The sequence below is a fragment of the Canis aureus genome, chromosome 31 (genome assembly GCF_053574225.1).
Source record: "Canis aureus isolate CA01 chromosome 31, VMU_Caureus_v.1.0, whole genome shotgun sequence".
Classification (NCBI taxonomy): Eukaryota; Metazoa; Chordata; class Mammalia; order Carnivora; family Canidae; genus Canis; species Canis aureus.
The window spans coordinates 40578413-40858696 of NC_135641.1; the positions used below are offsets into that span (position 1 = coordinate 40578413).

General features: G+C 42.3%; 2 protein-coding genes across 9 annotated transcripts; one reads left to right on the top strand and one right to left on the bottom strand.

Annotated features, from left to right (window-relative positions):
* Positions 1 to 10958: 10958 nt before the first annotated feature.
* Positions 10959 to 215530, bottom strand: PLD1 (phospholipase D1). 8 transcript variants are annotated; one of them, XM_077880343.1, is made up of 27 exons: positions 215459 to 215530; positions 139189 to 139379; positions 138806 to 138933; positions 134152 to 134297; positions 133838 to 133943; positions 132353 to 132418; positions 124940 to 124998; positions 123609 to 123701; positions 113395 to 113547; positions 112175 to 112324; positions 111144 to 111227; positions 95400 to 95481; positions 87936 to 88046; positions 83729 to 83932; positions 82529 to 82742; positions 81846 to 81959; positions 76022 to 76150; positions 75165 to 75283; positions 73500 to 73613; positions 62556 to 62666; positions 60136 to 60224; positions 47278 to 47391; positions 45111 to 45160; positions 32331 to 32465; positions 25466 to 25619; positions 17709 to 17826; positions 10959 to 16082 (listed from the first exon to the last, which is right to left on the bottom strand). In XM_077880343.1, exons 2-27 carry the CDS (start codon positions 139346 to 139348, stop codon positions 15858 to 15860), a joined length of 3228 nt encoding a protein of 1075 aa, XP_077736469.1. In that variant the 5' UTR covers positions 139349 to 139379; positions 215459 to 215530; the 3' UTR covers positions 10959 to 15857. The 8 variants fall into 8 exon arrangements, with proteins under 8 accessions (XP_077736469.1, XP_077736472.1, XP_077736471.1 ...); XM_077880346.1 differs by lacking the exon at positions 215459 to 215530 and adding an exon at positions 204911 to 204957; XM_077880345.1 differs by lacking the exon at positions 215459 to 215530 and adding an exon at positions 200694 to 200934.
* Positions 215531 to 244401: 28871 nt separating this feature from the next.
* TMEM212 (transmembrane protein 212) lies at positions 244402 to 277020 on the top strand. Its single transcript, XM_077879563.1, has 6 exons — positions 244402 to 244567; positions 253403 to 253462; positions 254400 to 254723; positions 273083 to 273224; positions 276148 to 276383; positions 276877 to 277020. Exons 1-6 carry the CDS (start codon positions 244409 to 244411, stop codon positions 277018 to 277020), a joined length of 1065 nt encoding a protein of 354 aa, XP_077735689.1. The 5' UTR covers positions 244402 to 244408.
* The last annotated feature ends 3264 nt before the right edge of the window (positions 277021 to 280284 follow it).

A 280284-nucleotide genomic window follows, 5' to 3' on the forward strand; every position in this document is an offset into this window, starting at 1 on the left:
CAAAAGAATACTTTTCCCTTAAGCTTTTCATATAGTATCATTTCAGAGCTGTTATAATGACCATTTTGTTCATTAAAAAAAAAAAAACCATTGCTTTCAAAAACCACTGCATTTGTGGTAGCTTTCTCTCAGCAATAAAGCTGTCAAAGAGGAATGCTTCTCTCTTCTATACCTCTCTTAACTTCTAAAAAGGCAAGGTGTCTTACTAACATGTTATGTGCAAGTACATTTTAAAAATGAAATCAGGTTGGGATGCTTGAATGGCTCAGCGGTTGAGCATCTGCCTTCGGCTCAGGGCGTGATCCTGGAGTCCCAGGATCAAGTCCCACATTGGGCTGCCTGCATAGAGCTTGCTTCTCCCTCTCCCTGTGCCTATATCTCTGCCTCTGTGTGTGTGTGTGTGTGTGTGTCTTTCATGAATAAATAAATAAAATCTTAAAAAAAAAAAAAAAGAAATAGAGATGCCTGGGTGGCTCAGTGGTTGAGCACCTGCCTTTGGCTCAGGCTGTGATTCCAGGGACCTGGGATTGAGGCCCACATTGGGCTTCCTGCATGGATCCTGTTCTCCCTCTGCCTTTGTCTCTGCCTCTCTGTGTCTTTCATGAATAAATAAATAAAATCTTTAAAAGTAAAAATATAAAAATATAAAAATATAAAAAATGAAATCAGGTGAAACAGATCCCACTCCTTACAATAGAAAAATGAGTTGAGGTTGGCTTATGTGAACAAGAAATACCATGGCTTAATTGGAATTCAGGTTCTTGAATACAATGGAGTTCTTCTCCAAGTGCTGGAAATCTATCATGAAAGAAATCTATCACAGCATTTGACAACCACTGAACAATTCTTACAACAGAACTCAATGTGAATATGAAGACCAAAGGCTTCAGAATTTTTACAAGCACAGGAGGGTGCTTGACATCTTCCGGGATGCAGTTATCTCCAGACAATCCACTCATGAAAAGAATAGAGCAATAATCACGGGCACCTGGGTGGCTCAGTCCATTACGCATCCTACTCTTGGTTTCAGCTCCAATTGCAATCTCATGGGTTGTGGGATTGAGCCCCACGTTGATCATCACCCCCCACCCCCAGCTGGGCTCTGTGATCAGTGGGGAGTCGGCTTGAAAGATTCTCTTTCTTTGCCCCTCCTCCCACTCACTCATGTGTCCTCTCTCTCTCAAATTAATAAATATATCTTAAAGTAAAAAGAAGAGAGCAATTACCTAGTATCTACTAGGAAAACAAGAAATCTGGAGAAAAAAAAGGAGTATTATGGCCAATGTGTGTGGTAGCTAGCTGCCGAGATAACTCTAGTAATCTCTGCCTCCTGGTATTCATGTGTGAATACTCTTCCCTCACACCGAATAGGACTGACTGGTGTAATCGATACAATATCATTGTATGATGTTTATGATTTCCAAGGCTGGGTCATAAGAGACATGTGGCACTTTGCTCTCCCTTGGGCTATTCCCTTTGGGGGAAGCCAGGGCCATGCTGTTGTGAGGTCACACAAGCAGTGCTCTAGTATGAGGACTTTCATGGCAGCATGTGTGTGGTGATGGAGAGCTGGAGAGAACCTGAGTGCCAATCTTTGGAAAAGTAACAGGCGAAGTGTGGTGATTACGTAACATCAGACACCATGATTACCCTCAAGAGATGAAACCTAGATACATCAACATAGCTCGATATTAAAAATAGTGCTTTGTCAGAAATATCGCCCACGCTGATAAAAAATCCTCAAACAACAATACACATTTTGCAAGAAAACATTCAAATAGAAAAGATATACAAAAATAGCTGAAAATGCTGACGTATGGCAGGGAGGGGAAAATGAATAGGGCATGGAGATAAAAACAATCAAATTAATTAAATGAGAGAAAAATCTTAAATTCTAGTTAGTTAGCATACAGCATAATATTAGTTTCCAGTGTTCAACTCAGTGATTCAGCCCTTCCACACAACACCTGGTGCTCATCACAAGTGTGCTCCTTAATCCCTATCACCTGTTTTACCCATCACCCCATTCCCTCCTCCTCTGATAACTGTCCGTCTGTTCTCTATAGTTAAGTTTCTTGGTTTGTCTCTGTCTCTCTTTTTCCCCTCAATGATCTTTTGTTTCTTAAATTCCACATATGAGTGACGTCATGATATTCATCTTTCTCCGGCTGACTTCTTTCACTCAGCATCACACTCTCTAGTTCCACCCACATTGTTGCAAATGTAAGAGTTTGTTCTTTTCTATGGATGAGTGATATTCCATTGGATATATACACCACTTCTTTATCCATTCATTAGTTGACAGACATTTGGCTCTTTCTGTAATTTGGCTATTGTTGATAAGGCTGCTATAAACGTTGGGGTGCCTGTATCCTTTCGAATGAGGATTTTTGTATTCTTAGGGTAAATAGCTAGTAGTGCAATTGCTGGATGGTAGGGCAGTTCTCTTTTTAACTTTTTGAGGAACCTCCAAACTATTTTCCAGAGTGGCTGCACCAGTTTGCATTCTCACCAACAATCTAAGAGGATTCCCCTTTCCTCGCCAACACCTGTTGTTCCTTGTGTTGTTAATTTTAGCCATTCCGACAAGTATGAGGTGATATTTCCTTGCAATTTTGATTTATATTTCCCCTGAAGATGAGTGGTGATGAGCATCTTTTCATGTGTCTATTTTTTTAAGATTTTATTTATTTATTCATGAGACACACACACACAGATGAGACAGAGGCAGAGACACAAGCAGAGGGAGAAACAGGCTCAGGGAGGGAGCCTGATGTGGGATTTGATCCAGGGTCTCCAGGATCATGCCCTGGGCCAAAGGCAGGTGCTTAACTGCTGAGCCACCCAGGGATTCCCTCATGTGTCTGTTTAAATTCTCATTTTATGATGTTGAGGTATGATCCCTCTCCCTACTCTGTTGAGGGTTTTTATCATAAATGGATGTTTTAATTTGTCAAATGCTTTTCTCGACATCTATGGAGAGGATCGTATGGTTCTCATCCTTTCTCTTACTAATGTGGTGCATCATGGTGATTGATTTATGAATATTGGACCACACTTAGAGCCCAGAAGTAAATTCCACTTGATCATGGTGAATGATTATTTTAATGTACTTTGTATTTGGTTTGTTAGTATTTTATTGAGAATTTTTGCATCTATGTTCATCTGGGATGTTGGCCTGTAGTTCTCTTTTTTAGTGGAGTCTGTCTGGTTGTGGTATCAGCATAATGTTGGCTTCGTACAATGAGTTTGGAGGTTTTCCTTCCATCTCTATATTTTGGAACAGTTTGAGAAGAATATTTATTAATTCTTTAAATGTTTGGTAGAATTCACCTGTGAAGCCATTTGGCCCTGGACTCTTGTTTTTTGGGAGATTTTTGATTACTGATTTTATTTCTTTGCTGGTTATCAGTCTGTTCACATTTTCTATGTTTCTAGGAGTTTATCCATTTCTTCCAGATTGTCCAATTTGTGGCATATAGTTTTACATAATAGTCTCTTAGTTGTATCTCTGTGGTGTAGCTATTTCTCCTCTCTCATTTGTGATTCTATTTATTTGGGTCCTCTTTCCTTTCTGATAAGTCTGACTAGGGGTTCATCAATTTTATTAATTTTTTTCAAAGGACCAGCTCCTGGTTACATTGATCTGTTCTATTGTTTTCTTAGCTTCTATATCATTCATTTCTGCTCTAATTTTTATTATTTCTTCCCTTCTGCTGGCTTTAGGCTTTGTTTGTTCTTTTTCTAGCTCTTTTAGATATAAGGTTAGGCTGTTTATTTGAGTTTTTCTTACTTCTTGAGGTAGGCATGTATTGCTATAACCTTCCTGTTGGAACAAATTTTGCTGCATCCCAAAGGTTTCAGCATGTTATCATGTTTTCATTTTCATTTGTTTCCCTGTATTTTTAAATTTCTTCTTTGATTTTTCTGGTTGACCCATTCATTGTTTAGTAGTATGTTGTTTAACCTCCATATATTTGTGGTCTTTCCAGATTTTTTCTTGTGGTCGACTTCAAATGTCATAGCACTGTAGGCAGAAAACATGCATGGTATGATCTCAATCATTTTGTACTGGTTGAGGTCTGGTTTGTGACCTAACATGTGATCTATTCTGGAGAATGTCCCATGTGCACTTGAAAAGAATATGTATTCTGCTGCTTTAGGATGGAATGTTCTGAATTTATCCATAAAGTCCATCTGGCCCAGTGTGTCATTCAAAGCCACTGTTTCCTTGTTGATTATCTGCTCAGATGGTCCATTGATGTAAGTGAGGTGTTAAAGTCCCCAACTATCATTGTGTTATTATCAATATCTTTTATGTTTGGCATTAATTGTTTATATATTTGGGTGTTATGTTGGGTGCATAAATATTTACAATTGTTAGATCTCCTTGTTGGATTTTCCCCTTTATGATGATATACTGTCCTTCTTCATCTCTTCTTATAGTCTTTGGTTTAAAGTCTAGTTTACTTGACATAATTATTGCTACTTCAGCTTTCTTTTTTAAGATTTTATTTATTTATTTGAGAGAGAGAGTGAGCAAGAGATAGAACACAAGCAAGGAGGGGCAGATGAAGAGGGAGAAGCAGAATCCTTGCTAAGCCAGGAGCCTGTCATGGGGCTTGATCTTGGGACTCCCCTCATTTTTTTATTATTATTATTTTTTCCTTGCATTTAATTCTTTTGTTTACTTTTTATGTTTTTTTAAATATATTTTTTAAAATTAGAGTTCAATTTGCCAACATATAGTATAACACCCAGTGCTCATCCCGTCAAATGCCCCCCTCAGTGCCCATCACCCAGTCACCCCAACTCCCCTTCCACCTCCCCATCCACCACCCCTTGTTCATTTTCCAGAGTTAGGAGTGCCTCATTGTTTGTCACCCTCACTGATATTTACCATTCATTTTCTCTCCTTTCCCCTTTATTCCCTTTCACTATTTTTTATATTCCCCAAATGAATGAGACCATATAATGTTTGTCCTTCTCCGATGGACTTATTTCACTCAGCATAATACCCTCCAGTTCCATCCACGTCCAAGCAAATGGTGGGTATTTGTCGTTTCTAATGGCTGAGGAATATTCCATTGTATACATAGACCACAGCTTCTTTATCCATCATCTTTCGATGAACACCAAGGCTCCTTCCACAGTTGGGAGGTACCCTCTGGTTCTATATACTGTAAATTCCTCGACTCTCCCTGGAGCTTCCCAGTGCTGCTTGGTTGCTCCTCCCCTGTCCTTCCAGCTGGTCTCTGGGGGCAGGGCTGCTGTGCTGACTCTCAGGTGTGTGCACCTGCAGGGGATTCCCCGCCCTCACCGGGTGTGCGGCTCAGGTGAGCTGTTGAACCCGTGAGGCCCCTGTTTCCCTGGGGGCCCCGCCCCTCCCAAGGACAGGGTGACACCAGGAGGGACAACAGCACTGGCGGTGGCCAGGTCTCCAGCCCTGGAGTCAGCTCCCCCAGTAACCACCTGTAGCTCCCAGTCCACACTGGCCTAGGTGCTCCAGGGGTGCAGGGTGCTGACCTGCACAGCTTGGGGGTGCCCACGGGGGAGTGTCCTCGCTGTCCTGTGCCCTCCCCTGCCCCCGCTCAGAGGACCCCCCTCCCTGAGCCCCTCCTTTTCTGGTGACCCCGGGAATGGAGGGGTCCCTGTCCCTCCTGTGGCCCTGCCTGACTTCCCTGCTGAGCACTTTTCCATCAGGGAAGAGTCCCGTGGATTTTTTTCTGCTTCTCCAGGGCAGAGCTTCCCTGTCCCGAGGCTCCCCACCCACCTTGGCCCGGCTCCTGGGGGTGCCTCCCCCACTTGGTTCTTTTTTATTTTATTTTTTCCCCCGCCTTCCTACCTTGTTAGAAGCGCAAACCCTCTCTGTAGCGTTGGGCTGTCCTCTCTTGAAGTCTCAGGTAGAAGGTGTAGGGGTTGAGGATGGTTTGACAGGTATCCAGGTGAGCTGGGGGGCCAGGTGGGCGAGGCCCCGCCCCTCCCCTCACTGACTATGCAGGTGTCTTTAGGCCTAAAATCAGTCTCTTGCAGGCAGCATACAGGCTGCTCTTGTTTTTTTTTTTTTTTTTTTAAGATTTTATTTATTTATTCATGATAGTCACACAGAGAGAGACAGAGAGGCAGAGACACAGGCAGAGGGAGAAGCAGGCTCCATGCACCGGGAGCTCGACGTGGGATTGGATCCCTGGTCTCCGGGATCGCACCCCGGGCCAAAGGCAGGCGCCAAACCGCTGCACCACCCAGGGATCCCTGCTCTTGTTTTTTAATCCATTCTGATACCCTTGTTTTTTTCACTGGAGTATTTAGTCCATTTATCCTCAGAGTAATTATTGATAAATATGTACTTAGTCCTGTTTTCTTACTTGCTTTGTCATTGTTTCTGGAGATTTTCTCTGTTCCTTTCTCGTCCTTGTTACTTTTGGTTTTCCCTTTCCACTCAAAGAATCCCCTTTAATATTTCTTGCAGGGTTTGTTTTATGGTCACAAAGTCCTTTAGTTTCTGTTTGGGAAACTCTTTATCTCCCCTCCTAGTCTGAAAGATAACCTTGCTGGATGGAGTATTCTTGGCCACAGATTTTTGAGTACATCATGCCGCTCTTTTCTGGCTTGTCAAGTTCCTGAGGAGAGATCTGCAGCTGGCCGGATGGGTCCTCCCCTGTAAGTTAGGGACTTCTTTTGTTTTACTGCTTTTAAGGATTCTTTTATCACTATATTTTGCAAGTTTAATTACATTATGTCTCGGTGTTGGTCTGCTTTTATTGATTCTGATGGGAGTTCTCTGTGCCTCCTGGATCGGGATGTCTGTTTCCCTCCCCAGATTAGGGAACTCTTCAGTTATTACTCCTCAAATAGATTTTTGTTTTTCTTCTTCTAGACTTGTGTTCATTGCATTTTTTTAAATTCATTGCATTAAGCTTGTTTCCAATCTCAGTTATTGTATTTTGCATTTCTGATCCTTTTATCTCTGCAGTAAGGGTCTCTCTGAAGTCTTCCATTTTTTTCTCAAGCCTACTGAGTATCCTTATGATCATTGTTTTTAAATTTTCCGTCAGGCATATTACTTATATCTATTTTGCTTAGATCTCTAGCCATGGCCTTATCTTGTTTCATTTGGGATGAATTCCTCTTCTTGGCATTTCATCTAAGTCGCTTTTTCTCTGTGTTAGAAAAGGCTGTTATGTTTCCTCCCCCTGAGAGTAATGGCCTTATGAAGATGAGGTTATGTAGTGTCGAGGGCCTGGCGCTTGAGGAAGTGTCTCCAGTGTGTGCTGCATGCACTTTGCTGCTGTGTTTTGGGTGCTCTATCCTCCAGGCCATTCACCTCCAGAGGCCCCCCTGGCCTGCAGTGGGGATTGGTGGTTCTTGGCCAGAGTGTGGCCGGCTTGAGCTAGGTGCGCTCTGGTCGGCTTGTTACATGAGACTTGTTACTACTTCCGCTAGAAATGAAGCCTTGCAGAACTCTCTGATCTGATCAGGAGACATGGTGTGGCCAGGGCTTTGGGGAAGGGGTGATCACACTGAGCTGAGCCAAGCTTGACCGAGAAGGGCATTTGTACCAGAGTGCAAGGGTGTGGGACTTGGAGCAAGTCGGTTAGGAAGCCAGTATTGGGCTGGGCTGCCCTCAGCAGGTGGCTCTGCACGGATGCTGAGGGGTGGGAGAGGGAAAGGGTGCCAGCCAGCTCCTTAGTCCCTATACAGGCGCCTCTGTGAATGCTACCTCTCAGCGATGCCCTCCAATAGTTATCTGGGTGCTAACTATGGGCTGAGAGGAGCCTAGGGCTTTCCTGCTTTGCCGTCATCTCAGCTCCTTTCTCCAAAGGCCCAGACTTTAAAAAGAGAGGGCACATGGGAGAGTGAGAAAGAAGAGTTGCATCCAGTGACCCCTCAGACCAGTTTTCAAAACGAAGGGGGGGAATCAGTGATAGAGCTGGGTTGTTCTAGATGGAAAAGCGGGTAATTAAGCAGGTGAGGGGAAGGTGACGTAGACTGCCAGTCAAGAACTTCCAGATTTTCGCTTCACTTTGGAGTCCCTGTGTCTTTATCTAGGAAAGGCATTGTAATGTAAGTTCCTTAAACAGGAACAAGGGTCACGAGAAAAGGCTCCGGAAATTGGTCTTTATTTTAAAAGGCATTTAAAAAGTGCTCCTTCTGTTGTTTTTCCCAAATCACCAAGTGCTTGCCTGCTGAGTTATGTGGGGCAATGCTGACCTAAGTCCTTGGGGCTACTATCCAGCAAGCGAATAGTAGTCAAATATCCTGGGGAAAACTTTTGAATTTTAATTTTTCATGATCTTTCCAATGAGGTTTTGTTCTGATGTTTAAAAATGCCATTATGACTGATTTAACTCATAGTTTCCATTTATGAAAAGTGATTGAGACTTAAATACTGAAGAAAACTTTGGAAATCCAAATTGGATTTGGATACCGCCTACCTCTGAGCTCACTGGCAGCAGCAGTTGAGGTTCCCCACGTTGCAGCTTTGCCTCATGGGCTTCTTGCTGCTTCTCCACCGGCTCTCTCTGACCCACAGCAGTTTGCTGAGCCCATCTGCAGGAAAGTTCCAGAAATGCCTGGGATTTGACATGGCAGGGGGCAATCTTCAACCAATGAGAAATGGGAGCTGGTGGGTAAGGATAGCAGCCTCCCCAGCTTTCAGGGGTCTAAGAACCATCAGGCCCTGCTGCCTTCAATGGGAACCTCCTCTTTCATCTACTCGTGATTGTCTTTGCCCGTCGTGGGCTTGCTTTATCCCTTCCTCCGATGGGCTTCCTGAGAGAGTGAGGACTAAGTAACCAGGCTGCAGGTGGGCACACAGCTGGCAGGGAAGCCCCCCACCCTGGGGGGGGATCACCTGAGAAGACGCGGGAGCTTGAGCCAGAGTGTGGGGACATGAAATGTGGAAAGGGGAGCCGCGGTGATTTTAAAGAGTGACCAGTTGCCTGGAAACCAAGGAGAGCTTCAGCCAGGCCTAGGGAGTTAAACACCGAATGTGTCCACGTTGAAAAAGCCAGTGAGGTACAAAACTAGGCAAAAAGAATCTATGTTTCAAGAAGTCAGGGACTTGGTAGTGACTGGAAGGGGTGGGGACAGAAATTGGGGTGCTGCTGAGCTGTGTACCTTAAACATCAAGCTGCCTGTTTGTCATATATGCACTTTCTGTGGGTATGGTATATATTAGTAAAAAGTGTAAAGGAACCAGCAGTAGGTCAGTTCAGGTGGGGCGGCTGGAAACCAGATAGCAGTAGGTCATATTGCCGCTAGAATGTGAAAAATGAAAAATGGAATACCCTGAAGAAGCTTGACTCTATCAGCTGTCCATTGCTGTGTCACAGACCATCCCAAAACGTAGGGGCTTGTGACACTGACTGTTTCATTTGCTTATAATTCTGTGTGTCAGCCACTTGGGCTGGGCTCAGCTGGGTGGTCCTTCTGTACTTTCTCAGGCATCGGCCTGGGTCGGGGTGATCTAGCATAGCCTCACACCCATGTCAGGCAGTTGGTGCTGGCTGTCATCTGGACCTCTCTCTTGGCTTGGTCTCTCATCCTCACTGGGTGCCAGCATTTTAGGAGGATAAGAGTGGAAGTTGCAGTCTTCCTGGGGTGTGGGTTTGAAAGTTGTACAGTATCATTGCAGCTACGTTCTTCTATTGGTCAAAGCAAGTCATAAGCCCCCTCCCACCCCCACCCCCCGGTTTCCTAGTAGGGAACGGTGGAGACCTAGACGGAGCAGGACTCACCTTCAGGGGCCAGCTGTTCGGCTCCAACAGGGATTGATGCTCCGTGTCCCATTGCTCCTAGACATTCTGATTTTGCATAAAAGTCAGAAACCTAAAATGTCATGTGAAATCTCTCAATTTTTATATTTAGCAACTAATTCATGATGTTAAACATTACATGGTCCAAATAAGTATGCCTCTGAACTTGATGTAGCCTGTGAGCCTTGAAACTCTGCCTCAGATTAGAGCAAGAGTTAGAATAATAGAGACCATCATTCTCCAATAGAAGTGGAAACGAATTTAAGAAATCCATACTCTCTCTTTGGCCTGTGGGCCATCAGGCCATGACTTTTGGTTTATTTCTGAGTACAGGAAACCAACAGTGTAAAATTTGGAGAAAATCACCTTTTACTCCTTACCCTTAGACACCTCCCTATGCCCTCTCTCCAGCTGAGAACCTCCACTTGGAAACTACTATTTTTATTTTAGTAATTCTATTTTTTAATTGAAATATAGTTGATATACAAAATCCTATTACTTTTAAATATACATCATAGGGATTCAGCATTTTTACACATTATAAAACGATCCCTAAGATCATTTTAGTTAGTCTAGTTATTCTCTAGAAATCACAATCATTTTATTGCCTTCTGGAAGTACGAAAGAAGTCCAGACCATGGGTGTGGGCATGGGGTGTATTGTCCTCTCTATTCAAGATGGCCTGTCTCACTTTCAGAGAGGGGATGAAAGACATGTGCTAAAGAAGATGAACATTTATTCTCTTTCATTCCAGTCTTTGCTATTTTCTTCAGCTTGGTAGTTCCCATACTTGCACCCAAATGCCTCTTATTTCAGGCACTTTCTTATTTTGAGAATGGAAGTAACTTTGCACTCTCAATTCACTAGAACATGGGCACCATGAAGGGCCACCTGGTGTGACTTGTTCACTGATGCACCCCCACCACCGCCCACTGGCCTTGCTCAATATGTGCTTACTGGAAGCTGTCTCAGTCTTTTAATAGAAATCCGCCACCTCACTCTATCATCGCACCTCAGAGGCCTGAGAGTAGCAGAGGATGCTGAGACTCTGAGGTTGACCTTCGCAAGGACCCACGACTGGGCTGCGGGGCAGGGTTCCGCAGACACACGGTTCTGTTTCAAGCTCAGACATGCAGCAGTCTGGCTCTCAAAACCCCAGTGCGGAACGAGGAGTCTGGTTTTGAAATAAAGGGACACTGCTGATTTCACACTTTTTAATTATTTAATTAATGAATATTTACATTTTAAAAAAAAGCATTTAAGGAACCCGGCACAGAGAGCATTGATTGTGAGGCAGAGAATGGATACATGCATCATTTCCAATGTTTCACAAAGGGAAAGTTCATGGGAAACTGAGTCTCCTGGGTTCACAGTTCTGAATACAAACCCTTCAGCCTATCCATCCTCATTTTAACACCTTAGTTACAAACATCAGTCAACCATGTATGCTTATGAATGCCCAGCTGGGAGAAGCCTGCTTTAGCTGACAACATCTCTTTCCAGAACCAAAAATCACATGATTTTATTCCTGAAAGGACTTGACCTTATTAGAATAAATCCACTGTAGAATGTTGGGCTCTGGGATAGGGACACTTGGAAACCTTGTTAAGGAAGAGATCAGGCTTCATCTAAATCTGTTTGGTTGAGGTCCTCTGGACATTCTCTGCTCTCACTAGAGGAAGGATCGGTAGGCTTTTCTTAAAGATGGTGAATATTTTAGGATTTGCAGATCATTTGGTCATGAATGCATGTAAATGAATGGATGTGGCTGTGTTCAAATCAAACTTTATTTACAAAAACAGGAGACCCGGCCTTGGTGTGCCATGTGCTGCAGTAGAGGTGAGGCTAGGAGCCTGAGTTCTGTCCAGAATATCAATATATTCTGAATGGATGCTCATTGCCAATTCTTTGTGGGGGTTTTTTTGTGTGTGTCAGTGGTATGTACTCCAGCGGCAATACTTTGAAGTTTTAGAATGGTTTAGGAGAATATCAGTACCTTTGGCCCAGATTATTTTGTGGGAAGAAATCCAAGTAGATATACATTAGGAGGACATGATGTTCTGTTTCCTGGAGTCAAGCAGATTTAGGGTGACATTCACTTACATGCATTTATTAAGAGTAAAGTAAAGGACTATAGCTGCTTAGGGGTAGGAAAGAGTAAGTGAGCCTGAATTTTGGTTGGATTGCCATCCTAGTCTCTGACTTTGCAACTTCCAAATATCGGCATGACCAATTTTCATGTATCTTACGTTTGATTACTGTTTTAAAGTTAAAAATAGTAGAAAGGAGAAAGAAAATGGCCTACAAGAACATAAGTCATAAAACATCTGGTTCCTTTAATGAATGCTTCCAATCTTAAGTCAGTCAGGACTGTCTGACATATTAATTAAATGCCAGTGAGAATCATTATCATTTTATGGTACCTGTCCACTCCCCTAAAAATACTGTGAATTCACTGACTTTTCATCTGCAACTTTCTGAGAGATGCTGATGAATTCCTTTTCTCATGAATTTCTAGATTCAAGAATTTCTCAAGGTCCATCCATTTTAAACCTCCAAAGTGCCAGTAGTAATTGGCCTCAGAGGATCTTCCAGGGAAATAAAAATGTATTCATAAGCACACTTAAAGTCCTTTAGCATTTGCTCATTTTATCCAAGAGAGAGATGAGAAGACGTGAAGGATCCTCTTTGCCCCCTGCTACATAGGGTGACAGACATCAGAAAATGCTCAAGCGCCATATCAGATCAGGGATGTTAAAAAGACGATTACCTCTGTCAAAAAATAATCATATTTTGTCAGTCGCTTAGAAGAGTAAGGTAAACTGAAAATTTGTTGTAGGGGCCTAATTTTTTCAGAAACTCTTTTCTTGTCCTCTAAAATGGATTACATAATCAGGAGGTGCTCTGCTTGGGGACAGAGGCCAAGGGAATAAGGAGTGAGGAGATACAGGAGGAAGTGCAGGTTCCTCCGATGGGTAGGCAGGTCTGGTCTGGCTGTGGCCTGACATCTGCAGAAAGGCTGCTTTGCCTGCTGCTCTCAGCTGGGAGACTGTTCATTCATGAGCTATTACAATTTCCCAAGTTAGTACATAAGAGATGAACGGCTCATGGTTTTGACTACCTACAGATGAGATTTCCTTCCAAGGGTGCTGTTAACACAAAACCAGTAACCTCTCCAAGCCTCTGCGTGATGCATTAGAGTTGAGAGTTAAGAACATCCCAAAGAAGGGCGCGTCCCCACGTGGACACTTGATACGGAGCAAATGCCTGCTCCTGACCGGCGATGTTGAGTATCCTCTAACAACAAAGCTTGGACAATCTGAGTAGTTTGAACAGCTATTCTACTTTCTACCATTCATTTTGTACAATCACAGAATTTTTCTTTCTTGAAAACAAAAATTGTTCCAGAGATTACCAGAATATTGGGTACAGCATTGAGGGGCATTTCAGGAGATTACAATCGATTAAAAATGTCGACCAGATTCCTAATAGCTTTTCAAGGCTTTGAATCATTTGCATTTTAAAGTTGATATCAGATATTGCAACATTAAAGATAAATTATTCTAACTTCTATTATCAGATGGTAGTGGGGTTAAAATGATGAGTAATCAGGCCACGCAGTATGCCTCGTGTCCATACCCCATGTGACTTTTGCAGAACGCTGCCCTGTGTAAGCTGCTATTGCAAATAGGTAACTATTGCACAGAATCTTCCATAGAATCCACCCAGGTAAAGCTGGCAGCCTCTCATCTTTGCAGAAGAACATCTTGCCTTTGAAAAAAATGCAGCAGAAAGGAAACTTGCCACAGAAACCACAGGAAGATTTCTTGCCTGAGACTCTGAAAGTTTGTCATTCCGTTAGCTCTCCCCTCCACCTCATTTATTCACCCACCAGTTACTGAGTACCTCCAATGTGCCAGGTACTGTTCCAGGCTCTGAAAATACACTGTGAACAAGACATAGCAAAGTCCCTGCCCCATGGAGCTTACATTCAAGCAGGGGGGACACAGATGAGCACTCAAATCCATGATATCACAGTGTTCAAAAGAGCCTAGAGATATCCTGCCTGAGATCTGTTTCCTGCCTCTCCTCACTCATGGACAATGACAAAGTCAAGGGAGAGGCCACTAATGGGCCACAGCAATTTCACTAGTCCTACCTCCACCGTCTCTCAGTTGGATGAACTCAAGTGAGACCTTCAACCAATCTGGGCCTCGGTTTCCTCATCTATAAAATGGGGAGAGGTTATATTAAGTGATTTGTTTTTTCTTCTAAAGGGAAGGGGACCTTTTGGGCTTTTATTTTTCATGGTATTAGGAGAGCATTTTGAACAAAATCAAAAGCCAGTGTGTTGACTGTTTTAGTTTTAAAAATATTTAAAAGTAAACTATAAGAAATCCTTAGGTTTTCCACATCCACTCAACACTTTAAATGCCAATTTAAACTTCATCAGTAGCAAATGTCTTATTTACAGCTGCCATACAATGAAGTCTTTTCACCATCTTCAGCTGAAAAAGTATTTATTCATAAAGCACAGTCCTACCTCATTTGTGAAAGGTTCTCTCGCTGCAAAGTCCTCTCCTGAGTGTGACACTCTCTCCTACTCACCCAGATTATTGACTTTGTGCTCCTGTTTAATGTTTCCCAAGCTCTATGAAAACAAGGATTGGGTCCTTGCTTTTTTGAGGAATGACCCCAATGAGATTCATACCCGGTAATACACACATGTGTCATCAGTGCACCTACATCATGTTTCATGGGCACGGGCCTTCTGGGAACCCACCTCAGCTCTTCAGGCTGTCAGAATAGTTCTGCTCAGTAAAATTAGAGCTATGGTGTACCAAAGGGTACACTACTATTCAAAAAGGAAAAAAAAATGGGTTTCCAGAACAATTCATAGACTAGGACGATGTGAATTAATGAAGATCCTAACTTCTTTGGAAGCCTGGTGGAATGTTAATGCATATTTAATAATGCCAGTTAAGTAGCACATACTTTGCAATCAATTAATTTTTCTTAAAGAAGGTAACATAGCTGGAGAGCTGAATGTCAAAGTTAGGTTCCTACTTATTAAGTTGGTAGGAGTTATGAAGCCTCCGGTTCTCTTGAAAGACAACTTGCATTCAGTGGCTTGATTTTCCAATGTTGAAATTCAAATTTCAATCAATCCAGAAGCTAAGGATGATAGGAAATTTTATACAACTACAAGGAATCTTCTTTTGTCTGGGTCAGATCTCCATGGCTGCCTTGGAGGCTTCTGAAGCCTGTATGCTCTGTCTCTGAGTTTTAGCAGTTGGCGTGAAATGAAATATCCAACACGTGTTTTCAAATTTGATCGGGTGGGCCTTATCAAAAGAACATAGTTTGTCATTGCCTTTGGAGGCAACGTGAAATCTCTGCCTCAATAACCAAATTTAATTCCTTCCTGTTGCTCTGTGGTGTGAAGATCTATAGTGTCGATGTTATCAGACGCGCCTGTCATGGGCTGCTGTGTACAGAATGTCTGCCCCCATCCTTTCGGTCCCTGCAAAGGGAACATCCTTGGTTGGGTGAACACTACTACTTCAGGACCAGATGGGCAGGGGCATCCCATGTCACCTGGAAGAACCCGGAAGCAGCATCACGACGCCTTCTAGTAATACACAGCGTCTCAAACAGTGTCTGCATGTACTATGAAGTGAGGGCAGGTCCAGCAGTCATCGGCTGCATAAATGAGGGTCAGAGAAGAATAAGGAGGTTTTGACAATTTTTGGCAACCTAGATCACAGGTACAGATAAATTCTTGTTAGCAAAGGAAAGGCACTTCGGTGTCCATCGTGGAATCTGAGCATGTGTTTAAGTTGTTGAGCGTGTGCTACCAATCAGGATACGGTCCCTTTTTCACAAGGATAAACAGGAGGAATTATAAAGCCCACCTGATGTTCAGTGTCCTTATCTCAGTAGGACTGCAGCCCTGCCCGGCCAACCCAAAGGGTCCACAGGGTGGAAACAAGCGTGCCTCAGGCAGGGCTGGCTGTGGCTGTGAGGATCTCCATAAAGTCACTGTGTGCAGTGTACTTTTCAAGGAGGAAGTCCTTGAGCTGCAAACGAATACAACCCTTAGGTCCAAACCTCTGTGGGCACCATGGCTTCTTTGGTCCCAACGGAAGGCAGTAGGCTTTCTTCAGACAAGAAGTAAAAGGGGAATTGCACTAAGAAGCCACGAATCTTTTTCAGTTCTTCCTCAGCTCTAATGGGATCTTCCCTTGCTAATATGGGCTTGGTTATAAAGTCTCTCAATTGAATTAAATTGTGTACTTCATCATTGGGAAGGCACCGGAACACCTGATTAAGACACAAATAGGAAGAAACTAGGTCATAAGTTTAAAAGAAAAGATAGCCCCTTTATGGAAAATATTCATTCCAACTGATGAAATCTTTGCTTTATGAAACACGTAGTAGTTGTATGCTACAGCACACACCTGACTGAAGAGTTGCTTCTCTTATTTGCTACAAAGAGACTACTAGATTTGCTTTCATCCAAAAAAAAAAAAAAATCATAGGTCGATCCCTCTATCTGATTTACACAAGTCATCGATGTCGTGATAAAGTCAAGCTAGTGGTACAGGAATTCCACTGATGTTACTTCACATTAAGGTTAAGTTTTTTGATAATAATTCTCCAAATTTCACTGGAGGTTCTGGTCTAAGAGGAAAACTGCATATTATGTTTTTTATTTTCAAAAATGTCCATATCTGTACCTTAAAGTTATCAATTGTACACTTAATTTGCCAATTGCAAATGAGCTTCACATACCAGAATACTTCCCTCCTAGAAATTTCAGCACGTATTGAGAATAAGGATGTGCCTATACAACCCCAATATTATTCTCACACCTCAGAAAACCAATTCCAAGTCATTTAAGATATGGTCCATATTCAGATTTATCCTATTAATCCCAAAATGTTTTTTTTTTTATAGCTGCTATCCTCTCCTCCCATGAGGATCCAAACAAGGGCTGTGCACTGCATTTTTAAAATTACATTTTAAAGGACTCCATGCACATGACCTATTTGATCATGGCCTTGAGTCCTCAGCATGAAGTAAAGCTATGGAGACTGTCATGTTTCATTAGGAATGATGAATTCTCTGTGCTGGAAGGGACGTTGGCAGTCATGAAGAAGAACAACACACTCTTATCTAGTTTCTGATAGATGGTCAGCAGATCTCAGCTTGAATAGTTTCTATGAGAGAAAGCTGACTACTTCATGAAGTAACTCATTCCACTGTTGGACAACTCTTAACTCTTCTACATTCTTTGTCATAAGCCATGGAGAGAACTTAGCAAAAGATACATTTAGCCTCCCTAACATATGGAGCTTGTTTTAAAACACCCTTCCAAAAGTAGAGCTGCCCAACAAAGGAAGTGTTTCATTATTAATAAATTCCATCACAGGAATGGATACCATTTATTATGCACTATGTGCTAAATACATTTAAAAAACTATTCTTTATTTTCATAACCACCCTCATGAATATCTTGCCCACTTTATAGGATAAGAAAGGAAGGCTCAGAAAGTCAAATCACTACACACAAATTTGTATCACCAGCAGCTGGGTGAGCTGGGTTGAACCCAGGTCTGACTCATTTTGGGATTCCATCTGCCTTTTTTCTCTTTGTCACTAGACATGTCCAAAGGCTGGGTAACCACCTTCTAAGGATGCTCATGATGGGATCCCACAGTCAGATGAGAGATCAGAATGCCACTAATGGCTCTTCTACACCATAATCCATGATACTTTTTGACTCTGTTTTTTAATATCTACAAAGCGGTATTTTATTACAACTTGGAAATGTACTGGATTTTTACACCCATTAACATTACTCTGCACCAATAATATACAGTAATAATGACGTGTTTTTGTGGTGTGATTCAATGAAAAAGGTAGGGAGAGAGATGAAAACCTCACCTTATCATATATTGTAGCATTTCGAGCTGCCGTTGCAACCCACACCTCCTTGAAGAATTTGTCACTCACTGGATCCTGAATGTTTTCACTTGGGTCAGAAAGATAGCCAAGGACAACCCTGCAATACAAGTACCTTCCAAAATGAGTAACTGAGATAAATAAATTTGCTGCAAGCATTGTTTCTAATGGTAATGTAATTCAGGCACTCAACCATAGCAGTCCTTTTTCTTTTTTTTTTTTTCTAAGGAAAATCCAAGGAAACCATTAAAACTGTGTGTGCGTGCGTGTATAAAATCTTGATTGCATAACCAAACCAAACCAAACTAAGAAAACCCAAGCTGTTCTGATGCTTGAAAGTTTTAACTATTGGATAGATAGATCTGAATTTAGTTCTAAGAGACTCCTTGGAATTTGGCCTAAGGGAGTGAGAAGTTTGAAGATAGGGTTAGCATTCAAACCATAGGCCAAGGGGTGCCTGGGTGGCTCAGCTGGTTGGGAATCTGATTTTTTATTTTGGTTCATGTTTTTTAAAGATTTTATTTATTTATTCATCACACACACACACACACACACACACAGACACACACAGGCAGAGGGGAGAAGTAGGCTCCATGCAGGGAGCCCGACGTGGGACTTGATCCCAGGATTCCCAAGATCACGCCCTGGGCCAAAGGCAGGTGCTAAACTGCTGAGCCACCCAGGGATTCCACCCCCCCACACTTTTTTTTTAACAGGCCTCTGATGCACATCCAGCAGGTTAATCCTTTAAGAGAACATGACCTGGCTACTCTCATATCCCCAGAGTGCCTGGCAAAAAAAGCCACATACTAGATGTTGTCTGACTTGATCATATATAGATAGTGGACTAGAAACAATACGAAATTCTCAAGCAAAGCAAGATAAGTTTTAGAGGTCATATTTGAAAATGATGAAGACCCTTGTACTTAGAGAATGCCTTGAAGTAAAAAAACAAAACAAACAAAAAAACCAAAATCAACCATTTTCACGTCACTCCCGTGAGGTACAGAGTACATGATTCCCATTTTGCAGACGGGAAGCTAAAATCTGGAGACACACTATTGGCAAAGCTAGATTTCAAATGGAGTCTAAAGCCCTGTCTCACATGCCTGATAGGTTCAAAGAAGATCAAAGAGGCTTGTGTTATACTGAAGACAGAAGTGAGGAAATAGGTCTTAGAAGGACTTTGGCTTTTATACTGAGTGAAACCGGGACATATCGCAGACACTGGAGCAGAGGAGTGACGGGATCTGACTTGCGTATGAAAATACGGCTTCTGTATTCAGAAGGGCAAGGGCTGCGGCAGGGAGACCACGTAGGAGCTCCTGCAGTAATCGGAGTGAAGGGTGAGGATTCCTTGGGCAGTGAGGAGGCTGTAGGGCCAGCAGGCTGTACTGACGGAGCAGGTATGCAATATGAGAAAAAGCGTGGCATCAAGGATGATGGGTGTTGGCGTGAGCATCTAGAAAAATGTAGTTGCCATTGGCGGACATGGGGAGTTCTGTTGGTAGAGCCAGTTTGTGGGAGAAGACCAGGAAATCAGTTCTGAACCTGTTGAGACTTCCATGAAACATTCCCGGGGTTATCAACGCAAAGTAGGCAGCTGGAGCAATGAATCCGGAGCTGGGGGGAGAGGGCCTGGGTGGAGATACGCATTTGGGAGTTGTTCTTATATATATTCATAAAGCCATGGCACTTTAGCTGGGTTCCCCCAAGGGGTGAGTGTAGACAGAGAAGAGGACCTGCTGTGCCTCAGTGGTAGGGAGCAGGAGGAGCAGCCAGCGAGCCCGCAGAAAAGCGAGGGTGTGATATCCTGGAACCACACAAAGTTCTCCAAGGAGAACTGGGTCAAATTCAGATGAGAACTGACCATTGGATTCCGCGGTAGAGGTCATTCTAGTGTTACTCTCTATATATTTAAATAAATGTGGATTCACGTCATCATTTTTTAATGGTCGCAGAATTTCCCATCATGGAAAATTTTTTGAACCAATGATTTTGTTATGACCTTTTGGGGGGGTTTCCAGGTTTTCATTATAATGAACAATTTCCCAATGAACATAAGTTGTTCATCGTGTATAATACTTTGTGAATTTATGAATTTTTTCACCAGGAAAAGTTTTAGAATTAAACTTGGCTTCAAGAAAGGCTGTTCCCACACATATACTGTCACCGTGCAGGCTCTCCCCAGTCATCTCCAACATTATTAATTCCTGAAAAAGCACAGCCAGTCTTACAGGGATAAAAGGACATCTCATTTTAGTTTTAGTCTGCACTTTTCCCACTCTATAAAATAAATTCTTTAAAATAAATGGATTTGGCACCATGGGCTCCCTAGGATTTTTAGAGTTTTATACTCTAAAAATTTTATTTCCACTTCAAATACTGTCTCCTTCAGACTCTATAGGAATAACTTTTAAAACAGATTTAAGGGATGATGTTTGCACACAGATGCTGGCTATTCAATAAGATTCAAAGCAAACTCGGAATGCACCAAATCTGAAGTTATGACAATACATCAATTATAATAATACTTTTGATGGGGATCAGGTCTAACCAGCCAAAAACTGAGCAGAAAGAACGTTTCTGGGACTCTGCTTTTAAATCAAAACAATAGGTAACACCACGTGTCCCCCAAGGTATCAGTTCAGAACTTGATTGCAGAGTAAGTATTTAAAGAAGCCTATAACAGATCATTTTTAATAATAAATGATTTTCCCTGTCTGTTTTCTCATGTTAAAATGCACGGTAAAAATAATATGAAGTACTCTGGATATTCTTTTGAGGACTAAGGTTTGACAGAAAACTAGTCAGATTCAATGTTGGTGTGTATGACGGGAATTATTTAATGTTTAATTGTTTATGCATCAGTGGGACAGGAGGAAAACTGCAGAAGATAGTTTCTGTTCTTTCCATTCCTCATGTCTGTCACTTTACATGATTCTGAGCTCTACTTGGGTGGATAATGGTTTCTGTTGAGTGATGGTTACATCTGTACAGTTGGATAATTTTCTGGGACTTAATGAATTGTTCGGCACATAGTTGCAACATTCAATGCAGTACTCTGATGTTTGACTCTATTTAGAATTGATTTCACATTGAAATGTGTCTATTTCTATTCAAAAATAACCCAGATGGAAAATGGATTGAAGCTGCGTTTATTTTATTTTATTTTTCTAGTGAGAAAATGGCTGTATTCTAGGACCCAATATTATATTGAGAACATTTCCTAATAAAATCAACACAAGGTTTTTGGTATGGTGCTTTTTAACATATTATCTGTGTTGGCCACTGGGGCAAAGTGAAAATGTTTGTTCAAAAACAAGTGCCCCTTTTAAACAATTTGAAAATTGTCAATAAAATAAAAGCACCTAAGAATATGCTTAGCATGAAATGTTTAAGAGCAGCATAAAATAGCAGGTTAAAATAAAACCCTAACGATTACTGAAGAGCAATGCCCCTCCCAGGAATGCAAACCCTAGAGTTTCATTAGAGAAAAATTCAAAAAGAATTTAAATAAATTGAAGCTTATACTTTGTTCCTCCAGAGGATGATTCAACATTATAAATATGTTAATTCTTTTTATATAAATCTATACGTCTACTGTAATCTCAACAACAACAAAAAAAAATGAAGAGAACATGAATAAAGAATTCCAAAGTTCACATGGAAGAGTGAATGTTTAAGAGTAGCCAAGATTTTTCTGTCAATGAATATTGATTTGGGAAGTGGGGTGGCAAGAAGCAGTATTAAAGCACAGGCTACAAGGATTAAAGCGGTGTCACACCCGGATGCAAATAAGACAACTATGATAGCACCAGAAGGAGAGACTAGAGATGCGTGAGGATATATAGCAATGTGGAGGCCCTGCATGTTGGAGAGGCAGAGAGTACCGCACATCATTCAGATCTGGACCAACTGGTAGGTTTGGGGTGGAGGGAGGGAGTTGGAGTCCCTACCTCACTTCTTACATTAAAATAAATTACAGATGTTAAATGTAAAAGCAGTATCAAATAAGCACTAGAAGAAAATGCAGTATTTGATCTTGGGTTGGGGAAACTCTACTAAGAGTGTAAGAAAAGGAAGAAAATAATCTGGATAGATTTGATTAGATTTTTGAGTTTCCCCCAAATACTTTTTTTTTTAAGATTTTATTTTATTTTTATTTATTTATTTTTCATGTGTGATCTTTTTGTATCTGGCATCTTTTTTTAAAAATATTTATTTATTTATTTATTTATTCATTCATTCATTCATTCATTCATTCATTCATGAGAGACACACAGGAGAAAGAGGCAAAGACACAGGCAGAGGGAGAAGCAGGCTCCATGCAGGGAGCCCGACGTGGGACTTGATCCCGGGTTCCCAGGATCAGTCCCTGGGCTTAAGGCGGCGCTAACCACTGAGCCACTCATGAAAGACACAGAGAGAGAGAGAGAGAGAGAGGCAGAGACATAGGCAGAGGGAGAAGTAGGCTCACTGCAGGGAGCCTGATGTGGGACTCGATCCCAGGACCCCGGGTTCATGACCTGAGACAAACGCAGGTGCTCAACCCCTTAGCCACCCAGGTGCCCCTCCCCCAAATACTTTAAAGATGATGCAAAGTCAATTGACAAATCAGATTTGCAACCAGTATGACAAAAGAATTAGCCTTGCATATACTTAAGTTACTCATAAATCACTCAAAGAAAGGGAAACATTCCAACAAAAATGGACAAAGGACATGAATAGGCTAGGTAATTTCTAAAAGAATAATTACCAGAACAAGATGGCTAATGAACACATTTGTTTAAGACCTCAAAAAATGCAAATTAAAGTAATGAAATTCCATCTGAAATCCAACAAATTGGCAAAGATTAAATAAAATAATAGAATGCAGTGTTGGTAAAGACAGGAGGAATAAGCCCTCTAAAGCGTTAGTAGCAAGATAGTAAGACATTAGAGAGTAAAAGCAGCAGCATACTTCCTTTGATTAGAAATTCCATATTCAGGATCTAGCTAAGGAAACAATTAAGAAGGTAAAGAAGATGCTACCTATAAATATATCCGCTTATTTGTTTATTTATTGTAAAGATTTTATTTTTAGGTAATCTCTATAGCCGACATGAGGCTCGAACTCACAGCCCTGAGACCAAGAGTCACATGTTCCCTGGACTGAGCCGGCCAGGCCTCCTTATATCCACTTTTTTAGACCACTGAAAAACCTGCCTGTCAATGAGGTAATAGTTAAAGGAGTCACAGCATACCCACATGATGTAATACAATGCAGTCGTTAAATGTTATAGAAGAATACTTAATGACACAGAAGCATGTAACACTATTTAAATAATACAGAACTTCCTAGGACTGCAAGAACCTAATTATGTTTTTAAAAAGAAATACAGGATAGTAATACATACGTACAGAACAAAGTGGAATGGTATAGAGCAAATGTTAAAGCTGCTAGCTCTGGGCAGTGTGATCACAGATGAATTTAATTTTCTTATTGCTTAACTGTATTTGCCAAATTTTCTGCCACAAAAATATGTTGTAATCAGAACCACCTACACCTTTATAATTATTATACATTTAGAACGTTATAAAGAAGCTCACGCCCCCCCTTTTTTTTTTAGTGCAAAAGGGTGGTTTTATTCAAGCACAACACAGGACAGGACCCATGGACAGAAAGAGCTGCCCTGGGGATGTGAGGAGCAATTGAGTCTATACTCTGGAGTTGGGGGAGAGAAGGAAAAAGGGAGGTGCTTAAATGGACTTGCATATGCTAAAGACAACCCTCTTTAGCATTTTATTATTTTTTTTAAAGATTTTATTTATTTATTCACGGGAGACACAGAGAGACACACAGAGGCAGAGATACAGGCAGAGGGAGAAGCAGGCTCCATGCAGGGAGCCCGATGCGGGACTCGATCCCAGGACTGTGGCATCACACCCTGAGCCGAAGGCAGATGCTCAACCACTGAGCCTCCCAGGTGCCCCAACCCTCCCTTTAAAGAGAAAAATTCTCACAAAACTGACAAGACAAGTATTTCTAGTTTACATCATGAAATATTTGCTTCCTCATCTAGGCTGCAGCAGGCCATCCATCAGTGGGCTGGTGGACAGGGTACTCATTTTAATCTCTTCCCTGCTAAACAAAACAAATTCACATGAGAAGCTAATTGAAATACTAATGGTCTGAAAAACCTCTTACTGGCAAAACAATTAGTAACCAGGGCAATAAATGTAGCCATAAAAACTGTGAGGAAGTATTGACAGATTTTTGAGGGATAGATTTGCTGAGCTCCTGGGCCTGAGGGAACAGAGGACCCCTCTCTGGAACTGAAGGAATGGAAGCTTATCTTGCTTCTCAGAGGCCGGAGCCTGGACCTGCTAGATACAAGGGCAATGGGAGCAATGGAACCAATGGAACCAATGGGGGCAACGAGGGCAATGGGGACAACGGGGGGCAACAGGGCCAATGGGGCCATTGAGGCCAATGGGGCCAACGGGGCCAACGGGGGCAATGAGGCCAACAGGGCCAACGGCTGCCAGCACTTGCAGGGAGCAAGCCCTCCTTACACTCCTACCTCAAGCCAGCCCGTTTCCAAGCTCCACCATTCATGCCCCAGGGTTAAGACAACAGTGCTGCGAAGCATCTGTTCCAGGCCTTTCTCCCAACACCTTAATGCTTACTCAGGCCACCGCTGCATCTCAGCACGGAGGCCACAGCCAAAAGCCATCGCTGGCAGGTACAGCTCTAGCATCATGGACTGAGGGCCCTAGGTGTAGGGAAGGGTGTGCTCTGGGTGTTCCCCGAGTGAAGTGACAGGTCGGGGCTAGGTTCTAGAAGGACCACTCTGACCACCGAGACTCCATTATAGGGGCTGGCGTGGGGCCGGTTAGAGCCCAGCGAAGACTCACTGAGGGTCCCATGGGCCTTGCCGCCCACCCAGTGTTCTCTCGGCACCGATCAGGACCAGACTCCCATCCTCTTGGAGAAGATCAGGAATCTGTCATGTCTGGGGCTGAGGTTTCTAAACGTCACTCTCAGCATCACGGGCACCCTCCTTCAATAATTTCTAGTACGTGCCTGCATTACTGGGACTATTACAATTTTTAAAAACAGACTTGCTTTCAAAAACTCACATAGGGGCGCCTGGGTGGATCAGCTGATTCAGTGCCCACCCCCTGGTTCCAGCTCAGGTTGTGATCTGGGGGTTGTGGGAGCCAGGCCCCCCAGGGGGGCTCCACACTCCACGGGGAGGGTCTGCTTGAGATCCTCTCTCTCCCTCTGCTTCTCCCCCCATTCACTCGCTCTCCCTAAAATCAATAAAATCTTAACAAACAAACAAACAAACAAACAAAACCCAACCAGCCACTAGATGGGTAGAGCTGGCCTGGTCGTAAATCCATGAATCAACTTAAAATGCTGTTTTTCTCAATTAGCCATAAAAATAATCCAAAGGATTAAAATCGAAAACGTCAGGGATCCCTGGGTGGCTCAGGGGTTGAGCATCTGCCTTTGGCCCAGGGTGTGATCCTGGAGTCCCAGGATCGAGTCCCACATCGGGCTCCCTGCATGGAGCCTGCTTGTCCCTTGGCCTCTCTCTGTGTCTCTCATGAATAAATAAATAACATCTTTTTTTAAAAAAAATAATCAAAAATGCCCGTGGCCGGCGTAGGCCGTCGGGCACACTCCTGGGGCTCGCTCGCAGCCCGGGAGACACTGCTGCGCCCGGAGAGCGGCGGCGCGGGCGCACCTGAAGCACTGCAGCCGGAGGCCTCGGGCGAAGCGGCCAGCGGGGTACGCCTGTCCGTCCATGACCGAAGGGACCGTCTCCGTGTCCTGCACAAGCACAGCCATTTCGCTGTCGCGCCTTCCCAGCATGCTGCGGTCGTTGATGTTGGCAGAGCCTGGAACGGGAGACAGTGACCTGGAGCAACCTCTCGGCAGAGCAGGTGCATCGCCCCCCACCCCCGGCCCGGTCGGTCTCTGCTAAGAAAACCTGGCTTGTGTTCAGGTTGCCGAGAGATGCTGGGGAAGGGGGGGTCCCCCGACCCGGGCAGGAGGCCTGATCGGCCTAAGCCAGTGCCGGGAACCCCGTGATTTTTCCCCGTGACCGACTGGCTTGGGACGGGCACTTGACCTCATCGTAGCCAGGGTGACACGAGGGAAGGCCTCGGGGCTTCCTTATGAACACACCGGGACGCTGGCTCTTCCAGCCTTTTGCTATTTCGGTCCCAGTGTGGGACGAGGCCACGGTTCCAGAAGCTGCGGGGACAAGCAGGCAGGCCAAGGGGGCCGAGCACTGGGAAGACAGACTCGGGTCTTCGAGTCCCTGAGTCAGGCAACCTCCTGACCCGCCGGTGTGTGAAATGATACCTTTGCTCATCGTTTCACCCACCTGGGGCTGAATTTCCCATCGGGTGGCTCAAAGGAGTCCAACTGATAAATCCTTAAGCTCACAAAGGAAAAAGACTCAGCAGTTCAGTCCGGTCCCGTCAGCTTTTAGACTTGGTCTGCAGAGCCGTAGGACTTGACTCACGGCCATATAATTAGGAGTGTCAAGACCCCAGCGTCGCCTCACACCCAAGAATCCACGCTCAAATACGGGTTGGCCTTAGCCTTTTTACGTCCGCCTGCCTCCCTCGCGTGGCACCCCAACAGCTTCCGTGTCAACCTCCTTCCATCCCATTTTTAAATCCAAAGGAGCTGAGAATGTGGACTTTCACACGTGAAGGGCAAGTGTCTTTAATATTAGTGCAACCTGTGCTTTTCCCACTCCTCTGCTCTGTGCTCAGAGCCCCCAGCGCGTGTTTTTCTGCATTCGTCACTATGGAGTCATGCTTTTGCATCCCTGAGGTGTCCTACAAACCACAGAAGGAACCAAACTCTTTTTTTTCTTTCTCTTCCCCTCGTCACACAACCCATGGCTTCTGTAGACATGGATCCGAAGGGTTGGGCAGAACAGGAGCAAGAGGCTACCCTCGGCGACGGGGACAGGCAGGGAGTAAGGTGATGGAAGAGGCCTGCCCTGAGCCCAAATGGCAGCATGTCGTACACGAGCAAAAGCTGGCCCTCCCTAAGGAGATTTACTGCCAGTTGCCACAATAGTGTCATGTACTAAATACACAGATCTATGATAACGATGCATGTGGCCGATGCCCCACAGTGACCTGGGGTGACAGGGAGAGGATGGAGCCCCTCACAGAAAGCTGGGAGCCCTGCTGGGGCTCTGTAACGTGGGGACAATCGACGCACGTTGTTTTGTCAGCAACAGATCATCTTTTGTGCATGCGCTGGCGTTTTGATTATGCTATAAAATTTGCAGCCCTATTTTTGGGCTTCACAGTTGGCCCAGCATCAATGTGGACAAAGTCCCTTCATCCCTCTCACCTTTAATTTGGTCTCTCACAAACTGAGATCATAATACAGATCTTGTAGGGTTCTTGTGAGAAGTCAGTAAGACCATGGGAAAGAACTCACTAATTCACAAACTGCTCCACAGTGTTAAATATTATTGGTATAATTATCAGATACTTCGTCAAGGCTACCATATGTAGAGGAGAAGAATGAGGGAACTTTAGATGAACTTGATAAAGGAGATCCTGAAAATGAGATATTGGTGTAATGTCACCTCCATTCTTAGTGTTAAACAGTCCCATATTCTGAAAATCAAATTCAGAACAGCAGATATATTGTTATCCCATTTCTAAATAACATAGGAGGTAAAGGAGAAAGGGATCTAGAAAGATTCACACTGAACTGTTGAGAGTGGTGGACTCCTTGTAGCGAAGAGGGATTTTTGACCTTTTATTCAGTATGTGTCCTTAGAGTTTGAATTGTTTACAACGATCATGCCTTGTATTCCACGGGTAACTCTTTATGGTAACTGCGATCCTTTGCTTTTATTAGCACATTGCCCTGATAATTTAAAACCACTTAATTTTTAGAGAATGACCTTTTCTAAGTCTGCTTATAGGAAACACTCTAAACACTGTGAACTACCGCAAAATACAAAAGAATATATGAAAACATATATGTACCACTCAGGCAATAATAAAAATAAGCATCACTGAACTTATTCACCCAAGCTGAAAAACAGAACATTACCCATCCCTGAAGCCCTCAGATGTCTTCCCATGTAGACCTTTCCCCATCATGAGAGATTTTATATAGAATTTTGTGTTCATCACGCTCTGCATGCTTTCCTAATCAAAGAAATAGTTTACTTTTGACCCATATCATAATCTTTTGAGATTTGCTTCTTTTATTCAGTATGATGTCTTCAGGATTTATCTGTGTCTGACCGTAGTGCATTATTTTCCTCAAATGAGCACAGCAGGCCTTATTCATTCTAAACCCGTTGATGGATGTTTGGGTTGTTTCTAATGTTTTTCTATGATACTCACTTAGGCTCTCCTGACTGATGTGTTTCCTGGCAGGTACATGTGGGAGTCTGCTCGGGCTCTGTGCATAGGACTGGAGGAGGCCCTGGTGCCCCACGGCTTTGTCAGTACCTGGATTGTCCAACTTTTACATTTTTGCCAATTGGTATTTTTAAAAACTCTTGTCTCGTTAGATTAATGAGGATGAACATCTTTCAAATGTTTATGGGCCTCAGGTACATCCTCTTTGGTAATGTTCCTATACAATTCCTTTGCCCATTTTCCTTTGGATGTTGTCTTTGTTTCTTGATTTATAGTAGTTTTTTTAAAACAGGTTTTGAATATTAACTGTGTTGCAAATATCCTGTTTTCAGTTTATGGTTTATCTTTTTATCCCCTTTACAGTGCTGTTTAATAAATATGTTGTAAATTTTAATGCAGCTGGATTTGTCTGCCTTTTCCTTTGTGGTTTGTTTTTAAAAAATGTTTATTTCAGAAATTGTGAATCTTTCTATGGTAGGCAGAATAATGGCCTGCAGAGATGAACACGTTCTAACCCCCAAAGCCTGTGAATATGTTGTGTTACACGGCAAAGGGGGAATGAAGGTTGCTAATCAGCAGGCCTTAACACAGGGTTGACTAGCCTGGATGATCCAGGTGGGCCCAGTATAATCACAAGAGTCTTTAAATGTGAAGGGGATTGAGAGAGATGTGATTACAGAAGTACGGGTTGAGACTTTTGGGGACCTTCATAGAGATGTCACATGTCAAAGATGGAGGAAGGGGGCATGAGCCAAGGAATGCCGACAGACTTCAGCATTGGAAAAGGCAAGGAATTAGATTCTAGATTTTCCCGTTGGAGCCTCCAGGAAGGAATGCAGACCTGCCGACCTGGATTTTAGCCCAACGTTGGAGTTGCAACCCACACAACTGTTGGATTATTTATGTGTGCTGTTTGAAGCTACTAAGTTTGTGGTCATTTGTTATAGCAGTCACAGACAACTAATACATCAAATCTACCCTAACTCTACCCTATTTTAGCTTATTTATTTGAAAGGAAAACGGATTCTTCTATTGGGCCCAAATGGGCTAGTTGGTACTTTCTACCCACTTGTGTTCCCTGGACCTCCAGTTCAGAAGTTCTCAGCTCTGACTTCATGTGAGCAGCACTTAGGAGGCTTTTTAAAAATATCAGTGCCAAAAACAAAAATAAAAATACCTTGATGTCTGGGTCCCAAACTGGACCATAATTAGAATTTCCAGAAGTAGGAACCACGCATTAGGTATTTTCCCCCAGTACCACTCCATGCCTTTATCTATGAATGCATCTTTCTGGGGGGGGGGGAGGAGGAGGATCTGTTTTTTTTTAAGCTTTATTTTATTTGAGAGAGAGGGAGAGAAAGAGAGAGCAGGCAATGTGAGCAGAGGGGGAGGGAAGGGGCAGAGGGAGAGGGAGAGAATCTCAAGCAGACTCCCTGCTGAGCGGGGATCTCGACTTGGGGCTGGATCCCAGGACCCTGAGATCATGACCTGGGTCAAAGTCAAGAGTCAGACACTTAACCAACTGAACTACTCAGGCACCCTTTGGGGGATCTATTTTAAAGTAAATTGCAGACTTGAAGAAATGTCCCCCTAAATGATACGTATCCTTAAAGCTCCCCAGGCACCTCTAATGCAGCCAGGGTTGAGATCCATGGGATTAGATCAAGGGTAAACCCTCTTTCCTGGGTCAGCCCTTCAACAGACTTTCATCAGCCACTTTTAAGCCTGTTTTTTAAGCACTGATACTCATTTCCCCCCTTAGTTTCCCACCTACCAATCTCATTGATTGCCTCTGGACCTGCTTACTCCTGCTCAGCAATACCCACCCCAATGTTCTGGTGTTAAGAGGAAAGAATTCCTGCCTCCCCTCTAACCCTTGAGTTTTGTAGGCAGTGGCACTGTTTGATTCAAGTTTTGTATCTCCCCCCACCCCCGCCCCATTGTGCTTTGTAGTGGATTAGTAAATACTGAAAAAAACTGTTTCACTTCATCAATAGGATAGCCTTATTTTGTTGAGGAAAGCAAGCAAAATGTTAAGTTTGGTTAAGCACCAATATTAAGATGGATTAGAAAAGTGGACTTGGTCACAGATCTCATGACCAGCAGGGGTACTCAGGGCAAGAGATAATTAAAGCTGCACACAAAAGAAATCTTTAGTGCAAGAAAGCAAGCATTTCCTTGTAAGGAAAAAGGGAGAATAAATAGTTGGTTTTCTTTTAAGTATTCAATAATTCTGGCAGACATTTACCATATTAGAAAATTTAACCACAGGTTACTTTAACCTCTTGTAAGCTTTTAAACACTTAACACCTGTAAAATATTTTCAACCTAACTTCTCAAACACCTCTCTCAGAATTTGAAATATTGTTCTCTGGGTTATGAATTTAAGCAGGGCTGATGTGTGAGAGCAGCAACAAACCTGCTTCTCTTTGAGTTTCCCCTGACGCAGAAAAAAACTAAAGTATATTTGGATTTTTCCATGGGGAAATCTGTTTTGCCCATGGGGAAGGAGAAAAAGAAGTCTAGCCCCTAAAGACTAGTAAGTAAAGCCTCTTCATACTCCCAAGGCCACTTCTTTGGTTTTAAGAAAATGTTTAAGAATTATGTGCAAGATTGATTGATTATTGCTAGCTAAATAAACCGTAGCCTTTGAGAGTTCAGAGAACTTTCTGGAAAAGCAGTCAATTAAAAAACATAACAAACCTATTTAATCGCTAGCTCTGTTACTGCAAACTACTTTGCATTTATACAAAGTAAAGCACACTGAAAGCCAGAATGACCTTTTAAAAGAAAATATTTACATCTGTCAATTTTTACTTCAAGAGTTCTGAAATCCTGCTGAAGAAATCAGCCGATTTTTATTTGGCTTTGTTTGTTTTTCCATTTCAGCAAACATCAATACGTCTCTTTTCCTATTGTCACTGCCAAATTTAATATGAAAATATTCTAAGAATTGGCTTCTGAAGAGCAAGGCCAGAGTAGCTTGGGGGAAACAATAGAAACTTTGTTTATTGGGGGAATAGGAGAGTAAATAAATGCCTATAGAATTTGGATCCCTATACAGCAAGAGATCAAAGGCACAGATATTTTTCTAAATGCCCTGTATAACTATTAAAAGAATAGGTGTGTGTGTGTGTGTGTGTGTGCATATACATGTATTACCACACTGTAGGGTGTATACATTTTCTGGCTTCAGAATTACTTTTACTTTCTTTTCAAATCATGTTCCAGATAAAACAATTTCATTACTCCTAGATGAGATTTTTTTTTCTTTTCTCAGTGAAGGATAGAGATGGAAATGGCATATTTACTGTCAAAAATTTCAAAACACTACCACATTTAGTTTCTCAAAGAATAGGGAAGATAGAGAAGTAGCTCATTATAGTTAAGAAATTATACTTTATTTTTTCTGGGAATTTATTTTTTAAGTTTCTATTTAAAATCCAGTGAGTTAACATTGTCTAATGTTAATTTCAGGTGGACAATACAGTGATTCAACCCTTACATACAGCATCCAGTGCTCATCACAATAATGCCCTCCTTAATCCCCATCACTTGCTTCACCTACCCCCAACCCACGTCCCCTCTAGTAACCATTTTGTTCTCTATAGTTAGTCTGTTTCTTGGTTTGTCTCTCTTCCCCCCACCCTTTGTTCCTTTGTTTTGTTTCTTAAATTCCACATATGAGTGAAATCATACGGTACTTGTCTTTCTCTTACTTCACTTAGCATCATACCCATGTTATTGCAAATGGTTAGCCTTCATTTTATGGCTGAGTAATATTTCATTGTATATATACCACATCTTCTTTATCCATTCATCAGTCAATAGACACTTGGGCTGCTCATTTTCCCTCCCCTTGTCTCCCCCTTCTGACCCTAAAATCTAGGTACTTGGATTCAAAATAAAAATAAGGGAGTAATAAAGAATTAATGAGAACAGGCTGATTGCTGCTCTGCTGGGTTAAACCACTGCTCTGGCTGCTGTAATATACACAATGGCCATTTAATGGTCCTGTGCTTCTGTTTCTTCACAGATAAAAACAGGGATTAGAAAGGACATAAGTGAACAAGAATGCTTCAGATGTCATGTTATGGTCCCTCTCAACTGTGAAGGAATCTTGGGAGGAAGAGAAAGGAGGATTATTGCATGAAGTCAACTAGCAAGCAACACAATAATAGGCCATGTACTTACCGATAATAACAGTGTTGTCATCCGCAATTAGCAACTTGCTGTGGACATAGATGAGCTCAGTGACTAGGTTTCCTTCAAGCTCTGCATGTGTTCTAAGGCCACAGAATGATATGTAATTTATCCACTGATTGCCAACTATAAAGTAAAAAAGAGAGTACTAAAATTAATATGACCAAGTTCAATGGAGGCTCATTAAATTTTACTGTTTTTCAAAAGAAATCTACTACTTAAACAGATGGTTAAAAATGGACTGTATAGCATGTGTCTATATGTAATTTCAGAACTCACCCAGGTTCTGTTTTTGCTATCAGAAGAGTTTTTTACTATTAATATGGATGGATATATATTTTTAAAAACCATACCAGAGTGCTTTGTAAGAATTATCTTTTCCCGAGGCAATCCAATAATATATACAATATGATGAAAAATTTATTTTAATGATTTGGCAAGTAACTACTGGAGTGATAATTAAAGCAGAGCCAGACTAGATAACTCAAGACTTCAGTGTGACATTTGCATCTATCTCGGTTGACACCTGCTGCAGTTTAAATTAGATCCAAAAATAATGCCCAAACTACTCGATGTACACATAGTGTAGCATATTGAACGCAGAGCAGCAGTTAAATTTTATAAACTTTGGGTAAACAAAAATGCTGGCGATTAAATAATCCTCCTTCTAAATCATTAAAATTAGGAAATGAAAGAATCCTAACTATATTTGACTTTGGAGAATCTTTTTCAGAGCAAGCCATACCAGGTTTGTACTTTAAAATGCCACCCTGAAAAAAAAAATAAAATAAAATGCCACCCTGTCATCACATGAGGGCCATTCATGTGATAAGAAGAAATGCATTCCATACCAAGCCAACCCATAACCATTATCCCGGAGTGAATGCTAGTCACAGAATTTTATGGTCCCTCTCCCACATAGCAGTTGTCCTGGATAAGGAAAGTCTTATACTAAGAATAAATCGAGTGGAACCAAACCATCACGAGTTCTAATAGAAACAGAATATAATTTTTTTTCTTTAAGAGACTCTGAAGCATACTAATAAAAACAATAGCAGTTCATGTTCTGTTTACTGAAGTTTCCATGTATTACTGATGCTTTCTATTATTCTGTTAATGTTACTCAGGGTTTCTATTAAATTCGGATATCTTGGAAAGAAATTCATTCATAGGTTATATATAGAGATTCCTCCATTTACAGGTAACCTTTCTCTTATAGATGTAAATAATATTATAGCTGTTTGTCAAGAGTTGATGTGTTGGTGTCTAGCACATCGTGTGTAAGAGATGCATTTCTAAAAAGTTTCATGTTAACAAGATTTTTATAAATCAATTTCTTCCCCATTTATTAATGTTATATTGGAAAGATGCCTCATCTAAAGCATCAACTCCTCTTTAAATCTCCTCTGATCCAGGAGAAAGAGGCATTTCTTCTTTTAAGCCCATCATACACATAAAATTCCCAGAAAATATTTCTAATATAACACCTAGCATATTATTTTACAAATATTAATTTAATCCTCCTTTTCTCCTACCATTATGGAGGTCTTATACATTTTTGTATCTCCAAAAGAAAGGTAAATAAATGAGTGAATTCATGAATGGATAGTCAGCTGACAACTATTATTTTAGCTTTTGGTTTTTTTGTATTATCTATTTTCCTGCAGCTGGCTCATGAACTAAAGTTTTGAGATACAAAGCAGACTTTTAAAGGAATCATAGAGCAAATTCTTTGCTAAAGTAAATAATTTTTTGCAGTGACTTCCCATAAAAAGTCCACATTGAACAACATGGTAGGCCAATGGTTCTCAGTGTGCATAAGGACCTGTTAGAAGTAAAATCTGGAAACCCTCCCAGAGGTTCTGATTCAGGAGAAATCTGTAATTCAATAAATGCCTTAGAGGAGACCATTCTTTGAATGATACTATTATAGAGCTTTGGTATTTATAGTCTTAAGATTAGTGGCACACTTTCAGAAAATCATACATCATGATAAAGTGAGATGCATTCCAGTGGTGTAAATCTGCTCAATATGACAACATCCATTAATATAAAACATGATAATGATAGTCGAGGAAGAAAAATCCTATGATTATAACAGATGCTTTTGAAAAGCTTTTGGTACAATTCAGCACCAATTCTGGATAAAAACAATGAAGAAAGAAGAAAATTATGAATACTTTCTTAATATGCTTAAAAACATATAATATATATATTATACATATACAGTATATGTAGAGTATCTTCAACGCTATTAACATTGCCTTGGACATATCAGCCAATACATTTAGACAAGAAAAATCACATAAGGAAAACCAGCTCCATTTCTACATAATATGATAGTATGCTTGGGGAATCAATGATAAAACTATCTCAAATGATAAAAGAATTAAATGTGATAACAGGATATAAATTAACATAGAAATCAATAGGCTTCATACACACAAACAATAACCATTTAGAAGATAAAATCAGACAATACACTGCTTACAATGGCAGTAAAAAGATAAAACACACAGATAAACGATAAACTATCAATAGACTGCGAAATCTTTATGAAGAAAACGTTAAAATGCTATCAAAAGACACAACAATAGACTTGAACAAATGAAAAGACTTGCCTTGTTCTGGGATAGAATAATTCAACATCAAGAGGATGCTAACTCTCTCCATGTTAATTTATAAATTTAATATAATCTCAGTAGAAATACCAACATGTTTTTATGGAGTCAGAAAACTTGACATATGGTAAAATAAACATCCATGAATGACTATGAAAAAAACTGGAAAAGAAAAGCACTGAGGAGGGCATTAACCCTGTCTGATATTAACACATACCAAGGCTGTATAATTAGAACAGTGTTGCTCCAGTACATAAACAGACAACTAAACCACTGAATGGAATAGAAAGTCAAGAAAGAAGCTCAAGCACATATAAAAATTTTGCATATGATAAAAATGGCATCTCATATGACAAGGACTTTTGCATAAAGGCCTAGGGCTTTTAAATAAAAGGTACTAGTATCATTGAATAGCTATTTGAAAAAGAAAAATTACATACATACCTTATACCAATCACAAGAGTAAACTCCAAATGGACAGAGATAGAAGTGCAAGCATATGAAAAGACACAAGTGTTAGAAGAAAACAGTGAATTCTTATATAACCCGAGTGTGAGGAAGGCTTGTAACTATCTACAGGCAATACAAGAAAAATATCAGTAACTTTGCCTAGATTTTTTAAAAAAAGAAAACACAGGACGGGGCACCTGGGTAGCTTAGGTCATGACTCCGGGGTCCTGGGATCAAGTCCCACATCAGGCTCCCCACAGGAGGCCTGCTTCTCCCTCTGCCTGTGTCCCTGCTTCTCTCTGTGTCTCATGAGAGCAAAATGTGGGACTCGATCCTGGATCCAGGGATCACACCCTGAGCCGAAGGCAGATGCTCAACCACTGAGCCACCCAGGCATCCCAGCCACTCAGGCATCCCTAAATAAAATCTTAGAACACACACACACACACACACACACACACACACACACACACACACACGATAGAAAACACCACAAGCAAAAAAAAAAAAAAAAAAGATAAACAACAAAATGGGAGAAAGTATTCACAGCATGTATCATAAACAGCTAAAAATCCAAATCTATAGAGAAGTCTTAATAACTAAAGGGAGAAAAATATCAAAATCTTGATGGAACAAAATGAGCAAAAGACATAAATGGACAATTCACACAAATGAAAAGATATTCTTCCTCACTCATAACAGAAATGCAAAACTACACCGAGAAACCACTTCTTACCTATGATATTGACAAAAACGAACACATTCTGTTAGTGAGGCTGTGTTGAAGCAGGCTCTCTCATGCATTGGTGGTGAGAAACCAAATTGGTACACATTTTTTGGGGGGGGGAAGTTTGGCAATATCTAACAAAAAGGATATTTTAAAAATTATTTCATTTATGTTTTCATCATGATAAAGTAGCTCCTTAATCTCCATCACCCATTTCCCCCAGTCCCGCCCCCACTCACCTCCCCTCTGGTAACCATCAGCTTGTTCTCTATTGTTATGTCTGTGTCTTGGTTTGTGTCTCTTTCTTTTTCCCTTTGCTCCTTTGTTTTGTGTCTTAAATTCTACATATGAGTGAAATCATATATTTGTGTTTCTCTGACTTATTTTATTCAGCGTTAGCAACCCCATCCTAGACATTTACCCTAAATATTCACTTCCAAACAATATATGCACAAGGTTATTCACTGCATAACTGTCATTGGAAAATACTGAAAATAATCTAAATGCCCACACAGAGGGGAATGACTGTACTGACTATGGCAAATCTATACATGGACGACTATGCAGACATAAAAAGGAACGAAGAGCTCTATGAACTGATATGGGAGGAATAAGAACATATACATATATCTGCTCCTTTGTACAAAAAGAAACACTGTAAGAATAATCTAGAAACTGACAAAATTGGCTACCGATAGTGGATGTGAGGGAATAGGATAGAATAGATGGGTGGGGAGGAAATGGACAGAAGGTATAGGGAAGGGACACTTACCCACGGATGCCATTTTTATGGTTCTGACTATTGGAAGTATATCGTATGCACACACACAAAAAGAAATCAAGAAAGAGATAGAAAAAAAAACCCCAACCCCCCCCCCAAAAAAAACCCCAAAAATTAAAAAAAATAAAAGAAAAGAAAAGAAAAGAAAAGAAAAGAAAAAGAAAAAGAAAAAAAAACCCTCCAAAATGGAATACAAACTGAAGGAAATGAATCTAACTATATTTCAAAATAATAACATAACCCAAATAAATTTTGAACACTGACTTTTAAGCATATATACCCTTTGGCTAAAGACAAAAAGAAATGCAAACAAATATTGAATTCGAGTGAGTAGGTTTATTTTTCATAGTGGTATGGGCTAGCAATTCTAAAACTATTTTCTGTATATTCTAGGATTGAGGAAATAAATCCATGTATTGTAGATACCAGGAGCTAGGTTTATCACTGTAAGAGAAATGAGTTATAAAAATAGAAAGAGAGATGGCTGGAAGAATTCTGTAGTGTGGGATTGGAATTAGGAGCATTAGTACAAAGACAGATGGATAAATTGATATATTGACGGGTGATAGATGGTAATCTGTGTAAGATGGGTCTTAAAGCAATGATATCCCAGTAGCGATGACCCTATTTATACCCAGATTTCAGTTCCTAACTGTCATTTTCCACTAGAAGAATCCAGGTTTCTTGGAGAAATGATTGATTGATTCTAGGGCTAGTTCTGGGACTATGCAGGATGAGTATGGAATTCTCATGCCATCAAGAAAAACAGGCTGATGGGAACATATCAAAAGCACATAGGAGCCAACCCCTAAAGGGGCTCACTGGCCAAACCTGTGCAAGCGAGACATTAAAATCATGCTCAATGAATAAAATAAGAATCCATAAATCCGTACCAATACAAATACATCAAATACATAAATCCACAAATGAGGAAGAAAAGGGGAAACTCTCTTTACCATAGAATTCCAAGTGAGAAATTGAGAAGACAGTAATGAACATAGAAGAAATGATCAGCATTTGGCAACTATCACAGTAGTAATAATTGAATCATAGTAGTAATCATTGATTCAGGTAAGAATCATGAATGTATGTAAAAGCCAGTGGGTGAATGTTTGATGAAAAGCAGGATATTTATATAGACTCAAAGGGTTTTCCCCACAAAATATTTATTACTACAAAGGAAAAATACTAATTTATAGGCGGGAAACCTGGCAGATACCACCTTCACTAAATGATCAAAATTACAATCAGTAATGGGGCAAATCAGTATCCTGTTCCTTCTATTATGGCACATGAAGAAGAATCTATCACTTCTGTGCTATTCCTGCTCAAAGTCCCTGATTCTAATCATGGGGAAACAACAGACAAAACCAAACTGAAGGCTATTTTACAAAATAACTACTCTGTATTCTTCAGATATATCAAGATTATGGAAGTACCTTCACCCTCCAAAAAAAAAAAAAAAAAGATTGAGGCATTATTATTAAAGGAAAAGAAAGACACATGATTGCAACACACGACTGATGAACGTCTCCTGGACTGATGAGACAGCAACATTTTCCCCCCTTTTGCGATAAGGGACACTAGGAAGACAATTGGCAAAAGTTCAGTAAGGTTTACCAACAGGATAATAGTATCAATGCTAATTCCATTCATTTTGTTTATTGAATTATTGCCGCTTTTGAAAATATCCTGCTTTTTCCCAGAAACACACACTCAGGTATTTACAGGTCCATGGGCATTAGGTCTGTGACTTACTCCTAAATGATTCATTGGGGAAGACCCCACCTATCTCTCTAGGTATCTACCTATTATGAAAGAATAAAAGCAAAGAAGGAAAACAGGGAAATCAGGATGAAGAGTGTATGAAAGTTCTAAAATTCCTTCTATAAGTCTGAAATCATTATTATTATTTTTAAAGATCATTTATTTATTAATTATTCTCTCTCAGGAAGAGAGAGAGAGAGAGCGTGCACAAGTGGAGGGGTGGAGGGGCAGAGGAAGAGAATCTTAAGTAGACTCCTTTCTGAGCACAGAGCCCAACTTGGGGGGGGGGCTCGAACCCACAACCCTGAGATCACGACCTGAGCCAAGAGCCAGATGCTATAACTATGCGTCTGAGTCACCCAGCTGCCTAAGTCTGAAATCATCTTGAAATAATTTTTTAAAAAGACCAGTGAGGCTGACTAGCCTTGCCGCCTGACATGTAATAATACGTCATTTTCTAAGGCACAGATTTGTGCCACTCCAAGCAAGGATGGAGGATATCGGCAACAGACCAAAGGGCTGGACAGCCTCGCAGCCCACCGTCCACACCTGCTTCCCATCCGTCCTCACCGATAAAATAGCTCCTATGAAGGGATAAACTCTTTGTTTCTTTGTGAGAAATGCCCCTCACAGAAGAAGGCTGAAGGTTAGTACCGACAACAGAACCCAGAAGGCAAGATCAGGGTCCTGGGCAGAAGGTGGGCACTTCGGATGAAAGCACAGCCTGTCACACGCAGTGGGGACACGCACCTACGAGGTGAATGAGTCCACCAGACAAGAAGAAGAAGCAAACGGAGAAGCTATTTTGGCCAGTACTGTATTCCTTGAAGAAACCTGGCTCAACGGGTCATGGATGCAAAGCTGGCGATGTTAGCGTGAGGCTGAGGCTAAACTGAGGAAGCAGGTGCCCTCTGGACCAAGAATGGGGATGCCAGGAGCATGGAGAAGCAGTGACATAGAGCCATTCCTGGAAAAGTATCAGGAGGTTTTCAAATCACATGTCATGGGGGTATCCGAGAACCTGGGGGTGTATATAGGCCCCGAGGCCCCGAGGCCAGGTCTGTTGGGAACACCGGCACACACACACCTCAAAAGATGGGAACTCAATACAACAGACTCTTGATGTTTACAGGGAAGTTTCCTGAACAGACTTCAAGAGCTTGCTGTTCTAGACTTCTGTTACTTCAAAAGTTGTAGCACTCCGTATACGTACGTTTCTACCTCCTGACTGAAAAACCTCTCGACCCTTTGTTAAATTATATTCAATTGCTGCTGAAAAGCCGTAATTCACAAAATTATAAAAAACGAGAAGGAAATGCTTTAAATTAAACCCTGGATCCCCAAAGATTGGTGCGTATGATAATTACAGTCCACTAATAGCAGCTGGCTTTCTTTTGAGGAATTTTAACATATTCATTGCAGAAGTTTGGTTATTTCTAAAGAACTGAAACAGTAGAGAACTACAGTTCTCTATCCAATTAGAGATTAGCTAGTTCATGTATTTACAACCCACAACACATTTACAAAAACAAAACCAACAATGCGACATTGTACCTCAGAAAGGGGCATTATGTGATTAATCTGCTCTTTATGTTGGGAGTATGAACATTTTTCCCTACTGAGATGCCTGATTTTGACTTGTTCCCAGGGTGCTTGGAACTCTTTTCATAAGAGGGCTTAACATTGAAATTACTTCTTGTGTTAAAATCCAATTTTTCCCCTGAATGGACAAAGACAGGAAAAGGGTCCAGAGCCAAAGGAATGCTTTATAATAAGCACAGGCATTTTTATGGTTGAGAAACTAAATTATAGGCTTGTTCTGACTTTTTATTCTCCTAGAACCTCACCCTTCACATTTTTGCTAGTCACTGTCACCACTGAGTGGCTTTTCCGATTCTGTTTTTGTCAATACTTCTTTTAGGGACTTATTCATTCATTATTATCTTCACTTTAAGCCATCAGAAACAGAGACGGGGTAATGCTCTGGTAAATCTCCTCTGTCTTAGATGCAATTACATATAACTTTGGAAAGTATTATGGGTAATGTACATATTTCTTTTGTGTCTAAAGTTGTTTTTAGAGTTGACTGAGCAACTCATTAGCAAAAAAAATCATTAAGCATCCAATACACATACACAGAGTATATATTTTAACTTATCATGTACTAAAAATAAAAGCTTAATTATTTTGAAAGCTTCCAAATTATTCATAAATCCATAGACACTATATAATTCTTCCCTTTAAAATGTACAATTCAGTGTTTTTTTTAGTACATTCACAAAGCCGTGCGATCATCACCACTAATTTTAAGACATTTTTATTACAACAAAGAGAAATGTCATACCAATTAGAAGTCACTCCCGATTCCACTCTATAGACCCTAGCTATGACTAATTTTCTGTCCTGACTCTACAGATTTACCTATTAAAAACATTTAATAAAAAATGGAATTATAGAATATGTGACCTTTTGTGTTTGGCTTTTTACCTACCATGACATTTGCAAAGTTCATCCATGTTGTAGCATATATCAGTACATTCCTTTTTACATATAAATAATTTTCCACGGTATAGAAATAAACACTTTGTTTCTACACTGATCAGCTAATGGATATTTAGGTTGTTTTGAGTTTTTCGCTATTATGAATAATGCTGTTATAAACATTTACTTACAAGTGTCTGTGTGGACTTGTGTTTTCATAGGACTATGTTTCTCTTCAGTATATACTATGGAGCAGAACTGCTGGGCTATATGATAACTCCATGTTTAATTTATAGGGAAATACCAATTTGCTTTCCAAAGAGCCTATATCACTTTGTAAAAGTTTTTATTGAAATTCTAGTTAATGTTCAGTGTCATACTAGTTTCAGGTATACAAATATAGTGCTTTGACACCTCCATACAACACCCTATACTTATTACAAGTGCGCTCCTTAATCCTCATCACCTACTTAACCCTCCCCTACCTACCTCCCCTCTGACAACCACCAGTTAGTTCTCTGTAGTTAAGAGTCAGCTTCTTGGTTTGACTCTTTTGCTCTCTTTTTTCCTTTTGCTCATTTGTTTTGTTTCTTAAATTCCACATGAGTGAAATCATATGGTATTTGTCTTCCTCTGAGCTATTTCATGTAGCATTATACTCTCTAGGTCCATCTATTTCATTACAAATGGCAAGATTTTATTATTTATATGGCTAAGTAATATTTCAGTGTGTGTGTGTGTGTGTGTGCGTGTACCCATTCATCAGTTGATGGACAGTTGAGCTGTTTCCATAAATTGGCTATTGTAGATAATGCTGCTATAAACATCAGGGTGCATGTATCCCTTTGAATTAGTAGTATTCTTGTATTGTTTGGGTAAATACCTAGTAGTGCAATCACTGGATCACAGGGTAGTTCTATTTTTAATTTTCTGAAGAACCGTCATACTCCTTTCTAGACTGGCTGCACCAGTTTGCATTCCCAAACTGTGCGAGGGGGCTCCCCTTTCTCCACATCTTTGCCAACATCTGTTGTTTCTCGTGTTGCTGGTTTTAGCCATTGCAACAAGTGTGACGTGATATCTCGTTGTAGTTTTGACTTGTATTTATATTATTAGAGTCAGCTTAGTAATATTGCAGTGAGCTATTCTCGGTCTATATTCACAAGAGATATTGGCCTGTAGCTTTCTTATAATGACTTTGGTTTTGACATCAAGGTAATATTAGTCTCATTGAATGGGCTAGGAGTATTCCCTTCTTCCATATTTTTTTGGCAGGGGGCGGGGCGGGAAAGGTTTGTGAAGAATTGGTGTTCTTTTGTAGATGGGAGAATTCACCAAAAAGCCATCTGAGCTTGGGCTTTTCTTAATAGGAAGTCTCTCAATTACTTAGTTTCTTTGCTTATTATAAATCTATTCAGGGCAGCCTGGGTGGCTCAGCAGTTTAGAGCCACCTTCAGCCCAGGGCGTGATCCTGGAGACCCCGGATCGAGTCCCACATCGGGCTCCCTGCATGGAGCCTACTTCTTCTCTGCCTGGCTCTGCCTCTCTCTGTCTCTCATGAATAAATAAATGAATGAATGAATGAATTAAATAAATAAATAAATCTATGCAGTTTCAATTTCTTCTTCATTCAGTTTTGGTAGTTTATGTATCTCTAGGAATTTGTCCATCTTATCTAGGTTAACTAATTTGTTGACATACAACTATTTGTAATGTTCTTTTATACTCCTTTTTTTGTAATGTGGGTTTTCTCTATTTTTGTTTTTCTTTTACTTAGATCTAGCTAAAGGTTTGTCAATTTTGTCATTCTTTCCCCAAAAAAATCCACCAACGTTTGGTTTCATAATTCTATTGTTTTTCCATTCTCTCATTTATTTCCCCTCTGATCTACATTATTTACATCGTTCTGCCATCTTTGAGTTTAATTTGTCCTTTTTCCAGTTAGGGTTTGGTTATTGATTTGATATCTTTCTTCTTTTTTAATATAGGTATGTTAATAGCTATAAATTTCTAAGCATTGCTTTAGATGCGTCTCCCAAGTTTTGATATGTTTCCATTTACATTCATCTCAAAGTATTTTCTAATATTCCTGTTTATTGTTTGATTCTTTGGTTATTCCATCTCTTTGTGAACTTCTAAATTTTCCTTTTGTTATGAATGTATAATTTCATTCCACTGTGTCCAGAGAACACACTTTGTATGATTTCAATCCTTTTAAATCTATTGTGACTTGTTTTATGGCCTGCTATTTTGTCTATCCCGGTGAATGTTTCATGTGTACGTGAGAATGTGTACTCTGTTGTTATTAACTGGAGTCTTCTATAGATATCTGCTAGGTCTAGTTGATTTATAGTCTTAAGTCTTCGGTTTCAGTGCTCTTTGTCCAACTGTTCTATACAATATTGAACATGAGGTACTGAAGACACCAGCTATGATTTCTAAACTGTCTATTTATCACTTCAATTCTGTCAGTTTTTGCTTTATGTACTTTTGGGCTCTGTTGTTAGTTACCTACATGTTTATAATTCTGATATTTTCTTAATGGATTGACCTTTTTATGATCACATAGCATCCTCTCATAAAAGTTTTTGTCTTAAGATCAATTTCGTCTGATATTACTATAGACACTCTAGCTATTTTTTTCTTTGGTTATTGTTTGCATAGAACATATTTTACCATCCTTCTACCTCCAACCTATTTGTATCTTGATTCTAGAGTCTCTAGTAGATAGCATATAGCTGGGTCAAGAAAACATTCCCGGGGTGTCTGGGTGGCTCAGTCAGTTAAGCATCTGACTCTTGACTTCAGTTCAAGTCTTGATCTACACACCCAGTGTGGACCCTACTTAAAAAGAAACAAACAAACAAAAAATTTCATTCTGTTAATCTCTATACTTAGAGAACTTAATCCATTTTATATCTGGAAGGAGTTATTACTGCCATTTTGCTATTTGTTTTCCACATGTAGCATATCTATTTTGTTCCTCAGTTACTCCATATCTGCCATCTTTTATGGCACATAGATATTTTTTCATGTAACATTTTAATTTCTTTGTTGTTTCTTTTACTAGACTTTAAAGGAATTTCCTTAGTGGTTTTCCTGGGTATTACAATCAATCTGGTTTGGATTAATACCAATTTAATCTCAATAATATACTAAAACTTTTGTCTTACATAGCTCCATTCCCTTCCTCTTCTCTTATGCTGTTATTATCATACAAATTAAATCTTTAAAAATTATATACCCATTAGCTCAGATTTATAATTATTGCTTTTGGGCAGCTGTCTTTTACTTTTGATTAAATAAAATCTTCAAAAAAAAAAAAGAAAATATCTGAAAAAGTGCCTTTGAAAATGTGAAGAACTGCAGAAGTAAAAGGTATTACTGTGGCCTTTTTTCTGATATATTTATCTCTAAGTATAATACCTTCCAAGGTTTAGTCAAAAAGAAATGAAATAAATCAATAAAATCAGTTTTCTTCCCTAAATATAAGACAGTATTGTGACAACCTTGGGACTTCTGCATACTAGAAGGCTGTATGAATACCTGTTGACCTTGAAGCATTTGTTGTGCTCTCAGCTTTAAAGCAGAAATGACACCTAAGCTGTTTACTTCCCAGAACCCTGATAAAGGACCACAGGAGAAGACACATGAAGGGTCCTTGTGAAGCTCCTTACAAATCTTACTTATTAACAAAATAATTAGTATAGATAAATAAAAATAATAAAAACTCTTATTGTTTATTACCTACACACCTGAAGTTGTACCATCTTCATTTGAACTTTGCTTGGGGAAGTACAATGAGAATAAGTAATTTATCTCAGTTAAACCTTCTGTGGGCTACCTTTTGTGAACAGAGTGTCACAATCACACTGTGAAAACATTAATGGTTACGGACATGTCACCAAAAACAACCTTGGAGGGGGAAAAAAGTTGTTACTTACGCTTGGCTTTCAACTGTCCAAGGATGGAATTTTCTCCTCTACACATGGTCCTGGACACATGTAAAGGAAAGAAATAATTATGGAGGTTTCAAAGGAACCAATCCCAACTGCAATATCTGTTAAGTATAGTCCTAACCTGATTGAAAACAGAATAAGAGCTTTTATGAGAAGATGCTACACGGACTTTCAAAAAGCTAAAAAAAAAAAAAAAAAAACCACCTGAATATCACTTTTATAACATTACTGACGAGACAAGATAGCTGTTTTGAGGTAGGTAAATGGAAAAGTCATGAAATTGATGTTAGATTTCAGTAAGAGGTGCTATTTTAAAAGGATGGGCTATGAATGAACTTTCTCTCTTAGAAAATTTGGTGACAGCAAAGATAAATTTAGAATACCTCAATAGATGAGAACACTTACAGACTCACGCTACTTTCAGAGGTGTTGAAAAGGGCAAACACTTAGCAGAATAATTTCAGAATTAAACTATATACTGAGGCTGTCTCTGTAAAGTCGGCAAATGCCTTGAAAGTGAAAAACAGTCTCAAATAACTGACTCTGCTAATGATTTTGTTTCTCACAACTCCGATAACAGTCAATGAATTATAAAGACTGACAAAACCCAAAAAATTCTATGCTCCATCTGCTTGCTCTGTGAAAGTAATTAAAAATACAGTTACGCCTGGGAAATACTGATATTCTTAAAGATGATGCCAGCAAATAGAGATGTTTTTGCATAATAAAAGGTTAGAGTTTTAGTTGAACAAAAGCCAAGGATGTTATTTCATTCAGCTGGTTCAAACCCAAGGAAATAGTCATCGAAAATAATTACAATTGACAATATTCCAAAAATAATATTAGAATGGCAAACGAAGTGGATGAAATCCAATTAAACATTATGTCAGCGCCTTAAATACACGAAAAGCTTTGTTTGTCGTGTTATAAATCAGATAATATTAGAAATGGGCAAATCTTCAATCAAAGCATATAGACCAAAACATAAAGTTTTCTCATACTGTAACCAGGCAAAATTACCCTGAAGAAACTAAAAAAAAAAAGTCTTTACTTGAGATTTTGGCAGATGGGTATACCCCAAAAAGTCAGTAAGAAATGAGGGGATTAAAAAAAAAAGGACACCCCCACACAATGGTGCCTACAAATTGTTCCCACTAGACCCTCGCATCCTCCAAGGGGTACTCGTGGGGCGAGAGGCAGGAGGGCATCTACGCCCCTACTCACAATTTGACCAAGGGCCTGAAGCCTTATCTGCTTTACACATTGGAGGTTCTGTGTAAGCTCTCACTGGTCTCCCCCCACAAAAGAGTTTGATTAGAAAGGTGGGAAGCTACAGGTGGTTCTAAAAGACTAGGGCTATTAAAAGAAAATATCAAGGTTCTAGTCTTTTCTTGGGCTTAAAACAAGTATGACCCTGAGCAGGGCTCTTTCGTATCTCAGGTCACAGATCTTGTTCTTGGGAGCTGGGGTTCCTACCCAGACCTGTCCACTTACCTCTTCACTGCCATTCTCTTTCCCAGAGAGAACGATAAGGGTACCTTTCCATCATTTTCTACGCCACCTCTCTGTCTGCTTATGAGACATACCTCCCAACCCCCTTCATAATGCCCTGCTGGCCAAGTCTGAAGCTTCATGGGTCTTTCTGAGTAAATATGGCCATTCTCCTTTTAGAATATTGAGAATAGGATTTAATACTTTCCTTAAAATTTTAGCAAAGATATGGCAGAGAAAGCAGAATTAAAATTCCAGGAGATGGGAAAGGACGTTCATACTTCATTTACTGGCAAAGGCCATCATTACCAACCTTGTTGAAAACCTTGCCACCTAAAGAATCATAACCAAACACATAGAAATCATACTACTTTAAGCATTTAAATTTTTTCTTCAAAGAATATGGAAAGCTCATAACTACATGGTAGCTTAAAGATAGTTTTTACATCAATATTACATATAAGTATACATATATACTATATATATGTATATATATTTGAATTTTATCAACTAGTAAATAGGCCAAGATTCAAAAGTAAAATAAAGTGTTCATCTGTTCAACCTTCCTGAATAGATGTGGAGAAACATTTCCATTCCTTTCACCAGCTTACGTGCGTGACTGATAAAAAGCTGAAAAGAGACAACTTTAAAACGTTGGCACCTGTAGTTGAAGTGCATTATTGCCTGCAGAGCATTTCCTCCACCGGTTGAAATGTCTCCTTCAAATCCTGGCAGCAGTGGTATCACAACATACACCCGGTATCTCTGGCCTTCCCTACAAAAGTCAGATGCAGAGCCATTCACCAAAAAATGATAGCTAAGCCGTTCACGTGGTTTTAGAGATTGAGCTAATGGCTTTCTACAATACGTCCTATCCCACTTCAGGGCTTGGAAGGTGCTGTTGGATTGGAGACCGGAAGCTGTTATCCAGGCAACAGTTCACAATAACCTAAAAAATAAGCTGAACTTGGCAGCAGAGTGGGAACTCTACTCACTATCTCTCTACAGCATGATGTTTCCTAGGACGAAATCCACGGTAAGAACCCATGCATGGATCTCAGGGAGGTGGGGGAGGGGGCTGTAACAAAATTTTGAAAAAGATGTCATCATGAGAATTTAACGAATAACAAGTTATATCCATTAGTATCTTGCTCAGAGCCCAGCAAACAGCAGGCATTCAGTTAATGATGGTTGAGGCGATGAGTCCCCACAGCCTCGATCTCAGGGGCAGAAGACACACTGGTCCCAGCATACTTTCCAATGCAGAAATGATCACTGCTTAGAAAACTGGTTCTGCTACAAAATGTTATCCTGGGCCCTTCAAGAAATTTGAGTGACACATGATTGTTTAATTCCTCTGCATATACAACTCAACCTTTCTTGGCCTACCGTTCCAACTGACTGAGGACAACCTTTGAAAGAAAAGCCTTCGAGGAGCCTTTGCTGCTCAATGATGTAACAAATGAAAGAAGGCGGTGGGGCTACTTACTTGGATCTTCATTCAGAAAGTAAAAAATTTGTGGAGAACTGTGTTCAGATAGGTGTCACTAGTTGCAGGCAAAGCTGTTAAAGTCCTTGCTTGTCTCATGTATAGGAAACACGGGAAGAAGTGAAGGCTGGAAATGCCTGTGCTACCCATGGGGTCCATGTATCTGGGAGATCCATAGTCACACAAAGATGCTGCTACTTAAACTTTTCTTAATACTTAATTTCTAAGGATCATTTTTCTTCCAAGCAACTACATTTTTCTTTCATGGGACTATTACTCCCCTCCGAGGGGTCAGATTGCACGACAACGTGTCAGGACGCCAAGGTCGTTCGTATCAAGGCAGAAGTGATGGCCAGCACGACAGAGTCTGGAGCCCGTGAGCCTAACTGCGGTGCTGAGGAACAAGGAAGGCATCGGAATTCGGTCATTGCAATGGCATGGATTAATCACTAGATGGCAAACATAGTTTGAGTTGGAAAACCGAATTTTGAAAAAATGTAAACTCTTCAAGTTCTCCGCCTGATAGGGGTAAGAGGCTCACATCCTTAAATGGTAAACAAGATAGTGGGAAAGAAGAACAGAGAGAATGGCTAAGCTCTCCCCCCATCGCCAGTATTTAAAAGTCCAAGTGAGTTAAACCAGACACTTAAAAATGGACACCACCTGGCCTCAACTACCTTTCTAGAATTGCCTTCCCATAGGATCTTCCCACACCCACAGCCCAGTGCCAGACAACTGCCCTGCTAAGGAAGGTTGGCTCATCTGCCCTCTGGGTCTGGAATACCCCTTTCTGCTCGCAGAATCCTACTTCTCCTTCCAGGGCAGCTAAGAGGCACCTGCCTTGGTCAAGCCATGCTGACTCTTCTAGTCAAAGCTGGTTTGGTCCTGCCTCTGCATGCTAGTGGCATGGGGCAGGGATGCAAAGCTGGTTTGCTCCTGCCTCTGCATGCTGGTGGCAAGAAACATTCTTTCTGCCTTACACGATAGTGACACACTGATCTGCTCCCTAGGCTACATGATAAGCTCTTTTGAAACACAGGACGTATGTCCACATATCTTTCTATTTTGGGGTCAGTGCCCAACAGAGAATCTTTGCACACAGTCTGCATGCTGTACTATCTGCTTAGGGAGAAGGGGGTCAGGTGGGAAGAATGCTTGTTTCTGAGAAGCTTCTGGTAGAGAAGAGAGTAAGCTGCAAAATGAGTTTTAGTTTAAATTACATTTTAGTTGAATTTTTATTGTGGTAAAGTATATATAACACAAAATTTGCCATTTTCACCATTTTTAAGAGTACTTGTTTGGTGGTATTAATTCACGTGTTGTAAACCATCATGGTATCTAGCTCTAAAATATTTTTAGGACCCTCAACAGAAACTCTGTGATAGTTAAGCAGTAACTCCTGCATTGCCTCTCCCCTGCAACCCCTAGCAAGCTCTCATCTACTTTGTGTCTCTCTGAATTTGCCATTCTGGAAATTTCACCTAAGTGTAATCATACAGTATTTGTCCTTTCATGTATGACTTATTCCAACTAGCTCACCATCCTCAAGATTCATCCATGTATCAGAAATTCCCCCCTTCTTGTAGCTGAATAATACTGCATTGTAGGTGTAGGGCACATTTTGTTTATCCAAATCATCTGTTGATGGGCACCTGGGCTGTTTCCACCTCTTGGCAATTGTGAATCACCTTGCCGTGGATACTGGCCATAAAGAACCTCCATCCCTGTTTTCAGTTTTCCTGGGAATTGATCCAGGGATGGCACTGCTGGGTCATATATTTATTTTATATTCAGTCTTTTGAGGACTCACCAATTAACTTATATTTTCTAATGGGTAATATATTGCTCATAGGACAAAATTCAAGAGTTAGAGGATTATATGATGACAATAAAATTCTCTTTCTCTCCTTTGTCCTCAGGCACTGTTTTCCCTCCCTGAGGGCAACTCCTATGACCTTCCATGTTCTTCCAGAAATAGACTATCAATTTCTAAGCCATTTCTTCTATGCAAATGTTGGAATACTATAAACACATTTATGAATGTTATGTTTATTTATATGCCTGTACATTGTCCATTTTTTAACAAGTGGATATAGTATTCCACATACAGCCTTACCATAATATTTAAAGTGTTTCTCTATTGATGGGTGTTTAAATTGCTTCTAATTTTTTACTCTTTCAAAATACCTATTTTATTATGCATGCTGACCCACGTAAATCATTTTTTCACAATTGTGAAACGTGAAGGCCACTTAGGAGTGGTACCACTCCTTAAACCTAAACATCAAGTATTTGTGATTCTGTTTGGAAAAGGTGGTTCCCTTTTATTGTTGTGTTCTAGGAGAGCAGAAATGACCTCAAAAGAGACCTCATATGTAAGATACTGGGAAATGGCCCATAAAGATCTTATGTCCACAGATAAAATATTCTTGCAAATTTACTTTGTAAGAATCAGAATGTTCAGTTTTCTTGTTCTTGGGACTCTTTGCTTCATATCAGGGTCTCTGCCTTTTTATAATGCAGCAGTTCTTGAATTTTCTGAATGAGGACATTTTTAAACTGTGTTCAGCAAGTTAGCAGAAAGGATTTAGATTTTCACTGTTGTAGAAAAGGGGGCCCTTTAATTTCAAACCATAAAATTTTGGCTGAGTTTAATCCAATGAAGAGAAAAATTCTACACAATACTTTGTCCAATCTCCCTCCTTGATCCAATCCCCAGAAGACAACAGTTCTCCGCTGCCGAGGATTCTGAAACACTGCATCCTCATAAAATTGGGGTGGTGCAAATGATAGCTATTAGCTTAGGGCAAGAACCTGAGCCCCTAATGGGCAGAATTATTTATCATCTTAAAAACAAGATAAGAGCTAGTGGGTTCAAAGCCATCATGCAAGCAATTGTTTCATCCACTGCACTTCAGAACAATTTTATAAAATTGCATTCTCAGCCTCTTTGTTAAAATAAGTTTTCTTTCAAAAGTCACAAACTTATGGCAGTGCTGTGTATCATATCTAAAAATTGGAAATCCATGTTCAGTAATAGGGGATGGCTAGCTAAATAATGTTACAGCCGCTCAAAGAGTGAACATTTTGCAGCCATGATAAATGACCACTGTGATGACTTACCAGCAACAATACTTCTGGTCCTGTGTTAAAATGGCCCTAATCCAAAGTTACAATTACAAGACAATTACAGATGCAACAGGCTGATGCAGTAACTTTTTCCCTTAAATGCATTCTCTTCCCCCACCCTGTGACTACAGAGAAGGAGGCAGGTGCTGCTCCTAGGTGGCACCCTCGCAAAGGAACCATGACACACGATATCAACGTCTTAGATCTGAGGAACTAGATAGAGATCCTCTGGCTGAGCTGAGAGTATAAAGAAATAAGAGCGAGACTCGCCCTCCTCCCCTCTTAAGCAGAATTCCAGGGAGGACAGGACACCCCCTCACCTTTCAAAAGGACAGGGGAGCCACGAGGATCTGAGTGTGAGACATAATCACACTTTCCAGGGAACCCCAGAGAAGGTCCCCTGGCCCTCATGATGCAGCAGCAACAGAGGAGAGGCAGGTCTGAAAGGAGAAGGCGGAGGCCCCCACATCACACTAAGCAGATACCAGCATAGGCCCAAGAGGGACCAACACTGAGGGCCAGAGGCTCTTCACAAAGGTCCAGGGCCCTTGACCATCCTTACCGGGTATGGGGTGTATTGGGGAGAGGAAGGGAGGAGAGGCTGGGTTGTGCCTGAGTGAGAGCATACAGAGCAGAAATAGCCAATAGCAAGAAATTGCTGAATTTGGCCACATTTATCAGGAAGTGAGTAAATTAAATTTCCTTCTATTGTGTGGAAATGGGATTTGAAATCAGAATTCAGATGAGCTATAGAAAAAGGAAATAAATCATAACTCAATGAAAATATATGTGTATTAATATGGACCAAAAAGAAATAAGGAAGTAAAAAGTGAGTTTTCAGGATGGTGAGAGTGTGAGACTTTTCATACTTTCCATTTTTGTGATCGCTGGAATGTTGCCTGTAGCTTTAAAAACCGAGCACTAACTCACCACCTAAATGGTCATGGCTTTCCTCTCCATCATCCTCCTTGCTCTTCCCTCAGGAAAACCCCTCTGCTCCTCCCCTCCACTCCCCCCTTGATCATGAAAGTGCTGTCAGGAGAAGTGGGGCCGCCGAGAGTGGGGTCTCAGGATCTGTAGAAGGCCCCTGAGGAGCTCGGCATGCTTCTCCAGTGATGAGATGCTTTGTTGTTTGAGACTTGGGGATTTATAGATCATATTTCATTGCTATAAACTTCCAGAGCTGATATAAATCCTATCATTGTGGATTTTGCAGCAGCGAACGCTGCCAGAACTAAGATCTGTGGTTGGGGCAGAGTGGTTTTGTGGAGAGAACTTTATACTGCAGGGGTATGGGCTATGCGAGAATTGGATCTGCAGCTTCTCGGTGGCTTGGGACAAAACCCCTTCTATTTTATGTTTGGCAAATCTTTTCAAGTGCAGTAGCCTTTTCCAGCCTTCAGCTTTCCCATCTGCACAGGAGGGAGTTGGCTAAAATCATTGCTAGTCCACTGGAAATGCTGGCCCTATTCAGCAGTGAATTTGCATATGATACACATGACTTTATAGATTATAGGATAATACACATTGTGCATGCCCACACATGTCATTTTTTCCCCATTGGTTATGTTTTGGAAACACAAGCTTTTACATGTAAGAGTGTTGAAGGTTAGTCCAGCACATGTGACTAAGACTTCACTCTTGACTTGATAAACTTTGCCAGGCAGGTCCCTTAGTCACCCTAAAATAAGATCCTACAAAATGATTGCCGTCCTCCACCCTGTGCTAATCTTCAGGTCTCTCCTGAGAATCCCATTTATATAATTTTTGGAGTCAAACAAAAAGCAATTAAATGATCTAAATCAAAGGTTCTGCTGCCATGATCTCTTGTCATCTCTGACCCGGTATAACCTCGTCTCCAGGTATCTTACAGAGCTTGGAGGTTGGCCCACGAGAAAAAGAATACAAATCCAGCCATTGTCCTACTTACTCTGCACACTTTTTGTTCTTTCTATTACAACTGCAGTTTAAATTTCTTTAAGGGGGTGCTTCTGAAACACACCCAGCATGTCCTTTCAGCGTGGTACACAAATTATAGGATATGGTAATTACAGGAGGCAGACTTTTCTGTAAGCCAGAGAATGTCTCACTTACCAAGCAATTACTTTAAAACACGGAATGTTCATCTGATTTATTTTAAAATCAAGTATCTCTCATAGATTTCTGGGAGGCTTAATATGGGAACATTTCAACTTCCCTGCAAATGAGGGGGAGCTTGAGGCTGAGTGGGTACAGGGCACAAGGTGAAGTTTCTGAAGACATGGTTTCAGTCTCAGTTCTACTCATCGAGAGCTGTGTGACTCACATAGGTCGCCTAACCTCCCGGGGCTTCTCTGCCTCATCTGTAGAATGGGAGAAATTATGCACCCACTTCATAAGGTAGGTGTGTGAAGTAAATAAGCTATTGCATGTAAAGCACCTCAGATGTGGAAAGGCTCAGAAACTACTTGGTAACATGATTATGCGGTTTACAACCACTGATTTCAATGAGAAAGCCTGTACACCTTCAACGAATTAAAAAGGAAATAGTACCTAAAATTAAAACAAAATAAAGCAAAACTGAATTTGTTTTATGCTAGAGAATACCTTCTATTTTATTTGACATTTGGCAGAGGAGAGGCTTATCAAATCAATAATAAGGAATCCAAAAACTTATTCCCAGGAGGAGTGGGCAGCTATGGATTTCTGGCAGGACACCTCTGGACAATGTTTTAATAACGTGTTTCTATTTGTCACAGGATGAACAAGCACCTGTGCTGGAAACCAAAGGAAGCTTCATGGATACTGCAGTAGCCATCTAATAATTTAAAATAAGGCAGCTGAAAAAAAATAAAATAAGGCAGCTAAACATCTCTTTATTTAAAACATTTGTTTCTATCATAAATGTTAATTCTGAAATAGCTGATCTGAGTATGGCGCTTCTTTACCCTTGCTCAAATTTACAGTCAGCTCTTTATTTCCAGAAGATGAATTTCCTGAAAATAACATTATAATTTCTTATGTAAACTGACCTGTAATGGTTTTTAAATTGCCTTCACATTCATTCATATGAGCTAGATACAATAGGTATTATTTTCTTTGTTAGAGAAAACAGAGTGAAAGGGGAACTGATAGGCTGGAAAGGTCACATACCTATAAAATCTTTTTTTTTTTAAGATTTATTTATTTATTCATGAAAGGCAGAGACACAGGCAGAGGGAGAAGCAGGCTCCCTGTGGGGAGCCCAATGTGGAACTCGATCTCAGGACCCCGGGGTCACACCTTGAGCCAAAGGCAGTCGCTCAACTGCTGAGCCCCCCCAGGTGTCCCCACATACCCATAGATAACTGAGCTGGAAAGAACCCAAGTCTCCAGACACCTGCTCCCCAAATTATTCTAGATTCCCCAGAGGAGTGCTCCCCACGCCACGCACCCCTGGGCGAACTGCAAGCACTGTCTGGCATGGTTCTACAGTTACAGAAAGCAGGAAGAATTTGAGCCATTTTCAAAATTGTGTATTTTTCAATGAAATTTAATATTAAAATACAGAGGCATTAAATCAACTGCCTATTTTCATTGCATGTGTCAACTCTGTGTTGATAATCGTGCAAAATGCACTCTCTCACTTCCTGTTTACCAAGGCAGCAGCGTTATGCATGTCAAATTTCCAGGAGCAAACCTGTTTCATCCTCAGAGACCATTTATTCATGGCACGCTCTGTTTCAAAATTTCTACCTGGATCAGTCAGTTTGAACTCTTTCTCTTGGCTTATTCAAACATGGTATAAACCAGTTGATTTCTTCCCACTGATCTGTCAGATTTGAGTTGCCAAAGACGGACTTCCAGCGGGTTGGGAGCTGGTCTCAACTCCAGGAGAGTTGTACTTAGTAGAGGAGACCTTTTGTTTTCTGCAGAGATTCCCACAGCCACTCTCGGTTTGTCATGGGATGAACAATGTTCTGAGGCCCTAGGTCATGGATCAGAGCATGAAGTCTTTCTGTTTCTGCAAAGAATGATGGCTGCGGAGAAGGAACCAGGAGGAAGTGAGGAAAGCAGAGAACTCACTTCAGAGGATTGGTGTTCCCTGGATTCCAGCACTGGCGAGAAAAATAAAGTCTCAGCCCAGTAGAGGGAGTTGGCAATCAAGAGACTCGGATCTTTCCAAGGTGGGAGGGATCTGGAAGAGAGCCTGTGTTCCTTGGTCAGGCCTGGCTGAATGCTGACTGTCATTTCCCTCCATCTGCTTTGTGCTATATTCTATTCTTTTTCCAACAGCCAGAATTATATTTGTTGCCAGGCACGTGACATTGGCAGGGAAGTTCTGAGTCTCAGAGAGCAAAGCACAGAGAAGTCAATGAAGGAAGAGGGGGGTGAACTTGGGCATGGCACGCCATGGCCCTCGGTGAAAGGGCGAGGGGAGCACTGCAGACAGGCTCGAAGTTCCACCTCTCCCTTTCCTAAGAATATGAACCCACAGGCTTGAAACTGGTAAATGAAAATCTATTTTACAGTTCCAATTAACCCAGGAGATGAACAATTATAATGTTAAGGTTCAGAGAAGGGGGAACATGTGAAATATATTTCCAGGGTACATGCGTGTATCCATGAAAAGTTTTATGTATAATACACACGCCCTTTGAAATGTGACTATCAAAGAAAGGGAGACGATTGAGAGATCAGAGCTAAATAACACAGTTAATTTGAAATTCAATGGGCTCATTTCCCATTTTCTACAAAGTAGGCTTCAAATTGCATCTTTAATGGGCTCTGTGAACTTCCAAGTGTGAGACACAGTCTGCAGCAGATGCTACCCTACGGTGCTCTCTCATCACCGATCCCTTTTCCTTTCAGGAGCAGCTCATAGGATTGCTGGGAAATGTTCAATCAGAAAATATCTTAAAGTTCCTTCAGCCCTGAAATACTATGACCTCAGAAGAAGTCCAGATTTTTTTTAAGATTTATTTACTCATGAGAGACAGAGAGAGAGAGAGAGAGAGAGAGAGGCAGAGACCCAGGCAGAGGGAGAAGCAGGCTCCATGCAGGGAGCCTGACGTGAGACTCGATCCCGGGTCTCCAGGATCACGCCCTGGGCTGAAGGCAGTGCTAAACCACTGAGCCACTTGGGCTGCCCAGAAGTCCAGATTTTTAAAGACAAATGAATATGCTGAAGAAAAGTGTTCTTTCAGGCTCCCAAACCCTTTAAAAACAAATCTTACGGGTACTTACTAATATATGTATACAGGGGACTAATAACTCGGATGAGGGAAGCTAAGACTCCTCCTACTCTCATTAGCTGATCACGGTTACAATATTCACCATTCACCACTCCAACCAGTGCGTTCATTTGTCAGCCTAATGGATTTCTGCAACTTATTTCAGTTTCATGAAAAAATATCTTTCTCTTTTGTCAAATGTGCTTTATAGATAAAGTGGAAACTCCTGCATCAATGAAATGCAAGAGTTGGCAGAAAGACACTTTAATTTTGTAAATTAGACACAAATTGACCCACAGAATTGAGAGACTGACATAACACAAGAAATCGTTGTGGGTAGGTGTATATTTAACTGTACCCAAGACTGTTTTTAAGTCATCTCAGAAACAGATCGTGTGGTAACTTTCTTGAAAAAAAGATTGTGAGAAGACCAAAGATAGAGGTCACCTGTAAAAGCACAGATCACCATTAGTGCCTATGGCCACACCTGCTCTTCTAGGTGAGTCCTAAGTAGTCCTGACTGTGCCCTGGAGTTACCTGTGGACCATTATGAAACATAAGTGCCTGGGCCCCACTCCAGGAAATTCTGACTCTGCAAGTCTGGATTGAGTCCAGCTCTCTGGATTTTTATAAAAGTCCAATGGTGAGAGGTGCCTGGATGGCTCAGTTGGTTAAGTGTATGAATCTTGATTTTGGCTCAACTCATGATCTCAGGGTCGTGGGATCGAGTCCTGTGTCGGGCTCCACACTGGGCATGGAGACTGCTTAAGACTCTCTCTCTCCCTCTATCCTGGCCCCTCCTCTACTTTGTACTCTCTCTAAAATAATAAATAAGTAAATTAGAAAAAAAAAAGTCCAGTGGTGATTTTGATGTGTAGTAAAGGGTGAGATCCACTGTACACCTTGCAGGATATGGTGGGCACTGCGGTGTGCTGCCTAAATGCCCTCCCCGTGGGCTTAAGACAGCCATTACCTTCCCACTGAGAGTATTGGCTGCTGACTACTCACAGTGAAGATCTCCAGGATTTACCCTCCTTGGTCAAAGGGACCTGCCTCACCCAAGGTCATGCTCAATTCCTCAAGTCAGCCTATACCTGATGACTGGTTAATGGGAGGAGAGGACAACAAAGGCCCAACCTCCTTGTCTCAATTTGTGCTAATGCTGAAGGACTCTTCAATCTTGAAGTTATGGGGCCTGGGGAGAGGCATTGGGTTGGAAGTCTCAAAGCTATTTTTGCCTATTGCTGTTAGGGGCTTAGTCAAGTCACATCACCTCTTGAATCTTAGTTTTTAACTCTACAAATGGAGACAGCAATGACAATAATAACAGTAACAACCACAAGGACTGAATGGTCTACTTTCAAGAGTAGTTGTGAAGATTCAGTAAGAGTCTATAAACTATAAATCATATAAAATACTGGTGATTACTATTGTAAAATGTTCTTAGGTCTAAAAATCCCTATATATTATGTGGGAAAAAAAGATGTTAAAGTTCCATGTGACACTGGAAGTAAAATGATGTTTTAATCTCCAAAATGTGCATATATTTAACACTCTCCATTGCATGTGTTCAATGAATTGAAGGAATAAAATGTAATGGTGTTGTTTATTTGTTTTGTTGCTTTTATACAGAGCTAAAATCAGCCATAAAAAGAAGTAGTCTGGCAAACCATGAGAGACTCCTAACTCTGGGAAACAAAGGGTTGCAGAAGGGGAGGTAGGTGGGAGTATGAGATGACTGGGTGACAGGCACTGAGGAGGGCACTTGATGGGATGAGCACTGGGTGTGATACTATATGTTAGCAAGTTGAATTTAAATTTAAAAGGGGGGGCAAGGAAAAAAAGGAAAAGATTAGTAGGAATAATATGCAAAATTGGGGATCCCTGAGTGGCTCAGCAGTTTAGTGCCTGCCTTCAGCCCAGGGCATGATCCTAGAGTCCTGGGATCGAATCCCACATCAGGCTCCCTGCATGGAGCCTGCTTCTCTCTCTCTCTCATGAATAAATACACAAAATCTTAAGAAAAAAAAAAAAGAAAGAAAAAAGAAGTAGTCTGGGTACCAGGACAACTCAGTGGGGAGAGAACTGTCTTTTCAACAAATGGTGCTGGAACAACTATATATCCCCATGTAGAAGAATGAAGTGGGATTGCTATCTTGCACCATGTCTGATAAATAACTTAAAATGAATCAAAGACCTAAGTGTAAGGACTAAAACCATAAAATTCTTACAGGAAAAGAGGTGTACATCTTCACCATCTTGGATTAGGCAGTGATTTTGTAGCTACAGAACCAGAGCAGATGCGATAAAAGAAAAAAATAAACTGGACTTTATCAAAATTAAAAATTTTTGTCTTTCAAAAGAGATTATCAAGAAAGTATAAAACACCCTGAATAGGAGAAAATATTTGCAAATCTTAAATCTGATATGATCCTTGTATCTAGAATATATAAAGAACTCTTACAATTCAACGAAAAGACAACCTAATTAAAATATGGACAAGAATATATATTTCTCCAGAGATAATACATGAAATGGCCAATAAACAACAACAACAAAAATACTCAACATCATTAGTCATTAGGGAAACTGAAATCCGAACCACAGTGAGATATCATTTCACATCTATTAGGATGGCAATAATCAAAAAGAGAGATAATTATAAGTATTGGCAATGATGACAGAGAATAGACCATGGGAATGTAAAATACTGTAGCTGTTTTTGAAAGCATTCTGGCAGCTTCTCAAAACGTTAAACATAGAATTACCATATAACGCTGCAATTCTACTTCTAGACTAATAAAAATATGTCTGCACAAAAACTAATACAGAATATTTATAGCAGCATTAATCATAATAGCCGAAGAGTGGAAAAATCCCCAATATCTACCAACTGATGCATGGATAAACAGAATATAGCATGTCCAGAAAATGGAATATTACCTGGCAATAAATATAAATGAAATACTGATAATATCCTATAACACAGATGAGTCTTGGAAACTCATCTGTGTTAAATGAAAGAAGTCAGTCACCAAAGACCACCTACTGTATGATCCCATTTATATGAAATGCCCAGACTAGGCAAATCTACAGGGAAAGAAAGTAGGTTAGTGTTTGCAAGAGGATTAAAGCAAGGGGAAGTGGGTAGGGACACAGGGTTTCTTTCTGGGATGATGAAAATGTTCTAAAACTGATGAGGTACAGTCGCACAACTCTGAGAATATACTAAAAAGCACTTAATTATACACTTTAAAAGTGGGTGGATTGCATGGTATGTGAATTACATTTTAACAACATTTTTATTGGAATAAATAATCCCAGGAGCTGAAGAAAGAAGATGGAGGGTAACAAGAGTTTAAATATAACTCACGGAAAAATATGATGACTATTTTGCTTTGATTTTTAAGTGAACACAGCTCACTGTCTGCCACTAAATAAATCAAACCACGATCTAACGGCGTGGGAAAGAGACCGGCCAGGAAAAAATGACTGTGCCCTGAAAGAATTCAGATTGCTTCAAAAATGGGACTCAAAATTCTCAGGAACCGAAATCAGACTTAAGGAACCAATAACCTACTGCTAGCTGAACCCGATTTATGCCTGCTAGGAAAAGACAGTATTTTAAAATGGGCTTTCAAAAGTCATTTCAGCAGGAAATACGAGAACAGCTGCAGTAACCACCCCTACCAGCACGCCAAAGCCTTACCTGTGAGCTTTCAGTATCCTCTGAGCAATGGCATCACCTATCTTGTTGAATACAACTTTGTCATCAGCACAACTTATGAAAAACTGGTTCTGTAAGAAATAGAGAGATCATGTAAGTCTTTCTTATCTTGGCAGTGTGTGTATACATGGAGAGTGTGCTCTATAACAAACACTACACTGATATTTTAAAGAAAAATGTGTCACGTAGCAGACATGTTCTTAGTCCTAAAAGCATTTAGGAAAGTAAATGACACAGACTCTGGGTCTCGTGTATTTCTGGGTAAGATCACATATAATATCTTAGTCCAGGGGGAGGCTACACTATTATTTCATCATGTGAATTCTTTGTAGCTTGCACGTTAGAAAGGTGGGAACATTCCAAATTTAATCAATAGGGACACTAGGTTTACAGATCCGTGACTTGTGTACATGCTCATGATTTAAAATCCTATGTTGGTAAACTTTCTGTCTCATGCTAAGTTGACCTTTCTAACCAGGTAGACAGTAGAATCCTGGTTGAATTTTTTCCACCCATTCTCTATTGTTTCCTAGTCTCTGCTTTTGCCTTGCCTCATCTGTTTGGGTCACTTATTTTCAAATTCCTATTTTAAGTAGCTTCAAATCCCTTTCACAAGTATGTTTCCTACATATAAATACATCAATAAACCAGAAGAAGAATTTTTTTCATTTTTTTTCTCTAAGTAACCTTACTATTCATTTACCTGTAAAACAGTCTTTAAAATTCTTACCAAAAAACCCGGTAAACATTATTATCCTAATGCTATGAAAGATTTAATGACTAACATAAAGAAATGTTAGTCATTAGGTACAAATATGATCGCTACTACATACTTATATACGTAGTTATAATACACCTGTAATTTATAAGTATAATCATCATAAGCAATCTTTGCTAATCATCCTTAAGAGACATATAAGCAATGCCTCAAACTAGAATTATCATCCCTTTGTGACATCATAATTTTTACTAGTTTACATGTTTTTATACTTCGATGTATAAATCTTTAAACTGCCTCCTTAAGACAAACTTATCAGAAGACATTGTGTGGGAACTCATCTGAGAATGTTCTTCTTTAAGGCATTGAACAATAAAAATTTCAGCGGCAACCAAAACATGTTTGTTTTTCTGAATTCGTATTACAGAGCAGCTTAGCATTCCTCAGCAGCTGTAAACACTCGCTGGCCACATGTCAGGGCCTGTTCTCCCTTTTGGGGGCGAGTGGGGTACATGCCAACCACTTACCTTGGCTAGAGGTGTAACAACCAGGTTTGTGTCCACAGCCATGTGTATCCACATGGCATCATGGACCTCATCTAGGACTGTGGTAACACTAATTTAAAAAAAACAAAAAAACACCTGACTTAATGCTACTAAAAAGAGATAAAGCAAAAGGTTTCTGGGTAATGCATGAAGCAGCCATTAACATCTTATATAGTGATGGTATAATTGACGAAATTATCAATACTAATTGTATTAGTACTACAAAGCTCCAGACTTTGATCCTCAAAGTCCTTTTTCTGTGGCATCGTCCCATCCAGGATACTGTGTTGCACCTAGCCTGCTAACTTTAAAACTCAGCTTCTCTTTCTCTAGGTCTGTGAAATACATAAAGCTCTAATTCCTTCCTACCTGCCCTCTGTGAATAGTCACTGCCTGGAAGTGGAGAGGGCCAGATTCAAGGGGAAGGAATACAGGGCTAGGATGGTTTTCTCCAGGAAACCCATCTCCCTCCACACATTAAAAAAAATTTGATGGGAAAGACAGGATGAAAATAAAGAAGTCATTACATGACTTTTAATTTTTTTTTCTGAATTTTCCATATGCCCTGAGCTAGCTTTATATCTACTTTAAAGTACAATTCAGGTTCCCAAACTAAACACAGTGTCCCTAGGTTTTCTCCTATTCTCTGAACACAAACTCTGGGATCTGACAAAGCTTTAAAATGAACAATGGTTCATACAGGATTGATGTTCTCACATCTTCCCTTTCTATATGTTGCTTATTCCAATATTGCCAAACCAAAGGCATCCAGTGGCCCTATATTAGCCACTTACCTTGGTGTGTGCTCTCCTGAAGCAGCATATGCCTCACGTTTAAACCGTCTCACTCAAGACACATAAAAACTCACCCGTGCTATAGTATTTTTGACTAATAATATTATAGTGAGTTGACACACTTTAATAACAAGAACTTGAGGGACTCCTACTGGAATCCCGAGTTAATGAAAATTCACAGTGAATGTCAGGTATGCTGGAGAGGTAAAAGTTCAGATGACTTGAATTCATGGCTCCACATATGCTGATTAATGCAGCAGACCCTGGTTTGGGGGGCCCTGTGGTCTCTGTAAGCTATCTATGGGAAGGCAGGGTGTCACAGTAATTTACACAAACAGGACTTACTTCTATATAGATATAGTGTTTGCTGTTCTCTATCACGTTGATGTAAGCAGTGTGGATGGACTCTTCATGGTACTTTATACCAGCCGACCAATCAGCAGCGGAACGGAGCAACTGCAAGGCAGCAATCAGAAATGAGCAAACAATCAAAGACGACACCAGATGTATCAATGAAATCAATCCTTTTTCTTCTACACGACTGAATGGTTACACTGACTTGGGTGTCATGCATGGGCCAAGGGAGAGTAGGCGGGTGGGAAACTGGTCCTTGGAAAGAATCCACAAGGAAGGAGCCTGAGAAGTATATATCAGAACCTGAATATATCCTCCCCCACCCAGGATTATCTTCATTCAAAACTGGAAACTAGGATGTGCAGTGTCTACCAAGAGTATGGCAAAAGTACCTCTTTTGGTGGCTGGGAGTAGAGTGACCATTGGTATTCTTTTTCCATTATGGTTCCATAGTTATACCAGAATGCATGTTATTCTGGTGTGTTTATTAATAGCACCATTTTTACTCTCCAAAATGTCCTGTTTTGAACCATAAGATATGGTCACCCTAGCTCTGACTTGATAATGTGTTGATTCCTTTTCCCCCAGATAGATAGTGTTCAGATTAATACATTTTAAAACACAAATAGGTTCATTTAGATAAATAATCCTGACTTTGTCTTTAATTAGCTGATTCTTGATGTGTTTCCTCATTGCTCGTCTTTCTCATTCATACTGCCTCCCCCTATTCAGACACTCACCTGCTAACCCCCTGGATTACATTAAAGCTTCCAGCTCAGATACCTGAGTATATGTTAAGTACATTGATACCTAGTGGGACTGCCTAGGTCAAAGCTTAGCTCCAGCACTCAGTAGCTTTGATCTGGGTCAAGTTTCTCAAATTCCTTGTGCTTCAGATTTCTGTGCTATTAAATTATCTATTTTATAGGGTTCTGGAGAGGATTAAATGAACTACTACTGTGAAGTGTGCAGGAGTAAGTGTATACCTAGTACACCCAAGTATATGCAGTAAGTGGTATATAAGTGCTTGCCATCATTTTTTTTAAAAGATTTTATTTATTTATTCATGAGAGACACAAAGAGAGGCAGAGACACATGCAGAGGGAGAAGCAGGCTCCATGCAGGGAGCCCAATGCGGGACTCGATCCCAGGATCCCGGGATCATGACCTGAGCTGAAGGCAGATGTTCAAACACTGAGCCCCCCAGGTGCCTCAGTGCTGCCATTATTAATGAGAATATTAGAGGATGCACTTGAGCTTTGGCAGATCATGTCAGAGACCTACAGAGGCTGGCTGTACATGGGAGGGTGGACTAGAAGACACCCAAGCCTTTATAACTAAGGACCGCTGTTTCACTTTTTCTTGTATTGTAACTGACTGTTGTGCAAAGTCGGGCATACAGTAGGTGCTCAATAAATACTTATTAATTGGTTTTCCTTAAGTAATAGCATGACGTTGCAGAAGAATCACAATAGAGATAGATTTGCTATTCCTGATTTGAAATGAATATTGAAACTGTCTCTCATGAGGCCAACTGAAATTGAAAACAAAAGACTGGCTCCACATTATTAGGAATACATAAAGTGATCCACGGTGTAATTGGTTTTATGTCTGCTATATATAAAAGATCTTGTAAAATTCTTGATCTAATGAATAACTTTAAAAGCTGCAACTATAACACTAGTGAAACTCAAACCTAGTCCTTACTAACATCATTGATTCTATCCTCAGAATATTCTTTACTATGAGGCATTTATTACAAAATAGCTTCCCTCAAAAGACGTACTTAATTGCATCAGATGACTATGTGCCACTGGAACATTTAATTGTGAGCGGCGATAGTAAAATACCTCCAAAGAAAACTCATAAGGAAAATTTAAATAAGTTTGATCTGCACTGGGAAATTTATCTTGATTTCACCTCATCTCTAGGGAACCGGATTATTGTCCATCGGTAGAAATGACAATGTTTTGAAGAAATAGAAGTTTTCCAGTTGCTAGTCCACTCAGATTTATGTTAAATTTTGTTGCTGAGGGGCACAGCCCTGAAAATGGAGGCGACCTTGAGAAGGTTCTCCACTACACATACTGATCCGATTCTACACAACTTTGGGAACAATATATACAATTGCAGAGTACATTGGACAGATAGAAACTCTGGGGATCTGTGCTACAGCTCTGCCCTTACCAGCTCTTTCACCTTCAACAAGTCATTTTAATATCAGGAAGCTTGGTTTCCTCCACTGTACAACTAAGATCTCTCTCTCTCTCAATCTCCGCCCCCCCCCATATACACACACACACACACACACACACACCCATGTGCAAGTGCACACATGCCCCTACAGTCTCTGGGTGAAGAAATAAATGGCATAATAAACACATGGCAATGGCACGTGGAGCAGAGGAAATATTTGATGTGTTGGATTTCTACCTCTAAGAACTTATAGGTGAAGTTTTATACCACCTTTGGTGGTCACTTCTCAGTCTTCCCTGCAAATCCAGAAACCTTATATTTTTCCATTCCTTTCTCACTCTCAAAATTTGCCCTGATTAGGGTATTGAATAAACTCATTTACATAAGATATAAATGAGCAGTGCCAAGTAGGTTTCAAGTCTAATCAGTTTGGAGTAGTTTCCTGGACAGCTATGCCAAAAAGAGGCTCCTAGGAACTAGACACACTGGGGAGGAAAGCTAAGATTGATGGCCGGTGGCTCCAAGAAGGGAAAGCATGCAAATCATGCATTTGCCCTCTTTCCTGTGAAAGATGATGGTAAATGTTTCTCTTTTAAGATGCACTTAAATGTTTAAAGTAAGTATATTTGTAGGGCAAAAGAAGAACCTGAAGGACAGCGTAAGCCAAGAAAGTAGAGGTGGGGGCCCTGATTGATGCCTATTAAACTGCAGCCTGTGGGAGATTGCCCCCCTTCCGGGGGTTCAGGTCAGCATCAACAATCCGTTGTTTGAGTCGAAACCACTATTGTTTTCTCACAATGAAAATTCATTTTATTTTTTATTTTTAAGATTTTATTTATTCATGAGAGACGCAGAGACATAGGCAGAGGGAGAATCACGCTCCCTATGAAGAACTCAATATGGGACTTGATCCCAGGACCCCAGAACCGTGACCTCAGCCAAAGGCAGATGCTCAAACACTGAGCCACCCGGGCACCCCAACTCATTTAATTTTAATAAGTCATCATTTTGTATTAAATTTGAGCATATCTTCCAAGTAATACAGAGAAAAATAACTTGGCGTTACTATTTATATAATTCTAAGTAGTTAAAAATCTATCAACACAAGAAAAACTAAAAATGCAGATTTCCCTTTGGTCCTGCCTCTACCTTTAAAGCAGGGAACTCAACTGCTTTAAATGCTTGATGGTCTAGAAGGTTTGTAAACAGTCAAGGAGGCGAAACTCATTGTGATTAACTCCCTTCTGTTTTAAATTTAAGATTTACTCTCTCATTTTTCTTAACTGGTCTGACCAATGTGTCTCACATTTCTGTTTTAAACCAGTGTAACTGAGACAAGCCTCAGACCCCTGCTTACACATGCAGAAACAGGCCTTATCTCACTGGTCCCAAGTATTCTGAGAGTCAAATCTAACCCTCACTTTTCAAATCTCAAGCTTGAATACACAATTGTAAAGCCTATAAAAAGACCGTATTTCTAATTTTACGTTTTCGTCTTCAAACTGTAACTGGAACCAGTCATTTTCCTTTGTATTATGTCCTATTTTTTTTTTTAACCTGAAAGATCGCCTTCTCGGGCAAAATAGGTGAAGAGGAGTAAGAGGTCAAACTTCCAGTTATAAAATAAATAAGTCACAGAGATGGCATAGAGAATATAGACAATGATATTCCATACTGGAATAATGTTATAGGGTGACAGTGACCACACTTATCATGGTGAGCACTCGGTAATGTACAGAATGGCTGAATCATTTTGTAAAGATAGATGATAGGTAGGTAGATAGATGATAGAAAGAAAGAAAGAAAAGAAAGAAAGAAAGAAAGAAAGAAAGAAAGAAAGAAAGAAAGAAAGAAAGAAAGAAAGAAAGAAAGAAAGAAAGAAAAAGAAAAGAAAGAAAGAAAAGAAAGAAAGAAAGAAAACCTTCTCTTTTACCCACAAGCCCAGACTCCTTATATACAGTGGGCCCAAGTTGAATATATGGATTGAAATACAGAAATCTCTTCTTGAAGGAAGACTTTCCAAAGTTTCTTAGTATTTGTCCCAAGTTGCTTTCTTCTTACTGTAATGCTTTTCTTCTCTATAAATTCAGCACATATCTTAATTTCGTTTTATTTCCCTAAACTCCCAGGCCAGTCATGGACCACAGACTGTTAGGACAAGAGCCAGCCATATGTCTCTCAAGCAGAAGTTGGCTTCCATGTGGAAGCTCATCAGTGGCACAGGTCGGGAGGTAAGAGAAGCATTCAGAGTGTTGGGTCTCATCCTTCCAGTCTGTACTGAGGAGCACAGCAGGCCAGGAGCACTAAGAAATGGACTCCACTCAAGAATTCGCCTCATCCTATCAAGCCCTTCCTTCTAATGACCACTCTCGTGCCACTGAGTGTCATCCAGTCAGCACACAACATGTAGGAATCCACAACATGTAGCAATCATGTAGGAGGGTGCTTTTGCCTGAATAGTAGGGAGAAGTTATCTTTGAGGCTGAAGGAGAGGAAGAAACACTGGAAGAATAAAACTTAAAGGGAGAGAAATCTTAGGAAAAAAGGTATAGACGTGGGCTCTTGGGAACCAGAAAGAAGCAAGAAGACAGTTGAGGAAGGACTTGGGGCTGCTGCCCCAGGAGAGGATCTTAAAAGGCAAGCACGCCAGGCAGCTCTGCCTCCCTGAGGCCCTTGGTGGTTACAAGCAGCCGGATCTCTGGGGTGGGGAACCGTCTCTCCCTACGGGCTACCACCTCGGGCACTGGGGTCAGGCTGCCCAGGATCCAGCCTCAGCCACACCGATACTCCATGAGCTCTTTCAACCTCCCAAAGTCTCACTTTCCTCATCTGTGAAAATGAGAGGTCGCACAAAAGTTCAGTTTGGTGACGACTGAATGAGATAATCCACAGATATTGATGCTAAAGCTTCAGGGAAGCACCAGGCAGGGAGTGAGCACTCCCTGTTCATGGGCCTTCTCCCGCTAAGAAGCACAGCAGCAAGTGCAGGAAGGCCATGGCACGAAGACCTGGTCCATAAATGGGAAATAGCTTCCATGTTAGGAAACTGCCTTAGGGGTAAGGGGCCTTCTTTTACCCTTGCCTACCTACTTCTTTTTTTTTTTTTTTTTCACAATACATTTTGTGGGCCTTTGGAATCTAGGTTGATTTGAAATCTATACTGATTTAGACACTGATTGAGGAAATCTATGTTGATTCCTACATTGACATCCTTCAGAGAGTCATCTGGCCATTTTCCCCAAGTGTAGGAACAAATTTTTCCACTAATACAATTTGGATGTCATTCACAAAGACCTGTATTTCTTTTCTGCTTAATTTTTTTTTTTAACGGAGAGATAAAAGATGTAATTCCAGTGGAATTAGTTCTCTTGATTTGGCAGGACTTCTCAACAATGATTGTCTAAGGAACGGCTTTTCTCCAATAAGCTGCTCAATTTAACAAAGAGGATTGGTCCCTATGTTGATCCCATATTTTTTCTGAAAGATTTTATTTATTCATGAAAGACACACAGAGAGAGGCAGAGAGAGAAGCAAGGTCCCTGCAGAGAGCCCAGTGTGGGACTCAATCCCAAGACCCCTGGATCATGACCTGAGCCAAAGGCAGATGCTCAACTGCTGAGCCACCCAGCGCCCCTGATCCCATATTGATGCTAACTTGGCATCAGGCTTTTTCTTTTCTTTTTCTTTTTCTTTTCTTCTTCTTCTTCTTCTTCTTCTTCTTCTTCTTCTTCTTCTTCTTTTTCTTTTCTTCTTCTTCTTCTTTTTCTTTTCTTCTTCTTCTTCTTCTTCTTCTTTTTTTTTTTTTTTTTTTTTTTTACCTTGAGAGACACGCCAAATGTCCTCTGTCTTGGTCCTTTAAGTGACAATGATAGCATTTGAGAATCTAGTTTGCTCCTTTTAGGGAGAAAACGAGCTCTTTTATATAGTCTGTGCATAAGTGGTTTCAGAGCCATCTTTCCTCCACCCATGGGCCCCAAGTCCTTCTCCTGCTTTCTTCCCTAAATGTTCTTGGCAGGCTTCTGAGAATGCCCAGTTTGGAGGGGAAACACTCAAGATTATTTTAAAAGTGTCAGTGGAAGTTGCTGAAATCAGCTTTCAGATTCAGACAACTTTTTTTTAGTAGCAGAAATCCGTGTTGGTGGGGGCGGCCTCCGTTCCCCCTGCCCTGGCTCCGGCCTCCCTGACTGTTCACCCTGGCCGGTTATGTCAAGCCTTCTGCGACTGCTGTGCATCGCGGCTGGTGTGGAATTACCAAGGATGATGGGGCCCAATGTTTTGGTGTTAAAGAATTAAGTAATTGGGTTCCCTTTTGCAAATAAAAGAACATGAGTTTCACCTACTATCTACTTTATTACGTCAAATGCTCTCTCTCTCCATTTCAATAAGTACATGGTATAAAGATTTTGTATCCAGGATTACCCTAGTGGCCCACCCAGAAAAATGGAAACTTCTTTGCTCTAAACTCCTGAAAACACTAGGGAAAGCTTGAGGGCTGAAACTAATATCGATATAATCCAAGCTAGTGCACCTTTCTAAGGGCTTTGCGTGGATTCATTTAGCCATCACCACCAGGCCTGTGAGGCAGATGCTATTGGGATCTCTGTGTTATTGATGAAGAAAATGCATACAGAGATGTGAAGCACTTTCCCCAAGGTTGCACAGCTGATACGTAGCAGAGCTGGGATTTGAACACACTAACTCTAGAATCTACCCTTCCCCTTGTAACCATCCCCTTGAGTTAATTAAAGCTTGTGGTCTCTAAATTTTGTTACGAACAATAAATTGTTAAAAATGATGTTAGAATTTGTTTAAAAAGAATAAGCCTAAGAAAGAACTTTATTAAATTGTGTTAAATTTCTCAACTGAGAGTATGTAAGAGTTATTTGGCTATTGCCACATGACAGCTGAGAGCGGGAAGGGCCTGAAAGGACGACAATCAACCCTTTAAATATCAAGTTGCCTACTACACACCAGGTCTTATCTCCTGGCTCCCTTCTGGATGCTCTGGAAAACCAGGAGTTCAGCTAGATTATTGCTTTTGGCCTCTAGGTTCTATAGGCTCATGACTCGAAAACAATAATGTCTAGGACAAGATGAATAATGTTGAGAGCCAGGAAATAATGTGAAGTGAAACAACACCATGGTCAGAACTTTAGAGAAAAAGAGAAACAGAGCAGGGTCTTTTCTTTTTCTTTTTTCTTTTTTTTCTTTTTTTTTTTCCGGTTTCTGATCATCTCAGACTCTCCTGACTTAAAAAAATTGGCATCGCCTGGCTGGGCCCCCGGTTTTCACAACCGGAGTTATTTTGGCAGTTCTGAAAAACATCTTCAGGTTCTGTGAGGTCTAACACTTTTTAAATTGAGGGGGAGTCCTCTTTAAGAAAAAGAATACTGATTTACAAATGCAAACTTTGCATATGCTAGAATTACAGTCACAAGCCTCCTTACTGATCTCCTTGCTTTCCGCTGTCTCTAGTCTAAGTTCTTCATCTGTGTAAACTTTGGGTCCCAAAGTGTGTTCATTCAGAGAGGTGGAAACAGATGTGACAAAAATGAGAGCTCCTCCGTCAGTTCAGCTTGGGAGATTCTCAGCACATTCATTCTTAGCGATTCCTGATCCACACCAGCATACTAAAAGTGCTAAGAAATCCTGTGCTTAGAAAATCCACAAAAACCTGTCTGTCCATGGAAATCGGGGCATAGCTATCAGCATCTCACAGGTAAAGCCAGGTTTGGAAATTCTGATGTTGGTTGGTTTTCAGAAAGCATTCCTATAGCATGCCCCAGGTGAAAAAAAAAATAAGTTCCAAAGTTCACTAACATCTCCAGGATCAGGTCCAAATGAACCGGGCCAGCACCCCAGGCCAACCCCAATCTGGCCTTATGCCGTCTCAACCCCACCCACCTTCCAACTCCTCAAGAGCAAAAGGTCTGAGCCTCTTAGTTCCACCACTGACTGCACAGGCCAGCTTATTGCTTATGAGAGACACCCAGTGCTCTGCTCTCGTCCCCACTGCCGGACTCTCACAGCATGCTGGGCCATGTACTTTCATGCTGGCCGTGCGTCCTAGACCACATCCAGCATCATTAATTGACTACGTCAACGTCATAGCTTCCTCTTTCCCCCAGCTAACCACATTTCCAGAGGCGAAGAACCATTATCTTCTTTCTTAGCACCCAGGTATGCATGGATGAGCTCCCTGTGCAAGCAGATGGCACTTAACCAACCTACGAGTAAGTCTCGGTAGACTTCCTTTCACATCAACTGGCTCCACTGATTCCTGAGACCGGGCCACTGGAGCATATGGAAGATGAACATATAAGCCTATTAGGAGGTTCACGGGTCCAGCCCCACTCCTAACACTGCATTCAGTGACGCAGAGAAGGTGACTCAAGAGGGAGGCAGTTTATAGAGTGGACATGCAGAGTATCTATCTAGCTTGCAGGGGACTCGATGAGATTCTATAAAACAGGGCTTTACCAACAGGTAGGAGAAGGCATATGTTTATTCAACACCAGGATACAACTTCCTCTGCTGGTCACAAAAGTGTACAATTCCCAGAAATTCCTTCCTAATAGATGCTTAATTAGTATCTGCTGTGATAAGTCGATCACCGAATCAATTTTAACGCCACCTCAAATCTTAAATTAAACTCTCTTGTTTTCTTAACATGAAGGCTCCTACTTTATCTTATAACATGGGTAATTTTTCCCTCTGAGTAGAATAAAATTAAACAGGTTCATAAAATATTCATTAACTTACATATGAACACATACACATCTATGTCTCTAAGTTTAAATTACTTGTCTCCTGTAGCCTGGGATAACTAAATATTTGCTATAGGTATTTCCTAAAATGTCTTTCTATTCCTTAGACACAAAGGAGTACTTGTGTATAGTACAAAGTAACTGATTTAGGCCTTTCATTTACATGATCATATTCACTAGAATCCATGACCAGCTTATATAAGTCTGTATTAGTTATGTCAGTAGCCCACTGCTGGACCTTTACTTACACAATCCTTTTTGGAGGGGAGCGGAGAGAGGGAGAAGGAGAATCCTAAGCAGGCTCCACGCCCAGCATAGAGCCCAACATAGGGCTCGATCTCACAGCCCCGAGATCATGACCTGGTCCCAAATCAAGAGTCAGATGCTTGACCGACTGAGCCCCCCAGGTGTCCCTACTTAAATAATACTTTTGATGATGACAGTGATGACCTTGAACAAGGGCAGCCCATCCTAGTTCTTTCTCTGATGACCTCAAGATATTAGAGCCACAGTAACAAAGGACTAGAGCAGGATTTCAAGCTCCACCTCTATCTGCAGCCAGCTGGTGACCCTGGACAGGTCTCTTAGCTCCACTGGGTCTTAATTTTCCTATTTGTAATTTGAGGTGCTTAGACTGGATGTGGTAAAAATTATGTGACTCCATTAAGCAAATTCCATATTCTACTAAAAGATCTCCTAAAAGGCGTGTGGTTAATTAGGAACTAAAATTAGATTGAACTATAACTAGCTTCTTAGAAGTAAAGTTTCAGCCACATTCCTGGTGCTTAGCCGGTATCAGTCCCAGGTTTACGGGGATATCATGTTGCTAGGGTCACTTCAGTCTCCAGTTTACTGTGTGTCATGTTGCTAGGGTTACTTCGGAAGCAATTACAGGACCAGCCTTTCCTTGACTGGCCTTTTCTAAGGATATTTATTCATTTACACATTTTCTAATTGTGAACACATTTATTGGAATCCTTGTGACATAAAGATTTTTAACATATGTGTCCACTTAATATTCTTGAGGAAACTAAAACCAGGCCCTTTATAGCAAATGTCATGAGTTGAGGACAAAGAAACTTTTCAAAATATTCTGTATGTATAGATGAGCTGTTCCAGATTGATTAATCCTCTTTAGTCACTCTGTAACCTACGAGTGATAATATCAAACACATTAAAAAAAAAGGCAAAAAGATAGGAATATAAATTTCTGGAGCATTTGATGTTTTTACAATTTATGCATGAAGGATTATACAGATTAAGAATACACATGCTTTCTGTGAGACCCTCTCATAAGGGAAATGCTTGTTAACTAGAATTGTTTTCTATAACTGTTATCAAAGTGAATCAGCTAAGAAGATTATCAATCACCTACCACGTGTAAGACTCTAGGATAGCTACAGTAGGAGGAAAAGAGGCCTAAAAAACGAGTGTGTTAGGACATCTGGGCGGCTCAGCGATTGAACGTCTGCCCTCCGCTCAGGTCATGATCCCGGCGTCCTGGGATCGAGTCCCACATCGGCTCCCCGCAGGGACCCTGCTTCTCCCTCTGCCTGCGTCTCTGCCTCTGTGTCTCTCATGAATAAATAAATAAAATCTTAAAAAAAAAAACTTAGTGTGTTGCTAAAGAAATTGATAATACAGGTGAAATAAAAGACACACATGTAAAGATAATGATAAATCTGCTGCAGTGTAGAGTAAAAGACGAGTAACAGAAGAAACAAGTGCTAAGGAAGTAAAGCTCTGTGTTTATTTGATTTATAAAAAGAGCTTTTAAAAGAGTATAAATGGAATACATTTTAAATTAGAAATATAATTCTAAATTTTAAAAGGTCTCTTCAGATTTGTTTTGGACTTGTCCTCATTGTGAGGTCAACTCAGTGTCCTCACTGAAGCCAACGTAATAGACACTAAATCCAATAAGAATAATTTTACCCAGTAGCATCTGGTGAAAAAGAAAAGCCAGACTTACCTGTACATTGGCATGGACGGACCCAGGCACTTGATATTTCAACTCATGGGCTGTTGTTTGAGATTTTGGAAGCAGGAAAGGATATGAAAGGGACCGATATTTTGATTTCATGATCTAAAATAAAGGAAAACAGGTTAAAAAAAAAAAAAAGATCCAGATGAGAAAATAGCTCCCTTCCTCCCTACTTTGTGATTATAAAAGAAATTCAGATTCATTTGAAAGTGAAAAAGAAAAACGTTAACTGTGGAGTTTCTAGTTGAAGAGGCAATAGATTATTTATTTTTATAATGTTCTTTCCATTTTCCAGTGTCAGAGAACTCCTTTTCTCCTTCTTCTTTTTCTTCTTTTTTAACCTTATGTAGTGGGCATGTATTATTTTATATTTTTAAAGAAAGTTTAAATATACTCTAGGATTTAGAGGCACATAGTTGCAAAAATGGCATTTTTTTTTTTGTAGACTGATTCCTTACTATGTTTTAGATATCTTGTCACAGCAGTACAGCACTGCATATCCTATTTTAATAACTTCATAAGAAAATGATAAAGAACCATAATTTGTTAAACAAATTCCTATTAATGTACATTTCAGTTATTTCTCATTTTTTCAGGCTTATTAGAAGCAATGTCAAAATAAATTCCCTATCAGATTACTTCTTTAACTGAAATAGTCAAAAAAAAAAAAAAAAGATTTCCTAAGCTAAAGGTTGTATAGTTTTTAAAAAGCTTTCTGGGGTTTACCAACTTATCCTACCACAAACAGAGCATAGAAGCATCCGAAATCCCAAAACCAATCCCAGATACTAGTAGGTTAAGAGTAATATCCTTTCATTTATTCATTCATGCTCCCTTCATTTCTGTTAAAAAATATTTTCATTATTTCTCAGACTCCATGTTCAGTGGCGAGTCTGCTTGAGATTCTTCCTCTCTCTGCCCCCACCCCACCCCCTACTCTCTCACTCTCTCTTCCTCTCTAAAATAAATAAATCTCAAAAAAATATTTCCTTTATTTCTAAAAAGTCATCAAGTTTATGTAAATAAAAGCTTATGCAAATGAAAATCAAGGTGAGATTCTAAGTTGTTGATAAGACTTTTTCCCCCCAGATTATCAAGGAGACTAAGGCCTCATCACAATTTACAGTAAATAAGATGGGACCTTAATGACAGCCAGATGGTAGGTACTTAAGTTATTCCTGTAATGAAGGCACAGCCAGTCTGCAGAGAAGGAAATGTGCTCACACCACTCCCCTCGCTCAGAGCCGCCTCCCAGAAGCCTGGACCAGTATGAACCCAGCGCAATGCCAGGACTGGGAGGACTGGAAAGCTTGAGCTCTCACATCCAAACGAGACCCCTGTCCCCCCTACAATAGGCCTCCAGATGACCGTCAGTCCAGACCCGATGCTTAATCAGCACTGAGTATCCAAGACATTAAAAGGATCACAGCAGGCCCTGAACGTAGCATCCGTCTCTCTGTGCACTGAAGTGTCTGTGGAGTGAAAGTTCAGGAACATCATCTTCTTCTGCCCACAGAGCCCGGCTCCCTGACAACCAGGCCCTCAATGCCAGACGAGCCACCGCAGCACCTTCTCGCCAACCCCACCAGGTTTCTCGTCTCCCAGGCTCGCTCTCTTTATGCGGACGGAGTCACGATGACACCAACCACGGACCTTCGTGAAGTTCCAGCGCTGGATGAAGTGACGCGCCACGTCGCGAGCCGCCTTCCCGTGGACTGCGGAGGCAATGTCGTGCCACGGCATCCGGGGAGTGGAGTATCTGTCAATGAAATCTGCCCGGTGGCCCGGGCAAGCATCGTCACTAACTGTGGTGCCAGGGACGAGCCATCTGATTCCAGCACTGCCCCCAACCATGATAGGTAAAAAGAGACATGGGAGTGTTGACTTGGCTTGGTGGAACTGTACCTTGATGGCCAAGGGAAACATAGATACCACATGGAGGGGCACAGTCCCCCCGCAACCGTGTCCCTCCCCCACGATGTTTCCATTTCACTTAGTATGAGATAATCACTAGGCAAGGCAAGATGTGAGTTGGTGCCAATTATCTAAGGTGTGTCCTTAATATCACATTTTCCTTTTGTGTCCTGTTCAAATAACCCCAGGCCATGTACACAGTTCCATCTCTATCTTCTCCTAGATGAACATGTATAAGTGATAGTCTGAAAATGTCCAATTTTAATGCTGGGAGATGAAGATGATACTCAGAAAAGGAGATGATCAAAGGAAGGGCACCATCTCTTACAGAATTACAGATGATTACCCCCAAGATATGCCGAGATGAAACCTAGAGTTTGCAGACAGCAAGCTATATCTCACGCTCTTCCCTTATTACGACTATAAGGAAAAGTCCTTAAGCGTATGGCTGAATCATAGTCCCCAGAGTTTTTACCAAATACCCAAAACAAAGCAAAGCAGAACACAGGACATGATAGCCTGCCCATGCAAACTTGCTCAGATGCTGACAAGTAAAAGACAAAATATAAGCAGCCACCCACTATCATGGTACTCACCAGCAAAAGGTTTATCAAGTTGTACCCAGTCTTTGAAGACAAAATTGCAGTAGTCCTTTCCATGCCAGAACCTGGTTTCCCCATGGAGCTCTCCCATGCCCGTCTGTAAACTGCGGAGGGAGCTGGTGTCTGTGAAGGCAGCAGAGACTGTGTTCAGGTGGGCCTCAGGGAGGGAGGCTCACCTCTCATTTATTAACCCCTTAGAGACGTCCGAACTGTTCTCCTTAAGGCTCAAAACTAGGTGTTCGTGCCATCTGAGGCCGTGGGCTGGCAAGGTTTCACAATGCACACAAGTTTATCATTAGTGGGTAGTTGGGCCTATCACCAGGCTCGTCACTTGACACTGAAATCCAACATTCTCTGCCCCGTCTACCAGATGACTGAAGTCATCGAGTTAACTGTGAATCAAGAAGTAAGTCACTGGGAGGGACAATCAAAGAGCAGGTCAGGTAGAGAAACACGAGAGGCAAAGGCCATGAAGAAATCATGCCCTTGGCTCTCCCCAACCAATACCGTGCACGCCCGATACATAATTCTTGTCTTTTGCACCTCAAAAGCAAGAACCTCAGATTTGCAGCCCTAGATCATCAAGCTAAGTGATACTGAGCTTCATCGTTTTGGATCAGGGATTCCTTATACAAAGAAAGGAAGAATTTGGCCTACATGGATGGCATCTAAAATCCTAGGCCCCTAACATTTTACATTCCCAGCATCAAAAATGACACCCACGAAGAAAATCACAACACACAGAACTTATGATTACACAGGTGCAAAAGCAGCAAACCACTGCAACGTTCCACAAAGAGCCCTGCTGGGAGCATTTTACTTAAAGGTAAATACTTTGCCTTAAATCGTTTGTGCATTTACAGGGCTACGTTGACCACAAAGACCACTAAGCAGGAAGACAAGCAGAACTACGAATCACAAATGCAGCGCTTGGCACAAAAGAGGCACTTAACAAATAGACACTGGATGCAATATTGGTTGAGTGAATAAATGGTAGCAAGTACCAGTGAGAGTTGTGGCCTGGCCCCCTACCACCACACGTCCCCACTACTGTCTTTCTAAAATGCAGACTGTTGGCTTAAAAGCATTTTAAGACCACCTGCTACCTACGGGGAGTCAAATCTGTAAAGCTGAGTGTGCACAGAAGGCTCTTCCCAAACTGGTGCCAACCTCCCTTTCTGATCCTTCTTTTCCCCACCCCAGGCCCTGTGTGCACCACATTTCTCACAGTATTTTGACAGGCGTGGTCTGTTCTGTCTTGGTGCAGTTGGCACATTATTCCTTCCATCTGGAATGATCTTCCCTCCCTCTCATCCTCGTCTTCACATCCTCCCAGAGCCACATTAGCTGTTACCTGCCCCACCGATACCTCCCAGACCCCAGCAGGGAGAGGCAGCCACTAGCTGTTGAATAGAACCATCAGCAGCTGCACGCCCCAGGGCCCCTGACTCTGGGACACAAGTGTGTGACGATGCTCCCCGCCAGTCTGCAAACTCCTCAGGGGTGGGGCGTGTAACTTCTCTGCTTGGTGTAGGTGCCGGTATTCAGGAGGCAACCTACAAGGATTCGCATAGCAAAAGTTTTTAAACAATCACCACACACACTACCAACATTCTATCTCAAATGGAAATAATTAACCTTCAAAGGTTACTGAAATAATCTGTAAAAGAAAAATGTCTTGGGGTACCTGGGGGACTTGGTCAGTTAAGTGTCAGACTCTTGATTTCAGCTCAGGTCATGATCTCAGGGTTAGGAGATCAAGCCCCAAGTTGGGCTCTGCACTGGGTATGGAGCCTGCTTAAGATTCTCTCTCCCTCTCCCTCTGCCCCTCCCCACCTCTTAAAAGAAAGAAAGAAAGAAAAAAAAAGAAAGAAAAATGTCTTAAAGAGCTAATTTTTTAAAGATTTTATTCATCATTCATTCATTCATTTTAGAGTGTGCGTGCACATGTAAGCAGGGGAAGGGCTAGAGGGAAAGAGAGAAAAAGAATGCGAAGCAGACTCTGCCCTGACCCCAGAGCCTGACACCAGGTCCATCCCAGGACCCTGAAAACCATGACCCCAGCTGAAACCAAGAGTCAGATGTTCAACCAACTGAGCTACCCAGGTGCCCTGTAAAGTGGTAATTATTAACAAAACTCAGCCACGTTAAAAATAGAATTCTGTTGACTTCTCCCAGGGGTTTATGTTCCTGCTGCATTAAGACTGAGAGGCCAAAGTACTGGTCATCTGTTTGCTCACCAGTCAAATCTTTATAGTGAGCATGGCACTTCGCATTTTTAAAGAGAGAGAAAAAAAGGAAATAGAATGAGATAAATAAGGGTCAGATTCCAACATTTAAAAATATATATATATATGTAAGATAATAGATTATACATACAGGCTAGAGCTTTACGTCTACATACATATGTTTGTGTAAAAATTAACTTTCACCTACCAGTTAGGATAAGAAAAGCAAAACACAAAATTCTCGTCTCAAAAAACTATGTTGGTACTAATTGGATTCAAGCTGCTCATAATTCAGACATGGTTTTGGTTTCAGTCTAAATAATCTTGACCTAAGTTATCTCAACTAAATCAAGGTCTTCCTCAGAACAAATCAAATATTAAGGCAATGGAGCCCAGGACCCCTAGTTACTGGGATCACTGCTCAAAAGCGCAGGAGCAGCTATCAGCCGAAGAGAGGCTTTTCACCCCCACGACGCTGATCTGTGGGGCCCCTCCTGAGTCTGCATCTGGCTCCCAGGGATTCATCAGTGCACCTGCCTCGTCTTTGGCGCGGGCTCATGCCAGTTTCCTGCCATCCTCATCCATCCACAGCCCAGGCCTGCATCCTCCGCACCATTACTCCAACCCCCTTCTTGGCCTTCTTTCCTGGTGCCTCCTCCCCAACAAAGTTCTCCTGACCTTCTCCTAACCGTGCCCCTCTAGCACCAGATTCTCCTGTGGCTCTAAGACGTACAGCCAGGCCCAGGGCCTCACTCGGCCATGTCCACCTACTTGTCCCACCAGCACTTAAAATCACGTGTTTGACACTAGAATCACTAGTATCCTCACAGAACCAAGCCTTCCCTTGATGTCCTTGATTTCTGCTTTCCGTTCATTGTCACTCAAGCTCAAAGCTACAAATCAATGTTGGCTCCCTCTCTTTCCTTCTTTTTGATCTTCCCCACCTACCTCCCGACGGCCATTTCTCAAATCCCATTGAAATTCTGCGGATTCTGTCTTTGGAAAAAGTTTGTTTTGTTCACTTCATTCTTGGGACAAGCTAGTTGGACTCCGTGTGTCTCTAATGTAACTTAGTACAACACCACCCTTAACCCCTCCATCCCCCCCACTGCCCATCCTCTCCAACCCCTACCCCTCACCACCCCCCCCCCAGGAATTCTCCAACATCTAGTGGGTGAAGCTCAATGTCGCAACCTGATTTTCAAGACCCTCCCAATACAGGTGCAGATTTATCCCACCAACCCAACCTGTACACAAATTTACTAACACCTTAACCATAATTCTAAAACCCAAAAGCTCTGAAACGTCAAACGTTTTCTTACAGCTCATTTGTTAGTAAAATCTGACCTAAACTGACGAAAGGTTATATCTTTGTTTAGCCCATCTGCTGTTGCACAAATATAAACGATTTGCTTACAGGGTATTTCCTGGACCCTGCAAGCAGTATAATATTATAGGTTTTGCATTACCTTTCTAAAATCCAGAATCCTCTCATTTCTGAAGCATATCTGATCCCTAGGAGTTTCGATAAGAAACAGCAGACCTCTAGGTATTTACACACTCCACACCTATGTCTGAGACACTGAAATACACATTTTTTTGGCATTTCCCATTCAGGTGCCTTAAGATGTAACATCTACCTGGATGCCCATTTTTTTTTTTTTTCCCCATTTTAGGCTCTATCTACTAAATCTTTGCCTATATTCAAGGCCACTTCCAAAATATGTTCTCAATGAGTTATATTTAAAAAAAAAAAAACAAAAAACCTGATTTTTGAAAGTCGGATTTTAGAATTGTAAATTGGGCTTTACATTTATGGACAAGGCTTTATTGGCAACCCTTACCTGTAGGCGTATCTCCCCCCTGCTGAATTACTAAGGCACTAGGTCAGTGAAACATTTAAACCTGATGCTTACCTATTAGATAATTAACTCTTTGACAAGAGAAAATAAGCCTTCTGTATCTTATACTGTTGAATCCCTGAGAACTGTGTTTAGACACGCTTTAACCTACTGTTCTTTATCCCTTATGATTAGATATCTGGGACTGGAACACTGTCTCAGCTAAATTGCAGAAATGATTTCCTCCCCTCAGCCATTTAGTTAATCTTGCTTCAAAAGAAATATCAGCAAACAGTTGTCGAGTATAAGAGGAGAAAAAGTCAACTGTTTAAAGCTAACAGTCATCAGGCAAAGCCACTGCAACTTAAAATTCTCCCTCTTGCAACATCATTTTGAAAGAAAAAAAAATCTTGAAGAATGGCTGAATGATTTTGAATATATATATTACAGAAATGTGTCGTGATTACTAATTACATTCCATATGAACTGATTTTAGTGCTATTTCTAATTAACCCATAGTGATCTTGCATGCACGCTACACACTGATTTCTATACACCAGTAAGGTTCACTAGAAGCCCAGTTCATTGTGGTCTTTATTTTTAATGATTTATTTATTTGAGAAAGAGAGCGAACAGGGGGAGGTGGAGAAGGAGAGAAAAAAAATTTCAAACACTGAGCATGAAGCCCAGACATGGGGCTCAGTGCAGGGCTTGATCCCATGACCATGACCATGACCGGGGCTGAAATCAAGACTTGGACGCTTAACCAACTTCACCATCATGGTCTTTTGCGTTAAGGTGAAACTAAGGCTGCAAAGAAGTTAACCCAGTTTATAGCCTCAGGAAAGGAAGTTATTAACTCAAGCAAATACTCAGCTTCAGATTTCTCATGAAGAGCTACTCTATGTTTAATTCGGGTTTCAAGTCCTATGAGACACTATAAGTTTAAGTCATTACACAACTTAAACGTAGAGCTGTGCTCTTTAAATTCCTTTTATAGAATATAGAATATAGAATATAGTAGAATGTTACTTTTTTTTTTTTTCAACACAAATTCACATGGAACTTCCATATATGCAGGATTTCTCTGGTTGGAGCAAGAACCAATAGAGGTGGGAGGGCCCAGGGCCCACCTACTGAGGGTTCTTCTCAGACCCCGAGAAACACCAAGGTCCCCCATGTGACTCACATCCAGCCCCTGCAGCTGGGCTCTGCCTCAGTCTTCTAAATAGCACATTAGAACCCTGGCCTTGGAATTCGGCCAAACGCTTGTGATGCAGTAATTCGCATTTCTGCTGACTCACAAATCTGCCTTGTGAGCTCTGGGAGGCTGATAAACCGGAACACCACTGTGCAAGTTCCTTATCATCTCTGACCCTCAGTTTCCTGATCGGCAGAGAGGGAGATAACACTACGACTCCCAAGCACCACCAGTGCTCAGGGTCCTAACAGGCAGTCCGCACATGATAAACTAGCTTAGGATTTTCCTGTGGCTGCCAGACTTTGCGATTGTTACTCATCCCTTGATGCGATCCAAGGCCAAAGTCCTCTTCATCCCCACCACCCCACGTTAGGTCCTGAGTAACTCATTCAAACACGTAGTTCTTACAAAAGCCCATCAGGTTACAATTTCTAGTAATACGTGTGGCGTGAAAACTGTGCAAACAGGAAGCCAATCCAGAAACACACTCGGCTCATGCAGCAAAAGCGGAAGCCTGAGGACATTTTGCTGCTTCACACATCACTTACCCGTGTCAGGTCTAGGGAGCCCCTGCTCAGACTTACTGGAAGAGCGAAAGAGTTTCAGGTGGGGTTTTAAACCATGGATTAAATTCTGACGACTTCTACAGTGATTACAATAACCTGGAGAAAGTTGAGAGTTCTATTTTTTTTTTCTCTACACAGAGAAATACATATACATCAAGTTTTCTAAACTGAAGAGCAGCCTCGATCATTTTTTAAATGAGGCAAGTCTATAAAATCAGTCATAAATTCTGTGCAACAGAAAACTGCAGAGCTCTAAGACAGATTTGGAAAGAACAGCAAATTTATAGGATGTAGAAAATCTAATGTTTAAAGATAAAAGCTTCATGTATCACTGGATAGGAAGAGAAATGAAATTTCTTCCCTAAGAAGTGAAGGACACCTAATGCTTTTCTCTTCGTGACTTGGCATTATTTTGGAAACGCTTAGTCATCCTGCTACCATCAGAAGTATGAATTGGGGTCGTGATGACTACGTATGTGAATAAAACAATTTGTTCTAAATGAGGCCAACCAAGCCTCAAAATGGCAGGATATTGACTAGGGCCATATAGCCACCTGTCAGCATCGCTCCTATGACTCCATTCCAGGAAGATGGGTTTTAAAGACTGGTAAACACAGGGTCCAGGACAGAATTATTGAGATACATCCTGGCAAAGGAAGACTTACTGGAGGCGCTGCCAATGCTGCTGATGCTGTCTACATTGTGCAGGTGATGCCTGTGGAGCTGCCTGTAGAGGCTAAATTTAGAGAATTTTCTGGACTTTCCTATTCCTTTCAGCTTTGAATCCATATCATCAACACTCTTCGAGGTGGGCACATTTTTACTAGATTCCTTTTCATTTTTCAGGCTTAGGGATTCCATGGACTCCGTTGTTTCAGCCTGAGAAAATTATTTAAAAAAAAAAAAAAAAGACACTGCGTAAGGTATGCTGCAATGCGATCCTTTAATTCCAGCTGAGCTGAAGTGTAAAGTTCACACATGACAGAGGCCCTCTAACCGACACACAATACTGGGTGAGGTCAGCCACAGGGCAGTGGAGGATTCCTAGGAGCCGGGTCAGGGCTAGCACAGGGATACCAAGCGTTCCATTGTAGCTCCTCCTTCAGTAGGCCAAATTCTTGAAATTTCATCCCTACTAACCTTTTTATTCCAAACACAATTACGTGAGTTATAGTCACCGTTGAGCTACCGAACTTCTGCCTCTGATAAATGCTTTTTCTGTTAATTATTTTCCCAGCTACTTATTCACCAACTCTTTCTTTCCAGAAAGGTCACATATCCAGCAGTAAAAAGAGATGAGCCCATCAAAATTGTAATAAGTGTATTGATATGTTGGCCACCGTTAGGGTTGAAACAAGTCAGCACTGCGTGTGGATACGGGCATATGGGTGTCTTGGCAGCTCCTGATGTGAAAGGTACTTTGAGAAGTTATTAACTTCCTGCATTCAAAAGAAGCCCCTCCATGACTCCTGCCCTATTTTTGCACGTCTTTAAGTAGGAAGATTTCAAAAGGCTCAGCAGGTGCTTGGAATAAGTCTGCTTGTTTAACGTAAAGCCCAATCGACACATATTTTTGTTTATGAACCTTTTTTCCACACGAGAAATGAGCCTTTTGTTTAAATGGAAAACAAAGGAGCTGCTCTGAGCTATCAAACGCGCTATTGGATCTCTTTTCTCTTACAAGAGAAGAAACTGAGAATAAGAGATGCGATGTTACAGACTTGCCAGGTGGTGTTTGAAACCAGGTCTGCTCATACAGGGATACGCCACCCCTCATTCGACCAACCAGTCAGTCCCGCTATTAACCCATAGGTATGCAAATCGTGTCCCTTCTACGCAGTTCCATAGAGGTGAAATCCACTTACTGTGAAAGAACCCAGAGACGACGGTCCTCCAGTGACACGCTTCACACTGCCCACGTCCGTGAGTCTGTGTTCGTTATCATCCCACCTTCCATAGGCCAGGTCGATCCCACCCACAAAGGCCACTGACTGGTCGATGACCACAATTTTCTCATGATGAGCCCACAGATACACGCTGGATGACACATGATCTGGGTGCCTCATCACCTTGGGAGGGAAAAGAAACACCCACAGGTGATGCACTTTTTAAAGTGTCCTTCATTTTGTAATAAAACAGATCTGTCTTCTCCCTTGAATAGCATTTTCTTTTTCTTTCTTTTTTCTTTCTTCCTTCCTTCCTTCCTTCCTTCCTTCCTTCCTTCCTTCCTTCCTTCCTTCCTTTCCTTCCTTTCCTTCCTTCCTTCCTTCCTTCCTTCCTTCCTTCCTTCCTTCCTTCCTTCCTTCCTTCCCTCCCTCCCTGTTCTGCTTTGGTCCTCTTTCAAGACTTCATTTAAATTCAAGTTAGTTAACATTTAGTGTAGTATTAGTTTCAAGGGTAGAATTTAGTAATTCGCTACTTGTATATAACACCCAGTGCTCATTACATCACGTGCCCTCCTTAGAGCCCATCATCCAGTTAGCCCGTCCCCCCACCCCCTCCCCTCCAGCAACCCTCAGTTTGTTTCCTATGGATAAGAGCCTCTTACTGTTTGCGTCCCTGTTTTTTTTTTCTTTTTTTGCCTCCCTGTCTTTATCTGACTTTATTTTTCCTTCCCTGTGTTCATCTGTTTTTGTTTCTTAAATTCCACATATGAGTGAAATCACATGGTACTTGTCTTTCTCTGACTGACTTATTTCACTTAGGATAATATACTCTAGTTCCATCCATGTTGTTGCAAATGGCAAGATTTCATTCTTTGTGATGGCTGAGTCATATTCATATATATATATATATATATATATATATATATATATATATATATATATACACACACACACACACACATACATACACACACACCACTTCTTCTGTATCTATTCATCAGTTGGTGGACATTTAGGCTCTTTCCATATTTTGGCTATTGTGGACATTGCTGCTATAAACATTGGGGTGCATGTGCCCTTTCAAATCACTATTTTTGTATTTTTGTATCCTTTGGATAAATACCTCGTAGTGCAATTGCTGGATCTCAGGGTAGCTCTATTTTTAACTTCTTGAGAAACCCCCATACTGTTTTCCAGAGTGGCTGCACCAGTTTGCATTCCCACCAACAGTGTAAGAGGGTTCCCCTTTATCCGCATCCTCGCCAACAACTGTTGTTTCCTCAGTTGTCAATTTTAGCCATTCTCCCCTGAATAGCATTCTCTAGAATTCAAATACCAAAATGTGCTATGTATACACCAAAGTTCTAATTTCACTCTCAGTATTTAGAAGAGGAAGACTTTTAGTTACTTTTTAAGCCTCTCCACCAGCACCACCCCATACCACATTTTGGGGCAGCTGCCATTTAGCTAGTAATTTGGCCATATAGTTCAGTAAGTCAGCTCGACATAAGCTGATTCTTTTTTCCACTTTAAAGAATTCCATTACACCTGATATTATTTTAAAAACAAAAAAAACTCAAAAAATGTTTAACCAACATCTATCTCTGACAAAATTTTTAATAGGTATATTGATATTTTGGCAGCCATTGAATTAAAATGGCAAGCATATGGATATAGGGATATGCATACTTTGTCAGTTCTTGATTTGAAAGATATTTTTAGAAGATATTATCCTCCTGCTTTCAAACAGAATTCTTTTTAAATGATCCCAGACTGACCTGTTTTTGTAGATCTTCTAAGTAGAAACATTCCAAAAAATTTTGAGACTACTTTTTTTAGTAACCTACTTCTTTTATGTGTGGTAAAATACACATAAAATTTACCATATTAACCATTTTTAAATGTACAGTACAGTGGCATAAAGTACATTCATATCGTTTGATCATCACCACTATCTCCAGAACCCTTTGTTTTGCAAACCTCTATACCCATTGAACAATAACTCCCCATTCTGTCCTTCCTGCAACCCCTAGAAACACCATTCTACTCTGTCTCTGACTTGGACTTATATATATAAATAGAACCATACAATATTTGCCTTCCTGTGATTGGCTTAGTTCATATAGAATAATGTCTTCAAGGTTCATCTATGTTTTAGTGTATGTCAGAATTTCCTTCCTGTTGGGGGTGGGTGGGGGTGACTGGGTGATGGGCACTGAGGGGGCACTTGATGGGATGAGCACTGGGTGTTGTGCTATATGTTGGCAAATTGAACTCCAATAATAATAATTTTAAAAAGCCAGAATCATTTTTATAACAGAGTCAAAACGCTGGGCCTTTGCTTGGAATCACCAGGAAGAGGAGTAAGGGAAGGCAGTGCGGGGCTTCCTTTCCATGTGCGACCATGTTTCCCCTGCTACCAGTGTCAACTCCTCTTTAAAGTGTCAGTGCTGATGGCTGAAGCTGTCTCTGGAGTCTACACATTAAAACTGACAGAGAGAACCTCCCAGTCACTGCCATTGCCCATTCGTTAAAGGCATTCTCCTATATGTGATTTGCTTCCCCCAAATCCATCTGTGAGGGCTCTAAATACACCCCCTGCCTGAACCTTTTCTGCCTGAGAAGTGCTGTGCTGGGTTCAAGACACTAACCTCCAGCCTCACAATCTTTAACGGCATTAACAATTTTTTTTTTTTTAATGATACCTTGTGAAAATGAGGATGGGGAGAGACAGATGCTCTCACTCTCTTCTCAAAGTAATAAAGGCTGGTAATGCCCTTTGGTTGGGCAACTTGGCAGTACCCCCCAGTAACTCTTAGTGTGTGTATAACCTGCTGTTTAGCAACTCTACTTGCAAGCAAATAGTCTGACAGAGGCACAGGAAATGGTGGGACAAGACAGGAGCACTTTTGATGATGGAAAAAAACTGGAAACCACCTAAACTTCCCCACCGTAGAAGCTGAATATCATGGCCTACCATTACAGTGGAGATCAGTAGCCATTTAAAAGGAAGGAGGATGTTGATAAACTTAAATAATTGCTCTATGCATTTTAAGTGAAAACGAAGGTTTCCAAAGAGCATGTGTGGTATAATCCAATTCTATAAATAGAAATGTGTGCGTGTATGCAGGTGCATGTGTAGGGGGGAAGAAGACCTGGGGAAAAATTGCACCAAAATATGAATAGTGATTTTTTTTTCTAGGTGAGGGATTATGAATGAGTTGCATTTAAAAAAAAAAAAGAATTTCCTTCCTTTTTAAGACTGAAATATATTCCACTGTATGTCTATACCAATCATTATTGAGAGTGGGATATTATAGTGTCCAACTATTGTTGTAGAACTGTCTATTCTCCCCTTTAAATCTGTCAATATTTGGTTTATATATTGTGACCGTCATTATTAAGTAGGCGCATGTTCATAATTGCTATATCTTCTTGCTGCATTGAAACTTTTACTAATGTATGATATCCTTCCTTGTTTTCTATAAACTTTTTCTACTTAAAGTCAATTTAATAAAAAAAAGTCAATTTCATATAATATTAGTACAGCCACGCCTGCTTTCTTTAGATTACTATCTACATGGAACATCTTTTTTTAGCCAAATAAAATATATGATTGTTAAACACTTTAAGCCTGCTAGAGATTTATTAATTAATTGCTTTGACATATCTCAATGACTGAGCAAGAACTATCAATAGGCCTTAAATCTTTGGTAAGTATCAAATAGCTTTTTTCAAGTTTATTATTATTGTGTTTATTTACTTTATTAGTTTTTTACACAATACACTATTAAGAAAAAACTTCTTAAATCCTAGAGGAGCTCTCTGTTGCTATCAGCATTCAAGGGATGTTACAAGGAGACCATATCTAAAAGCTTCCAGGATAATCTAAATGAGGAGCATGGGAACTTGGCAGAGCGCCTGAATATTAAAACAATTCCAGAAGGTGTGTTCTTGGCTAAATTATCAGGGTAAGAGAAACAGAAATATGAACTCTGCTGACTTCATCAATATCAGAAGTATAAGAAACTAGAATATTTTGTTTTATTTCTAGGAAGGATATAATGCTATTTATTCAAAATATATATTAGGGAATTCAACAGATTACACTGCTTAAGGCAAAACACATCTGAAAAACCTCAGAATAATAAAGAAGAACTATTGTTCAAAAGGATGAATTTAATACCTTTATGTTGGGGTGTAGACGCATCAAAGTCCTCTTGCTGTATTCACTGTTGATTCCAAGAGCAAGTTCCACCTCTTTGTAGAGCATTACAAAGATTCTCACTCCCTGTTGCTGTTACAAGAGAAAACACAAAGAGGAATGAGAATTTCTAAAAGTAGGTTATCATTTTTCTCTTTTTCCTTCCTGCATATTATAAACTTTCTTCCACAAACAAGAATAAAATAGTTAATGAAAAATGCAATACAAGAAGGTGAAATATAAGTGTATTTTAAGATACAAATATCAAAAATAAAAATTTATCTCCTTTCTAATCCTATAACTTGTCATACCAAGAGATAGTGTCAATATTTGATGAATTACAGCCGAAAGGCTGAAATAGTAACCTCATCTGCTAAAAGTGTCTGATGATCTTACACTCTGAACATTTTCTAACACTTATCATTGAGGAAAGTTTTGGCCTGATTCATGTTACAGGATTAGAGTTTCTGGTTTGCTTTTATTATACTTCAATTAGTTTGACACAAAACTCTGATGCAATAAATTATACTAAATATCCCTTAAATGTTCCTGGAGTGTTTTAATAGAATTTTTCTTCATTAAAAATATTTAGATGAAAAACCTATTTCTTAATCTCCAAAAGATGAATATACCGATTCATTCTCTTAACCCACAATTACAACATTAATATCTGTTTCTGAAATGACTTCTTTGGAAGTCGGTTTCTTTAACATTAAAAAATGCCTGAGTTTTAACAACAGCACACTATTAACATTGATCCAGCCTTAGACCTTGGACTTGATAGACAAGGCCATTGTGAGGGTCAAATTAAATCAAAAGTGCCTGATAAACTTTAACATGCTATGCAGATAACAATTTTTATTAACATTAACTATGAAAAAGACAATGTCTGACAGCTGGTTGTCTAAAAACAAACAAACAAACAAACAAACTAGTATTTTCTCCTCTAGTTCTGGGTAATGATAAGGTTTAACCTGTACTCAACTGCCCCCCACCTGAATGTCCTTCGTCTTTTCTCTGGCCATTCACATGGTTCCCTCTCCAACACAGAGTTCAAAATGTAGTCCTCCAGGAAACTCTTATTTTATTTACCCCCCGCTTATCGTATGACCCTTTTTACTTTTTTAGGTTTGCATTCTCAGTATTGCCTTTGCAGTTTGCAAGATTTGAATTTGAGTTTTCTACCTCCAGTAGCTTTGAAGGCACTCTGAAACATACCACATCCATATTAATGTCTAAAAATGCCTACACCTTGGCATTTAATATCCTAGGGATAAAAGGCAAGAATTTTTCCATTATACTGTACTTCCTAAAGTATTAGAGATGCAGGCACATCTAATAAAACGATAGTGGCAAAGAACAATTTAGTTACAATTTAAATTAACAATCCATGGTAATTAGGCATAGTTCATAATGGAAATTGGAGTCACTAATTTAAGAAGTCAACTGTGGGTTGAACACATCTAATTTATTAAAACTGGTTACTTTTGCAATGCTATAAAAATGTGAAATAACATTGGAGTTAATATTTGTAGGTTGCAGGATATAATATCTTAGAGTAAGCCAAATATATAAAGATAGTTCCCCAATACTGGTCTGCCAATATGAAGAAGCATGTTCTGGCCCCCAAATTGTTATAAGAACACATGACCTCAAAATACTAATATTCTGTTTTCCTGGTGTAACATGTGACAAGTGTATACATTTTTTGAGGAACATACTAAATACATGTATTTAAGCTGCATTAAGGAAATTTGAGTACTATAAGATCCATTCTGACTAAAAAAAATAGGATAAAAATATATACGTCATCTTATTTCTAGTTAACAGCTGAATTTTGGAACCAGCTTATTAGTAATCATTATTATGCAACTATTACTGCAACCAAGTACGTAAGTGCAGATAGGAGTAAAGAAATAGGAAGTGAAAAGTGTAAACAAGAAATGAGCAGATTAACTTCTAACAGTTTGGCCACTTAGTGCTCTGTAATAAACCACTGATGGAGGGCTTTAAATGAAAACTAGAATATTGTTTTTTACCTCTACTGTTCATATTTACTCTATTTAAATATTTCAGGATTCAGCTCTGGATAACAGTGAAAAAAAAATAGACTCCCATCAAAAAATATAATATAAACTTTAAAACCCAAAAGTGCAACCTAAATTATAAAATGTTATACCTGACTTCTTTCATCATGGTTCATTTGTTTTAAATGGATGAAAGTCTGCTTCTCAGGTTTATGAAATTACTATTCTTGAAGGATAGTAGTAGAAACTGGCCTAAATCTTATAGTTTTCCATTTACCTACCTAACTAATGGATTTTTTGAAATAATAGAGATGTTAGCAGTAATGGATTACATTATTACCATCCATCTATTAATGCCTGACATTTTCTTCTATATTTTGTCTTTTCTCATTGAAATAAATTAACTCCAAAGGAAACAGGGTAAAAGGACTTTTAAGTCTTTTTTAGCATATATACAAAGAACGAATAAGGAAGTAATTGAAGAAAACAGTTTATTTTAGGTGGTCTGGTTTACAAGTATTTACTTCCACCTATATTACAATGAGTGGTTAATTAGTGACAAGATTTCTATGATCATAAAACAATAAATTCCTCTTCTTTGGTCAGGGTGTTACAACAGTATCATAAACTCTAAAACTAGAAAGGGCAAAGGAAAAATGTTTCTTGGCAACAAAGCCATTTGCAGGTCATAATAAAGCAGACTTACACAAAATGTGGGAAATACTTGCATAAAATGAAAGTCAAGTTAGAAAAGAAAAAGGGACTGATGTTAATTCTGTAATTTGAAATACACATTGGGAGCATCCAATGTTTTACCAATGCCTTTTCATGACCCTAGGGGAAACTATTTTTTTGCTTGGGGAAGAGGAAGAAAAGTATTAATAGGGGAAGTAGAAAATGGATGGCATGGAGTGGGCTACGTGATGCCATGTTTCTTATCTCTGCTGAAGTCATGTAACCCAAAGGTTAGCAGAACTCACTTCACAGTGTAAACATGGAATAAACTTCATGAAACCTGAGCTTTAAGAGATGAAAGCTCTGTCCTCTTTTTTAATTAGTTTTGAATCAAGTAGAGTAGACATAATGCTATGCACGGTAGGAATTCTTAGGAGCTTTACATACGCAAAACACATGTAAAGACAACAAAAAATAAGAATTCTTTATAGTTGAAGTCAAGGAAAGGAGACTACTTTGAGCCAGATTTTTCTCTAATTATTCAAAGTATAGTAGTCAAAATATTTTCTGAATGCAGCCAAGTCTGTCCACTGCCTAACTTATGCAATCCCAAGAACTACCCTAATTTTATCATTCACAAGGACTTCCCCAGAGGGCACGATATTTTGGGAAAATGAAAAGTAAAGGACAAAAGGAAATCATATCCTTGTCATTCAAATGTAAGCCATGTGAAAGAGCACAAATGCTCCTATGCCTTTTTTTTTTTTTTTAACCAGTTCCATTTGAAGCACAGTCCTCAAGGTTCAAAACATATTCTCGTCTTCCCAGAAGGCCCTTCTAGTCCAGGACTTTGATAAGATCTTGTTTGATTTTTCTGCCTGAAGATGTGATTATTTGCCTCATTTGACAAACCTGAACATCTTTTCCTCCTGATGATCACCGACTGCAACTCTACAATGTGCCTTCCGATCCAGGACAGAAAGAAATTGTCTGACGACAACATCCCCCCTGAGGACCTAAGCTCCTTTCTCTAAGCCTCCAGGTTACTGCATTTGGAAGATTCTTTTGACATAAGTCCCATCAGAAATATCACATATTTCTAAGGCTGAAATAGACACGGTGGGTACAGGAATACAGTTGTCATAACTATGATGCAAGTTATCTCAGCTCTTGGGGCAATAAACGCAGATCTGTGGCAAACCCTGGTATGCTGACTTGAGTTGTCATCAGTCTGTAAGTCAAGGTTGCCTTATACTATTTTAAATGATAACACTGCTTATCAAAAGGCCAAAGAAATAGGAAAACACCAACTTGGCTATCACTAGAGAAACAAAATATTGTATTTCTTCCCTAAGAACTGCCATTATAAGAAATGTTTGCCTATATCTTGGCTATGAGGCAGAGACACTAAATTCCTCCCCTTAAATCTACACACTGAGATAGAAAGAAAAAGTCTTTATTTTAATCAGCCTTGTGGACCACAGGACTCATTAACATGAGAATAAATGTTATTTTCAACCTAGTACTTTGTGAAGGTAGTGGCTTTCAGAAACTAAATTATGTAAAGTAGTGATTATAGACATAGAAAATATCAATTTAGAATGGTCCAGGAGGTAAAAATTTATGACCAAAATAATATGGCACAGCTAGATCAAGGAAGAGCAATTGTGCCAAATATACCAGTAGGAAATTAATATTTTAAGTAGTATTACTATTTCCTTAGGAAATTTTTAAAATCATTGTGCACAATCTAAAAATTTAAAGTTTCATGAAGGAGATGAAATTAAAAAGAAGCACCATTATCACACAATAATATTTACTTGGCCATGCTGTTCACCTAGAGGACCTCACCAGGGTTCATGGGCCATTACAGCAAAGAAAAGCCATGCTAGTGATAGAAATGTGAATTGGCCAATAGCCTAAGGGGAAAGCAAACACATGAGAACTAGCATGGCATGGAGGGCCAGGCCTCCATGACAGGGAGACCAACCTCCAGAGGGATTTACTAGCTTTCTGATTTACTCAGATGGCCTGTAGGCACCTCACACTCAAGTCAGCTAGAATTGAGCTCCTTGAGCCTGGATTATCCCCACTTCCTCCCACTGCCAGATTCACCTTCTTAACACACCATCTTGATCAGATCATCCTTCCTCTACTAGGCCCTGTTCCCCAGTAGTTCCCCCACTTTCTTCCATAAAATCCAAACCACTGACTTGGCCCCCAAGCCTCCACATCTGGTTGCAACTACCTTTCCAACTTGACCTGGCATCCTACTTAAGCCAACACTCGGGTATAATCAACCTTGTCACTTTACCATCACTGACCAAGCCTTCAGAATTCTTGCCTCCAGAATGTTTCCTCACCACATTTTCTACACCTAGACACTTCTTCCTTTCGTTTCAAACTTTTTTGACCATTCTAAATGCCCTAAATTCCTCATATTGTGAGGGGCTTTCCCACTAGACTGACCCAATGGTCTCTCTCCCACCTTTGAATCTTGGCACTGTCTCTGTACCCAGCTGACTCTTGAGTTTTAAGCTCTTTCAGGTCAGGAATTGTGTCTTTTATTTATGTACATCCCCATTTGATAAGCCAAGGGCCCTGCACATAGTAGGTGCTCAACAAATTCATGTTGACTGAAACCTACAACAGTGAAGTGTTGGATAAGTACCATAAAGAGGATTTACCAGTATGGCTGACAACTGCTAGGCAAGATTGGAACAACTTAACTACAACTTAACTACAATTTTATTTATTTGAGAGAGAGAGAATGAGAGAGAAAGAACAAGACGGAGCGAGAGAGCAAGCGCATGAGCAGAAGAAGGGGCAGAGGGAGAGGGAGAAGCAGACTCCCCACTGAACAGGAGCCTGACATGGGGCTCAATCCCAGGACCCTGAGATCACAACCTGAACTGAAGGCAGATGCTTAACCAACTGAGCCACCCAGGCACTCAAACTGAAATGGAGTCTTGAGGACAGATGGGAAAGTTGCCATTTCACAGACAGAACCATAGAGAAAGTTATAGCTCATTTAATATATAGATAGAAATTTGGTAAGGCTAGGACTGAACCCAGGACATGAGTCCTTTAGCAAGCCCTCCATGGGCAGGGATGGAATCCTATTCACACACATGGCATCTTTAGTAATTAGTGTAGTTCTTGGGTCATAGGAGACACTCAATAACTCTATGCTAAATTATTTAACGAATATGCAAATCATGCTTTTCAGGATCAGAATTTCCAATCCTGCGAATGGAATTCTGTTGAGACAATGAAATAGACTAGCCACAAAGATGATGCTATTGGGCAGAACATGTGTTTGAAATAAAGTTTATCAGCTTCTTCTTCCATCAATGTATTAGCAGTGGGGTTCGACTCTGTCTATGGATATCTTCAGAGATCTTAAAGCAAGGCATGGGAAAAAGACACTGAAAGAAGGGAGACTCAGTCAGCCCCAGTGACCCAGCAGTTTGGCACTGCCTTCAGCCAGGGGTATGATCCTGGAGACCCGGGATCGAGTCCCAGTCGGGCTCCCTGCATGGAGCCTATTTCTCCCTCTGTCTGTGTCTCTGCCTCTTTCTCTCTCTCTCTCTGTCTTGAATAAATAAATAAGATCTTAAAAAAAAAAAAGAAGGGAGACTCATGAGTGGGAAAAGGAAAGGGGAATGTGGAGAATGGGAAAGAAGAAATGAGTCACAACTAAAACAAACAAACAAACAAAACAAAACAAACAACAACAAAAAAAAACGCTACTCCCCACCACCCAGGATCTACAAATGCTAGAATGTTTAATGATAGAATAAGAAAAACTAAGACAATTTCAACTAATAGTAAAAAAGGTCAGCACTTCCTAATTTGGACATGATTAATAATAAATCCAGATCTATTCTAATTCAACTTAATTTAATTTGGTTGAGAGACAGCTATATAATAACATTCATTAGAAATACGAATATAGGGATGCTTGGGTGGCTCAGCAGTTGAGTGTCTGCCTTCGGCTCAGGTCATGATCCCAGGGTCCTGGGATCGACTCCCACATTGGGCTCCCCATGGGGAGCCTACTTCTACCTCTGCCTGTGTCTCTGCCTCTCTCTCTCTGTGTGTCTCTCATGAATAAGTAAATAAAATCTTTTAAAAAATACGAATGTAAAGTAGTCATTGGTGAGCCTATACTGCTTCAGTTACTTACTTTTTGTACCAAGAAGGATGTACTCAGTGCTCACCCAGAATCTACAGGGTCAACTGGAGAGGAAACAATTTCCCATTTTTACCATGAACTGTCCCATAACTGGAACCAAAGAAACAGCCAATTCTTAATGTCCCTCCTCTTTGACACTCTTCTACATTAGCTTGGCCCCTCTAACTGTAATCATTCTCCTCATAACTTTATCTGTTGCTCAAATGGCAGAATAATGAATAAAATAAAATGTTACATTTCATTTCACCCTTTATTATTCAATAATAAAATCCTGTTACAATGTTTTTGCCCATAAAATTAACTGCCCATAACTGATTAAAAATCAAAAATTAGAGTTCCTAATATAATTCATACTGTGAGTTAGGCGAAAATATTTATGTAGCCAAGAGTAAGAGGAAAAAAAAACAGAACCAAATAAACTTGAAAACATCATGTATTTGACTTTTTGTCAAACTCTAAAGAAAACAGTCATACTTATGTATGAAAGACATTTCAGAGATAATAAACATTTCAAAAATTACATGAGCATGTGTTTGGAATACGTACTGCTTTTCGTTTAAGAATGCAGTCCAACCTCCAACGATTTCCTTCAACCACTGGGCGTTTCAGGAAGATTTCTGGGCTCAACCTGAAATCACAAAACCAAAATTCTAAGAAACTAAAACAAACCATAAAGTTCTGATTGTGTCATAGGAAACAAAGGCAATTTTAGCCCAAATGCCATCATCCACCCGCCCACCCCCCAGGGTGGCAGGTCAAAATTCTGCTATGAGTTCACATACAACTTTAGTTGGGAACAAGAGCCTTGAGCCATTAAAAAAAAAAGAAGAAGAAGAAGAAAGAAGAAAGAAGAAAGAAGAAGAAAGAAGAACAAGAAGAACAAGAAGAACAAAAAAGAGATTTCTTTCTCTCTTACTCACACATGCAAACATATACGCCTATGCAGATACTGTTGATTGCCCAGCCAACAGCCATTCTCCACCTCCTTTCTATAATCAGAGCCTACCTCTTACTGTACCATGTGAATATTCTAAAGACATGCTTTTCCCGGCCTCCTGTGCACCTAGAACATGATGTGACATCATCCTAGATAATAAGATGTGTGAGGAGGTCCACATGGGGTTAATGTGAAAGTTTTTCCTGTTTCTCTCTCTCTCTCTCTCACACACACACACACACATACACACACACAAACACAAACACACAAACCAGGAAAAGTGGCTGTAGGACAGATGCTGTAGGAGGATACAATGCTGAGACAGGGATAGCCATATTGAAAGTCTAAGGGGAAGACCAGAACCCTGAAATCACTCGACCATTCACCAACTTTAGGACTGCCTAACTTTGGATTTCTTATTAAATGAGACAAATAAATCCTCACTCTTTAAGCCAAATTTAGTTGAGCATTCTGTTAATCCAAGCCAGAGTATTCTAATTGATAAAACAGAAACACTGACTTCCTATACCAGCAAGCAGTGTCCACAGGACCCCAAGCCTTTCTGAGCAGGAAAGAAGGCAAGTTTGCTGATAGAGGAAATTTTTCCAATGTAAGAATGGATCCCTGGGCTCTTCTCTGTGGCAGTGCCATAGGCAGCTCAGATTATAGTATAGTCATTTTTTTCCCTTGGGGTTGAGTTCTAAAGTCAGAATCTGACTTAAATCTTTTTTTTTTTTTAAGATTTCATTTATTTATCAGAGAAACAGAGAGAGAGGGAGAGACACACACAGAGACACACTCAGAGACACAGGCAGAGGGAGAAGCAGGCTCCATGCAGGGAGCCCGATGTGGGACTCGATCCCGGGTCTCCAGGATGATGCCCTGGGCTGAAGGCAGGCTCCAAAGCCAAATCCAAGCCACCCAGGGATCCCTCTGACTTAAATCTGTATGAGATATAACTCCCCTATAAAGAGGAAAAACAAACAAAAAACAACAATAAAGAAAATTTTGGGGTGCCTGGGTGGCTCAGTGGGTCAAATGTTTGACTCTTGATTTCAGTTCAGGTCATGTTCTCAGGGTCCTGAGATAGAGCCTCACATCAGGCTCCACACTTAGCAGGGAGTCTGCTTGAGATTTTCTCTGCCCCTCCTTCCTATGCACTCCTCCTCCCCCCTTTCTGTCTCTCAAATAAATAAATCTTTAAAAACAAAAAAGAAAAGAAAACTCTATCTGCTGAAATGCCAGACCCGAGGGGCAGGAGTCTATACAAAGACCAAAGCCTCAGAATTCTAGACCGAATACTGCCTTGCCAGGGAGTCCTCCAAGCATGTAAAACAACAGAGTTTTAAGAAGTTAGAGATTTTTTAAATCTTTTTATACTCTATTTCATTCAGTTAAAGAGAAATAAAACCTGAAAGATAAAGTACTTAAACACATACTGAATAACATAAATAAGAAAACAAATAGTGCAGTGTATGAACTATAAATACTTGCACATTTAATTTAGATTGCAAAAGGAACACAAAAGTAATCTATGTCCAAACAAACAAACAAAAAATGCAGCAATTGATAGCAAAAGATCTAAAATGAATTAAAAAGAGTTTTTTGGGGTTTTTTTAGGTAGAAAAGTACATTGCTGTGCACTGGTTGGTCACTGAAGGTGAAAGACATTTAAAAACATATAGATATTTGTAATTTTAAAAAAAGATTTATTTTTTGGGGGGGTGGCTCTGGCGGGGGTATGGAGAAAGGGAAAGAATCCTTAAGCAGACTCCCTACTGAGCATGGAGCCCCATATGGGGCTTGATCCCAGGATCCTGAGATCATGACCTGACCCAAAATCAGGAGTCAGATGCTCAACTGACTGAGCCACCCAGGTGGCCCTTGCAATTTTTTGATGTACACATTAATTGTAAAATCAGAGATCTTCCATTTGGGGGCCACTGTTAATGCTATATTTTGCAATGAAGTCTTTATCATTCTTTAATCTACAAGCATTGTGTACACTGTGTACAGAATATTCTACTAGATACTTTGGAAGATCTGAAGATAGCTCTTGAGGAACCCTCAGTTTTGAGGATAACACACAAAAAGATAAAAGATCAAAATTCATGCTTTAAACAAAGTATAAACAATGTCTCTCTCACTGGCAAGGAGAAAGTCACCATTTGAGTTATGACTCACAAGCATCATGTGAGGATCTTCACTAAGCAACTACTAGATACGCAGAGTTCAAAAGAATTGTATAATAACCACACATTTCATTGAATCTGGGACACTAATATTTATAAGATGCATCATTACTGTTTGTGCCACTGAGAAGAAAAAAAGTATAAGTATAGCTGTGAAATGATCTTGAGAGTAAGATGCATCCTGATTTCAGAGGTATTAACATGTACTTCTACATTAATGTTCCTCTTACAAGATTTTATAGCTTTGAATGTTTTTATAAGAAAGACAACATTTAAAATCAGTGATCAGAGCCTTCACATTAAGAATAAGAAAATAGAAAAAAAAAAAGAATAAGAAAATAGAGGGGTATCTGGCTGGCTCAGCTGGGAGAACAGGTGACTCTTGACCTTGGGGTCATGGTTTCAAGCCCCATAATGGGTGTAAAGATAACTAAAAAATAAAATAAAATAAGAACTTTAAGAAAAGAGAACAAACTAAACCCGAAGTAAGAAGGAAGAGGATAATAGACAAGAATTCACGGTAATCTAAAACAGAAAAACAACATGGAAAACTCAATGAAACCAAAACTAGCTTTTTGAAAAGATTAATAAAACAGGAAAACTTCCAGCTAGATGAAAAAAAGAAAAAAAGGAGTCTCATAATTCTAGATTCCTCGTATAAGTGGAATTGTGTAGTATTTGTTCTTCTCTATCTTATTTCACTTAGTAGAATGTCCTCCAGGTTCATGCATGTTATTGCAAATAGCAGGTTTCCTTCTTTCTTAAGGCTGAACAATATTCTATTGAATGTAAATACAAAACTTTTTTTATCCATCATCCTTTGATGGATAAAGGTTGCTTCCATGTCTTGGCCATTTTGAATAATGCTGTAATAAGCATGACAATGCATATATTTCTTCAAGATCTTGATTTCAATTCCCTTAGTTAGATGTCTTGAAGTGGGATTGCTGGATCACATGGCAATTTTATTATAGATAAACAAGGGTTGTAATTTTATTATAGATACTAAATACAACAAGGGTTGTATCTATACTTGGCAACTAAGTCTTTATCATTCTTTATTTAATCTGTAAGCATTGTGTACCCTGTATACAGAACTAGGTATTTTGGAGGATCTTAAAATAGCTTTCCGGAGGTCCTCAATTTTGAGGATAATGCATTAAAAATACTAATAATACTCATAGGTGGTAGTACCAGGGCCTGGGGAAAGGAGGAAACAAGATGGTCTTGAACAAAGGGTACAAAGTTTCAGTTATGGAAGATAAGTAAGTCCTAGAGATCCACTGTACAGTATAGTGCCTATAGTTAACACTATATCGCATACTTAAATATTTGTTAAGATGGTAGATCTTATGTTAAGTGTTCTTATTACAAAAAAATAAAAAATAAAGAAGATGGGAGGAAACTTTTGAAGCTGATATATTATGGCATTGATTATAGTGATGGTTTCATAGATGTATACTTATCTCCAAACTCATCAAGTTGTGTATATTAAATACATGCAGCTCTTTTTGTATGACAATCACACACTAATCAATAAAGTGGTTTTAAAAAAGTGACTAAACACATGGTCATTGAAAATATATAATATATTCTCAGATAGATAAATATGTAATTTTATATATGCTATAATATATCAGGTTTTAAAAATAAATGTATATAAAAGGATTGGAAGATAAAAAACTAAAAATTCTGTTAACTTAGTAAAAAAAAGGAACAGCACAAGTTATCGATATAAAAAATGAATAAAAAAATCACTACAGGGCTTACAGATATTAAAATGATATTAGATAATAAGGATATATTATAAATAATCTTATAAGAAAAAGATTAGATAAAATGGACAATTTCCTTGAAAGAAATAAGTTACCAAGACAGAAGTAGAAAGAAATTGAAACTTTAGTACTATATCTATTAAAAACTGAATTCAGAATTTAAAAAACAACACAACTTATAAAAAGGATAATATCTCACAACAAAGTGAGGTTATCCTAAGAATGTAAGGTTGCTTTAAAAGTTGAAAATTGGGACGCCTGGGTGGCTCAGTGGTTAAGCGTCTGCCATTGGCTCCTGTGGAGATCCCAGGGTTCTGGGATAGAGTCCCACATCCAGCTCCCCTCAGGAAGCCTGCTTCTCCCTCTGCCTGTGTCTCTGCCTCACTCTATGTCTCTCATGAATAAATAAAATCTTAAAAAAAAAAAAAACCTGAAAAATCAATTTGATTCACATTAACCAAAAAAAAAAAAAAAAGATCAATAGAGAAAAAAATGTGACAAAATTCAATACCATTTATAACAAAAACTCTCAAATTATAGGTATAGGTAGAAAGGAATTTCCTCAAAATAATAAAAGGCACCTATAAGAAACCTAACTAAAGCACAATACAATAACTGAATGCTGATTTCTCTCAACAATAAGTACAAGGCATAGATGTCCGTTCTCATTACTGTTGTTCAGCAATTTACTGATGGTCCCAGCAAAGCAATAAGGCAATAACATAAAATAGAAGGTATACAAATTAGGAAGGCATTCACACATCACATGATCATCTTTGGAGAAAATTCTAAGGTATTTACAATAAAGCTACTAGCACAATAAGTGAACTAAGCAAAGCTGTATAATGTAAGATCAAAAAAAAAAAAATCAATTGTGCTTCTATATGCCAGCACTGAAAAACTGGAATGTAAATTTTAAAAAATACCATTTAGAGTAACATTTAAAAAATATGAATTACTTGGTGATAAATAACAAAATATGGCAAGACATGTATAGTAGTACCACCTTATCTGTGGGGCATACATTCCAAGACTCCCAGTGGATGCCTGAAATTGCAGATAGTACTAAACCTTATATGCTTATCTTACATATACTATGTTTTCTCCCATACACACATGCCAGTGACAAGGTTTAATTTATAAATTAGGGACAGTAAGAGATTAACAACAATACTAATACAACAATACTAATAAAATTAAGCAATTACGATTGTAATAAAACTGTAATAAAAAGTAAAATAAATAAAATTGTAAATAAAACTGTAATTTATTTCACATGGCTGCTCTTTCCCAAAATATTATATTGTACTGTACTCGCCCTTCTCCTGGTGATGATGTGAGATAATAAAATGCCTACATGATAAGATAAAGTGAATGACGTAGGCATTGGGATGTGGCATTAGGCAGACTATTACTCCTCTTCTGACAATGAGTCAGAAGGAGGGTCCTCTGCTTCTAGATTGTGGTTGACCTCAAGTAGTTGAAACTGCAGAAGGCAAAACCACGGATAAAGGGGGACTACTGAGTATAAAAAGTACAAAACAAAACAAAAAACAACAAAAAAATAGTACAAAACATTGATAAAAAAAATAAGATTTAAATAAATGGAGAGATACATGAGAATTCAGGAAGAACAGAGTTTGATATACTTAACCAATGGGGATGTTCCCATTTTTTCCCCATCTGATTCATCAGCCTGAAGGGAGAACCCAGAAGTGGGCAGTGGCACAGGGAGAGAGAACTCAGGTAGGAATGCTCTATTTCAGGCTTGAGGAGAAACAATGGGATCTTCTGGCAGTGATGGGGTAGCAGCAAGAGGCTCACAGGCACCAGAAACACTGAGGGATTGGAACTTTCCTCTCCAACTAGAAAAGCTGTGGTTCCAAGAGGACAGTGTAAATATCCATTGTTTAGCTCTGGACACAAGTATCATTGCATAAAGCACATCACAGAGCAGGGAAAATAAAGCCCTACCTTTCTAGCTAGAGGAATGAAAAAAAAAAAAAAAAAAAAACTATAGGGAACCCAAAGTAGTGGCGAGATCATGGAGAAAGCAGAGTTCAGGAAAGCAAGCGCATAAAATTGTTTATGAACTTGTAGCTAATTCCTATGCTGCCCTTGTGTGGATTTGATCCTAAACGTTATACCAAAGTTTGAGAACTGAAATAAGAATCAGACCACTGCCAAGGGATGAAAAACATTCACCATGCAAATGGAAGTGAAAAAAAAAAAAAAAAAAAAAAAAGGCCAGGGTAGCAACCCTTATATTAGGCAAAATAGACTTTAAAACAAAGACTATAGCAAGAAACAAAGAAGTGCATTACATAACAATAATGAAATCAGTCTCAATATTGAAGCACCAATTTGAATTGGTAATCAAGAAACTACTGAGCAGCCCCGGTGGCTCAGTGGTTTAGCACCGCCTTCAGCTCAGGGCGTGATCCTGGAGACCCCAGATCAAGTCCCATGTAGGAGCCTGCTTCTCCCTCTGCCTCTCTCTCTGTCTCTCTCTCTGTCTCTCTCTCTCTCTCTCTCTCCCCCTCATGAATAAGTACATAAAATCTTTTTTAAAAAATTAAAAAAAGAAACTACTAAGAAATTAAAGTTCAGGACTGGAAGGATTCACAGGTAAACTTTACCAAACATTTAAAAAAGAGTTAATACCTATTCTCTTCAAACTGTTCCCAAAAATAGAAGAGGAAGGAAAGCTTCCAAATATATTCTATGAGGCTAGCATTACCCCAATACCCAAACCAAAGCCACCACCAAAAAAGAGAACTACAAGCCAATATCCCTGATGAACATAGATGCAAAAGTCCTCAACAAAATATTAACAAACCAAATCTAACAATATATTAAAAAAATCATTTACCATAATCAAGTGGGACTTATTCCAAGGATGCAAGGATGATTTAATAACTGCAAATCAATCATCATGATACATCACATTAACAAGTGAAAGTATAAAAACTGTATGATCATTTCAATAAATGCAGGAAAGCATTTGACAAGATTCAATATCCATTCACAATAAACCTTGTCAACAAAGTAAGTTTAAGAGAGAACATACCTCAACATAATAAAGGCCATCTGTGAAAAATTCACAGTTAACATCACATTCAATGGCAAAAACAAAGAGCTTTTCCTTGAAGATCAGGAATGACATAAAGATGTCTACTCTCACTACTTTTATTCAATATAGATTGGAACTCAGACAGCTAGCCACAGCAATCAGACAAGAAAACAAAATAAAAGGCATCCAAATCAGTAAAGAAGATGTAAAACTATCACATGGGCTGATGATAAGATACCATATATAGAAAACCCCAAAGATTCCATTAAAAAACTACTAGAACTGAAAAATGAATTCAGTAAAGTCACAGGTTACAAAAATCAATGTACAGAAATCTGGTGCATTTCTACACATTAAAAATGAAGTGGTCGAAAGAGAAATTAAGAAAACCATTCCATTTACAAGTGCATCAAAAACAATATAATACCTAGGAATAAACTTAACCGAAGACATAACCTATACTCTGAAAACTATAAAACATTGATAAAAGAAATTCAAGGGGACACAAAGAAATGGAAATACATTCCATGCTCATGGATGGAAGAACAAATATTATTAAAAAGTCTATACTAATCAAAGATTTAATGTAATTTATATCAAAACACCAACAGCATTCTTCACAGAGCTAGAACAAACAGTCCTAAAAGTTGTATGGAGCCACAAAAGACCCCAAATAGCCAAAACAATACTGAAGAAGGAAAACAAAATAGGAGGTATCCCAAATCCCAACTTCAACTAATAAAGCTATAGTAATCAAAACAGTATGGCACTGGCACAAAAACAGACACATAGATCAGGAAAACAAATTAGAAGAAGACCCAGAAATACACAATTATATAGTCAATTAACATTTGACAAAGCAGTAAAGAATATGCAATGGGAAAAAGACAGTCTCTTCAACAAATGGTGTTGGGAAAACCAGACAGCTACATGCAAAAGAATGAAACTGAACCAACTTTCTTACACCAAAATAAACTCAAAATGGATGAAAGACTTACATGTGAGACCCGAAGCCATAAAAATCCTAGAAGAGAACACAGGAAGTTTTTTTTTTTTTTTTACATTGGCCCTAGCAACATTTTTCTAGATAGGTCTCCTGAGGCAAGAGAAATAAAAACAAAAATAAACTACTGGGACTAACTACATCAAAATAAAAAGCTTTGCCTAGGGAAGGAAACCATCAAGAAAACTAAAAGGCAACTGGTTCTAATTCACACCAGCAGATGGAGCTGCAGTTAAAGTTTCTGAGTCAAGAGAAACAAGCAAAAATGAACTATTGGGACTTCATCAAGATAAAAAGCTTCTGCACAGCAAAAGAAACAGTCAACAAAACTAAAAGACAACCTACAGAATGGGAGAAGATATTTGCAAATGACGTATCAGATAAAGGGCTAGTATCCAAGATCTATAAAGAACTTATTCAACTCAACAGCAAAGAAATAAACAATCCAATCATGAAATGGGCAAGAGACATGAACAGAAATCTCACAGAGGAAGACATAGACATGGCCAACACGCACATGAGAAAATGCTCCGCATCACTGGCCATCAGGGAAATACAAATCAAAACCACAATGAGATCCCACCTCACACTAGTGAGAATGGGGAAAATTAACAAAGCAGGAAACCACAAATGTTGGAGAGGATGTGGAGAAAGGGGAACCCTCTTGCCCTGTTGGTGGGAATGTGAACTGGTGCAGCCACTCTGGAACACTGTGTGGAGGTTCCTCAAAGAGTTAAAAATAGACCTGCCCTATGACCCGCAATTGCACTGCTGGGGATTTACCCCAAAGATACAGATGCAGTGAAAGGCCGGGACCCCTGCACCCCGATGTTTCTAGCAGCAATGTCCACAATAGCCAGACTGTGAAGGAGCCTCGGTGTCCATTGAAAGTTGATGGATAAAGAAGATGTGGTCTATGTATACAGTGGAGTATTCCTCAGCCATTAGAAATGAGGGTATTATGCTGAGTGAAATAAGTCAATCGGAGAAGGACAGACATTATATGGTCTCATTCGAGAAATATAAAAATTAGTGAAAGGGAATAAAGGGAAAGGAGAGAAAATGAGTGAAAATATCAGTGAGGGTGACAACCATGAGAGACACCTAACTCTGGGAAATGAACAAGGGGTAGTGGAAGGGGAAGTGGGTGGGGGTTGGGGTGACTGGGTGATGGGCACTGAGGGGGGCACTTGGCGGGATGAGCACTGGGTGTTATGTTATATGTTGTCAAATTGAACTCCAATAAAAAAATTTTTAAAAAAATTTTCTGAGTCTATTCTGGGTGCAAGAGCCCATCTTGCTCCCCACTGAAGCTGGGCAGGAAGGTCTATGTTTATATTTCAGGCTGATGCACCTAATCCAGGACTCATTCCAGATACAGATGCAGTATGTCTAACAGTTGTGCTAATTACATGCACTTAGGAAGATCAAGAATTTATTAGAGTTGGCCATGAGGTAAATAATGAATATAGCAAGACAGAATTCAGAGAAAATCTGCCAGTAAAACCAGACTTTTCTAAGCTTCAAAGGAATATTTTTATATCTACTCCTAACGTCATGAAATTTCACATTATTTGGGAAGATAACACAGAAAAACTGGAAGGTGTAGAGAGCAGTAATCCAAATCCATAATCACTTATTTCAATAGATGCATTATCTTTAGCATCAAAGGGATGGTCCACATCAGAAAACTCACCTAAACGGCATGATTCCATAGAATACCACATGGCCTGCTTGTGACCACTTGCTCTCCCTGTAGTATAAATTAAGCTATAAAAACACACAGAACCTTTTCCCTGAAATTCCATAAGAACACAGTCATGACACAATGAAGAAATTCTTTTAAAAAACATCCTGTAGAAAGTTTATAGGAAAACCAGCATTTGAGCAAATTGTGGAATTTAAATACCACCATTTTTAAGTAAAAAAACATACAAACAAAATAAAAACCCTAAAAGGCCATGAATAGGAGAAGATATTTGCAAATGATTTATCTCATGATAAGGGGTTAGTATCTAAAATATATAAAGAACTCCTATAACTCAATACGCGAAAATCAAATAATCCAATTAAAAAATGGGCAGAAGACATGAACAGACATTTCTCCAAAGAATACATACAGATGACCAACAGATGCAGGAAAAGATGCTCAACATCATCCGTCATCAGGGATGTGCAAACCAAATCAAAAGTATAATGAGATATTACCTCACAGTGGTCAGAATGGCTAAAATCAAAAACACAGGAGATAATCAGTGTTAGCAAGGATCTGGAGAAACAGAAACCCTCGAGCACTGTTGGTGGGAAGGCAAATTGATGCGGCCACGGTGGAAACCTGTATGGAGGCTTCCCATAAAGTTAAAAATAGAACTACCCTATGATCTAGTAACTGCACTACTGGGTATTTACCCAAAGATTACAAAAATAGTAATTCAAAGGGATATATCTATAATAGCATTATTTACAATATCTAAATTATAGAAGCTGTCGAAGTGTCTGTTGACAGATAAATGGATAAAGAAGTGGTGTGTGTGTATGAATATTATTCAGTCACAGAAAATAATGAAATCTTGCCATTTGCAACAACATAGATGGAGCTAGACAGTATAATGCTACGTAAAATAAGTCAGTCAGAGATCACATGATCTCACTCATATTGAATTTGAAAAACAAATGAGCAAGGGGAAAAAGAGAGACAAATCAAGAAATAGACTCTTTTTTCGAGGAAAGGGACTTTTTTTTTTTTTTTTTTAAGAAAGGGAGACAGTTGGGGAGGGGGAGAGAGAGGGGAAGAGAGATAGAATCTTAAGCTGGCTCCATGCCTTGCGTGGAGCCCACCTCAGGGCTTGATCTCACAACATGAGATCATGACCTAAGCCAAATCAAGAGTTGGATTCTTAACTGACTGAGCCACACAGGTGCCCTTCACCTTTTTAAAGATTTGAGAGAGAGTGTGTGCCAGCAAGAACGGGGAGAGGCGGGATCTCCCCATGAGTGGGGAGCCTGAGGCAGGGCTTGATCCCACCACCCTAAGATCATGACCTGAGCCAAAATCAAGAGTCAGATGCTCAACCTACTAAGCCACCCAGGCGCCTCCTAAGAAACACTCCTAACTGTTGAGAACAAACTAGCTGATGGTTACCAGGGGGGGGTGAACAGGGGAATGGGTAAAATAGGTGTTAGGGATGAAAGAGTACACTTGCCCTGATGAGCACTGAGTAACGTATAGAGCTGTTGAATCACTATATTCTACATCTGAAACTAGTATAACACTGTTAACTGTGCTGGAATTAAGCAAAGTTTTAAAAGAATGAAAAATCTGTTTTTAAAAATTCTTCAGTTTTACCAATCCTGCCTGCTTCTGACACAGTTAATGCACAGGCTCAGCACAGAGGCTGTGGCAACACCACTCGCAACCCCTATCCCGATAGGCTGGATAAAGAACCAACTATGGTGGACACTCAACATGCTTGCTGCCCACATCCCTGCTGACCAGCGGAAATCAGAACTACCACCACCAAGAGGAAATCTGAGCTAAGCCACGGTCTCTGGATCTGTCCTAAGAGCAACTAGTAATTTAGCAGTGGAGCTCAGAGCCGCATCTTGGTGTCCAACCTCATTTTTGGACATACTCCAATGAACACTGGATAGTTAATTCACAGGCGAATGAAGTACAGCAAGCACAGAAAAGACATAAAACCAGTGATCTTCCGGTTAATCCAGATGAACAAGTGAAGAATGCTCACTAACCTTTATACAGAAACTTCCTCTTATGACATCTTCAATATCCAGTTGGAATTTACTCTTCACCTTAGTTTTCAGATAGTCTGGGCTGTTTAATGGGTCATTGTCTCTTCCAACTCGACAACCTACCTCACAATTTACCTCTCTTCAGAAAATTTCTCCAAACCAAATCTACCCAAATCTGATTACGAATTTATTCAGTACCTCAAAACAGTTCAATCTGCACTCTCAGTGCAGATCTAGAATATCAGATCTAAAAGGAATTTCAGGGGCACTTGGGTGGCTCAGGCCAGTTAAGCGTCTGACCTCGGCTCAGGTCATGATCTCAGGGACCTAGGTTTGAGCCCCATATTGGGCTCTGCACTCAAAGGGGAGTCTGCTCTTGCTCCCCCTCTCAAGTAAGTTTTTTAAATTAAAAATAAATAAATAAAAGGAACTTCAGACACCATGCAGGGCAGCAGGCTCTCTCTGAGAGGTAGCTCCATGATACAGGGGCTCTAGAGCAGACACGCCTGAGTCCCAGGTGCAATGGCACCTGCCAACTGCCTGACTATGAGCAGTTTCCTTACCTACCTCATGAGTCTCCCTTTTCTCAACTCTAACATAGCCTCTGGCACTTGTAAGACTCTAACAAGTAGTAGCTATTATTGTCAGTGTTACTCTGTGCCTTAGAAACCACTTGCCCCAAGTCTATGATAGTTAGGTCCCTGAGGTGGTCTGAGCAAAGACCCTCCCCATTTCTCTCCTGGACGACAAGATAGCTTGCCAAGTGGGCTCTACAACCAGTGTTTAATTTCTCTTCTACACTATTGCCAGAATGATCCCTTTTAGAAAACAAATCTGACTGAAATCCCCACTCTTACAAATTGTCAGGGGTTCCCAGTGGTCACAGCACTAAGTGCAAACTCCTTAGCAGATCCCCCATTGCCCTTCACGATTTCCCCCTGACCCATCTTTTCAGTGCCGTCTCCACTTGCCATCCCCAAGGATGCTAGGCTTCAGCTATCCACAATCTCTACCCGCCTCCCAGCTGCTGTGCGCTCTCACACTTCTATGGCTTGGTCCTGGCTAACCCTCTGCTGAAAACATTCACCTGACTTCATCTGGTCAGCTCCATCCACCAAGCCCAAGGCCAGTCTTCTTTTTCAAGATGCTTCCACAGTGCCTGTAGGCTCAAGCATTGCCCCTCCTCAGGGCTCCTCCTTCTGCTCTCTTTATCCTTGTCATTCACTTTTACCCCCAATCTGTTGTTCTCCATAGGACTTCCTGACTCTCTCTTGTTCCAGGGTAGGGGCTGCCTCTAGTCATCTTCATGTAAGCATGGCTTAGCTCACTACCTATCATAGAGGGGGTGCTCACTAAAAAGCGCCAGAATGGGACGCCCGGGTGGCTCAGAGGTTGAGCATCTGCCTTCGGCTCAGGGCGTGATCCCACGGTCCTAGCATGGAGCCCTACATCGGACTCCCAGCATGGAGCCTGCTTCTCCCTCTACCTATGTCTCTGCCTGCCTTTCTGTGTCTCTCATGAATAAATAAATAAAATCATAAATAAATAAAATCATAAATAAATAAAATCATAAATAAATAAAATCATAAAGAAAGCAAGCCAGCCAGCCAGCCAGAATGAATGACTAAATTAACAAGTGAATGGATGGGTAGTTAAATGAACTAAGGAACCGGGAGGGAACCGGGAGGTCCTGGGTTCTCATTTCACCACATCCACCTTTGCTTGCATACTGATTATTTTATAAACCCTATTAGTACAGTTTTCACTTAAGCATATGAGATCTCTTGAATTAGATTAGAAGCTTCTAAAGGACAAGTGCATCTTCTAATTATGCTTTGCACTCTCTCAGATCCAGACATACTAGCTTAAGTTTCTGAATGCCCTCTTTTGCAATACAGCACTTGCATGACAAGAATTTTCACTTGTTATGAGGGAAGTTACAATGAAGGTTTCATTTCAAAGGGAGTGTGGTAATAAGATGTTATCCTAGACAGTTATGGAAAAGAAATAACCTGATTTATTTTCTTTCCAACAGCAGAAAACAGTCAGCGTTCCATCTCTTTAGATGTTTAAATGAGACCCTGTATTTTAGTGTTCACAACCTTTAAAAAAGATATTATTTTCTTGCATAAGGCATGAAAACACGGGCTCAGTGAAAAAACTACCTTCAGTATCTCTCATGTCTTCATCAAACTTTCAGAAATATTATCTAAAGGAATGTAGTACGGTATTAAGTTTGAATTTATTCTCATAGGTGTTTATAAAGTATTCAACCAAAGAAATAGGTCCTAAGTATGAAACTTTCTTTTATTCCTGGTCATTGAGTGAAAAGACAAAAATGACAATAGAGGCCAAGATTTAGCTCTTCCACACACAAGAGGATAAATAGGTTCACAGACATGCTGACCATCACACATCTTATCTATCCACCCTAAATCAAAGATTCTCAACCAAGAGGGACTCTGCCCTTCAGGGGATATTTGACAATGTCTGAAGACACTCTCACAACCAGGAGCTTGCTACTGGCATCTAGTAGGTAAAAGCCAGACATGTCGACGATGCTAAACATCCCACAATGCACAGAACAACCACCCATAACAAAGAATTATCTGGCTCAAAATGTCAATAGTGCCAAGGTTGGGAAAGTATGTTCTAGAATTACAGACTTCCATATCACTAAGGCAAAATAGAAGAGAATGAGTTCATATTCCTAACTACTCTCCCCATTCCCCAAAATCTAGAATTAAGAGGAAATAAATTATGATGATATTTTCACAGTTTATATGTAAGATAGCATTTGAAAGGAAACAAAATAGGGAGAAAAAAAGGAACATTTTAACAACTAAACTCTTGGAAGGAAAACATATTTCAGACACATTCATTTCCACTGTAGTCAATTTTGGCATCTGTAATTGGTTTTAACTATCCAGGCAGATGGGTAATTGGAACTAAAGTCAAACTATAAAGCCTATAACAACTCCACGAGTACAATTTCCCAATAGCTAAATGAGTTCTGAGCATGGGATTTCCAGTGGCTCAGATAAGCATTGTAACTCTCATGGCTATTTGTAAAGGGGGACAAAAAGTTGAAATCTGATATATCTTCAAAAAAGTTGACCAGGCCTAATCACTCCATAATAAGCAAATGGAATTATTCCAGCTTCAAAGGAACAATTCAGAAGTATATTCACTGAACCCAGTAGCTGAAAAACCAAATGAAGAAGGTACCTAAGGAAGATTGTTTTCTATCGCTCGCTCTTAAAACAGTATTAGCATTGCAAAATAACCTTTACTAAGATGAATATTTGGATTTCTATTTCCAAATGGAAAGATAAAAACAAAACTATTTAAGCTAAATATTTTAATGATATATTTGGAGGTCAAGTTTTTTGAAAAGTCTTTTCACTGAAGGCTATTTTAGTTAATTGGTTGAGACTTTGGCCAAACCATCTATGGGTACTGCTGGTTTTCGTAATGTATGATTCTGGAACACCGCAGTGCTGTTTTACATTTCTAATTGTAGAGAGCTCCTAACAAAATCCCCATGTATAAATACTAACCACCAATCCGTGATAAAAATCTCTTCTTCTGCTTCTTCCATAGCATTTGCCACATCTTCAAAATACCCTTTGGCATTAACGTACCTGAAAGATAAGTTTTTTTGTTTTATTTATTTATTTATTTATTTATTTATTTATTTATTCATTCATTCATTCATTCATTCATTCATTCAGAAAGAAAACATATCTTATGGCAAAGTAAAAGATGGAAGCCACTGCCTGAGTCTCTACAAAGCCATCAGTTTACTTTGTATAACCAAAGACCAAGGATTGCAAACACTATCATCCGTCTGGTATGCAGGAAGCCCAGTAAGTAGACAGAAGCAAGTAACCAGATTCTGCTGAGAGAACAACAAATTGGTCTCATCCTCACATGAGTCAGATACATGCTCTCATCCTGTTGAACTCACATCATTGTCCTTCTGAGACTGAAAACTGATCAGTTTCCAATCCATGGGTAGAAAAACATGCAAAGCATTTTATTTAAGAGGAATACCCGGCAAGTAAATTCTCGTTCTTAAAAAAATTATGGCTAATAATTTTTTTTAAAACAGATTTTATTTATTTATTCATGAGAGACACACACAGAGAGAGAGAGAGGGAGAGAGAGGCAGAGACACAGGCAGAGGGAGAAGCAGGCTCCATGCAGGGAGCCCAACGTGGGACTCGATTCCAAGATCCCAGGATCACGCCCTGAGCCGAAGGTAGATGTTCAACTACTGAGCCACCCAGGCGTCCCAATTATGGCTAATAACTTAAATACACATTCCATCATTAAAAATGTATGAAGTTAGCTTTTAAAATCAAACTTCAAAATCTAAAGCTAGTTATCTAAAGCTCACTGTAAAATCTTAAATACAAAAATCGGAAAATGAATCTCTGCTCAGGTAGTCTTATAAAGAAAGGCCCTTGTCAAGGGTAATGCATAATATGTCTCCACAGCTCCAAATACTGATTCCAGATAAATTTAGGCCCACTATAATATTAGATACTATGACTACCTCCACAGTCTTAGAGCAAAATGATCTTACCATTTAGCTAAAGTATTCTCTTGGACAGCGGCATATGACCCAAATCGGTGGTCTTTGAGAAAGTTGGTGCCATGTTTCTGGATGAATTCCTCTATAGCTCCTCCCCACCACCGAGCATGCCTATAGCTGTTGCATTTTAAAATAAGTGTCCTTCCAAGAAAAGCAAAATGTGGAAAAGAATGATCACTCCGTGTTCTGTCTCTTTCAAAAAATTTAACAATGAAACATGTGCCATTTTGTTTTTGTAGTACAGCAAGTATAGGTTGAAGACTTTAAGCAAAGAGCATCTTATTTATATCAAAAAAAGCAGACTTCTGAACATTTTGGGCAGGATTTTAAACTATACTGAATATGGCAAAAATACATTTTCAGGTTATTTACTCATTCACTCATGCTAACGTGCATAAAGGTACTTACTACGACTAGTACTATACGAGCTGTGAGGGGGATAATCTTAAACCTTCTAGTGTCAGAGAAGATCTGGAAGTTCAGCATCTCTTTACACACAAACATGCACAGACACACACAAACCACACACCAATGTGTATTAGGGTGTGTGTGGGTGTATGTCAATGTGTGAAAGAAATATACATATATTTGTATACATAAGGCTAAACTTTGTAGAGCCAAATGTGTGTATATAGAGAAAAAGACATACATAGTCTTCCAGAAAGAAACATTTATCAACACACACACTTGCTAATAAAATCCAAAGTAAATGGGCAGTTGAACATCCGTTCAAGATATTTTTCTTAAAATCTATGTGTAAAGAGAACTTTTGTAAACCAAATCACTGTTTATGTGTTTCTCTTAATTAAAGGATATCAATTTATAAAGTAAAATTTTATCTTTTAAAAATGTGAAACAATCACTCCTTAATTTGTTTGGTAAAATGGTATTACTGAGTAATTAATTTTGTTAATAGGCATACATTTTGTTAAAACAGGCATAAATCAACACATGGGATTGTTCATTCTGACTGTTGCACACTGGATATACTATAGTCAAAAAAATATATACCTGATCTTAGCCAAAGGCTGAGAAGCGATATATACTTAAAAATATAAAGAAAGAAAAGTCATTTCATTATTTTTGATTGAAGATGAGTTCTAAATAACAATTTTCTAACAGTTAAATTATTCTACTTCCTTCTTCACTTAAAGTTGGGAGAAAATCTTTGTTTTTGAGATAAATTGTGTCAAAATATTTGAAATTTCTACCTTGAAAGATTATCAATTCGGAGTCCATATTTTGTCTCAGTCTCCTTCTTCCCGACCTTAATTTTGAATTCTTTATCTACCAGCAGGACAAAGGCAATGGCACCACTGTCTGGTTTCATATAGAGTAAAAATGAATCTTTCACTATCAACCACCTGTAGGAAGGGAATAAATATTTTTAGAGTTGTATTGAATCACTGAAACAAAAAGAACAAATTATGTCAAGTTAAGTAAGCACTCTAGCAGACCATAGATAGGATTTTATTTTTTACACAGGGGATTTGTTTTTTAAAAGTCACTTTGCAACAACAACAACAAAAAACCTAATAAGTCTATTATGTTTTTCTAAGCACCAACCAATTCAAACTAATTCATTAGCTCTGTAAACACTAATGACATAACCTGGGAGGATGTCCCTGCTATGGGCAGGTAGCACTCGCATGTACAGCAGGAGCCTCAGCTGTTGGAAGAATGGAAATGCACTGGAAAAATGTCTGCTAAGATAAACCATTATAAAAGAGGCAAATAAGTCTCTCGAGAGATAAAAATCCTGCTTTCAAAACAACCAGTAAGCATCTAAGACTACATATTCTGTTTTTTATTTCAAATTGTAGGTTTAAGGATTATTGATAAATGATGTGGTCTCTCAAAAGCATCTATGTATTCAACTCAATATATATTTAAGAGTCTCATAATGGAAAAATACAGTGATAAGCTGGGAGTTAGTATAGAGGTAGACAGAGCACAGAGGAGGGACGCCAGGGTGGCTCAGCAGTTGAGCGTCTGCCTCTGGCTCAGGGCGTGACCCCAGGGTGCTGGGATCGAGTCCCACATCGGGCTCCCTGCAGGGAGCCTGCTTGTCCCTCTGCCTGTGTCTCTGCCTCTCTGTCTCTCTCATGAATAAATAAATAAAATCTTAAAAAAAGGAAGAAAGAAAGAAACAGCACAGAGGTAAAAGAGACATGCTCTCCAAGGAGCTTATGAGGCTAGTGGGGCACAAAGAAGGTGCTAGAAACTGAAAAGGTGATGGGTCTAAGAGGGAGTCCTTAGTTCTGACTAGAGAAAGAGCTAGAAGCACTCTCCCAAACAGGTGGATCTGAGAGAGGCCAGAAAGATCCTATCAAATAAAGCCCAAAGCAGGGAGCCCGAGGCCTGCATCCCGCATGGAGGGAAGAGCTGGCAAAGGCACTGCGGTGTGGAAACAATTGCTGCACGTGTTGGGAGAAAGTCTGGTGTGGCCAGCGTCTCAGGGAGTATAGTAAGGAAAAACGGGCAAAAGCCACACTGCGGACAGTGTGAATGAAGGCCATGCTCAGGAGGCTGATTTCATAGCATGGGACCAGTTTCCTAAACTTGCTTTGCCATCAGAAGCTCTTGAGATGCTTGTTTAAAAAAAAAAAAAAAAAGTTTCCCAGGCCCCACAGCTGATTCATTATTTTTATTTTATTTTATTGAAGTTTGATTTGCCAACATGTAACACCAGGTGCTCATCCATCAAGTGCCCTCCTCAATGCCTGTCACCAAGTCACCCCATCCCCCTGCCCACCTCCTCTTCCACAACCCTTTGTTTCCCAGAGTTAGGAGCCACTCATGGTTTGTCTCCCTCTCTAATTTTTCCCACTCATTTTTCCCTCCTTTCCCTTATGGTCTCTTTCACTATTTCTTATATTCTCCATATGAGTGAAACCATATGATGAGTGTCCTTCCCCGACTGACTGACTTCACTCAGCATGATGTTTTTTAACAAAAACACCAGGATGGTTATTAAATTAGAGAATCCTCATGCCCCAGCAAGGGAGAGGATGAGACTATCACGGTAGCTGTGTTTTAGAAAGAAAGGTATGAATGATAAAGAGGGATATAGTGTGGCAGGCTCGCAAGCTACGGCAATAATACAGAACAACTCTTCTTATACTTTACTGTGAATAAAAGCCTTACATGGGTATCCTGTTAAAATGCAAAATCTGTGGCTAGTATCAGAAGTATAAGAAATAACTAGTGCTGGGGAGAATGTGGAGGAAAGGGAACCCTGGCCCACTGTTGATGGGAACATAGATTGGTGCAGCCACCATGAGGAACAGTATGGAGGTTCCTCAAAAATATACAGATAGAAATACCAAATCATCCAGCGTTTCTACTTCTGGATACTTACCTGAAAGAAAAAAATAAAAACCTCACTAATTTGAAGAGATGTATGCATTCCTATGTTTATTGCAACATTACTTACAACAACTGAGATATGGAAGTAACTTATTGATGAATGGATAAGGAAAATGGTGGACTGGGATCCCTGGGTGGCGCAGCGGTTTGGCGCCTGCCTTTGGCCCAGGGCGCGATCCTGGAGACCCGGGATCAAATCCCACATTGGGCTCCCAATGCATGGAGCCTGCTTCTCCCTCTGCCTGTGTCTCTGCCTCTCTCTCTCTCTCTCTCTGTGACTATCATAAATAAATAAAAATTAAAAAAAAATTTAAATTAAAAAAAAAAAAGGAAAATGGTGGAGTATTACTCAGCCATTAAAAAAAGATCTTGCCATTTGCAACAACATGATGGACCTAGAGAGGGTATTATGCTAAGTGATATAAGTCAGACAGAGAAAAGCAAGTACCGTATGACTTCATATTTATGTGGCATCTAAAGACAAAAAAGCCAACCAACCAAACGAAACAAAACAGAAAGAGACTCATACATGTAGAGAACAAACTGCTGGTTACCAGAGCAGGGAGAAGTGGGAGGATGGGCAAAATAGGTGAAGGGGATTTAAGAGGTACAAACTTCCAGTTGTAAAATAAAGAAATCACAGGGATGCAAAGTATAGCATAGGGAGAACAGTCAATAATATTTTAATAACTTTGCATGGTGACAGGTGGTGAGCATTTTATAATGTACATGAATGCGGAGTCACAGTGTTATACACCTGACGCTAACATAACGTTGTATGCCAGCTATACGTCAGTGCAATATAATGGTAATAAAATAAATAATAAAAGTAAAGTGCAGATTCTGATTCAGTAGGTCTGGGGCAAGGCCCGACATTACGCGTTTCTAATAAGCTCAAGGGCAATGTCCATGCTAGGACGACATTTGAGCAGTAAGGATGTAGATGACGGGCATGACAAGGGCAGTGGGACAAGCGAAGGTATGGGATTGATTTAAAATGAACACAAATGGGGATGCCTGGGTGGCTCAGTGGTTGAGCATCTGCTTTTGGCCCAGGGCGTTGATCCTGGAGACCCGGGATCGAGTCCCACATCAGGCTCCCTGCATGGAGCCTGCTTCTCCCTCGGCCTGTGTCTCTGTCTCTGCCCCTGCCTCTTTCTCTGTGTCTCTCAGGAATAAATCAATAAAATCTTTAAAAATAATAAATAAAATGAACACAAATGGCAACGGTGCCATGCTGCATATAACACCATATAATCACATTTACTGGCAATTGTGTAGTGATCAATCAGTTCGTAACCGAATAAAATAACAAGGGGCATATCATATTCAATATCACACAAAGTAAAGCACATTCTAGAACAGGAAAGGAAAACAGTATGGAGGTTCAAAAATCTAAAGACAGAAATACTAAATGCTCCAGCATTTCTGTGAATACGTTCACAAGGTAAGGAATATGGTGAACGTAACATGGGAAGCCGGCACCTAAAAAAAAAAATCTATGATACGGTGTCACCAAAATTGCTAACCACATGGCAATTTAGGGGCTTCATAATTGGGGGTTTACTACAGACAAATCTATGTTGGTTTCCACCTAGTTCCTTTTCTTTTCTTTTAATGTTTGGTTTTTTTTTAATTTTATTAATTTATTCATGAGAGAGAGAGAGAGAGGCAGAGACACAGGCAGAGGGAGAAGCAGGCTCCATGCAGGGAGCCTGACGTGGGACTCGATCCCAGGTCCCCAGGATCACACCCTGGGCCGAAGGTGGTGCTAAACCACTGAGCCACCCGGGCTGCCCTCCACCTAGTTTCATTTCATTCATTTGTCTTTCAATATATAGGCCAGCTCCTTTCTAATAAAAGGGGATGGGAAAAAAAAAAAAAGAAAGAAAGAAAAGAAAAAGGGATGGGATCGCTTTAGTTAGTTATGTCCTCACTAACAGTAAAGGCCATACATGTGATAACGGTGAACAAAGGGAGAAACAGTAAGGTCACAGAAAGCAAACACCTAACCACAACATCAACATAATTAGGGCGATGCCAAGCTTCCTGGTTTTTCTTACCCAACAAATACATTAAAGAAATCAAAAGGTGTCTCCCCCTAAAAAAATTAAATTCCAAAGGAAGTTTCCCATTTGGGACCCAACGGAAGGCACCTGAGAATAATGGGTAAGATTCTCAATAATTGTCAATAAGTGCAGGAATTACACATTTTGTAAGAATTCTCACGACGGCACTCAAGGCGCAGGACGCCCAGGCCGGGGGTCGAGGCCCGGGTATGAGGCAGCCGCGGAGCTGCCCGTAGGCAGGAGTCAACCAAGGCCGAGGGCACAGCCGGACCGGTGGCTGCCCAGGCTCCTTCTCCCGGCCGGGCCCTGCTGCGCCCCCGTGCCCTCCGCAGCTGCCCGCTCGTGAAACCTCCATGCCCAATGCGGGGCCTGCACGTGGAGCACACCGCACGCACCGGAGCCAGCTGTCCTCAGAGCTCCAGGTCAGGGGCCCGGTCCAGGGGCACCGGCTCCCGTGGCTGGCATTACACAGCACATCTCAGAGATGCTTCTAAGAGCAGAGGCTGGTGGCACAACCACCGGGACCAGGGCTGGAAAACATGTCCCTGGGACCAGGCCACAGGGACTATGGTGCAGGTACGCCTTACGCGGGGAGCCCCGGTGCAGGAGGCCTGCGATGTTGGCGGTGTCCTCCTGCAGAAGTGGGTGCTTTAGGGCAGCCCGGGGGCTCAGCAGTGTAGGGCCACCTTCAGCCCAGGGCGTGATCCTGGAGATCCAGGATCGAGTCCCACACTGAGCTTCCTGCATGGGGCCTGCTTCTCCCTCTGCCTGTCTCTCTCTCTCTCTCTCTGTCTCTCATGAATAAATAAATAAAATATTTTTAAAAAAAAGAAAAGAAATGGGTACTTTTCTCAATCTGCTCAGAGGCCAGGTGATCAACACCTTGTTCAGCAATGGCAAGGATACGGCTAGGGGTCCCGGCAAGCCGGAGCACCGGTCAGCACTGGGGGTACCCTAAGTGCCCTCTTCCTCTGCCCCTCCGAGACGTGGTGCCTGCAAATACAGAAGAGCGTAGTAGTAACAGCTGCATTTTTTAAGTAGGCTCCATGCCCAACGCGGGGCTCGAACTCATGACCCTGAGATCAAGGCCCGAGCTGAGATCAAGGGTGGGACACTTAACCGACCGAGCCACCCAGGCAACCCCTGTGACAGCTGGATTTTTGAAAAAGCTGAATGCAAAAGACAACTTGAGTTTTGATAATGAATTCCTCTTATTAGTCATTCAGACATCAGCGTAAATGGACTCGTGGTGCTTTTCTATAAAGCTCTTCTTGATTATACCATTCCTGAAACTCCTCTGATTTCTTTCGTTTCTCTCTTTTGTCAACTTTCTTTTTTCTTTAACAAGAGGCCACGCACCAAGAGAGGAACGGGTGACCAGTCTTCGGAGTCAGTGGCAGCTGCTTGGGGAGCAAAGCGCGTCCCTACGAGTCGCCCTCCCTGGGCCTCCCTGGGCTCCAGTTCCAGCTCTGCGTGAGCCCGGGGACACGGCTGGAGGGGGCTCCCCGCCTGGAATGAGCGACCCACTCATCCGTGCCTGTGAGAAATCGGGGCTGATGCACGTACATTGCTCAGCACTGTGCCTCGCGCCAGGAACAGGCCCTTTCACAGACATTCTTGCTCTCAGGCAGGTGAGGTTCTAGTGTGTTCTAACAAGTGCCTCCTGCCCGTGCCACTCCTTGCTCTGGCGCTGAAATGCAGACAGCCCCGGAGCCAGGCTTCTGGGCCTCACCCCTGCCCTTCTCTCTCCCCACCCACGTCCAGCTGTCCTCACATCTGCCAAGGTGCTTCTTCTTCGGGCTTCTACGTCGGCTAGTCCTCTGCCTAGAAATTATTTTGTCCAGAGGCTCCCATGGGCCTTTCCTGCTCCTGCGTTCTCCGCCTAAACATTCCTGCGCAGGGAGGCCCCGACCCCACCCACCGCTCCCTTTAGCTTCCTGCCCTGACCTGGAACCATCTGTCTGCTTGTTCTTATTGTCTGTGGCATTCTGGGTATGGCTCAGAGTTCAGCAAAATAAATGCTACACTTATTTCTTAAAATCCATACATCTCCTTAGACGTTACTAGAGATGAGAAACTTCTCGTCCAGTCCACTACCAGATGCAGATATGCCGCATGAGCAGATGTTTTATTTTTTTATTATTATTATTATTTTTTAAGATTTCATTTATGTATCCATGAGAGAGACACACACAGAGAGAGGCAGAGACACAGGCAGAGGGAGAAGCAGGCTCCACGCAGGGAGCCCGACGTGGGACTCGACCCCGGGTCTCCAGGATCACGCCCTGGACCGAAGGTGGTGCTAAACCGCTGGGCCACCCAGGCTGCCCATGAGCAGATGTTTTAAATTGTGAGAAGAAATGTTTTCCGTGTTTGTCTTTTGTTTTTTATTTTTCTTTTTACTTGTCCTCAAGACCAGGTCACTGTGAGACGCACCGAAAGCTCAGTTGCCCCATTTGCGTGATCTCGGTGCATCGAGGTAGCAAGCATGAGAAAGCGATCCGGATGCTTGAGCACGGATACGAACACAAAAAAGAGCGAGTTACCACTGGGTCCTCCTTAAAAGCAACTCCTATTCGGATACCAATAGTTTCTGCCCTGAGGAAACTTCTAGACTAACGCCGTCAGCCGCAGCTTGCCGCTTTCTCTGGTACTGCTACTTTGGAACACACCCACGTAGCTCGGGAAATACTTCTTGATGGGGAACCAAGGCTTCAACCTTTGTGGAAAGATCCTCACGATTGTGAAACGACGACACGCTTCATTCCAGGGAGGATCGGATCTTTTTGGGTTGCCCTGGTAGAGGCTGGATTTAATCCGAAGCTTAAGGTGCGAGGGAGCTCGGTTGTTTTATTTAACCATCTCTGGGGATCCCTGGGTGGCGCAGCGGTTTAGGGCCTGCCTTCGGCCCAGAGTGTGACCCTGGAGACCCGGGATCGAGTCCCATATCAGGCTCCCCGCAGGGAGCCTGCTTCTCCCTCTGCCTGTGTCTCTGCCTCTCTCTGTCTCTCATGAATAAATAAATAAAATCTTTCTTCTTGTTGTTGTTAAATAAATAAAATCTTAAAAAAAAACAAAAACAAAACACGTCTGGCCCCGTCTTTGGCGGCTGCCCCTCGCAGGGAGCCTAACCTCCGGCTGCAGTCCTTTGACCCCGCGCCCAGGTCCCCTCTCCGGCCTCAAGGCCTTCCCGTCCCCCTGCCTTCCCTTTCCTTCAGAGCTGCGGCCTCCCCCACCTCCACTCCCTGTCGCTTCCCCGAGGGCAGGGGCCTTGCCTCCTTGTCACAGGTGCTGGAGCACAGCCGGCGACACTAGGCCCCGGTCATCGCGCGGGGACCACACCACGGCGGCCGTCGTTTAGGAGGAGGTCCCGGGCTGGGTTGGCCCCCAAGTCTGCTCTGAGACCAGGGTGTGAGTAAAGGAGGCGTGTTGGGGGGCGCAGAGGGAGGTCAGGAGCCCCGGCAGGGGGGCACGGGGAGGCGGAGCAGGGCGCGAGGCCTCAAGGACGCCTTGGTCTGCACGCATCCTACTGTGTGGGGCCGAGCCGGTGCAGAGCTGGTGGGGGCATCACCCCTGCCCCCCGGGGCTGGGCAAGACTCGCAGGTGCTGCCTTCCGAAAGCCTGGGCTGAGCCCAGCGGCCACCTTAACCAAAGCTGAAGTCAGGGCAGGAGACTCCGCACCAGGAGCCCGCTGAGCTCCAAGTTACAGCATTCTGTCTGAAGACATATTTTTTTAAAGATTTTTTATTTATTCATGAAAGACACAGAGAGAGAGAGAGAGAGAAAGAGACAGAGACAGAGACCCAGGCAGAGGGAAAAGCAGGCTCCATGTAGGGAGCCCGACGTGGCACTCGATCCCAGGACCCCAGGATCACGCCCTGGGCTCAAGGCAGGTCCTCAACCACCGAGCCACCCAGGGATCCTGAAGACAAATATTTTCTAGTGCATTACTTCCTTTTTTTTTTTTTTTAATTTTAGTAAAATTGTTTTACTGGAACTCAGAAATTTTCTATTTTCTCCAGTCTAATCTCTTGATCTTTTCCTTGTAATTTCTTCTATCCTTTGATTTTTTTCAATTTCATTTATTTATTCATGAGAGACACAGGCAGAGGGAGAAGCAGGCTCCCTGTGGGGGGCCCGATGCGGAACTCGATCCCAGGACCCCGGGACCATGCCCTGAGCCCAAGGCAGACGCTCAACCATTGAGCCACCCAGGCGCCCCTTCTACTATCCTTTTAAAATCGAGAAAATAAGAGCTTGACTTAATGGTATGATTTGCTGGTAGTGTGTCTTAAATATGTTTAAAGGTAAGTCTTAGTTTTAGAGTTTTGATGAATATATATATTTTTTAAGATTTTATTTTTATTTATGTAAGAGAGAGACAGAGACTAGTATATCCAGAACATTGTGATAAATGCTTTGAGGACACAAGAATCAGATGAGAACACTGGTCCACAGGAGTCTGGTTGGGTAGGACACAGGATATGAATTAAAGTTCTCTGTCTGGGGCACCTGGGTGGCTCAGCAGTTGAGCATCTGCCTTCAGCTCGGGTTGTGATCCTAGGGTCCTGGGATCGAGTCCCGCATCGGGCTCCCTGCAGGGAGCCTGCTTCTCCCTCTACCTGTGTCTTTGCCTCCCTCTCTGTGTGTCTCTCATGAATAAATAAATAAAATCTTTTTTTAAAAAATAATGTTCTCTGTCTATATCACACATCAGAATATAACATCCTTACAAATGTTAAGTCTAAAATCATGATCCCTGAAATCTGACCAATTCTTCTTTTATCTTTTAGTTTATTTTTTTAAGTGTAGAGTTCAGTGGTTTTTAGGATATTCCTAAAGCTGTGCACCATCACCACTCATACCTAATTTCAGAATGTTGTCACCACCCAGAAGAAACCCCATGTCCATTTAGCAGAAACTCTCATTCTCCTTTCCTCCCAGCCCCTGGAGACCACTCATCTACTCTGTCTCTATCGATTTGTCTATTCCTGGACATTTCATACAAATGAAATCTTATAAAATGTGGCCTTTTGTGTCTGGCTTTTTTTTTTTTTCACTTAGCATGTTTTGGAGATTCATTCAGGAAATAGGAATTAGTATTTCAATTTTTTTTGTTTGTTTTCATTAAAAATTTCTGAACATTGTATTCACATACTGTAAAACTCACCTTTTAAAGGTGTATAATTCAGTGGTTTGCAATATATTTAAAAAGTTGTACAACCAGATATCTCCATCGACCCAGAAGGAAACCCCATTCCCATTAATCTCCATTCCTTTTATGGCCAAATAATATTCCACTGTACACATATACCACATTTTGTTTAACCGTTCATCAAATCATGGACATTCAGGAGGTTCATACTTTTTGGCTATTTGAACAATGCTGCTGGTGAAAGCATCTTCCACCAATTGTGATGCAGACATATTTTTTCAATTCTTTGGGGTAAATACTTAGAGTTACCATATGCCCGGTAAACCCACTTCCTATGTTTAACATTTTGAGGAACTGCTGTGCCATTTTCTAGAGTGGCTGCACCATTTTACATTTCTACCAACAATCTAGGAGTGTTCCAATTTCTCTACATCCTTGTTAACACTTGTTATTGTGTCTTTTCATAACAGCCATCCTAGTGGCTGGGAAGTTGGACCCCGTTGTGGTTTTGATTTGCATTCCCTGAATGCCTAGTGATACTGAGACATCTATCTGTGCTTATTGGTCATCTGTATAAGTTCTTCGGCTGACCAGTTTTTAAGTTTATTTTATTTTTACTTATAAAATAAATTTTGCACACTCTGCCTACAAGCCCCGGTTTGAGTTAGAATATTTAAATGGATGCTGAAACCTGGGACTTAAGATAATTTAAAATTTGTTCTGCTGTAACTTTCAAAGGATATATAATGGATTTGTAATCGAAAACCAGCATGTGAAAATTCCCCAAACATCCAGTTTATTAAAACAAACACACAAAATGGCAAAGTCCTACCTTTTGGACCAGCGGTAGCAGGCTCTTCCCTGACCACAGCAATTCAAGCCTGGTATCCTGTGTCCCCCGGATCTTTTCATTATCATACCTTCTCTAAAAGAGACATCAAGTTAACCCAGCATCTTCAGATTTCCAATTCACGCTTAGCTGATACAGCCTCATCATTTGGACTAAATAAATGGTTTCCTTCTCACATCACTTCTTCTCCTTCCTTTTTCACTCTCAAATAGCTCAATATGGAATTCACTAGGCTGGATACCCTAGCTGCTGATCTCTAAAAGCAACTGGTCAGCAATATTCTCTTGCACACAGTGCGGGACCTTAGGCATTCTGGCTTCTGGCTCCAAATGCTGAGTGTACCCTCCAGTCATTGGGACAAGCTGAAAAAGACCCCAGACATCACCAAAGGCCTGCCCAGGGATGGTTCAGCTGCTGTCGAGACCTTTGGAGGTACCTGCCCAAAGGTTCCCAAATACTCATCCTTTTACCTACAGTTCTAGGACTGAGTCATACCAAAGGAACAAGGCACATCTATTAGAGCTTTGGAAAGAGAAATATCTTACTTTTGAGGGATATGACAAGAAACAACAACACGAATGGCTTAACCAAAGAAAAAAATTAAAACTACTACTAATAATGTTCTTAACTAAAGCTCTTGATAACATCAAGCTCTCATATTCTTGAAGGAAAAATAATCATTAAGTAAATTTCAATCTTGTTACCTAGCATAAATTTTACACACTATTTTTTAATCATGAAAATGAGTGATAAATAGCTAACTTTTGTAAGTTATTTAAAGAAGGGACTTGATACATTTGATTTTTTTAAATTGAGGTATAATTGACATATAACATTATACCAGTGTCAGGTGCACAACACATTAATTTGGCATTTTTATATATTGCAAAATATCACCCCAATAAGTCTAGTGAACATCCACCTCCATACATAGTTAAAATTTTTTATTGTGATAAGAACCTTTAAGATGGGTTCTCTTAGCAACTTTCAAATATACAACACGTTTATGTCTAATGCTTTCTCCCACATATCATATTTGCTACCTGTATTAAACATTCCTAATGTTGGGTGAGGGGAAATCTGTGCTGTAAGGCCCTAAGGAGGAGGATGGAGCAGTTGCTACCCTTGTTCAATAATAGCAAGGTACCACTCTGTATAAATAGACTCTCTGAGTGGCTCTGACTCTGTCGGGAAGAAAATAAGCTAGTAGCAGGCAAGTCAGGTAAGCTCTGTCACCATGGCAGGATGGTCAATCAAATGGTAATACTTATCAGCTTTCACAATTCTCTTTAAGATGTAACCCTGGAACTTACATGCCCTTTGGTCCCAAATCATGGATGAAAGACAGCTGGCTTATATCAAGGAACTCTGTCTGAAAAGAGGCCAAAAATCCATACTTTAGGAAAGCAGAAAGAAAAAAAGATAAACTTTTGCATTTGAAAACAATATCCATCAGATACTGCTACATTAAACACATCTGGGGAACTCCACAAATTGGAACAATGGCATTGCCCTGAAAGAACGGATTCAAAGTGTATGCAGAATTAAAACACAACCAGGAAAGTGATGTGTGCTCTCAAATATACAGACAGGATGCTCAAGAAAGTTGCCAAGGGGATTTTATTCCCAAAATTCTCCTGTGTTTTTGTTGTTGGGGAAAGGGGATTATATGGCATAGTGTGCATACAAATAACAGTGGTTATATGAAGGCAGTGATGTGGGTGCCAAGTTCTGGAAGGTGGAGTAGACTTGGCATGGGGAAATGGGAGATGGAGGTGGAGATGGGACATGGAAGGTGTAAAAAAGGTCATTGGGTGTACAGTTGGGCTATAGTGAGCAAGATGAAGAGAGTAATGTACAATTAAATGGAGAGTGGATTGAAGGGAGTTTGAGGAGATCTTTGAATATGGAGAATACCAGAATGTTTAAACACAAATGAGATAAAATAAGGGGTTCCTGGGAGGCTCAGTTCGTTGAGCATCTGACTCAGGTCATGATCTCAGGGTTGTAAGATAGAGCCTTGTGTCAGGCTCCACGTTCAGTGGGGAGTCTGCTTGAGATCCTCTCGCCCCCTCTCCCCTACCCCTCTCCTACCCCACACTCATGCTCTTTAGAAAAAAACAATAATAATTTTGCATAACAATAATATAAAAATAATTTTGTTTTTAGCAAGGAGAAAAGGAAGAGATTTTTCAGGCCCACCTTTACCATATAAATTATGGGAAGATGATGACAACATCAATAGCTAACATTTACTGATTGCTTAATATCTATCTGTTGGCCCTATACTAAGCATTTTTCATTCATTATCTCAAATTTCTCTGCAAGAAGTGCTATTTTCCCCCTTGTACAGAAGGGAAAACTGAGCAGGGATAGGCAAACTTTCTCTACAAAGAGTCGGACATAAAAATTTTAGGCTTTGTACTTCATATGCTCTAACTACTGTAGCATAAAAGCAGCCATGGACAACACATAAATGAATAAGCATGGCTGCATGCCATTAAAACTTAATCTATGCTTATTAAAATACAAATTTACTATGCTTTTTATGTCATGAAGTATTCTTTTTAGAATTTTCTTCAAACATTAAAGAATGTAAAAACTATTCTTAGCTCATGGACCACACAGAAACAGGCAGTAGGCTCAATCCGGTCCATGGGCCATAGTTTCCAAACCCCTGGTGTAGAGAAGTTAAATAAATTGTCCACAATAGAGGTGTCTGGGTGGCAGAGTCAGTTAAGTGTCCAACTCTTGGTTTCTGCTTAGGTGGTGATCTCAGAGTCATGAGATTCAGCCCCAAGTCAGGCTCCACATTCAGCGTGGAGACCACTTAAGGCTCTCTCTCCCTTTCCCTCTGCTGCCACACCTTCACATGAATGCTCATGCTAAAATAAATAAATCTCTTTTAAAAAAGTGTCCAGGATAATATAATTAGCAAGGGATAGAGTCAAAATTAGGTCATACCAGACAGTATCCTTAAGACAAAGCTGCAAAAGTAGTAAATCATTCACCATGAGTGTTAAATGAAAATGTGAAAGCAGAGGGGAAAACCAATGGACATTATGTAGTTCTCAGCATATATACAAGTTTTACATCCTGTATTCCTTGAAACAGCTAGAGTCGGACATTACAGAATTTTCCCTAATTACAATTAAATTACAATGCTCCCCAATTAGAGAATTTTCTCTAAAGTCGCCAGAGTAGGCCCAGATCTACCAACGGTTGTACGTCATGTCAATAGCAGCATTAACAGAAAATTCAAATTCAAAAACATATGCTCCTGACACCAGGAAGCAGAGGGGAGACCAGACATGGAAAACATTCCCTATCAACAAAGATCTGTGGGAAGAACCACAACAATTCCATGTCAAAGTAGGTATAGAGGGAAGGTGGCCACTTCCCAACTGATGTGATACCTCAGAAGAAATGGCATTTGATTTAGGCTTCTACGTGGGATTAATAAAATGAAACATAAGGCTTTCCTTAAAGTTTTGTATATGCGATTGAAAGTAATCTAATATTAACCTTGTAAGCAAAATAACGACAAATCTCTCACTACTGTCAGTCCTTACCCAATTAAATGCTTCCATTTCTCAGGCTTATTTGAGGCAGAATTTAAAATTCAGAAAGACTGAAAAACCCCGAATTGAACATATCCTCACATCCAATTTTTTATAAAGATTTTATAAAGTCTTTAGGTTTCATTTCTCATATAAAACGTTGTCATTCAGTACCATTTTTTAAAAAATCTGATTTAGGGAAATGCTTCTCATTGGAAAAATATAGTAATGCGTAAATTATTAGAAGTGATACTGTAGACTTTGAGGATAGAATCAATCCAAAATGTTTTAAAACCCTAAGCCACAACTTATTTTATCTCTAGGGAACAGTGAGAAAATGTCAATCCTAGTTTACACTGGAAGAAACTACTACAGTGGTATAACTAATTTATATGCAAAGCTACAGAAGAGTTAAATGGATAAACAAGAAAGGAAAAAGCAAAAATCAAGGAAACCATTTATCTAACACCTGGATAGTTTCTTATTCATATAGCTCCTATCATTGAGTTGTCAACAGAAGTATTCTTTGAAATAATTCAGAAATCATAACTTTAGAATATCATAATAAAATTGCAATGTGTAAAGAATTTCATCTAAATAAAACAAATGCATATTGGCAATGCAGAAAATTTAAAGTTGTGCATCAATATAAAACTTAAAATGATCCTAATCACTTCAGTGTGACTGGGGGAGAGATTTCAAGAAACAACTACCCTATTATAGGCCAAAAAAAAAAAAAAAAGAAAAAGAAAAAATCTCAGGCACTTTATGTTCTAATACAGATTTATCAGATTAAAAGTAAATGCAGCAAGGTCAACTTAGAAGCAAACCCAAATAACACAATGTGAAATTTAACAAAGATTGTGTTGCCCATACTTCTCAGTGCATCTTTAGTGATAACAATTCCACTCTGTATTTGCACAGGTGAATCTCAAGAACATGAATTTACTGATCAATGTAACTGGACAATATTCCACAGGGCTTACTATCTCTTTAATAATGTATTAATCAACATTTTTAAAAAAGATTTTATTTATTCATGAGAGACACAAAGAAAGACAGAGAGAGGCAGAAGGAGAAGCAGGCTTCATGCAGGAACCCTGATATGGGACTGGATCCCGGGACCCCAAGATCACACCCTGAGCCAAAGGCAGATGCTCAACCACTGAGGCACCCAGGCATTCCAAAAAAATTTTTTAAGACTATTTATGTATTTATTCATGAGAGACACACACGGGGCGGGGGGAGGGGGCAGAAACACAGGCAGCGGGAGAAGCAGGCTCCATGCAGGGAGCCCGACGTGGGACTCAATCCTGGGTCTCCAGGATCACACCCTGGGCTGAAAGCAGCGCTAAACCACTGAGCCACCTGGGCTGCCCGAAAATATTTTTTTTTTCAAAGGAACTTGTGAAAAATATAATTAAATGCTAGGGAAACAGGGAAGTAAAGGCTCCAATGAAAAAGGAATAAGCCATTAGCCCAAGGGGTAAAAACAAACCCAGGAAATTACCTGGCAATCATGTATACACTGTTCCTCTACCTTATGTTTGCACTGGAAGGAAAGGGGCTGTTCAGAGGCCCCCCTTTATGCCTGAGGTAGCAAAAATTCAAGCAAGAGCCCAAGTGGGAAATTCTCAGAAGCGAGGGAGACAAGAGCATTGGGTCGGGCAGTCCCCTTGTGGTGAGAATGGGAGGTAGGCTCACCTATTCCAGGAAAGCCTGCCTTCCAGGTCAGACAGTGAACACAGCCCCATTGAAAAGAGAAGAGATCTCATCTGTGGAGGAAACGGAGAGGCTGGACTCTCCCAACCCTTAGGACTCAATCATGAGAAAAACAAGACTTCCCTTACTTTGCAGATGCAGCTGTTACAGTACAGCCTCTCTTGGCTGACATGGAAATACCGTATACATCTTTATTCCTCTTTAACCACTCTTCCCCCCAAACTAAATTCACTCACCTTACAACACAAGGGAGTTGTGAACTCAGTGTTATTAATCTGTGGGGTGTTTATCTTCAGATTCCTTACTTCCAAGAGGGTGATTAGCTTGAAATTACCCTCTAGGAGGTAAGGAATCTGAGTTACGACAGTCAAATGATTAGAAATATCATCCTATCAACCTAGGACACTTCTCTTGGAAATTACACGTTTTGTTCTATTTCTAGATTTTAATCTTCAGCTAGAAAAAAAGTACAAAAAAAAAAAAATACATTTACTGTTCCTGATGACTCTTCCTTTAAATTCCCTGCAAGCTAAGCATTTTCCTGTTACTAATTAAAATGCCAAATAAAATAAAATAAAATTAAATTAAATTAAAATAAAATAAAATAAAATAAAATAAAATAAAATGAAATGAAATGAAATAAAATGCCAAGCTATGGCGCCTGGATGGCTCAGTCAGTTAAGCATCTGTCTTAGGCTCAGGTCATGATCCCAGGATCCTGGGATCGAGCCTCACATTGGGTTCCCTGCTCATTGGGGAGTCTGCTTCTTCCTCTTCCTCTGCCCCTTCCCCCTCCTCATGCTCTCCCTCTCTCTTCCAAATAAATGAAAATAAAAATAAAACAAAATACCCAGCTAGTGGGTTCAGTAATAGAGCTAGCACTAATGCAATTTAGAATATAAAAGGAATCCTATCTGAGACCTTGTATGTTACAACTGAGTAAACACATTCCTGTTTTAAAACCTATTTATGCCTTGAGGAGAATGCAAAGACATTTACCCCTATTTTACAACTGAGTAAAGAAAACAGGATAAATTACCAATCATCTCTGAGGCAATTATCTGACGTTAAACCCACTAAAACATAAGATACTGTGTTCTTCAAAACCTCAAGGAAGAAAAAAGGAATTAAAGAAGTCATTCTGAAGAAAAGAATTCCTGATCTGAATATTAACCTAACCAGTGACCATTTGAAAATAAAATCTCTTCATGTCTGGTTTCATCAAAATTTTATAGAAATTAGAGACATGATCCTATCTGAGCCCTTGACCTACGATTCATGCTCTTCAACCTAAAGACCCAAATTAATTTCTAATAGGCTTGTTTTACACTTATAAAAATATAAATTAATTATATGTAATTGTATAAAAATAACTTTTAATATGACTTTATAGACAAGAGTTTTAATATTTCTCATAATTATCAAAGGACACACAATCATGCCAATCTAATTTCACAAATATGAGGCAAAAGCCTGTAAATCTAATCTCCAGCTCAGATTACATTATGTGAAAGTTCAATAATGTTAGAAAATTAAGACAGATCAAATTGTGTCTTATGTCTGAATCACTCTGGAGAATTCTGTCCTTGGGGGTAAATAAGTAGCCACCAAAAATGTGGAGTAACATAGATTTGGTCAGCTGTAACCAGGTCTTTCCTCCCAAAGGAAAAGTTTAGAAGACATTCTGGAATTTCTGGATCTTCTGAGGCTCAACTTTGGAAAGATTTTTATGACTAGAAAATTAAAATGAACATTTTAGAAACTGTACACTTTCTTTAATCAACATCAGAATCCAAAATGCAGTGGATTTTGCATTGCTTTCTATATGTAGAAAGACTCAGCAATTACTATTCTAAAGCCAAAGAATAGTACCAGTGAAGTCACAGGCAGGCCATAGAGAGAAACACACAGAAAATCTTTGCATCCTAGTACTAGTACACATTTAAATAATTCTTTATTAAAGAAAACATCATATTTGACTTTCGGAGAACAGGAAGCAGAGTTTTTAGCAGTAGCAACAGTAGCTTTAGAATTGTAAATAATAGCAGTATTATCCTTACTCGTGACACTCTCAAGATGCACATTCCTGAGTCCTAGAGAAGAGAAGAAATCCCTGCCATCATCCTTCTCCTGAGATCCTCTGGTTGGACCCAAGTTGCTGGTTTCCCTGGGAAAACTCTTCCAGGATCATGAACCACATACACTCCTTCAAGTCCATCAAATATAACACCACAAACTGCTGCGGAAGGTGGGCCATGGGCTGGGTACTGGATCATTTGTGTGTGGTGACCAGGGGGCCAGAGGACCAGCTGGGAGCTTGCCCAGCCTCCAGATAACACCCTGGCAGGCAGCAAGAAGGCTGGCTGGCTTGCTTCCTTCCTTCCTTCCAGATTTATGTCTTTGAGAGAGAGAACGTGCACATGCTGCATGCCGAAGGAACAGCGGGAAAGGGGAGGGACGGGGAGAGAATCTCAAGCCGACCCTGCACTGAGTGTGGAGCCCCGTGTGGGGCTCAATCACAGGACTCTGAGATCATGACATAGACAGAAACCAATAGTCAGATGCTGAACCGACTGAGCCGCCCAGGTGCCCTTACCCCGTCCCTGTTTAAGTATTTACATAATGCCATTCTCTAAACGAGAGGCCGCATCTAGTAGGCCATGACTGCCTACTCTTAACTTCTGCACATAAACCATATACATACGCTCAATCCCATGGCAGTACGGTTTACACATCCACAGATGCGAAAATACAATAATCCAGCACATTCTCAGTTACCTGGACCTTTGGATAAGTGAAGGTTAAGCCTTCAAAGACACCCCTTCAAGACCTCTAAGAGGACTGAGGTTATTGTGTTCTGAGAACTTCTGTCAAGGCCCACTCCCTCCTGCTTGCCAGCTCTGTGCCTCCCAGCTGCCTCTAAGCCCCACCACCTCTTTTCTCTTATTTTGAGAGTTTTTTCTCTCCCTAGCTTTTCCCATGCTTCTCACTTTCACATGAAAAGACAGGCCTTTTATAAGCATCACGGGCCGATCAGATGGCCAACCAGGCAGCACGCTCTGTTTAAGTTGCATATTCAACTCTGCTCAGCTGTTTTCATCACTTACTACTCAAGGGTTTTTTCTTCAGGGTTAGAAATGCTTTCAGGCATTATTCTGGAAGCCTGAGGAGAAAAGGACGTTGATTTCTAGATAATCTAACCTGGGGCAATGTTTCAAGTTCATTTGAATCTACTGCGCTAGACACATTAATTTCTATTTGGCATTTTTGAAATAACATTACCATGAACTAAATTATTGCTCTCAAATCAATTTTGCATTCAGATCATTAATATTAACTTAAGGAATACGCAGGACTGGATTCAAGCACTTGTGTTAATAAAATGACCCAATATTTAGCTGATTTTATAAGGTATTTCAAAATAAGTCACTGAACAGTACTTACTGTCGCGTGGTAGTTTCTATACATGGGCATTTTTAGTAACTTTGTCAAATAATCTTCCAGTTGTTTCTGTAACACAAATATATTAGATGAGAGATAACAGTGACAGAGATGTGATCACTATCTCACCTTAACTTCTGCAAACTTATTCAATTATTTATTCATATTATCACTGAATAGCATTAAGGAGTTATTTCCATAGTTCCCCTGGACCATCATTCAAATTGTTTCTTGTTACTTAGCATTTCACATGCTTATGTCTTTTATAACTGGCTGACAAGACCTAAGCTGTATATTCTTTTATCCTCCATAGTTTTTTTTTAAAGATTTTATTTATTTATTTATTCATGAGACACACACAGAGAAAGAGAGGTAGAGACACAGGCAGAGGGAGAAGAAGGCTCCATGCAGGGAGCCTGACGTGCGACTCGATCCCAGGACCCCGGGGTCACGCCCTGGGCTAAAGGCAGCGCTAAACTCCTGAGCCACCCAGGGATCCCCTATCTTCCATAGTTTCTAACACAGGACTTGTCCCATGGTGGACAGTCTTAAGGCATTTGTTGATTTCATAAAAAACCTGAATTTCCTGAATTCTAACACTGAATTTACTGGTAGCTCTATTATAGGTTTTTTTAAACAGCTGTTCATGGGGAAAAAAGGAAGAGATTAAAAAGAAGTTGTACCCTGATTTCAAACATGTTTAAATGTGGGAGGGCAACGTCAATCATGTCGACTATGATCACGAGTGGAAGCACTAAATGTTAAAAGTCACAGCTTCTCATTTTCAACTGCATTCATATAAGTGCCCAAAGAAACCCCAAACTGTAGAGTTTTATAGATCCAGGTATCGTGGAAAATACTTATTCTAGATCCCTAAAAAAGATTTTAAACAAGATGACAACTATACAAAGGCAAAATCAAATATCGCTTTCAGAACATAAAAGTTTAGAAAACAGAACTGACATTTACTTGTTAATTTTCTAGTAAAAAACAATCTCCTACGTTGTGTGCCACCATCCCACTGAGGTGGAACACCTGCTCCTGGGGCTTCTGTCCTACTCCTCTCTGGCCCTAATGGCCCCACCTATCGTTAGGGAATGAGACCTCACATATATTTAGGACAAGCTACTACAAAGTCTCGAGCAAACATTTGGAAATATATGCTTTTAAACAGTAGATCTCAAAACCCTCAATGATGAGCTCAATCTTGACTCACAATGAGCCCAAAGAGACTCTTGGTGGGAGGACAGCTTCTTCAGAGAACACTCCCCTCTCTTCTGGGAAATACAACCTCCCTCCCCAGGTCAGATTGGCTTGGGGAAGAAGTGCTGCCTAACAAGTTCCAGGGAAACCAAACCAGCCCGGGGGAGGGCGGGTAGGATCACGAGGTGATAAAAGTTGCAGCTAGGCCCCCCCACCCTTCAGGAACCACCATGTTTCTACAGCACTGCAAAATATTCGGAACAGCAGAAGACCGGAAAGACGTACCCTTCTACCAAAGAATTGTTCTTCTCTGATCATGTTTTCAGATGAACGGGGCAAACTTGGCATCTCTCGAGGCTCTTCTTTGACATTCTGTCTTCTAAACGTGTGTCTAAAACACACATGCAATGAAAACATCAGATTGTTCTTTGAATAATATTCTTCTACTATCTTTCATAAAATGGTTTATTTTTAAAAAAGACTATTTAATAGAAAATATCCACTGACGATGGACAAGTTAACCCATAATATCAATAAAATACTCTTTCCACCCAACTTGTATACTGAGATAACCTTGTAATTAATTCCGCAACAGTTACCTTCTGGTAGGAATGGGGATTCGGATAAAAGCTTTGTACTTGAGCAGCTCTCTGTGAAATTCTTGAAAGTGTTTGAACTTCCTCTTAACTTGCCACTTAAATTCCCCATGTGTTAGTTCAATAGTGTAAAGATTGATACTCGGTACCTGCAGTGATCAATAAAAATGATATTTTAGATAACAAAAATTCTAAAATCTTTCGATGAACAATAGCCTAAATTAATAAATAACATGGAAGTACCCTTAAATCCAGCACACATATTTTGGGTTAAGTACTTAGGCAAGATGTTTTCTAAAACAACTGATTACAGAAATAACATTCCCTTAAAATGTTCACTTTATAATATATATAAGACAAACTCTGAACCACACCAAAGACAAACTCCCACAAGTTATATTGCTCCAAATACACACACACACACACACACACACACACACACACACAGCCCTAAAACAAGAAACCAGGTAAGGGAGACAATGAGTGAAAACCCTGATTAGTCATCAGCAGTAATTTTGCTTGTCTAAAAGTATAAGCAACTTGGAGAGGGTGAGAAGAAAGCTAGGAAATGGATTCTAGGAACATGACAGGATCTCGGTCCACTTCTTGCCCTTCCCAAATGACATGAATGCCTTCTCCTCCTAAAACATACTCCAAGGTCTCTCCTTGTCCACAACATCTCCCTGCCCTGAAGCGTCACCACCAGTGACCAGCAAGGGACAGGACAATTAGAGGGAAAGAAGCAGAAGATTTTCCTACACACAAAATACTTTTCCCAATTACTCAACTAAAATCAATTCCCATTTAAAATTTTAAAAATATTTCTTATTAAAATGCAAATATACTGACTAGGGAATTATTTCAATCCGAAAAACCAACAGACCCGGGGGATAGTTTTGATATAGTACAAAGTGTTAGGAGACTGAGGGATGCTCATAAAGCAGAGGAGCTCTGGAAGGAAAGTCCATGAGTTGTGGGGCGTGGAGATAAGGGGATGGGCAGGGCAGTGGGCGCTGTGGGTGGACCACCTAGAGGATCCTGGCCCCTGCTGGGAGATTTAGGCACCACAGGTGCTGGAGGCAGGGGAAAGTAAATGTCTCCTTCCCTCTAGTTGATTCAGCTCTGCTGCCAGCAACCCCATGTGAGATTCCTGGCCCACTGTCATTCACTACTGATGTTTGACATACTTTGCAGACCTCCAAAGTATGACCACTTTGTGAAGATGTAGCATATAAAACACGAGCACGAGAGGTAATGCAACTTGTGCTCTGAAGTCTGGAATCCAACCAGAACACTGGTAAATATTCAAATCGAGCATTTGCTTTGTCTCTAGTTGGGATTTATGACAATTACTACAACTGGAAGTTGAAAAAAAAAAAAACAAAAAAACAAAAAAACAAAAACAGTTCTGGGGTTCAATATTATATGCTGCCTTTTACTTTGGCCAACATTACAGGCATCATCCTCCATCATTTTCACAGAGAAGAATGCAGGGAAACTCAGAGTGGCCAGAAACTTTGCATTCAAGTGAAAAACGCTCGATTTAAGATGAGCCAAATAAACAAGAAAAATTAAACAATTTAGGCAAGTGGCTAACATTTCCTAGGATTGTATTTCCCATTCTATGAAAACGGAATACTTAGAAAACACTGCAAATGTCTTGTTTTATCCTTCACATATAGACCCCAAATTTCATACACTAAACTTCTTAGCAACTGTGAGGCAGGATGGTACCATGGAAACAGGCCATTGCATCCTTTGTGAAGCTGTTAAAGGTCTGAGACCCCGTGGTGCAGCCTACCAGCTGTGAAACTTGAGCCAAAGGTCACTTTTGTGAGACAACAGCCCAGCAGACTTATTGGAATTCTTTGGAATTGGAATCATTTGAAGAGTCTTAACAAAGGAACTGCTTACAAAGACATGATAGGGGTAAGGAAACCGTAAAGGGAAGGACAGTAACCTGGGACTCTGAAGGTATCCCCAGCCCTGGAGGGACAAGAGACAGAATCAGGTACAGGAACAGGGAGGAGAAAACCGTGGGAAGATGGCTGCCCTGAGGGAAGGGGTGCCGTTGGTCAAGGGACATAGCCAGCCCAAGGTGACCCCACTCTCCACCGTCTGAGCCCTACCAGAGGACAAAAGCAGAGGATGTCGAGGGGCAGAGCACAAGGTGGAGAAGGAGGGGAGAGGGCGCAGGAGGGCAAATGGAAGGTCCCCAGCCTGAGATGGCCCTAATAACATCTGCCTCGCTGGGCTGTCATGCAGACGAAAAGAGAAATGCCTTGCCATGAGTGGGCACATAGAATGTATTCGGTACTTAGAAAAAAGTATATTCTTATTGGCCTGGAATCACATATAAACTGCATGAATTTAGTTCACATTTCTTAGTAAACTAAACACTAAGTAGGATAAAGATGACCCTTAGCTTTCTCACACAGACTAAGATTAAACAGAAGAAAAGCAAACTCACTAACAGAAGAATACAAGCAAAGAGAAGTCCCGGACTTGGTGACTTGCATATTCATCTTCATGAAGAACTTTCAGAGACATCTAATATTAATAATACATAGTATCATACAATGTATGCTTATTTAATACTATAAGGGGCAAGGCAGGGCCACCCCAAGATGGGCCACTTTGGAATGAAGATTACTTTGAGTTAAAAAAAGCAATCAAGGGGCACCTGAGGTGGCCCAGTCGGTTAAGCATCAGCCTTCAGCTCAGATCATGGTCCCAGGGTCCCGCGATTGAGCCCCACATCGGGCTCCTGGCTCAGTGTAGAGTCTGCTTCTCCTTCTGACTCTCCCCCAACTTCTTTCTCTCTCTCTCGCTTTCACTGTCTCTCAAATAAATATATAACATCTTAAAAAAAAAAAAGGCAATTAAAACCCAGGAGATCCAGGATAAGCTCTTTATTTCTTCTTCAACTGCCTAGAAAGAATTTAGCTAGAGGACTTGCTCCAGGAAGAAGGCTATCACCACAGATGACTACATTATACTATGAACTAGGTACAGTAGACAGGAAGGAACCAGCAAGGCCTGTCTGATCAAAGTCCTCTGTGTCCCATTGTCTAGTGGCTCAGCAAACATTTATTTACCAAACATTTGCTTTTTCATCTCCCTGTGAATTGCATTCCTTCTCTTTGAAGTCCCAGACACCTACCCAATTCTCTAGAGTTCAGAGTGACTACAGACCTCATTTTTGCCTGTCTTTGGAATTTCCATGCCTTTGTGGATTCCCTGTACATAGGCAATTATATTTGATTTTCTCTTATTAATCTACCTCATGTCAATTTGAGTCTTAGTCTGGCTAGAAGGACTTTTGGAGGGGACAAGAAGTTCTTGCTCCCCAATAATATAATCTATAATACTCTTGCATAATACTATGTATTATTATTATTATTATCATCAAATCCTCATAACAAACCTGTTACACCCATTATTCACATGAGAAAATGGAGAAACAGAAAGATCAGGTAACTTGCTAGAGATCACAAAACAAAGACCAGAATCAAGCCAGGCAGCCTGGCTCTGGAGTCTGTGCGTTTAATCCTCTGAGCATGCTCACCCTCTCTCAGTCTGAAGGCTGGTAGGCAAATTAAGCAAGTAATGGTCATCTCAGAGACATTTCTGAGTGGGTTGTGGTCAGTGGTGTGTCAGGGAGATACAGACTCAACTCATACACAGAGCCTAAAGGAAAGGCTGCACACAAGGGTGGGTGGAAAGTAGGACTCGAGGTATGTCCGCAAGCACAGGGAGGGCAGGACAGACCACCAGGCAAAACTACGAGGACCAAGGTAGCACGTGCCACCCTGCAAAAGACAAGGAGGAAAGGCAGGCAAAACCTGCCTCTGGAGAAAGGTTCTTCTCACTTCCCACAAGGCAGGAGCCAAGGTGGCTTTACTCTGCTGGGACCAAAGCTTGACCCACCAGCCTGGAGCAACGTCCTCTACTTCTCAGACTTGACCTCTGTGATGTACGGTCAGTAACAGAGCAAAGGCAACTGCCCTAACAGCCTCTGGTCCCATCCATTTCAAACAGTGATGCTTTGCTTGATGAAACCATCTTCACGCTCGATGCCCTTCCAGGACTCAGAGAGAAAACCTGCAAACGAGGCCTAACAGGCAGGTTGCTAGGAGCAAATCAGAGCGGCAGAGGACGCCGGCAGGATTCTCTCGGCAGTGCTTCTGGGTAATGACACTGGCCAACCTGGCATCATGGCCTTTTTTTCTTCCAAGAGTCAGCTGCCATCATCATCTTCTTGCTAAACAAGCATTAGGAAAGCCAACCTTTTCTTTGGCTTATAGGTGGCATTCTAGGTGTCCACATTAAACAGAAAATTGGGAGAGAGGAGGACTAGGAGAGGCACTCGGCATTTTATCAAACTTATAAATTGCTTTAGGGACCTTTTTTTTGTTGTTGTTGTTGTTAAATAGCATTCTCCAGAATGAGGAAAAAGGCATAGGAGAATAAAGACTAAATGAAAAGCATAAACTTGAGAGGCGATGAGGACTTAGAAATGATTTAAAAAATACTTCTAAACACACAGTCATAAAAACATAAACACACAGTCATAGCTACAAGGAAGGAAAAGGGAAGTCAGTGTGTTGATTCATATACATCGACTAATACAAGGTGAGTCCACAAAGGCTCTGACCCTCGTCGTAGACGTGAAGCGCTCCACTTCCAGGACTTGGGCTTGTACTGGACACCCGGAGAGATACGTCTGTATGTTAGGCTCCTTAAATCCTTGAGTCTTATAAATAGCAGAGAAAGGGATACACGCTAAAAAACAAACCAGTAAACAGTTATTGCAGAAACACAAGGACATTGCAAGAATACACGATATTAGCATGACTTGCCTTTTTATGGGCAGCTGTTCGAGTCCTAACCTGCCACAACGAGCAAACCGCTAATGAAGCGGCCTCAGCCCAGGGTTAGGACAGCAGCAGGAAGATCAATCATTTGCTGGTTATTTCAAATCTGCGCTGTCAAGCAACCCCGAGCAACTCTCTTCTCGCTCAGACCATCAGTCTTTACCTTCCTGTGTCTTGGGATCGCTGGGAGACACATCGTAATCCACCTCTTCTCCCTCGAAGTGCAGCTCCCGCGTGTCGAGATTTTCTATCAAGTTACTCATGTCTGCAGCGATTTTCTGCAGTGCAGAGGTGTTTACTCTTGGCTCATTTTTCAGGGACATGTTGGCTTCCGACAGGGCAAGAGCAAAGGGGCTGGGGAAACAAAGGGGGTTATAAGGACTTAGTATTTTGGTCAAATAAAACCCTATTCTACGATATGAATCCAGGCTCAGACACAGCATCTGGAAACAAGACAACTAGCTCTGTATGAGCCCCAGTCATCTCAAACAACCTCTTCCTTTATTCTCCTGTTTAACATTTAAAGGATTCCTGGCTTATAAATTAAATTGGAGTGAGATCCTTAATCACAAGCGAGTAAGAAAGAGAAACACTACATTGAATAAATGCCAACATATCTTTCATCCAATTTCATTAACTTGGATAAATGAGGACAGACTCCAGGGAGGCTGGTTTGGGAATGGTGATTCAGAGAAAAAGCAATTGATTCTTAACTCTAACAAATACGTGGGGAAAAAAAGTCCTGTAGAAGTAAGCACCTCTAAATATTTTCTAAAGAAAAGTGAGGGCATTTTACAATAATCTCAATAGGCAGATTTAAAATATTTTCATGGGAGCATAACCTTTCTACATTTCCTCTGGTGGTGATATCCCAAGCAAAGTGTATACACTATCTTTTTGAAAGAGGAGGTTTGGGCCATGACTTCACATGAGTTATGATAATGTACGTGGGTTGAAAGGTAATTGATTATTATGCCTCTTCTGGAAGATACCAGAGGTGCTCAAACTGTACCTCTCTCCTTTTTAGAGAAAACCAGTTCTATCTCATTTCGACATTTAATAACACAAGTCGTTGCACACCAGTACCCAGGGAAGAAGAGTTCATATAGATTTTATTTTTCCTTTAAAATACAGAGATTTAAGCCTGGAGCACTGTCATCAGAGTTGGATGAAAAATTCCTACTGCTAGAAATAATCTGTTACAACCAGGCCCTAAAATGGCGGGGCTTTCATACGAGCAACTCCACCACGCACATCCATTTTTTTATTGCAAATCACAAACATTTACTGAGCGTCTGCCACTCACTCATTGTGAGATGCGATGAATAAATACATAAAGATGAATACGGCTGGTCCCCGTGATTAAGGAGCTCCCCATACGGGTGAGGGAAAGAAGCTACACGGCCCCAAGTTCATTCCTGGCCTCCTCCAAGGTCTTTGGCCTTCCTGAGAACGGCATGTGCTGAGTGGAAGACCGTTGGCCAGGTTCTCTCCTACCTGTATGATCATGAAGCTGGGGGCGAGGGTGGGTGGGAGGCTATAGGCAAAGCTGAGAGAGTCTTGGCCAAACTTGAAGGGCCCTTATGGGAATTCATCATCAAGTCTCTGAAATCTGTACTGCCAGGTCTGGTAGAAAGAGATCTGTTTTGGAATTTCAAAACACTGGGCTGGGGGGATGTGGTTCCAGTTTGGTCAGATACATATAAATACTATAACCAAGTTCTCTGTGGACCACATAATTGATTATGTTTCTTTCTCCATGTGGGCTGTAAGGAAGCTTGGAGCCATGCCGGTGGCCTACTACTAGCAAAACAGAGGCCTGTCCTTGCCTACATCATTCCCCTTCATCTTTCTCTCCCACTTCTAATTTATATTATAACATTTATTATGGACTGATAGCTTCGTACGCACCTGGCTTGGTGGTAGTCATTTATATACATTATCATGTTTATCATCAATAATAAATCTATGAAGGTTTGTTATTTCTATTAAAGATGACAAGAGTTTATCATCCCCTCTTTACAGATAAAAACACTTAGGCACAGAGAGATTAGGAAACTTGATGAATACGTTGGACAACATGTCCAAGGTCACAGAACTAGTAAGTAGTGAAGAAGGGATTTAAAATCAGGTCTCTTGGACCCAAGAACTGATGTTCTCAACCACAGTCTTTATCTTCTCGTTCATTTTTGGTAGACACATTAAGTGCCCCGGCAACAGATGGGAGTTTTGGTAAAACAAGTGACCTTGGACAAGACTCAAATGGAGAAAACAGGAAGTAAGTTCCTCTAGGAGCTCAGCACCTCAGGATGAAGCCATTTACAGCTCTCAGGATGGACCTTGGCTATTCCTCTATAAACTAATGAGGTTGAGTCATTTCATCTCTAGGGTCCCTTTAACACTAGAACCCTAACCATAGATAAAAAATGCTATATATTGTTCAGCCTCCCCAAAGAAGTCATTACTTTAACTCAAAAAATTAACCCAAGTAGTTTTTCATATGAATACAAGAAGCAGGTGGCAGATGTTTTTCAACCTGGAAACATTTAATGAAGGTCTGTTTAGCTTCAATCAAAGAGCTTGTGGCCTCTGGTCACTATTAAAATATTTGGTTCCTTCCCTCTCAACTGAACACTTATTAAATGCCAACCATGAGCCAGGTTTTCCTTTATTTAAAATACAAAGTAATGAAAAACTTAGAGGAAACAAGACAAGGAAAAACAAGTAAGAAGTTACATCATATCACTGGTACTCATGAACTTGTAAAGCTCTGGGGTATTTTCTATCGATTAAACTGTCTTATGGTTAACTCAGCCAACTTCCTTAGCATAGGAAAACAAGAGTTACTCCAATGACTTTCCTTTTGGACAGAGTCTCAGTGTTACAACGCATGTTAAAGATATACAGAGATCAGAATCACTATACACTGCAAGAAAACTGGAACAAATAGTACAGTCACTGGATCAAGTTAAAATAAAAATCTTTTTTTTTTCAGATAGAAAGAAAAGCAGCATATAAACTTGTGAAAAATTTAAGAGTGAGAAAAGAAATAGAAAGGAATCCTCTTATCATTTATACTCGAGTGTTTGCTAAAATTACACTTATTAGCACATAATACAGTTATGTTATTTGATACTCACAATGGTACTACCTGGTATTTATGATTATTCTGAAAGGCTTAGTTAAGTAACTGGCCCAAGGTCACTCAACTTGTGTCAGTGTTGAATTTACTCATAAAGCAAATTTTTCTGGCTCTCAAATCTCATGGACTTGGTTATAGATGTTCACAATTACTGATTTTATTTAATGGGTTGAATGTCCATAAATTTGTCTTTTCTACAAAGTTTATGTTTCACAACAACGAAAAACGTTATCTGCTTCAATCCCTGTATCTTAGAAGGGAGCCTATTGACTCTATAGTCACTATAGTAGTGGAAGCAACATATCCCAACAGCCTCCTAAATTCCTTTTTAGTCTTTTATTTTTGTGGTTTATAATATTTTCTAAGATCACCTGGGGTTTCAGTGGACCCAAAGGGTTTGTAGATTTCTTTTGTGAGATTTGTGTGTGTGTGTGTGTGTGTGTGTGTGTGTGAAGACTCTACCATTTAATAATGGAAAATGAACCAAATTGTTTACATTACTGCCTTCACTCATGTCTGTGGTTGCTTTGGGTTGAATTTTTATCCATCACTTGTATTGCTGGTTTCATTCTTGAATACCAAACTGTAAGGCTATCTACACTAAAATGTTGTCAAATCTTAATTTATTAGCCTAGCTTTTCTTTTATCTAAATTAATCTATAATGGTGGGTGAACAGCTGCCACAGCTTAACCAGCAATGGGATAAGGCCTTCTAGTGTTTACACTTGAGATAATGTAATTGATTTTAACTCCTTATAAAATTATACTGCAAGATCATTATCTCTCTTGGTACCAAGTAGAGATGGTACCCATGGAGTGATAATAGCAGCTGTGTTTTATTTCTTCTTGCATCTCTATCTGGGAAAAAAAATACGGTGTTATTTTTTTCTTCCTGGTATTGAATACTAGAAATATAATTTTTTGCAGGGAACATTTTTAAATTACTTCCGGTTATTTATTCAGTGGTGAAATCAAAGAACTCTAGAGTTTCTTCCTTCCTTTTTTTTTAAGATTTTATTTACTTATTCATGAGACACACACAAAGAGAGGCAGAGACATAGGCAGATGGATAAAAATATTTGGTTCCATCCCTCTCAACTGAACAAACTAACTGTAGATAAAAAATGCTATATATTGTTCCCCTGCAGGGAGTCCAATGTGGGACTCGATCCCAGGACTCCGGGATCACTACCTGAGCCAAAGGCAGACGCTTAACCACTGAGCCACCCAGGCATCCCTCTAGAGTTTTTTCTAATCTTAATTTTCAACATGACTGGGAAATAGAACATCAAAGGAAGCAGATATTTTCCTTTCAGATAGTACATACATAAACAATGCCTAAAACAAAGTATAATAATAATATTATAACTACTAGTATTAAAATAAATATTAGCATTAGTTAATAGTTGCTGAGTGTATATACTATATGCCAGGCACTATTCAAAAGATGAATTGCACGATCTCACTGAATCCTCACAATCTTAGGAGCTGGGTCCTATTGTTAACCCCATTTGATTTTTTAGAGAAGGAGCCCAAGGGGAGAGGCAGAGGACAAAAAGAGAGAGAGAATCTTAGGCAGACTCCATGCTCAGTGCAGAGCCCGACACAGGGCTCCATCTCACGACCCTGAGGATCATGAGCTGGGCCAAAATCAAGTCAGACACTTAACCAATCAAACCACCCAGGTGCCCCTGTAACCCCCATTTGTAAGATAAGAAGCTTAGATAGAATGGACAACTTTCCCAGAGCCCTGTGGCTGGGCAGTGATAGAGCTGGACCCAATCTTGATTGATCTGACTCCAAAGTCCAGCTACTTTACCTGGTAGTGGCAGGAGGGATAGACACTGAAGACTTTTAATCCTTACTTTACATGCTCTTAGCACTAAAGAATTCAAAATGAAAACAACAATAACCAAAAAAACTCAACATTTACTCTGTGAAGATAATGGACGTACGTACTTCTTGCCTCCCTTTCTCACAAAACATGCAAAGTTCTCCCACACTTTTTAAATACATTACTTGTGCTTGCCAAAAAAAATAAATGCCATGTATTTCCAACCCAAAAATCGTAGCATAATGCTTGAATATGAAATGCATTTTAATTAGATCATTTAAAACCAAACTGACTCATGAGGATTTCTTATTTTCCCATTTTTCACTATGATGAAGTTAATTGGTAGACCCACACTATCTAACCTCCCAGAACACATTATATAGCAATGATTTGTCCAGGACTGACTTGATGTTCCCTGAAATGCAAACATTATAAATGTGGATTCAAGTACTAAACTCAATCTCTAGTGACATAGTAAACCTTGGATAAATATTTTTTGAGTTGAGCTGACTTTGAATAAAGTAAATGATATTATCCTAGTTTACATTCTAGATGATATATGTCGAGAAAATAACATCAAAAAAAAAAAGACTCTTGGTGTTTACTTAGATCTTTGATTAAAAAAACAATATTAGTTCCACAAATATCAATGGAGGGCTTATTATGCACCTTGGAAAGATAATTAAATGTCAGTGGTAGAGGGACAAGCCGGATGGCCAAGGTTGTTCCACCGTTATTATCAGTGTAACCGGGGTAACCAGCAGCCTGCAGGGCTTCAGCATCCCCTCTATAAAATGGAAACAATGCCACCTCCGCTTCCTCCCTTGGGAAGCTGGATGGAGCCCATGTCATAACGCGTACACATCTGCGGGTGAAAGTAATCTAGGCTGCTAACACTACCTTAAATTCTATTAACAGGCAGCCTCTGAAAAATAACCTTAGGAAACTTTTTCATTTCAGTCTTTTTCAGGGCTGTCGGGCTAGGACATATCCTTCATCTCTTATTTCGCTCCATCCAGCAGCTGTCTTTCTAGCCGGGCTGCTCTGAGAGTGGGACTCTTCTACTCACCCAGTCCTGAAATGTCTTGGCCTCGACTCCTCCACTTGCAGAGAAACCACCAAGCCCTTCCCAAGCAAAAGCAATCACCAGGCATTAAGCAGTCAAGCCCCGTGAATGCACTTCCCCTTCCTTGCACATCTCCCTGGCCTCGTCCTTCTCTCCCTGGGTTAAGGCGTCACTTCTGTTGCACGGTGTCACTTGTGTCCATTGCAGTGGCTCCTGTTCCCTTCTGGCTCCATGACTTGGATGAGATCTCTGTCTCCCTCCCAACCCCAGAAAAAAAATGAATATATTTTGCATAGATTCTTACAGGTTCGTGGATGTCCCTTTAAGGGCCTTAGGTTAAGAAGCCCTTCCACCGAGATGCAACCAGGAGCTGATGTGCTGACCTGCCCATCTTCCCACACACGGGGATACTGAGGTAGGGCAGGGGGAGAGCCAGACCCCTCATCACCTTGTTGAACACCCGCTCAAGAAATATTTGTTGATTTGTTGTCATGGAGCGTCTACAGACAAGGCAGTAGGCCGCAGGTTATCCAGTGAATGCCACAAAGACATTTCCCTCAGATACCACAGCTACTGTCAGAGGTAAAAGTCTTCTGGTTGAAAGACCCTCTGAGAGAGGTATGACCTGCACGAAATACGTAGGCTGCTGACGCCGTGGCGACTAAGATGGTCAAGTGCTATCAGAGCTAACTGTGCGCCCGGCTTCTGCCGAGGGCTCTTCACGCATCCCCACAACAACGTCACGAGGGAGGTACGGTCATCACCCCTCTTTACAGGTTACGAGCCAGGCTGACCAAGGGGACGAGTCAGAAAGAAAGCCTGGGGTCAGCACAGCTCTGGCTGCCACAGACGCCACGCTCCTGTTCTGCTCTGTGTTCTACTTGCATCCACGTCAGGAAAGGGGGACGCTCCGTGGAATCACACATTCCTTGTCCTGCTGCACAGCCTTTGAGTCCAGACTTGCTGTTACTTAATATGGTTCCAGGAAATACAAGTCTGATTCCCAAACACTATCCACTCTCTGAGCTTCAGATCTGATCTGACCTTGGGGCCCCCCGGGGCCTATCACTCTCCCATTACTTATCTTTCTTTCCTGGTTCAGGGCACAGCCTCCACTGGGCCTCACACGGACACTGCTGTTTTCCCTCAGGTGTCAAGGCTGCAGATGATGGTGCATCCACAGGTCAAGAGCTGAAACCACGTTCTCTCCCTTTTCCCTAGCTACAAACAAAAACAACTACACCTACATAAAGCAATTTTTAGCATGAAAATCATTGCTTGATTCTCATGATTCTTCCTGAATCCTTTGACCTCCTTGGATGGCCTCTATTCTCTGCCATAAGCTCTCTTAGTCATTTCCTTTGACGTGTCCCAGGGTTAAATATTCCTCTCTTTGCTGGAGCGAACATGGACATAATCACTTTAGTGCTCAGCATCCTCATCTAAAAACTGAAATTAATAGCCAGTTGTCTGTGTGTAGACTTTACAACGGATATAGGATCGTAAGAAAGACTCTTTTTCAGCACTAAATGCCAGAGAAAACACATTCTAGACAACCCCACCCGGGAGATAAAAACCTACCCCAAATGTCAAGGGTATTCAGATGTTCTGAGCCAACATCTAAACAAGATTTGTTCCTGCTTCTCTTGATGGTAATGCACACATAAACATTTGTATTTGGAGAAAACAGGGGAGAGCCCCTCTTAATTCCAAAGTTTGTTAATAAGTTTATTGGGTGTGAGTGTGTATGAGCACTGGATTAACTTAAATCAATAAGGATCCTGCAGGGAAAATTCTTCATTATAAAAATAAAAGGTAATTAACATTGTTAAAAACTGATGAAAAAAATAATAAAAAATAAAAAAAACTGTGATGAGACTTCTAAAAATAACATCCTTTGGTGTTAAAGGAATACTCAATTTTTTATGGCCAAGAGCAGAATATGCGTGTCTTGTGATGTGTCTGAGAAGGAAGCAAACTACACATGAATTTATAGGAACAAACATTACGCTCGTTGACAAACGCCGCTAAGCAAAGGGACATAAATCTTTTTTTCTCACTAAGGCAGAGTTAGACCCCCAATGATTCAGCGGGTGAGCAATATATGAATAACATAAATATTTTTCTTCGGGATAGAGTTCATTTGCATTCAAGTGGCTTCAAGAAAAGCTTTCTCTCACTGGCTCAAAACATTAAATACCGTTTTTTCGTGAATATGTGTCACTTTTGATAAGAACACATGTTGATCAAGAAGATAAGCTAGGAAAATCAAAGGTTTTGACTAAGCCATTTCTACTAGCATTGCTTCTTTTCCTTCCAACTGATCTTTGCATCATGTGACGGCAGCTCCATTCACCAAGGACGTCCATTCCCTATGAACTTTGTTTATCATTAAAATTCTTTCCAGCTGTCTAAACTTCTATGATTCCACCCTTTCACCTCTCAACCTCCTTCACAGTGAGTTTTAGGCAACACAGCATTTTCAGTGATTACCCACCTCTGAAAAGAATGAAGTGAGCAAATAGGTGCGTGCAAACTCCTCTGTACATCCTCCGGCGCTAACGAGCCCCCGAGCTGTCATGACTGCTGATAAATATAGCAAAAATCTCCTTTTTTTCAAAACCTATCCACACACTTACAAAAAAAACAAATATTTGTCAAGGCAGCTGAGTACCATGGAAAGTATGTGATTCTGAGTTAAACAGCTTGAATTCTGACCCCTTTTCAGGCTGAAACAAGGTATCTATCTACATCTCTGTAAGCCCCAGTCTCCTCATCTATAAAGTGGAAGTCATACTGCTCAAGAATTGTAAGAATTAAATGATCTAAAGTGAGTGGCTTCGAGCTGGGGCTCTAGAAGATGCGGAAATCATGTTCGTTGTTTCCTGTGCCCTCGGCTATTGCTAGAGCTACCAGATGTCGGCCAAGTCCCTGTATCCATACCAGAGCCCAGTCCCATCCCTGAGTACAAAAATTGGCAGTCAGAATTATATCCTGGGGGTGGGGGTGTGATGTCACCCACTATAGGAGACACGGTTACAAATATCTGAAAACAAAACGATCAAGCTCATGTAGTTGCCCCTTTCCCACTACCAACACAGAATTGCTGAAGAAACTGTAATCCTCTTTTAAAAATCCTTAGGTAAGGGACACCTGGGTGGCTCAGTTGTTGAGCATCTGCCTTCAGCTCAGGGCGTGATCCCCAGGTCCTGGGATCAAGTCCCCCCATCAGGTTCCCTGCATGGAGCCTGCTTCTCCCTCTGCCTGTGTCTCTGCCTCTCTGTGTCTCTCGTGAATAAATAAATAAAATATTCAAAATAAATCGATAAAATAAAAATCCTTAGTTAAAGATGAAAGCAGAGGCAGCAACAACAAAAGCAATAATGCAGGAGAACCAGTTTCCAAGGATGAAGAAACAAATTAAAGTCAGATGAGTACATGGGAACTAAAGCTGAAGAGGCCCAAGGGTTTCAGCCTTGGAGAAAAGATCTGGGATTACAGTTCTCTCCCCACATGAACATTAGCAGACATGACCCCAGGACGACAAGAGACAGGGGCCTGGAAGCAAGCCTCCTCCAAATAACCTAAGTCTCCAGGAGTTACAGTCTCTGTTTAAGAGAGATGAGCAAAACTATACCCTATAAGCAGCACTGGGAAGAAACTGCATGGAACTGAAGAAACAAAGAAATGAGGACCTTTATATAAAGCTGATCCAGGGTTATAATCTCCGGTATTGTATGAGGTCAGCCAGCCCACAGATCAGGACTATAAATTCAATGATAAAAAAAAACTGTCTGAAGAACCACCACAAAGAGGCAGAAACCGGAAGGTCGCCTACACTTGGAGAAAGGAATGACACTGTTTTTGTCTAAGGGCAGAGGAAGTCCAGGCTAGGTTGGGTGGCTAAAACTCAGAGAGAAAATCCGCAGTCCTGCTTGAAGAATCAGACAACAGGCTTCACGGTCTTCACAGTAGCTGAAATGTGAAGTGGGAAACTCTGAAAAGGAGAGCCACAGAGGAGGAGTGCCAACTTCTGCACAGGTTAACCCATGAACCATGCAGGCATGAGCACAACCCCAAAGGAACTCAGATGGTACTAAAATGACTTCCATGAAGTTTTCTGCAGTTGCCCACCACAGGAAAGACCGAGTTTGGAGTTGAAGTCCAGCCAAATTAACTACCCACTCAAAAACTAAAAAAAAGAAAAAAAAATCTCCTGAAAGGAACATAACTGAATTGAGTTTCTACGATCTATCAGGCATACTGTCACCTAAAATTATTAGACCTAGAAGAAACAGAAAGATGTGACGCATTCAGAAGAGAAAAGGCTATCATCAACGGAGGCTTATTGTGAGATGTTGAAATCAGCTGACAAGGATTTTATTTTTTTTCTTAAAGATGATTTATTTATTTAGAGGCAGAGTGGGGCAGAGGGAAAGGGAGAGAGAACCCCAAGCAGACTCTGTGCTGAGCACGGAGCCCAAAGTGGGGTTCGATCTCGTGACCATGAGATCGCGACCTGAGTCAAAATCAAGAGTCAGATGCTTAACCAAGTGTGCCTTTCCAGGTGCCCCCCAGTTGACATAAATTTTAAAGCAACTATTATAACAAACTCAAGAATGTAAACGGAAGTGTGTTTTTCACAAATGAACATACAGAAAATCTTATCAGGAAACAAGAAAAATTCATTGAATGGGCTTAACAGCAGAATGACAATGACCGAAAAAAGTCCATGAACTTGAAGACAGAGCAGTAGAAATTATCCAAGTTCAAGGAGAGACAAAAAAGGAGGGGGAAGATTTCTAATAAATGAGTAGAGCCCCAGTGACTTATGTAATGATATCAAAAGAGCAAACATACATGTAACTTGAGGCCCAGGAATTTGGGCTAGAGAAAAAATGAGGAAGAAAAAAAAATGTTTAAAGAAATAATGGCAAAAAATGTTATCAAATTTGGTAAAATAAATTTACAGATTGAAGAAGTTTGGTAAATCCCAAGCAGGAATAAATACAAAGAAAACCATATATATGCATATTAAAGTCAAGCTGCTAAAGTATAAAGAAAAGAGATGTTAAAAGTAGCCAAAGAGGGCAGCCCAGGTGGCTCAGCAGTTTAGCACCGCCTTCAGCCCAGGATGTGATCCTGGAGACCCAGGATCAAGTCCCATGTCAGGCTCCCTGCATGAAGCCTGCTTCTTGCTCTGCCTGTGTGTCTGCCTCTCTCTCTACCTGTGTCTTTCATGAATAAATAAATAAAATATTTTTAAAAATTAAAAAATTAAAAAAAAGTAGCCAAAGAGGGGCCCCTGGGTGGCTCAGTCAGTGACCCATCTGCCTTCTGCTCAGGTCATGACCTCAGGGTCCTGGGATGGAGCCCCACATCAGGCTCCCTGCTCCATGGGGAGGCTTGCTTCTCCCTCCCCCTCTGCCTGCACTTCCCTCCACCTGTGCTTGCTCTATCAAATTAAGAAATAAAATCTAAAAAAAAAAAAAAAAAAAAAAAAAGCAGCCAGAGAAAAAGGACACATTACATTTAAGAGAACACTACTAAGGACAACTAAACTCCCATCAGAAACAAATGGGGGTGGGGTACCCGGGTGGCTCAGTCTGTTGAGCCTCTGACTCTTGGTTTAGGCACAGGTCATGATCTCAGGGTCGTGAGATTGAGCCCCGCATCAAGCTCTGCACTCAGTGCAGAATTCTTTTCCTTACTCCCTCTTCTTTCCGTTCTGCTCCTCCCACTATTTGCTCTCTCTCAAATAAAAAAATAAAATCTTAAAAAAAAAGGAAAAAATGAAAGAAAGAAATGGGGTCTGTAACAGTGAAATGATATCCTAAAACTCAATAAATATGGAACCAAATAAACACATTACTTTTCCTGAAACTAACCTATTAATTCAAATTCCAAAGAATTTCGCACAGAACTTGACAACGTGACCCTAAAATTCATAATAGGAAAGAATTAAGAATAGGCAGGTATGTTTTGTCCAACCAGGTATCAAAAATTATTATAAAGCTGGAGAAATTAAAATAATGTGGTCCTGACAGAGAAATAGACACAGAACCAAAGAGTGACCCCCCGAAAATAAGCCCATACATGTATGGGTCTTGGCGTATGATGGAAGTGGCATGAAAAAGAATTAGTAAAGAAAGAATGAGCCCTTCAATAAACAATGCTAGCACTATTGGCAATTCACAAAGAAATATAAAATAAAATCAGTTCTCGATCTCACAGCTCCCTAAGAATGATTTCTATTTGGATTAATGTTCTAAATGTAAATTTAAAAATTCTAATCTATAGAAGAATGTCTTTATGGCCTCACGGTTACAAAGGCATCCTAACAAGACACAAAGAACACAAATCATAAAGCCAATAGCTTTAACCACACTAAAATTTAAAACTTCTGTTAGACAAGTGGCAAAATTAAACAACAAACCTACATTTGGAGAAGACATACATAGAACATACAAAGAACTCCTACAAATACATAAGAACATCCAAAGATCAGTAGAAAATAGACCAGGAGTATATACAGGCAATTTATGTAAGATGAATTCTGAATTTACAGTGAATATTTAAGCATGTTTAACCTTCCCAGTAATCAGGGAAGTCCTATTAAAACAATAAGATACTTTTTCATATCCATTGAATTAGTAAAATTTCTGCAAGTCAGAAATTACAATGTAAGGTAATGGAACTCTCATGTACTGCTTCGTAGAATCGTGAGTTTAAAGAGCCCCTCGGAAAGCAATTTGGCAAGGCCTAATAAACTGGAACATGGCATAACCTTCCCTTGCATTTCTTCCTTGAAATATAGTCACCAAGAAACTCAACCATGGGTGAGCTTATTTAAGAAAATATATTATGAATGAGCACTGAAGTACTTTTCACAGTAAAGAAAACTGGACAACCAAAATGTACACCCAACAGAGAATGGGCAAAGGAATTCTAATAGATCAGAACTGCCTGTATCAACGTGAATAAATCTCAACACAAAGTTTGGTGGGAAAACAGAAGACAGAATTTTTGTTTAAGATTAAAAAACACAGAATAATCCTACATGGTGTCCATTACTGTATAAAGAAGTAGGACATACAAAGCAATTGAGGAAATAATATACAACAACCCCAGAAGAGTAGTCATCTTTAGAGAGAGAATGAGAAAGAATATAATTAGGAACGGGTAGTAAAGGACTCAGTAACGTTTTCCTTGTTTCTTATTTTGATTCAGAAGGCTATATGTTTAAATGAAAAAAAAATTATTTGGATATTATAGGTACACAGGTTTTTATTTCCTAAATGTTCATCTGTATTTTTTAAGTATTTCATTTAAAACAAATTAAAAACCTATCAAATGTAAGTGACATTTTACTAATGTCCTTAAATTCAGTCTCGGTTAATGATTTTTACATTCTTCGCAAAAACGAGATTCACTATTCCTTCTAAATCCAGCCAACACCGGTGAGCCACTAACAGGGTAATATGTAAAATATCGTGAAGGGCTTTGTCCGCCACTGTCCCTCACCACCCTTGGGTCTATCTGTAGTCTCCAATCTGTAGTTTATTTGTGGACTCCAATCTGATTTCCCTTAAAATCAACAGCTGGCACATACAAATTTTGGCCGTGCATGGGGACTGATTCAACGTCAGTGCTAAAAAGATGAAGTTAAATGGGCCTGTACTGGAGCTGAAAGCAAATCTGGCCTTTTTTGAAGCAACTAAACTTCCAAATAGAGCCTTGATGATCTATGGCTCTGGTCTACAAAGTTGGAGTTTCCACCTGAGCATCCATGGTGGTGATGCTCAGGCAAGGGAAAAACAGTCATCAAAACTGAAACTGTATTTTGCTTTTGCCTTCTTGGAGGAGTTATTAAAATTGCTCCAGTTCAACTTTTTCTTAAAAAAAAGAAAGCCTTAATATATTCAGTTGAAAATTTCCCCTCCTTAGCACCAGTATAAATTTAACCTTCAAATTAGGAAGTCCCTTTATTCATTCATTCATTCATTCATTTATTCATTCATTCATTCTAGAAGTCCAAGTATTTCAAATATAATGAAGCTCGTTTCACAAGTTCCTCAAAAATACAGAAGTAGAAATCCTAATACCTATTATTAAAATTAGAGCCAACATAGCATTTTATTTAACACATTCTGCTATACTTGATCTCATTGATCTTCAGAACACTCTACAAGGAAATCTCATTGTCCCCTCTACAGCAGAGGTGAGTAAATCGAGGCTCAAGGAAGAGAGGAGACCACGTCAGGTCATTCAGCTACAGTGTGCAGTGGGGTCAGGGCTCACTCTTGAGCTCTAGCGAAATTAAAAAGAACAGGTATCTCAGACTGAAGACAAATATGTAGGCTCCCTATCAGAGAAACGTCAGAGCCACTGGCCCCTGCTACCACCCCTCTTCTAGCTGTCAGGTAGTGTACTAGAGTGACGTGGCTACCTAAGCTGTTATGTCCATTCCACCACTTGCTGGCTGTATAGACCCAGACATGTGACAACCTCTCTGGGCCTTCATTTCTAATCAATAAAATGGGGAGAGTAATAATACCTACATTATCAGATTGTTGTGAGATTAATTAACATATAAAATGCTAAAAATCGTATCTGGGGAAAAGTCAGTGCCATGTGCATGTTAGCTGCTGTTATTATAAACTGGCCTTCTTACTTTTTATATGCAAAACAATGTGAATAATGACACTAAAAAGTTTCTTCAAGAAATAATACTTGTAAGGCCTTTTTCCTATTTAAATTGGGCTCATGGTGGGGTACCTGGCAGGCTCAGTCAGAAGAGCATGTGACTCTTGATCTCACGGCTGCGGGTTCAAGCCCCATGCTGGATGTAGAGATGACTTAAATATGTAAACTTAAAAAAAAAAAAGTAAGAATAAACAAATTATACTCATGGTAGCAGTTTTCAATAAGCCATCTGAAAAAAAAAGTGAGTATTTCTGGATTTCCTTAAGTACAAATCTACCTCTCAATAGACAACCTTCTTAGATTTCTTCCTTTTACTTAGATTTGTTCTTTTTCTACTTCTTGATTTAAGACTCGTTTCTCCCTAGACTTATTCTTATAATATTTGTATGCTATTCACAAAAGTATTCCTACTATGAATTTACCATTTCCTATGACATAGTTTCACTTATGAAGCATTTATAGGAAATCCTTAGAGATCTTATATCACAATACTACAGAAAATGACAACCAACCACCTGCATATTATTTCAAGTTTTCAGACCCTCTTTAGTTCACCCTTTTAACATTGTAACCAATAGCCACTTGCGTGTAGATGTGTGGCTGGAAAAGATACCTGTGAAGATGCTGTTCTTTGGCTTAGAAACCTAGAACGTGACCCTCCTAGTCTCCCAGCCCCCTACACATACACACACACACACACACACATACATACACAAAGCTGGACCATAGCCCAGGATCATTGATCATAGCATTTGGATTTCTGATCTGTACTCAAAATGCCTTTATAGCCCAACCTCCTACTCAAGTTCTACTCATCTGCTACCGTCTGGTCAAATGGGTCCTGGGGACGGAGCCTCAGTCTGATTAGGCCTCTAGAGCCTACTACCAACTACAGAAGCTAATACAGAGGAGCATGCTGAACTGTACCATGAGGATACCATCAGCAAAACCCAAGACCATGGGCAACTCCATAGGTCAAACAGCCCGGGGTTTTATTCAAGAAAATTGTAAGGAAAAGAAAAGAATGCAAGAGAATGTGTAGATTAAAAAGGGTTCAAAATAAATATCAAATAAAAAAATGATAAAACAAGCAAGATTACACCCTAGTGTCTAGGGATGCACACTCCGATGATAAAACTATGGAGAAATACAAAGAGAGTGATTACTTTGGGGACTGGGGGATTGGCGCTGAGATGGGCCAGCTTCTGAAGTGGCTGGCACGGTTCTTTTTCTTGACCTGAGCAGTAGTTACATGGGTGTTTGATTTAGAATTATGCACTAAACTGTAGACTTGGGCCTGGTCTTTCCCCCTCCCTGTGCATTTTCCTGTCACTTTAAACGCCCCTCCTCCCCCCATCCTGTGCCTGCTGACACCTTCCATATTTCCTCTTACTGATAATTTCCAGACTCTCCCCAACCCATCCGCTGCAGGCAGAGACATCTCTCTTGACTAAGCCTTGCATCATCTGCTTCTAGGTTTAGGCTGCACTTGTGCCTCAGAGGTCTGGGGGCATGCTTCATGTCCTCTGTGATGCTGTAAACTTCCTGTTGGGAACAGGGAGCTGGGTCATTCACAGAGATGAGCACAGTAAGCAACCAAAAGTCTTTTCTAAGTAGGACAAAAACAAAAACGCTTACTAAATGAAAATTAAAAATTAGATGAAAACCTTGAATCCACCAGGTTTACTCAGTCACAAGATCCTCATCTTCCTTAAGATTCCACAATCTATCCTAACTCATGCCTTCGGCTTATCTGCAACCCATGCACAGCTCCTGAGCCCACCTGGCTTAAGAACAGAAGCTCTTAACCCTGGGTCTGCCACTTAGGAGTCTTGTGACGAGTAACCTGTCACTTCATCTATATTACTCTGGGGCTTCTCCGAGCTTCAGTTCTGTCATCTATAAAATGAGATTAATCTTTAGGATCTAAGGAAGTACTTAACCCAGTACCTGACACAAAGCAAGAACTCAATACATAATTGATATTACTGTTAACTATGAGCATCACCAATGGGACAGGGACATCAATCATCAAGCACTGACACTCTAGCCAAGAGAAGTGAAAAAATAAAACCTGGGAACAGACACGTTTCCTAAATGCCGCACAAACCACAAAAGTAGCAAACTCAGTGCATTTGCCATTCCTTTGGCCTCCATCATACAAATCCAACATTTTTTGCTAGAGTGAAGTTATCTGGAGGCGCCTGGATGGCTCAGTGGTTGAGCATCTGACTTCAGCTCAGGTCAGGATCTCGGGGTCCTGGGATTGAGTCCTTCATTGGACTCCCCGCGGGGAGCCTGCATCTCCCTCTGCCTGTGTCTCTGCCTCTCTGTATCTCTCATGAATAAATAAAATCTTTAAAAAATAAAAATAAAATAAAGTGAAGTTATCTGTATCTTTTTCACTCTTCCTGAGCTGTGAGCTCCTTGGAGACCCCGAATGACCATGTGTTGAACTTGTGTCCAGACTCCCTAGTCACAACCCCATGGCCAGCATCACTATGGGAGCCTCAGTAAAGCCTCTGAATGCTTCTGACCTCTTGCTTCAGGGGCTTCAAGCTCCTTGCCACCTCTGAAATAAATCAAGTATGATCTGTCTCATATCTTTAGGAGTTTTGAGAAGAAATGAATGAATAAATTACACATCAACGGGTATCATTTCACTTTGCCTGTGTGCATGTGTCTGGGAAAGGAAAGAGGAGCCCATACGATCCAAGTCAATAAACCTGCCGCACATGTATTTGGTGGCAGCCACTAAGTAAGAATTGAGGCTACAATCTCCGGACCAATGAAACCAGTGGATACCAGACTGGGTCAGAGCCATCTAGTGCACGTGATGATCTGCGGAATCATTTGGTCTAACCTCCCTGGACGCACTGAGAAGACGGGGGCCCCGGGTCACACAGAGAAAGCAGAGGCGAGTCTAGAACTCAGGTCCCTTCTGCACCCCGCATGCTCACACAGGTCTCTTTCAGGGGCAGCGTGTTTCCACATAATGCAGCTTTGAACCACGTCCAAACTGTGTAAGAAGGGTGACCTGGCGGGCAGGATAAACCGCTTTTGTCTCAGCTGCAGCCAGACTTGGCTCCGTAGGTGTGGACGGGCTGCCCGCCTCACTGGAGAAGAACAAGTTCAGGGTTGCTCAAGAAACTGTCACTGCCCTGACTGTCGTTAAGGCACAGAATTTTCTTGTGACACTTGACTCCGCAATATCCCTGGGAATCCAAAGCACATGGGCCACATCAATGCTAAGAAGAAATGGCAAACAGGAGGACAGCTGCCAAACTCCAGCGCCCTGGCGAGGGCAGCTCGTGCCAGGTGGACTGGCACACTGAGGCCTCCAGGTGACGGGGACCCCTCAGCAGCCGCTCCCTGAGCAACCACAACGGCTGAGCACTGTGCAGGGCTCTGGGGACAAAAAAATGACCCCACGTATCTTGCTTTACTGGGAAAAGAGGGGCTTTAGGGAATGAACCTTCTCAGTACTCCCCACCTTGCTCTGTATATTGACCTCCTTCCCACCAAAACCCCAAGGGAGGGCCCTTCTTCCCATGGCACCATCTCCGGCCTGTGCGGCTTTCAAACCCTCCTTCCCATTAATCAGCTAACTCCCTTACCAACCTCATCGCCACCTAAAACATCCTGAAGCGCCCCACTGGCACGTATGCCTCCCCCCTCGCTTCTCTTATGCTGTGACCTCAGTCAGGCCTTGGATGGTATTGCCTCCCTGCTCAGCTGGACGGAGCCACACAACTGCCACGCTCTCCAACCCCTCAGCCTCCCAAAAGGCCACTCCCATACAGCTTTGCCTTCTTCCAACTTCCTTCTCTGCCTGACTAAACTCTTTGTTCATCACAGGTGCCAGGAAGCCTCCCAGTCTGTTCTAGAGGCCTTTCCTCAGTGCTTCTATAGCATTTCGGGGAGTCCATTGAGCAACACTTCTTTCCACTTGGCCTCTTCCTCCTCTGGAAGATTCTCAGTTCCTTGAAGGGAGAGGTCATCTCTACATTCTTGATGCCTAGTGTCTTCTGGACTCCCAGTGACTATAGACCAATTGAGGAATGATTATGAGTAAGACTCAGAACAGCTTAGTACAGCTCATAATATGGGCAAAACAGAGACCACGTGCATAATGCTTTCCAGATTACAAAGCATTTTTCACAAACGCGCCTTATTTTTCTTCATCCTGCAGATAAACTATTATTTTTTATTCTCTTTTCAGCTGAAGAAGTGATGATGCAAAATGATTAAGAGGTCTGACCAGGGTCATACTCTGTAAATAGTAGTTCTGAGATTCAAATCATGACTCCTGAGCTTCACATTCCCTGCTTTATGCATTCCCTAGAAGCTACTGATCTTCATATTCAGAAGTACACAGTACTCTATAAACTTTCCTCATCAAACCTCATATCTGGAACCATTCTACATGCCTTGTACCTAACCCAACTACTTAACAGAAGGGACATAAATGGATTTTGCTTTATTTTAACAAAAGAAGTACATCTAGAAAAAGAAATAATACAGGACAATAGAGATACCATTTCCATCTTCCTTTGGTGGGACGGATGAACATACATGATTAGTGGCATCATATCCTCCCCCAAACCTGCAAAACATCTCACATTTAGAGCTCATGATGAAATGGCTACTACAGAACTGCCCTGTGGCTCATTAGTCATTAAAACCAGGAGACCATCCTCTTTCTTGGTCAAACGGCAGCAAAGACAACTTGCCTCCAAGAACACCTTCGACACTCGCCAACACCTGCATCTCAGACAAACCGTTCCTGTTCCCTCAGCCCATGCCAGGCCTCACAACCCCTGTTCATCCAGCTGACCGCACATGGGCCATGACTCTAATTCCTCTATTGCTGAAAATCTCTCCTTGCTGGTCCTACCGTCCTTCTGTTGCATTTGCCTAAAAAACCAAACCCTGGGCCAATCCAACTCTCCAAGGTTTCTAAACACAGATACAGAAAAAGCATTTGACTGCATGAACTCCAGCCTTAGCTGACTCTATCCTGCTCGCGCGCGCTCTCTCTCTCTCTCTCACCCCCATTTCAAGGCAAACTGCTTGAAAAAATTATCTACTTCCTCCTTTGTATCTCATCACTCCCCCTTCAATCTTCAACCTATGGCACCTAGCTTCCACGTCAACTCTCTGCCAGCTTTCAATAAAGTTCATAACCACCTGTATATTGTGCAATCCAAAGGACACCTCCCCATTCTTGCTCTCATTTAACTCTCTGTTGCATAACTCCTGAGTCCATTCTTCCTGACTCCATGCCTTCTCTTGGCTTTCAGGCTCCCAACATCCTTCCAGCGGTCCTCCTCCTCATCCAGCCATGGAAATGGAATCTTCTCTGAAGCTCTTCTTCTGCTCAATATTTACAGGCTAGTATTTTTCTGGGCCATGGGATCTCTCTTTCCCGCTGTACTCACCTCTCAGAGTGATCCCATTCACTCTAAAGGTTACAATAGAGGCTGAGGTTTCCTTTCTTTAGGGTTTCAATGGCTTTCCGGTGATACCACTGAGTACGTTCCTTTCCACAGAATACATGCCTCTGCCTCTTTTGGAAGCCTGGGAGCTCCTTGAAGGCAGGAGCCAACCTCTGCATTCCCAGTCGGCAGTGTCTACTGGACTCTCAAGAGCCTGGTTTCCAGTCCATTCTTTCTCCTAAGCTTCAGATCTATATAGCCATCTGCCTATGAACTTCCCCACTGGATGAACTCAATATGCTCAAATTAGAATTCGTCATCTTCCAAATACCAAAACATTTCCTTATCCTGAGATTTCTTTCCTGAATGAACTAGAAACATCATCTATCCAGCTGCATAAACTGCATCCTGATACTCATCCTTAGCAATGATCTTTCCTAATTTTCTATACCTAATCAACGAGTCCTGCCAAATTCTAAATCTCTCTTCAATATGACCTCCATATTTTATGTCCACAACCATGCCAGGCTTGAGGAAATGAAAAAAGGTGCAGTGTAGCCAGGCACTGGGTCCAGGAAGGTGATTAAGGAAGGCATTTAGACACTATCTCAAAGACTCTACCCACCACCTCCCATTCCCTCCTCTGGATACTGGAAGACTAGAGCTAAAAGCATTAAATAATAATAATTAAATAATAAATAATAAGCGTGGGCTGCCCCAAAATAGAATTTCGTAGGATAAACAACATAGATTTCAACTGGTTACTTTTTTTTATTAGCCAGCTAAACAATGTGTTCCTTCACAAATAAAAAAGATACTGAGCTGAACAGAAAACTGGCTCTGCTCTGCTTATGAAGTCACTACAGTGAACAACAATTTCCAGATGAGTTTCTGCTGTTTGGACCAATGCCTTCACAGGACCATCCCAATTCAGTTCTGTCACATTTTAGAATCAATGCAATATTTAAAGTAAACATGCCAAAGTGGATGTGTATAGAGGGTGAGGTTTGCAGGAAGGAAGGATACAGGAGTAAGGAGCAACATGCCAGGCTTAATAACACATGGACGTAGTTGACAGATTATGATTCATCACTGGAACAGCGCTAATACAAAGTTAATAAAAAGCCACAATGTAATCAGGAAGTGCCTTCAAGTTTGTAGCTTCTACAAATTCATTGTTACGCACCAACAGATGCCCAAAACTAAGTAGTAAGAAGATTCATTAAAGGAATGATAATATGAAGGGATTTTGGCTACACAGTGGAAAGAGGAAAGAAAAAAGTCCTGGCAAAAGTCTGCAAAGACAATTCTGTGAATGTATGAAAACCTTTGAACTACACACTTCAAGTGGATGAGTTTTATGGTTTGTGAATTTTAACCCCATGAAGCTGATGTTAAAAAAAAAATCTGGAAACACACGGAAATAATAAACAGAGGCATAAAAAAATATCGATCAACATATATCAACACTCAAAGGAAGAGGAGGTACTCTTCCTTGATCCTACAAAGCAACAGCCAATGCAAAATCACTCCTACATTTCTTATAACTAAAATAGACAAACTGCTACTTATAACCACAAAGACACAAAGGAAAAAGCATCGTCAAAGCACTTAAAGAAAGCAATCTGTCTGTGCCTACGATGAATATTGCTCAAATTCCATTGTTTGCACATCTAAAGACTGCGCAGTGAGATCATGCTTTCACAGACTCAACAGTTACACTGGAGAATTTCTGCCAAACCAGTTCCTTTTTAAAAAATTACAAAAGCATCTACCTCACACACACACAAACTGTTCTAAGCTCAGAAAAAAGCACGCATGTCTCAGTAACTTAAAAACAAAGAAGATAAGGAAAAGGAAAATTCTGAGTCAGTGATGATTTCCTTTTCAAAGAAAGGTAGCAAAGATAGATGAAAAGTAGGAACACACAGCTCCCCGCAGGCACACAGGCATGCGTGCTGGGCCGCTGGCTTGCTGCAAAAGAGGCAGGGTGGATATTTTTCTTAGTTTGTATTAGGAAAACAAGTTAGCTCTTGCAAAGACAGAGTCCTTTTGAAATCACTTTAAAAGGCAGATGCCAAAATGGGAGGCAGATGTAGGCTTAGAATTTGATCCACCAGAGTAGAAACTGAGGGTGCCTATTCCTTTGATACCACTCCTTCCCTGCTGATGGAAAACAATTCAGCTGATAAGAAACAAAGCCAAAACCTATCCTTCTATTTCTGTCCTGATAACTCGTGCAAACCCAAGGAACCAAAAATAACATACTTTCGGTTTAAAAATGAGAACATGTCAAAGCCATGGAGACTCAGGGCATGGGTTCCACCTCATTAAAGTTGTCTGAAACCAGGTTTGCTTTAAGGCAGCTACCGACGTCGTAGGAACCAGACAATGAGCACATAGAATGAACGGGGCAGGAAGGGCACTGGACTCAAGTCAAGGGTTTTAGATCTAATCTCCATTCCAGGGACTCCCAAATAAACCAATTCAACCCCAGTTGAAATTAAAGAGTTGCCTTTTAACCTTTACATACCTCTCTCGACGTGCCAGGCCTGCAGGAGGTGTTCGATAAATGCTTCCTAAATTACTACTGAGACCTACGAATAGCAAGCACTTACTAAGTACTTCATATGTATTTCATCATTTACTCCAGCACAATAACCTTATACAGAGGTTTTCAGACTGGCTGTCCCAAACTCAGAAACTAAGGCTTAGAGAGATTAGTAACGTGCCCATGTGATTCATCTGCTGGAGGGCAGAGAGAGGGCAGCAGGTCCCCAGCTTCTTAACACTGGGTGCACTGCTGCCCCTCTGAGCTCAGCTGGGCACCCACCAAAGTAATCACAGTCATCAGTGAACATGTGAGGCTCCTCCACACGATGTTTGTTTTATCACCCACCCTTTGCCACCACCTGTCCTCCTGGGGGCACGGATGGTGAAAACCTCGAGATTTTTGCCACTGAAAGTGCGGTCCCAGGGACTGGAGGACTGGAAGCAGAGGCATCACCCTGAAGAGGGGGAGAAATACAGACTCTTCGGCATGCCCCAGAAACAGAATTTGCATTTTAACAAGATCACAGGAGATGCAAATGCACAGCAGTTTGAAAGACACTAGGTTAGAGGACTCCGAAATGATGTATTTACTTTAATGACATGAGGGAGGGAGGTCTGAGAAGGAAAATAGGACAGTGAGAACAAAAGCAGCTTGCTCTGGTGCACCAAGACCCTCGTTCACCTGGGAGGGGGCACCCAGAGATTATAAAGGACCTACACTGATCCCTTGGGAACTGCTGGTAGAGGCAAGAGCTGAATCTATAAAGGAATAGATCCACAGTCCCACTCCCTTCTAAAACTTCCTGTGTCTTTAGAAGTATCTATCACGCAGCAAATAAAAATAGAGTAAGTCTTTGGCAAATACTTATCAAGCAAAGAGTAGGGCCGCGCTGTGGGTTGATAAAACTCAAGATCTATACGATATTACCACCTTTGCTCACAATCCAGGGGTCACTTCTTATCAAGGTAACGTTTATCACATTTTTCCTTAACACAACACTAAAATCAACTTCCATTTGATTTAATACTTGACTTAAACTTGAGTTATTTCAATATGGTGCATGGTTGTCTTTACTGAAGGGTGCATCTACATTTGTAGACAGTAAGCAGCTTATATGTTTAGCCAAGAAGTGCAGGACAGTAATGGTCCTCTCACAAGAAGCATTGGGTTCAGGGTCAAAATGTGAAAAAGCATCTGATGGAAGTAATTTTTACTCCACATTACTTACCTCTTTAAACCAAGTTATGAAAGCCTAAGAACTCCACATATAAAATCCATGTCCATAACTAAAAGTGGTCTTCATAGAAGGTTAAATGTATATCTTTTTTCTTTATTCCCATTTCTAAAATAAAAAATTCATTACAATGTGTTTCCTAGTCACAAATCTGTACTTCCAGATGCTAAGAGATGACACTGCATACAGAAGGAAATTCCTTCCCCTCTTTAGGTCTAAATCCTTTCTGTCAATTGAAATCTACTCAGCAGGTTCTTTTCCTTAAAACCTTCAGTTATACATTCTTGACACTTTGTACTTCCTCCCTGTCTTCATCCAGAAGGAACTAGAACAACTAGAATGGATTTCTTGCTCATTAATCATCCAGATCTCTTCCAGAAAGTTTGCAAGATATTCCTCCTTCAACCACAATGGGCCTATAAAAAGAACTGCTTTTAATTTCTCAACCCACTTATTCTGTTACTGTCATGATCGTCCTCTGGACTCCGAGATTTTCTATAAACTGCATCAAATAATCCAGGATTTTACAGTAAAGGAAAATAGAAAATGGAAGCATGCTCCAAGCCAGAGGGCAAGGGGGAAGCAAAGTTTAGGGGCAGCGTGGCCCCCAGGACTCTGACTCAGAGCCAAGTCCAGGAGCCCACAGAAACAGAGAGGCACATACTAACCACAAAGGAGCACGACAGAGTCTCAAGGCCTGAGTCAGCCTAGGATGGGGGCTTCAGGGAGCCCAGAGACAATCAAATGCATGTGTTTCCCCATAACAGATCTGAATTCCCAGTCCGGATGAGACCAGTGATGGACTGGGTTAAAGAACCGTGACCATTATGCTACGCCAACCGCATCGCGGGCTGCATGGCTAAAGAACACATCCCTTCCAGGCACGCCTACGTCATAGGTTGGTAGAGCCACCCCAAAACACGTATGTGTTTGATCTCAAAACCACACTCTAAAATATGGGGAGAGGAACATACAGAAAGTTGTTCGCTGCTAAGGATAAATGCAGACATCTGCATGTAGGTTGAAACACACGCCCAAGTTCAGGCTGGGGGTGCCCGGGACTGACAGCTGTTCTGTGAGAAAGCCCTGGAACCTGGAGAGGAGCCAAGTTCACCTGGAGCTCCTTGGGAGGGAGGCGAGTGAATGGCAGGAGCACGCACTGCAGTCAGCACAAGTGTGTGTGCGTCTCTCTCTCTCTCTCTCTCTCTCTCTCTCTCAATACAGATGCATTTTAACCTTTCTGAAACTGGCATGACTATGGCATTTTAATTTTTTTTTAAGATTTTTTTACTTATTTGAGAGAGAGAGAGAGAGAGAGAGATCATGACCCAGGGGAGGGGCAGAGGGACAAGTGGACTCTGGGACAGAGTGGAGTCTGACCTGGGGCTCGATCCCAGAACCCTGAGATCATGACCCGAGCCAAAGTCAGGTTCGTAACTGACTGAGTCACCCAGGCACCCTGACTATTGCATTTTTATACCTACATTCAATACGGTGCCATTTTTCTTTCCTCTCTGTCCCCTGAAAAGCTGAAATTTAATTGATGATATATCTTGCCATTGACAGTGTCTTCGAATCAAGGAAATACAATAGTAATCTTGACTCTAATAAGCATCGTGAAGGTTAAGTGACATAACATATTTAAGGCATTTTGGGCACATTGTCTTAAAATATAACCATAGTACAAAAAATGGCACCTGTCAATATTGGTATTTTTTATGATCTGATGCATTCTTAGGATACATTATCAGAAGAGCAGTAGCCAGGAAAGTAGCCGATAATCCCAACCTGCTATGCAGTCTGTAGCTCGAGTACTGTGTTCAATCTGAGGACCGTAGAACAACAAGGACAAACGACGGACACTCAGAGAATAGGGACTAGCCTGGGAAAGAGTCTGAAAAGTATATTACGAGAAATGGTCAAGGGACACCTGGGTGGCTCAGTGGTTGAGTATCTGCCTCTGACTCAGGTCATGATCCTGGAGTCCTGGGATCAAGTCCCACAGGGGAGCCTGCTTCTCCTTCTGCCTGTGTCTCTGCCTCTCTGTGTCTCTCATGAATAAATAAGTAAAATCTTAAAGAAAAAAAAAATTGTTGAATGAATCTGAGGTTTTGGGGTTCAACAAAAATGAGAAGTCTTTCAAACATATCAAGGCCTATGGGTGTAAGATATTTTCTCTATGGATCCAGGGGATGGAGCCAGAACACAAGGATGGTTATTCTAGAGAGGCCTATGTCCTGCCAACATACAGGCGAACTTTCTAAACACTTTGGGCTCCCTAGAATGGAAAGTGACCCAGGAATGGAAAGCTTCCTAAAATAGGAAGTGTGCCATCAGCTCCTGGATGACACCACATCAGCACTCTCTAGAAAAGCTGCCTCCTTGGTCTCCAGGCTGCACTCTGTGTCCTCTTCAACTCAATTCTCTGCCTCGGTCTTCCTCTTTCAGACCTAACCTAGACCTCTGGGGACCACTCAGAGCAGCAATGGCACCCTAGGCCTCCACCAGCATGGGATTTTTTTTTTCCTAGGGAAAAGTTAGTATAAAAGTGGCCAAATGTTAATGGAAAAGATGGATTCACTGGGATGCCTGCTATTGTAAGAACTCACATGGGAGTGGAAGACTCAGTAGGGGTAGAGACGACTGGCAAATTCAGGCACCTATGGCAAGAGGAAGAGCTCTAGGGTCCACATGGTGGAGAAATATGATGTCTAGCACTCAAAGGAGGCACTCCACAACTCCTGAGACTGAATACCAGCAGCACTTCTACTACTACGTGTAGAATGTCCTAGCTAGGGCCTAATGAATTCACGTAAGACGCAGACCAGTTTTCTGAATTACAGCCAACCTTTGGTGAGATCCACATTCTTTCCTCCAGGTGCAGACCAACTCCCTTGTTGCCCCAGTTTACATACTTTTTCTTAAGTTAACCCTCTATCCATACTTTAAGGGAAAACCCCATACTCTATGAAAAAAACTGCTACAATCTCAAATGAAAACAGAATTATAACTTTGGACTGTATCTTCTTATCAGCATTTACTTGAATACTGGTATACGTTCACTGTGAACTTTGTGATTCAGACACAGTCAATGTCATCATCATTTTATCTAAATCTCTCCGAGCAAAGGTATGGGTGTCAGCCTCGTCCAATACACAAGGAAGCACTTTGCTTCTATCAGGCAACTAGTGGATAATTTCGCCAAGGGGAAATGAATATGGCACCGCAACCAATCAAAACCAACCTTTAATCAGCTTCCCAAAATGATGCTACTTTTGGTCCAAGAGAAGTCACAGGCTGTGGCTTTTTTGTTTTCTACCTTAGCACCCAGGTCAGCAGAGTTTACCTGCACATCTTTTGTCCAAAGACTTTTATAACTGATAGCACTGTAAAGTCAGATACAGTTAGGAAGCTGTCGGATGTTAGATCAAAATTCTCTCTTCCACTGTATGGAGCAGTTACCACCTGTCAGGTGTGAGGATGGAGTTTAAGAGCACACAGGTGAACAGCTCTCAGACTTTTAAAAGCTGATTCTCAGAGTGTGAAGAGAAGGGTAGTGGGAGCCCAGAGGAGGAGGTGCTCCATCTCAGGACTGGGGAAGGTTACTGCTGGGAAAGCACATCGGGAAAGAATCTTGAAGACCACTACAGAGTTTCCTGTGCATTCTCCAAAGGGACACATTCCAGGAAAAAAGAAGAGTTGCGGTGTGTTAAACTATGGAATCTAAAGAACAATTAAAAATAACCCCACATGCTTGAGCGAGAGAACGATAATCGTCTTCAGATACCAGGGGGACTGTCCTATTAGGTGCCTGCTTCCTCATGTCGAAGGTACACAGGGGACCTATGAGAGTGCACATTTCCGTCTATTATATATTAGAGCATTACATTGAATTTTATTTAAATGCAATTAATTAACATATAATGTATTATTGGTTTCAGAAGTAGAGGCCAGTGACTCATCAGTCTCATATAACACCCAGTGCTCATTACATCCTGTGTCCTCCTTCATGCCCATCACCCAGTTACCCCATCCCTCCATCATCTCCTCTTGGGACCTTGAGTAGATCACTTGACTTTACTAAGACTTAATTTTTTTTTAATCTATGAAATGGGGATTAAATTATAAAATCAAAATATAAAAAAAAGAATTAACAAGGAAACTGGTTGCCTTGAGCAGGTGCATTTACTCAATAATTATACAGTTTTGGAATCAGTTTGGGCTCTAATTCTAGCTTAGCTCATGGGAAGCTCTTAATAAGCAGTTGCTGTGCACACTGCACCTCGACATGGTGCAGCAAGCTGTCATCTATGGCAAGGTCTCTTGCATGGGGTAGGAAAGTGGACCAGAGACCATCGAAGATCCCCCCCCTCTCCACCCACCAGTGGGGGCCCTCTTGGATTGTCTCTGCCCATTTCTGATCTGGCATTAACCCCTCCACTCACTGGGACAGACTCTACAGGAATGTCTATTGAGAACCTGCTACCTAAATATTAGCTATCATTACTATTGTTATTACACTTTCTTCTGATACTGTCTTTCTACGAACTTGATCAGGCCTGGTTTTGTTTTATTCCTGTGTGTGTCTGTGTGTATGCTTCATGGTGGGCAAATACTCTTGCAAGACAACTCAAATCCTTAGGCGGGCACAGATAAAGTCATTAAAAGGCAAAGTAAATTAACATTCTATAGTTTATTATGAATGACACTAATAACAACAATAGCAAACATTCCCTTAAGACCTATAAAGTAACAAGTGCTACAGTAGGCCTTTTTAAAAATTATATTTAGAAAAAAGATTATATTTAGGATTTTATTTATTTATTTGAGAGTAAGCACATACATGCTCCTGAGCACATGGGGGGGGGGGGAGGCTGAGAAAGAGGGAGAAGCAGACTCTCCACTGAGCAGGGAGCCCGACACGGGGCTCAATCTGAGAACCCTGAGCCCAAGGCAGATGCTTAACCGACTGAGCCACCCAGGCACCCCTACAGTAGGCCTTTTATATACATGATTTCATTTAAGTCTCACAAGAACCCTATAAGGCATAAAGTACTTATATTTTAATCCCCATTTCATAGACTAAAAAAATTAAATCTTAGTAAAGTCAAGTGATTTACTCAAGCTCCCAGTGAATAAGCAATGGTCTAACCTAACAATTTTGCAACACAGTCTGCAACGATCTCATATTAATGGGTATGTATTCCCATATAGTTTTAAATTTTGAATACTGGATATTTTAAGTTGAATCTTAAATACAGCGACTCCAGAAAACACAAATGAGCCACTTAACCTAATAAACAGGTGACAACACTGAGTTTATTTTGTCGCAATCTCATACTTCAGGACACCACTGATAAGAGAGGGCCCTTATAGTGACCAGGTCATGTTCTAAGTGGTCCTTCAGCATCAAATTGAAATTTGCAGATTTCTCACATAAGGTATTGATCCCATTCATCTGAAATGTCCTGAGTGAGCCAGTCTAAGAGACAAAAGGCAGAACATGGGTTGCCTTGGGTTAATGAGGGCAAGCCAGTGAGGACACGGCTTCTTGTCGGAGTGATGAAAATGTTCTAAAAATCACATGATGGTGATGGTTACACAACTCCGTAAATACACTAAAAACCATCAGCTGGTACACTTTTAAGGGGTTAACTTTGTGATATGTAAATTATACAATATCAATAAACCTATTAGAAAACAGTTTTCCAAGGTTCAGTATCAAGTGACCTCTAGTCACTCCATGTGGCTGCTGTCTTCCAGAATAAACATGAAAACCAGATGTGCACTAAATAAGCCTTACCCAGGAACAAAATGTTCAAACAATGATGAGAAAAAAGACCACGTCTGTGAAGTTGGTGAGTTTTCTTTGGAAGCAATAATGGGCCTTCAGCCTCCTTCTCAAATGTCATTAGGTACGTGGTGAATGGCATTAGTTTTTTATTTTTACCAAGCCAGAAGAAAAGGAAATATAATTTCATTCATCATTACTAAAGGGCTTTTAAACGTACAGAATGGAGTATTAGAAATAACAGCAATGAGGGAACCAAAAGACCTCAAAAGGCCGAAAAGACTCCGAATCAACTAGAACCTTGTAGCCTTGGGGACTCAATCATTCTGGGCTTCGGTGACTTCAACTGTAAAATGAGGAGAGGGAACAATGAAGTCAACTCCTCTAAGATTCGTTTCCATCTTGAGGTGAACCACCTCTTCTGAGGATCATCTCGGTATGTGACTCGTCCCTTTCGAAACAGCATCCGCTGCTTTTACAGCAAGAGAAGTGTTATCGAGACACACTGGAAATCCACCGCAGTGTCTTTCCTACACTGATGCTTCAAGCATATAAGTGAGCTTCCTCCCACATCCCTTATGAAATAAACTATCTACCTTGTCACTGGATTGGCTAAACCATCGACTAAAATTTTAAACCTGATAGATAAAAATCAAAAGGCAGCTTCCCATGACGATGCATAAACATAGCAAAACAATCGTTCTCCAAAGTGAAATGATCCCGTCCTTTATACTAATTGATCTTACTTCAAATCTAACCAGTCTCTCCTAATCTATTTTAATTTTTATTATAAAAATGATAATGTGGGGATCCCTGGGTGGCACAGCAGTTTGGCACCTGCCTTTGGCCCAGGGCGCGATCCTGGAGACCCGGGATTGAGTCCCACATCGGGCTCCCGGTGCATGTAGCCTGCTTCTCCCTCTGCCTGTGTCTCTGCCTCTCTCTCTCTCTCTCTCTCTCTGTGTGTGTGACTATCATAAATAAGTAAAAAAAATTTTTTTTCTAAAAATGATAATGTCTTCTTAAAGGAAATCTTAGATTTGCAAGCTATTTGAGGAAAATTAAAATTATTCTTAAAGCCACCACCTTAAATAGATTACAGGTGATGTGAACCTACAATTAAACTTTGGTACATCTTATTCTCATTTTTTTCTCTCCATAATAGTTCTTTTTCCCCAAATATAATCATGTTTAAAAATACTAGTATGTGGAAAAGTATACAGAGAAAAGAAAATATAAGCTTCTAGAAATTCCCACCTTCAGAATAATTCCTAAACCCCATTACCTTAAGGTGATTGTCATTTCTACTCTCCTTAAACATAACACACACAGAAATAGGTATATTTTAAACATGGCCAAGTATGTGATGCACAGTTTGATGTGGAGTGTTTTAAGTTAAAGATCTATCATCACCACTTCCTAATACAATTTTTTCATATAGTCGCAAAATTGTTGCCTAATGATTCATCACGCAATTTTCTTCTACTACGTTTTGATTATTTCTAACCTTTTATGATAATAACTGAGTATCTTTATACCTAGAGCTTTTACACTCCTACTTGGAAAACTCCAATCCATTACCCTACCCGATTCTTTTTGTGATTTCTTCTATTGGTTTTAGGAAGAGAAACTGCCTCCCCATCCAAAGAGCAGAATTGTTACTGTTTGATTTCTTTTCTTTCCTTTTCTTCTCTTCTCCTTAAGCTTAGTTCCTTAATTTGTGGGCTATGTTTTTAAACATTGTTAAAGATTCCAAACTTAAGTGTCACATGTTTAAGTTTTAGCAAAAGCTGGACTAAGTTATTTGCCCAACATTTTCAAATGCACATTTACATGTTTAAAGGAAATATAGGTCTTCTATTCTTGGCCTTCTACTAAGCCTCAGAAAGCCCTCAGGACTGACAAAATAACCAGAGCTTTGATTATCAGCAGGAAATCATACTGGGTAGGAATAAAGAGGACACTGATACAGGCCAAATTAAAGCTAAACAATTGGAAGATCCAAGTTCCTAGCCTTAGTGGTTTTATTATTTTAGCCTATTAAAGTCTCAAAAGCTCCAAGGCTAGCTTAAGTACACAGTCAAAAGAGTTTCCAATGCTGTTGGCTTATTCTTCATGTGGACAGGTCACCATTGGTCTCATTCAGTGACCATGGGCAAATTCTATACCTTACCATTGGTCATGAGCAGAACAGGCGAGAAAGCAGAGAACAAGCTCACCTCCCACCCAGTAGAAAAAGAACACCAAGGACATTCCTTACTGGTTGACAATGGATCAACAGAAACATCTTTGATCATGAAGAGCAACACAGATGTCTATGTTTATATGGTTGTTTCTCATTAATAAGAACTATTGGATTATATTTCCCAAGAACATCCACTTCTCATACTAACCACCACCACCACCACCACCACCACCACCACCACCACCACCAGAGCACTCCTCTGAGGCATAGCACTGTTACTGCTGCTACCTGCTAGGACTTGGATCAATTGCATAACCTTCCTGGGACAGTTTCCTCAATTGTAAAACGAGGATAAGGACAACTGGCCTCTTAGGGTTGTTGTGAGGAGTGCATGAGAGGTTTAGAACAGGAACTGCCCTTAGGAAATGGTTTTAGTGGTAGCTGTTGTTGTGTTTTTATTACCACCACTACCTCTCCTATTCCTGCTATGACCAGCATAACCACTATTGCCAGAAATGCTAAAATATAAAACGTAAATCGGGTTTTTCAGAATAAAAGGGGGAACTGGAGAGGTCCATGGTCAGATCAGCCTCAGGAGTAAAATCTGTCCTCAGACTTTGCAATCTGTCTGGGAAGTTAGTAGTCACAGTCTGGGACGGCTGGCAGCACAATCCGGCCCCCACCCTCAACACACACACTTTGTGATACACGAGCACAAGACACCTGCGCACCAGCCCCTTCAGAGAGCAGGGCTAAGCCACAACCCAGGACTGAGGTGTGAAAAAGGCAGTGGTGGCACTGCTCACCAGAGCCTTTCTGCAAATCCTCCAAGGCCCGAAACTGCAGACCAAGAGCCAACAATCCTTCAGAAGGGCACCGCGAAGATCCAGACCAGAGGGTGGAAGGAGAGTGATTTGGGCCATCAATGGACTGATCAAGGTTCAGCAGTCAAAAAAGCCACTTTAAAAATATATATTTATTTATCTGATAGAGTGAAAGTGAGAGAGAGCATGAGCACGGATGGAAAGGAGAAGCAGTCCGTGGAACTGAGTCCAGTCCAACGTGGGACTCGATTCCAGGACCCCGAGATCACAACCTGAGCCCAAGACACTTAAGCACTTCACCGGCTGAGCCACCCAGGCACTCCTGAAAAACCTACCTCTAATATCACAATGACTTCTACATATTTGTTTCTTCCCTCGGAGTGCCCGACTTTCACCGCCAGTCAGTTTTCCTGATATTTGGGGTGTGAGCCAATTCAAAATGGACATCATTTGCCAAAGGATTCATCTCCAACCTCGAAACTCTGGATTATTTTAAAACAAAGTAAGAATCACGTGCTGCTGCATCACCAGCTAGGCTCATAAGCCATCTGCGATTTAGGAGACACTGAGTACTCTGAAGAGGAGCAAGAAGGCATGTTTGATAAAAAGTAACCAGCTCAAAGCCTCACTTAAAATTAGATGGTATGGAATGAGAAAAATACTCGTCTCTACTTGACTCCAGGCAAAAGGCAGAGACGTAACAAAACTATAACAAAACTAAACCAGCCGGGCAAGATAAGAATAAGAATTACGGCATGTGTTCTTCAAACCTAGAGTCAGGAATAAGATTTGCTTAGCTACTTTATCCTCAAATTACAGATTCCAAACTCCTTACCAATATGGTCTTTTTTCCCCTCCCCAGGTTCAAAGTAAACTATTGTAATGAATATTCTTTGGGAAAACCCTAAAATGTGGCTTTTAGGGAGCTTGCCCTCTTATTCTCTACTTTGCCACATTTGTTTATTTGTGCTTCTCCTCACTGGTATTTTGTTTGGTTCTCCTCTCTAGATGAAAGGCTGTGAAGGCCTTGGGAACACAGAAACAGATCTCCCAGACAAAATGAGTTTTATGTGGGCTTTTTAAGACTTTTATCCATGCTAATTAAGCACAAGTATAATTAATGAGCAAAATGTCCCTAACTATTGTTTTGTTTTGTTTTGTTTTAATCACTGGATAGCTACAATCACGTTGACAAAAGTCTTCTTTTAAATTTTAAATTAAGAGCATTAATGATTCATAATAGCATAATAGTACAAACATGCAGTCGGAGCATATATTGAGCAAGTTAGAGCAGGCTTGGCCTTTTTATTTTTTTTAAACTAAAATGACCTCGTGGATTTGCTATTTAAAAAAAAAGATCTGCAGAGGTAGGGGCAACAATATAACTGGACCGCTGTGTCTCAGGGTATAAAGTACAGTTAATTTTATTATCTTGAAATGGCACATAATCATCACTTTACAACTCCAGCCTCAGCAGATATGGAAACTGTGATCCTTAGGAACTGAGGTCCTTAAAATTTAGCATGTCACCTCAAGGACCCTTTGAAAGTTCCTTTTTTTAATCCCTCTTTTCCCTCAATTTTATTTTTTTAAACAGAGAAGAACATGGAAGGATGGATCCTTTCTAATGCACCATATTTCCCAGCAGGGGAGGAATTTAAAGGGCAGGATAAAATAGCAATAACAGAAGCAGATTCGTATTATTTAAAAACACAAGCACATTACCTCGAACTAAAGCACACTTAACATAAAAATAAGAATAGTCCATAGGGTCTCAAACTTTAAAACATCATCCAACCTAACTACTCCTGCAGACCAATTTCATGCTGGGTTACTTTGGTGACAAACTAATAAAGATAAAACTGCTCTCCGGGTCTTTACTGAAATTAAAGAAGACGCCCCTTGGTACTTAATGTCGTTCGCTGAATTTCATTTTATGACCATTAGCAATACTGCTATGTTTCACAAGGCACACTCCATTTTTCATCAGATTTACTCCAAAAGTAACCTCAGATTCCGAGGAAACTACCCCAGAATGCAAACAGTGACAAAAAAAGGGATTCAGTCCAGCTTGAGCCACCTGTACACTCCGCCCACATCAATAGCTATGCGGGTATTTTATGAGGCATTCTAGAAAAATGCCAGACTCTTCAAAGAGAAAAATTAAAATGATATTCTGGTTCATTGTAACTACAACAAGTAGGCCCAAGGGAAAACCGCGCGTCGGGCCCGAGAATGAGGCACAGAGCCACTAGCTAGACGGCAACACACGGCTGCCTAAGGCTCCAAAAAAAATAAAATAAAATAAAATAGAAAAAATGGGGAAAAAAAAAAGTACAATCACCCATGTACTACAATCACAGTTACGCCTAGAGGATTTAACGGGAGGACACAAAGGCAGGAACCGGGGAAAAGGAACTGAAAATGCTCACCACCGAGTATAAATCTCTAGACTGCAAATCCAGCATACGCCGTTTCCTCCTAGCTTCCACGTGCATTTAATATTGTCAGATCGTGCCTGTGCTCTAAGGAGGATCCTAACCCCCGACCGACCCGGGATCAAGCGACTCCCGTTATTTTCTACAAGAGCGCGGCCGCGGCTCATGTGCTATGCTGGCTCCCCTACGCCCGTGAGCAGAGAAAGAAAGTCTGACACGCAGCACGAAGTCCACACTGTTCTTTACTAACCTGGTGCCCCTGTGAAAGCAGCCGCTTCATACTGCTCTACTGAGAGAATCCTTCCTTAGGAACCTAATCTCCAAAGCAGCTGATAGCCCAGAGGGGAGGAAGGAATCCACATGCACGAGGAAGGCAGTTTGTTCCCAACTTGGCCACTTAAACCCTAGCCAAGCCCACAAAGCACTTTAGCCTATAAGCTTTAGTAATGAACTTGAAACCACTCCCCATATGTTAAATAGACACGGGGCGGCCGTGAGAACCAAAACCCACGTACACAGTTGAGCAAAGGCTTCAGGCCTCATTTTTGAATTTGCTGCCTAAGAGAACCGTAACACACACACACACACACACACACACACACACACACGAAGAGAACCCCCACTCCCTTCTCGCTCCTCACATACTGTAGTAAAGTGACTCATTCCTTTTAAATAGGAGGAATACAGTCTGCCCCCCCCCCACCCCATTAGGGCCATGAAATTTGAATTTTACAATGTTGTCCCAATGGCTAACTGGTGGTGATACAGCACTGCAATTTCACGGTGCGTAAGAGGGACATATGAAGTTACTATTTCTTTTTTTTTTTTTCAAAGATTTTATTTATTTATTCATGAGAGACACACAGAGAAAGAGAGAGAGAGAGGCAGAGACACAGGCAGAGGGAGAAGCAGGCTCCATGCAGGGAGCCCAACGTGGGACTCAATCCTGGGACTCCAGGATCACGACCTGGGCCAAAGAGGCCGATACTAAACCGCTGAGCCACCCAGGGATCCCTTGAAGTTACTATTTCCGAGAGAATCAAAGTCACGTACTGTTTTCAGATTTGGGGGAGGCACAGGATTAATTAAGCCTAACATCTCAGTAACTTCTAAAAATCAAGTTCAAGAGAAGGTGTACTAAAGAAACTTCTAAAAAAATTTTTTACAATATAGAAACTTCTAACTTTATTTTTTTTTAATTTCAGTATAGCTAACACACAATGTTACATTAGTTAGAAATGTATAGTACAGTGATTCCATATTTCTATCCATTATACTGTGGTTCACCCCAAGGGTAGCTTCCATCTGAGGATCAACCTAACATGATCCTCACTTGGTGTCTGTGAATCTAAAAACCACTCATAAATCAGTTTCACCATCTACACTAAAGTTATATTGATAAGATCAAAGATTTTTTTGGCAGTATTATGGTTTTTTATAGCTTAAAATGGAACTGAGGGCAACCCAGGTGGCTCAGCAGGTTAGCGCCGCCTTCAGCCCAGGGCGTGATCCTGGAGACCAGGGATCGAGTCCCGCGTCGGGCTCCCTGTATGGAGCCTGCTTCTCCCTCTGTCTCTCTTTCTCTCTGTGTCTCTCATGAATAAATAAATAAAATCCTTAAAAATATATAAATAAAATAAAATGGAACTGAACAGGACTATGGTTTTAAACTGAGAAATTTAAATTTTATCTCTCATTCTAGGAATGTGCAATTGATAATCTCCTTAAGGCGTTTTTATCTTAAAACAGTCCATAATATTCCAACACATTGCTCAAGAATTAATGAAAATCCATACTCTGCTTTTCAGCACAACATGTCCACAGTACCACACACACAGTTTGCCCCTAGTTGTCAACTCTAAGGACAGCTTTGATTGTCCTGGCTTGCTTCTACGATTTCTACTTTACTTAAAGAAGACCTATTTAACATATTAGTCAAGATTACCTAACTCTATTGTTTCTTCTAAGCCAAAAGAGTGGACCAAAGTTTCAAGGAAAACTTGATTCACTTGCTGCCAAACAAGATTTACATGTATCGCTGGTAAAATCAAGTTACTCAAAACCTGTGAAACTGAAGTCATTAGCATGAGCTCAACAAGATCGGGCATGAAAAACCTGGAGATTCCCTGGAATTCCATGCAGGCCACACCTGCCTGCCTCCGCCACCCACTCCCAGGTCAGGGCTCAACGTTTTCTCATGGGGTCCCCTTAGAATGAGGCGGTCAAGACGATCACCTCAGTGAGAAAAAAAAAAAAAGAGAGAGAGAGAGAGAGAGAAAAAAAAAGAGGAAAAAAAAAAGAGAGAGAGAAAAAAAAAAAAGAGATACGCGGCCCTTGCCTTAAAAAGGAGCCAGAACCCCACCTGGTGGCAAAACTGAGAAAAGGCTGGAACAGTTAAACCTCAGCAGAAATGCAACTCTCAGGCTGGAAGAGAAAAAAGCAGAAAAGGATCCATTATAAGAGCACGTTAATGCCACATAAAATGTGTGGTAAAGGTCATGGAAAGTTTGCCCCACATGCACAAGAGCAGAATATTTCTTGAGGACATGAAAACACTCATGTAAAAAAAAAAAACTAATTGCACTGAAAATCATCTCTTTTTTTGTGATCTGGTTTGCAAACATATACAATGATTCACATTCCCAGAAAAATCCTGATAAGTAATATTAATCTCTTCTTTACCCAAAAAGCTATGAGAAAAATGCCCTCGAGGTCAACATAATCTCTGAAATGGAAGAAATATGGATAAACCCCCAGCTCAAGTAGCTCAGTACTGGTGGGGCAGTGCCCCTCGCTCTATGAAAAGGCCATACCCCTAAGATTGTTTCTGCCTCTCTGTCAAAAGTATTTCCTTTTGTCTCATATAAATTATTTCTGCCAAAATCAATGTGCAATGGGGATGAGAAAATACTGGGTTTCAGTGGAGATGAAGAGTAATTAAATACTGGGTTTCCAATCACACTAGAGTAGCAAACTCCAGGAAAAAATAATAGTAGGATGTGACTTTTACTTATTTATCTATTCATCCATCCATCCATCCATCCATCCATCCATCCATCCATGAGAGACACAGAGAGAGGCAGAGGGAGAAGCAGGCTCCATGCAGGGAGCCCGATGAGGGACTCGATCCCAGGACCCCGGATCACACCCTCAGCCAAAGGCAGATGCTCAACCACTGAGCCACCCAGGTGCCCCAGGATGTGACTTTTAGATAAGCCCAAGCCACACTACTCAAGCTAAAACTAATAATAATAACAGCAGCTAATACTTAGGCTCTTACTATAAGAGCTTAAAGCGTGGGCGTGGTTCTGAACGGGTTCACAAGCAGTAGCTCACTTAGATCACAGCCCTGTCTTTCTATGCCAGTTTCACAGACGAGAAAACAGAAGCACCCACAGAATCAGCAGCTTGCCAATCAGCTAGTGGTGGAGCCGGGATCAGAACCCAAGCAGTCTGGCTCTGATGTGAGGGCTCCTAACTACGTACTCTAACAACTCTGTTCCTCCCGAGTGCACAGCACTTGGGAAAGGCTGCCAGGCCCTGGTCAGACCCAAGGGAGGGGGAGATGGGAGAGGAGAACTGCTCCGCAGACAGTCCTCAGAGTGGGAAAGGCTTAGAGCAAGGCAGCCACAGAAGGGGACCAGAAGGCTCCAGGGCAGGTGGGGGACCCCAGGCCGAGGGCACCCACTCAGCCTTCCAGGTCAAAGAGGGAGCCGTGGGACGGACCACTGGAGGGACCACAGGGAGCAGGAGAAAATCCTGCAAGGGAGGCAGGCGTCCCCTGATGGCAAATGACAGGGGCAGAGAGGCACCAAGAGAGTCTGACCCAGAAAGGGACCAGATGGGCATGGGGGAAAGCTGAGTAGGCGCGAGGCCTTGCGGAGTAGAAATTAAGAAGACATCTCCAGGCCACAGGAAGGGCAGACCAGGACTTGCAAATTTACAAGAGTTTACATTTTCCCAAGCGAGACCAAGGGGCTGGGGCAGCAAGGCAGGCAGCAGGGATGCTCTCCCGAAGCTAGGTTTGCGGCCTGAGCCTGGTGGGGGGTGTTGAGGTCACCTGCTGGGAACACGGGAGGAGGAGGCCCCTGGCAGGCAGAGGGCTGGCAGAGACAGGCCCAGGAGCTGGACTTTGGTTTCTTTTAAGATTTTATTTACAAGAGAGAGAGAGAGAGAGAGAGAGAGAGAGAGAATGAGCGAGCAGGGGGACGGGCAAAGGGAGAGAAAAATCCTGAAGCAGGCTCCCCACGTAGAGCCCTACACGGGGCTGGAGGCCAGGACCCTGAGATCACGACCTGAGCCGAAATCAAGATTTGGAAGCTCAACCAACTGAGCTGCCCAGGAGCCCCCAGGGTGAAGTTTTAAGGCAAGGGGTTCCTGAGGATCTCAAACAGAAGTCAGGATGCGGGTGGGGGGACACTTTTGTTTTAATTTTTATTAACCTCTAACTGAAATTGAGCATTCCCTTCCATTATGAATGTAGGCAACCATCCAAGTAAAAGGAGCCATACCTGTGACCTGTGAAGTCAAAGATATCTTCATATCACATTACAATTGTCACAAAGTATCATTTCCACCCGTCACTGCTTCAAAATTATAGTAGTTACTAGACCTGCCACTAGTTCTTGATAGGCAACGCATTAATAAAGTATATATATTAAAATATTACATATTTTTTGGTATACGGATAACTGTAGATCAGTATAAATGGTTTCCTTCCTAATCCTATGCATTCTAATTTTATGCATTTTAGTTTAGGCATTAAACATTATTCTGAAAAGGGATTCCTTGATTTCACTATTGTCAATGGCATCCCACAAAAATAAAGAACATCTAGGGGCCCCTCACTGGCTCATTTGGTTAAACATCTGACTCTTGATTTCAGCTCGGGTCATGATCTTAGAGTCATGAGATCAAGTCCCACTGCAGTGGGGTTTCTCTCTCTCTTTACACACGTGCATGCTTTCTCTCTCTCTCTCTCTCTCTCTCTCGCCAAAAATCAATAAATAAATCTTAAAAAAAAAAAAAAAGAAAAAGAACATCTGGGGATCCCTGGGTGGCTCAGTGGTTTAGCGCCTGCCTTCGGCCCAGGGCATGATCCTGGAGACCTGGGATCGAGTCCCACGTCAGGCTTCCTGCATGGAGCCTGCTTCTCCCTCTCCCTGTCTCTCTCTCTCTCTCTCTCTCTCTCTCTGTCTCTCATTAATAAATAAATAAAATCTTTAAAAAATATTTTAAAAAAGAACATCTATCTGATTAAAGGAGGAAAAGAAAAACCCACAGAAAGATATTTTTAAAAGGAATTCAGAAAAGGGGGGAACCTAGTGAAACGACCCAGGGTTCAAACCCAGGCGCTCTGACTTGTGTGTTCTTTCCTCCACCGACTACACATCCTAAAAATAGTATATAAAAATACTTCATCCCTTCATTTGTGTCAGCAAAGTGCTTTCACGTGTATCAGCTCATTAGCTCATCACAAAGGCCCAGAGGAGGAAAAGTCAACCCCAACTGCGTTACACTTCAGAGAGGCCACAACCCAGGAAGACCCCACTCCTGGGGGGGGGGGGGGGGGCAGGGAGTGGTGCAGGTGAGAGGACGTGGCACCTGCCATCCCCCTCTGTGGGGCTTTGTCAGGAGCGCAGAGGAGCACGTGAAGTCTATGCCTTTTGTCACATCAGCTAGAACCCGATCTGGGGAGGCAGGCACGGTGAGCGCAGAGCCTGGCCAGAGGATGCTGCCTCCCTCCGGGTTACCATCTGCAGGCGAGGCTAACAATGCTTTGGATTCTAGGCTCAAAGCTCTTTTATTTAGTTCTCATTGGCCATCCAGAGTGGGTCACAAAATTTACAGTATTTCGACTATCTAATTCTCCTTTGGCTATGGCCAGCACAGAAGCCTGTACTTAAGCAATTAGTCTGAGATGAGATAGACGAGCTGAAACAACGCCCTCTCTGTCCTCCCCCCACTGTGCCCGCCAACGGGCGTTATTATTTAATCCGTGACACGTGTCGCCAGCACTGCCTTCGTGACAACATCGCTTATTGTCCTCACCTCCACTCTCCATTCTGCAACATCTGTCACGGCTCATATCTATATTTTATTTACTTTGCTGCTTTTACAGGGTCACTTCCTCAACTGCTACAGACAGCTCTAAAACCTACTCTAACCCCCAAAAGGTAACAACATTTTGTAAGTTGGTAAAAAGAAGAAACTTAAGGTGTAGGTTACAGACAGCCTTTTAGGTCACCGCAAATTTACACCAAATGGTATCATTAAAGCAGGTTTTATCTCATAGCCAACAAAATAACCTATCTTTATTTATTTTTTTTATAACCGGATCAATTCACAGATTACGTGGCGCCTTCTCATACAATGCACTCTTTTCCTCTCTACAATGTGGCTTTATACGACTGACATAATACGGTCTTCTGAAAAACAAGTTGGGTATTTCTTAGCATGCCCGTTAAAACATAAATTAGTATGTTTATTAATGGGCCTTTAATTTCCAAGTTCCCTATTCTTTCTTTCTTTAATAAGGAGCCACAGTAAAAATGGGTCACTTGTCTCCTACTCGCATCACCTAAAAACTAAGAGTGGGAATTCTTGTGGGCAAGAACAGAAGTTCAAAATTGGTTTCTAGATCCTGGGCACAGAAGAATGGAGCCCTCCTGCTGCTGCCTCTCTGTGGACGCACGGGCCCAGCACAGCCACCCCCTGAATGTGCTGTAGGGTAACCCGCCGGCCACCAGCCCAGGGAGAGAGGGGCAGGGTGAGTAGGGCACCGAACCTGCCTGCAACAAGCTTGTGATATGTTCCCTTCTTTCCTAACCACCCAGAAGCACTTCCTGCCTTGCTTGCCCAATCTACCTAACTGGAAGGATCTGGTGCCCTGGCGGTTCCTGTGGCCTGAAGCCATTTGCTTTTGTGCCTACCCCGTTTCCTTTACATTGCTCTCAAACAGCTTCCTCCTTATACTTCTTTCACCAGTCACAAAGGTTTATTCAATTCTTCACACACCCCCCCCTTAGTTTCTTCCTCTCCCCACCCTCTACCACCCCACTTCGGGTTGTGTCATTACTGGACCTGGACCTGTGATGCCCTTCCCTTTACAACCAGTAATAGACTAAAATCCTCCCCAGATTTCCCTGGGGCAACCCAAACCTACAGCCTCCACAAAACCTTCTCAGATCACCTGGATTTAGAAGAAAAAAAAATGTTTTTATGTATCACACCTAGAATAATCAGCAGCAAGTGCATTAGACAATTAATCATGCCTGATATTTCTGTTGCGGTCTGGATTGGTTAAGTATCCTATCGCATTTAGCTTTTCATGTAGTTATACCTGTTTCCCCCAACTAAATTATCAATAACTGCAGATCATAGGTTACACCTCTAAAATCAACCATTGTAGAAAGCATACACCAGCAAAATTAATTTTACCTTACATAGCATTCATATCTATTTGTTGATTATGAGACCTAAATCATTTATATTACTAAGTAGCAATTATAATAACAACAAAATGACAGCCAACACTATCACCACACTATCTTACTACTCCCAATATTTTCTTTGACATTCACATCTGCCCTGTGAGGTACATACCATTATTTTCCCCATTTCTCAAATGAAGAAAATGGGGCCAGCAAGGTGAACTTGCCCACAGGTATCCAGTCTACATATATTTTTTGAGCACCTGTTATGTGAGAGGCATTGCTAACAGCATTTAATGATTCCAAGCAGAAATGCCCCATCCTTGGGGAACTTGTATTCTATTAGGACAGGTAAGCTATCAACAAATAAATATCAAACCAGATAATGGTAGGTACTAAGAAGAAAACCAAAGCAGAGTTAGGGACTGTAGAGTGATCACAGGTAGGCACACATTCCTTAGGTAGGGTAGTCAGAAAAAGCCTCCCTGGGGAGATGACACTTAGGCAGAGACCTGAATGGAGTAAGGTAAGCTGTAATTACCTGGAGAAAAGGTTCCAGGCAGAAGAAACAAACAGCCCTGAGGTCAAAACAAGCTTGGAGTGCTCGAAAATAACAGAAAGGTCAATGCAGTCAGAGGCTGTAAAAGAAAGAGCAACAGAAGAGAATTAAGTCAGTAAACAGGGAAGTTTGATCATAAAGCTATGTAAACAACTGCAGTTTTTTTCTGCCAAAATATAATGGAAAAGCCTTGAAAGGTTTTAATGAGGGGAGTGAAATGCTGTGACATTTTAAACCATTATTCCAGTTGTGGGGCTAACGAATAGACTAAGAGAAAGCAGATTACTTAGGAGAATCTTGCAGTAAGCCAGGTGGGAGATGTTGGTGCCTTGGTGTGAAGACAGACCCAAGAGGATTTTCTGATGTGAGCTGTCCATCCTCTGTATGGGATGTAAAAGAAAAAGAGGTGTCAAGGAACACTCTAACTATGACATATAAAGCAACAGAGAGAAAAGTCCAGTTACTGAGCTGGGACTACTGTGGGTGGTGGAGAGTAAGGAGGAGTAGAATGTTTTAGAGGCAAATCAAGAGCTCCATTTTGCATGGATTAAGTGTGATATACTTCGTTTTTTAGGGTTTTTTTTTAAGATTTTATTTATTTTATTTATAGAGAGAGCACACAAGTGGAGGGAGGGAGAGAAAGAGAGGGAGAAAGAGATTCGCAAGCAGACTCTGCACTAAGCATGGAGCCTGACATGGGGCTCTATCTCATGACCCCAACCAAGATCATGACCTGAGCTGAAATCAAGAGTCAGATGCTTAACTGACTGAGCCTACCCACGTGTCCCTAATATCATCTTTTAGATACCCAAATGAGGATCAGTAGAATATTGGATATAGTCGTCTGGGGTTTGGATATAGAAGTCTGGGATTCTGAACGGAGTTATAAAATTGGCCTTAAATAACATATTTATACCATGTGACTGAGAATGGATAAAGCACAGAAGGCTAAGGACTGAGGCTCGAGGCCCTCTAACATCTAAATGTTAGGAAGAAGAGAAGAATACAGCAAAGGAGGCCAAAAGAGAGCCGATGAGAAAGCATGGAAAAACATGATGATTCAGAAGCCAGGTGAACAAAATGCTTCAACTCTACAGTGATCAGTTACATCAAAGGCAGCTGAGAAATAAACAGGAAGACTGAACTTGCCATTAGACACACCAACAGAGGACATTGGTGATGGGACGAGTGGTTCTAGGGGACCTGGTCACAAGAACCCACATGGAGTGAGTTCAAATGAGAATGTGACTACAAGACATTGCTGAGAGAAATTGATGACCTAAATAAGTGGATATACCATGTTCATAGATTAAAAACTAAATACTGTTCAGATGTCAGTTCTCCACAAAATGATCTGATCTAACAATCCTAATCACAAACATCTCTCTGGACTTTTCTGTAGAAATTGACAAGCTGGTGCTAAATTGTGTCTAGAAATGCAAATGGCCTAGAAGAGCCAAAGCAATTATAAAAAATAAGACCAAAGTTGGAGGGTTTATTCTATCTGACTTTAAGATTTTGACTAGTAAGTCTATAGTAATCAAGACAGTGTAATACTGACATGGAATCAACAGAGCAACAGGATAGAACCGAGAGCTCAAGAACAGACCCACACTTACATGGGCATTTCAATTTTCACAAATCAACAAAAAAATCCAATAAAGAAATGATCTGTAACTGATGCTAAAATAACTAAATTCCTGTGTGACAAAAAATAAATTAATAAATCTCAACCCCCAATCTTATACACAAAACTTAATTTCAGGGGCACCTGGGCGGCTCAGTCAGTTAAGCATCTGTCTTCAGCTCAGGTCACAATCCCAGGTTCCTGGGATCAAGCCCCGCGTGGGGCTCCCTCTCAGCAGGGAGTCTGCTACTCTCTCTCTCTCCCTCTGCCATTCCCCCCACTGGTGCTCTATGGTTCTGTATCTCTCTGTCAAGTAAATAAATATTTTTTAAAAATTAATTTCAGATGGATCATAACCCTAAATGTAAATGTTAAAACTGTAAAGCTTTCAGAAATGACACAGAAAGCAATAAACAAAAAATTAGACTTCATCAAAGTTAAAAATTTCTGTTCACCGAAAAGCACCTCGGTGTCTCAGTGGGTTGAGCATCTGCCTTTGACTCAGGTCATGATCCCGGAGTCCCAAGACCGAGCCTTGCATCATAGTCCCTGCTTAGTAGGGAATCTGCTTCTCCCTCTCCCTCTGCTCCTCCCCCCACTCACGCTCTCTTTCTCCCTCATTCTCTCTCTCAAATAAGTAAATAAAATCTTTAAGGAAAAAAAAAAGATGCCATTAAGAAAACAAATAGGTAAATCACAGCCTGGAAGAAAATAAATATAAATCATATATCCGACGAAGGACTATAGTTCAATAAAAAGAGAGCAAAAGATTTGATGGGACATTTCACAGAGGAAGATTAGTAAGCACATGAAAAGATGCCTAATGTTAATATTTATCAAAGAAATTTAAATAAAAAGCACAGTAAGATATCGCTACATACATAAGCACCAGAGTGGACAAAATCAGACGCTGGCAAGAATATAGGACAATCAGAATTCTCATATACTTATTGGTCCGCATATAAAATGATACAACCATTTTAGAAACAGTTCTGGCAGTTTCTTATAGAACTAAACATATACCTACCCCGTAACCAAATCATTTCATGCCGAAGTATTTAGTCAAAAGGAAACACATATCCGCAAAAGGACTTTTATGTTTGCTCATAGTAAGTTTTTCATAACAGCTCAAACCTGAAAGAGCTCAGGTGTCCATCAACAGGAAAATGAAAAACAAACAGTGATATGGCCAATGGAATGATGCTTAGCAAAAGGCAGGCACGAAAAATGTACATGATATGGATGAGTCTCAAAAATAAATGCTCAGTGAGCAAATTTGCCAAAAAGAGTACCTACTAGAGCACGAGGGAGCTTTCTGTGCTGATGGCCATATTCCATCCCTGGATAAGGGTTGGATCGCAGAGGTGGGTGTGCATTCATCAGAATTCTGAGGGGTTCACTCAAGATTTGTGCATTTCAGTGTAATTTCACCTCAAAAGAGAAAATAACTATAAACACTGAACTCCACTTAATAATATGCACACTGAAGTGTTTAGGAAAGAATGCACTGATGCCTGCAACTTAGTTTAAAACATATCCAAGCAGGGGCACCTGGGTGACTCAGTGGCTAAGCGTCTGCCTTGGCTCAGATAATACAAGAATTTGGAATTAATTAATTAATGAAAAAACGAGATAAAGGGGTTTTATTTTTAGATAAAGGTTTTTATTTAAAAAAAATGTATTAGGGGCATCTGGGTGACTCAGTGGTTGAGCGTCTGCCTCTGGCTCAGGGCGTGATCCTGGGGTCCTGGGATCGAGTCCCACATGGGGCTCCCTGCATGGAGCCTGCTTCTCCCTCTGCCTGTGTCTCTGCCTCTCTCTGTGTGTATCTCTCATGAATAAATAAAAAAAATCTTTTTAAAAATAAATAAAATGTATCAGACATAAGATGGATTGATGCAAGGATAGGGGTATGGGTCGATGGCAAGATATGCATTACAGCAATAAGACAAAACATTAGTTGCAGAGTCTAAGTGGTGGTTACAGGGATATTCACTTTAAAAATCTTTCAACTTTGCTGTATGTTCAAAAATGTTCATAAAACGCTGGGAAGAGAGTAAAAGGTAGGGAATTGCAGACAGCAAGAGCAGACAACTCCCTCATCAAACAAGTTTTGCTCTAAAGAGGAACAGAGAGAGCACCAGGGTGGCACAGTCAGCCAAGCATCCAAGTCTTGTTTTCGGCTCAGGGCCTGATGTCAGGGTTGTGCCGATTGATGCCCCCAGTCGGGCATCATGCTCAACGTGGAGTCTGCTTAAGATTCTCTCTCTCTCCTCTCTCCCTCTCTCTCTCTCTCTCTCTCTCTGTCTCTCTCTCCTCCTTGGCCCCTCTCCCACCCACCCCCCTCTCTAAAATAAGCAAATCTTTAAAAAAAAAATAAAGAGGAACAGAGAAGTGGGGCAAAGCTGGTGGATTCAAAGGGGTATCAAAGGATTCAAAGGGGTATCTTTGAGGAAGAGAGATATTATAGAATGTTCGAATAGTAAGAATGACCCGGTGAATAGAGGAACACGGACGAAGCTAGTAGGAGAATCCTACAGAAACCAAGTTCTGAACAGGCAAGAGCACCAGACCCGGTGGGTCGGAGGTAGTGGACCTCGGCCAGGAGCACACACAGCTCATCCACGGAAAAGAGTGCAGCTCTGGGGGACACAGGTATGTGTGAAGGCAGGAGGATGTGGCAGGGGGGAGAGGAGGTGCTCCTCTTCTCGCTGCTTCTAGTTTCCTAGTGAAAAAAGCAGCAGGATCATTAGCAGAGAGCGAGACAGACAGACAGACAGACAGGAGGAGATAGTAGAGGTTTGAGCAAAGAGGCAAAGGTGTGAAGCAGTCAGAAAGGGAAAGAACGAACGTGGTAGGATTGCCAGAGAGCGCTGAGCGTCCCTGGAGAGGGTGGAGGGATGGAGTTCGGGTCATCAGAGGTGTGTGCGCGCGTGTCCCAGGTATGCTCAGCTGTTTGGAGCAGAGTTGTGCCTGCAGAACCCTGATTTTCACCAACACTGGGTTTTGCAGGAGAGTAAGCGAGGAGCGAGGTAACACAACGGACCATAGATGAAAAGGTGAGTAGAAGGGGCTTTGACAGAAAGCAAAAAGGTAGCAGTCAAGGGCTGGACGTAAAAAGCATTGATCTGGCGAGGTCAGGAGTGAGCAGAAAAGCTGGTGGACGGAGGAGCTGGGATTTGGACCCAGATGGCCTTCTCCTACGTCCACCTGGAACACCCTTCGGTACCTTCAGCCCTCCAGCCTCTGTAATTCTCTGTGCTTGGACAGGGTATGTACCAATTTGGTCTTTTTTAAAGACTCTTTGGGACTATTTGCCCTCGTTTGCTCAAAAAAATAATTTTTGTAGAAGTGTTCTCTATTTTCGTGGAATGGGAAATACAAGACGGAGTTGGTATGATTTTTCATCATGACAAACTGGCTGTGAGAGAAACATTTATTCTCCCACACATGCCTTCAGGCCTTGTATTCCCTACTCCTAAGAGGAATGAGTTGCTGCCTGGAACAAAGCAAATAGGACATTAGAAGGATTTGAAGGAACTAGACTCAAAGTAATTATTTCAAAAGAACTTATTTTAAAAACAGTTAAACCCTGGGGCGCGTGGGTGGCTCAATCAGTTAAGGATCTAACTCTTGGTTTCAGCTCAGGTCATGATCTCGGGGTTGTGGGCTGGAGCCTGGGTCAGATTCCACACTCAGGGGGGTCTGCTTGGGATTCTCTCTCTCTCTCTCCCTTCTCTGCCCCTCCCCTCATTCACACTTGCACGCTCTCCAATAAATAAATATTTTAAAAAGAATTTAAACATTAAGTCACCTCACTCTCAAGAAGAAAAACAAAAAAGGATGCCACGACTCTTTCAGGCCTTTAGAATTTTAGACGGACTTTTCATTGGGTATTTGAGAGACTGTTTTAGGGTACCACACGTTCACTGGCATTTAAGCACTCACTATAGGAATTATTCCGGATTCCGCAGCCCAGCCTCCTGCTCTTCAAGTCCAGGCCATAACCACACCCCCTGCACAAACATCATGTCCCAGGCAGGTGAACTGCCCCCTTCCTCCTACAAGAGCCCCCCAGCCTCACCCCTGACCTTCTGATCTCACTGTTCCCTCCATCTAGTCCATCCCTTCCACCTGCACCATCTCTGCCCATGCACATCCTCTCATCCTCCAGGTTCCGGCTCAAACACAGACTCCAAGCCAACAGTCACCACACTCCTCTGGAGCTGCCAAAGCTCTACATCGGCCCCTCTTCAGATGTCTATCCAGTTGCCCCTGGTATCAGCTATTGGGGGCAACAGAATCTAAACCCCACTCCTTACAGCAAATCGTCTTTCAATCTGGAATTCTCCCATGATTTATCTTTGTATCGGACTCAGAATGCCTCACACAGTGCCTGACGTAAAAATTAATCAATAAACAGCTGCTGAGGTCATGATCTCAGGATTCTGGGATCGAGCCCTGAATCAGGGGTCTGCTTGTCCTTCTTCCTCTGTCCCTCTCCCCCCTCCCCGCCCAATTCATGCTCACTCTCTCTTCTCTCAGATAAATAAATAAAACCTTAAAAAAAAATAAACATCTGTTGACAGGACAAACATAGAGGAACCAATGGGAAAAAAGTTCAACACAATGGAAGGTGTACCTATTTTAAGCTCAGCATTCTGTGTCTGACAGTAACTCAGAGCTCCAGATTGTTTAGTCATGGGTTATCGCCAGAGTATCCTCCAAAAAGTTCACCCCAACTTAAATGCCCATCGTGAAATTCTAGCAATTTATGTATGTGCCCTACCTGTATACTAGCGCTGTCTAACAAATACATGGTGCGAAACATGAATGTGAACCATATATATCATTTAAAATTTTCTAGTTGTCACATTAAAAAGTGAAAGAAACAAGTGAAAACAATGACATTTTATTTTACCAAATTTATCCAAAATACTATGTGATTTCAACATACGATTCATATAAAAATTATTAAGGAAATATTTTACATTTCTTTTGTACTCCGTCTTAGAAACCTAAGGTGCTTTTTACACTTAGAGCACATTTCAGTTTGGACTGGCCACATTTCTGGTGCTAAATAGCCACACGTACCCATATCAAGCCAGACAGCACAGATCTAGAAGGTCCTTAAGGATGGAGGCTAGAAAAAAAAAAAAGAAAGAAAGAAAGAAAGAAAGAAAGAAAGAAAGAAAGAAAGAAAGAAAGAAAGAAAAGAAAAAGGATGGAGGCTAGTTCTTTCAGCCCTATATACTCCACAGTGATTTATATGCCACAAGCATGTAAAACCAAGTGTGTAAAAGCACCAAGCATCACACTTGCTGCACAGAAAGCGTTCAATGGCTGCTGGCTCCCTTTTTCCCTAACACGCAACAGACACTCCATAAATGTCTCTAGGATTAAACTTCCAGGGTGGAAATGGTGCTTCACGATTAAGGCCATCAGGCTCGCGTTGCTCTATACCCTCCAAGGACCCTTGTGACCTTAATGTGGTTTCACAGCACATTTTCCTGGTATGAGAATGTTTTACTCACCAATAAACTATCCGAACTACACAGAAATAATAGCTTCTTAAATAAAATTGTATCCTGGCCTTCATCAGTCTCCAGTGAGTTTGGCCTCTAGCAAATGTGTAGGGTTCATTCGCCCTGGGCTGAATTCATGAAAGTGGATCCAAGATTCGAGAAGCTAGAACCACGGGGGAGCCGACCTGAACCGGCTGGGCTGACTAACCCTCTGTTAATGCTTCAGGGGCTAATAAAGCAGCTGAGTGACCTAAGCGGTTGCTTGGGCCTTGAGTTCTCAAGGAATTAGAATAGGGGAAACAAATAAGAACCCTAAAAACATCTAACATAATTAACTATTATTTAAGAATTCAAAAGGCATTTCGGGATCTCGTTCACCCCAACCTCAAAGCAACATTATAATCATAAATTTATATTGGATGGTACCATAAAAATTGTAATTCGAGCATTCACGGTGTCTGAGCGTCTGTGATGCTTGATTACATGCTCAAATGCAAATGAACAAGTCTCTTATATATACACATACATAACACATACTTAATACAAAGCTCAACCCCACAGAATTTCAAGTAGAACAGGTAATGAGGGAATTTCCCCACCAAGGCTGGTCTCTGGTGCAAACGTTCTAGCCAAGCAAATACATATCACAACACACGCATTGCCTTGTGGTTGTGTCTCATGCTAACCAACTCCCTTTATTAATAGGTCATCCTTGCTTTAAATCTTCCCTCCCCTGCCTGCCCGTTCTCAGTTCCCTGTCCATTCCCCCAGTGCACTGATGCAGCATTCACTGGACAGTCACCGGGTGCACATCTCCAGCAGCATGCTGGGCACCCAGCACACGACAGACAATGAGAAAATGTGGTCGTGGCCCCGGGGAAGCTTACAGTTGAATTCTCAGTCACTGCTCCCTCCGCCTTCCCACTGCTAGCTTCCCTCTGAGCCGCCCAAGGCTGCAGGCCTGCGCAGAAGTACCCGCTAAGAGGAGCCTGGCTGGGGTTTTACGGACCCGGCACCATAAATCAGGCTGTCTGGTGACTTTCCTTCCTTAGGATATGGTCAGCTGTGTTCAACACAGACTTTCCCACTGAGTTATGCTGACACGGTCTACCTGCACTGGGTATTTCTCCCCTTTTTTCTTAAGATCAAATTACTTTCTATTGGCAATTCCTGCCGGTTGGTTTTGGTTTATTATTATTATTAAATAAATACCTGGGTGCCCCCAAGTGGGTGAAGCTTCTCTCACACCTCAAGAGCTGACTATACAAAATGCAGCACCCAAGAAACACCCCACAACCATTCTATTAACCTAAGTGTGAAGATTATGAATTTATGCACCAGGAAAGGGATCTAGAGTGTATTTGTCTGTGCTATAATTTATTTGATGTCAACATGCCCAGAAAATAAAATTAAGGATATTTCCCCCTTTTTAATACTCATGGTATGGTGTTCCTGTTCACGGTGTTTAATGTTCAGGGTGTGGGGTGTTGGGGCAGGGCCGGGGTGGGAAGCAGTGGCAGTTCCAGTATAAACAAGGCAGGCTGACGCAGGGTGAGGGCAGATAGCTCCTATGAAGCACCACATTCATCGCGCCCAGATTCTCACTGGAGAAAACGAACTATCTTTCCTCTCATTATCTAATGATATTCAGATAATACAAGAATTAATTAGAATGAAACAAAAAGAGAAAAAGCGTTTTCTTTTAAATAAATATATTAGGGACACTTGAGTGGCTCAGGGGTTGAGCATCTGCCTCTGGCTCAGGTCGTGATCCTAGAGTCCCAGGATCGAGTCCCACATGGGGCTCGCTGCATGGAGCCTGCTTCTCCCTCTGCCTGTGTCTCTGCCTCTCTCTCTCTCTCTCTCTGTCTCATGAATAAATAAAACCTTAAAAAAAAAATTAGCACTGTCAGCCTAAAGAACAAAAACAACCCGTGTTTGTGGGTTCACCTGCATTTCCTCCCTGTGAGAACCAGAAGCAGGCCTGTGACCAGAGGAGATGGGTGATAGGAAAGGAGGGCCCAATTAGCAGCAGCAGGGAACCAGGCCAGGGCCCCAGGCTGCCCACCAGGGAGGCGGAGGCGTGAACCCCCCCTTAGCACCCAGGACTCCCAGCCCCTCGTCCAGCCCAGTTCATTCAGTTAGCACGTCACTGAGCCCAACAGCTTGCTTCTGCTTTTCCAAAGGCCCACCTCTCACTAATTTCCCAAATAAAATCCAAAACCAACAAGATCTGCAAAAATCTGCAGCAGCAGATAGCCCGGAGTAACACATTCTTTATTACACATTCTTGGAGTTGTTCTAAGCAGCTCTGTGCGTCTCCCGAGCACTGACCCGGGCACATTCGGTCAGAGCCACGATGCAGCTCGGCTCAGGGCCAGGCCGAACAGCTGGGGCACACCTGCTGCTGCGGCTCTCCGCGCTGACACACTCGTCACTGCGCAAGACACCAGCGCTTACCGGACTCCCGTTGATGCGCTTCTACGGCCAAGGGCGGTGATGTGCGTGCCCCTAAATTGTTCCTGGCCGTTACTGGGGTCAGGCTGCACCCAGGGTGCTTGTCTGAATTGCACTTCTTGCTCCAGCATCTACCGGATACCCACTCTCCACTACGCCATCCGCCAAGCACAGAGGACTCAGAGTTCAATGGGACACACGCTGTCCTCCTAAAGCGGGCGATCTCATGGAGGAGGCTGCCTGTGTGGCCCTACAACCAAAATCTACTGTGCACCATCACAGCTGTGCATGAAACGATTGTGCAAACACGGAGCGGGGACAGAAGTGGTTCAGCCCACAGGGAAAACGGGTGGTCAGGGAAGACCCCAGAAAGGCACAGGAGGTTTTAGGTCTAAGTGGACAAGGGAGGAAGGGCATCCTGCTCAAAGCACCCTAGAGCCGCAGAGCACATGGCATGCTGGGCACCGAGAGTCCTGGGATGGGGCAAGAGAGAGAGAGGCACAGAGAGGATGGGAGTATGAAACCACATGGAGAAAGGTCTTGCTTTGGCCTAAATGCTTGTGCCTCCCCACCCCCGCCCCCCAGAAGGCCTATGTTGAAATCATAACCACCGGAGATAATGGAATGAGGAGGCGGGACCTCTGGGAGGTTCTCAAGGTCCATACCTTTTTTGTTTCAGATCCTGCACTCGTGCAGCAGCAAGTCCTCATTAGCACCGTGGGCCAGACTCGGTACCAGACGCCGCACTGGGGCAAGCTCAGCACGAGACATCTGCTCTCCTGCGGCCCTGACTGCACACAGCAGTGGGGGGCCAGGCTGCAATAACAGCCCGCACCCCAGAGCTCCGGAGAAACAGCAGAGCGAGCGGAGGCGCAGGACAGGGCTCCGGGTCCAGAGCCGGTCAGGGAAGGCCTCTCCGACAGGTGATGTGGAAGGAGAGGATAGGAAGGAAGTGAGGACACAAACCACACCACATGTGTCATTTCTCACTGGTGGCAGCAACATTCACCACACTTCCCAGCATCTGTGGCCACTTCTTAGAAGACCTTAGTAGCTTTGCTCGCAGCTGCTGTCACACCAACCCCTAAGAAGACTTGGCTTTTTCGTGGAATGCTCAGATGGGTTCTCAAGACCTGTGGTCCCTTCCCTCCTGCAAATCCACAGTTATGGGGTCTCCACCCACCGGGTCTGCTGGCTCCAGTGGCTTCGTGCCTCCTGGGCCAGCAAGGACTTTACCAATCCCTCCGCTCACTTGACCACAAGGTTTCTGACAAAGTCTCATCGGGCTCTAGCTTCGCCCTGAGTAAAGTTTGATAAATCTCTGCTGAACAAGTGAATGAAAGCCCCAATTTTGAATTACATCTGAAGGAATAATAGACTTACATTTGGAAGAAAACCCCAGATGTGTATTCTTTCCACAAAACCAAGCCCGACCATTTGCAACTCTGCCCTCACCAAAAGTCACCAACTTCTGTGTTGAGGTGAATTTAGATCAGATAACAGAACTAAGTTTTTCAAATTCTTCACTGTCTTAAGATATTTCCATATTTAATATAAAAGAATATATAACAGTTCTGGAATTAGTGGTGATTAATTCAAAACTGTGAAGATACGAAGAATCACTGAATTGCAGACTCTAAAAAGGTGAACTTCATAGTGTGTCAATCAAATCTCAATAGAGCCATTATTTTAAAAAAGAATATAGAGAACTCTTCCAATAAAAGATTAGTGAGCATCTGAGTCTCATCAGTAAAAACAAATTTGCAATGCTACTAATTTTTCCTTTAGCTACAAAGCTATTTTGGGCCTGAATAAAGAATGAAAGGCACCATTCACATCTCTATATACGGAAGACAGAAAAGCCACAGATGAGAAAAATAATTTGTGCTATTAAAAAAATTGGACATCTTGCCATAATAGTTTTAGAAGCAAATTTTAAGTTCTGTTAACTTTGATGAGCTCACATGGCTGATGAGCCTCAAAGCCCTTTACTGGCCTAACAAAAGCATGAAGAATAAGGTCTCAGCTATCTATGATAAATGGAGCGGGAAAACAGCAGAAAAAATTAAAATGCACACTGCCAGCCTCTTGTTAGCTACCAATGATATTATCAGTCCACTTTCTTCCAGAATATCAGAAATGAGGAAACACTGATCGGTCTTTACCGCAGCTCTCTCTGGACGGCCACTAAATCATGGTCTATGATGGCTTTGTGTGATGCGTCGACCTGGTGAGCCTGAACCACACGTCCCAGAATTAGCTTTCTTGTATGTTTTCAGGTTGGTGGTAAGGAATATTCTCTCCCCGGTCCCGGAGGAAGGAGGGGGGACAGCCACCTTTTTGCAGGACACACACACACACACACTTTCCCAGTTATTCAGTCAAATATAATTTAGTGCTGCTGTGAAGGGACCTTGCAGATGTAATTAAGGTCTGTCATCAGTTGAATTTAGTCAAAAGAAAGATGAGGATACTGAATGGGACTGATGGAATTAGCTGAAAAGCTCTTAAAAAAAAAAAAAAAAAAAGCTTAAACCCTCCCTGAATCCAGAGACTCCAAGCTTTAGCTCCTGCCCTTGGAGTTCCAGTCTGCTCATGATATACTCTTGACTGCTTGAATTTCAAAACTCTTATGGATTTCAAGCATGCTTAGCTAGCCCCACAACTGGGCAAGCCAATTCCTTACAATAAATCCCTTAAATCCCGATAACCTACTAGCTCGCCCTCCATGATAAACCCTGACTGGTTCATGATATTGGAGTTACTACTATTGAGAAGACAGAGGAAGACCTCTTGGCATGGAATCATCCGGAAAGAAACTAAAGAACCTTACTCTCCCATGAGCTCTCTCCCAATCTCTTGCAGTAACGACCAGGAGACTGGGGGTGAATCAATTGTTCAAAAAATGAGATTTATAAATGAGAGGGAATTAAATACAATGCTGCAGCCAGGCCAATGTGCTTCAGCTTTGGCTAATGAGATGTAAATAGGAGTGATGGAACTCTGATGCAGGTCCTTGGGAGACCACAGACTCTTTTCTTCCCCCCTCTTCATCCAGTACAAGGTCTGGAGGCTCAGCAGCCATCCTGGTCAAGGGCCACCACCTGGACAGGGCAGATTGGAAAGCTGGAGTTGCCTGCAGCCATCAAGCTTCCAGACTGCTTTCACATGGCAAGCAAAGCCACGGGGGGTGGGGGGTGTCTCTGATACTGGTAGCTAAACACAATACCTAACTGACCCAAGGAGTTTTTTCTCTAGTTGTCCTCTTCCTGTAGCAGCAGACTAACACGTCCACGTTGATGCATTATAAGGAGCAGTGACATTTAATTCCCCCCAGTATTCCCCTGTGCATGGGGACACAGTGAGTGTTTAAGAGGATCAGAGCAGAGAAATCCACCTTTATTTCTCCATGCTTCTCCGCGTTGGCAAAAGGCTACAAAAAAGTCTCTACAGTCTGCAACATGTGTCCTCACAAAGCCGCTAACTTTGATTCCCATGGCATAGAATTTCATATGGCAAGCCTGTGGTCACATCCAAATCTACTTATTCGACAGATTTGCGATGTAGAAAACTCACTCTGCTACCCCTTTGGGCAGGGCTCTGTCTTTTCACGTTGGAGTCCTCTAATTTCTCCCAAACCAACAACCCTTAAACATGTCTGGGGTAGAGTTTTTTTTCGTTGAATGCAAAACCACATGGTCATTTCAAAGCCTAGACTTCAGCAGCACTGGGCTTTCTGGATGTTCAGGAACATAACCACCGAGAGCAGCACACACTTTTGGTGGTAACCTGGCCTGCTCGCACTCTCTTGTGTCCTTCTCTCATGGTGAAAAACCTGCCTGACACACCAGGCAGCTGACAACTGGGAGAGAGAGAGAGAAAAAAAAAAAAATATATATATATATATAAATATAATCAGGCCTGTGACCAAGAGGAAAATGAAGTGATTAATATGGAAAACACAGCAAGAAACATCAAACAGGAAAAAAGAAAAAAGTTGACATTTCCCTTTAGCTTAAAGTAGGTTGGTTTACTCCCCACATGGACTATCATGGGGCTGGAGCAAAGTATGGACATGGTCACAGTCCATGAAAAAAAAAGTGAAAAAAGTGTCACTGTCTTCCTGACTCTGCATCATTTATGATACTGCAGATCATAAGAAGGAAGAAAGGAGGCCAGTTCGCATGATCACAAGTCTGAAAAGATAAACTTGGGAAACTGTCAGTGTGAACACACTGGGCCCCACTGTTCCACCATGTGTCTCAGCTCCATTGGGCCATTTCCTTCGGGTTCAGAGCTCCCCGGACATTCCTCCCTGTCCAGTCCTCGGGCCCCGAGCCCCTGACACTTTTCCTGAGCACAGGCCAATGTCTCTCATTCAACATCCTCACGGGAAGACCGTCTCGGTCGCGGCCTCACGGGCCTTTCTACTCTCAATGTCTCCGTTCATCTTCTCTCCAACATCCTGACCTGTTGCTCCACGGGCACCTCGTTTATCAAGTTCAAATCCGAGCACGATTAAAATCTGCCTCGCACCTCAAGTGCATCCTCTTTCCCTCTCCCACAGCCCAGGGCTCCCCCCTCTCCCACAGTCCAAGGTCTCTGCCCCCCGTACTCCACACCCAAGCTACTGGCTGCATGCACCCAGGGGCCGTGCCCACCCTTGGATCTACTTCACCTCATTTTTCTACTAAGAGTGGTGGAGGCTGATGACCCACAAATGAACTTCACCCACCCTGTGAGTGTGGATGGATTGGGGCGGGGGGGGGGCTCCTGGCCTTGAGGCATTTATCTCTACGAGCTGATCTGCAAAGGCGGCAGGGGGTCTTCAGGCAGGGACACCTCTGTGGCTTCCAGGGGCCAAACCAGGACGAGGCAGAGGGGCTGTTTCCAGGCCCAGTTCCACAGCTGTGGGGACACGGAGAAGCCCATCTACCCCTGCCTCTCTGAGTCATGGAAAAACAACCCAGCAACTTCAAGCTCCTGGACTCAGATTTATGCGAGGGGTCCCAGGTACACCCCTGATTCTGAAACCTTTCTAGAGCCTCCTCCCCCAGCTTTGCAAACTTAGGAAAATAAGGCCGTGGCTTCCTTGGCATGGATCCCATTCTCCCGGAAGGCACCCCACAGCTGTGGTGGGGGCAGGGCCTCAGTTTTCAATTCTTTTGGCCCAGGGTCATCAAGCAGAAGATCGGCGAGGACATGCGTTTTACACAGGTAAGAGCTCTGTAAGGCTCCAAGAGCACCTGCAGGAGACTTCAGTAAAAGTCATTTGAAGGCAGCCCTGTAAAATCTGCATCACCTCTATTAACCTGACTTCACCTGAACCCTCGTGCTGGCAGTGTGAAGACATTCCCCAAGTCTATCTTCTACTTTTCACCCCTACTCCGGCCCAGTTACTGTTTCCTTGCACGCCCTTTCAAAATATTTCTACAGCTGGCTACCAAGGTGATCTTCTAAAACTATAACTCTAGGAGTGGGCTGGGCTGACCCATCCCAGTTCCTGAGAACCCACTGGAAGTTTTCAAGAATTTTATTAGTTGGGGCCACCTGGGTGGCTCAGTGGTCAAGGGTCTGCCTTTGGCTCAGGGCGTGATCCCGGGGTCCTGGGATCGAGTCCCACGTTGGGCTCCCTGCAGGGAGCCTGCTTCTCCCTCTGCCTGTGTCCCTGCCTCTCTCTGTGTGTCTCTCTCATGACTAAATAAAATCTTTTTCTTTAAATGTTATCAGTTGTTAAACACACCAATTATGAAAAATTAAACTTACAGTGAAATAAATTAAACCCAAAGATAACAACTATTCAAGATCCACCACTTCTTTGCTACTTTAACACATTTTACTAATATCTGTGTCTTTGAGGCTATTTAGGGCTAATGTTGCCCATATGTGAAAATACTGTGAAAGGCGCTACTGGGCATCTACTCCCTGTAACTTGAAGTTGGCTGTAATGGGACAGTTTTCATAGGGAAACTGGCAATCCCCTATAAATCAAGTTTGATTTCTGTTTTGAGGATTGTCTAGGCTTAAAAAAACTGATGGACCAAATGTTAATAAAATACGGGGTGCCTATAGCAGGTATATTGCAAAAAAAACGAAAAGCTGTGGAAATAATTCTCCTAATGCTGTCCGATTCACAAAGACGCTTCATGAACAAGTGAAGTTCTGGGCCGTGCCGTCGTCGTTTCACCTGACGGTACTCCCTACTGTAACAAGAGCGCATCAACCACCTGCTTTCATCCATTGCAACCATAGGTTGGCCATAAGTTCAAGAGTTCAGCAAAAACCAACAGAAACCTGTCAGAACCGGGGTGCCTCAGGCGGTTAGGAGTCTGCCTTTGTCTCAGGTCATGATCCCTAGGTCCTGGGAGGAAGCCCCACCCACACTGAGCTCTGCGTACTTGTGCACGCGCGCACTCTCTCTCTTTCAAATGAATAAAATCTTTAAAAAAAAAATCTGTCAAATCAATCAGCTATGTGCACTTTACAATAAAGAAGGCTGTATGATTTATTATTTATGAATTGCGTGCTACACATCCATTATGTCAGGATAATTTATAGCACATGTAAGTGTGTGCATGCACACACACACACACACACACACACTCATTGTTTTCTGGAGAGTTGGCTGTTGAACCTTCCCGACAGGCCACTGTGCACCTCTGACTACATGGTTCCTCGGTTGCGAATCCCTCCAGAGCTCCCTAGTCCGCCGCCTTTTATGCTTTGCTTCAAATCCTCTCAAACTCACCTCAGAGTCCTGCCATTGGACGGCGGCCAGTCCCATGAACAATCCGGCCAGCTTCATCCACGTGCAACCTGACGGGGCCTCTTCAGCCCAGGCTTCCCTGGTACCGCTTCGTGAGGCGCCCACGGGGACCCCCCAGGAGCCAGGGATGCCCAACCTGAAAGAGTGGAGCTGCCCTTACCCAGCGGGAGATGAGCAGCAGACAAAGGTCCGCCCTTCCCCAGGTGAGCTGTGTTGAGAGACACCACATAAGACTCCTCCCGAGAGGAGGCCCCAAGCAAGCAACCGCGGCTCCTGCTCCCACTCCCTGGGCCCTCTCCTCTGCTCTCGCACAGAATCCCCAGTTAGGCCACCTCGTTCGAGACTTTCCCGTAGGATCTATCCTAGGCGCCTTAACTGAGCAGCAACTACCTTCTGGAACTGGGCCTCTGGCTAGCATGGCACGCCCTGGTCACAAAGGACACACATGCTCTCTCCCACTCTGATGCTCTGTTCCCCACTTGGGATTCTAAGGGTGTGCAAAGAGGTAGAAAATTCTATAATCTACTACAACCACGACCTCACAAATGAGGGAACTGAGGTCCAGAGTAGGAAAGCCTGGCCCAGGTGCCCAATGGCTAATTTAAGACAGAACTGAAAGCTCTCCTGGTTTTTACGGCCTTCTGCTTCCTAACGTGCCCAGGAATATCTATGTTCTAGTCCCGAAAAGTCTACTGAATTAACTGTTTCCTCTTTCAACCTCTCAAAATACCGGGATTTCCATTTCCCTTCAAACTACTGCTTTTTATTGCCTCAGCCTTTTTGTCTCTCACTAAAGAAACAGGGGAGGCCTGGGTGGCTCAGCGGTTGAGCGTCAGTCTTCAGTCCAGGGCGTGACCCCGGGGTCCTAGGATCGAGTCCCGCATCGGGCTGCCTGCATGGAGCCTGCTTCTCCCTCTGCCTGTGTCTCTGCCTCTCTCTGTGTGTGTCTCTCGTAAATAAATAAATAAAATCTTTCAAAAAAAAAAAAAGATAGTAATTGACTCTTTTACTCAGTGGTTCAACCCAGTTCCCCCAACATTTGCTGGCCACTTTACGTAGTCACTCGTGAGGAGTGCAGTGAGGAAGACAAAAATGATTAAGACACGTCCTTTACTCAGAAGGAGCTCATAATCCAGTGGATGAACGAGAGGGTTGCGCAGAAATCTATCGATATATGCTGTGATTACTAGAATAGGAGAACAAGCCAAAAAGATTTCAAATATCTAGTTATTTGAAATATATACATAGAAATACACGCAGAAAATGTTCACGCGCATAATATATAAAATAGGAGGAACCGGGCAAGTCGACATTCTTAGAAAACTATAAGCAAAACTAAGTTCAAAGAGAATTCTATTTACAGGTGCAGGTATTTTAGGGCCAGTGAGTATCCAGGATCAAGCAGTCACATATATCGGTGCCTGTTACACACGGGCCATTTGCTTTTTACACAAATATATTCTGTAATGTTTCAGATAAGCAGCAACTGAAACATTGATTACGATCAAACAAAAAGCGACCTTTCAAAGCTCCTGGTCCGGGGCCCTGCTACAGAAACCAAGGTTCCAGGTGTTCGTTTTCTTAGCAAATCTGTTTCTCCTGCGGGATCCAGCCACTCTCATTCTTTCCCAATGACTTAAACTTGAATCCTCCACCCCTCTTGACCTTTCCATCTCCCTGTCCCCAAGCAACGCCCACACCTGTGGCTTCTGCGCAGACGCACCCATAACTGCATCCCTCCCACGTCCACGCTCTTCTTCAGCCCTTCCCGGTGTGGAGATTGGGCTGCCCCAATAGTTCCCGAAATCACTGTCTCTTTCCGAGCCCTTTGTCACGGCGCCGGAGCTGCTCTTCTTAAGCATGGCTCTGATCATGCTGTTGCCTTGCTGCCAACATTCCACAACCAAAAACATGTTTCGTTTCACTTCCCCGCTCCCTCATTCTCAATTCCATCTGCGTCTGGGTGTTCCTTTCCACCACACCACTATTCAGTCCACCCATGCTAGACTAGCCCCTGCTCCCACACACCCCCTGCACTCCCCCACTCATCAATAGATTGGGATGATGCCATCCCCCCCAAAGGTCCTACCTGTCAGGTCTTTAGCCACTCGCCAAGATCCTGCTCCACCTCTCCCTCTTCCATTGGGGCTTCTTAGATCTCCAGCTGTTCATTCATCTTTGGACCCACTTCTTCACACTCTGGTGCCCACTGCACATTATTTATACTTATTTCACAGCATTTAATCTTTGAATTGTGGTAACTGATGTGTCAGCTGAACCATTAGATCAGTGGTTCTCAAATCATGGTCCCCAAACCAGCAGCATCAGCATTATCTGGGAACTTGTTAGAAATGCAAATTTTCCGCCCAGCCCAGACCTACTGAATCAGAAACTCTAGGGTGAGGCCCAGCACTCCATTCTGATGAGCCCTCCGGGGGATTCCGGTGTGCAGCGGAGTGTGAGAACCACTGAACTAGGCTGTGAATCCCGAGAGGGTAGTCACTAGGACTAGGTTAATGTATCCCAGCTCCAGAGGCAGGGCCTGAATCAGACAGGAAGTACTAGTGGAATTTCCAGAAATAAATTGCCAGAGTCTCGCTAAGCCAGTTGCAGAGACAAAACCAGAACTCAGGTTACCATGAATATCAGGCCAGAGTTCCTTCCAGCATTGACCACAGCCTCTAATTGTGAATATAAGCCATTTAAAATCATGCATAAATAGCCGTGTGTAGTAGAAAATGCACTTAAATTACCTAAGAATGACAGATTGTACAATTAATAAGTCAGGGAATTTTCGGTCTGTAACTGCAAAAGGATGAACGAGTGGAGCTGGTCAAGCAGGCTTACTCAGAGATGCCCCGCTTATGTGAGATCCTGCGAGAACTGAAGGATAATCAGCCACTGCACTTGTGTTCCTCAAACGTCTCGCAGGACTATGAACAAGTAAATTATGCTCACAAATGGATTTAGAGGCAGACTCAGAAGGCTGCCTTTTTAAAAACATACCATACTGTAGCCTACTATCTTTCTTTTAAATGCAGATTTTTCTAAGTAAGCAGCTTTTGACCAAAACATCTGCAAATACCTTAAAAATGTGGGAAAAAGCTGGCATTTACTGATGTGAATAAGTTTTTACATGTCTCGCTTATTTATTTTGGGCCTCCTCTTTAAAACTGATGAAAGTTGGGCAAAATTTTTGAGAATTCATTCTTTTTTCTCTCAATCTTTGGAATCTTTAAGGGCTTACTACTCCTTACGTGCCATTCTTCCTTATGTTTTGTGAAGGCTGTCATGTGAGCCATCACATGGGAAAACCCATTTTTTCCATTCTTTCATGACTCATTTGTAAAACGACAGACAAATGGAAGTATCACTGACCCCTTAAAATGTGAAACCTAAAGAAACTTTAAAGGGAAGGGAAAAGTGCTCAGGCTACTGAGTCCAGGTTACGCTCCCCCACACATGTGTAAGTCTGTCCTTTTGTTGGACAATCAGCCACGGCAGGAAAGCGGGCTTGATCAGATCAAAGAGGACCAGTTAAATGCTGTGAGAGGCTTTGCAAAACTGAATGAGGGTGTGCTCAGTAAATTACGATCACTTAAACACCCGCCACTAACGTAATCCTAGACTCATTTTTGCAGCATTGAGCGGTGCATCTACATTTTGAAGAAAAGCAAGCCTCTGCTTTGGGAAACAATGTCCTCCAAGCCTAGCCTCTGATGAGAAGAGGGTCCAGGTTGGCTGGAGAGCCCAGAAGCTAATTCAGGACCTAAAGACCCTCGGTTCAGGTGGGGGGGAGGGCACCATCCTCCCTGCCCTGGGGCTCTGATACCTCCCTCGTACATCAGCTCTGAGGGGCGGCGTGAAGAGACTCCCAAGGCTAAAGAAGCCTAGGCCTTATCTGAAGCTATGGCTCTCCATCCCTGCCCCAGACCCAGCTTGGTTTGCGTGCTATCACAAAGAAGAGAAATTATATTCATTTCTGGTCATTCCTGCTCATTGAATATATGGTCATTTTAGTTATAGACAAATGTCAAGGCCTCTCCAGATCCTTGGCCCTAGGAAACGAACACATGAGGAAACTTGAACTACTACATAGAAGTCATCAGATTAAGGGTCTATGACTTAATCAATAATCAAATTAAATTGAGAACAAAATCCTGGGTAGAATCAGAAGACATTAATATACACACCACTTCAATGAGAAAGAATGAGAACTGAATGTCTGATCTGGCTGTGTTAAAATAATTACAGTCAATTAAGTGAGGTGCTTATTCTTTATGCTTACCTTGTGCTTAATTATCATGCAATACAATAATGACTTCTCAACATGTTCTAAATTAATGCCGTTATTCTTGATTTGATTGCAACGGTAAATGCTTCATGCCTGTCTAGCCAGATGTCAAGGTCCAGCTGTGGTGTGGGCCTATCACTTAGTCCTACTGGGAACTGATTCACAGGCCCAGGTGCAGTTGGTCACTCATGGGATAAGCCATGCTGGGATGGGCCTCACACTCTCTGTAGGAGGACTGGGTCCTCAGCGGGCCTCAGAGCACTAGGGCCACGTGGGTAGCCCACTGCATATGAAGCCATTAACCAATACCTGGCTCAGATGCATCTCTGGCCCAACTGGCCAGGTCATCTGGTCTCCACATACAATGGCCCACAACTTTGATGTTAAAAAAGGAGAACTTGCCTATAACCAAAACCACTCTCTAAAGAATTCCTGTGTGTGTAGACTAGCACAGAAACAAGAACACCTAAAAGCACTGAATTTCAGAACAGAATTAACTAACAAAATACAAAAGAAAATCTAGACCACTAAAAGAAGGAAAGAGGATGAAATATTATTAGAATGCTTTGCCTTTATTTTAAACCAGGTCGATAGGCAGGTGAAGACACATTAGACTTTTAGATGCTTTAAAAAGAGGTGAGATATAAGTTTACATACAGTCTATTTAACTTTATTCTTTAGTAGAGAAAAGTACTGCATACGGCACATTTGTCTTAGAAAACAGAAAGCGAGAAAGACTGGCACAGGGGCTTCTATAACAAATCAACCACTCTTTGAGCTGTAAGTACGCTGATTTACGTTTTCAATTTAAGAAAAATCTAAAGAAAAAAAGATAGGAAGACCAAAAAGTGTTCTTAAACCCCTATATGTTATTCCACTTCCTAAGGAGTTTTTAAATGACAGATGACTACAGGCGCACCTGGGTGGCTCAGGTGGTTAAGCATCTGACTCTTGGTTTCGGCTCAGGTCAAGATCTCAGGGACCTGAGATCGAGCCCTGGGTTGGGCTCTGTGCTCAGTTGGGAGTCTGCTGGAGATTCTCCCTCCCTCTCCCTCTGCCCCTTCCTCTGCTCATGCTCTCTAAATATGAATGAATGAATGAGTAAATGGATGAAATCTTTAAAAGACAGATGACTACAAATGTCCCTAGAGTTGATCTCAACATTAATTTAACATAGAGTGCAAACTCAGTATACAATAGGGGAAAAGATGCCTTTTGACTTTACTTCTCCAAAAAACAACTGAATACTTATATTTGAACTTTATTCTTGCAAAAAAATAAAAATTTAAGTGATAATTCATTCTTTACTGCTCCAAATAAATAAATGCATAAATAGGATACTTAAAGGGAAAAAAAGAGGGAAAGATTTTTTAAAAGTTTTCTAACATTTTTAAATAACACAATTTTGTCTGTTTGAATAAAATTCCTAAAAGGCCAAATGTAAAAGTAACACAGTACTGGATTATATAACCCAAAGTACAAGATAAATATCCATGAGTCCACATTGATATAAATAAGTCATTGAATAACTAAATAAATAAGGACGAAAAGACAAATTTCCCATGCAGAAACAATCTAAATAATTTATGTAGCTACCAGCCTCTCTAGGAGGTAGAGCATAACTCCTCATCTCAGTAGCATGGCTGCACACAGTGACATTCTTCCAAAGGGTTCAGTACTGAAAAAGGGAAAAATAAGTAACTTGGCTTTGGAGAACCCTAATAAATACTACCTCAGCCACGCAATCAAAATTTCCATCAGCAATCCTATGTCATGTTGATGGTGTGGACCCTCGATACAATGTGATGAGAATGGTATTTTACCACCGGGTTTTTTTTCCCTTCAAAACCCATAATCCCAGTCTAATCAGGAGGAAAACATCATAAAAGTCATGACCGAGGCACATTCTACAAAATGCCAGTACCCCCTTAAATAGTCAAGGTCACCAAAAACATGGAAAAGTCTGAGACACAATCACGGCAAGAGAAGTGCAAGCAGACAGGACCACTAACCGTAACGGGGTATCCTGGATGGGTATCGGAAGAGCAAAGGAACACTCGGGAAAAGCTGAGGGAACCTGAATAAAGTATGAATTTTAGTTAATAATAGTACGTGCATGTTGGTTCCTTAATTCTAACAAGCATACCGTCCCCACGTAAGATGTTCACGACGTAGGAAACCATAGCTTACCCACGCACACTCTTTGCAACTTTTCTGCAAACGTAAAAAGCATCTTTTAAAAAAGGCAAATACACAAAAAATAATAAACTAAAAAGGCAAGTATACAAAATTATGCTTTTTTAAATGAGATGGTGTTGGTGAACATGGGGTGTAGAGAGAGAAGCTCCAGATGTCTGCTCTTTGCATCCCGACCCCAATCCCAGCCTGCCCCTGAAACATGGAGCAGTTTGAAAACCACGATCTTGAAAAACTGGAACGGGTTCCCACCACAAAATGCCAGCCCGTTCCAGGTGGTGGGGCAGGCCTCAGCTCACGCCCTGGCCCACAGCTCCAGGCGGCGGAGCCACATCGTCCGCGCAGGCAGCACAGGACTCGGCTCAGTCCTCTCCAGCACTGCAGACCCCGGGGAATGGCTGTCGCTGTCAACCCTCTTAGCCTTCTAGGCAACAGATCTGCAAAAATCAGCTCATGTGAGGTCAGACAGCCAAACCTCTCCAACATGCACTTCTGGCCTCCTGGTGTCCTACAGAGTGATGCACGGCCCCCAGTCCCCACCTCCCTGCCAAAACTGGCTCTAGTAGCACTCAAACAAGGGGACAGGGGTTTCCCAAAATTGATCAGGTTTACTTTATATCACCTTCATGTTTAATCGATTCATTTTGTCACAGATTATTCACCCATAGGGACACACAGTGCAGCTAAAATCAAATCCTTACAAGCTCTCTGAAAATTTAAGGTGACATTCACATAGAAAGCTACAGATGGGGACACCTGGGTGGCTCAGTGGTTGAGCATCTGCCTTCGGCCCAGGGTGTAATCTTGGGGTCCCAGGCTCGAGTCCCACATCAGGCTCCCTGCATGGAGCCTGCTTCTCCCTCTGCCTGTGTCTCTGCCTCTCTCATGAATAAATAAATAAAATCTTAAAAAAAAAAATTTGTGGTCATCTAAATGCTCCACAGTCTTTAAAAAAGAAAGAAAGAAAGCTACAGATGTTGTTTCCCACTGGTCAACAGTGACCCTTGTTCCAAATGGCAGTAACATTCCATGGTGAATCACTGCCATGAGCATGGTAACCTCTGCGGGGTCAGGAAAGAACAATTAGGAGAGCAGTTGAACCATTTGGGAACCCAGGGGTCACACTAACATCATATTCTCCTATAGCAACTTGGAGAGGCCTCCATTTGACAAGTGATTAGTGAGCACCTACCACGTGCCAGGCAAGACCCCATCATCAAGAGCCTACGTTCTCATGTAGAAAACTTGGGATTCAAGAAAACAAGGCCAGAAGAAGAAATCAGATAGGAATAGGTGCAGGCATGAAAATAACCCATGATAACAGGCTGGGGAGGGGGGGCGCCTGGGTGGCTCAGTTGGTTGAGCATCTGCCTTTGGCTCAGGTCATGGTCCCAGGGTCCTGGGATCGAGTCCCATATTGGGGCTTCTCCCTCTCCCTCAGCCTCTCCTTTTGCTTGTGGGCTCTCTCCCTCCCCCCCATTAATGAATAAAATCTTTAAAAAATAAAATAAAATAATGGGCTAGGAAGGATGAGTCTGTAGGCAAAGCAAGGCAGACGTAGTGGGGAAACAGATCTCACGGTCAGAGGAAGCTTTTCTAGGAGGGTAACATTCAAACAGTTTCTCATGGACTTAAATGTTAAAAAGACACAAGCCACGCAGGGACTTAGAACAAGGGTGTTCTGGGCAGAGGGAACCCCACCATGCAAAGGCCCTACAGTGGAACCCAACTTGGTGTGTTCCAGAAACGGAACCCTCCTGACAACCCCAAGAGAGGGGCAGTGGCAGTTCCGAAAGGTGAAAACTGAGGTTAACGTAGACACAAACCCAGCACCCCCGACTCCCCTGCTAGCCTTCAAGCGCTCCCCAGAGCTTTCTGCCTAGCTAGGCCTCTAGGCCCCACGCCTAGCTCCGGGAATCAGGCCCTGGTATGAGGAACAGACTCCTGGGGCAAAGACTCAGGCAAACTGAATGCTGTTTCACTGAATGAGAATCCCAGGTAGCAGGTGTGGGACGGAACCTGGGAATCTGAATTTAAATAAGTTCCCAGGTGACTTTGTTTAGGCAGACCTGGGAATTAGTGTGATTGAGGGTAGGGAGAGGGCATGGGGGGGTGGCGAGTTGGGGTGTGGAGAGCATAGTCAGAAGAATCCTATCTCTGCAAAAGGATAGAATCAAGGATTAAATTGAACGCAGTTGCGATCGCAAATGTCTGGAACCAATCATAACCCCACCAGCTAACAGGAAAAGACAGATAAGAATATTGCATCAACCGGTGTGATTCTTTCCCTCCCGTCCCATTTGCAACTCGGAACCACCAAGACAGAAAAGAGCTGAGCAAATCTCTTTGGTCACAGTGACAAAGGAGGAGGGAGTGAAGAAGCTCTGACGTCGCATGGGGGCACAGCCGGGGACGTGCTGCTGGTAGGGGAGAAGCCCTCACTGCAGTGTGTGCCTATTTCCATGGTGTAAATACTTCCACTGCGGCCAGTTTCAAGCTCCCAGCATGCATTTTGAGAAAAGATGGGCACTAGTTATGGTATTTTAAGATTTTATTTATTTATTCATGAGAGACAGAGAGAGAGAGAGGCAGAGACCTAGGCAGAGGGAGAAGCAGGCTCCTCACCAGGAGCCCAACGCGGGACTCGATCCCAGGACCCCGGGATCACGCCCTGAGCCAAAGGCAGATGCTCAACCACTGAGCCCCCCAGGTGCCCCTAGTTATGGTGTTTTTGCCATATAGGAACAACAGACATAAATAACTTCCAGAACATAAATAACAGTAAATATACTAAAATATAACCGGCGAGTGATGACTTGTGGCATCTATCACCTTCATTTTCAATATCATTTATTTAATGTAGTTTCAAAATCTAAACTGTATTTTGATTTTTCAATAGCAGTATCTTTAACAACTGGCTCACAAAATTCTGGGACATTGAAAAATCAGCTCTCAGTATGAGCCAGTTCTACCGGCAAAAGCTTTAAAACGAACAGTCCACTGGGGCACCGGGGTGGCACGGTCAGTTGGGGGCCTGACTCTCAGTTGAGGCTCAGGGTCGTGATCTCAGGGTCATGAGACGGAGCCCTGCTTCAGGCTCTGTGCTCAGCCCAGAGTCAGCTTGGAGCACCCGCTTCCTCTCCCGCTGGCCCCTCCCTGTTCCTTAAATACTTATATCCTTTTAAAAAACAAAAAGAACCATCCACTGCCTTTCCTTTCCCTTCCTCTTTTTGGGTCTTGGTCTTCTCTTTCCTGCAATAAGGATATGGCAGTGCCTGGAGATCTGCTCCGAGGAGCCCTGGGGACCCAGAGCTGAGGGGCAGCTGGTGCCAGGTGGTGGTCAGGGAGGGCAGACTGGAGGAAGCGGCTGGCTCGCTGTCCCCATGTAGGAACTGTCAAAAAGAACAGGTCTCCTTTTGGGTATTTTATATACTGGGATTTCACAGAAGAGCTCTTTCAGAAAAGCGGTTCTCAGGGGTGGGGTGGGGAGGAGTAACCATATATATATTTTTTTAAAGCATGAAAATTTCTGGTCCAGGTTATTGATGAACAGTCTATACCTCCATCCATCATTTGTGCAGAGCTGTATCACCCACGGCCCTATGAAGATAACAGTGCCAGCCATGCCCTTCACCCATAAAATGTGAAGCTAAAGAATGCGATAGGAAGGGTGTTCTTCTGACACAGCCTGAGCTAGTTCACTCTCACCTTGAGAGTTCTTAATTCTAAATACATTTTAAAGGGACCCCCCTACACGTACGCTCATTGGTAAAGAGCAATGAGTCGTGCTTCTCCTATTAAATGCAACAGGGTTCCTCTACCACATGCCATGCTACACTTACGGATTAAGAAAAATCAAATTTTCTAGCTAATCTCACAACATACACCCTAAAAGTATAATGATCAAAGGCACACAGTTCATTCTCTCTAGTTGCACCCGGCTGTGCAGCCAGCAGTCTTCCCACTGCTTCGCAACACTGGGGTGGGGTGGGGGGCATGAAATCTCCCCCTCATTCAAGATTTTGCCTCCCCGGCAATTTAGCAGATTAGCTCCAGGATGGTCAAAATGATTATTAAAATAGTGAAGCATTTCCCCCTAGGTTGGCAAATACTGCCCCCTCCCCCCAAAAAAACACAACACACCCTGGCCTCTCCAGATCTTCCCAGGATCCCTATCCCAACCTCCTCAATCAGGAGGTAAGGCTTAGCCCAATGATTTCTCCCCCATAGGCCACATCGCAGGGCCGCTCTAGCAGCAATTCCAGTTTGCTCGGTTACTCATGGGTGTCACTCCTCTGCAACTCGGGATGGAGACAGGAGCGCGGGGCGTGACAGAAGGGCACCCAACATTTCCTGCGCCGTTTCTGTGTTCCAAGCTCTACTCCAAACACTTTCTGGGCATCGCTTCCTGCGGTCCTCACAACGGTCCTGTGAGACAGGTGCTACTTTTATCCCTGTTTTACAGATGGAGAAACTAAGGCATAGAGAATCTTGAAGTTACTTGGTGCTAGAGTCCTCTGGATCTGAATCCAAGCTCTAAGGCCGAGGCCCGTGGTCATTTCTCCCGGTGAGGACTGTGAGGAGCCCAACCGGGCCTTACAGGCCTCACAGACCAGCTTTGTTTTGTTGCTGCCCCATCACCCAGCTTGGTTGTTGGGATTGAGGCCAGGTAAGGGTTGGGGTTAGAGTCTTGGCTCCACATTTCTAGTTTTGAAGTATTTACCATCTACATATCCCAGTAGGTGGGTTTTTCCTTCGGGTGACAGGATTCAGGCTGGAGTTCCCCCGCTCCTGTTCTGTTTTGTGGTGGTGGTGGTGGTTCTTTTTGACATCACAATCATGTTAGTATCACAAATAGACTTCATCTCCAAATCCTGTACCCTTACCTGAGCTCATACATTTTTATTCCAAAGTGGGAACAATGGTGAGAGTTTTTTTTTTTAAAAACTATGTCAAATCTCATCTCCAATTTGTTAGTTATTTGTCCTACTCTTAGCCCTTTTTTGTCAAATGTTCCACTTTGAGCTCTGCATATTCATACCACCTCACTCCCATACATCTGGAACCGTTCTCTTGCCCCCAACCATGGAACCCCCCCCTCCCAATCTATTGCTACCTCTCCAATCTCATTTCAAAGGACTCTTTCATCAAACCTTGGGTAGAGAACATTGCAGAGAAAAGGCCAAAAACATGAGTACAGATGATAAATCCCACAAGACTGTTCACTCCACATCTACAAATGTATTTATAAGAGTAGTTCAATGGCACAGTAGAACAAATAACTAAAACATCAGCCCTAAAAACCTTCTTTTCTGGAAACAGCTTTTTTGAGTAAAATGAACCACATCATCTTCCTTCATCCCTTCAGGCAGCTCACAGCTACTGTTCACCATAATGGACAATGGAGACACAAAAATGGCAAAAACACAGCCTACGGCCCCAACGACCTTTCCCTCCCACCGGGAAGATGATAAAGGAAACATCTGCAAACCTAGCGATTTCCAATGTCATGCTCTATATAAGACCCAGGCATATGAAAGTGGTATAAACAAAAATAGAATCGATTGGTATGAGGATCCCAAGCAAGGCCTCAAGACCCCCCTGGTATCTCGCTGTCCCCATCCTTTGTTGATCAGCAATGGTTCTAAGCAACATTAAAGTCACTTCATGATAAACCGAAGGAAGGAGAATTTGCAACTCCCTTTGGCATCCCGGGGCCCTAAGAGGTAACACACTGAAACGCAGCCTTGTGTAAAGAACTGGAAGCTTCGAGCACTGTCTTCTCCCTCTGTGTGCCCTCTTCCACTTCCTCCTCTCTCTGCATTTGTTTCTCCCTCCCTGCCCAACACTTTTCCTTTCCCAGGTGGATTCCTTACAGTCCCGCATCCAAGTGTACCATCTGTAAAAGCCGACTTTGAGAAAAATCAGTGTTGATCAGTGAACTTTGATTTTCCTGATCTTCATATAAAGTCTGTCAGTTTATGCCCTAGATGTGTGTCTTTTTCTCTCTCTCAACAAAAGGCCCGAGCAAACCAAGTTATTTTTATTTCCATGTTGCTCTTGGCTGATTTTCTTTTGTGCGTCAGAAGCTTTCGAAAAGGTTCCCAACTCGAGGTCCAAAAGGCTCAAGAAACGATTGAGCACAGAATAAACTATTCCCTTCATGCAGAGGGGAGCGCGGGGCCACCAGCATCACCAACAACTGGGAAAGGAATCTGGGGCCCTAAGCAGCAAGCCTTCCCATGGCCCCCAGTTGGCCACAGCTTCTGCTCTGGGCACCCCTGACATCACCCAGGACTTAATTTAGCAGATTAGCTCCAGGATGGTCAAAATGATTATTAAAATAGTGAAGCATTTCCCCCTAGGTTGGCAAATACTGCCCCCTCCCCCCAAAAAAAACACAACACACCCTGGCCTCTCCAGATCTTCCCAGGATCCCTATCCCAACCTCCTCAATCAGGAGGTAAGGCTTAGCCCAATAGGTTTCCAGGACTCTGCCCAAGGCTCCCAGCTCTGGACATAACCAAACTCCACCTTTATTTCCTCTTCTGGAAAATAAGGGAGTTAAAAAAAGAAAGAAAGGAAAGAAAGAAAGGAAAAGGGAGTTGAACTGATTTTCTGATTGTAGTTATGTCAAATAATTTCTCCTGAAGGACAAAGACAAGCTAGGAATATCACCTGAAAAAAGTTTTGTTTGTTAGAGGAGGATGGAATCTCAGATTATATTGTAGTGGTGAGACGGCCGTGCCCAGATTCTGGGTACAGGCTGCCGGAGATGGGGCCCCAGCTGTACCATATGCTACCTGTATGGTCTCTCTGTGCTTCAATCACCTCACCTACAAAACGGAGATGATAGTATTACCTCCTTCACAGGGATATTTTGAGGGTTAAATGCGTCCATGCTTGCAAAATGCATAGAATAGTGCCCGGCACATAGTAAGCGCTATATAAATGTGGGCTAAATCAACCAACCATTTATTCTGTCCCTGCAATGTCTGTTTAATAAATTCAAGAATTAAGAAAATTTCACAACAGAAAGAGAAAAACACTGTGACACTATGAAACACTTACATAACACACGCTATTGTTGAATGGCCCAGCACTAAACATCTGGGAGCCAGATTTTACACTGCACTGTGGATTAGGGAGCCCAACACACTGGAATGCGTTCCCACTGCAGCAAAAGATAGGATTTGTACAATTCCTTTTCTAATCAGAAAAGTCACAGGCTTATGGGAAATTTAGGTTACAAGTTTCTCATTTTCACTCCGCAACAACAATTTATCCACACCCCAGCTGGAGAATACATTTTATTGTGTGGTGCTAACACTTAGGGGATTGTAACCATAAAACCAGGCCTGGCACAGGGACAGCTGTGTCCCGAACACAATGACTCAGACCAACTGGGAGTTTAAAGAGCCATATCTCATGTGCTGAGTCCTCCAGCACCAATGTTTAGTGAACACCTGGAGGGCAGAAGAAATTGCCACACCCAGCAGCCAGCTTGGCCAAAACCGCTTCCAGTTACTAAAAGGGTGCCACGACCTGAGCTCAAGCATCCCCCAGATACAAGCCCCCGCAGGGCTCAGGGAGACAGAAGTACTTAAGTTCTGTGCAAGATATTAGGGACGGAAACTACCAGTAACAGTAACTGCCTCCTGGATTCCTCCCTCTTGATAGGTAAACTTCAAAATACCCCTATACACAGATTTCAGCAGCTCACCAGCTTATCCTTTAATAGGAACTCGGCAGATCTCTCCTGAGGGAGCTAAGATGTACTAAACACCAACTGGCTGTGGCTTCTCACCTTTCCTCCTTAAAAGCGCATTTCCGTAAAGCTGTGGGAAGGAGCTATTCTACGCATTGTAGTTTTCATGAGAAAACTAAAACCTGCAGCACAGTCACCGGCATCAGGGCATCACCATGTTTTGAAAACCCTACAAGGCAGATGACATGTCTTCTGCGGATGGACAGTGGTGATGAGAACCTAACAATGAAAAAGCGCTTCGGGGGACTGAGCTGTAGGCTAACAGGCGGTCAAGATGGCAAATTTTGTTACCTTTTTGCCACAATAAAAATTAAAGAGCTTAACCTCTGTAAGACTTGAAGGTAAATGAATTTCGTGATATATTTTGATTAAGAAACGCACACTGGGGAACCAGACAACTTCCAGGAAGCAGAGTCTCCCCCCACCTAGTTTGAAGTGAGTCAACAAACCTCCATGGGCCCTACACAGCCCTTGTCACTGCGGTGAACAGGGACACACGCGGTAAGGGCGCGTCCTCCTCCAGGCCTGGACTACTGTGCACTTTACAGGACTGCGAGCGGCAGTGGCTCCTGGAGGGCCGGATCGGAGCTCACACGTTTAGCGGAAAGGTCCCCAAACAACATTTAAAGGCTACACACAAATTGTGTGTGTAGCTCACAAAACGTCTAATATGGAAAGAGGCCTTTATCCCAACAGGCGGGGTGTGAACGTGGGGTGTGAGCGGCTCCAGCCGCGGAGGCCCTTCACCCCTAGGCTGTCCCTTCCGGCCTAACTGCCTCTCGCTGCATCGCGCTCGCGGGGTACCTGGTCCCCGGGGCCCTCGGGAGGTCGCGGCGGGGGCAGGGGGGCCGGGAGGGCCCGGACCGCGCAGGGCGGCGGCAAAGGGCCCCGGATCGGGCGGCACCGCGCGGCGGGGACACGCACACCCGCCCTCTCCCTGCGCCCGGCCCACACCCCGCGTCCCCGCCCTCCCCCTCCCCCTCCCCCTCCCCCTCCCCGGCCGGTGGCACCAGGCGCCCCGACCCGCACCGGCCCGGGGCAGCAGCCTCGCCCCCGCCACCCTCCTCCGGAGACCCCGAGACCCGCAGCAGCCTCGCCCCCCCCCCGGAGTCCCTGCAGCTCCCCGCCCCCTAGGAGCCCCCAGCACCCCCCCGGAGTCCCCCCAGCGCCCCGCCCCCCAGGAGCCCCCAGCACCCCCCCCAGTCCCCCCAGCGCCCCGCCCCCCAGGAGCCCCCAGCACCCCCCGAGTCCCCCAAGCGCCCCGCCCCCTAGGAGCCCCCAGCACCCCCCCAGTCCCCCCAGCGCCCCGCCCCCCAGGAGCCCCCAGCACCCCCCCGGAGTCCCCCCAGCGCCCCGCCCCCCAGGAGCCCCCAGCACCCCCCGAATCCCCCAAGCGCCCCGCCCCCCAGGAGCCCCCAGCACCCCCCCAGTCCCCCCAGCGCCCCGCCCCCCAGGAGCCCCCAGCACCCCCCGAGTCCCCCAAGCGCCCCGCCCCCCAGGAGCCCCCAGCACCCCCCAGTCCCCCCAGCGCCCCGCCCCCCAGGAGCCCCCAGCACCCCCCGAGTCCCCCAAGCGCCCCGCCCCCCAGGAGCCCCCAGCACCCCCCCAGTCCCCCCAGCGCCCCGCCCCCCAGGAGCCCCCAGCACCCCCCGAGTCCCCCAAGCGCCCCGCCCCCCAGGAGCCCCCAGCACCCCCCAGTCCCCCCAGCGCCCCGCCCCCCAGGAGCCCCCAGCACCCCCCGAGTCCCCCAAGCGCCCCGCCCCCCAGGAGCCCCCAGCACCCCCCCAGTCCCCCAAGCGCCCCGCCCCCCAGGAGCCCCCAGCACCCCCCGAGTCCCCCAAGCGCCCCGCCCCCCAGGAGCCCCCAGCACCCCCCCAGTCCCCCAAGCGCCCCGCCCCCCAGGAGCCCCCAGCACCCCCCGAGTCCCCCAAGCGCCCCGCCCCCCAGGAGCCCCCAGCACCCCCCAGTCCCCCCAGCGCCCCGCCCCCCAGGAGCCCCCAGCACCCCCCGAGTCCCCCAAGCGCCCCGCCCCCCAGGAGCCCCCAGCACCCCCCCAGTCCCCCCAGCGCCCCGCCCCCCAGGAGCCCCCAGCACCCCCCGAGTCCCCCAAGCGCCCCGCCCCCTAGGAGCCCCCAGCACCGCCCCCACCGAGCCCGCCCCCCAGTCCCCCCAGCGCCCCGCCCCCCAGGAGCCCCCAGCACCTCCCCCGAAGTCCCCCCAGCGCCCCGCCCCCTAGGAGCCCCCCAGCGCCCCGCCCCCAGCCCGCCCCCCCGGAGTCCCCCCAGCGCCCCGCCCCCTAGGAGCCCCCAGCACCCCCCCGAGCCCGCCCCCCCGGAGCCCCCCAGCGCCCCGCGCCCCGGAGCCCCCCGCCCCCCAGCTCCCCTCCCCCAGCCCCCGCAGCGGCCGCCGGGGAGAAGCGCGCTGCAAGTGCGGCGGCGGCGCCAGGACGGGCCCGAGGGCGCGCACCGGGGCCGCGGGGAGGCTGGTCCCTCGGGGCCGCGGCGGCCGAGGCCGAGGGGGGCGGGAGCGGCCGGCTGCCCGGGGCGGGACGGAGGGACGGAGGGACGGAGCGCGGGCGGCGGGAAGCAGGTCCTACCTGCGGGGCAGGCGGGCGGGGCACCTGCGCGCTGCGGCGGCTCCGGGCCGGGCCCCTGGCACCGCTGGCCGAGGGGGGCGGGGGGGGCCGCGCTGCGCTCCCGCCGGAACTCGCGGCCGCCTTGGCCGGACAGGGGTGGGGCGAGGCGGTGCCGGCCGGGGCGCAGGGCGCAGGGCGCAGGGCGCAGGGCGGGGGGGGGCCCTGGGGCAGCGGCCCGGCCTCGCTCCTCCCTCTCCCGGTCCCTCGGGGCCGGCCCGGGTGTCGCCCAGCCGCGCGGACGCAGGCTCCTCGGCGGGCCCTACGCTGACTGCTCGCGGGGACCCCAAGCCCCCGGCCCCGGCGCAGCCACGTTGCAGGAGGGACCCGCGGGCCGACAGGTGTCCTAACTTGGGGCGACGCGGCCAGGAGGTGGAGCCGCCGCCCCACGTCCCCTGCGAGCCTCCGTCCCACCTGCTCGCCGGGTGCTACTGTTCACCTGGGGCGAGGCCACGAGGCCGGGGCGAGGGGCGAGGGGCGAGCAGCCTGCAGCCCACCCGGAGACGACGCCCTGCGAGCTCTTGAACACTCGAGATCTTAGCAGGGAAGGAGGAGTCGGGAGTAAAGCTCGGAAACTTGGCATCGGGCCCCTGCAGCGCTTCAGTGCAGCAAGCTCCGTGCCCTTGGGGCCGCCCACAACGGTCTAGGAGAAAGGGAACCTGTTGCCTCGGGCCGACGGGAGGCCTCGGGGTCCGGCTCGCTGCCCCCTCCCCGGGGCCGAGGCCCAGGCCCAGGCCGCCGCCCCTCCGCCTGCGCCCACGTGCCCGCGACGATGCCCCTTGGAAGCCCCCAGTGGACACTGCCCGGCGGAGGCGGGCTGAGTTGCATAATGTCTTACTGCAAACGTGGAACTACATGAAACGAAAAATAGAATATTCCAGCCCAGGGGAGGGGGAGGGGGAGGGGAGGGGGAGTGAAATCGCAGTCTGGAACTCTTTTTTTTTTTTTCCCCTGTAACCTATAGTTGCTCATCCCTCCCAAGACTACATTTTTTTCTCTTGAGCGCATCTTTTCCTAATGATAGGAGAGTCACACAGCCGTCCCTGCTTCCTTGTTGACAGAAATGATTGATGTCTTTAAAAAAAAAAAAAAAATCCTCGGATACTGACAGGTTTTTACAATTAAGCACATGGCCCTCCGCGCGCAGTATTGCCTAAGAAGAGTTTGGCAAGGGTAAGACCAGCATGTTGCTAAAAGGCTGAAGAGCCTTTCCTCCTCTTCTTTCTCAAGTTTTATTAGTCACAGATGATTTGGTAAGTGTTCCGCACACAATCAACTGCGCTCTTCCAAGCTTGTCTTTAGAAACTGTGATGCTCCTGATAGAGAAGCAGCAGCCTCCAGGATGGCATCCCAAATGCCTAAGTGTCATCATTAAAACATTTGGCACTAACCTGAGACAACAGGTCTTTCTAGTAACTATAATTAAAAATAAAATTATTTAAGTCCCCTCGCAGTAATTGAATTTCTGCTTCTTCTTGCTAGAGGAATCATAGTAACAGCCCGCTATGGAGTGCCGAAGACAAATTTTAGATACAGTATGATTCTGGATGTAATTATTTCTGTTTTCCTGAGGGGATTTGTTGGTTGTTGCTGGTGTTTTTCCCGAATCTTGCCTGTCTTCAGACATGTCAAGAAAAAACTGACGATGAAATCCTATCATATATCCATCTGGATACGCATATGACATTTTTATCAGGCAAATGATATTCTAAATCCTCTCTAATTTTCATCTTTTCTTCTCAGGGTAAAAGTAACATATGTCCATGTTTATGATTTCTACCTTTATATTTTACAAAAATACAAAGTTTGGGAGGAAACAGAAAACAATATTTTTGTATTAAAATTACTTATAAGCCCCCAACCTACTCATCGTTAACAGTACGGTATATTCCTTTTTTTGTTTGCCTTATACGTAAACAAATGTTTATTACAAAATTGACAGCATGCTCTACAATTTAGAATCCTATCTCACTGATATTTATATTTTTTACCGTCACTAATTTTTAAATATAATTTTTAATGGTTGAGAAATATGCCAACCGTTTTTTAATCTGTTTGTCTACTGATGGCTTTGATGATGTTTCCAGACCTTTGGGCAGTTTACAAACATGCCAGTATTTGTGCGCTGCTGTCCACATCATCTAGGTCATTTTAGGATGCCCAGCATCTATCATCTTTTATGATAGTTCCATCATTTTAGGATGCCCAGCATCTATCATCTTTTATGATAGTTCCATTTTCTTTTTGTCTTTTCTTTAGAGAGGGAGGGAGGTGGGGCAGAGAGAATCTGAAGCAGTCTCCACGCCCAGCTCATGACCCTGAGATCATGATCTGACCTAAAACGAAAAGTCAGATGCTTAACGGGCTTGCCCCAAAAGTTCCATTTTCTGTTAGAGAGCCCTTCCGCAAGTGTGTATATCTCAGCAAGAACGCAATTTGGGGCAGCAGTCTCCAAGGCAAAGTGCAGATCATTCCTCTCTATTCCCACCCCAGCTCCTTTGACCTCAAAGGCCAGGTGGACGGAATCTCAAGGAACCAGGGAGCAGATGATATTTGGGGTGGGACCCACTGAGCAGAGGCAGAAGCAGCCCCAGCAGCAGCTCTGCCCTGACCAGAGTGACCCAGTGAGAGACAGTTTCCTACTTCCTGATTTTAGTTTTTTGGTTTTGTTTTTAACTTTCTGCACTTCCTCAGTATTTGCTGTTCCCAGCCTTGCCTCCAGTGTGCGAGCCCCTGGGGCTCTCCCTCGGAAAGCAAGAGTCTGCATCCCTGGTTTGCCTCCAGTAATCCTCACTGCCGTACCCTGTGTGATTTCTGTCTCTCCGTCCACCTGTCAGTCCCCTGATTAGCAACCATTCACTTCATTTATTCACTTATAAATGTTAAATTCCTAATGCTAATTAACCAGAGCACATAGCTACTCTGAAAACACAAAGTACGGAGGAAGATACTTTATCCTTGATCACCTGCTGACATAAATCAGTTCAACCATCATAACAGTGACGGAAAGATGAGAACAGTGTGGTTATCAAGACTTAACAATTTCTGAAAATGCATGACCATAGCTAGGACCAAAAATCTCAGGAGGGAATGAGGAACACAGTGCATATTGCCAAGGCATGTAAAAGCTCTGTGTCTCTCTATCTTCATTTTAACTTTCTGTGGACCATTCATATTTTATAATTTCTCCCAACAATGTTCAGCTTGTGGACTGCCTAGCACATGACTCTTTAAAAAGGGGACCATATTTGACACCTCCAGCCCCAACTGAAACACCGGAGATGAATCTTCTCGGTTGCCCATAGTGAGTTCCTTCGAAGGGTTTCCTTATCCAACAGTTATTAAGTAAATGTAATAACTTGTTTACAATATCTCTATACTTTCAGTGTTGATTTGCTGTTTAAAACTGCTCATGGGGGCGCCTGGGTGGCTCAGCAGTTGAGCATCTGCCTTCAGCCCAGGGCGTGATCCTGGAGACCCGGGATCGAGTCCCACGTCGGGCTCCCTGCATGGAGCCTGCTTCTCCCTCTGCCTGTGTCTCTGCCTCTCTCTCTCTCTCTGTGCCTCTCATGAATGAATAAATAATAATTTAAAAAATCTTAAATAAAAAAATAAATAAAATAAAACTGTGCTCATTTTCACAGATCTGTACAAACACATAAAGTAGCATGAATATTAAATGAGAAAAAAAATAACTTAAAACATGAATATGTGTTTAGAATATAACGAATGTCAGTCAACGGACGGCTACAATTGTGTTAAAGTAACTAGAAAAGCAGCTGTACTCAGTTTCCGAAAAGATCCATAAATTGCACAATGAAAGATGATACCAAGAAAGTAGTGGCTCTAGAAATCCATAATAAAGAAAAACAGACTTTTTCTTTCAAGTGATTTTATCCAAACAAACTCTTATATTTTTTACTTTTAGACTTAACATCAAATATGAGTATTTATCCATTCATGGATCCTGAAAACCCACTGTTTTACAGGTACTGTTACAGGAGCTGAGGATCCTGCACCAACAGAACAGAAGCGCGGGCAGTTCTGTAGCAAGACAGACCTGACATCTATAGGAGACCAGGGGTGCAATAAAGAACTATATAAACCACGGTAAATGAAAAAGCTTCCATGCTGGGGTAGGGGGAGATTGGGAAGACTTCTCTGATAAGATAACATTCAGCAGAACAAAAGGAGCAAGCCTTGCAGATGCCTGAGGAAGGACCGTCTAGGCAAAGGGACTAGGAGGGACAAAGGCCATGAGGTGGGAAAGTGTTTGGTGTTTTCAAGGAAGGGTAAGGAGGCAAAGGTGAATCGAGTGGTGTGAGCAAGGAGAAAATACCGGAGACTGGAATCAGAGGGGCCACAGGGAGCAAGCTCCCGAAAGGAAGAAGTTTGAATTTAATGTTAATTGATGGACCAGAGAATGACATTCATCTGACTTTTGTTTTTTGTTTTTTTAAATTTTTATTTATTTATGATAGTCACACAGAGAGAGAGAGAGAGAGGCAGAGACATAGGCAGAAGGAGAAGCAGGCTCCATGCACCGGGAGCCCGACGTGGGATTCGATCCCGGGTCTCCAGGATCGCGCCCTGGGCCAAAGGCAGGCGCCAAACCGCTGCGCCACCCAGGGATCCCTGACTTTTGTTTCAGAAGGACCACGCTGACTTTATGGAGAACAGACTGCATGGGGGGGAGGGTAGAAGCTTGAAGAAGCGGCCTTCCAAGCAAGGGTAGCCGCGAGTGAGAGTCGTGCAGGTGTTGGAAGTGCTCAGGTTCTGTATCTTGGTACAGATAGGAGAGAAACCAGTATTCAGGAAAACCAAATATGATGAGCCTTATTTGGCAGGGGTATCAGTTATTATTCCCTGAAGATAAAGAGATCCTGGGAGATGAATTAGTGAAGGCTTTGGTGGGGGGGGGCAATTAGTTGCATTAATATTGTTTTTTTGTTTGTTTGTTTTTTAGCTAGGTGAACGTTCTCTTTGCGAAATCTGAGTTTGAGCTCTTGCAATGTTGCTCTGTAAAACTCCATTCCACTGCCTTGAGACCAGCTCCTATACCACGCAAATTCCTATTTCAAAATTACAGATTTCTTTCCCATCAAGTTTTTGAGCTTTCCACTAAATAAACATTCAACCCATTCAGCATTTTAGTTCCTACCTGCAGTGCTGGTTGAAATCAGAGATGACGCCTTCAGGTTCAACATCATCTAGCTTCAGACTCCCTTCTACTCCCTTATAATTAGCGTTCTTTGCATTTTTCAAGAAAAATATTTCAGCAAACATGTGTTTGGTTTTATGCTTTCCTAGATCGGTTTAGATTTAGAAAGTTACGTTTGTTATACTCGCAAATGTTTTTGCTTAGACTAGAAATGGAAGGACTTGTTATAAAAGGTTTCTTTAATGATAGTAAGAAAGGAGAAACTTCCCAGGGTGAAAGCCACTTGGAACCCTGCCCATGTGCCTTCTAATCTTTTAGGACCTCCAGAGAATTATGGAAGTGTTTTCTTGGCAAACATTTACTAATAGCTAAGGGGTTTGGAAAACATTTTCATCTCCTTGCATCATTTTTCATTTTCTAGTAGAAATGTAATCCTATGGACTCTAAATCCTATGGACTCTAACACTAAATTGTTGCTGGTATAGGTTCTCACACTTGTACAATCTGTTGAATCAAATGCGTACTTTTGAACTCGTGCCCTCAGGTAGTTTGTAAGGCCAGTCAGGATACCCCCACGCTCACACCCCAGATAGAGCCAAAGTAGCTCTCAAAACACACTTAGCTCGCAGCTTCAGTAGAGCTCAGAGTGTTCCCAGAAGTCAGAACTTCCCTGTAAGGACAAAGTGGAATGAATGAATGAATGAATGAACGAACGAACCAACCAACCAACCAACCAACAAACCAGTGGTTTCTTTATTAGGACAATTTCTTTGGCTGACATGCTAATTTTGAATTTCAGAGTCTTTGCTTAAAAATGGAACTGCCCGGGGCAGCCTGGGTGGCTCAGCGGTTTAGCGCCTGCCTTCAGCCCAGCGTGATCCTGGAGTCCCAGGATCGAGTCCCATATCAGGCTCACTGCATGGAGCCTGCTTCTCCCTCTGCCTGTGTCTCTGCCTCTCTCTCTCTCTCATGAATAAATAAGTAAAAAATCTTTTTAAAAAATCTGTAAAAAATGAAACTGTCCTACCCTTTTAACAACCAAAAAAATCAGGAAACCAATTTCAGAATTATAGATCCTTAACCTAAAAACACAATGAGGGGTGCCTGGGTTGCTCAGTCGGTTAAACATCCGCTTCAGGCTCAGATCATGATCCCAGGTTCCTGAAATCTAGCCCACATTGGGCTCCCTGCTCAGCAGGGAATCTTCCTCTCCCTCTCCTTCTGCCTTTCCCCTGCTTGTGCACGTTCTCTCCCTCTCTCTCTCTGTTAAATAAATCTTTAAAAAAAAAAAAAAACAGTGAAAAAGACCCCTGCATAACATCAAAAATACTTTCCAATTCTTTACTTATCTCCTGTTTACTGCTGGGAATCTACATAGGCCCATAAGCTCCAAAACCCTGAGGACCAGAAAAAAACTAGGATATTCAGAATTTTATAAATTTTGGAAAATTCTATGGCGTATATTATATTGTACCTCCAGCAAGGCCTGGAATAGCACCCCATACTGGCACACCTTATATTTCTGCAGAAAAAGGTGTTACAAAGACTGTTAATAGCCTTAAATCAATGCAGGTCAGGTTTGGCTGTCAAGTGAGTTATGAGCAAAAACTTGGTTTTCAGAGTCTTTTGACTCTGAGGAGTCAAAATTTGAGGTTTAGAATCACAGATAAGGCATCAGGGGAATCTGAATTAAAGCAGAATTTAATAGACTCTATAGTCAAAGAATACTTTAAAAGCCTTTTCCTACTCTCACCAATTCATTCAGTATCTTAAGGAGCAATATTTTTTTTGTCAACTCATCAGAGGTTAGTTTTTATAGTTTTATAGTTTTAAAATTTGTATTTAGCAAGGAGATCCAAAACCCATTTGGTAGTCATTTGGGGGAAGATTTCAAAAATGAATTATTAATGTCTACCTCCAAGTGTTTAAAGTGTGCAAAAATGAGCATTTTTAGAGGTGACACGTTTTTCTCACGTCAATCGGGAAGGAAACACTCGCAAAGGTCTGTTATTATGCTCACACCACAGTCCAATTTTTCCTTCAAAAGCAGAAACTCCCACTTATTATTAAAGCAATACTTTTATTTTGAAGGTACAGCGTATTTTTAAATTCTGCTGTAGGATAAGGATAGCTAGGCACTTGTTGTCATAGCAAACACAGAATGTGGAACACTAGTGTTTTTAAAAATAAGAGCATGTCATTTCTTTAAATTGGACAATCCTGAAAGGTGCTCAGCCATGATAAAATTGGACACCTTGTCCATGATACAAAATGCTTTCAACATCACTCATCATCTCTACCAAGAACAGTGAATAGTTTACAATAGTTTAAAGATCTGGCTTTTATAATATTATCTCTATCAGTGACATCTTGTAGCAATTTGTACACTTCTGGCTTCACTTCCTTTGCTGCAATAGCTTCTTGCCTCTGAATGAGGCAGTGAATAAACTTATTTTTGAAGCTATTTCTGTATCTTTATCCCAGAATCCATAATTTATTCCAGACAAAGCACTTCTTCCGTCAGTGGTGACATTGACACCACTTTCCCATAAAACATTGTTTTTGTTATGGAATTCATATACATTGGGAATATATTTTTCTCTGTCAGTATAGCTTCCCATCATTCAAGTAGCTCTCATCTCTATCAGAGCAACACACCTTTTTTATTGTGGCAACATCCCCTTTACTATCTCGAAAAGGAATTAATTCATAGTTTCAAAAATTACATATGATGTATTGGCAGTAAAGGAAAAATAAGAGAAAGTAAACTATAGTCAAATAGACTATCTCTCAATATGGAAAATTCTCAGACAAACCACACTAGACAGCAAAAATAAAAGGATCAGGTGTTGTTATTACCTTTAGTGAATATGTTTTTAAGACAGATTTCTGTCAAATTATTGCCTACATAATTGCTCCTCAAATTTTGATGTGCATACAAGTTGCATACAAGTCACCTGTGGTTCCTGTGAAAATATGGATCCTGATTTCACAGGTGTAGGACAGAGCATTTCTAGTAAGTTCACAAATCATTACAGAGCTACCAGTACCCTGAAAGCTGGTCATCTTGAATAGCAAGACTCAACACAATTTCTTTATATTGACATTGGAATGTGACAGTTACAACTGTTTTTTTTTAAGATTTTATCTATTTATTCATGAGAGAGAGAGAGAGAGGCAGAGACATAGGCAGAGGGAGAAGCAGGCTCCATGCAGGGAACCTGATGTTGGACTCGATCCCAGGACTCCAGGACCAAGCCCTGGGCTGAAAGCAGGCGCTAAACCGCTGAGCCACCCAGGGATCCCCACAACTGTTGACTGATAAAGGTATTGCCGTGAGTGACATAATTTTCCAAACAGCCTCAAATCAATTCAGGTTATATTTTGCTGCTAAGATGAATTACAGACAATCCATTCATGATTATTGAATGGACAAGAGTTGTTGGTAAATGGTTCCTAGCAAAGTTCCAAACAAGTATGATTTTTCCACAATGTGTACACTACTTACATTCTCCAGAAGTGCAGTTTATATGAAAACAATATTTTGAATTTATACATAAAACAGAGTTTAGGCTCTAGGCTTTTAGCAGGTTTTTCACTTGCACAAATGTCCAATAAGACTACTGAAAGTTGTGTGGGACAAGGGATAACTCTTCATTATACAAAACCATTCCACACTAGCAGTCTTCTGGCTTCCCTGATCTCTACCCATTACATGCCAGTAAGTGACCCCCAATCACTGTTGATCAAAAATGCACCCCCCTTTCCAAAATATTCCAGTGAGACAGGCAATATGACCTCTGCTGATTGATTGCCACTGCTTAAGTGAAACCCAAAAGTTACTTTTAGCTTTTAATTAAAGTGGGATCCAACAGAAACCTAGACATCACAGAAACATTTATTCTTTCCTCCAAACGTATAGCAAGCCTCCCCACACTGTGTAATTCGTTCTAATACTTGTTTCTCAAATTCTTCCACAATTTGATTTATGTATCTTCCACAATTATTTGCTAATATTTGGTTGATGTATTGTTTTCTTCACATTATCTTAATTATTTTTCTTTCAGAAAAACTTGAGGGAGGATGCCTGCATCTATTAAAATATTTCACTGAAACAATTTTTTCCTTGGGGCCTTGGGTGGCTCAGTCGGTTAAGCATCTAACTCTTGGTTTCAGCTCAGGTCATGATCTCAGAGTCGTTAGATCCAGCCCCTCATCAGTCTCTGCCCTGGGCATGGAGCCTGCTTGGGATTCTCTCTCCCTCTCCCTCAGCCACTAACCCTGCTCCACTCACATTTTCTAGAGAGAGCATGTGCGCTCTCTCAAAAAACTTAAATAAATAAATAACAATTTTCTGATTGAAAAATAAATAAGAATTTAATCTTTTCTTCCTACTCTTCTGAAAAGTGTAAAGCAAATTACTTTGGGTTATACAGTTAAAAAGTTTGCTCTCGGAAATTCTGATTTTTAGGTAATAAGTTATAGAGTATATTCTTATATTAATCCTCTTCTCAAATTAATCACTATAGGATAATTTCTATAGGCTTCAGTCTTATGCAAATGGGTTGATTAATATATAATATATACAAACCAGGGAATCTTTTCTCATAACTTTGTTTACAAAGCCAGAACTTTAAGAAATCTGTTAGGCTAACACGTAACAGAGATTGACATTTGCAATAAATGTTAGAATGCAATTTAGATTCAGTAATTAAAAATGAGGAATATATTAACTTCTTTTTTTCTTTGAGCTTTGTTTTTATATAATTAAGCTAGATGTACACCAATTATAGCATATGGATAGTAAGCAATGTAAAATTTTAATTTTACACAAATTACATATGTACCACCAAAATTTTGCATATAAATATTGAAGACAACAATAAATAAGTTAAAATCTGTTCAAGGAAATAAAGTGAAGCAACGAGTTATATACAAGGAACACCCATAAGGCTATCAGCTGATTTTTCAGCAGAAGGTCTGCAGGCTAGAAAAGATTGGCACAATACATTCAAAGTACTGGAAGGAGAAAAGCTTCCAAACAAGAATACTCTGCCTGCCAAGGTTATTATTCAGAATTGAAGGAGAGAGAAAGAGTTCCCCAGGCAAACAAAAGTTAGAGGAATTTATCACAACTAAGCCAGGCTTACTGGCTTAAGGAAAAAAGAAAAAACCATAAGTAGAAGGTAATTATGAAAGAAAAAATTTCATTGGTAGAAGCAAACATATAGTAAAGGTAGTAGTTCAATCACTTGTGAAGCTCCTATGAAGGTTAAAAGACAAAAGTGGTAAAATCAACTGTATCTATAAAATAAGTTAAGGAGGCCATGCTACTTTCCCTCTCCCACAATACCTCTCACTCTTCCTTTCCAACCAGGGCCCGGCAGAATGGCTCCCAAAATAAGGGTGGCAGGAAGAAGAAGGGCCATTCTACCATCAAGGAGGTAGTGACCAGAGAACATACCACTCACATTCACAAGTGCATCCATGGAGTGGGTTTCAAGAAGCGTGCCCCTAGAACACTCAAAGAGATCCGGAAATTTGCTCTGAATGAGATGGGAACTCCAGATGCTTGCATTGATACTAGGCTCACCAAAGCCATCTGGGCCAAAGGAATAAGAAATATTCCATACGGCATTTGTGTGGTTGTCCAGAAGTCGTAACAGAGATGAAGATTCATCAAACAAGTTCTATACATTGGTTACCTGTGTACCTGTCATCATTTTCAAAAATCTACAGGCAATTAATGTGGATGAGAATCACTGCTTGTCAGATAATGATATAAAACTGAAAAAAAATTAGTTAAGGAATACACAAAATAAAAGATTAAAACGACATCAAATTCATAAATTGTGGTGGGGGAAGTAAAAATGTAGTGCTTTTAGAATGTGTTTGAACTTAAGCGACTTAAAATAGACTACTATCTACAGGGTATTATATGTGAACCTCATAGTAACCACAAACTAAAAACCTAGAATAGATAAATAAAAAATAAGAAGAAAGAAATCAGAGAATATTATTAAAGAAAGTCATCAAATTATAAGAGAAGAAGAAATAGGGGAAAACTACAAAAATAACCAGAAACAATTAACAAATTGGTAATAGGTACATACTTATCAATAATTACTTTAAATGTAAATGGACTAAATGCTCCTATCAGATGCTCTATATCAGAGATATAGAGTGGCTAAATGCCAAAAAAAAAACAAGACCCATCTATACACTGTCTGCAAGAGGCTCACTTCAGACTTTCGAAAGACATACGGGCTAAAAGTGGAAGAATGGGAAAAGATTTCATGCAATGGAAAAAACTAACAAAAAGCTGGGGTAGCACTAGTTTTATCAGGCAAAATAGACTGTAAAACTAACTAGCAAGAACAAAGAAGGGCAATGCATAATAAAAAAGGGATCACTCCAACAGGAGGCTTTAACAATTATAAATATCTATGCACCCAACATTAGGAGCGCCTAAATACATAAAGCAAATTTTAACCTACAAGGAGAAACTGACAGTAATACAAGGGTAGTGGGGGACTTGAACACCACACTTACCACACTTAATATCAATGGGTAGATCATCCAGATGGAAAATGAATAAAGATACAGTGGCTTTGAACAATACATTAAACCAGATGAACTTATCAGTTATATACAGAACATTCCATCCAAAACCAGCAGAATATACATTCAAGTGCACATGGTTGTTCTTTAGCATAGATCATGTTAAGCTACAAGAGTCCCAATAAATTTAAGATTGAAATCATCTTTTCTGACAACAGCATGAAACTAGAAATCAATTAAAAGAAGAAAAACTGGAGAAAAACAAACACAGAGACTAAACAACATGCTGCTAAACAACCAGTGGGTCAATCAAGAAATCAAAGAGAACATTTTAAGAATATTTTGAGACAAAGGAAAATGAAAACAGAACATTCCAAAATCTTTGGTACACAACAAGAGCAGTTCTAGGAGGGAAGTTTAAGGTGATACTGGTCTCCCTCAAGAAACAAAAATCTCAAATAAATGATCTAGCCTTACACCTAAACTAATTAGAAAAAGAACAAAGCCCAAAGTTAATAAGGCACTGACTTTTTGTGTCTGGCTTACTTCACTTGGGTAATGTTCTAAAGTTTCATGTGGCATATTACAGAATTTCCTTCCTTTTTAAGACTGAATAGTATTCCTATATATATTCATATTTATGTCTTATATATATCATATATAATATACGTCATATCACGTTTTGCATTTTGGTAGGTTTCGTGTTTCTTGTAATTTATTCATTTCACCTAGACTATCCAATTTTTTTGATGTACAGTGTTTATAGTACTCTCTCATCATTCTGTGTCTGCAGAATCAATAGTATTGTCCCCACTTTCATCTCTGATTTTAATAATTTGTGTTTTTTCTCTTTTTTCTCACTCCATCTAGGTAAAGGGTTGTCAACTCTGTTGATCTTTTCAAAGAACCAATTTCGGTCTCATTGATTTTTCTCTATTGCCTTTTTTTCATCTCTATTTCACTTATCTCTGCTCCACAATTTAGTATTTCCTTCCCTCTGCTAGCTTTGGGTTTAGTTTGTTCTTTTTGTAGTTCCCTAAGTTATAAGTTGGGTTGTCAATTTGAGATCAGAAAGTGTATTTTTTTTTCTGAACATTTAGAACAGCCAAAAATGGAAAGCCTGGATATACTCATACACACACTGTAAACATTTGAAAAGCAAATATCAAAAAACACTTAGAGAAACTCTGACATGATTGCATAGCAAGAGACTCTTCAGGGAATGTTCTTAGAGTTTCTTGGCCCTCCAAAGTAGAGATAGAAAAGATGGAAAGAGGGACCCAAAATTCAGAAGAGTAAGAATTTTATCAGAAAGTCTCAAGCCTGAATAAGGAGACTCAAAAAACTAAGTTCAAATTTAAAGGACTGTTTCCTAAAGCAGTAGTTGGAGGAGGAAGAGATGAGATCATTGCTGGGTCAAAGAGGGCCAAAAGAAGGAAAAGAATTTAATTTCTATTTAAGCCCTGTCTTTATGAAAGGGAATAACTCCCAAGCTAAAAAATTAGAGAACAGCCACAAGGGTTAAAGCTAAGGTAAGTGAAGAATCAGATAAGAAGATAATTCTTACTTAGCTCTCCTAAGTTCCAGTTTCTAAACCTAGATGTTTGACATTCCAGGAGACTAAAAACATTGTAGTTGCATTTGCAGAGTCTGTGCTGGGTAATGAGGAATCGGGAAGAAGATGGAAATCACCACGAGACTGGAAAACAAAAAACTGATGTCCAAGTGTTCAGCAAGAGGAAAAAAATGTGACTCTAGATAATACGAACTAATTTTTCAGCATAATTTCTTGAACACCTAACCTATGCTGAACTCTGAGCGTGGTCTGGGGGTTGCCAGAAGAAAATAGAATCCCTAGCCTGCAGGTAGCTTATGTTCTGGGGGGTGGTTCCAGATTAAAACATGAATAGTTACAGTGCTGTAGTAGAGATCAGTGTTACAGGGGAGACAGGAAATGGGTGCTGTGCAAGTGCGGGGAGGGACAGCCTAACCCTACCTCGAGAGGTAGACAGGACTCGGGTGTGGATAGGGAGACTGACCTTCACCAGCTGATGGGTGAAAATGCTAGGGAAGAAGAATGAGGAAGAAGCAAGGAGAACATGGGATCAAAGTTTCTTCTGATGGATGTAGAAGAAAGATAATCTTCAGAGTGGGGAAAGTTCTGGCAACAGTCACCTGCAGCTGGCTTCTGATTCATATGTCAGACTAAACATAAATATGTTGGAGGGCACATGATGATGGTTTTAGTTGGGGGGGGGTCAAATTCATTTAATGCAGGTAGGGCTTTAAGCTAATGAAAGTTGAGTTATCTGTTACCCTGATGTTTTTCGGAGCCATTGAAGAGAGCACTGTGTCCAATGGGGCAAAGCCTTGGCCACAGAAGGGTATGACCTCAAGGCAGTTGACTGGCCACTACTGACTGGTAGTTTCCACAGGACATCAACGAGAATACCTGGGCCCTGCCTTGGCCCCCATGTGGCTCTCTTGTGCACATGACAGGCTGAGGTTGTATTCTCTTGAGCTAGAGTTTTCGTGATGGTGGCATCCCCAGGTCTACACCTCAGCCTTCCTTGACTTCCTCTGACTTGTCCAGTACTTGTCCATACTCACTCTGCAGGTATGCATGCAGAGTTTTCTATTTTAGAGTTAGTCTTCCAGTTTTTAACCTTAAGGACCAACATTCTCTTACTCCTTTTTTTCTGGTTTTGTGGTACTGATATCCCCTCAAAGTGCCAGGTGACTATTGTCTGCTTCTTTGAGCTGGAGGAAGGGAAGGCAACAAAATGACCGGTGGAGGGGACTGAGTAAGATGTATGCGTGGGAAAAGACGGGGGTGAGGGGTGTAGAGCTAGGAAGCCAACTGAAAGGAAATTCATCAAACTGTACGGGGCTTAGTAGTGATTTTGAGTGGCTTTTGTTTTCTTTTTTATGCATCTATTTTATTTTTTTAAGATTTTATTTATTTATTCATAGAGACACAGAGAGAGAGAGAGGCAGGGACACAGGCAGAGGGAGAAGCAGGCTCCATGCAGGGAGCCTGACGTGGGACTAGATCCTGGGTCTCCAGGACGATGCCCCGAGCTGCAGGCGGCGCTAAACCACTGCACCACCAGAGCTGCCCTTTATGCATCTATTTTTAAAACCTATTTGCAAAGAGCCACTTATTTTGTAAATAGAAAACTACTCATGAATATTATTATTTTTTCTCAAATGGGAAGAATCACAACGAGCCAGCAAGAGTTCCCCAGGAATTAGTTATCATAAATAAGTCTGATATAATATTTGAATAGAGCTATTGGGTGGATAAATCAGGGGAATGCATATACATGGCATTTCTGATTATTTTATTATATGGAACCAAAACTGATTGAATAATCATATCCAAAAAGTGTTTATTATAACGTGCGACGATCAACCTGGAGCAATGTCTTTAGGCGATTTCCGCCAGACTCCGCGCACTTTCATCTAATAACTTACACGAAAATCACTACTTTGTGTTTGTTAAATTTGCAGATGGAAACTGAGGGAAAATATCAGCATTGAGATTCGCAATGACTTCAGTGGAACAGGAGAGCAAGTCAAATTACCGAAATACCAAGTGGGGGTATGTGTCCAGTTGGACAAATCAGCTCTCTACGTGCAGGATGGGAGACGCCTGGAGAAAGAGTGGGTACAGGGCAGAGAGGCTGAGCTGCCCACAGGCCCAGGGAGATCTGCAAACACTTCTCCGGCCCAAAGTCACTGTGATGTTAGGCAGCGTTGGAGAAAACGCCACACCTGGAACAAGGTGAGGAACAGTTCTCCGTTCTCTGAGTAGGTGGCAACCTTCACTACTTGTTTATTTGTGTCCAACAGGCCCAACTGCATTGAGTGGGAGAGGAGGGAAAGGAGAGATGTCCCTCATCTCAGGGAAATTGGGAGACATTTTCTTCCGGTGCTGGTTCTTGATGTTCACACATTTGTTTGGACTCAATACTCAGATCAGCTGAAGAACAGATAGTTTTATGCAATTTCCCTAACTTGTAACTTCCTCCCCATTGAGACTATTTGTGCAAAAATATTGCACAAGGACTTTTAAAAATTGTTAAAGCTAAGCTTGTTTCTGAAGCCCAGGCCACAGCTGAATTTGAGATTGATGGGTCGAAGATGTTTTCGACCCTCATTTGCTAAAACCATGAACCTGGATTTGGTCCTGGGCAGAGATGTTCTATGCAATGACATCTCCTATAAAGGAAGCTTACGGGCTAGCTTAATTTAATTGCTTGACTGTTTGCCAAAAGTGTTTAGGTTGACATCTAGATAAGCTCTCTGATTTAGTTATCTTATTATCAAATCTGCAGTGTATTTAGCTATGAATAATTACAACCAAGTAGATAGTAAACTTTTTACAGGCAGGAAACATGTACCTTTTAGGATTTTCATTTCCAGCCCTTTCATCTTTTTTTAAATTTCCTCTTTCTAAATGAGTAGGAAGTATCAGAAAGGGATACAGAACATGAAAGACTCCTAACTCTGGGAAATGAACTAGGGGTGGTGGAAGGGGAGGTGGGCAGGGGGTGGGGGTGAGTGGGTGACGGGCACTGAGGGGGACACTTGACGGGATGAGCACTGGGTGTTATTCTGTATGTTGGCAAATTGAACACCAATAAAAAATAAATTTATTTTTTAAAATTTCCTCTTTCTTATTTTCTTTCTTCTCTTTCCTTCCTTTCTTTATTTCCTTTTCTTCTTCATTTCTTCCCACCTTCCTTCATTCTATCTTTTTATAGAGTCAAATAGTACTGAACACAAAGCAATTGATGACTGAGAGTGATGGCCCCAATCTTTAAGTAACGGAGGACCCCCCAGGCCAGCCTAAACTGTTGCAAATCCAGACAGGCCTAGGGAAGTTCCAGGGCCAGCTGTATTTGTGTGAGGTTGAGGAGTTCCCTGGGGAAGAAAACTCACAAGGAAAGAGAGTCAAAGGCAGAGGCCTCGTCCAGAGATCATGGGCTTGACCATACTAAGACCATCTGCTAAGGAAGTGCAGCAGCAGGAGCGTCACATCAGCTGCTGGATGAAGGCCCAGGGCCCAGGGCCACCTAGAGGCAGATGGAGGAAATGAATGTGGGAGCTCGTGTGGCAGGAAAAGCCGACTTCCAGAAGACAGGAGACGTTCGTTCTCCTGCTGAATTCTCCAGAAGAGAGTGAAGTCCAAGGAAAATGGTATACCCTGAGGAATCAGTGTCTCCAAATATTCAAGAAAAAATCTGAAGGGAGAACTGATGATGTACATCAAAGTGCATATTCCCTTATCATTCATCATGAGAAAATGTTGATGAAAGGCAACTCGGTTTTGCTCTAGAACTAGTCCTCTGTTTACAAACACCACCCTTAGATTGAGGAGAACCTATGGCTCGCTCATTCCAAAGTTACTCTGCTATGGGTGTTCAAAAGGAAGGCTCTTGCTCGCTTAAAAGCGCACCTGAAAACGTTGTTGCCTCTCTCCTCTAAGGAAATAAAGCACCAAGTTTGCCTAATTGAAATTATTATAATTTTCAAAACATAATTAAATCTGTGTTGTAAATACTTCTTTCATTCAACAAAAGTGCAAGTGCTCTTTGAAATGTCTTTCTTATAATTACTGTCTTTAACCCAGAATTAACAAGAAAAAAGTAACTAGATTTGGGGAAGTTTTTTATTGCTAGTATTACAAACACATAAAATGAATTCTCCACAGTGTGTGTGGGCTTAGCTGGTTGTAAGCAAACATTTCTAGACTTCAATAATCCTAGACTTTCATAAGCTTTTTAGTTGCACCTTGCAATAATATGGTCTTCTTTCATCACTACATTTTCTCATTTGTGGACCTCAGCGACCATATCCCCTGGCTTCAGTTCAGGCCAGCTCCAAGCCTGCTGGGAGCATTAAAAACTTATGGTCTATCATTGGCCCCAAAATGCATATAGTTGGGTTCTATAATTTTTTCCATGGTTTTATTTTTCTTTTTTCTCTATCAAGAGAGGAGAAAAAATATAAGTCGCATGTGGCCTAAAATGGACATCTTCTGGAGATCACAACTTGCATTAACTACATAGCCTTGCTTTCCATCCACAGAACGTGTGCCCATTTCAATATTTACAGAATGTATTATTAGGGAACATAGAATAATAAAACATGAAATGAGGCAAAAGCATAGGAATTTGGCTTTTATTTTGCTTTTCGTAGAGAGATTTTTGTCTCAATCTTGGAACGAACTTGAAAAAATAGAGGTTGTTAAGCTAGGCTGGAAACCATTTTTAAGCAAAAGCATGAGCTATGTTCACCTTTTTGGAATTATGCAAATGTAACCTGCTTGGAGAATAAAAAGGGATGGAAGAGATTAGGAGATGACATTAGAAGAACTCATAAAATGGCATTAAAAAAAAAAAAACTTTGGTCAGGTTAGCATGAAGAAAAACAAAGAGTAAGCACGTCGTGATTTGTGTGTGCACATCTGCTTGTGTAAATGACAAGTCTATTTTCATAGCTCCTAAGTTTCTTACCCCTGCACACGCTGGTAGACTTCCCAAAAATGGTCCAGATGGAAGGGGATCTCACTAAAGACAGCAGAAGCTTCCTCAGTGCCTACCACCTCTCCTTCCTGCCACTCACTAAACATGATTTCCAAAATGCATGCTTTCAAAAACTCTTCTCTCCCTCCCTTTTGTAGGAAATAGGCAGTTTTCCTAACACATAAATGCCTCTTACCCCATGTTGACAAGGACATGGGTCGGGAGGTTGACCTATCCCTTTTGAAAAGTTGCCCATCTTCAACACAGCATAACAAATGAATCGCAAAGGTCGTAGTGGATGCTACTTGGCTGATTTGTGCTGGGGAGAAAGCTGAAAAGAACCTTCTAGAAGATAGTCAAGCTTCAACCAAAGACTTAGTTTCCTCAGCCTGAGGCCTGGACTATAAAAACTGGAAGGAACCTTCTCTTTAGGACTAGACCAAAGAGTCTATATCATGGATCCTTGACAACTACCTTTGTGTGAGCTACTTGTCTCCTTCTACACTAAGCTTGGTAATGGGATTAGGATGCTTCTGCTCTGGCTTCCTTCTTCCACTTTCCCTCCTGCTAAAAATCTAGGACCATTATTAGCATCATTGCCTGATGATTGGTATTATAATTACTGGTAAATAACCAAAACTGAAAAAAAAAATGTTTAGAAACAATGTACTAGCCACTGTTTTGCTCCACGTATGATGATTTTAAACTCAGTATTAGATGGTTATAACATTTGACCTGTAGAATTTGAACATTTATGCTGAGTTTATGTGACATTTGCCCAAGTTGAGGGGCGACTGGGTAGCTCAGTCCGTTGAGCATCCAACTCTTGATCTCCGCTCCAGTCATGATCTCGAGGTTGTGGGATTGAGGCCCGACTCAGGCTCTGTACTCGGTGCAGAGTCTGCTCCATATCCTCTCTTCCTCGCTCTCAATCCCGCCCCCCGCTTGCATGCACATGCTCTCTCTTTCTCTCTCAAGTAAATAAATAAAATCTTTTAAAAAAATTTATCCAGGGATCCCTGGGTGGCGCAGCGGTTTGGCGCCTGCCTTTGGCCTAGGGCGCGATCCTGGAGACCCGGGATCGAATCCCACATCGGGCTCCCGGTGCATGGAGCCTGCTTCTCCCTCTGCCTGTGTCTCTGCCTCTCTCTCTCTCTCTCTGTGACTATCATAAATAAATAAAAATTAAAAAAAAAATTTTATCCAATTTGAAACAACTGAGTAATGATGTTAAAGATTCATATTTAATAGCTGAATTTTATTCCCTTTAAAACTTAAAGGTGAATTGAAAATCTGTCCTCTTCCTAAGCAATGAAATTCTTAAAGCAGGACCTCTTTCTCCCTATGGTATTAGCATTCAAACCGAACAACTGAACTTCTCTGAGTAATGACACATCTGTCACTAGAGGGGGTTAAAGCATTTCTGTCCTCTGTTGCCATGGGGAAAGTAAGGTTCTAGAAAGTTGTCCTTTCTCCCCCTTGGTATGTGTGGGAGTATTAAACCCCAAATAGAACCGTGCTAAACTTTTTTTTTTCATATTTTGTTTTTCTATAAACAAACTTTATCTGTGGCCTTGTAGCCCACAGTCAGTTCCAGGAAACACACAGCAACAATGTCATTCCCCTTGTGTTGCACATAATATAAAAACAGAGTTTAAGTAAATATTTGAATTAGGACAATTTGAAAAATTTGACTTTGGAGTAGCCTTTCCCTGGCATGTATTGATCCCTTCTTTCCAGAGTGGCTCTTTCAGTGGATTCGTATGCCATACCTGAACCATTTAAATGAAGCTGGCTCAATGAAACATATCAAGTACTAGCAGGGTATCATCTCAGAAACAGCATTTGCAAGATGGAACTCGAATTAGGAGGCTCAGCTTCTGTGCATATCAAAGAATTCTGGTCTATAAATAGCAGTAGAGCAACACCTAGTGCTAAACGTAGATATAGCAGAAAGACCATCGGGCCACAAGGGGCTTATTAAATTTTAGGTGAAGGTTTCAGTTAGACAGCTCTTTGTATTGGTATTTTAACTGTGGAATTTGTCTGTGAAATGTCAGGCATGGACTGGCTCATCTCTCAGGACCTGTTTCATTCTATGATTCTCCAGTTGGGTCATTACTACCATGTACTTTTCATTCTCATTGCCCCACATGCTTTTCAGTGAATTTGTTCATTGGACAAAGGAGACTTGCCTAGTAGACTAGCTTTTATCTTTAATGTCAATTAGCTTTGTACGGATCACGAGAAAGAAACAGAAAGGTTTATGTACTGGGACAGGGAGATGCGGAATTATCAAAAAATGCTCTTTTCTCTTCTTTAAAAAAAAAAAAATACACACACACACATACACACACCAGGGTAGGATACCTGCATTATTGAAAAGATAAAGGAAAGTGTAGGTCTTTGTATACAAAAATGATACCATCATCTGGTAAAAGTGGGTGATGTTTATCCTATGCTACCCAACTCCTTAGTATCAGAAGGATGCACTTAGTTGATCAGTTGTCCTATCTCAGAAAAGATCACAGTATCGTCTGTATGGAAACACAATAGGAGCATAAGTCTGTGTCATCAAATTCTCGTGAATAAAAATTTTAATATCTTTGCTGTTTCATTTTTCTACAGAGTAGGGGAAACTATTTGTTATCTGTGAAAAGAGGTCAGACGAAGCAGTAGATACAACCTTCAAATATACAGAGATAACATAAAAACTATTCAATTAGATCACCGGGGAACGTGAGCTGCTTTAAGAGTTGGCATCACCCTGGATGAAAAAGCACATTAGAGCTTTCTCCCAGAGGCGGAAGTTCTTGCTAGACTCACGCGGTTAGTCTGTGACCTTGTGTCTTCCTCTATTTAACACAGAGTCATGTGGCAGTATGTCACATGCGGGTACAGCGAGGCCAAAATAATCCCAGCAAGGGCACGCCTCTCCCGTAGAGCCACATACACCGCACATGCATTTACCGGGCAGTCTCACAGCTGAGTGAGCCAACCTGGAAGATTTCCTTTGTTTTTATGTGTGGATTTTCATGGAGAGATTCAAGATACCAAGATATTAAATGTTTCTAAGTGAAGGCCTGAGGAGCTAGCTTTGTCAGCAAAAGTGGCCTAAATAAACTAGTTACTGTGATAAGCAGTTTAATTCATCCATCCACCCACACATCCATCCATCCATCCATCCATCCATCCATCCATTCACTTCCTAAGCATCTTCCAGAGGCCAGGCGTTGTTCCGGACTCTGGAATGTAGCAGAGAACAAAACAAAGTCCTTGCCTTCATGGAGCTTTCGTTCTAGTTGAGAAGACATGCAGTAAACTGAACAGAGAGATGGGGAAGGAGGTTGATGAGAAAGGTCTGTGCTGAGGGGCTTTTTGATCAGAGACTTGGATGAGCTGAGGGAGTGAATCAACTGTGGTACCAGTCTTTGCTCACCTTGTTTTCCTGTGTTATAAATATACAAAAAACTGAGGTTCCTAATATTTTAACCGTTGCTTGAAAAACAAAGGAAGGACTTTGTCTCCTGCCCAATCAGAAGTTGATGTAGAGGGGCGCCAGGGTGCCTAGTTGGTTAAGCCCAGATGCAGCCTCTGTTGGGCTCCTGCATCAGGCAAGGAGCCTCTACTTAAGATTCTCTCCCCCTCTCCCTCTGCCCCTACCCCCTCCCAAGTGCGCGCTCTCTCTCTCTTTCTCTTAAGAAAAAAAGAAAAAAAATAGCCGCTCTAAGCCTGCGGAGGACTAGCTGTCTTTGAGTTCTGCGCATGCCCAGAGCCTCACTGACGCCTCACCTCTACATCTACTGACACCAGGCACTCCATGACTTCAGGTGTCATCAATTCCCTCCCACTTTTTCATCCTTTTTTGAGGAGCTAGAAAAGAAGAATGACTTGGCTTTATGCTCCCTCAGTCCTTGTCCTTCCAGGCCTCTGCTGTGTTGGATGACAAGTTTTAATTATTTTATGACACAGTCACAAGAGCTGGGCTGAGATCACCAACTTGTTGCTCAAAGGCTGTTAATTACCCAGCTGGTGGAGGCCGGCTCCCAGCTGGTGGATGTGGGCCTCATGGCTGCCTGTGTGCCACAGGGGCAAAGAGAGGCCCCCATAGGGGAACTCTCCATGAAATCTCTCCAAGAGGAATCCAGTTGACCAACAGACAACGTGCTGCGCTTGTTTTGTTTCCATTGCTTACACCAGACAGAGGTGGATCTAGTTGGTGGTTCCCGGTCCTCAAGGAGATAACATTCTTACTGATAAAGGCTTCTTAGAGACAGGCATTTTGGCCATGCAGGCACTTTAGCTCCTTGGGGATTTATTTCAAGTCACGGAATCTTAGATATGGGAGGAATCTTAGAAATTATCTAGTCCAACCTCCACATGTTGCTGAGAAGGACACCAAGATTATGAGAGGTTTTGATTTACTCAAGGTCACACAGCTGTGGTCTCTTCCTACTGAATTACACTGCTCCTCCTCTTATTCCTGTGTTTCAGCCCATGCCCCTTCACCCAGCCACTGGGGACAGCGCATGCAACCACTCGCATAGTACATCTCCACACTCAAGGCAAGAGCACACACAGGAAACACTGAAAAATGGAAACTAGACCCAGCAATGCTCCAGATGCTTCCAGATTTTTACCTCAATATGTAGGAATGAAACTTTGGTTGTCCTTCTCTCCTTTGTCCTAATTTTATAAAAAGAAAGGACGAGGAAAAGCTCTCTCTGTCTCTTTGTCTCTCTCTCTCTCTGTAACTGGGAGTAGAATCAACAGTTCTGAAAATGTCTCCTTTGCACACATGCAGCATCATCTCCATTCCTGTTATGTCCTTGGGTTGAGGACAACCCTATTGGGTATACATTGTGGGTCAGTTTTCATATGTGTATATGTGTTTTAATAGGTGTGGTACCCCTGTGTCCTGCTCTAGTAGTGAAAACCCAAACTCGCCAACTTGGGAGTCAAGCATTCGTAGGTTCACACCAGGGTTCAACACTGATTCGCTGTGCCATCTTCATCATTGAACATCTTAGAACCTCAGCTTTGTCATCTGTAAAACGGAAAAAAGGAGGGCAGCTGTCGAGGGCTTTGGGGAGGCCAGCCTCACCATTCCTGCCTCTCTTTCGCCTTTCACATGGATGCGACTGGATCAAAAAGTGCGTTTAGTTTCTCACTGAAGAGTTTGGTTCTCTCCTTTTTCAAAAGGGCTGAGAGAAGGACTAAATGAATATACATCTCCTGCGTAAGAGGATTTAAAGGTTTGTCCTGCAGAGCAACTTTAAGACACGCGTAACCTGAGCACATTTCAGGATACTTAGAGCTCCTACTTTCTCATTCCACTTTTTTGCCCTTTCCTCCTATTTATTTCCCCCTTTGTCCGCCCTACAAATATCTTTTGTAAAGTGGACATGAATGGCCCATGGCTTCCATCGCTCCTCTGTCCCGGAATCAACTCTGTCCAGACCCAGGCTTTGGATCTGCGAGTGACGCAAGAAGCTGTTTTTGGCTTCAGGAATGTTTTCCTCTGTGTTCTGACTCCTCTCTTGTTGTCCTTCTTCCCTCTCCATCTTCTCTCCACCTCTCTTCCCCAGACACCCCCACTGTTTCTCTCTTCTTGTTTTCTTAGTTTCTTCCCCCCACCCCGCTCAGTGGTGGCCAGAGCACCGATCAGTCACAGCCGCTGTCACAATCTCAGTTCTATCTGCGGCTCCTCTATCTCCGTGATTAAACAAGATAGGAGCAGCCTTCCCAAAAGGCAGACAATCTCCACAGTAGCCTGTGGGAGGCTGCCTGGTGAGGTCAAGTCTGCCAATAAGAGCATTTCCTTGCAGCTGCAGGGCTTGGGAGAGCAAACTGACAGCTAGCTGCACAAGTTCGCCGGTGACAGACTGAAGTTGTTTTGCTTTGCAAAAACATGGGAAAATTCTGATAAATTCCAGATGATTCCAAAACACATTTGAGGGTCAGATATACAAAAGGCAGATAAAATCTAAACTAGGTAAGCACGAGCTGGTGCACAAATCTCTCTTTGGGCCCCAACATCTTGCAGATTGGAAGGCTTTAAATTTGACAATTCCCAGTTAGGGATGATAAAAATTGAACTTTGCTCTCCTTAAACCCCAAGCCATTATGAGAAGAGAGGGTTCACTCAAAGTTGAAGTCGAACGGCTAGGAAAAAGCAGAAGGAAATGTGCATTAGGAAGGAGCCTTCACTTAGTAATCCAGTGAAGAAACTGGAATCTCTGGAAAGATAAAAGAGTATATAAAAGATACCCATCGCTGTGTCTGCATGAGAGGTGTAGCGTCACAGGGTAACCTAACATACCTGTTCCATCGTCCCTATTCCAGGAAGACAGGTGCCATCTTGGTGCTAAAAGGGGGCTCAAAGCAGCTCTTCCTTACATTCCTTACACCGTGACCTGCAGGCATCAATATTCTCAAGGATTATTGAGCCAGTATGTCTGCGTAAACGTTAGGCCTTTCATTTTATGCAGTTACAAAAGCTGATTTTTTTTTTCCTTTTGTTGCCTCACATTTTAACTTAAAAATTTCAGACCTATAGAAATGTTGAAAAAAAGCATAAGGAACACTGACTTAACTAGTTTCACCAACGGGACATTATGTCATATAACTATCGTGTCACTCGTACTCCAGGATACTCAGCGCTGATACACACTGTTATCTAATATAAAACCCATATTTATTTTTATTTTATTATTTTTTAAAGACTTTCGTTATTTATTGAGAGAGAGAGAGCGGGGGTGGGGAGAGGAGCAGAGGGAGAGAGGGAATCTCCTGCAGACTCTGAGCTGAGCCCCATACAGGGCTTGATCCCACCACAGCCCTGAGGTCATGACCTGAGCCGAAAGCAAGAATCAGGAGATCAAGTGACCCAGCCACTCGGGGCGCCCCCTGAAACCCATATTCAAGTTTCCCCAAGTGTCTCAGGAATATTTTGTTATCTTTTGTGGACAGTTTTGAAGGGCCCAGGCTGGTGCTTTTTAAAATGTCCCTGTGATCTGAATTTGTCTGTTTCTTTGTGATGAGACTCAAGCTAAACATTTTTGCCAGAAACAGTACGTGAGTGAAGGCGTGTCCTTCCGCGGTGTGATATCAGGAGTCAGGGATGTCAGTTTGTCCTGGAAGGGGTGATATGAAGCTCGATGGCTTGGTGAAGGTGGCAAGTGCCATATTTTCCATCGGAGAACTATCATTTTTTCCATTGTGTTTGAATCGGTTACTGCGGCGGGGTTAGCAGAGTGTAAGTTTTCTAATTTTTCATTCCTTTTGTATATATTAGATGGAATCCTTAGCACCAAACCCAGGTCTTTCTGATGTCAAAGTTCATGCTCTTTGTGCTGCAGGAGCTAACTCTCTGCTATGTAAACAAATGAAGCCCGTCCCCAGAAGCCACTGGAACAATAAAGCAGTTGAATTTCATCTCTTGTTTAGAGCTCTGTTCTCTTTTATCTTGGCTAAAACAGACCCTGTCTGTAACTTTGAAACCAACTTTTAAGAAAACCAAAGGCCCTTTAGCACATGCAGAGCTATTTCCAGGGCTCACTTGTAAAGGAACGTATCTGAAGAGGTAGAGAGTGACCACATCAGCTTCTCTCCCTAAGTCAGCATCACTGACATTATCCCACCTCTTCTGGAGGGTCCAGGCCACATTTCCCTTTTCGTTTTGTTTTGTTTTTGTTGCTTTTGTTTTTGTTTGTAGCAAGGCTGGATTGAAGACTTTGGTGCCACTTCCGCCATTCTTTCCTGAGCAAAGATTGCTGGATCCCCTTGGGTAAGAGGGAAGGGAGGGTCTGCAAAGCAGCCAGCAAAGATCTTGACTCCACCACCTTCAGGAAGGATTACAGACCCACCTTCCAGCGGTGCCCAGTGGGAAGCAGGGAGCCCTGGAGTGGCCAGAGGCCCTGGAGGGGTCTTGGGGTGGGTCCTGGGAACCCAGGTGACGTGGCCGAGCTTGGAGGAAGCCCTGGTCAGAAGCAGAAATTAGACTTTCTCGTCTTTCCCAGTAGCTGCCCTCCCTGGAAGTCTCTATGCTCTAAGGCCATGAGCACAGATAGGTTCTTGCAGAAAGGTGCGTCTGGGAAAACTCCCAGCAAGAAATCCGTAGTTCATAGAAAAATACACACACACACACACACACACAGAAATCCCTAGCTCTACCTCTGCCCCTTCTCTTCGTTGCATTCGGGGGCAACAACTCTTCCAATCATGACTACATCCAGGTTTCTAAGTCACACTGGCAATGTCAGGGTTAGCCTGTCAGTGTTACAAACGCTTAAAAAAGCCCCCCCGCCCCAGATTAAAACAACAAAAAAAATATTCTCTTTGTTTGCCATCTTTGTACTGTTTAACATGAGTATTTCAACAGTCTTTATTTTCCAAACATGCAAACAGGAGAGAATGATCTGACCCACAGTATATTGACATGTCATGTAGCTATAACCTTGAGATAAAAAGTAAAGGAAAAAGTCAAAACAGCCCAAACCAAATACCAACACAAACAAGTCTTTCTTCAGCCCAGACCCCCTTCCCTCTGTAGCAAGGGGAACACACTAGCTGGGCACACGGTGGCATGGGGGGCACACGGAGCTTACACGGGGGCAGACCCTCAGGGCCGCGAGGGCCCAGCACCAATGACCTAATGAATTAGCTGGTGAATTAATGAATTCAACAACCGTATATTAAGTATCTACTCTGGGCCAGACACAATTCTAGGTATTGGGAGCATCCATACGGCTAGGGGACGCCTAAGACTTGGAAGGCCTCTGCCCTCGTGGAGCTTACCCAGTGGCTTCAGGAAGAAAGAGAGAACACACTCCCGCAGTGTTGAGAGGATCTGGGAAAGAACAGCTATAGCAGAAAGCCTGAGCTGGTTTCCTGGGTCCTGTATGTCCAGGAAAGCAACTGCTTCAGAATCTGGGGCACGCGGTGGCATGGCTGTTAAGGGCAGAAAGACAGAAGGGGAAAAAGCAGAGCATCCGAGAGAAGCTTCCCTCCTCCTCATACATGGAAGGGGCCTTTGGGAGCTGCCTAAGAGGCATCAAAACGCAATATGATGATGCACAGAAGCAACAGTAATGACAGCGCCTCTGTCCCAGCTGAAAGAACCCCCAAGTCCGACCCCCACGTAACAGTTGGTAAATAACTAAGCTTCTTCGCTATGCAGAGCTCAGTGCTGAGCCTCTCACATGTAGTGGCTCATTTACTTTTCTCAATCACCACCTGGTGCGATAAACACGGATTTTATTCCCATAGGAAGAAACAGTCCTGGAACATCAGGTAACTTGCTCTTGCCCAAATACACATACCTGGCAGGTAATGGATCCCAGCTCTGTCTCAGGCCCAAACGCATGTTCTAAACCACTACATTTCCATTCATAAAATGACTTTTCATCATTCTCCTTTAGGAGAAAAGGTATTAATATTGAATAGGAAAAGTATTCAGATATCTTCAGAAAGTGGTCTGAGTTTTCTTTTTTAAGGATTTTATTTATTTTTTTTAAAAAAAGATTTTTTTAATTTATTCCTGAGAGACACACAGAGAGGGGCAGAGACACAGGCAGAGGGAGAAGCAGGCTCCCTGCGGGGAGGGAGATGCGGGACTCGATCCTGGGACCCTGGGGTTCATGACCTGAGCCAAAGGCAGATACTCAACCACTGAGCCACTCAGGCATCCCAAGTGGTCTGAGTTTTCAAGATATTATCTTAGAAGAGACAAACATGTCCTACTAGTCAAAAGCAAATATGCACCACTTTCACAAGTACATGAGAAACTAAGAAATAAACTTTTACAGTTGCTTGAATAAGCGCAACATCTAGAATTTGAATAATGATTCAAGAATGATGGGAGATTGGTATTTTAGTCAACTAATAAATTGCTCGTCAGCATTTATGTTACAACTACGTCCCCTTCCATCTTTGTCCTCTACTTGATGATTGAATTATAGTAAAATAACTAAGGAGAAGCCGGTTTCTTAAAACAAGGCGTGACTCCATATAATGCAGCTTATGCCTCTTTGGGAGTGAAGCCACATCAGAAATCTTTATCAAAACTTCAAACACAATTGTAGTAGAATTGAACTTTGAAAGATGGGGACAAGTCTCGTTTTTTTGCTTTAAATCATTTAAATTAAATGTAGTGCAAAGTGATCAGAGTGCTTTTTACTTTGGTTTGTGGGAAATTGTGCTGGGAATGTGGATCTATTGTGCACAAAGGATGTTGGCTTTATGCTGGAACCACCAGGCAGGTTGAGTTGAGAAACAATTAGCTCAGTCAGCAAGCCTTTGAATCTGATTAAGCCAGGAAGTGGGCACTCCCCACGCCAGAGCAGAATGAAGGGAATGGAGGCCGTAATCCAAAACGAGGAATGATTCCACCCCCACCCCCCGCCTCTCTCTCTCTCTCTCTCTCATTCTCAGTAAACTAGTATTAGAATTTATTGTGTCAAATTCATGTCAAGGATTATTTCATTACATTTCATTATCTTGGGTGAAACAAATAAAAGCTTGTTTCCAAGTAGATCAACAGTGCACACATGTCATGGCTACTGTCTCCAAGAAACTTCTGTTTACTGAGGCCTGACATACTCTCATGTTTTGGTAACAAAACATCTTTGAGATCCAGGACCCAGGTCACCGACGAAAATGCAGAGCCTATACCAGGCCGCAGGCCGAATTCTCATTTCTCTGGGGGCTCTCAGTGTATCCTCTGGAGTTACTGCTTTCTTCCCTGTCTTTTCGTACAAGCTTTGGTTCACGGGATGGAGTGTCTGGATTGCTTGCCCCATCTGGAATGGAGCTTTGGTAGGAAAATATTTTATTACCTATATTGAGAGAGTAAAGAAAGAAGGGAGAGAAGGTAGAAAAAGAGTAACATGGCCTGTTTAAGTTTTCCAACGATACAAAGAAGTGAAAATCCTACAGAAGATTAGCACTTACCGGAGAACATTGATTTCTACCAGTTGCCTCATAAGTGTAGGGTCTTTCTTACTATGGTGTTATGGTTATACTACCGTGGGTGCTCTACTGAAATGCTGTTCAAGAAATTTTGTTGTTGTTGTTGTTGTTCAAGAAATTCTTAAAACGTTACTTTAATCTTCTCACCTTGATGGTCTCAGAAAGTGGGATCTATCTTTTGAAATTTGGATTTAGGGGAAAAAAATGTAAACCATAAACAATAATGTAAAAATGGAGAAGAACGTAAAATAATTTTCAGACGAACGCTCTCACTACAAACACTGAGGTGTGTCGTCATGATCCACAGATTTGCAAGCCCCAAATATTCATTCTCCCACGTTTTTCCTTGCACGCAACTGTCTAAACCGAACGTAATTCAAGAAGTTGGAGGATGTTCCTCGCTAACTTTGCGGTTCATTAGGAGAGGGTGTGTGTGCCCAGTACAAGCCGGTACCAGGTAGGTGCTCCAGGCCTGCTTGTTGGATGATGGCACAAACGAGGGTGGGGCTGGCACCCCAGCTCTCTGGGGCAGGGAAATGGGCACAGCTTGCCTTGCACATAGATGTCCTCCGGCAGGATGATTTAAGGGGAGTTACAGACGCTTGCAACAAATCCCTCTCCCATTGTTTCCCGTGATGCCTGACGTTCACCATTGGACACTAGAGAATTTGGACTTTAAAGTCTTTCCATTAAAATGTAGCTACTCTTGAGAGAGGCAACATTTTCAGTCTTAAAAAAAAAATCTAGCTTTAACTTGGATATCACTTAAAAGTAAGACCCCAGAACATATCATTTTAACCTATTTATTAAATACGCATTGATAGCCTTCTGCGTACTTGAGTTACAAAGGGGAAAAAAAACAACAAAAGAACAAGGTCTCAATTTTTTAAATATTCCATCTCGTGGGGTTCGAGGATGGTGGGTAGATGGGGGAAAGCAGAATGATGAGAGTGTGGAACTGAACAGGGAAAGCATGGTATAGGGTTTTTCTTTTTTCTTTTCTTTTCCAAAACACTCTTCTACGTCTCCCTCCCCAGTCTTGCCAATCTGCTCTTTTCGCCATCTCCTGTCTAAACCCGTACGTCCGTTCAAAGAATTATTTGTCAAACATCTACTGGAATGCAAAGATGACAGTTACATTTATCCAAGCAGCTGCCACACTCCTGGTTGATGACCCAGAGCAAGAAAAACATTTTACATCGGGACCTAGAGAGTACGTCAATACATCTATATAATTCTCTCTAGGTAAATAGATTTTGATATATTCGTATAACTGAATCCATATAACAAAAGTTTCACACAATATTTAGCCTTCTGTGTGAAACGGATTCTGATACTTTCTATTAATTTTTAAAAATTCTGTCTTCAGAACGGATCCAAAGTTTGACAACACCACAATGACAGTCCAACCCTGGATCCCCTTCTTACAATGGGTTTGCCTATCCCTGCAGTCTGTCATAGGACATTCAACAGATACTGAGATCTAATTAGGATAAAAAAAATTATTGAACATAGGCTTGTTCTACACCAATATCTATTTTATCAGTCAGACCCAGAGAAATGACAAGATCTGTGTCCGGCAGGGTGACTTTTTGATTTTGAGATTGACAGCATGGGGAATTGGAATCCGAAAGGTGGGATGGGTGAGATGGGGCCCACGTTCAAGTCCTGACTCTGACGTTCTTGGTATGTCGTGAGGCGCGGGACCTGCAGTCGGCTAGTTCTCCAGTGCTTTTCCCTCTAACATGAGGAATTTGGCAGGTAAAGAGAGTGTGTGCGAAACTAACCCTAAGATGCTCAGAGAGAATGATCCAGTTTGAACACGGGTTGTGTGGTAAAGAGCTTTGCCAATTTTCAAAGCCCTGTGCATACGCGAGTTGATACCATGCCTTTGGTCTGTGCTGCGAGGGAGGAAAGCTGCTCCCCTCCGGGTGCAGAGAGAGTACCCCCCTCACATGGGGATCCGTTTCCTGCTTTCGGGGGGACGGAGGAGCCTCCGTGTTCTTCTTGTACAAGTTGTTTCTTAAATAACTTTAATTCAAAATAATCAATATGCCAGGGTCGCCTATGTGGAGGCCACCTGCCCTGAATCCCATCGGTCAGTGCCCAACCTCTGATCGAACCCTTCCTTCCTATTCTTTAGCCATCCGCTGGCCTTCCCGTTCCATTCCCGGGTAAGCAGCTGAGTTGTCCATTCTGTTACCCTCGGGACCTCATCTCCTACCACTCTTCCCTTAGCTCTTCCCATTCCCTTAACCACTATGCTGACTCCTTGTTGTTTGCAAATATTCCAAGGTGTGCTATTTGCCTCAGGGCCTTTGCACTGTCTGTTCTCTGCCTGAAGCCTCTTCCCACACATGGCTCGTTCCCTAACTTCCCTAATTCTTCCCTGGTTCCCTAATTCTTTGAAGAAAAGTCACTTTCTCATCGATGCCTTCCTTCATTACCCTCACTACCCGATTTAAAATTGTAAATCTCCCCCACAACCAGCATCCCCAATCTCTCATTCCCTGTTCTATTCTGTTCCCCATGACCCTTATCACCATGTAATATACTATATAATATATTTATTGTTTGTTTATACCCCTCCCAAAAAAGTGTATAATGTACAAGGGTGGGATTTTTTTTTTCTTTTTCTTTACTGCTGTACCTCTAGCACTTGGGACAAAGAGTCACATACCAGGTTCAATAAATATTCAATAAATGTGGTTGAATAAGTGAATGAGTCCCGTGCTCTGGCGGCCCAAAATTTTTCATACCATTGAACTCCGATTAGGAGGCAAGGACTAAAAGTCAAGCTGGTATTTATACTAAAGCAGGGGGAAAAAATCCTCATGAGAAGGAAAGCAATAAGAATGCTCACTCTTCCTATGATGTCTAAGTTTGGAACAATGATTTTTTCTTTTCTTTTCATCGTGAGTTTCCTTGCAAACCACAGCTCTTTTTGATGGGGGTCAACTTTAAAAGGTCTCTGACTCAGTCCACAACCTTCCTTACCAGTCACTTTTTTGGTTTTGTTTTATTTTTAAAGATTTTTTTTTTTTTTGAGACAGAGAGAGAGGGAGGGCATGGGGGGCAGGGCAGAGGGAGCAGGAGCGGGAGAGACCCTCCAGCGGATGCCCCGGTGAGCACGGGGCCTACGCCAGGCTCCATCTCACAGCCCTGACATCGTGACCTGAGCCAAAATCAACGTCAGACGCTTAACCAACTGAGCCACCCAGACACCCCTACCACCCCACCAGCTTCTCAACGTGCCTGCAGAGTGAATCCTGCTCTGGTGGCAAAACCATTTATATGTTTCAATCACACTGATGTTTCCTTTTGCAAAAGACTCCCTCTCTCTTTTGAGATTTATAGAAGATGGATTTCTACAAGTGATACGTACTGTGTTCAGTGCCTTCATTCCAGACTTTCTAAATTCTTCACGAATATTGGTCCTCAGACTCTCCTAGCTCTGTTCTGACAGCCACGTGATAAGCAGATTTCGTATCATTTCGGGCCCCGGCTATTTAAAGGCATCAGCTGCTAGAAAGTATGCAGCGAGGAGGTCACAGTGCCTTGCAGCCTGGGCTCGACTTGACCTGGAGCACGCGGCTTGGCAACTCCAGTGGCTTCAGTAATGGCAAGCAGCAGTGCTGCGCCCTGGACCCCGCCTGGAGCCGGGGCCTGCGGAGAGAGGCCCTCGGGTCCTCCTCTGCCAGAGAAGGGACTTGATTACACCATCACTCAAGCCTCTTACAGCTTCAACTGTCCCGTGATTCCCAAACACCTGATGGCCGGTTTTCCACTTGGATATCCTAAATTTCTTTCATTTTGATTATTGCTATTATTATTATTATTTTAAAAGATTTTGATTCATTCACTTGAGAGAGAGCGTGCACACACACGTGCACAGGGCTGGGTTGTGCAGAGGGAGAGGGAGAAGCGGACTGGGAGCTGAGCAGGGAGCCTGAGAGCGGGCTTGATCCCAGGATCCCGAGATCATGACCCAAGCCGAAGGCAGATGTTTAACCCCCTGAGCCCCCCAGGTGCCCCTGGATCTCCTCTATCTCTCTAAGCTCAGCTTGTCCCTCCCAAATCATCTCGCCAGCAAAAGCAATGATTTCTTTTCCTGACTCTCCTGGCTCTGAACCCAATTTCAAAACCCTAGAGTGACTTTTGACTTAATCCTTCCCTCCAAACTAGCGCTTCTCAAACCGTAATGTGCGTATGAATCACCTGCAGGTCTTGTTAAACCGTGTACGCAGATTCAGTAAATCCGGGGTGAGGCACGAGACTCCGCCTGCCTCAGTTGCCGAGGGATGCACCGCGGCTGTGATGTGGGCGACGGTGCCCTACGCCAGCCTGCCCTCAGCCCCGCTCCTACCCCACAGGCCATCCCATTGCCCTGACCCTTCTCTGTCCTGCAAAGCACATCCCTGTGCACGCTTCCCTCTCAGCGTCGCTGTGCACCACCTCCCCCTCACTCCTTAGCACTTCCCACCTGCACCCAAGCTTTACACCAGGATAACGTCAATAGTCAAACTGTGAGAACCCATTCATTAATGAGTTATGAAATCAATCTATTGGTTAGCTAGCAGCACTTATAACACCAGAATAGAATAGAATAGAATAGAATAGAATAGAAGAATAGAATAGAATAGAATAATAGAATAGAATAGAATAGAATAGAATAGAATAGAATAGAATAGAATAGAATCAGAGTATATCACACATAGTAACAGTATTATGATTTTGGTATATGATATATGATATATGATATGATACCAATATGATATATGATACCAATATGATATATTTTGGTATATGATATAAAAATATTTATATCTTGACCATGATGCAAAATATATTTCTTGATATGGATAGAGGTTTTAAAAAGAGCCTGGGGGTGCTTGGCTGGCTCCATCAGTGGAGCTTACGACTCTTGATCTCCGAGCTGTGGGTTCAAGCTCCACGTTGGGTGTAGAGATTACTTTTAAAAAGGTGAAATTTTTAAAGAAAAAAAAAGTAAATAATATAATGTGTTTAAAGCTTGAAGACCAAGTTCCCACGGAGACGTCAGGCCTCTCTGCCTCCCAGTCCATCGTGCACATGACCACAGGCTCAGCTTCCTAAACCTCTGCTGTGACAGTCAGGCTCCTTCTTCAAAAGCCTTCAGTGTGGCTTCGTGGTTCAAAGGCCAGATATGTTAGCCCGAATTTCCAAGCCCTTCTCGACCTGGCCCCAAGGTGGCTCTCAAGCCTGATCTACTCATTTGTACACAGAACCAGCCTGTCCCCCCTCTGGGCACCTGTCTCACTGTTCCCTGAGCCTGGCTTCCCTGTGGCACAGGGTGCTCGGGCTGCCCGGAAAGCCCTTCCCTCTGCCCTTTCCCCCTGGAATCACATCCACCCTTCAACCCACAATGCTTCAGCTTTTTCGTTTTTTTTTTTTAAGTTATGATGGAAGATTTTTTTTAATAGTTGTGTTTATGTGCATTTTTATTTTTTTATTTATTTTTAAAGATTTTATTTATGCATTCATGAGAGACACACAGAGAGAGAGGCAGAGACCCAGGCAGAGGGAGAAGCAGGCTCCATGCAGGGAGCCCAATGCAGGACTGGATCCCGGAACCCCAGGACCACGTCCTGGGCCGAAGGCAGGGGCCAAACCACTGAGCCCCCCAGGGATCCCCATCCCACGATGCTTTCATCAACGATCCTCCCCCTGGGAGCGGGATCTTGTCCGTGGGCTCCTCTCACACGGAAAGCACGCGCTCTTCTTGCCTCATTTGGTGGACATTCGTCGAAGCGCATGACTGTCGCCTCTGGACTGTAACTTCCAGGGAAAGCTGGAACCAGTATGTCTACGGCTATTACTTCGTGAGCCTGCTCATCGGATTGAGCCTCTCTGTGCCTCGTTTAAAAAGTAGGAGACGATCTCCGTCGTTAGCAGGGCTAGGTGAGTGAGCGCACTAAAGCGTGGAGCGTCGTGCCCGGCATCCAGCGAGCGCTCAGCAAGTGTTGGTCGGTGTGCTGGCCGCACGGTGCCCGCAGCAGCCGTGTTCGTAGGAGACCCACGCTAGATGTTTGCAAGTGAATAAATTAGCCCATTTTAAAATGATTCCTCTCTGTCTGTTGTGCCTCCTCCCTGCTTCCTCCAGTTCATCGGCTCCTGGGTACTGTGTCCTTCGTGGGGGTGCTTTGAAGATTGGGTGGGGGGGCCCCGATGGTCGTGCCATCAGCTACTCTGGCCAAACCCAAGTGATGGCCCAGGGGCTGCCCGCAGAGCAGAAAGCTGGCCAAGGCCAAAGGCGCTGGGGGAGGATGAGGCCTGGCTCCCGGCTCTTGCCTCCCACATTGACTTTCCCACTTGACTTCTCTTCCCTACCCCCCAAAACTCTTCCTTTTGCATTCTTTTCCCTCCCCCTCTCTAAATACAAGGTTTCTAAAAAGGAAAAGAGAGGGTGCTTGGGTGGCCCAGTCAGGTAAGCGTCCCAGTGCTGGTTGTAGCTCAGGCCGTGATGACCTGGGGTGGGGGGTGGGGGGGAGGTGCAGCCCAGCAGCCCAGTAGCCCAGTCCCTGCCCAGCCCACAGTCAGCCGGGCCTCTCCTCCCTGCCCCTCTGCTCCACACCCCCACGCACTTGTGCACGCTCCATCTCTCAAATAAATAAATAAATCTTAAAAAAAAAAAAAAAAAAGCAAGAAAAGGGAGGCTGTGACTCAGGGGACCCCTGACCCTCAGTCTCGGGGGCACCACGAGAGATGGGTGTGCTCGCTCCTGAGCCACCGCCATCCACAGGGTGGATTTCACAAGTTACTGAATGGCATTCATACACCAGCCCACTCCATGAAAGATCTTTTCAAAGTTTTGTGTAAACAAAGCAAAATTCAAGCTGGCAGCTGCAACAGAAATAACAGGCCCCTGCCATCCTGCAGCATTTTTCAACTTTTGAAAGGAAAGCAACAGTTGACGCCAAAGTAGTTAAGGCAACCTGGAATCTAAGCATCTAGTGATGCCAGCCATCCCCCAGGAGTTGCACCAGCCGGGTTGCTCTTGCTGGGGCCAGGGTTTCTCTCCCACCCGGGAGTGACGTGTCCATGGAGAGCACCTTGCCTCTGAAAGCAAAGACCAGCCCCGGGCTCAGCATCAGGGTTCGGCTGTGCCTCATAATTCCCCTGTTTGGTTGTGCTAGTTACGCTGGCTCGACCTCTGCAGGCTCCCTTGGAAACTTTCCTCTTGCAGAATCAAGCCAACCTCTTCTGACTACAGATGGTTCTGTTTTTATCCACGGGAGTGTTATGCTATGGCCCCGCCACGTCTGGAATTTCAGACTTAGCTGCACGAGAGGTTTTGTGCAAACGTGTGTGTGTGCACACACCCCCCACCCCCAACAACTAAATTCTCTAAGTCGGACGTTCAAAATAAAACATGCCAGGAAAATCAAGAGCTGGAGCTCAAAAACAAAAACAAAAACCAAACTCAAACAGCAATAACAACAAAAAACAGGCCAGATGGGAGGTGGGTGGAGGGGGGCGGAGGGGTAACAGGGGGACAGGTACTGAGGAGGGCACCCAATGGGATGAGCGCAGGGTGTTATAGTAAATGTTGGCAAATTGAATTTAAATAAAATATTGTTTTTTAAAAAAAACAGGCTGGACACAGAAGCTCCAGAAGCAGCATACCCCAGAACCGTATTAGTAAAAAACTCTGATTTTTTTCTTCCTTAAATTTGCATGCATTTGTATGTATACTATACATATAGTTATATTGATTTCTCTGTCAAAAACCTAATTTGTAACTACTTTTGGTCCTGCCCTCATTCTGTATCTTATTTCAGCCTCTTCCTGGTTTTCTCTGTCAACCTCAAAACATTCCTTGACCAGGAACAAGTGATTTATGGGTCGGGAATAAACGGTTTCCAGGCTCAGTGACCACAAAGGTCTCCTTCATCGGACCCAGAGCTGAATCAAAGATGAGCCTAGAATTTTTGTTGTTGTTGTTGTTATATATTGCTCAGTTCTGGTGACACCATTCCTTCCTTTGTTTAACTGTCTTCATTCTGCAAGTTGGGTCTTTTTCCCTGGAAGGAGACTAAAAAAAAAAAAAAAAACAAAAAAAAGCCTCTTGAACAGCTGAACACCACTGCACCCAGAACGATTAATGTCCCTCTAATTATAATCTTTGTTCCTAGCAAACAAGAATCACATAGTTGCATCCCACCAGCAGGCTGAGGCTGCGGAATCTCAAAAGAAAAGCAGAAAATCAGAGATAATGCCGTCGCTGGGCAGGTTTTCAGGGTTCTGTGACATGTTTCCTTTCCGGCTCCTCCCCTTTGCAATTTTAGCAATGTGCGAGAAAGATGAACAATCGACAATTAATCAAAATAAAACATATGGCAAGGGTTATAAAGCCAAGCTTTCCCCGCGGTGACACCTTACAGTAGTGAAGGTTATAATTGTGATGGCAAAGGCAACGCCGAAAATCAAAAAATGAGCGCGTATGAATCACGTCTTTATGACACTGATGGCTTCTTTTCCTCATTGTCATCCCAGATGAGGAGGAGATGCGAGCCATAAATCCATTTAGCCATTTGCTGTCCTTTCTAGTTCATAATAAAGTTGTCAAACCTTGAGACGGATTGAACTCTTTCCAGGGGTACACTCTATCACGGATGTTATTTTTCCATTTTCCTCCCACAGGCCATCACGACGGGCACGCTTCTGCTGTTGGCTCACAGAGAGCGGACCCGGACATACCTGGTAAAGACACAGACATCGGGTGTGATGGGTGAATAGGTTTGAAGGTCAAATCTCTGCCGGTTCAGGATGGAACATAGAGAACGTGATTTCCAATTATCACTGAATTCTCTCTGATTGATGCCCCACAATGATGGGTTTCAGTAATAAACTAGGAGACTTGTAAATATTTAAGTATTATGGTTTGGGGAGAACACAACCGACATGAATGCCCCTGAATTTCATTTTGAAGAAATGGATCTACAGGCTCCTCTGTGTCTAATCAACTTTTAAGGCTCAGCCCCTCAGTTTGGGGTCTCTTTCCAATGTCTTGGTTACTTCTCCCCCTAAATGAGGGGAAATGAGGGAAAATGAGAGAAATATCTATGATATCTTGCCTTTCAATAGTATGGAGCCAAGCGATCCCACGGTATAGAAGGACTACCTTGATCCCATCATACACCTTCCCACGGCTCAAACTTCAGTGTACCCGTGAATCACCCGGGAATCCGGCTAATATACGAATTCGGATTCAGTCGATCTGGGTGAGGTGTGAGATTCCACATCTCTAACGAACTCCCCCGGATGGAGTGCTGCTGGACCCTGGACCATGCCCCGACTCCCAAGGTGCCAGCATGAGGCAAGGATTCTGTGTACTCGTGTTTGTTTTTCTCACCCCACACCGGCTGTCCACACCTGATAGAAGATATATAAACACATGCTTGTTGAATGGCATTCATTTCATTTTTGGCCCGGTTGGTTGATACATTATTCTTCCATAGTGCAGATTCAAGAGGAGAACCAAAGAGCCCAAAAGAGAAAGTTGTGATGTAACCCGTCTCTCCTTCGCTTCCCAGCGAAAGAGATGAACGCCTGACATTTCTTTCTTTCTTCATATTGCTGAGGAGCTTTTGAAGAGTTTAGTCCCCAAGGTAACCATTAGTTTTTGCTTTATTTCCAGTGGGAAGCTAGTTTCACCTTTGTGATTCTGAGCGCGATGGGATGTCCACTCCACTTTGCAGTAGCCTTGGAATCTGCCCTCCTTGGCCCATATTGCTTCTACTCACTTTCAGGGATTGCAGGGACCGATTACCTCGGTTACGCGGTTGCCTTTCCGTTTCCATATGCAAAATTCCCATCAGTTTGTGTGGACCCACCACACTACGAAGAGTACCACCTGGCGCTTCAAGCCTTTGACCTGTGCCTGAGCTTTGCCATGCTCTGTGTGTCCCTGACAGTGCTCATCAAGCTTTCTGCAGGACGTATCTGGAAGAGACACTCACAGGTAAGTTTCCAGAAAGGGGGAACCAGGTCTTGTTCCATCCCGAATGCTACAATGGAAAGTCTGCATGTTAGCACTTCATCTGCCTCCCTTACTCACCGTTGTCTCTTGCATAACCAAAATTTCCCCGCTCTTTCCACGTCTGCCCCTGTAGAGAGGTTGGTACCCCAACATCAATTTTAGCTCTCTTTTTCCAAAATGGCTAATTATATCAATAATATGACAGTAATAGAAATAGGAGCTGAATGTTTGCTACGTGTCGGTGTTCTTCCCATTTTTACAGACAGTAGACAGAGGCTAGGGAGTTCGTGTAACTTACCCAAGGTCACACAGCTAAGGAGCAGTAGGGCCAGATTGAGAACCCATAGCTAGTTCTCTTTAACAGGCCAGAGTTATCCTGGGCCCCCTTGTCACCCACCTTGTACCCTCTTCTCCTCTGCTAGATCATCAAGGTGCGTGGTTCCAGCCTCTAGGAGGGTTAGAGAGAATCACTGGGAGAACAGCACAAGTGATTGCTGATTCCAAATTCCTATGTCTGAAACTGGGTCACTCCATTGTGAGTCGAACAGCCTCCTCCTGGAAAGAGGTATTTCCCACAACAAACTCTTATACTGGCTTTGTGAGTCAAGTTAGTATTATATTAAGGTCAGGTGAATTTGGGTTATGTTAGCCAATTTTTTTTTCCCAGTTTGATCCTATCAACACAAATCAGCAAAGCTAGAAGACAAGAACTTGGCACTCTCAATACCTTTTGTGGTCAGTCTTGTCCTCTTCAACTTCTACACAAGTCTGCAAAGGAAATCCTGTACATTCTTAGGAACAGAGTTGATTTCACAAGGGGGCCCACTGAGAATTGAGGCTAGCAGACTGAAATGACCTCCCCTGCTGCACTGCCAGTGCATCTAGAAGTTTAGAATTTGAGGTTTCTCCCTTGTAGAGACCATCCCAACTTCCTAGAGCCCTTTGTTAAAAAGAACACAAACTCTGGAGAACCACACATTAAAGCATTGGCTACTCATAACCCCTTGGCATGGATAGCTAATCAGACATCAGGCTGCCAACTTGGCCATGACACCCAAGGCTTAACATGGGAGGGAGGACAGAGAGAAAAGGATGAAAAAATATCTGCAGAGCTTGGTAAGAGCCTGATGGAAACCCAATAGCGAGGCCACCTAAAGTGCCTGAAAAGAGAGAAAATTAATTGAAAACAGAGCACAGTGTTCCAACTTCAGAATTTTGCCTTTGCCCATCTTGCTCAGAGTAGTTTCTTTGTTTGTGATTTCTAAACTCCATATAGGACCCAACACAACTACAACATGTTTTTCAAAGTGGATCAAAGACCTCAGAATCACCCACAGTTCTTGTTAAACCAGATTTCTGGCCTCCATCCTGCCCAATTCTTAGGGCAGAAATTCTGGGTCTGGAGGCAGGGAATATGCCTTTTTAACACATGCCCCACGAGGTTCTGGGGTAAATTCTCTTCCTAGCACAGGATTTTCTTAGTGTAACTTCTGGCCCAAATCTCAGTTTTCCCATTTGCATAAAATGCAGCACTGGTTTGGGTGAGAGTTCTCGATAAATGTAATAAGCACGAAATCTTTGGTAAGTGTGTTTGAATGACTTGACACCACTTAATCCATGATGGCAGCAGATCACGTTTCATTAGCAAGGGTGAGTGGCTGACATAATGGGATATGAGTCATAATGGAATATGAGTTTCTGTATTAATAAATGCACCCCTGCCCCCTGAGCCCACAAGGAGCTCGTGTAGCTTGAGCAAAACTTTGTTACCATGAGCGCACCTCAGTGGCTCAGTCAGTTAGGTGTCTGGCTCCTGATTTTGGCTCAGTTCACCATCTCGTGGTTGTAGGGGAGAGCACCATGTCAGACAGACACAGATGTGGAGTCGGCTTGAGATTCTCTCTCTCTCAGTGACAAAACATGAGACACTCCTAACTCTGGGAAACCAACAAGGGGTAATGGAAGGAGAGGTGGGCTGGGGGTTGGGTTGACTGGGTGATGGGCACTGAGGGGGGCACTTGACGGGATGAGCATGGGGTGTTATGCTATATGTTGGCAAATCGAACTCCAATTAAAAAATATACAAAAAAAAAAGATTCTCTCTCCCCCTGCCTCTGTCTCTCCCCGACTTGTGCACGCACACACACACAAGCACACACACGCTCTCTTGCTCTTCCAAAATAAATAAGTAAAATATTAGAAAAAAAAACCTGTGTTGCCATGTAACCATGTAGAAATCTCAGCTATATTAGGCCCAATTTCCAGTAGTGAAATAATGTATCCTTTGTCAAAATTCTCAGAAACACACAACTTTCCTAGAAGAAACGGCATATCACTAGTAAGGATATAGAATTCTACATGGTGATTATGCATTTAATGAGTTTCCATAGAGTTATAGTATTAGGTTCCTTACATGCTGAGAGAGATAGTAATATTTTTATTTTTGGTTTATTTTTTAATATTTTATTTGAATTCAATTTAATTAACATATACTGTATTATTATTAGTTTTCAGAGGTAGAAGTCAGTGATTCATAGTTGCGTACAACACCTAGTGCTCATTACTTCCCGTGCCCTCCTTAGTGCCCATCACCTATCAGGAAACTCAAGAGCTATGAAAATTTGTAAAAATAAGAAAAAAGTGATAGTTTGAAGGAAGAATTGGGGAAGGGAGATTGTAATTATATTATAGAACAGAATCTTTTTTCTTCAGATCTGTAACAGTCAATATTATGATGGAAATCTTCCCTTCTAAGAGTTTTTCTGTAAGTTCAGAAGCATGTTTTCAGAAACGAATCAAACACTCCCTTAGGAAGCAGCACATTCATTATTTCTCTACTCTCTGTGCGTTTTCAGTTTAAAAGAATTAAAGTCATCTTGCATCCCAGTCAGCTCAAGCTATTATCACAAAAATACCATAGATATGGTGGCTCAACCAACACATTTATTTCACTCAGTGCTGGAGCCTAGAAGTCCAAGATCAAGGTACTAGTGTGGTCGGTCTTTGGTGAAGCCTCTCGACCTGGCTTGTGGACAGTCACCTCACTGTGCTCATGTGGCCCTTCCTGGGCCTGCTCCTGGACAGAAAGGATCTCCGTCCTCTTCTCATAAGGGCACTAATCCCATCATGGGGGTCTCATCCTCATGACCTCACTTATACTTAATAATCTCCCAAAAGACTGTCCCATGGGGATTAGGGCTTCACTATATGGATTTGGGAGGGAGGCCCTAACAGCTGATAGCATCTCACTGAAGGTGACATGGTGTTGGTGTGTGAGCATGCAGTCAGTTGGTCCCCAACCAAAACCACAGTGAGAAATGCTTGAAAGAGACATAAAGGTCTTGGTGATTTTGATAAAAGCAAATATGAGTGCTACGGGCTGAATGTTGGTGTCTCTGCAAAACTCCCTACTCCTCCCTGTGATGGCATGAGGAGGTGGGCCCTTTGGGAGATAATCAGGCTTAGTGAGGTCAGGAGGGTAGACCTCCCTTGATGGGATTAGTTTCCAAGATGCCCTTAGAAGAAGATGAGGAGGCCAGATTTTTCTCTCTCTGCCATGTCAGGATACAGCAAGAAGGTGGCCATCTGCCAGATAGGAAGAGGGCTCTCACCAGACGCTGAATCTGCTGACACCTTGATCTTGGCCTTCCAGCCTCTAGAACTGTGAGAAATGTTTGTTGTTTAAGCCACTCGACCTGTAACAGCAGCCCAAGCCAAGACCTCAAGTCCTTCCAAATTTCCAGGGCCTCATGGGAAGAGGCGGAGCTGGTAAAGGAATAGGAGCCCCCCATGTGTGGCTACACACAACAGACTGAAGTGACCCCGTCAGCTTAGGACTCAGTGCAGGGGCCAAAGGAGCACCATGTAGGATTAAGCTGAGAAACTAAAATGCAAAACAACCATAGCCGAAATTGTCTACATTCTTGGTCCAGTAAGTAATAAAGTGATGGGAAAGGAAGGAATTGGGACACCAGACGCGCTGCAGCTGTCCCCTGCAGCTACTCCGCCCCTCCTGCATGGAATGGAACGGCTCCGTCTGTTTTCCTTTCATTATTCATTGTTATGTTTGGGTTTTTGTTTTTTTTTTTAATGAAAGGGGAAAGAAAATATTTTCCCCCTATCATGTGATATAGTGGTTTTTTTTCTTTTTTTTTTTTCAGTGAATTGAGAAATATTTGCTTCCCACACAAGATGTAGGTAAACCCTTTAAACAGTTCAAAAACATATGAGGACAGAATATTTATCAGTGGAGGAGCCTCTTCCTCCAAACAAAAGACAAATCTGCAGAAATACGTTGGCTTCACGTCTTCTAGTGGATGTACCCTGCATCACTAGCAATAGAAATGTGTTTTGCAACAACTTCATTAGGACTCTCATCCTAAAGGTCTGAAACCTCATGTTGGGCTTTACCAAGATCTCTCTGGGGCTTCTGGGAACTAAATCCCCTCGGGGAGAGCCAAGCAAACCTCAAGCAGGACCACACAACAGTCAGAATTCACTGTTTCTTCCTCACAAGTTCCTTCATGTGGCCTCCCCAAATTGGTCAACAGAAAAATGAGAATCTAGGAAAATAATTGCAGTTCAGGATATTAGCATTCCCTTTATCTCACTGTGTTCTGTGGAATGACAGTGGTGCTGCCGGAAGGCTGGATAGGAGCAGAGTGAAAGTAGGTGCCATTTATTGGGCAGCTACCCCTTGTCAGGTGCCCACCTCCTTCATTCCTCACAACACGGCCAAGCCCACTGTCCCCGTTCCACAGGTGACCACGTCAAGCAGGCCATGTGGCGTCAGGGTCCGCTCCCTGGAGGCAGGCTTCTCACTGCTGCCCCACTCCTCTTAGACGGTGTTTCTTGGGTTTTACAGACTCCGAGTGGCTTTGCATAGACTTGCACTTTGTGGAGGGTCTTTCTTCTGTTTCTTACAGACAAAAGTTAACTCACCCCTTAGAAATGGAAGCTATATTTTCCCAGGCTATTTTCATTTCATTCAATCAGTAAGACCACGCCAAGGGTGATAGCAGCTTACGAAGAGAAGAAATGAGGCCAAAGTGTCTATTGTGTTGTATTAAAATAAGCTTGATATTTTGTCAAAGCAGAGCAATAGGTGGGGAGGCAACCAGACAGTTGCTTTTGGTCAATTTTTACTTTTTAAAAAAATTTTTTTACTTGATCATCATTGTAAGCATATTTTCCTTTTGACGTTCGGTCAGTTTAATCTTTTAATATAAAATATCCTTAAAAAATTAAAAATAAAATAAAAATAAAATAAAATAAAATAAATAAAATATCCTACTGGGTTCCCCCCCCTTGCTCCATACTGTTTATCCAAAATGTTATTATTATGAATATATTTTTCAAAAAATTTAAATGCTGTATTTAAAACAAATAAAATATATATTTAAAACGCAGAAGAAAATTTGGCTTCACAAAAGGGCAGAAACTTAGATAGAAATCAGAAGCCAAAAAAAAAAAAAAAAAAGAAATCAGAAGCCTGGGGATCCCTGGGTGGCGCAGCAGTTTGGCGCCTGCCTTTGGCCCAGGGCATGATCCTGGAGACCCGGGATCATATCCCACGTCGGGCTCCCAGTGCATGGAGCCTGCTTCTCCCTCTGCCTGTGTCTCTGCCTCTCTCTCTCTCTGTGTGACTATCATAAATAAAAAAATAAAAAAAAAAGAAGCCTCCACTCTCTATAATCAGGTAAATTTGATTTCAAAAAAGAAAACGGAATTAATTACTGGTGAATATTTCAGAATGGCCGTAATGGTGCTAATACATGAACACAAAACCATTTAGGAAGGTAACAGTGTTGGTTGGACGCTTTGTGTGTTATTAACCAGGAGACTATGCCGTGCTCGTTACTGGGTGTTACTGGGTTCATTCCCCCAGGAAAGAATGAGAGACACAGATGAAGTAATTAAGGTAAAATACAAAGAAGGCTGTGAGGGGTGACCAATGACACAGTGTCACTTCCCCTCCCAGGCCCTACAGGCCAGGGGACTGTGGACAACGCAGCAGTTCACCCCCACAGCCATCAGTGGTCGTATACTCGAGCTTCCTCATCTCCAAGGCCTTGGGGCTTGGCCAGGCACATCCAAAGACCTTTCCAGCTCTGTCTCCGTCTGTGATTTTCTTTCATTCTTTCTCTCTTTCTTTTTTAGATTTTATTTATTTGAGAGAGAGCATGAACAGCACCAGGGGGCAGAGGGAGAGGGAGGAACAGGCTCCTCGTGGAACAGGGAGCCAGACACAGGCTCGATCCCAGAACCCTGAGATCATGACCTGAGCCGAAGGCAGATGCTTAACCAACTGAGCCACCCAGGAGCCCCTCAGTCTGCTATTTTCAAAGAAAACTTTATTCCATTGGAGAAAATTAATAATCAGAAGGGAGGACTGTTAGTAGCAAGGAGTGGCACTTGTTCTAAGCCATGCGGATGTGTCGCTGGGGTACACACATGTACGGCCTTTACTCTGCTAGCTCAGGAAGTGATACGTGCCAACAACGTTACTCAAGCAAGGTGGTGTGAGAGTTGTGACAGATACACAGGTCGCTTTAAATAGCTTTAGAAAAACAACTTTCTTTGCTCAATATTCAATCTGTCGGGGCACCTGAGTGGCTCAGTTGGTTAAGTGTCCAACTCTTGATCTTGGCTCAGGTCATGATCTTAGGGTCGTAAGATCAAGCCCCAAGAAGGGCTCTGCATTGGGCATGGGATTTGCTTAAGATCCTCTCTCTCTTTCTCCCTTTGCTGCTCCCCATTTGCACTCTCTTAAAAAAAAAAAATTCAATCGCATATCAGACCAACCAGTTCAATCTCATATCAACCAGTTAGTTCTTGTTGGTTGTCTTTTTAAAAAAATATTCAAGTATAAGTAACACACAGTGTTACATTAATTTGAGGTGTATGATATAATGATTCAACTATTCTATACATTTCTCAGTGCTCATCAAGGAAAGTATATTTTTTGTGCTCTTGGTCCCTCTTATCTATTTCATCCATTCCCCCACCCATCTTCCTTCTGTATATTTGTTCTGTGTTTAAGAATTTTTTTCATTTGTCTCTTTGTTTTTTCTGTTTCTTAAATTCCGCACATGAATTAAATTGTATATTTGTCTTTCTCTGATTGACCTATTCCCTTAGCATGATACCCTCTAGATCCATAGGCGTTGCTGCAGAACTTACCATTATATTTCTAAATAAGTAAGGAACTTCAAATTCCAGTTTATTTGCAAAAATATTGCTTTAAATATTTTTTTCTCTTATTTCACATAACTACCCTAGTGTCATGGGTGAAAAAGGAAGCTACTACTTAAAGCAATAGAATTCCTAGGTAGGTACTGGATGGTAATTAGTACCTATTGGGCAAGAGGAATATCTTGTGTGCACTATTATGTGACTTTACCCTTGTCACCTCTTGAGGAATATGGCTCCAAAGCCCCAAATACAACATTCATTATTTATTCTTGCCTCTCAGCATTTATTGAGCATATATTATGTGCCAGATATCGTGCTGAAGGTTAAAGGTAGAGACAGAAGGATGAACAAGGCACAGTCTAGTCCTCCATTGACTCATAGGGACTGAGGGGAAACATCACCTGGACCAGGAGGACCTAGAGCTCAGATGAAGAATAATGAGATATGAACGAGGTAGTGCTAGTGGGCATGGAGAAGAGGTGATATGTTTGAGAGATATTTAGAAAGTAGAATCAGCAGGACTTAGTAGTAGGTAGCGTGCGAGACAAGGAAGGAGTCCAGGGAGATGTAAAGTGGTTTCTTGACCATGAGAGACAAGACGGGGTGATTGGATTTAATGTGTGAGTCCTACTCTTGTCGTTTAGGGTTAATTCAGTTTCACATCTCATCACTAATAATAAGCCATTTTAAGAACCTAATAGAAGGAGTCAAGAGGATTTCTGCCTGGGATTGTAGCCAATGAGGTACTGAAGCTTGCCACCGGACACCCCATATCAGATACAAGTGATACCGTGCTCTGCGTTCATAATAAATCTAGTGCTGAAGAGCATGAACTATAAGACAATTTAACATATTAAACCACTAGGCCATATTTAACAACTTTTCTCTTCTTCTACTGACGGTCCCATGGCAAAGATTGCCAGTGAATGACCTACACGTAGCCAAGCCCAATGGAGTCCTTTCAATCTGTATTTTCCTTGACTTCTCCACAGCCTTTGAAACTATTAACCACTTTCTTCACAAAATCCTCTCCCCTTTGACCTCCACACACCATTTGCTTTACTTTTCTTCCTTTGCCGTGGCTTTTTCTTCCGTATTTATCTCCCAGTCCCTTCTCCTGCCCCATCAAGCTCTACCTCGGGCTATTTTCTGGACACTCTCCTGGGTGTCCCACAGACACATCAAATGGAGCTGATGATCTCCTTGTCCCCGACACCTGCTCGTCTTCCTATATCTCCAGCTCGGTTGCCAGCACTCATGCACTCAGGACAAGCCTGAAACCTGGAGTCGTCCTTGACTTCTCATACCTGACTTGATCACCATGTCCTGGCAACTACACCTCTTAAATATTTATTCACTGTGTCCCCCTTTCTCTGTGCTGACTGGGATGGCCCTGGTCCAGCCCTCCCTCTTCTCACACTCAGACATCTTTGCTTCCAATCTTGTCTTTCTGAAGAAGTATCCTCCACACAGGCTCTAGAATGAGCTCTCTCAAGTTCAGATCTGCTCTTATTACTCCCCTGTGGAATAACAGTAAGAGTATAAGTAATAAATATTATCTTATTCTAATAGCATAAGTAATAAATATTATCTTATTACATCCTTCTGTGGCTCCCCTTAACACTCAAGATACAGCCGAGCTCCTTCATGTGACGTTCATGTGTGTGCAGCTCCTCTCCAAGAACATGGACTGACAAAGGTGAGCAGAAAAGGTGGGACTGAAAGCGTGGGAGTCAAAAGAGTAGCGGAGTGGCAGGTTGCAATACTAGATGTCACTTTTATGGCTCCCTAGCCATTGCTAAAATCTTACCTAAATGTCTATGTCAGGACTATTTCAAATGTAAAAATAATTCACACATCACGGGGGAGTTTACTGTGGTCATGGAATCCAAGAAGAGTCTCCGGGAAAGGCTATAGAGAAAAAAGAAGATTGGAATTTCCATCCCAAGGAACAGTGCCTTATTGAAGAAGCATTGGGTTCAGCATTATTTATGACACATGGAGAACCTGATATGCCACGGTACTTTTAAAGTCAGACAGTTTGATGTGTAATTGTTTCCTCCAACACCTACCATCTGAGCGGCCCTGAGCAAATCAATATTGAACCTCTCTGAGCCTAAGAGATAACACGTACCTCACATGTTGCCAAATGAAATGACATAAATACTAGTAAGAGACCTACATGAGCTTGGCACTTGATAGTTGCTCAAGAAATGCTTGTTTTCTTCCCTTTACTTCTAATCAAATTTAAATTCTTGGCTCTCATTTAAAGATTTTTAGAAAGCACCCTTTAACCTTCTGTTAATTTTCAAAAAACCCCAAACCAACCCAAACCAGACAAAACAAATAGCAAATGACCAAAAAAAGATATTCAACTGAGAGATCCCTCACTTCCTTAGACAGTCCCTGCCCACAAAAGTAATGGTTCCTCTGAATTGTTTTATGCTTATGCCAGATGTTTTATTACACATATATTTCTTTTTTATATCTCTCTGCTATCCCCCTCCACCAATATCACCAATATTGTTCTTTTTGGTGATTCCTCTTAAATCCTTAAGTGGTACCATGGTCCTGTTACTTGAGTCATCCTTCACTGGGTTCCTGTGACATAAAAAAGGCTAAATTAAATGTCAGAAGTGACACTCTATTTTCTTTGATAAATTGTAGAAATAAACACTACTTTATTTTTTTTCTTCCTAGGGTCAAAAGAATGAACAATAAATTTGAAGCTGTGTTCCTCTTAAATTTGTTATATTTGTGGCCATTATTTTGAAATACTTGCAAAATAATTTTTATCTCCAAACTTTTTTCTCTATGTTCTTATGAAATAAAAATCGAGATAATTGTACATTGTAGCCCTTTTAGATTGTTAACCCTGTTTTTTCTGATTTACATATTATGATTTTAAAAATAGAAATTTTGGGATCCCTGGGTGGCCCAGTGATTTAGTGCTTGCCTTCGGCCAAGGGCCTGATCCTGGAGTCCTGGGATTGAGTCCCGCGTCGGGCTCCCTGCATGGAGCCTGCTTCTCCCTCTGCCTGTGTCTCTGCTTTCTCTCTCTCTCTACTCTATCATAAATAAATAAATAAAATCTTTTAAAAAATTAAAAAATAGAAATTTTACCATCATTGTCACAGAAATTTTCAAATCTGAAATATAAAATTTTCAGTGAATGAATGTTTTCTTTAAATTCCCCTTGTCCCTGTGTGGTGTTTTATTAAACTATAATTCTAAATTACCTAAAACCATTTTTCTCAGCATTTTTTCATTGCCATTACCAAGGCAACTGTAGTCCTTCAAACACAAAACATGAAATAGTAGCCATAATGAGAAGGGTCTTGTGCAGGGAAAGAATGACCCTCTCTCCTGGGCTCTCTGTAGCTTGTCTACGGCACTCATGACAGCTTAATTGTTAGAAGGGACATTAGTTATCCTCTAGGCCAGCTTCTCATCACATGTCCCAAGATCTAAATGCCCCTGATAGTTGAACCATTCCCAAGAGGCAACCTCATTCATTCCACTGTTGACTGTCTCTAAAGGGAAGAGGTCTTGAGGTGCCCAGCTGGCTCAGTTGGTAGAGCACGTGACTCTTGATCTTGGGGTTGTGAGTTCAAGCCCCATGTTGGGTGTAGAGATTACTCAAAAAATAAAATATTTTTTTAAAAAATTGTAAGAGGTCTTTCTTAATCTGGCCGGAGATTTGCTTCTTGTACTCTCTATGTCTTATATTCTTTGTTTTAAAAGATTTATTTGAGCAAGAGAGCACAAGAAGGGGGAGTAGCAGAGAAAGAGGAAGAAGCAGACTCCCCAAGGAGCACAGAGCCCCACACGGGGCTGGATCCCAGGACCTGAGATCATGACCTAAGCCGAAATCAAAAGTCAGCCGCCCAACTTCCTGAGCCACCCAGCCGCCCCTCTATGCCCTTATATGTCTCTATGCCTTTAAGCCTGCAACTCTTAATAGTACAGTGCCGTGGTTTTCAAGAGTGATTCCAATGCCAGCAGCATCAACATCATCCAGGAACTTGTATGAACTGGAAACTTAGGGATTGGGTCCCAACAGTCTGCATCTAGAAGCCCTCCTCCCACTGATCCTGATGCATGCTGAAGTGTAAGAAGCACCCATGGAGTGTAGCAGAAAGTGGGTGGGACCTCAGAATGAGAAACATCTGGATTCAGATCCTGGCCCTCTTGCAGTTTTAGGCAATAGCCTCAATCCCTCCCAGGTCCAATGGTACTGATGAGGATAGCTAACTCCTAGGCTTGCTATGAGAGTTCAATGGCACTGGGGATCCCTGGGGTGGGGGGGACTCAGTGGTTTAGCGCCGCCTTCAGCCCAGGGCCTGATCCTGGAGACCCAGGATGGAGTCCCACATTGGGCTCCCTTCATGGAGCCTGCTTCTCCCTCTGCCTGTGTCTCTACCTCTCTCTCTCTCTCTCTCTCTCTCTGTGTCTCTCATGAATAAATAAATAATAAAATCTTAAAAAAAAAAGACTTCAATGGCACTATAGAGGTAAACCACACAGCAGAAAATCTAACACAACTTAAGCACAAAAATAGTGTCTAGTATTATTGATTCGATTCAGCACGTTTATTAGATGCCTTTGAATATCAGTCTCTATAGACTCCATTCATTTGAGAATACACAAGTACAGAATGAACATTTTAGACATTTCATGAAAAATATGGTATTTTTTCAGAAACTAAATGACATGTTCCAGAACACACAGCTCAGTTGTTGGTGTCTGGAAGTCCTGTAGGGGCCACCCAGGCCTCTGCTCTTCAATCGACGCATGCTCATCTGTCACCTAATGAAGCTGTGAGAGGTCTAGTTCTGGGCCTGGTGATTACACAAGTAGGGATTTAAGTTTTAGCAGCACATTGTCTTAATCAATCTCAATCTTATTGGAACATATCCACCCAGTACCTAGTGTCCTGGCTATTTCTTAATTTACTCCCATTTTCCTTTCTGATTTGTATCCCTCTCTGTTCTGAGAGGGTTTAAGATGATTCTTGGACGTTCTATCAAGACGTGGAGTTCCGGCTGATATGGCACCCACTGTGGGACCAGTGAGGTGCAATGATTGCTTCCCAGAACTTCTGTGCTCAACCAAATGTGCACGGTCCTGAAGATCCCAAACTGATGCATAAAGGAAGTGGTCTAATACTGAGTGCTTTGGGCTAACCGGAATCCCATGGATAACGTGCACAAAATTATATTCAGTTATCAAGAAATATGTGGGGTTCTTTCTTGCCCTTGCTTTCACAGAGAAACGAGCATTTTGCTATGCCCTCACCGGGGAGAACTAAATTGTTAATGCTCACCATCACATGCCAAAAAAAAAAAAAAAAGTCTGCTTTACAGGCCTTGTGGAAGGAATAAGGCACCTATACTTTCAGACAGCCTGTTTCCAGTTGTGTGTGGCTGGTGATATTACTGGACTAGTGACAGAGGCCAAGGCAGGAAAATAGACTGGGTTACTTATAACTCTTTGAATGTGGACACATCAGCTTGTGGGAAGGAAACTATTTAAAATGGGGCTTAGGGAAAGGGGGAAAAAATCCCCTTTCTCCATATGAGATTCTTCCGCAGTGCTGTCATGCAATCTTGAAAACCTCCATAGAACAGTGGATCACTCTTATTGGATATATGCAAATTGTCTGAGACCCAGTGGTTTCCTGCCAGGCAAAAACTTATAATAACAGAGCAAGAATGCAATCCGAGCCCTTGCTCTCTGAAATCCCTGAAAGAACAGAGTCGTTCTTGACAGGGCAATTTCAGCCCTTGACATTCCAGGAAATAGCTTAATAATGTCATTTGGGCTGGGGTTGTAACCAATCCGAAGACATGGAGACACAAACGCCGTATGTAAGATTTAAAATATCAGCTCAGGAGCCATGATTCATTTTCACAGAGAGTTTAACAACAAAAACACCACCACGACACAAACCAAGCAATGCATCCTAATTAAATTTTAACGTTGTCCCCACTAATTAAACCCAACATGGGAAAAAGGAAGGGTTTCTGCCGAGAAATTACAGAGACATCCTGAAGACCGTTTCTTTTCCATTTACTTTCCTAGGTACTAGGTCCATGTCAGATCCAGGATGTGACGCCCAAACAAAACTGCTTTTTGATCGTTAATACGTGTGCAGCAGTGAACCCCACCCTGGGGCCTCAAAGGTCTTTATGAGACCCGCTGGCCTTTCCATTTCAATGTGTTTCATTTTCTCTGGGTGCAGCACAGCTGAAAAAGGTTGCAAGACTCAGGTTAAAAGTCAGGAAGCGGATCAGGGCCCCACACTATGACATCACTTTCTTACAATGCACTGATGCAATGACATTTCCTACAGGAAAATGATTCGAGCTGACAGGCGGCCTCCGTTCCCTGCAGTGGGAAGTGTCAGGGCTCCCTCGCTCCAGCTCCTGCCTCCCTTCCTCCTGCCCCTGGGCTGGAGCTTCTCAAAGGTCAAAGGGAGAGAGAGAGAGAGAGAGAGAGAGAGAGAGGAGAGACCCAAGCCACTTTGATTTTACGACAGTCCTGATAGGTTTAAAATGAAGGTATGCTAAAATTTAGTTACAAAAATTGTGGAATATCTTAACTGTTCAAGCAATTAGCGCTTTCAAACAAAACATATATAATTTTGTCATTTACAGAACAGTTCCTAGATCTACTATTAAAAGCGACACATAGGCAGAGCCCCGAGGGATGATTGTGCATGCTGGTCAAAGGGAAGAGCAGGGATTAAACTCTGGCTCAGTCTCCGATTGCCACACCATGCTTGCTGGTGCAATACTAGGTCTGCCTTTTTCTGATTCACACACATGTGTTACCACCAGTGACAGATGGTCTTGTAAGAGACACAGGTTTAAGTTGAATGATGAATCCGTCTTCTGCTTTCGATCCTGGGTGTCTCTGTAGCTGTAGGTGTAACATCTTGCAGAAGAGTCTCCAGAAGTGCAAATCTGAGGACCTGCCTGATTTCAAATTCTGGGCAAAGGAGTCTCCTGGCAGTATCACCCCAGCACACAGAGGGCCTTTTGAGGGGACTTATAAACAAGGGCTCCCGGTGAGCCCCCACGGGCTGTGTGAGGTACATGGCTTGGTGAGTAGAGGCTCTGAGCTAGGTGTCAGGCTGGCCAAGTAATTTTACACTCAAATTATAACCCCGTAATGGCACTACTGGCCTCCAGGATGATAGTCATTGCTCTGAGCTCCCCGTGCAGCTAGAACTGCTCCAGGTCTTAAGATCGATTTAGAGACCTGAATCAAGGCAAGGAGAATTTAAGGGCTCGTACCAGTCCTGGGACAACAAACCGTCCTAGCTTTTCCATCTGTGGCCTTGTAACTCGGCTCCTGGGTTCCTGCCAAAGGTGAGTTCAAGTGCCTGGGTGCCTGGGGAGTGCCGCCTGCAGCTGAGCCCTGATCCCTTGATTCCCTTACAGTGCCTCTTCTAGAGACCTCTGGGTGGCCCCATAAACAGCAGAATGAGGAGTCCAGGCTTAGAACCTTCTGTCATTTTTCTTCTGCTTGTCGCCCTCCTTGGATCCTCTCGGGGGCTAGTGGAATCTGCTAACAGCTTCCCGATGCTTCCTTTGTCCATCTCAAAACAAAATTCATACTAAGTCACTTTTACGGCGGAGGAGAGTCAGCAGGGGAAGTTTCTACTGCAAAAGAATCAAACAGTTATGACTTCAGAAATGTGAAGTCCTGGTATCCATGGCGGATTTGGATGCCGGAAGCAATGTTTCTAGATGTTGCACTAGGTTTACCAGACAGATTTAAGCTTTCTGTGGCGGTTGAGTGGATCCGTGGCAGGGAGGCTTTGAGGCATGGTTTACACAGCGCCCCAAAATGGGGAGGGCTTCTATAAATCATTACACGGTAACTGGACGCAGTGACGAATATGCCTCCTCTGGAAAAATTAGCAAACATCTGAAGGGCTAATCCATGTCTTTAGGATGATTCAAAACACAAGCATAGTTGTCACACCTCTTCCTCATCACCCTCTGGGTGTTCTCTCAGAGGTATGCGGTCTTCTTAAGTGAGTAACTATTTCCAAGGTCTGTTCAAAGTATCAGTGGTTACAATCTGCGGAGCATGACATGCCTAGAAAAGAGTATAGAATGTAAAGTGTCCGAAATTACTGGGGTCTTAGTACTCTGCCCAATTTGCATTCTTATACTATCTAATCACTCCCTTTTAAGGACTCATTGTTTCCTAGAGTTAAACTCACGAGGAAAAAATGGCATTTATTTCACATTTTGTACATTTGTAGAGTCACAAGATCTGGGACCTGCATTTTTCACCATTTGAGTAAGCCTTCTGCTTGCCCACACATGCCGCAAGTGTCATTTCACCTGAATACACGGCTCAGACTTGCTGAAGACTCTACCCTTTCACCTTGCTCCGGGCGAGGAGAAAGATCAAAGCTTCTTGTACTTTTTAGGGATGACCCCTTCTTTGTTCTGAACACTTCTCACATCTGCTATTTGTGGAAGCTTCTGCAAAGACGGAATTCCATAAATCTGCTTGGTATACATGCAAGACTATCGTGGCCCATTAGGCCTCCTAGAAGAGGGAACTTACCTATGTGGATAGATTCTCCCCTTTACTATGGCTCTTTAAAATCGTAGTATTTAAAACACATGTTTTAGAAGAAAGAATTGTCAGAATTAGATTTTTAAAAAAAGGTATTTGTAATCAATAGGCTAAAATGATAAGACTGATATAGAACAAGGGGGGGAACCTCATCTGTTGTCAGTTCTGCCAGGAACTAAGCAAATGACCAAATGACTTTCTGTATTTATTTGTTGATTTTATTAGTTCCTTTGGGTTGAAGTAGAATATAAAATAAACCATGGTATATTGTTTCACTTTGTTCACTCACTTATTATTGATTAAGAATACACGGAGTGACCGGCAGAGGACAAGGAGCAATGACTCGGGAAATTAAATCTCCTAGTTCACGAAACAGAGATGATTCAGAAACAAACCCACAAAGACTGTGTGGTGCAACACTCTCCAGGCCTTGGACTGAAAAGCCAATCATTTCACCTTTCTTGGTCTTAGTTTTCTCATCTACGAAACGGAGGAGCCAGATTTCATTGCACGTTCCCTTTAGCTCTAAAAGTCTGGGACTAAAATAAATATGTGCTGAGGCTAAAAGCAAATTGAAAAAGTGCAAACCCTCACAAGCCTTGTTTGGCAAATATCCCGAGGGAGATAAGCTCAGATCCGAATTATGACCACCGATAGGGAGATGGGTGCTATAACAGATGCAGTGAACAACCGGAGGAAAACTATGGAGCTTGGCCATAAGTAGGAGAAAATATCCAAATGGAGAGGACAGACTGGCCCAGAGGGAGCCAGCGCAGAGAGCTGTAAAGCAGGATGGGGCTAAGTGCACTGCAGGTCTCAGATCAATCAATCAACAAGGATTTTATTCTACTCGGGTTACTTTATTTGTTAAGGGATTCTTACGGGGGCGCCTGAGATAACATGACCAAGGATTATAAGCCATGCTAAGTATAGAAGACTGCAAAAATATCCTAGCATCCAGCTCTCCAAGACCAGCGGAGGAAGGGCATCTGTAAGTGAAGAGGGCTTAGAAAATATTTTAAGAATGCTCTGAGGTTCAGCTTCAAACAGAGGGTCCTGGCTAAGGACAGTGAAGAAACAGCAGCTACAGGCAGCCGGGGACGGTACCGCAAATGGACTGAACTCTCCTTCAGCAAAGACTTGGGACAACCACCATTTGGGAAGGGTGTCCCCAAACTGCCGCAAGCAACGAGGCGGACTGCCAACCAGGGAGGAATCTCCACATGTCCTCAAGACATAAATGGCACTTAGCTGTCGTAGAAAGCTTTCCCACAGGACTCATTTCTCTCAGAGATAGAAAAAGACTCCGCGCCCCGCCACGCTGTGTTCTCTTCCTCGGTGGGAACGAGGGGAGGCCCGCTCCTCGCCCTGTTTGCTCTGCTTGCTGGGAAGCTGGAGACGGAACTGAGACTCCATTTCAGGACTTCCACTTCCATTTCTTTTATTTTCTTTTCTTTTAAAGATTTTATTTATTTTATCCTTGAGAGACACAGACAGAGAGAGAGGCAGAGACACAGGGAGAAGCAGGCTCCATGCCGGGAACCCGATGTGGGGCTCGATCCCGGGTCTCCGGGATCAGGCCCTGGGCCGAAGGCAGATGCCAAACCACTGAGCCACCCGGGCGTCCCTCCACTTCCATTTCTAACCTACTGTTTTAAAATGTGTGACCTTAAAATAAATAAATAAATAAATAAATATGTGAACCTCTGGCCTGATCTTTGGCGCTTAGCAATTCTGTGAGAGCTGTATCTTTAATTCCGTGCCACCTCCGTCATCCATTTATTTCACAGACTATTTAGAAAGTATTTATTACGTGCCAGGCACGTCCAGTCGTTTCGGAGGGCAGGTGGAATGTGGCTGTGGCCTGGCCGTCAGGAGACTCTGTCTCTGGCTTGTGCTGTGTTTAGGTCTTAGGGCTTCGTGTTTATATTTGGGATACAGTTCAAGCATTTGCCAGATGAGCCAGGGTTCTGGGACATATAGCTAGTTTTCCTAATAACTCACTCCATTTCATCTCAGTTAGGAGTGGATTTTTCCCCTGAGGGTCTTTGATCCTACAGCTGCAGACATTCTGGCACCAGGGAGCCTTAGAGGTCAAGGCTCCAGGACACACAGAGGTCAATGAAATCAGGGGACATCTTAGAAACCGCTGACAGCCAACGGGGGTGAGCACTGCGGCTTCCGAGATGGATGGATGGATGATGTCATCTGTGGTATAAATAAGTGTGTGCTGACTAAGCTCTGACCGGGCCCCAACAGGTGTGTTCCGGAACAGTGCGCCTTGGAAAAGACCCTCGAGGAAAACACAGTCAATATGCTTTGTCCTGCCCTTAATCCAAGAAGTCTTCTTTTTTTATGTCAGACTCCCCAAAATTGAGCACAGTGGAGTACATAGGCAAGGTACGAACTTGAGTTTCAGCTTCCCCCCTCTGCAGAAGAAAGGAGCTGGACTTCCTAGTTTTCTAGCCCCTTCTCGCTCTCATCACCGGGCCCCATATGGCCCGGTTCTCCTTCCAGCCCTTTGGCTCCACCTCTCCGCCCAGAGAGTCACCATTATCATCCTCTTCGGAACTAATAAAAAGCAACATGCAAACACGTACGGTGGTGACATGGGTATAATGGCAACACTGCAAGACAAGCTTGAGACCTACCGGAGGATTATTGAGCAAAGACTTACTGGATGTGGTCGCTTTTCAGGATAGATCATTTCCTTCATAGCATATCCCAACCCATTACCCATTTCCTTCGTAGCATATCCCAACCCAAAGCAAGCTGTTCACACCGAGTCTTACTGGGCACGTATCATTGTGTCCACGTTCACATATTAGCACAGCAGTGTGTGTAGAATAAATGTGAAAAGAATCGGGATAACTTGTGAACTTAGGAAGAGGTTTATAAACATTTTTATTTCATATCCGTGATTTATATATAAAACAAACATCTGGGGGATCCCTGGGTGGCGCAGCGGTTTGGCACCTGCCTTTGGCCCAGGGCGCGATCCTGGAGACCCGGGATCGAATCCCACATCAGGCTCCCAGTGCATGGAGCCTGCTTCTCCCTCTGCCTATGTCTCTGCCTCTCTCTCTCTCTCTCTCTCTCTGTGACTATCATAAATAAATAAAAATTAAAAAAAAATTAAAAATAAAAATTAAAAATAAAAATAAAACAAACATCTGAGAGTATAACAGACACAAATAAAGGGAAGACACAATTTCTGCCCCGGAGAACTTACAATCCAGCAGAAGGGCCTGAAAATGTAACCAGCGTGGTGTGCAGAACATTTTAATAGGTTCAGTGATATTTGAAATACGTCCGTATGAAAGCTACACATTCATTTATAGTGAAATATCAATATTGAGTACTATCCCCTATGCTAAATGCTGACCAAAAATGATAACAAAGATCATTTATACCCTTTATGCACTTTATACCCTTATCATCTAATTAAAAGGATACTCATTCATTCATTTATTCATTCATTCTGCAAACAATTATTGAGTGCTTACTATGGCAAAAGCACAGTGATAGGCATTTTGGAGGACAGAGGCATGATTTCCTAATGATTCCTGTCTTCAAGGATCTTAAAATGTAGTGGCAATTTAGAGGAAACAGCTAACAAAGCAGCATGGAAAGGAAGCGTCAGTGAAGGGCTAGAGAACACTTCCAGGACAGAGTAATTACAAGCCCAGAGGTTAGGAAAGCCTCCTAGTGGAGATGGCCCTGGAGCAGGCAAGATGAAAAGCATTTTAATGGTGGAGACAAAGGGGAAGGTCATCTCAGAAAGAGAATTCAGTGAGAACAGAGGCATGAAAATTAATGTATGCGCTGGGAATAGCAAGTAGCTGGAGCGTGCTATCCAAAGAGAATAGGGTGAGGCGAGGCCAGGAATTTAGGATGGAGCCGGCACATGGAAGTCCTCCGATGCCACAATCCTTAAACCTGCTGATCCTATGCAGCTAACAGCAGGGAGTCAAAAGAGGCTCGTAAGGGTACGAACAAACAGGGGCCTGGACAATGCTCGATATCAAACATGAAACTTCTGTAATGAGCTACTGCTGAAGAGGAATTAAGCAGGGTAGAAAAAAAGAGTCTTCTAATTCGGAGATTCAGGGGCTACAGGGCAACAAGAAGAAGTCTTGTGTGGGATGTATGGATGCTCTTCACCTAGCCACATTCTTTAGATATCAAAGTGAGCATTTCTTCCTTAGGACAGCCTCCCTGCACCCTGGTTGAACCACGTCTCCCTGCTGTGGAGCCACAGAGATCCTCATCCCTTTTCCTTCACAGTCCTTCGCAGGGTTTATAATTGCACACTTGCCTTCATTTGATTTATGTGTGAGTCCCTCAGTGGGCTGTAAGCTCCATGAAGGCAGGGGTTATGCGTTTGTCTTCGATTTTTCTGTAGGCTACTTAATATAGGTGACCCCGAGGGACTGAAATGTTTGATGAATGAATGAATAGAAGGAAGGACGGAAGGAAGGAGGAAAGAAAGAAAGAAGAAAGAAAGAAAAAAGAAAGAAAGAAAGAAAGAAAGAAAGAAAGAAAGAAAGAAAGAAAGGAGGAAACAAAGAAATATGGGAATAGGGGCACCTGGGTGGCTCAGGGGTTGAGCATCTGCCTTCGGCTCAAGGCGTGATCCCAGGCTCCTGGGATCAAGTCCCACGTTGGGCTCCCTGCATGGAGCCTGCTTCTCCCTCTGCCTGTGTCTCTGCCTCTCTCTCTCTCTCTCTCTGTGTCTCTCATGAATAAATAAATAAAATCTTTTTTAAAAAAAGAAATAGGGGAATAGACACATTGTTGGAGAAGAATAATGAGAAATAATACCTGGGAACTTAGAAGTAGGTGCGGTGGTTTTAAAATACGGCTGCAACATTCTTTTGACTTTGCTCTCCTTGAAAAGTGGGATCGATAGCCTTTGCCCTTGAACCTGAGCAGCCTTGCAGAAAGCAGTGAAGATGATGGTGCGTGATTTCTGAGGTTGGATTTGAAACTACTTGGTTCTCTTACCACGCTCGCTCTGGGAGAAGCCAGCTACCGTGCAAAAAAGCGTGGCCACCTCGAGACCACCAGGCCCAATAAGCCATCTTTCTGGACCTTCTAGTCGACAGACTGAGCTCAGCTCTGCCAAAAAAAGATGAGCCAAGTCATCTTGAACCCTTGAGACCATCTCATCTGCCAGCTGAGTGCCTTTGAGTGGTCTTAGTAATTGCCTCAAGAAGCAAAGGAATTGTCCAGCTGAGCCCAGCCTGAATATCTAACTCATAGAATCTTCTGGACAATAAAGTGGCTTTTGGTTTATGCCAGTCAATTTGGAATGATTTGTTAATAGCAGCGGAGGCTGGCACATCAACCAAAGTCTCGGTGGAATCCTCCCCAACCTCCCCCCACCACCCATGGAGGAGACCGAGACCCAGAGACATTAGCTTGTTTAACCCTGTTTCTAAATCGGCAGCAGTAACGCGCGGCCTGCGCGGGAACTAATCCTCTGACCCCCAGGCCATTGCCTTTTTCTTTCTAATATATGATAATGCATCAGGAAAAATTTCTGTTCAATCATATGCAGGTCCAGAGAACAACTCTTTGTCACGTCGTGATTTTGCCCCCACAGTTGCTTTCTTCCCACTGATGATTCACGGATTAGCCAAACTCCTTGACGTATCAACAAAAAGCAAACTGTGGCCTCCCGCGCGCGGAGCTCACCCACGCTGCGGCCGATTTGGACGTTTGAGTGCGGCCACCTCCCAGTTAGAGGAAGAGGCCTGTTCGAGAATCCAAAACACAATAACATCTCTTCTCAAGTCCGTGGCACTTATTCTTAGCCGCCTCCGTTTTCAAGGCCGTCAGGTCCAAATTCACCGAAAGATCTTTTCTGTTGAAAGAAAAATGCCGCCTTTATGAATATCCACCTTTTCCTCCGCAGACACTTGCTTGCTGGTGATTGATTAGGGACAAGCTGCTTCCTGTTCCTTTTGAAAGTTAGATTCTTTTTCTTTTTTCCTTTTTTTTTTTTTTTTAATTCTTCAAGTAGAGGAAGAATTCCTCATGTCTTGGCCCCCAGGGCAACTTTGTTAAGGCTACTGTCCAGGACAGAGTTTGGGTACTTGGCGCTCGCAGACTGATGCCTCCCAATAGCACAGAGGGAGAGGGTCTGTATCTGATGTCAGCTGGGCACGAATCCGAAAAGCAAATAAGGAAGAGCGGCTCATGCAGGGGAAGAGATTCTTCTAGATTTTGGGGCTCTGCCGCTAAACCTGAGAAGGATGGAAACATTTTCCCCTGAAAAACATCACAGACGCTAATTAGCCTTTTGTAGCGATGATGTCATTATGTTTTTAAGAGACACCGAGGAAAACAGCGGACCAACCCGGTGCGTGTGCCCTCCACGATCCGTAGCTCAAGGCGAACCGTGTACACCGATGGCTCAAAAGTGAATCATGCTCCTCTTCTTACCTTTTTCGTGTCCCTGCAGCGAACCCCGTGAAAACTCCAAGGGAAGACAGCGTCGCGTGCAGTGTTGCTCAGAATGTCTCCTAGTCACGGCTTCACAGATTCTAGCCCGTGTCAGCCCCTGGAAACCCCCGGGGACAGATGCACAGGGCGCCTGAGGACGTGATGCTGGGGCTCAAGGCTCTCGGTGGCCAAGGCCGGGGCACATGACTCACCTCGATTTAACCCAAAGCGGAATTGGGCCGCTTGCACATCGGGGGGCCGCGGGGGCAGCTGCAAGGGGGGCGATCGGGGCTCCCAGCTCCAGGCCCTGGCTCCCTCCGGTCACCCTCGGCGCCGCTTGGTACCTGTTGCAGGTGGGCCCGCGTCCCGGAGGCCGATTCCGGGGCACTTGGGACCCAGGCCAGGCCCGATGCCTGCCGGCCCCCCAGGCCCGTGCCCACCCGTGTGGCCTCTCCCTCGGCCACTCCTGGGGGAGCCTGAGGACGCGTTTTGGAACTCGCCCCAGGCCGGAGCTGGGGTCCAGCACGCTTGGCCGTCCAGCCCAACCTCTGCTTCACAGACAGTGGCGACGCTGGCGGGCCACGCGGCCCAGCTCAGCCTTCCAGAGACCCTGCCTTTCCCCGAAGCTGGATGCCCATACATCGCCCCTTTCCAATGCCAGACTCGACTGTGCTTGCCCGTTCCCCTTTCCTGCCGCGACCCTCCTGCCGTCCCACCTCGCTTCTCTACTGAAATGGCTTTCCTGCCACCACTCATCACCTCTCAAGGGCCAAATCCAATGGCATCTTTTTGTCTCCTGGGCTCGTCCTCCTGGCAGCGTTAGACACCCTGAGCCAACCCCCCTTTTCTTGGCTCCCTCCATCCTGCAGCTTGGCCTCCTTCTTTTTCTCTGATAGATTCTCCTTGGTTTTCTCTCCCGGCCTCTGCTCATGTGCAGCAACCTCCCTAAACATACATATTGGCCAAGGTTCAGGCCTCAGTCTTCTTTCCTTCTGACTTTAGAGTCTCTCACTGGGGGCACCTTCGTTCAGTTGCATGGTCCAACCTTCTGCTGTTTGATGTTGACTTTAGGATCTCTAAATTTCATCCTCTGCCTCTTCTTGGGTGTTGGACAATAATTTTTTGGTGCCCCTTTACACTTCGATGTCTGTCTTAGTGTGTCCGGGCTACTGTGACAGAAGACCAGGCATGGGGGCTCAAAGTAATAGTTCTAGAGGCCACGAAGTCCAAGATCAAGGCACCAGCAGATTCGGCGTCTGGCGAAGACCCGCTTGCTGGTAGCAGAAGGGGTAAAGGCACCCCCTGAGGTCTCCTCGATAAGGATGCTAATCTCATTCATGAGAGCTTCACTCTCATGACCTAACCACCTCCCAAAGACTCCCACCTCCAAACACCATCACCCTGGGCATTAGAATTCCAGCGTATGAATTTGGGAGAGGACACAAACATTCAGCCTATAGCAATGTCCTTCCATCATCAGAAACTCAGCATTTTCAGAAGCAAATGTATTAATTTACTCCATGTTGTCCTCTGTGCCCTAGGAAATGTCACCACCATTCTCCCAGGCATCCAGAGTAAAAGAAAATGGAATAACTTTCACTATTCATTTTTGCTTCAAATCCAGTTGGACCTCCAAAGACCCCAGTCTGCGCTTTTCTGTGGCAGCTGCCACTGTTCTGGTTCAGAGCTTCATCCACTCTTCCCTGACTGTCACAATAATATCCCAGTTTCTTATTTATTTTATCTAAGCCATCTTACTAAAAAATACATGTTCACTACTCTCAAAATTGTTCATTACATCCCATGCTCTAAATCCAAAATACTTCATTTTCAAGACTTTCTATTACTAAACTCAACCCTTCTTTCTAACCTTATCTCCCATATACTCGTTTCAGACCTTCTCTGGTTGAGCCACACCACACCTGTGGAGGTGTTGAGCCTCCACACCTCTGCTCATCTTATTTCCTCCGTTTCAACAGTGTTCCTTCATTACCTGTCGATACTCCACTCATCTTTAAGATCCACTGGTGGTAGACAGCAGCATGGTCCATCAACTATTTTTGGTTCTCCCCCTACTAAATACATGGTGGATTGCAATCTTCTTACCCCTCTGCATCCGGCAGAGTCATGTGACTCACTTTGGCCCGTGAAACATAGTACAGGGACACATGACACTTCTGGACAGAAGCTCTATCATTTAATGTGAGGTGGGGTATTTTTTTCTTTCTTCTTTTTTCTTTTTTCTTTTTTTCACTAAAGTGGTTGGCAACGTCCAGATGACGGTTACTCTGACAGCCTAGCGTAAAGATGTCATGGACCAAAGCTTCCCCTCGCACCATGATGGACAAGTAACATGAGCAAGAAATAAATGCAGGTTGTCTTCACATAATAAAAGGTCTGACTCCATTTTTTGATGCCGAACTGCTGACGTCTTTTAAACCTCACCCCTCCCTCTTCCCTTTGGCCCCACATCTGCACAAGCTGATAAAAAACCTGGGTGCGCCTCTCTTTGGTGGAAGTTCAGACCATGCAAGCCCCTTCTTGCATGAAGGAACACTCCCTCTGGCCCACCTTCTAACTATTATTAAAATCTCGGGCTAGTCTCCTTTTCTGGTTCGCTCAAGCCATTTTCAGATCAGTTTGGGAAAACTTCCCTACTCCCCCCAGAAAGCCTCACTATGTGACAAGTCTTCTCATATCATCTTGCTATGTGTGTGGCGTTATTAGACTTGACATCTGAACCAAATTTGGGGTAGGAGGCCCCATCCTGCTTTTGAGAAATGATCATAATAGTCTGTAATTTGGAGTTCGCAGAGGTCATAACCGGAGTGCTAAAAAAAGTGCTATTTCTTGATCTGTGTTCATTATATGGGATTGTTCACTTTGTGAAAATTAATTGGTCTGTATGATCTGTGCATTTTTTTCTACGTATGCTACACTACAGTAAAAGATTCTTTTTAGACATTTATTGGGAGTATCCTTAAATAATCTCAACCTTGTTTTATTACTGTCTGAGTACATTTATTGAAATGAGGTAATATATATATAAGTGTATGATGAAAAGGTAGTTGATGATAGAAGAAGAAAGCAGATATTTAACAAGAAAGCTAATTATTAAGAAAGGCAGAATGATATGAATTTTAAGTAGAAACATAAACAATATTCCTTTGTCATTGCAGAAGGAGAACATCAGGGAGAAGGTGTCATTTTTGGTAAAGTCCCAGTCAGGGTGGGTGAGATTATGCTGAATACCCCCATCTTGATTTCTGTTACCGTGACGGTCAGCGAATCTTGC

What these genes read in the sequence shown, in the direction of transcription:
- TMEM212 (XM_077879563.1), top strand. Translation starts at nt 244,409, where the DNA reads ATGCAGAGCCTATACCAGGCCGCAGGCCGAATTCTCATTTCTCTGGGG. An exon ending in AGCGGACCCGGACATACCTG is followed by an intron (nt 253,463 to 254,399) that starts GTAAAGACACAG and finishes CTTTATTTCCAG; the next exon opens with TGGGAAGCTAGTTTCACCTT. An exon ending in TCTGGAAGAGACACTCACAG is followed by an intron (nt 254,724 to 273,082) that starts GTAAGTTTCCAG and finishes CTCTCCGCCCAG; the next exon opens with AGAGTCACCATTATCATCCT.
- PLD1 (XM_077880343.1), bottom strand. Translation starts at nt 139,348, where the DNA reads ATGTCCCTGAAAAATGAGCCAAGAGTAAACACCTCTGCACTGCAGAAA. An exon ending in GCATTCTTAAACGAAAAGCA is followed by an intron (nt 88,047 to 95,399) that starts GTACGTATTCCA and finishes CTCTTGTAACAG; the next exon opens with CAACAGGGAGTGAGAATCTT. An exon ending in GCTCCCTAGACCTGACACGG is followed by an intron (nt 76,151 to 81,845) that starts GTAAGTGATGTG and finishes CTGCCTTCACAG; the next exon opens with ACACCAGCTCCCTCCGCAGT.